Source organism: Hermetia illucens, chromosome 3, assembly GCF_905115235.1.
Source record: "Hermetia illucens chromosome 3, iHerIll2.2.curated.20191125, whole genome shotgun sequence".
Taxonomy (NCBI): Eukaryota; Metazoa; Arthropoda; class Insecta; order Diptera; family Stratiomyidae; genus Hermetia; species Hermetia illucens.
In genome coordinates this window covers 5,855,858-6,075,541 of record NC_051851.1, presented here as the reverse complement: position 1 = coordinate 6,075,541, position 219,684 = coordinate 5,855,858, and the positions used below count along the sequence as shown (strand labels likewise).

At 45.9% G+C, this 219,684-nt stretch overlaps 1 protein-coding gene and 4 non-coding genes across 5 annotated transcripts; 2 read left to right on the top strand and 3 right to left on the bottom strand.

Moving 5' to 3' along the window:
* Positions 1–61,885: 61,885 nt before the first annotated feature.
* Positions 61,886–206,811, top strand: LOC119653055 (soluble guanylate cyclase 89Db-like). Its single transcript, XM_038057534.1, has 12 exons — positions 61,886–62,312; positions 145,345–145,547; positions 181,519–181,596; positions 181,657–181,778; positions 181,905–182,274; positions 183,019–183,156; positions 183,221–183,612; positions 194,724–195,039; positions 195,106–195,234; positions 195,350–195,476; positions 195,594–195,793; positions 206,547–206,811. Exons 2-12 carry the CDS (start codon positions 145,506–145,508, stop codon positions 206,628–206,630), a joined length of 1,998 nt encoding a protein of 665 aa, XP_037913462.1. The 5' UTR covers positions 61,886–62,312; positions 145,345–145,505; the 3' UTR covers positions 206,631–206,811.
* Trnas-aga lies at positions 175,279–175,360 on the bottom strand. Its single transcript has one exon. It is a non-coding gene; the product is annotated as a tRNA-Ser (tRNA).
* LOC119653281 lies at positions 189,509–189,705 on the bottom strand. The gene has a single exon (XR_005249677.1). It is a non-coding gene; the product is annotated as a small nucleolar RNA U3 (small nucleolar RNA).
* Positions 190,004–190,075, bottom strand: Trnap-agg. Its single transcript has one exon. It is a non-coding gene; the product is annotated as a tRNA-Pro (tRNA).
* Positions 206,812–211,394: 4,583 nt separating the features above from the next.
* On the top strand, positions 211,395–211,466 carry Trnap-agg. Its single transcript has one exon. It is a non-coding gene; the product is annotated as a tRNA-Pro (tRNA).
* Positions 211,467–219,684: the final 8,218 nt, after the last annotated feature.

Genomic DNA, 219,684 nt, shown 5'->3' with positions numbered 1-219,684 from the left:
AATACCAACCGTCGCTGTGAGCTTTATGATCGCGTCGGCTTGTGTCACTATAATGGACTTGGCCTCATCCACCTTCCTAGTGGTGTCTCAAAAAACCTCTGCAACCACGAGGCGCGTATGCCGTAGGTACACGGGATTCTTGTCGGCCGTGGCGGACAACACCTCCAGCAATCCCGAGTCCGTGCAAGCCAAGATGGCACGGATGCTCTCCGGGAGTCACTGCAGCCAGAGAGACTTTAGTAATTCTGAGCCAATCTTATTCCCACCTGCTGTCTCATCTCTCAAAGCAACTGGTTGGGGGTATCAGTAAGTGATTAAACTTTGCTTCCTCACTTACCGAAATTCGCCCAATTAGCTGATCCTGCAAGCGGACGTAAGAGCAATCCTGAAGCATGTCCGACACAAGCCCGATGTTTTTTCCGTTGATACCAATGAGGGCGTGGTTGAAACAGGTGGCGTATATCATGACGCCAGCCAGGGCGAATTGCGCCTCCAGTTGGTGCAAACACCCTAACCGTCGTTGCTAGCGGGTGAATCGTGCCTTCCGCGGTTTTTTATTCGCGCGACATCTTCAGTTAAATCAAAGGAGAGCGGAAAAAGAGGCGGGATACCGGAGCTGACAAACAACCTATGACCCCAAAACAGTTTGGTGGAGACCGGAGCGAGCAAATGACCAAAAAAAAAACATTGCTCTCTCAGTAACTTTCCACCGACCGTAGCGGAATTTCAACTTAAAAATCGAAAAAATCAAAAATTGACTGACGGCTTCGTCCAAAACAGAGGCAACTCATCAGACGCTGCCTCACCTCTGCCCTGGGAGCAGCGTTTCTCGTTTCACTTCCATATCATGTAATGTTATGGCTTTCAGGTGAACCAGCTTACGCCTCCTAGTGAATGGTACTATGGTGGTTTTGGTTGGGTTGATCCGCAGTCCCACCTTCCTGCACCAGGCACTAGTAACCCTTAATCCAGTTTGGATTCTATCACATAGGGTATCTTCATATTTGTCCCTACAGATTAAAACAATGTCGTCCGCGTAGCTCTGGACTTGTACTCCAGTATTAGTTAACACGTCCAGGAGTTCATCCACTACCATACTCCACATCAGCGGCGATAGTACTCCACCCTGTGGAGAGTCTTGAGTGGTGTTCATGATAATTGAATTTGTACCTGTTTGTACCTCTATTTGTCTGCTTTCTAACATTTTGCCCATCCAGAGTGCCAGGGTGTTTCCCACTCCCTTGCGGCTCAGGGCATCCTGTATCTCTGTGTGCGATGTGTTGTCGAATGTTCCTTCGATATCCAAAAACGCGCACAGTGCAATTTCTTTTGTTTCTATGGCGTCCCGTAGTACCTCTGTCAGCTGATACAGAGCCGTTTCAGTTGACCGTCCTGCCCGGTAAGCGTGTTGACAGTGATGTAGGGGATTACGCTTTAGAACGTTAGTTCTAATATAGTTGTCTATGACCTTCTCCACCGTTTTGAGTACGAACGATGTTAGGCAGATTGGTCTGAAAGATTTAGGGTGAACAGGATCCTTTTTACCCGCTTTCGGAATAAAGACCACTTTTGCCCGTCTCCATGCCCTTGGTATCTAACCCAGTGCTATGCTCCCCTTGCCACCCTCAGAAGAGACTCTAAGATAATTCCTAGGCCTCTCTGGATAAGTGCTGCGAAAATGTCATCTACTCCGGGAGATTTCATTGGTTTGAAAGTTCCCACTGCCCATCTTAGTCTAGCTTCTGAGCATACCTCTTTTGCTAGTTTCCAGCTCTCCTTCCTTCCCCTTTTATTCGTTGTTAGGGTGTCAGGCAGATTGTTGTCGCCTGCTGCCGAGGGATAGGACCCCGGGAAATGAGTTCTGAGAAGCAGGTGTACCCTGTCCTCCTCATTCTCGGTGAATGTTCCATCTTCCTTTTTCAAGCATATAGAGGATATTCCCCCGTCTTTGGCTACATCCTTGTACAGCCTGGTTGCTTCTGTGATCTGTTCAATCCCTTCACAGAATTCCCTAAAGCTGTTCCGTTTCGCTTCCCTGATCGCATTGCTATACGCAGTCAGTGCATTTTTATACCTCCGCCAGTCCCCGGTTTGTTTTGCCCGGTTAAAGAGTTTTCGTACCTCTGTTCTCATTCTGGCTAGGTTCTTGTTCCACTATGGTACATCCCTTGATGACTTGACTATCTTGGCCGGACAGCTGGCCTTATATGCGTCAATGACGATTGTGTTGAGGTTTTCCACCACCGTTTCTAATTCCATTCCATAAGAACTCTGAAAGACATATGTGTTTTAAATTACGTTTGAGAATTATGCAAGCTCTTGGTTTTTCACAGGAGGAGTCCCAAATTACCGGCATGTCTCCTCCTTGTAGACCGCGAATCTGCCCCCGGTACACCCAGGGCTCCTGAGCGAGCACTATTCCAATGTTCTCCTTGGAATTTGCCCTTGCAATCACTGCAGATGCAGCTCTCGCATGGTGGAGGTTTATCTGGGCTATCTTAGTGCTGGCCATTGGCTCCGTTATTGTTTGGAGCTCTTCTCCACTGTCGGAATGTCACCCTCCTCCTCCGCCATGGCGCTTTCCTGCGCGTCGCTGTCCACCCCGAGCCCTAGGAGTCCTAGGTCTAGGTCGTCCAGCTTCTGCTCTTCACTGGGCAGTAAGTCTATTTCCCTGGTTGATCCAGTTCTTTCCGCCTCTATGGCTTCCGCGACTTCTTCAGGGACCTCGGTAAGTTTTTCACCCGATGCCTCCTCCGAGGTCTCTTTCCTTGGCTTTTCCTTGTGCACATGCACGGGTATGTTGCCAAATCGGTAGTTGATATGACAACTCCGACGTTGAATTGCCTCCAGGGATCGGTCATCTACCCCGATCGTGAGGAGTTTACCCTTGCCCTCCACCTTGCTTCTGAAGACTCTCCATAGTCGAGTATGGAGATCTTCATTCTGAGCAATTAGGAGTCTCATAAGGTCTTCCGTTTCTATTGCCGCGGCCTTTGGCAGAAAAACTGTCACCATGTGGGCTCTTGGTATATCATCCCCAGCACATGTCGACAGTTCTACCCCTTCCCAGCCTGGCAATCTAGGAACTATGGCTCTAACCCATTCTGCTGTTCCTTCCGTCGCGCAGTCCACCAGTATAAGGCCTGGTCGAAAGGGTATCCCGGTGAACACCAGTTTCGACGTCCAACCCTTGATCATCTGCTTGACGACAAGTTCCTCAATGATTTCCTGTTCCTCCCGAGTGAGTATTTGCTCGGAAAACCTTTTTGGCAGTATGGCCAGTCGAATGCCCTTGACCGCACTAGCATAGCTAATGCCGGGCTTCCTGGGTCCTGCCTTGACTCCTGACCTGCCCGGGTTTTCTCCTCCCTTGGGTTCAGGTCTGGATTTTTTGGGAGCATTCCCTCGATTTAGATGCTGGTCACCTCTGCAGATTACGAACCCTACCAGGGTTATTTCTCCAACAAGAAAGGGGCGCTGAAGCCTTTAAGAGATTTTTAAATGTGACGGCAATTCGAGCAGTAATCGAAGACGAGCTTTTAGAGAACTGCAGCAGAGTATGTGACAGAGAAGCTCCAGGTCTGGGCGGAATACCGAATAGCCTCGCGGTGAAGTCTAAACCGGACATGTTCGATGAGTTGTTACAATAAGTTCCCTACGGTCGTTTAGAGTCAAGGAGGATTTTCAGATCGGCAGTAAGCGCCCCGTGAAGCCAGATTAACTATGCCATTAAGTTCGCTACTAACTTGGTCGAGAATGCAATGCGTGGAAATAATACGTGGTAATGACCAGTGACGTTAAAAATTCATTCAACTCGACCAATTGGACCTTTATACAGCGATTCCTGGCGACGGAGGGGGGAAGAGGGAAGAAGGCTCTGGCATGACACCATTGGTGGACCTAAAGAGTACTTTTTCACCACGGGTGTCCTACTAAGTGCGCTACTGTGGAATACCATGTTCAATGATGTAGTTAATCTTCCATGTCCAACGGAAGTCGCGGTGATGAGTTACGCTGATGACATAGCATTGGTTGTGATCGCAAAGCATCTCGGAGATCTTGAGTTGTACTTATGCAAAGAAATCAGGGCTGGGAACACTCTTGAGGGTAAGCTCTGCCTTCAGAACTGTCTTAGGAGATGCGGCATTCTTCATCTTAGGAATTTTGTCAATTGATATCTTGGCCGACAAGTTAGAGAATATATATAACGTTATACCTTCTCCTCTATTGCAGATGCAAAGGCCGAAAGGGAGATAATTGGATGGCAACAGCGATGAGATCACTTGCAAAAAGTTTATCCCTATTACCAGGGTTTGAAAGAAAGCATGGGAAGATCAATAATAATTTTACGCAGTATCTCACCGCTCATGGAGGGTGCCGTCAGTGTAAACCTATAGGTATTGACTGTAGGTTTCGGATCACGTGTTTTTCCAAGGAAAACTTAGAGAGAGATCTAGGTGAAAGGCAGCATGGTAGGTAGGTAGGTAGGTATCAGTGGTCGCTTCAAGGAGCCCAATTAGCGCTGTGGTGCGCCGTTTTGATGCCACAAACTCCTAAGACCAGAGCCATCCCGTAGTATTCACGAAGCTCTCCCGCCTTGTTGCTAGAAATCTCTCTGAGATCTCCAAAGAGTGGTTCCGTAGCCTGACTCTAGCTAGAGATGGGCAATCGAAAAAGAAGTACTTGAGGGTTTCGCCCTCTACTCCGCAGCATCGGCAATGCGAATAGTAGGGTATGCCGAGTCTGCTGCATGGTCTCACATGGATTTCCCCGTGTAGACCGCCGTAATCTCGTAACAACGTATGCTGCCTTAATGGGGGCTTGGCTGTCGTTCAGAATGGCTATGTTACGCTTGGGGCTCGGATTATGCCCCACCCATCGGCAGGCTTCCAGGATCGCAATTACTTCCACTTGCAATGCGCTGGCGAAACCTTGAAGACAATACGACGCGGATTCACTGTGCGTATTCGAGAAAACCCCAGCACTAACTCCACAGATCATCTTTGATCCGTCGGTGAAGAACACTGTATGGCAGCCTTGCCACATGCCACCGGTCTTTCACTCTGGCCTGGTTGGAAAGTCCACAGTAAAGTCCACATGCATGAGGTAGGCATGGTGTGACTCCATAATCGCCCTTAAGAGAATGTCCAGGATGCGCTGTAGGGTCTTCAACACGAAAGAGTTGGGGTTGATTGGTCGAAAGTCCTCCGCGGACTTATGGTCGCGACTGCTCGCTTTCAGTATGAAAACCACCCTTGCCGTCCATCGCATTTTCAGCTAAGCCAGATGACCGTTTTGACGGCTTCGACGGTTAATTTGGGCGTACGGAAGCCGAGTTGTTGGTCTGACAAGCCAGCCCAGACTCTCTACAGCTGATCTTGATAGTCGACTTGCACGTCTTCAGTCAGTCCTTGCATGGCTGCCAATATTTATGCCTGTAGCAGATGATTTCCCTGAGCAGCAGATCTTCATTCCACCATGGTGGCAGTGTCTTCTTGTTGTATTTAACAGGACAAGAGAGGCGGCATCAAATGCTTTTTCCAGAGCTCCGACTTTTGACTCCAGTTTGTGCATCAGAGAGTTTGTTTTGTTAATAACTTTACCAAATTTTCTTCAATCTCTACAGAGTTTCGAGACCTCTGCCATGAGATCTAGACGGAAAAGTATTCAACTATGATCTGAGAAGAATCTCTGGTCAGACACTCTTCAGTTCTCCACCCTAAGAATCCCATTGTCAGTTAGTAGGGTGATATCATACCTACAGCTCCTCCCAATCAAGGTTGGTGTGGTGTTCGTCAAATGTTGTAGTTCTTCTGGCGGAGCTGATCGGAAATATACACGTTCTCTCCCGTCACTTACCCCAGTTTGACTACGACAAGTCGTTGAAATTCAGGCTCGAACACAGAAAAGCGTGCAGATTCTTCCTCGTGAGGATACATGCTCTTGGTCTATCCTGATCAGTGTCTCCTCTGCTGTGAAATAAATTGTAATATTTGCTTTGGAGCCCTTTGATGGTTCGATCGCCTCCGATCCAGAGCTCCTGTACTAGTGCAATGTCCATGTTTTCCTATAGGAGGAAGTCAAGCAGATTGGCCGAGACACACCTCGAGTGCTGCAGATTTATCTGCGTTACCCTCAGCGTGATTCTCATCTCCTCCAATAACTCGTTGGCGGCGTCGATTGGATCCAGATCATCGTCCTTTTTTGTAGAGCGGGACACTTTTACCTTTGCCTTCCTGACTTCGAATCACACTTTATAATCTACCTTTTCCAGTGGTTCCGGACATTCTCCGTTGATACGGAGCAGAAAACGTTGGCTGTTTGTCTGGAGTTCCTCCTCCTTGATAATTATGGGAATCCAAGGTTTTTGAAGGCGTAGGGATTGGACAAATTTGTCCTTACCCAAGTAGGTCTTCAGCAACCAGATGTGAGCGCCGGCCTTGAGTTTACACCCTCCCAGGCATCGCTGGTCTTAGCGACACATGCATCGAGAAAGTTGCTGGACAATTGGTCCTCGCAAGCTATAACGTGGAACCCACGGGCACCTGAGAGGAATTAAAGCAGGGGATGGATCCCGTGTGTTCCCCATTGGCGTCCAGGAGATACTCAATGATCATCTCTGATAGTCTGCCCTCAACACTGGTCCACACCTCCGGTGCTAGTTTGCTGCTAGCGCTGGCTACGTAGCTGAAGGGTTTCGCAGTTCGTGGCTCGTGGGCTGACTGTTGCTGGTTACCGCTCCCCAGAGGTTGCTTACCGTCCGCATTTTTGCATATTCTGCTCCGCTTGTGTTTTTGTTCGACTTTGTTTTGATTGTGTTTGAGAGCGGTCGAGTTTGATTCTGCTCGTCTGTTGTTATATTCTTCAATAATCGCCTCGTATTTAACGAGGTTCTTTCCATCCCGTTCGTTGACAGTACCGGCGTCCTTATTCCTAGTAATCTTGCTGAAAATATGCATGGCTTTCTGGTACTGCCTCTTGCGCAGGTCTCAAGTGAACGTTCGCTTTCTAGCCGCATTCCGGTGATCGACCTTCTTGTTGGTCTTTGCTTTCGAGGGATCCCCCAAATTCGACGGTTTCGAGTTAGGAGTGCTATGCCGGATACTCGCTACACCCAGCTTGACGACATTGGATTCCAGACTAGAAACCACTATTCCGTCTGTCGTTTCGCTTTGGGAAATCTCTGCGCCGGCTCCGATTGTGCTATTTTCGGCAGTTACTGTCTCTGATCTGGATGCCATCATGTAACCTATTCTCGCATCATAAACAAACATTCCCACGTTTCCCATTACCGCTCATCTGTCCAACAATATTTTACACTTTATCACTGGAGTTTCATTTGGAAGTCACGCTACCAGCTTTTGCCCAATGCCAGACAAAATTTAAATCATCATGGACTCCCTACAAGCAGGATCGTCGAGAGTAAATCCGAACCAGGGATGAAAATTACACGGGTCCCCTATTATTACCTTTTTTTCATTGAAATTTGTATTCCGGGCCTAAGGGAATCCCCCCCTTTCCCCGACCAATTCTCTGATCGCTGGGCACTTGATGAAGCGAGGAAAGTCATTGTACTTCATTGACCGCTCAACCGTGTCAATTACCTCGTGCGGAGCGGTTTTTGTGTAGATTTGCCATTGAGGTAAGCATGCTATTAGTTCGAGGAAGGCGTTCTCTCCATAAATGCTCTTAAGTGGATGTCCAGGACGCGCTCTAGGGTCTTGAACACGAAATGGGTGAGATATAACTCCGGTAAATCTCAACAAGCCATGGCACAACCCTTTCCTGCTGCTTCTCTAGCTTGACTGGCATTTTACTATCTGGACCAGGAGGTTTATAAGCGGAGAAGTTGTGTATCGCCCAGCCGATCTTACGCTCGGTAATTACCGATTTGATAGTCTCGCACGGTAGCTGCATACCCTCCAAGCAAGGCTCTGACTCACAGTCCTCCTCACTAGTCAAAAAGTGCGTCCGGACCAGCAGCTTCAAGGTTTCACCAGGAGATTCTGCCCAGGAGCTTTCGGACTTTTTAAGAAAGGATGGTCTCCCATGTTTTTTGGACAGGATCTTACTGAGCCTTTCGGATTTGCTGGTGCTTTCAATTTCCTGACAATAGCTCAACCAAGACCGCCTCTTGGGGCAGTTAAATAACTAGGTACAGCAATTGCTGCCAAAGACCTCTCTATAAGCTTCCAACTGGCCGAATTGAATGCATTTTATTTTGCACGTCAAGATTAATCACCGCACAATAGTTATTAGTGTCACCCTTGCTAAACCACCTAAGCTAATGACCAGTTCGATGGCGTCGACAGTTGATTTGGGCGTACGGAAGCCAAGCTGTGGGTCTGATAAGCAACCCAGACCCTTTACAGCTGATCTTGATGATTACATTTTCAGGCAGTTCTTGTATGGCTGCCAATATTAATGTCTGAAGCAGATGTTGAAGATCTCCCTGGTCAGCTTCCTGAGGCTGATCTTCATTTCACCACGGTGGCAGTGTCTTCTTGCTGTATTTAGCAGGGTATGAGACTTTAAAGGCGGTATCGACTGCCATTTCCAGAGCCTCCACTCTTCACCCCAGTTTGCCTGTCGTGCCAATCTTGCCAATTTCCGTAGTGGAGGGCTCTTGATAACTTGATCAAACTTCCTTCAGTCAATCTTCCTGGGGCCGGTGAAGGGTTTCTTCTTCTGCGGCGAGATCTAGACTGAAAAGAACTATAATCTGAGAAGGATCTCTGGTCAGAAACTCTCCAGTTTCTCACCCTAAGAATCACAATGTCGGTTATTAGGGTGATACCAAGGACCTCCTCCCAACCATCGCAGTTCTCTGAGCTGCGGAAATGGAAGGTTGGTATAACGCCCCTATTACACACCGATTGATTTGTAATAATAATAAAATCAAAGAATTATGCACCTCTCTGGTTGATTTCCGGCTTGCATTGGCGTTGGAGCCTATCATCAAATGTTGTAGTTCTTCTGGCGGAGCTAATCGGTCGTGAGCCATGTAAGCCTAGGAAATATACACGTTCTCTGCTGCCGCCTACTCCAATTCGACCACGATTAGGTCGCTGGAACTCAGGTTCGAACACAGAAAACGTGCAGATTTCCTCGCGAGGATACATGCTCTAGGTCTGTCGTGATCATCGTCTCCTGTGCTGGGGAATAAATTATAATATTTGCTTTGGAGCCCTTTGATGGTTCGGTTGCCTCCGATCCAAGGCTCCTTTACTAGTGCGACGTCGATGTCTTATTCTAGGAGGAAGAAAAGCACATTAGCCGAGGCGTAGATAGAGTGCAGCAGATTTACCTGATTATCTCTGGCCTCGATTGGATCCAGGTCGTCGTCCTGTTTTGCAGAGCGGATCACTTTTACCTTTACGTTCCTGACTACAAACTGCACTTTATATTCGACCTTTTCCAGTGCTTCCAGGCACACTCCGTTTTAGCAGAAAAGGTTGACTGTTTGTCTCCTCCTTGATAACTACCCTGTCGTCCAGGGGAATTCTGGGATTTTGGAGGTGCAGGGGTTGGACGAGGTCCGTATCCAAGCGGGTCTTCGGCAACTAGATGCGAGCGACCGGCCTCCTGGGGATTTCGTCGTGGGGGATGACTTTGAGCTTTACATCTTCCCAGGCGTCGCTGATCTTACTGGTATGAGCCGAGAAAGTCCTGGGAGAATTGGTCCTCGCAAGCTATAACGTGAAACCGACGGACCATCTAAGAGGAATCAAAGCAGAGAATGGATCTCGTGTTGGCGCCTTTGGCGTTCAGGAGATGATCAATGGTTATCTCCGACAGCCTGGCCTCAACACGGGTCTACACCTCTGGCGCTAGTTTGCCGCTAGCGGTGAAGGGTTTTGTAGTTCGTGGCTGGTCGGCTGGCTACTGCTCTCTCCAGAGGCTGGTGAGAGTCCGCGCCCTTGCACACTCTGCTCCACGTGTAATTTTGTTCGATATTGAGGTCGATTGCGTTTGAAAGTGGTGGATTTCGCCTTCTGCTCGTCTGCCAAACGTTTGCTGTTACATTCTTCAGTCGCCTGGTATTTAACGAGGTCCTTTTCATTCCGCTCATCGACAGTACCGGCCTCCTTATTCTTCGCAATCTTGCTGAAAATATGCATCGCCTTCTTGTATTGGCTCTTGGGCAGAACTCCAGTGGACCTTCGCTTCTTAGCCGGTTTTTGGTGACCGAAGTTCTTGTCGGCCTTTGCTTTTGGAGCATCCCCGACGTCGACGGTTTCGGGTTAGGAGTACTATGTCTGGTATTCGACGGTAGTGCATTCTAGGCTGAAAACCACTAGTTCGTCTGTCGCTTCACTCCTGGTGGTCTCTGCGATTGGTTTCAGTACAGTGGTGCTATGGCTGGCACCGACTGTACTGTTTTCGGCAGTTACTGTCTCTTGCCTGGATGCCATCACCACTTTTTCTTCTTTAGTCGGTTTTTTATTTTGTTTTTTGTTAATTTAGTCCAAGTCTTGGTTCCATGAGTGGTCCAGGAAGAATGTTCACCCTAGTTAGCCTGGCCACCAGGGTAAGGATCTTATTTGAAACTGAAGGTGGCCAAGGTATCAGAGTCCGCATACTAACAACCAAACTCCCCATTGGCTACGCAGCCCTTGGCGTATGGTGTTCCACCTTGGGCTTGGGGTCTTATCAGCACCTTCTCCAGTGCAGGAAAGATGATCCTTGGGCCAGAATCTTTCGAAAATTTCCACCTTCTTCAGAAAAAGGTACATCTTATATCAGTTGGATATGCTCTCCTTTGAATAGTTTCGTTTCGTCCTTGCGATCCCGGTGCAGTTTTCATTTTATATGGTCGTGCTTGTCAACTTGTTGTTCCTTGTGCCTGGTATCCTGGTATACCATTTTTTCATTTTTCCATCCGCCAGGTTATATCTCATTGAATCCTGTAAACTCCACTACTTCAAATGCCTAACACGAACTAGTATTCCTTCCTTCCTGCCTGCAAATCTGGTATTGCACGTGCTTGAAGGATGTTTATATTTCCACAACTTCCATAGGATGAATTTTCCTCCATTTCTACGTCACTTTTTAATTTCTCATTTGTTAGAAAATAAACCATTTGAAATGATATCCTTGGTGCTGTCATTTGCGTATTATGTAAATTCTACAAGAACCAGGAGTTCCCACGAAAAAGGACATGAAGTAACTAAATACACATGTAACCTATTCTCGCATCATAAACAAACATTCCCACGTTTCCCATTACCGCTCAACTGTCCAACAATATTTTACACTTTATCACTGGAGTTTCATTTGGAAGTCACGCCGCCAGTTTTTGCCGCCCGTTTAAGGACGAGCACGTGACGTTGAACATTTGAATGCATATCAACGATAAGACACATCTCCTCCGACACACAAGGGGGCGTTCAACATAAATTTTGTCCTGTCACGATGTTTTCATTCCGCTTTGAGAGAGAAAAGGGAAAGCGATCTAAAAAGGACGATATCTGGAAGGTGCTTGAACTTAAGGGGTCGTGCCTGAAATTTTTGAAATATTCGGTCCCCGGAAGTCTGGACTGCATTGATATGGACAGGGGAAGCTCCAGATTGGTTAAATTGATATCAGTTGAAGGACTTGAAAATGTTGAAAGAGCTAGGCGGCATCCTTAAAGCCTTCCTTTAATATATCGAACCGCTGAGCATAAATCTCTTATTTGTAGGCAAACCAGATTGTTCATTAATCCTAATCCCATTTAAACGCAAAGTAATAAACGGCATCCCGTAAAATCACTTCCAAGGCTTCCCATCCTAGTAATAATTGATTTTCCTCCCCATTCAGCGATATCCTTTGCATCCTAACACACAATGGGGGCCCATTATGTATGCTCCGCTGAAACTGAGGCAGCTTAAGGAAGAATTACAACTGCAGGAAAAATACCGAAGGAAAGAACTAAAGCGTCGTAAAATATGGCCGAAAGTCATTAAAACCTTAACCAACTTTCCACATTTTTCCTTGTTTCGCGTATCGTGATTTAGACGAGCACACGCTCGTATATCTAATAAAACGCTCTCGTCCTTCCCGAAATGCGTGCGAGTTTATTAGGAAATGCGACCTAGTCCAACTAAATCTTTGAATGCGTAAGGACGAAATAATCATGAAAAATGCCTTTATGATTCCGTCAAAAGTTTGATTCAGTGAGGAGGGTCGTTAGGAGTGAATGTCTTCGTTTCTCCTTTTGAACTTTTTACGACGGATTAACCAGATTATTCTCCATCCTTAATTTCACAAATAAGCAAACGCTGAGCATTCAGACCGAAAGTGGGGGAAAATTTGATTCCGAGATGAGTTTGCAGGATTTTTTCCCATTTTGGCTGTGTTGCAGGGGTAACTTTTCAACAATTTTATGTGGTGTCCTAAAAGAAGAGAATTTATTTTTTATCCTTCCGAAGGACAGGATTCCCGCTTTGGAAAGTGAGAGTTTTTAGGAGGGCTAATTTGAGTGGGACGTAAATGAGAGTTTTTATGAGAACTGAAATTTATTTAGTCTTGAATTTTTAATTAATTTCAAGGACATGGCGCAAGGATGGCACAATTGCTTGGGGGCTAGTTTATTCATGACGAGGAAGGTAGTCAATAAGATGATTACGACTTCTAATGAGACTGAAGCATTGTTGACGAGTTTCTTATGAAGGATTTCACCTTTCAAAGGAGAAAGTAGAAGAGATAACAATTCATAAAGGGATTTATGGACACGATCTCAATGAAAGATCCTTTGTTTGAGAAGATTGCAGGAATAAAAGGTACCATAAAGTGGTGGCTTTGAAATAAAACATATTTTTCACTGGAGGTATGAAGTCATCGGGTTTAATAGATGGTTTTAATGACGAGACATTTGTTATTTAATATTAATGCTTCATTTTGCTTCTTTCAAAGGTGTATCTTAGTTAACCTGAATGAATAGCTTGGCATTTTCATTGCAATCCAGGTAACAACACAGAACCCTAAGTCCATCGCCTTCCTCTGGTTTTTAGTAATTCAACTCTACCGCACAAAGAGGGGCTTCATACCATATGCAATAAGTTCGGCTCCATGTTAACTATCGTCCTCCTTTTTAAAGCGATTTTTCTTCATTTCATCCCATATATATCCTGCTGGTATCCCTTGTTACTCCATTGGTTTGAATCGAAATTCTGTCACTGTATTTAATTTGACTTAAAGTTGAATCAGTTTAATAAAGGATAGGATCGTTCTTTTTGCAAATGGTGGGCACGAGAAGGAGAACAGCCAACCAATACTGATAGTATGGGGACTTCAGAAGACGATGCAGAAGTATTTGATCATTTTTTCCAGAGAGAGCTTCTATCAGGAAAAATCATAGAACCTTTCGGTAAGCCTGCATTGTAAACTTAGAGTGACGTTCCTAGATCGAGTCCGATAATATAGGACAAACGGTTTCATCCAGGGCAGAGGCAACTCGTCAGCCTCACCTTTGCCCTAGGAGCAGCGTGACCGTGACTAGCATCAGACGGAAAACGGTCCTTGATATATTTAAAAAAACACGCCAAGGGTGCGAATTATATCCATTTGAAACCGCCAATAGTTTGAGCCTAAGCAGCATCTGACGAGTTGCCTCTGGTCTGGACGAAACCGGTTGCCGTTTGCCATGCCCCAAACAAGGGATCCGTGGACCAAAAAGACGTGAGAGTAAGTCGCTCTCCATTTGGCCCGGCCCAACAGCAAGTGGTTGTGGACTTAGGATCCCTTATTTATCCAAAATAATAATTTAGCTTTAGACTAGCCTAGGGCCAAACTATTGGCAGTTTCAAATGGATATATTTCGCACCCTTGGCGTGTTTTTCCAAATATATTAAGGAGCGTTTTCCATCTGAACCCACTCACGGTCAGGCTGCTCCCAGGGCAGAGGTGAGGCAGCGTCTGACGAGTTGCCTCGGCCCTAGACGAAACCGTTTGTCCTATATTTTTTGAATGCTTGGGTGTCATGCCCCAAATGAGGGATCCGTGGACCAAAAAGACGTCAGAGTAAGTTGCTGTCCATTTCGTCCGGTCCAACAGCAAGTGGTTGTGGACTTAGGATCCCTCACTTATCCTAAACAATAACTTCCGATAATGTTCGGCCCAATTTGAAGTCATTGGAAGACGTGTTTCACAGACGGCTATGTAAACACCGGGAAGATGGACCTGATTCTCTTTCCCACCCTCAGTTCTTGACTTCCAGTCCACAAACTGAAAACGCATCAACTAGTCCCTCAAATTTAAATTTCAACCTCTCTTACTCCCATCCAGCAGTACGGTTTCTAACGACACCATCGATCAAACAGTTCGCCAATATACTGAAGCAATTCAGTAAGTATGTGACGAACTCATCCCATCTCATCTCTTAAATCACTGCAAACTCATTACCCTCCCTGATAATATATTAAACGATATCAACTACGAAAAAACCTTCAGGTGGAGACCATTTAGAAATAGATACTCTCCGCAATCGCAGAACCTGGCCGCGTTTAGGCAAATCTGTCCAACAAAACGCGATCCTACCTCAAAACATCCTTCCCACAGAAAAGGAGAACGTCCCTCCAGACCACTGAACCCGCTACTTCCGTGAATCACATTTTGACAACGAGGTAAGCGGAAAAGTTGCCAACTTCTTTCCCTCCCTTCCTTTGACATCTCTCAAAATACCCAAAATCCCTTCAACACTCACCCACCTAAGTTCCCATCCATTTTGTCCGTCCGGACTCCATAATGGGGTCCATCGCCACCTCGAAAAACAAAAAGTCCGTTGGACTTGATAAAATTCCCTTCAGAAATGCACACCTAGCATTGCTCCCATCATGTCCTCTATGATTAACCACTGCCTAATCAAACCCCACTTCCCAACTGATTAGAAGAGTACTCGGATAGAAACAGAAACCTCTAAATTCCGATAGCTACAGGCTTATCTCGATCCTATCATCCTCCGCAGAGATCTTTGCGCGGATCATAAATGCAATCATTGACAAGCATTGGGACTCCCATTACATACTCCCTGACTTTCAATTCGCCAACCGACCAAAACACTTGGCTCAGTATGCATTCCTCGTGTTCAAATCGAACACTCTCCTGGGTTTCAAGGCGCTGACCATAACCTGTCCGCTCGACAAAAAAAGGCTTTCGGCACCGTATGGCTATATGGACTCGTTTATAAGCTTTCCGAAGTCCTTCATTCGCACCCCTGCAAGCTAATTCTTAGCTTTCTTGACGGGCGGAAAACCCAATTTCAATTCCAACAGCACCTTTCTTCTCCCTATTCAAGTACGGTTGGCATTTCTTAAGGATCAATGCTCTCCCTCAGACCTACCCAAACCAACCCCAAACCCAATCCAAATCCTACAATACGCGGGTGACCTCATCCTTTGCCCCTGCACCAAAAACATCCTGGCCGGTGAAGCCCGCCTTAATTTCTATTTGGACGAGCTTTACCGGTACTTTACCCCCCTAAACCCATAGAATTTCGAAACTATTGTATTCTGAGCTAACATAACGATGACGCCGAAAATGAGGAGTGACATATCAACCCTGTCCTTCAAAGTTCACAACTCCCCAACCCCAACCGTAAATGAAGTCACTTCCCTACCCAAATCGAACGAGTCTCACTCAAACAGCGCAGAATCCTACACCACTGCCCCAACACCTACAAAATAGAAGACCGCTCCGAATATATCTCCAAACAGATCTTCTACGACACCTGCCAAACGCCCCGCATCGACGCATCCTAGCCCGTCATGCCCTCAACTTCCTCACTAAATGCCAAACCTATCCTAATCCCCTTATCTGCAAGGCCATGTAGATTGAGATTGCCGAAGAGCATTTTCTACGAACTCATCTGTTCCCTCAAAACTTTTTATCTCTCCAGGTTCCCTTTTTATCTCCAGGATCTCTCCAGGGCTCCAGGAGCCTCCTTTTTTACCCCGAGCTACTCTGCTGTGATTTCAATCCCATAGTTCCGCAGCTTTCGTCCTGGTCATGGAATATCAGCTTGACTTCATGTTCCTTACATATCTGCTCGCCGACAGGATGCTCGACATATCCTTGCTCCTTACCAACGTGTATTTACTCTGGTTGTGTCTACGGTGGAATTGTCGTTCCAATGCCCTTTACTGTGGTAGCTCCTGCGCATTTCGGTTCAGTCCTATTTTGTTCGAATTTCCAGTATAGGCGTATATTGTCCTGGATAATCTATTGGAGGGTGGAGGAATCGTCCTAAACTAATTTGGCTAATAAGATACTTGGCGGAAGATGAAAGATGTCCGAAATTAACTGTCTCATAGTTCTGAATTAAGTCAGGACAAAAGTCGGGAGGTGGTTTCGTCTCCATATTGAAAGAAAGTGGGTGAGGGGAGGAAGGGAGTTGTCAGCTCAGGCAATCCCTTACCATTCGATCCCTCTCGCGGTCGAGTTGAACCTTCTTCGCAATAAGAAGAGCTATCACCATCACGGCCGGTTCGGAGACGGTGCGATAAGCAGGCGCCACTCGTAAAGCCCTTCGCCTATGCACTTGAGCAAGGCGCTTAAGATGCACCTCCTCCAGCTTCAGCCCATACCTTCATGCCATAGAGTAGAATCGACTGCGTTTCTCCCATAAGGAGACGTCTCCTAGTAGATATAGGGCCTCCAACATTCACCATTAGCTGACAGAAGGCCGCGAATCCAGCTGCAGCCCTGTCCGCTGCTGTTTTGATTTGTTCGAAGAAGCTCATTTTCCAGTCGAACATTAAACCAGGGTTAAATACCTTGGTTTTGACTCTATAGTCAACTGGTCCATGGATATCTGACGCAGGGTTGGGATTCTCCTTCTGGTCAAGATGACTACTTCGTTTTTTTTTTCAGCACAAGGCTGAAAGCGTGAACAGTCATCTATCCGCTTACTCGTCACATCAATATGCCAAGTCTGCTTTGTGCCTATTCTGCATAACCGACCAGGTGCGACTCTTCAGGTATATCGAGTCTCACAGACTATCATAGGAAGGGTTCCAGAAGTTCGTCCCTAGGATGGATCTCTGTGCTACTCCCGACGTAGTTTCCACCCTCCTTTGGCCCTCTAGCGTCTCACAGCACAAGGAGCGGTCTTTCAGATAATCCCTCAATATCCGGAAAAGATAGCTTGACACGTGGAATGAATTTTCTAATATGCCTAGCATATCTGTCCATCTTACGGAATTGAAGGCATTTCTGACATCAAGAATATCCGTCGGCGTTGAATGCTTCAAGCAGCAATTCTGGCCGTTGGCGGAACACCAGTTTGTAAACTTCCGCCGGAATGCCATCAGGGCTTGGCGCCTTCCTGTTTTTCATAGTGAGAACCGTGAGAACCGCTTCTTCGAGCTCTCTCATTGTGAAAAGGGGGCAATCCTCGGCGCTTTCCGCGCTATTTACATCAACCCATACAGGGTGTCTGTGGAACAATATCCGCACAATGCGGTCCATCTGGTCAGTGCTCAGTATGCAGGGCTTCCACAGAGGAAGGTCGGCAATTTCTATCGTCCACCAGTACATAGAAGGCTTGTTGCGCCTGGTGCCCCTCCGGGGCATGGATGCCTCGCACGCCGTCGTTATCAGGTTCATCACTGAATTTACGACGGTGTCAGCTGTGACACTACCACCCCCCGGAGTGCCCCCCAGCGCGGCCCTACCTGTTCCAAGAGCTTCGTCAAACTTCCCGATGTTCACCCTCGCGGAAATCCACACGTTGGGGAAGCGTCGCATTGGTGCTCGCCTGCAAGTAGCGACAAACACTTCGAACGCGATGTACTGATGATCATTTGTCGAAAAATTTTCTAGGATTCGCCACCCGTCCACCGATAATGTCAGAGATTCCGACGCAAAAGTGATGCCAGGAATGCTTCCTTCACAACCTGGGCGCCGAAACGTTTGCGTGGATCCGCGGTTTAAAACCACGAGCTCGGTTCTCGGCGCCATTTCCAGAATCCGTTTCACTTTGGAGTCTGACTGAGGCGTGGCTCATTTAAGAGCCCTGGCATCAAAATCACCGCCAACCAAGATTCGTCCCTCCATGCTCGAAACGGCGTCCTCCAGAGCATCAAGTCGGCGCCGAAAGTCCGGCATTGTCTCATTCGGCGTCAGGCAAACGCTAAAAAACGATATCCCTAAACACCGGATCCAGACAAACCCGTTCCCCCGGCCTTCGGCAAAAACACGAAGTCGAACGTCGTCCTGAACCCAGATGGCAGCGGTGCCCGATAAGTCGAGATGCCAAGAGGACGGACTGTGCTAGCAACTGGTGAGCGGTTGCACTCCGGTGCATGTTAATTTGCAAAATGCGGATCATGCCGTTCGCATCCTAGCCCTCTTCAATTCCGCCCTGAGGATCGGACACCGTCCCGAGCCCGCAGTGTGTGCGACGCTCTTACCAGACGCGCCACGACCCCGGAGAGAACGCAACTCTCGCTTTCCTTGCAGGTCTTCGTTTGATGACCCACTTGGCCGCAAGAAGGCATGCTGTCCTCCTGTCGGGATCCTTGCAAGCTGCTGACGTGTGTCCATAGTCCAGACACCTGTAGCACTTGGTGGGGACTATCCGCATTCGCACCTTGCATACTACCCATTCGATTTTGATTCTCCCGCTGCTAAGGAATTTCCTCGCATATTGCTCAGGGACTTTCAACATGGCGAGCTTTTCGCCTCGAGCATTTACAGAGGTGATACCTACTCGGGCATTGGTTACCTGTGGACATTCACGGTTTAGCGCCTTCTCTACTTCGACCTTTTCTGTGAGGCAGTCAAGATCCCGGATTTCTAGAGAGCACATGGGCTCTATGCTGGAAACAAGAGCGTTCTCCCACAATAACCCCCTGACCGCTTCGCAGAACGTTCTCTTGTTAGCCGTCTTTGGGTCCACTTCGACGAGAACTCCGCCACTCCTCGTTTCCCATATGGAAAACACCTCTGCTGCGTTGTCTTCGGGTTTAATTCTGTAACGGATTTCACTAAGGACTTCCGCAAATGTCTTGCCTTCTGTCGGCTTAATGAGCAGAGCCGACGGTCTAGTCCTTCTTCATTTCTGCTCCTGGCTTTTGGTTTGCAGCCTCCTTGCTTTTAGGCAGACGTGTCTCTGGCGGTGGAGTCAGTTATTTCTTTTTTCATTTTTTGCCTTCTTTTTTTGGGTCCTGGATAACTTCGACTTCGATAAAGTCTCCTTCGGGCTGGTCGTCCTCTTACCGCTTTTTCCCCAGTTCGTTTTGCAGAGGGCTATCTGCGGTCCGTTTGACGCAAGCAGCATTCTCTGCATTCTCTGCTTCCCACGTTCGCCTATAGAAGGAGATGCAGTCCAGTAGTTCCTCCAGTTCCATCAGTCCGTTTTTGACGCCTTTGCTGACGTTCCTCTGGAGGAACCTTGCCGACCACATACGCTTCACCACTGTTGCGCATTTCCTGATGGGCCTTTCCTCTTTGGCTCTAGCGAGGACGGTCGACTGCACTTCCACTTGGTTTGTGTCCGAATCCATCTGCTCAGGACTAGCGATTCTGACTGAGCTTACTTCCGGAACAGGGGGACTGCAAGGTATTGGGGCACCCCGATGTCACATCGGGTATGTCAGTCCTCGCTGTCTTTTTCGCTGATCGCTGCGATGAATGACGCATTTTTGTGCTACGCCCAAACGCACTCAGCTCTTCCTCCTTCGCTGTTGTTCCATCGATTTTTTTTATAAGTTTATGTATATTCTCCATGAAAAAGTAACCAGCGCATCGTGTACAAGGGAGCGGGTCGCAATAGTCAGGAACGGGTATACCCTCGGGGACTCAGCCCCTACTTCAGTTCCCTGAGGCCTAACCTACGCTTAGCTGATCCCGGAATTCATGGACGGATCAGCGCTCGCTCGGGGTAACGCGATCTACTAACACTGGTTCAATGCACACTTCCCGACCGAAGCGTCCCGAAGGGGCTGGCTCCTGATACACGTCACAGCTACCACCTTGGCAGAGCTACGTTCACATCACCCCACCGACGCCGACAGAGAGTTGCCGACGGCTCTGGAGGCTCCCAGTGTGTCCCGACGTGTACCGGTCATTCGCGGTTCGCTCTTCACCGAGAAGCTTTCTCGAGGCTACTACCTAGGATGCAGGAATGCTGCCAGCTAGGGGGCAGAACTACTTACTCGGGCACCTCGGGGACGTCACACCCCGTATCGTAAGCGACCCGTTAAAAGTCGCTAACGACCCCTGAGGGGGGCTCTGTACTGAACCCACTACTGTGGCATATCAAGCACAGTGATGTACTTAACCTTCCGGTTCCAGAGGAGGCCACAACTTGCTTTTGCGTCCAAGGCAGAGGATACTTATCAGATGCTGTCTCTGCCTTCCTGTCTATACGAAACTGCAAGTCATTCAGTTTTTAAATTAAAGTTAGAGCCTAGAATAGAGAAGTCCGTGGGCCAGAAAACGAGAACAAAAGCAAGAACGTTTCTTTCCAATTGGTATGGTATGCCATCAAGTGGATGGCGAACTCAGCACTTCCTGGTATTTTTAAAAAAAGAAGACGTGTCAAACCCAACCTCAGATGAAGCGATGGCATAGGGTGCGAGTCCAGGCAACTGTTAGGAATGAAACCTTGATGCTTAGAGTTCTTTATTAAAGGAAGTGCAATTGACACTTGTTATTTCGTTGTTGATAAGTTATCTCCTATTTGGAAGATCCTTCCTTGTGGATATGGTAAAAATTAATTTAGAAAAATTCTAGATCGTATTGGCAAGTGCCATAGAAGTAGTACATAAGGTATTAAGATCCCGGTTTTGGACTAAAGAAGGACACCTCTGGAAATATTAGAAACAAGCTTTTATTATAGGATCTAAGGCTCCATACAGATAAAACCACTAAATTCTCTCCTACATCCATGCTGGACCACTGTGAAGCATTTCTTTCCGGGAGGACTTTTATTAAATCGGCACGTTCGTCCCAATATCTAGATTTGATTCAACTGATTTTTCATTGCCGCTAGTAACGTATTAGTGGCGATCCGAATTTGAACCGGTGTAAGGAGGTCTTACCTTGGCCTTTATGATGCATCTCTTAGTTTAGATCCGTCCAAATTGAAGCGATCCAACTCTGTATTTCCCACTAATTGTGCGATTGTGGATGATCGTTCACCAATCAATGGTTGGCGATAAGGGCTGCCTTTATGGTTTCCTACAGGATATATAGTCTGTCATTCGCAATTACGACTTCATGGTCTTATGCCCAAAAAACTTCACATCTTCGACGTGCTTTGTCACTTCCTCCTCTAGAAAAGTGTTTGCAGAGTCGTGAAAAATGGGCTGATCGAGCTGGAGAAAGAGCGGGGCTGCATTTCCTTTACAGGCGAGCATTGAAGGCAACAGAAATACAGAAGGATCTGCACTTTCCGCTGAAAACACCAAACGGACCATTGATATTGCGTTGCAGAGTGAACTGAAAAAAAAAACGGAAAACGGGAGCATCATTTGAAGGAGATTTCACCCAGATACTTACCAGGGCTCAAAAAAAGGAGGCCATGAAGGACAAGAGGGAACAACACGTTGTTAGAAACCCGCCTGCATAAAGTTAAGGCGGATATGAATAGTGGAAAAACAAAGGAAAAGTTTAGGGAATGAAGGAGGGCTACCCCCCCTCAATTCTGCTCATGAAACTGACTTAAGGCAAGACTTTTGCGATCGGAGCTTGAATACAGTGGAATGTCTTCCATACAGAAAACGAAGGGTGCAAAGTCCAAAGCAGTCCAAACAAGAGTTTGTTTTGTGAGGTGGTCAAGCCACCGAACACTGTTAGACTCGTCAATGCTCTTGGAAGGAGTACAGTTGCGCTGGATACACTTCGTGGAGTGGTCGCACTGTAGCCGACTCTGTCAAAAATTCAGTTAGTTACGACCATTGCAGGGCTTCCATGCTCAGAAGGCATCCAGCTGTGCAGCAAATCTTCTATGTATTGATGGACGGCGGGAATTATCGACTTGTTGAAGGACTGTAAATAGTTTCGCCGGGAGAAGGCATGTTCCATAGTGCTAGAGTACAGGTCAGCCAAAAAGAAGAAACAGCAGCGCTGGCAGATCCTAGTTGATGAGGTGAATGGGAGATGCGATGGGGATACGGTTATAAGTTATCCAAAAGAAATGAGGCTCTTCGAAAGCTCTGTTTAGTTAATGCCGAACAAATAAGCCGCATTTTATGAGCATTATTCCCAGCACACGGCGTGAACTGATGACAAATACGACAACAGCGCGAAGGACGCCGCGGACTGCCTACTTTTTTGTATTAAAGAACAGGAAGAGGCAGTCTTTTCTATGAAAAATAGAGAGGTACCAGGACCTGATGGTATTATTATTTATAGATAAGAGTGTACAGTCAATGTTTACTTGAAGAATGGCACATTTCCCTTCCGCTAAAAGGTAGCGTTGTTTGTGCTGGTCAGCAAAGGGATAGAAGGCGCAGGGCTGCTCTCGGTATACCGCGATGATTGTTTGACCCGGCTGAGAAAGTGATTGAAAAGCTCATCAGAAGATTCGTTGAAATTATATGTTAGGGTTTATAGCAGGGAGATCCCTGTCATGAAGGTCATATATGAGATCCCTGATGGATAATGTCATGAAGGTCGTATATGAGGTTCAGGCTGACATACAGAACTACTGACCTGGACGAGTAGTGCTCCTCCTACTGTTTGATGTCAGAAATGTCTTCAGTTCCGTGAAAACACATTCCGGGCACATTAAAAAATTCCATCCAGGCTATCTCTTTCGGATATTGAGGAATTATCTGAGAGAGGGAGGAGCAGGCGCATTCCAGGGCCAGGCTTTGCGCCTGGTCGACTGGAAAAATGCGAGGTAGCCATCTCGACTGAAATCGTACATCTGACCAAGTACATTGATTGGTGAGTTGGTAATACAGTCAAAACAAGATCGCTTTTCTGAACAAATCAAAGCAACAGCGGGTAATGCAGTGGTAGGAATTTCGGCAAACATTGAGGTTGCTGCCTCCAGCAGGAGATCATTTAATGAGTGCAGCGCAGGGCGTCTATGGTACGGAAGTATGGCTGATGCTTTTGGTGAAGAGGTGTATCGTAAGAATCTTGCGCAAGTACAGAGACAGGGAGATTTGCAGCTGACGTCTGTCTGTCGGATTGTCTCTGAACCGGCTGTGATAGTGCTCGTAGAAGTAATGCTCTCCTTGCTAAGCAGCCTGAAGGAAACGGTTGGTCGTGACGAAGGGCAATAAACCTTAAAAGAGTGGCAACTCTTTTGGCAAAATGGGGCAAGTGAATGGATAACGCATCCCGTCGGCAATTAAAATCCGTGGCTGAATCGAAAGCGTGACGAGTTTGGCTTTCTCACCCAGTTTTTAAGTAGGAATGGAGGTACAAGATTCGGAAGGCGCGATCTCCTAACTGTGTATTCGTGCATCGATGTTAACGACACTTGTTTTCTTTGCGGAAGGAGGGATGTAATTCATTTGGAACTTTATGCAGGCTCTTAGGTCCATAGAGAGAAAATCCGGGCCAGGGGTGAAAATTATGCGGAAAAATTGGGCCTGGGATGAAACTTTTAAGACTTTGGGGTGAGAATTATACTTTCTCCATAAAAATTTCTACTTCGTGCCTCTAAAAAAGTGCAGGCTCGAAGGAATCTTCCCTTTTCCATCCCCCTCTCACCAGACGTGCAGACTCTCTCCAGACAACACTTTCAGAGAGATGCTGAGGAGAGTTGACGCCTAACTTTTGGGTTTTTTTTTGTTGCGAAGAAGGTAGAGATCGGCCGACGGAGGGGCCGGGTGGCAAGGGATTTCTTGAACTAACAATTCCCTTTGTTCCTCCTTCTCCGTTTATGAAAGGGATTCGACTTGATAGCTCCCTAAGGCGGGAGAGCGGAGGGCTGGGCTGTTGTAATGTGAAAGACGGTTCAAAACTTGTTCTCTAACGACGGCGAGGGGTTCTGTTGGTAGTCCGGTGGCGTGCTCTTGCGAGAAGAAGAAATCATATCCATCACGTGGAAAGAGGGGAACGGACTATATTATTAGTCGATAATTGATCTGGCTATTCGATATGGACGATTCCGTAGCCTACATAACGACGAAATCGATAAGCGGGTACTATGACCGTCAAGTTGTGGATAAAATCCGGCTCAATAGGTTACGGTGGGCGGGTCACTTAATCCGTATGGATGAGGTTGATCCAGCCCGGAAAGTCTATAAGGGCAATATTTATGGTCGGAAAAGAAGACGAGACAGGCCTTGCCTGAGATGGAGCGATGGCGTATGTCAAGACGTCAGACAGCTTTTAGGGTATTTCGAATTGGTGGACCTGGGCGCAAAACTCGTATGTCTGAAGTTCCTTATTAAGGCAGGCCTAAACCGGATACCGGTTGTTCCGCCATTGATGATGATGACCTCTGGAACGATTCCTGCGATAGCCTACTAAGACTTAAGTCGCCAGAAAGGTCGCACCTGGCCGGTTTTGCGGAGGATGTTGCAGCGCTTGTTACCGGATGCCCTGTTGAAAAGCACACTTGGAATATTGATGCCATGGGGAAGTGGATGGATGACAATTTCTGGTCTTGTGCTTGAAAAAACCGCCTGAAGAGAGAATCCTGACCCTGAGTCTCATATCGATCGGTGAGTTAATAATAAAGTCAAAAGCAACGGCTGAGGACTTTGGATTGACACTCGACTCGAAAATGAGTTTTTTTTCGAACAAATCAAAGGGGCAGGACAAGGCTATAGCACTGTCAGAGAAATGCTGTTGAACGCTGGCACATGGTGTCATGTTGTGTATTACGCTCGGGTTCTTCTTGTTCTGAAGGAAATAGAGTTTGGCTGGTGGAGGGACCGGCAGGGGGTTATTTGAAAGTTGGTGAAAGGAATTCCCTGATTTGAAGTGTCCCTAGGGCAGGAAGTACTATGACAAACCGTTCTAGATTAGTTCTCTGACGACGATGTGGTATTTCAGGAGTCCAATACTCTGCGAAAAAAATATATCCTTGTGAAATAAGAGGGGGGGAGGGTTTAAATTACGGTTTTTATGGTATTTCTAGAGAATTGATCTGTCTTTTCGTTACGAAATGAATTTTCCACAGCGGTTGTAATTTTTGATCCTTCATAGTTTGATTGAATCATAATATGTAGTAGTAAGTGTGCAATGCTACCAAATCTCCCATCAGGCACGTCCCTTCGTGCTCAAACGTCATGTGGTAAAGTCACGCAGGAGACGCAGATGACACTTACTCAACATAAAGTAGGTGAGAACTTAGGCAAGCGGAGCATGGACGGAATAAGTGAACCCGTTGGTATCCAGCAAGCGGCCAAAAAGAGAAAAAGCCTATTCGCCGAAAAAAGCTGAGCTGGCGAAATTTCCAGGTAAGGGGAGGACCTACAGCTCGGCCAAAGAAGAAAAAGAAGATTCTTTCGGAAATAATCATTACTTCCCAGAAAGGAGATATGTTTTACGCCGATATCCATCGGAAAGTCAACACGCCGATCCGGAATCGATAAACCTCGACGGCAGTGTGGGTCATATCAGGAGTACCCAAAAAAAGGAACCTGATGGTAGAGCTAAATAAATCCAGCGAGAATACAACGGATAGTTTTCGCGGCCAGGTGCAAAAGGTGCTAGGTGAGCAAGCTGAAGTGAAAGTTCGAAAGCAACAGATAGTAATCAACTGCAAAGACCTAGACGAGATGACTTCACGAGAGAATACCTGTGCTGCGCAAAGGGAACAATTCAACCTTAATGGTATTGAAAAAAGCGCGATAAAAAGGATGAAGAAGGCATATGGAGGTACACAGACCGCTGTTATAAGCTTCCCGGTTGAATCAGAGATTAAACTGATTACCACGGGCAAGGTAAGAATAGGTAGGGTGGTGTGCCGACTTAGTGAGCAAGTACCTATCAATGCTCGTTTTCGGTTACTTTGTGGGAGCATATACCAATGATCATGATATGTCGAGATAGTGCAGTGTGGAGAAGGAAGCTACCTTATCATCTTATCAAAAACTGCACTGAAGATCCATGAAATGCTAGAGGATTTGGTGTTGGACGCTAAAGACCGCAACTCCAAAATCATTGCCGGCGATTTCAATGCGTGCGCTTTAGAGTGGGGAAGTCGAGTGACGTACACCAGGGACCAAATCCTGCTTGAAACCGTGCGTGCCCATCTTCCGAGGCAGAGGGCTAGGCTCAATCGTCGACCTGATTTACCTCAGTATCACATTGACAAGAGGGATGGTCTGGAGGGTGAGTGAACACTATACCAACAGTGACCACCAGGCCATCTTTCTTGGCATCGCAAATGGGAGAGGCGACGGTCGAGAGAGCACCAGCATTGGATAAATAAGGATAGCTTGGTGGTCCACTGGAGCTTTCGAGGAAGAGACATTCATGGCAGCTTTAGAAATAAATGGTGGAGCCAAGAAATTTCGCTGTTGACAGCATCGTTAGCGAGGAGGCTTTGTTAAAGGACAAGAGGGAAACCAGAACATCGGCAGTCGGAGAAGGAAAACCGCGATCCTCGAAGTAGCTCTAAGAATGCTATACGGGAAAATTAGCTGAATTGCTACAAGCAGTTGTGCCTTGAGGCAAATACGAACCCGTGGGGTGTTGCTTAGGAAGGAAGAAAATCGACTTCAGCCAACGGTTCAATAGGACGTTTTCACAATCCCAGGGCTGAGCGGGGAGGAACTACGAGAGATCTGTGAAAGAAGTGTGGATTGGACGGGATTCCGAGCGAAACCCTCAAGTTGGCTACTAAAATCAGGCTCATGGTGAAAGGAATGTTTCTCGCTCAGCGGAAAATACAGAGGTTGGTTCTTCCTACTACCGGAGCTCCAAAAACCACCTGGCGCATCCTCTTCATATAGGCCTATCTGTCTTTTAGACGCTATGGGGAAGATGTTGGAGAGGGTGATATGCAACTGGCTGCTTCCGTTCGTCGAACTATTGGGTGGTTTACCGGTGCGGCAGTATGGGTTTCGCTTAGGTCGGTAGCTCGGATAATCGAGAGTTACTTCTCAGAGAGATTTCTTCTCCTATGTTGTGGCAACACGTGCTCCCCAAGTCACCGTATTGAGGCCTCTGCTGGGTAAAGGAGGCAACATTTATTGGTTTTGTGAGTTGTGACCCCAGGACGCGGAACTATATACAAGTGAAACCATTCATGCCATCAAAGCATGACCCCCAATGGTGAAATTGGACCTGGCGGAAGATAAGACGGAGGTAGTCCTTATTACCAATCGCGGGAAGAACAATCACGAAAATCGAATGATCGATGCCAAGTTGGGCAAAGGCTAGCTCATATCTAACAAGAATGATGAAGATGTGTAGTGAATATAGGATAGTATCTGGTGAGGCCGTGTATGTTTTCACCGTTGAAGGAGGGCGTATCCGGCCGAAGGAGCTGTACAGGAGATGGCAGCAACGGTGGGGTAATTCGGAAAACAGGCCGTTGGACACATACACTAATCCCGGGTATTAAGAGATGAGTTGAGTGGAAACACGGAGAATTGAACTGTCACACAACACAGTTCCTTACGTAACACGGTGGATATAGGAAGTACTTGGACTGGTTGAAACGTCAGATGAGGTTCGCGATTGAAAGAGGGAGGTTAAACGATGCCTTCAATGCGTTATCGGACCCCGTAATTTCGTGGAGGGGTGCGATAAACGCAACAGTAACTGAAATACAGGAAAAGCTACAGGAACTGGATCGAGCCTGGAAATCGCGACGGACGCGTGACTTATTTGTTGCTGGTGTAAACCAGAGCCTTCCTCGTGGAACAAAACTTCACGGTGTTTTCGTGGGTATATGGGTGGAAAAGTGGGGGTGGTTTTTGAGGGTGAGAATTCCACACACTGCTGCAACCTGGCGCAGCAGGGTCTTTTCCGCCTCCACACACAAAAAAATAAAATATATTAATATCTTATAGATAATCGCCTCCTTAAATTAATTACCTGCATAGACCCATGAAAATTGAAAATTGACCTTTTAAAGTAGTGCCCATCCTTTATTTTGTTGAAAAGGTCACAGGAAAGGACTAAATATTATGCTAAAGTAAAGCACGGATGAGTTCACAAACTTTGCTAATTACATCCCCAGGAATTTGATTTTAATAGTTACGTCTGTAGACCCCCCAGGGCTGTAATCCTCAAAGAAGCAACGAAACAATGCTTATCTTTCATTTTTGGTAACTGCAAGTCACGAACACACAAAGTTCCATCCATTACGCCCCAAAAGGCTCATTCTGGAACTTTTTCAAAAGATACAAAGTGCTAATCGTTTATTATAACTGGAGAGGTGGAGAATCCAGGTGTCAAGGTTATCCTTTGTGGGTGCATATGTGGTGCGAGCTGAGTTGGAAGTGAATTGTTGGAATTTCATATAACGAAACAAATCAACAGTTATGGAAACTTGTCTGAGCGTTTTTATGAAAATGATTCAAGGACTTCAGGGTGTCAGGAGGGGAGGAGGGTTGTAATTCTATTTATCATTTGAAGGAACCCTTCAAATACACTGTGTGGCTGGATATAATACAGGTCGCTCTTAATGACGCATTTTGATCCTTCCGGCATTCTTCCAGACTTTCTGAAATTTCTTTTATGGAAAATAATATGGGTCCTTGATATCCTTGAACTTCCTATTCTGGCAATTGCGTATGAAATTCTTGAGCTTTGAAAAAAATGCAAATAATGTTGGAGATACCACGTGCCTGATCCTTCATAAGATACGACCTGAAGAGCCTATATCAATATCAAACTTGACCTCTACTTCCTTCTGCCAACTAGCGGACGAAAACACTGGAAATCATTCCTTTTGCATGAACAATTACAGCTGCCACAAAGTACTCCTTTCCATGAGTCATGTGTGAAGGTTGATACAAGGAAAACAAGCTCGTCCTTATGGATAGTAACATGATACTAACACCCGCGAGCCTCGATATAATCACAGTCTATTAATTAATACATTTCGGGAGCTTCACACTCCACTGAGTCGCACCCTTGTATCCGCAAACTCAATGGCCTCCTGCTGAAGGTATAGCGATTAGGATTAGGTAAAATTGAAACCTAATACCAATTCCCATTAATGTTGATAACCAGAAACTACCCCGAGATAATTTATCTCAACTCCCATCTGTCGTTCATTATTTGTTGATATTGTATTATATGTGCTCCTTCGTATTGAAGGATTTCCAGGACGAGATCTGTGGCATACACTTATGTGTAGGTGTTAGGCTGATAAATCTACTCATAGCAATTTATCACGACGAGTATCTAACTCCGCTCCGGCTTTCTACTCCGGTAAGTGGGGAGGCACGGAGTCCTTGCAGAAGATACAAGTGGATTGTAAACATGTGCGCTCGAGTAGATTTCAATGGAAGGTATGGCCATGATGAGTTGTGATGGGAACGAGCCGAGCTTATCACTGAATCCTCAAGAAGCGAAATTGATTGTGCTTTAATGATGGTCTGTGTTTTACGGTGTTCGCTTGAGTAATGTGGAGCTATGAGAAATATCCTGACCCTGACACCAGGAATTTATCATTTTTCGGGAAGCACCACTCAAGTTTAGGTGCTCTTCAGTATTCTGTGGAGTGCTGGCTTGACGGTGTTGATAAAGCCATTGAGGTCGCATAAAGACGTTGTAAGTATGAAGGACTATGCGGAGGGGATGACGAAGGACATGTTTTTCTTTACAGTTTAAATGATTTCTTTCGCTCTTTATAGTGTAAGCGAGCGCTGACTTTAGTGACTACCGCTTACTTTTCATGAAGATTGAAATGGGGATGGTGGGGAATGAAGCCTTTTTAGTCCTACAGAAAATAAGGGATACAAAATGGAGACAGCCGAACAGGATTTTTTCTTCTATTGAATGACAAGCACGTAACATCGGAGCAACCAGGTACATATAAATAATGAAGTTGAGCAAAACAAAGTACATGTGAATGCCTTGCTTCCATAGACCTGACAGAAATGAACTCATCAACCATCAATCTTTTTGATGTTACTGGATTTATTGGCCTATTCCATCGCTCTGTCTGTTTTTCCATGGAAAAAGTTTGTCCACTTTGTTTAGACTTTTTGTTCACGCCCATTGCCTGTCCCATAATTTTGCATACTAATCGCGTATGTGAGCTATGAGCAGAGTTCGTAGTTTGTGTTGTCTCCTTTTTGCTCGAGACCCAAATTAAGTGCTTAAAACGTATCCCTGCCTTTGACAAAAGAATGTCCTTGGTGATAATTAGGACAAAGATAATTTGCCTTGAATAGACGATATTATATCTTATGTATTACACTAGGAATACCTACGAACTTCCGTTAAAAAGGGTCATTAGAATGTCAATTATAAAATATGGATTGGAGGCGTTAGCTATTTACGATTTATGTAAGAAGCCTGGATATAAGTGCAGCCATAACACAGTTGCCTAACTGAAGAATTACAGGAATCTCGATGAAACCACTGTAAAAGAGAACATTCGGAAGTATCAGGAAATGTGCGTGCATGAGCATGCTTATGCCCAGACCGGGTAGGTGGGACTCAAGCGTCTACCCGTGGATAAAAAATTGGCTATGGTAAGGCGGTCAAAGGGTAGTATAGGTCCCAGGGAGAAACGTGGATTGGTACCTATGATGGAGCATAAAACCTGGGAAATGCTAGCCGAACCAACACCAACAGCTCCACGTGGTGACCGCTGGGAGCTCTTTCGTAACGAAAAGCTGCAGACGGAGAAGGACGGAGGCGAGTCTCCCGCGCCTAAAAACGGGACAAATTGTACCAACTGGTCCTCCAGGTTGGGGGTGGGTAGGAGTGACAACCCTACACGGAAAACAACTTAATGCGAAGCCACAACAGGAGTCTTGGACAGAACGGATTATACAACGACGAACCCGGCAACGACAACGGATCAACGATTTGCGCATTTTCTCATGGAATGTGTGCTCCGTGTACAGAGATGAAGCTGATGAGCATCTAGCCGATACCTTGTCCCAATATAGGGCTGATGTAATAGCGTTTCAGGAGACGCTTTGGACAGGGACTGGTTTTCCTGGAGAAGAGCCACTACACCATATATTATAGTGGCCATCCAGCAAACCATGTGCTCGGAGTAGGTTTCTTAGTCAGTCAAAAAATTAAACCTCCTGTTATCGGCTTTGACAACATAAGCGAATGGCTGTGCATTCTGCGCTTGTGAGGCAAGTTTAGAAATATAAGCCTCATTAACATTCACGCCCCTACAGAGGAGACTGCAGAGTCGGAGAAGGATACCTTCTACGAGGCAGTAGAACGAACCTTCGAAGCCTGTCCCAGATATGATATCAAAATCATTCTTGGGGATTTTAACAGCCAAGTAGGGAAGGAGCCCGTATTCAGGCGATACGTTGGCCCCCATAGCATACACCAAAATACAAATGATAACGGATTGCGCATTATTCAATTAGCAGGGTCATACGAAGTGGTTGTTGGAAGTACCTGGTTTGCGCGGAAAACGGTCCACCACAAACATACGTGGGCCTCTCCAGACGGGACCACTTTCAACCAAATTGACCACGTGTTGATCGAACGCCGCAACCTCTCAGCCTTGATGAATGTTAGAACATATAGGGGGGACAATATAGACTCAGATCCCTACCTCGTTGGCATGGTGCTCCGCGCTCGAATAACAATACCACCTAGAATCCCCTCTGACAATCAGGTGAGAGTTAACACTGAAGCCATCCACAACACAGCCCTCCGCGACACCTATAAGAGGGAAATGGATGCCGCAATAACCGCAGTCAACAGAGGACCTGGGGATGAAGCATCAACAAATGATCTTCATAACCACCTGAAGAATGTTATCATGGATACGGCCACAAAGGTACCTGGCCGCAGCCGCAAAAGGAGTCAGAACGGCTGGTTTGACGATGAATGTAAGCTAGTAACGGAACGAAAGAATGCCGCATACCGAGTAATGTTGTATTCTCAAAGAACGCGGGCACGCGCAGAGACTTATCACGAACTCCGTCGAGCGGAGACGGAAAAAGGAATCCTGGGAGAACCAATAAGTCTGTGAACTAGAAAAGTACAGGGAGCAACCGCACCAGGCGCGCAAGTTTTGCCAAGTCAGCAAGATGAAGCCTTATACACCTCGATGCTCATCCTGCCGAGGCAAAGAGGGAAATCTGATTTCCGACAGAATGGACATATTAGAGAGATGGGTTGAGTACTTTGATGAGCTACTGAACAACCAGAGTATTAGGGCGATGGAGGAGAAAAACGCCGAAGTGTCAAGTGCAAAGTCACACGGGAGACACAGGTGACGCCTCCTCCAACATAAAGTAGGTGAATAAGTGAATCCCTTGGTGCCCAAGAAGCGACCAACAAGATAAAGACTTCTTCGCCAAAGAAAGGTAAGGCGGAGAAAGTTTCGGATAGTTCTTCGATTACGGCTCGAAGTTCAGAAAAAGGGGAAGAGTCTACAGCTCCTAAACCCGAAGAATGGACAAAGGTGGGTGGAAGAAAACTGCCGAAGGAGAAAAAGAAGAATCGTCCGGAAATAATCATTATTTTCAAGACAGGAGATATGTCCTCCGCCGATATCCTTCGGAAAGTCAAAGCCGATCCGGAATTGACAAACCTGGGCGGCAATGTGAGTCGTATCAGGCGGACGCAAAGAGGGGATCTGATGGTGGAGCTAAGCAAATCTAGCGAGAAGACAGTAGTTTTTGCGGTCTAGAAAAAGTAGTAGGTGAGCAAGCAGACGGGAAAGCTCGAAAGCAACAAATAGTAATCACGCGCAAAGACCTAGACGAAGTCACATCATCAGAGGATATCTGTGCTGCGCTAAGGGACTAATTCAACCTTAACGGAATAGATGAAAGTGCAATCAAAAGGATGAAGAAGGCATATGGAGGTACACAGACTGCTATTATTATTTTGCCGGTGGAATGAGGGATTGAACTGATTAGTGCGGGCAGAGTAAGAGTAGATTGGGTTGTGGGCCGACTTAGGGAGTAAGTATCTCTCAAGAGATGCTTCAGTTGCCTCGATTTCGGTCGGTTTGCAGCAGCATGTGTATAATACTAGTGAGCACCATAGGTCGAGAAAGTGCAGGAAGTGTGGAGAAGAGGAAAACATTATCAAAGTCTACACGGGAGATCCACGATGCATGTTGTGCAAAGGAAAAGAGTCGGGAAACCGGAAGTTGGACGTTCCAGGTGTGAAACGCTTTGTGTATTTCTTTTATAAAGACATTTGCAGTGTGCAGTTGTCCAATTGACATTTGTAAAGAAGGGACAAGCTTGACCTATTATAACTTCGTTAGCAACAGTGCGGTTTTCACCAAACTTGGTAGGATCACGCTCTATATTATAGCGTACATTGCTTTCGTGGTATTAGGAAGAACTTGAAGAAGGTTTTCCAGCCTATTACTAAAAATTATATTAATGTACTATTATTAACTTTATTTGAGCAGATATTAGTATGAGGGGTATTTCGGAGCCTAGGCCCCATATAGTGGCAGCCTCTCGATTTTTCTGAGAATGGGTCCGTTAAAGAAATGATCAATTACAACCATCCGCATTCCCCACGTTTCTAACAAATGCCGAACTAAGACCGGCTTCGGAAAGCATTAATCAAGACCTTTCATTTGATACCCGACATGACTAGATTTGATGAAAAAAATGTACATTTTCCCCCCTAGGGATCACAGCCCCGCTAGGGATCACAGCCCCAAAAACATTGCCGGCGATTTCAATGCATGGGCTTTAGCTTGGGGAAGTCGAGTAACTAACACCAGGGGCCAAATCTTACCGAGGGGGAACTTCGGGAGTTCTGTGTACGAATTGGGGATAATAAGACTCCGGGATTGGATGAGATTCCGAACAAAGCCCTGAAGTTGGCAGCTAAAATCAGGCCCGCGTGGCTCATAAGCACATTTGAATCGTGCATGGTGGAAGGAGTGTTTCTCGCGCAGTAGTTGGTTCTGCTACTGAAGCCCCAAAAACCCCCTGGCGGACTTTCTTTACATGGCCCTACCTCTCTTTTAGACACTATGGAGAAGATGTTAGAGGGCTTTCATTTTGGGGGGTCTAAGAAGTACGTCTGCTTGGGTCATTTGATCCTTAACCATGTTACAGCCGTGATTTCAAAATAGCTCATTATTTGCGGCCACATCGATATCTTTCTCGCGGATGGATTGCGGGAGAATGTGTGTGGTGTTGATGTTAGGTAGTGGTTTAGGTTGATTTGTATCAACTTCATTTGCGATTTGCGTTAAGCACTCTCCTCGATTCCGGGTACCTGCAGCTACTCGCAATACCGACAGTCCAGACAATTCTTCTCTTTGCACAGTGGGAAATTTTGGATCAGTTTGTCAGTCCTTGCAGATATGGTCCTCTATTCAGCATCTCCTACATTGCTTCGATGTTTTATCCGCTCTGGTACATGCCTTCGCATCTAAAACACCGTTTCAGTACCACTTGCTCCCTAAGATCACATTCAATGTTGTTGGTTTTGCCCCCTTTTTGTTCGAGAGGCAAATTAAGTGCTTAGAATGTGTCTCCTGTTTTTGTCAAAGAAATGTCCTTGGTAATAATTAGGGCGAAGATAATTTGCCTAGCATAGACGATATTATATCCTATGTGCTAGGAGCCCCAACGAACTTCAGTTAAAAGGGGTCATTAGAATATCAATTATGATAGATGGACTGAGGGCGTTACCTATTTATGGTTTTGTGGTTTTCTTACTTTACTTCTTTCACAATACAGCGTATCATTCATTTCAAAGTGGTGCTGATACTACCTGCAGTTACTATCATGACCAGTGAGGAACTGGCAAATGTGGTAATTAGTTTGTCCGTGTTTCCGCTAAAGCCACACTGTTGCGAATGGGCCAGCGCCTTCACCGATACTTTGAAGAATCGTCCCATCTGTTTGGTCAGAGACGAAGCCTTCCTGCGTTCTGTTCTCCACTCTATACGACTTGCATGGTACATCATACACATTTTTTCCGCTTAAGTATCCACTTTACTGCTCATTAAACATTGTTCAAAAAACCCTGCTCCATCTGTTTGGCATCCGATTTCGTTACCTCGGGTTCAAATCCCAATCCCACTTATTTCCGTAGTTCTTCCTCGGTAATTGAAGCTTACCTTCCGCTATCCTAGTGTTGAGGGAACAGATTGGTAATAATTTCTTTCAGAAGTCGCGGGTGATCTTCGAAGGAGGCAAGCCCCACTGCAAAGGTCTATCTTTATCTTTGCCTAACTAGACCAGCTGTTAGAAGCAGTTCCTTTTGGTTTTGCCAGTCGCCTCCTTTAAATGACTCTACGATTGTTTACGTTCTATCTGTCGACCAGAGCGAGACTGGTGGAAGGTTTATGGTTTTCCGCACTGAGGTGATTCCAGTCAACCAGCGTTGGATAGTGCCTTCCCTACGTACTTGAGGAGTGCATCAGTCCCGAGTCTGCAAGGAACTCATCTGAATTGGCTCTTACCACGAAACCTAACCGGAGGGTATGTGGTACCATGGGAACCGATATAGTTCTCTGAGTGAATATGTCCCAGAAGTATTCCTGGAGGATATGCTCATAGCTCGTTTATTTGATGTTCGCCGTCTTGTGGGAGTTTCATGGTGGTTGTGATCACATCGTGGACAGAGCTCCTTGTGGGCCCAAGCATGAAGTTGCGCTGTACAACTTCGTGGCCGTAGTATTTAGTTACACTCAGGATAAACTGGTAACGTTTGGCTTGTTAAAACGGAGCTCTGATTGTGGCGTTAGGACGACACGGAAGGCACTCACGTTAAACTGGTGCTCCGAAGTGACGAAGAGGAGAGGAGGGGGGGGGGGAACATTAAGTATCTAAGGGGAACTTTCAAGTGGTGCACCCGGAAACGCTGTTTTCATATTGAATTCTTAGTCATGATGCAGCAGGCGAATACTCCAGGGTCTAACAAGAGCAATCAGACCTGGGTCTGCATGAGACTCATTTGAAGTGGTTTCGGCCACGATGCTTGACCAGAGGGGGTGATAGTCTTCCGGGTTCATATGTCTCAGGAGAATTCATTGGAGATGTGCTTTCAGCCAGGTTATTAACTGTTTGCCCTCTTGTGAGGGTTTCATGGTGTCTGAGGTAGTGCCCACATCGCGAGCAGGGCTCCTTATAGTTTCTACCGATATAAATGTTGAGCTTGCCCTGAGTATAAACAATTACCGTTGTGCCAGTCACAGTAGGGCTCCGATTTTGGTCTGCAAATCAATCCGGGTCTAAAAAGTATCGTAGTGTTAGGCCGAAACGGCGCGTACTTACGTAAAGCCACTAGAACTTGACTGCCGACAATCGCTAGCGGTTTTCAATTACTCCTCCCTTTCCGAAAACGTAAAACCTCACCTTCGATTTGACGAATTCTTTCTCCGGGTACTCCTTATTTTCTGGAGGACTTGTCCTCCGCAAGTTCATAAACTAGCTTGGGTCGTTGGATCCTTAACCATGTTATAGCTGTGATTTCGAGATAGTTCATTATTAGCGGGCACATCGATATCTTTCTCGCAGATGGATTGCGGGATTATGTGTGTTGTTGATGTTAGGCAGTGGTTTAGGTTGATTTGTATCAGCTTCATTTACGATTTACGTTGAGTGCTCTCTTGAATTTCGGGTACCTGCAGCTGCCTGCAATACCGACGGAAATTTTGGGTCACTTCGTCAGTCCTTGCAGATATGGTCCTCTACTCAGCATCTCCTACATTGCTTCGATGGTATATGCCTTCTGGTATATGCCTTCGTATCTAAAACACTGTTTCAGTACCACCTGCTCCCTAAGATCACACATAAATCAGTTTTTTCTTCTTGTTGTTATCAACAGTTTACTAGTTTGCTAATAATGGTATTTTGTGTCCCTGCGTTGGCTCTCTATAGCGTTTTGTCTGATATGTCCGGTAAGATCGAACTGCTTTTCCAAGGACTCGCGGACCTACTCTTTCTTGGCAACCTCATAAATATCTCTCCAGACTATAGAGACTCCTGCCTGTTCGCCCTAATATCGGCTTTCGGTTCAAAGGACATCTCAAATTTTCGACGTTTTCCTAAAATATATAAGTGGTGGAGTCAAATCAGTGTTTGTGGTAGCCAAAGTATCAGGCAACACAGTAACGCTTTGGCTTACTGTAGAAGGGGTCCTCCCAGTCACATGCGTTCGTTACAGAAATTCCCTAAGGGCTGGGGTTCGGCTTTGGAATGCGACATTTAGGACATAACCCACAAGGATCTTTTAAACGATCTTCCTACGAATAGCCAATTTTAGCAGACAAGATCAGATCCAGATCCAGAGTAACCAGAATAAACGTGTGATTGATCAGAATGTCAGCTTCAGAGGATCTTAGTGACTACCGTTTATTTTTCATAAAGATTAAAACCGGGATGATGTTCACTTGACATCAAGTGAAGCCTTTTTGGTCCTACAGAAAATAAGGGATACAAAAGGGAGACAGCCGAACAGGATTTTTTCTTCTATTGAATGACAAGCACATAACATCGGTACACCACCAGGTACATGTAAATAATGAAGTGGAGGAAAATAAACTACATGTGAATGCCTTCCTTCCATAGACCTGACAGAAGTGAACTCATCAACCATCAATCTTTTTGATGTTACTGGATTTATTGGCTTATTCCGTCGCTCTGCCTGCTTTTCCAAATAAAAAGTTTGTCCACTTTGTTTAGACTTTTTGTTCACGCCCATTGCCTGTCCCATAATTTTGCATACTAATCGCGTATGTGAGCTATGAGCAGATTTCGTAGTTTGTGTTGTCTCCTTTTTGCTCGAGACCTAAATTAAGTGCTTAGAAGGTATCTTCTGCTTTTGACAAAAGAATATCCTTAGTGATAATTAGGGTAAAGATAATTTGCCTTGAATAGATGATATTATATCCTATGTGCAAACAGCACCAACGAACTTCAATTGAGTCATTAGGATGCCAATTATGAAACATGGATTGGGAGAGCTACCTAATTACGGTTTTGTGGTTTTCTTATGTAAGAAGCGTACAAAGTCTGGATGCACAGTATAGGCAGACATAATGCAAGTTCTTAGGAGAATGCTCAAAATGCAGAGATCGGAATGCTCGAACCATCGCAAAGGACAATATAAGGAGGTACGTAAGGTGTTAGTCCAAATAGAGAGAGAGGAGAGTGGCAATTTGCGGCAAATAGCTAAATGGTGACTGGATAAGGAAGGCAGGAATAAAGAGAAGGGTAATATACATGTCTTCTAGAAGAGACTTGTAAGCACATATACGGAGCTGTAAAAATCGTAGAGAGACACGCCCTTTTCAGACCAGCTTCTCGAGCGTCGGAGTTCAAGCTCTGTATTTCTACAATTGCTTAGAAAACCGTAAGCAGTTCCTCTGATCTCAGCATCTTCCCAAATCTACTTTTCGGAATCACTCTCGTTTCCAGCGCTTAGTTCTCTCGATCGCTAACCTTGGGGATTGAAATATCACATCTTCCACGAACTTCTTGGGACATGGGTTGGTTTTGTTACCATCATCAGAGCCCCGTTGTGACAAGCAAGGTGAAAGCAAGCCTTTCTTAAAGTCTCTTCAGAACTAGGAAATACGAGCTGTCAAGTTTTACAGCGCAACTACACGATTAAGACCCAAAGGACTAAGTCCGAGATATGGACGAAACCCCCATGAAATTCCCTTTGAGGGGCCAAAGGTGAATAATCGGCCCCCCCCAATACCGAAACCTGTCATACCCCCACTGCGACAATTTACTCTTTGGGGCGCCAGCTGTTTCCTACCAGAGACTCCTCTCTGAAATACACTTTTTTACCAAACACGCTAAATATCCGAGAACGTATACATCAGCCAATGCCCCTCTAACTCGACTCCACTTGGCGCAGTTAAATACGTTTTTGACATCCAGTGCCAGCACTGCACTGCAGCTACCAGGAGCCAGCTAGTCATGGCGCTTGTTGCATACACCTTAGAGTGGACGCATCGAGATCCATATTGACTCTTCGATCAGCCATTGCCGATTTCGGCAGTCGGCTATAGACGACTCTCTCCATCATCTTCCCAATGAATCCAACACTGCCTAAGAAATATTCCTTCTTATAGACACGCCTTGAAAGTGTGAGCGGAAGGGTCGGGCCTAGTCTTTACTGCCAGCTTTACAGCTCGGTTAGGGATGGCAACCTAACCTTATTGTTGCCGACACCACATATTTCCTACAGTTCCTCCTCGGTAGGAGTTTTAGAATGCAGAACAGTGAGAGAACAGAGTTGCCACAATTTCTGTCAGAAGGCCCGGACAGGACGCCTGGGATGAGCTTTTCAGCCATAAAGAATATGGTCCTGTAAGTCACATTTTAAGGGCTTATATCGGCATCTTCGCCAAACTGTTTTGAAAAAATAATCGGCGTAAGAGGGAAAATAATCGGCGTAAGAGGGAAGAAGATTGGATAGGGAGAGTACTAAAAACTTGATCATGCGTTAAGTTACCTACTATGCGACTCCAGCTAATTTATACTAAAGTTACTTTGAAAACGTCGAATGATGGCTTCACGGAAATCAAACTTTGGTTTTGACGAACCGAGATGGAGAGGTTGGGGTTGGAAATTCAGAGATCGAGAGTGCAGTCCAAGGAGTTTTTAGTGGTATTGAATTGCAGGGCGTTACGGTAGATAGGTAGGTATCAGTAGTCGTTCCGAGGAGCAGAATTAGCGCTGTGGTGTGCCGTTTTGATACCACAAACTTTAAGTCCATGACTACTGTGATAAAAGCAAGGAGCCAGGGTCCAGCCGGCTTAGATATTCACAGCCAGCCAGTAGCATTCATAAAGGAAAGTAGCTCTCTCACCCTGCAGCTGGAGATCTCGCCGAGGTTCTCAAGGAATGGTTTACCAATTGTTCGTAGCTTCGACATTTGGGGCTGGCCAGTCCTATAGTCTGCGCAATGCCCTCTATGTTCCTATGACCTGCAACCTAGAGGAGCGTGGCTTCTAGACTGTTCAGTGCCTTTCTGCACTGTACCACTAGCCTCGGGGATGTCGCAGCTAAATATAAGGCCTGAATGACCGCTTGGCTGTCGGTCAGAACGGTTGCGTTACACTTGCATCTCGCATCCCATGTCCCAGTTATCGATAGGCTACATTGGCGAAACCTGGGTGACCGTACGTCTTGGATACACACAGTGTATTCGAAAAAACTCCCGCACCGACTCCACAGACCATCTTGATCCACCGGTGAACAATATTGTGTCATAACCTTGAAATACGGTGGTGGTCTTCCACTCTGTCCTGCTTTGAAAGTCGCCAGAAAAGTTTCTCGTGAAGTTCGGCTTGCATGTGGCTTGCCCAGAGTTTCCCAAATACTTCTCCTAGAATGTTACTATGGCCGTAGGGCTTCGATGCCCAGCATCCGGGCTCACTTAGTTTGACAGCACTGCACTCTACAACGTATTTAATGTGGAGATGTGGAAGGAAGTGCAAGAGTACATTGAGAGCATCTTCTAGGCAGGGCTGCAGAGCCCCGGTAGCACCTGTGTGCATGGTTCCTTGAATCCTATTAAGTTTCGTTCTATTGTGCTTTTTGTTTACAACCTGCCACCATAAATAGAGTCGTACTTTAGGATGGGACAGCTGTGTACATCCAGAAAACCATCTTCGGCCGAAGATCCCATTTCCTTGCGAAAGTTCTCTTGCAGGCATGGAAGGCTATGCATTCAGTTCTATGTTCAATCTCCAATCTAGCTTTGGATGCAAGATTACACCCAGATACTTCAGATTGCAGGGACGAACCAATCTTTCTTCATTCAGTCACGGGAGCTGGGGAAAAGGCAGACCGAAACAACGGTGGCCTGATACCCTGGATGGGGATTAATAGAGCCAAATGGCGAAACCGATCATGACGAGCCGACCTCGCTTGTAAACGAGGGAAAAGTTGATAAAAAAAGGAGACCAATAACATCAATATGTCACCATGCGTCACGCCACCTTTACCCCGCTCCCCTCAAATATCGGCAAAAATTTCGTTCATTACTATTAACCAGAGACCCGGACAGATCGTACCACCCTGGGGTGTTCCTCTGCTCACAGCTTTGGCGAATTGTCTAGTTCCCAGATCCGACTAGATTATCCTGGTTCTTAGCGAGAATATTATCCAATGCGTAAGATACCCCTCCAATCCAATACTGAACTGATCTTCGGCAATCAGATGCGACCGACCAGTCTCCTGGGGATCGCGTCTTAGGGGCGACTTTGAGCCTTACACCCTCCCAGGCGTCGTTGACCTTAGCAATGCACGAACCGAGAAGATCTATGGAGAATTGTTCGTCGCATGCTATAGTTAGGAACTCATGGAACACCCGAAAGGAATCGAAATAGGGGATGAATCCCATGTGTTCGCCTTTGTTGTTTAGAAGATGCACGAAGATCATCTCCAACAGTCTGGCTTCAACACTGATTCACACCTCCGGTACCGGAGGTAGGGTAGTTGCCATTGGCCAGCGCCACACGTAATTAACTCCTGGCCACGTCGTTGAAGAGCTTCGCAGTTCATCGTTCGTTGGTTATCTGTTTGCGGAGGTTGTTCATCGTCCGAGCCCTTGCACACATCGCTGGTCCGCTTGTTTTTTTGTTCTGCCTCGTCTTTAAATCGATTGCGTTTGAAAGCGGTAGGCATCGCCTTCTGCAGTCACTGTTATATTCTTCAACAATCGCCTAGTATTTAAAGAGGTCCTCTAAATTCCGCTCGTCAACAGTGCCGACCTCCTTCTTCTCCGAATATGTATGACCTTCTGGCACTGATTCTTGAGCAGGATTCTAGAGGACCTCCGCTTCTTAGTTTCCGGGGGCCGACATTTTTGTTATCCCTTGCTTTTGAACGGTCTTGAGTTAGGAGTACAATGCCTGGTATTCGCAGCACCGAGTTCGATGATTGTGGATTCCAAGATGTACACCATAAGTCCCTCTGCCGCTCCGCTTCGAGAGGTCTCTGCGGTTGGTACTACGGCTGGGACCGGCTGTACTGCCCTCATCGACTACTGTCTCCTGGCTAGATCCCAGTCGCTCGTCCTGCGATGATGCGCTTGGCGTCATAACCTCGGCTTCTATAGTCTATTTTTTGTGTTTTTTATTTGAGTTCTTGTCGTGGTCTCACGACTATTCCGAGAAAAATGTCCACCTTGACTAGCTGGGCCACCAGGGTTAGGGTCTTATTTTATATACTAGGCTCTCCATTGGCCACGCAGCCCCCGGCATATGCTATTCCATCTTGGCTTGGGATCCTGTTAGCACCTTCTCCAGTGCAGATAGGATGATCCCTGGGCTTTTGCTTCGGATTATTCCCTGCCAGATCCGCTTGCCCAAAAACACATGAACAACAGGCAAGCAGATCCGCGTCAATTAGATGAGCCTACTTTAGCTCGGCCCTACACACTCTTGGCTTGTCCGAAGACAGTTTCCAGTGGATCCTATACTGTATCTACGCATATATAAAGGAAGTTTTTGAAAATCTTTAGTAATCAATATATTTTTCTGATCTAAGTCCGCTCATCTCCACTAAGGAAAAGGAAATGCCTACGGAGACCTCTCCTTTCCCACTCCAATCGTACAATTTTGATTCAACCATCCAACAATCTCAAATATCAGACATCAGGCGTAGTTCTAGCCATTACTTGTTAAAGTTTCCGTCGCCACAATGTCAGCCTCTCCGATTTCAATCAGACTCGTGGAGAAGGACATTCGTCCTTTCCCGACACGGCGTAATATTTCGTCGATAAACTAGAACAGGAAATTTATCACCGCCTGTTATCTCGGCCAATTTCATGTACGAATAATTTGCTACTCTTTGAATAACATGTATTTTCCTTAAATCAATAAGGATACACGATATGACTTCAGATACGATATCAATCGTAGATTTCAATCAAACTTTTCCCCTATTTGCTTATCGCGTTGGCTGCCCTCGGCTCCAGGTTATCTATAAAAGTTCCATAAAATCGACGAGATGTGGTTCGCTTCAATTTCATGCTTGGTATGTCACTCATGAATCCAGGGACCAACATTTTCCCGATGAAAACATGTTCCCTGGTTGTAAGGATTAATAATTTTCAGTTGGGGTTAAAATGGATTGGAATGTTCCAATATGAATCCCTTTCGGAGGGAACACCTCTAAGGCCTGCGGGTTGCGGTCCTCATTAACTGATAATTCCCAATTTAACTTGCCGATTATCGTTTCATAGATTATTATTAACTTCCTTTCGGAATCTGCGGGATCGCATGTGTTAAGTCCTTTGAGCTCTTTAAGTTACTCAACAGGACAAAAATGTAATTTCGTCGACCCTCCTCGGTAGACTCTGAGAAAATCCAAGAGCCAGTTTGTGAATGGGATGTGGATGGCAAATGTTTAAGTCAATTAATCACTTGCACCCCCTTGTAACAATTTGTCGGTAGCAACCCTTATCTGGGTGTTAATTGAATTAATTAAATTATTGTAATTTGCATGACAAGTTGGTGTTTTAAGGGTGCACCTAAGGAAGCTTATTGTTCTGTCGCTATCACTGGAATTTGTAGAAGTTTGTATAGTTGTGGGTAGAATGTAATTTCTGATATCATTAGCATTACTGGGTAAATACGTATCATACACGTGTATCAAATAATTGTTGGAGGAAGATTAAAGAAAAGGAGACAAGAGGTTTTGGGAACGAAGCATAAACCAATTTTGACTATTGGAAAAAAGCATCTTTCACTCTCGATCGACCCAGTTGGCAACCCAACTACTGGTGGAGCAACGAAGTTTACGACCCGCATGTTCCCGGCAAGGAGACTTTGCCAGAGGCTCAGGGAAAAGCCCGGTGGCGACCGTCGAGCGGAGACACAGAGGCAACTGCGTGGGCACCTAAAAGAAGCCATTCAGAGGAGCAACAACGATGCGGACCATGCTGACATAAAACCTTGGGGCGGGGCCTACAGATTGGTAATGAAAAGGCTGCGGGGATTACCCCAGGTGACCTGTCCGCCCCTCCTGAAGTAGATTTTTACCACTCAGTTCCCCCACCACGAAAATAGGTAAAGGCAAACGGTGGTCCAGCTAAATGATGGTATAATACCTCCCGTAACTGCGGAGGAGCTGCGGGAAAAATGTGGTAGGATCGGTGAAAATAAGGCCTCAGGTTTGGATGGCACCCCCAACCGAGCTTTGAAACTGGTAGTGAAGACTAGGCCCGACCTTAACGCCAACACCTTTGAGGCGTGTCTTGAAGAACGAGTATTCCTTGCCCAGTGGAAAAAAACAAAAGTTCGTGTTGTTTCTGAAACCTGGCAAGCTACCTGGAAACCCTGCATCGTCCTGTCTGTCAGCCGGATACAATGGGGAAGATGATAGAGAGAGTTGTCGAAGAGGGTCGTTGAAGCCAACAATGGTTTTCAGGAACGCCAGTTTGGTTTCCTACGTGCCCATTCTACGGTGGATGTAATTAGCATTGTATGATAGTAAACCTGGCAGAAGGCGCACTGATTTCTGGCGGCTGATGTGCCGTGTTGGGACTGGATGTCAAAAACGCATTCAACTCGGCCAATTGGAATAGAATTAAAGAGGCGTTGGCTGATATAGGTGCACCCCGAATTTGGTGGAAAACTACCCCTCAGAGAGGATTCTCTGGTACGGGGCGGATGAGGACCTCAAAGAGTACATTGTCACTGCCGAGGGAACCACGATTGTCGGCTTTGCTGATTACTTAGCTGTGGTTGTTACAGCAAAACACCCAGAAGATGTGGAAGTCTATGCGACGGAAACAGTAAGAGCGGTAAAGTCCTGGCTAGAAAAAACCGGGCTGATCTTGGCGAACGTGAAAACAGAAGCGGTCTTAATAACGAACCGCAGGAAAAATAACGCTGTAAAAGTGGAAGTCGGTGGATATACGGTCGTATCAAAGCCGGGTATCAAACACTTGGGGGTGATAATTGACACCAAATTGAGCGTTCGAGAACAGCTAGAATATGCATGCCAAAAGACGCCCAGTGCCACCGCGGCTCTTACAAAAATTTTTGCCGAATTTTGGTGGATGAAATACTGTCGGAGGTTGTTTCTAGTCGGAGTGGTGCGTTCCATCTTGCTTTACTCGTCAACTGTGTGGGCAGAGGCGCTTGCAAACTCTTAGAGATGGAAGCAGGTGAACTCGGTTAACCCGAGGCTTTAAGGGTTTGCAGTGCCTTTGGAACCACATCAGATGAGGAAGTATTGGTGGTGGTAGGCATGGTCCCTGTCGGCATTCTGGCGAAAGAAATGAGTGTGCTGTACCATGCAAGATGTATGGAGAGGGATACTGAGCGCAGAAATGCGGCAAGGTCAGAGTCGCATGATTTCTAGCAACGCAGATGAGACGAGTCTACGAAGGGTGGACGTATAGGCTCATTCCCAACATTAGGGTGTGGCTTGAGCGGAAACATGGGGATACCAATTACCCATTTCCTCGCGGGGCATGGTGGTTGTTAGAGGCAGTATCTGCACCGCTTTGGGTTGAATGATTCTCCGAATTGTTCTAGATGCGGTGGTATACCGGAGGATGCAGAGCATGCGATGTTTTAATGCCCAAGATTTGCAATGTAGAGGAGGAGCCTAAACCAAATGTAGGCTAAGCGTGAACCCGGAGAAGTTAGTTGCGGGGATGCTGAGGTCTGAGGAGGACTGGCTTATGCTTTACTCCGCAATTGCGCAAATACAAGAGGAGTTGCTGAAGGAGCAAAGAAGGAGGAAAGCCGAAAGAAGGAACCGGACGAGTACCTAAGGATAAACCTACCCCGCGAAGTAATACCTAAATGGTAGCCCCGCGGGGTTGGGGTTGAAGAGATCGGAAGTGATTTTTAGTGGATGCGAATCCCACACGCGCCCGCTATAGCTCCCGCGTTTGTGCGGTGGAGCCGAGGAGGGCGTGTCTCTCTAAGATTTCTCCGTGTGCGAACAAGAACAAAAAAAACTATAACAAGGCACTACTTGCAATACCCTCAAATCATCTGGATCTGCGTCTGATAGATAGATAGGAGATAATAAGAAAATTACGTGAACAAAAGTTTCGGCTCCCTACTTTTGGCGCAGTGCAGAGATTGATTGACTACTCCTCTGTATTTGATCTTTGACAAATCACTCTCAATGGGAGTTTTCTATTCTTTATGGAAATCTTTTCATCTCATGCCTGTCTATAAGAGTGGTGACAAATGAGCAGTTGAAAATCACTCAGGTGTTTCTATCTTGTCAGGTCGATCTCCGCTAATCTCATTATTCTAGTTTCTAACGTCTTCTGCGAATTAGGAAAGGAAACAGTCTATACTTCAGTAAAGCTTTGAACCGGTGCGATCATCATGTTCTACTGGATAAATTACGTTATTTTGGAATATCGGATTCTTTACTCAATTTGCTTCAGTCCTACCTTCTGCATCGAATACAGTTTGTTGTTTCAAGGACATCCATCCAAGAGAGTTTTCGTTTCCTTTGGAGTACTCCAAGGCAGTCATATAGATCTTCTTCTATTTAACAATTTCATTTCTTATTTATGTCGTTCATTGTCAGCACAGGGATCCATTCTAGGGCCGGACCTCTACGATAGTCTGCTAAGACTCGACATGGTTGGTTATGCAGATGACGTTGCGCCACTTGTTACCGGACATACTGTTGAACAGTGGCTAAGCCAACTTGGCATATTGATGCGACGGGTAAGCGGATGGCTGCTCATAGTTTCAGCCTTTCGCTGGTAAAAAACTGAAATAGTCACCTTGACCTGAAAGAGAATTCCGAGCTGGCTGTAAAGTCAAAACCGGAGGCTAAATAATTTTCGCTCTCAAAAATTGTTTTTCGATGTCATGGCCACCGCGATTCGCACTTGCATGCGCCGGACGCGCTGAAATCAAAGGGATGTTTCAGCGAGGAACCAGACGCACGGCGCCCTAAACTCAGTTGGACATGTCAAAACCAAACCTGGTTGCGTTTTCTTGTTGGACGAGGGCTTTAGTCGAGCCTAGGGGACCCATTTGACCGTGACTGCAGCGGTTTACGAGGAGCGTTCGTCCTAACTAGGACATGCGTACAGGATTAGAAATTCCTGGGTATGTCAGCCACGGTATTCGCGTGGTCGGCAGGTGGTGGTATTGCGTCTTTGAGAAGACGCAACAGACCGGTAGCATTGAATGTCGAGAACAGGGTCGCTGAACTTGGCACAAATTCTTCTCGATTGGCTGTCCAGAGACCGAGTAAAACGAGTGCAGGACCTTCAACCAAGAAGGGTCGTCTTGGGCCGTTATTGCAGCCTTTAACCTCTTGTGCCACCTTTCAAGCATCCCTTGGACGGCGGGTAGTACGCGGATGTCCGGTGGCGTTTGAAGCCGAGGAGTTTGCCCAACTCTGGGAAAAAAGAGGACTCAAACTGCATTCGGTCGGTGATTATAATTGCCGGCATACAAAATTGAGCAGTAATGTCTTTCAGGGATGTCGCCTCAGGCCAGCGCATGAACCTATTGGTGATTGTGAGACAATACCGGCAAAAGTGAGTGGCTTGTGGTCCGTGGCCAATGTGAACGGCCTGCATTCAAGGGAATACCGGAAGTAATAAATTGCGAGGAACGCGGCGAGTAACTCACGATCATAGGTGCTGTAGTCCCGTTGAGTGGGACTAAGCTGTTTGGAGAAGAAGCTCAACGGCTGCCAGATTTGATTCACTTTTTGGTGATGGGCAGAACCTATGGCAATGTCTGAGGCATCGATGAATACGGCTAGGGGTTCATCTTGCCGAGGGATTGCCAGAAGCGTAGCATCCACGAACTGTTGTTTGGTGGTCTCAAATGCCTGGACAGTCTCACATAATCATACGGGAGTCTTTGGTTTTCAGTCCAGACAAGAAGGCGTTGAGGATCGATTTATAATGATAGAAATTTAACATGCCCAGAGAGTGGGGAAAATCGTAGATGAGTGGGATGGGGTAATAGTCTGGAATCATCTGTTGATGTGTTGATGTATTTTCGAGGAAGTGCGCGAATACGTGTGTCGGCAACGCCTTCAAAAACGATGGAAAGAGTGCTGGGTGAGCTGGATGAAATTTTTTCTGATGACCTCAGGGAAGTTATGGGGTCAGTGGAGGACCTAATAGCAATCCATAGTAGCACAGGAAATCCGCGCCTGAGATGGGTATGCAGGTTTCCGCGATAATGGAGCTCCAAGAAAACGTTCGTCGAAGTCTTAAACTCAAGTCTACTTGCCAGTGGCCATACTTGCGAATCGACGAAGAATTTTCTGTCGCGAGTTTCAATAACTGCGGTACTAAATTATGATGCCGGAATTCGGGAACAACCGAAACTTCAGCGCCTGTATCGACCAGATAGTTGCGTCGGCTCAAAGGGTCAGAGATTGTGAGGTATCGTGATACTGCATTTCGGGTAGTAGTCGTCAGAACTCCCTTTACGTCTGATTTAGTTGGTGAGAAAGTGAAAGGATTTATACTTTGTTTAATCTTTTCAGCGAACCAACGATGGTCCTAGCATGCCCCGGTACTTGCTGAAGGTCCCGAAGACCTTCTTATCGACTGCCCGTTTCGGGAGGCGGATCTTGACCTTGTTCTAGTCCTACTCCCCGAACGTAAAGCTTCGATGCCTGGCTTGAGTTCACGCGAGACACCAACCATGGGGCGAACGTAGACCTCATGAACTTTGATGCAATGACGGGTAACGTATCCAGAGACCCCGAATCCGCACATACCAGGATGGCCTGCGTGCTCACCTGAAGCCTCTGCACTCACAAAGGCTGTAGTAGCTCGGTTCTGCCTTTGTCATCAATCAACTGCTTTATTTCACGCAGCAGTTGGCTTGGTACACGGTCACCTAGCGTTAGCTCTGTCAGTAAGTGGTTAAGTTTGGCTGTTTCACTTAGTGAGAGGCGTTTTTTGAGCTGTCTTTTTAGTTGCCTATAAGAGCTGACCTCAAGGACGTCGGAGGCAAGCTCAACTGTCTCCTCGTCCAGTCCGACCAGCGCGTAAGTGAAACGAACGGCATCTGTTGTGACGTCAGCCAAAACGAATTGGGTCAAAAGCTGAAGGAACCATGCTACCGGGCTTCTACCCAAAAACGGTGGCACTCCTTTGGCCACACCCAAGAGGACAAACACGCAAATGGAACAAGCGGAGTTCAAGACAGAAAGAAGCGGAAGAACGGAAGAGAAGGAAAACGGAAAACAGTCTTATAAGATTTGTTAAAGAGAAAGTGGTAGCGCCAACTTTTGTCGCCTTTTCAGTTTTGAAAAAAAAAGAACATACGATTCTTACCCAACTGCTGTGTTGGGTATTTTGTCTATTCAGTTGCTTTGGTTTCGGCTTTATGAGCCATTCTTTTGCTTTCTCTTCTTCCTGTTGCTTCGCGGAGGTGAAGCAAAAGACAAAGGTTAATTGAGGCTGAAGTTGGTTGGAGATTTTGTAGAAATACGACTGCGGAAGTCTTGCTTATCCGCAAGTTCCTTGTATTCTCGGGCGATTTTGAGGATTGACGAAGAGAAACCATTTGCCAACGGTGGCTCTACTAAATTTATGGATGAGATGGAGGCTGTTGTTGCGCCTGTAACCGTGACAGGGTGTTGCCTGTGAAGAACGTCAATGTACGCTTAGCGAGTGGCAACTCTCTATGTGAAATGAGCCAAGAGGCAGACGGACTTTGGAGCTCATCCACAATTTGAATTCATGGCAGAACCAAAAGCATAGTGAGATTGGCTACTTCCCTTTCCAACTTTTAACTGGGCATGGAGGTTTTCAGTCTTACCCGTGTAGGATTGGGAAGGCACGATCTCTTCATAGAGTGGTGGGCAACGCCAAACACATGAAAGCTGGGACGGCTTTATTCAGCAGCCTTATGCATACACAGAGAAGCACTCTCCAGACAACATTGTCAGAAAGATGCTGAGGAGTACTGGCAGATGGAGTCGTGTTGGGTATTAAGTTAGGAGCTCTTCTTATTGCGAAGAAGATTGAGTTCGACCGGCGGAGGCAGGGGGTCCCTGAACCAATTGCTTCCTTCCCCCTCCCGTTGGTGAAGGGAATTCCATTACCTGAAGGCCCCTACAGCTGGGAGAGCGGGAAGGCTAGTCCAAAGTGCTAAACGGTTCGTAGCAGGTTTTCTGGTGACAGGGAAGTGTTTAGTTGATAGTCCTACGGCATTCTATTGCAGGAGTCTAACCTTCTATGCCTAACGCATTCACCTACTGGAACTGGGAGACGCCTGGTACAAGAGCTCACGGCTACATCGGGTTTTACGCTATTCAGCTCTCGGAACACTAGTCACACCTCCGCATTGGGTTTTGATTACCGCTTGGCTTTAGGTTTGAATTCTGGTTTCCTATACGATCTTCTTTGTGAAGTTCCTTCTCGAAAAAAGGGAGGTAATCGTCGATGTACGACTTCCTTTTGAGTGGATGAGAGGTTTTATTGGTTTACTTTTTCATTTCATCTTAATCATTTCCTATGTGTCCCAACCAAAAAGGCTCTAGGACAACTAGCTTCCGAAGTTCTGCCGGATTAACTGCTTCAATGCTCTGCTTTAAAAATCATATATGATTTCATATCCACGATCCCAATGTATCCTATTTCCTATTTTAAATTGCTGACCTATTAATATATTTTGCGTTATTCTTGCGGGAAGGCTCTGATTGCTTAAAGTCTCTGAAAGGATCATGTGGAGTGAGCTTTCAGGATTCAATAACTGTTGATTTTCAGCAACAGATTGACTTCAATAAGAAGTCCTGATAGGCGATAACATATTTCTCAACACTTGCCACTGTTGACCTTCCTTCAACGGGGACAGGAGCAAGTAGTGGTTCAGTTACAACCCCTCCAGTTGTTGCTAAAGTCAATTCTTGTGTTTGTGATCTACGTCGTATAACAGGAGCACTCTCTTTCCTTCTGTAAATGAGAAATGTAAGAATTGATTCGAGTAGAATTCGATGCGAATGATTCTTCCATAGCTTTTAGAGGTGTTTTGGGGAAAATAAGGAGCATTTAATGTTCTTTGTTTTATGACCAGTCACCATTTCGAGACCAGCTGGGCTTCCTTCAGAAATCGAACGAGATGTGCAGTGCCTGCTCGAGAACTTTATTTTTGATATTCTTTTCTAAAACAGGGAAATCGAATTAGAAGAACAAATGCCTGTTCCAAGAATTTGTCCTTACGAGGTATCATAAATCTAAGTAAGGAAGCATCTGGGAATTTTCGCGCATTAGCACTTGTTATTTTATTGTTTCAGTTCATTTGCATGGGAAAGCCAACGCTCCGTAGTCCTTCCAATTATTATTTTCATTGCGTAGGTATCTAATATATAAGTTAACTAGAATGGATTCATTTTGGGAAAAAAGTATATTTAATCAGAAGGGTTGAGCCTTGGGTCATCAGGTGCTTCGAAATATGACCGGTTGCAACCTTTCACTTTTGTGCAGGCAAGTTACAGGTCGTTTAATTCTTCCCCTGTTAAGTGCGATTGTCCTAATATGGTAAGTTATTGAACTTTACCTGATGTGATTGTCCTTGATAAGAACAGGATGTTGGCGTTGTAGAAGCGATTGCTTCTAATTCATTTAGACGCAGTGTTAGGGGTTAGTTAGTTCCGGTTCCTCATGACGAGGGCAGAGTACATCGGTTTAGGCTATAAGTTAGGATTTCTGAAATTAAATGGCCGAAAAGTTGATTAAGTAATAGAATTCCATTTGAGATTTCTTCTACTTGTTAAGATCGGTTTACTGTCTGTCTGCCTGTCGGTCTGTCACACGAGGTTTTCTTGCAACGCTTATACAGATCGACACCAAACTCGGTTGGTAAGTGAGAACTGTCAACGCTCACGCATTTAGTGAGTTACATCATCCTAGGGAGGGGGATCCCCATACACACAAAATGGGGGTGTACAATTTTTTTTACCAAATATGGTAATGTAAGGTATCAAATGAAATGTCTCGATTAGTATTTTTAAAAACCCAGTTTTGGGCATTTAATTCACAAGGCTGGAGGTTTTGGGCTGGAAGAAGGTCATTTTTCCACGGGTTCATTCTCAGAACCTACCCAACTGAAGAATCTGAAAATAGTCAGTAAATTGCCACTTTGCCACTGATATCTGTTCAAATAAAGTTAATAATAGTACATTACTATAATTTTTAGTAATTGACGGCAGAACCCCCCTTAAGTTCATCCTAGAATCATGAAATTGCATTACCGTAATATAGGCTATAATATGCAGCTTGATCTACCAAGTTTGGTGAAAATCGCGCTATTACTAACAAGATTATAATAGGTCAAAGTTGTTGCTTTAGTGTTGCAGTAATTGCTCGTACCTATCGATGTCAATCAAGTGGATCAATTTAAATTTTCCATCTTGAATTTTAGTTTATTCGGTATGGAATGAAATAAGTTGAGAGCCAGATTAGTCAGTCAAGAATTTGGATTCTACCGTAGACGTTATGTATGAGAGACCTGGAGTAAATTGTTAATTTTTGGTAGTACCCTTGTGAACAGCTTTACCAGACTCGGTTAGTATAGTGGAATTTTGATTTTCCTTCACTTTTCCCTGTCTGTATCGGAGGTTAGTTTGGATCCTTTCCTTTTATTAATTTTGACATAGTTTATATCTCCTGTGCTGTAGTTTTTTGCAGGTTGTCTTTTCTTATGGTGGCTTCTTAGGCCTGTTTGTTGTTTTTGTTTTGGTTTTTCAATGTTGGAAAGCCTCACGCTCTTCGGGATCAATATTAGGGACTCGGCCTGTGATTGGATGGATTGAGAAGTTGTACTCATTGACTGCACGTTGTAATAATTCTTCAAAAGAACGTGACGCACCGTCTCGTTTTAAGCACCTTATAATTTTGATAAGGGTGGTATGCCAGCCCTCAACTTGTCCGTTCACTCCGCTCTTGTATGGGGGAGTTTTATAAATTCTAATGTTTAGTTTACCCTCCGACAAGGATGTTACAGAGGTCGACCTGAGTCTCATTGTCAATGGTTACGTTCTCGGGAACCCAGAAGTAAAATAGGATGTTTTGTAGAGGTTATCTAATATCTTCTATGGTTTTCGAAGCTACTGGTTTTGCTTTCGCGAACTTCGTAAACTTTTCAACTGCTGTAGGAATTCGATGTCCCTTTATACAGAAGTGATCTATATGTACTGTGTGACCAGAATAAGAAGGGATAAGAGTAGAGTTCAAAAGGGGTTTATTAATGTGTTTAACATATTTGTTCACCTTGCAGTTAGTACACCTTTTGACGATAGCTTTTATTTCGCTGGATATTTCCGGACTGACTGACTAGGCTGACCCTGACCAATGTGCGAGGCCAGATAAAAGCAGCAGAATCACTCTCAAGACAATTCGACATCAACAACGGTCTATGACAAGGGGATGCCCTATCATGCGTCCTCTTTAACCTGGCCCTCCAGAAAGTGATCCGTGATGCTGAGGTAAATGCAAGAGGTACGATCCTCTTTAAGTACACCCAACTACTGTCCTATGCTGACGATATCGATATCATGGGAAGAACCACCCGAGACGTACAAACTGCCTTGATCCAGATCGAACAGGCGGCGCGAGATCTTGGGCTGCACATCAATGAAGGCAAGATAAAATATATGGGTCAGCACCGAAAACGAACCAACCAACAACATCAAACCGCACTGGTCAAACAGGAAGAATAAGGATAGGAGAATACAACTTTGAGACCGTTGAACATTTTTTCTCCACTCTAGGGTCACAACCGATAACAGCTACAATGGTGAAATCCGCGCACGATTGTTGTCAGCCAACAGAGCCTATTTCAGCTTACAAAAACCTCTCACCATAGGGTCAAAGCTCTTACTGTACAAGACTATGATCTTGCCAGTCCTCATGTATTCCTCGGAAACTTGGGTTCTTAGCAAGAAAAATTGCGAACTCTTGGCCGCGTTCGAGAGAAGAATCCTCCGAGGAATTTTTGGCCCCCTACATGAGGTTGGACGATTCCATAGCCTACATAATGACGAAATCTATGACCGATACCATGATCGTCAGGTTGCGGATAAAATCCGGCTTATTAGGTTACGGTGGGCGGGTCACCTAATCCACATAATCCAGCCGGGAAAGTCTATAAGGGCAATATCTATGGTCGAAAAAGAGGACGAGACCCTGCCTGAGATAGAACGATGGCGCAGGTCAGGATGCCAGACAGCTTTTAGGGATATCGAATTGGCGGACTTCGGCGCAAAACCGGGATGTCTGGAGTTCCTTATTAAGGCAGGCCTAGACCGGATACCGATTGTTGCGCAGTTGATGATGATGCTAGATTCATTATCAGTTGGATAGCAGCGAATTGTCGCTGTTCGTTAGTTTCGGCCGAAGCGAGAGTTCGATCAAGTTTATGAAGGTCAACTTGTTGCCTTGCAGAACTTGAGGGACTGCAGCTCTTGGAAGAGTATTCCTAGCTGCTTGAGCGAAAGAAACGTTTGGCTGGGCCAAGTTTTGCAAAGGTCTAAGAAAATTAGTCCTGCCTCCTTGAGAGTAAGATACACCTGGTTGGGCCAAGCTTTGTGACATCTGAGTCCATTTCGCTCTCATTGCATCAGCATTCTTTTTTGTTCTGCCAGCTTCCTTTCTGAAAACTACGAGTATGTCCATGCCGGACATTCGCCGTAGTTGGCGGGGACATCCGGTTAGGCCGCAATCGCAACAGGTTGGTGTGTCTGCAATGGGCCTTGGGCATTCCCCTCACACAGGGGTTTTTGTGCACTTCACGAACCTCTGCACTACGGAGCAATTGAGGGCGATGTGTCCGAAGTTTTGGTAGTGTAGAACTGCACTTCCTGGACAGGCTTGACTTTCTCAGGCGAAATTTTTTCGTGGAGTATATACTTCGCCTTGAATGCTTCATTGAGTTGTTGAAAGATCTCGGAGCGTTGGGTTCGACACGCTTTTCACCTTCAAATGCGGGTACTCTTCATTGAGCTCTTGCATAATGTCGGTAGGGTCTGTCTCTCTGTGGAGCCCGCGGATTCCAAGGACTGAGCCCTTAAGCCTGTTGGGGTGGTAGTTGTGGCGTGAAGTCCCTTTTCTTTAATAAGATTAAAGACCGTCGCATGATCTTCGATTCTCTGCGCAAAGATGAGGGTCTTGTCGGCCCTTGTATTCTTTAGGGTTGCTTTCAGCTCATTTTCTTTCAAAATTTGGTGGAGGTGAGGTACATTAATTTTGTACCCAGTGATCGGAAGAATTTTTTTCTTTTTGGGCGGGTCGTTGGGGATAGGATGCCAGTGAGTTTGCTGGAGAAGCACTTATACGATTAACACTGACCTTATCTTTTTGCGTTCTTCTCTTCTTCCGCTGTACGAAGTTGAATTCGTCGCCTTCCCCTTCTTCGATCAATACTTCAAGGCACATCTCTCCTCCATCTTACGGTTGTTGTTATTTTTGTTGCTGGTCCTGTTGTTGTTGATGCCGACGTTGTTGTTGCTGTTGATCCGACGTTTCGAGATATGCCAAGCGCTATTCCAATTGTTTGCTGGACCATGGCGGAGAGTTTCTTAAAAAAAAAATCGAGGAACTAACTCGCGTTTACTTCCTTCAGTTCTGAAGGGCTCGTGTTTCCTTCTTCTTCTGATGGCAACTCCTCCGGGACTATCATCTTACACCTCTTGGCGGACATCCTGTCCTCAAAGCCCGTACCTGGTGTTGTACGCAGATCTGAAATTGAAAAGAAAATGTGTTCTTTAATTGGTTCCTTGCTTTTAATTACCTTGTTGGACGAAATAGTGTCCAATATACTTCCTTATAGAGATCGCTTAACAGGTCTCGAGAGGCTCCGGTGAGGAGGGGCCAGATCTCCCATCAGGCGCGACCCCAGCTGGCGGATTGGGGCATACCTATTGATGTGTAAATATGTGTTAATGCACTTTTCTTTTCTGACTCTGCATGGGCTAGTGTTTGCTCATCTCTGGTGCGTGGACCAAAATGGCCTCACCGAGAACAGAACCCTGACCCAGAAGAACAACCTTTTATGCAGCATGGGACTAAAGTAGTTGAGCTGTCAGAATTCTTCAACGATAAGCACAACGTGCACCAAGCCATTAAGAACATGGTGAGAGCCATCAGAGTGCTTTACAATAGGTCCCAGTAAGAAGCAAGAAGGCCTAAGGAAAAGCCGGACATCCCAGCCCCAACAGTGTCACAGGCGACCCAAGTGACACGAAAGCACAACATCAACGATCTTCAATCAGGTAAGCGAGTGCGAGACAAGGAGGGCAAAGCTTTGGAGAATCAACAGGCCCCAAAAAGGAAAAAGTAGTCTCGACCAGTCCAACAAATGGAACTAAAAGTTCAGAAGGGCCCAAAGTGCCCAAAGTAGGAACGTCGGCTAGCGAAGCGAAACCGAAAGAAAATAAGGGCGGTGGTTGGACTAAGGTCGTGAATAAGAAAAGAGACAAGAAGCCAAAGATGCGAATTCGTCCGGAGGCAATTGTAATCTCCAGCAGACGTATGCGGAGATACAGAAGAAGGTGAAATCTGACCCTGACCTGAAGGACCTAGGCGGAAATGTCAGTATAATCCGGAGGACCCAGAAAGGGGATCTCATGGTTGAGCTGAAAAAATCCAGCGTAGGGAAAACTGACGGCTTTCGTAACCAAGTTTTAAACTCACTTGGGGAAAATCTCGCGGTTCGTTCCCAAAAACATGAGATCTATATCCAGTGCGAGGATCTCGATGAGGTAACAGAGAAGAGATCTGCACTGCCTTGAAGCAACAATTCAAGTTGGAGGAATTCAGCGAAGGATCTATAGTGAGCCTAAGAAAAGCGTATGGCGGTACTCAAACGGCCACAATGCGACTGCCAGTGAAGTCAGCGCAGAAGTTGTTGGTCGTGGGGAAGGTTCGAATTGGATGGGTTGTATGCCGGCTAAGAGAAAGGGATCTCTTTAAAGAGGTGTTTCAAATGGCTAATGTTTGGACACTTCGCGAAGGCATGCACTAGCCACATTGATCGGTCCAATCGAGATTGGAGGTGTGGGGAGAAAGGACATATTGCAAAGGAGTGCAATAAAGACCCAAATGCATTTTGTGCGAAGGAAAGGAGGGACGGGATAACCGGCATATTGCCGAAAGTGGTAAATGCTCGGAATTTAGGAAGGCGTTAACTGCAGTGAAAAAATGAGGTTAATATAAATAAACTTTAATCATTGCAGGGTCGCACAAGATTTGCTTGCGCAGACCACTTACAAGTCCGCGATGGAGGTTGGTATCATTAGTGAACCATATAGAAGTCTCTACGGGGGTGTATGGGTCACAGATTCGACTGGTGGAGCGGCGATATGGGTGTGCGGTCGTAAAGCCATACAATATAGCATGCGTCAAGCGGTTAGTGGCTTTGTGTGGGCAAAAATAAGCGGTATACTCGTATACAGCTGCTACGCTCCACCGAGCCTCAGACTTCCTGAGTTTGAAGAACTGTTAGACAATCATGTTCACGACGCAAGCATCGTTTTAAACTATCCACGCTCACTTTTTCTAGATGTAAGGCTCAATCGCCTCACCTGCTATTTAAGTAGGCCCAATAAGGACTCAGCAAGCTCTTTTATGTTATGTTCCACTTTCAATTGTTGTATTCCTTGGTAACAGACAGATAGACAGAGTCACAGGACAGGAGACCCGAACCCCGCACACCAAAATCCAAAAGAACACCAGGATGGTCTGTAAAAGCGATGAATGAGCAAACATTCATAGAGGTGTGAAGATAGAGCTCTTCATGTCACACAAAACATTTCTGAAGCATGTGACGCGTCGATGCCTAGGAGATGCTCATTCCCCACTGGAGAAATCAATTATTGGTGGTATAGCCAGCCTTAGATCGATTTGCTACCGAGTCAGACGAACGGCTCAGGGGGCAATAGCCGCCAGAACCTCAAGCTCGCCAGGGGAGTCAGAGGGAGTGTTTTAGGGAGCTCTGCTCGAAGCGGACATTAATCCATGGGGAAGTGCCTATAAAATGGTGACATGACGACTCCGAGACCCTTCATCTCCCCAGATCATATGCTCTATCCTCTTGTTGAAAATAATCCAGCAAGAGGGGGGTACTCACACTTTCCAACGTATCCTGACTGTGAGACTGTGACACACGCCGATTGCACCAGCCACCAGGGACGAGTTGCTGGAGATCTTCAGTCGAATAGGCTACGACAAAGCCCCGGGTCTGGACGGCATACCGAATAAGGCCCTCAAACTTGCCGTCCAATGTAGGCCGGATATGTTCGCGAAGCTGATCGATGCGTGCATGTCCGAGGGTATTTTTCCAGCACCTTGGAAGCGGCAGAAGCTGGTGCTGCTGCCTAAGGCTGGCAAACCGCCAGGGGAACCGTCTTCCTATAGACCCATATATCATTTAGACGCTATGGGGAAAATGTTGGAGCTGGTTATTTATAATAGACTACACCCAGTCGTCGAGAGCCAAGGGGGCCTTTCAGATAGGCAGTATGGGTTCCGTAAAGCCAGATCAACCATTGATGCCATCAAAATGGTTACTGGCTTGGCCGAAAATGAAATTCACGGAAGGGGTTGTACCAGCAAATATTGTGTGGTGGTGACCCTGGATATGAGGAATGCATTCAACTCGGCCAATTGGAACCTTATACGAAAGTTTCTGGCGACGATTGGCTTTCCCACCTACCTCGCCGCTATTATAGATAGCTATTTGCGTAAGCGAACACTCTGGTATAATACCGATGATGTACCCAAGGAGTACGTTGTCTCCACGGGTGTCCCACAGGGCTCTGTACTGGGCCCACTATGGTGGAATATCGTCTATAATGATGTGCCACGGCGGTGGGTTACGCCGATGATATAGCACTGGTTGTGGTCACAAAGCATCTCGAGGATGGTGAGTTGTACTCAAGCGAAGCAATGTTAAGGCTTGGTTAGAGAGTGCTGGACTGACACTCGCTGAGGAAAAGACGGAAGCGGTCCTCATCACTAAGCGGCGCAAAAGAAATTACGCCTGCACTAGAATCGGCAATCGTATCATCGGGGTGATGATAGACGGAAAACTCAATTTCAAGCAGCACATAGAGCATACTTGCAAAAAAACATCCACCACGAGTATGGCTCTCGCATGGATGATGCCGAACGTAGGAGGACCGCGGCATACTTGCAGGCTGCTCATAGCCAGAGTGGTGAGTTCTATCATGCTCACGGTTTCAACCTTGCGCTGGAGAAAACCGAGGTAGTCATCCTGACCAGAAGGAGAATCCCGACCTTGCGTCCCATATCGATCGGCGACTATAGAGTCTAAACCAGCGGTTAAATACCTTGGTTTAATGCTCGACTCGAAGATGAGCTTCTTCGAGCAAATCAAAGCAGCCGCGGACAGGGCTGCAGCAGGAGTCGCGGCCTTGAGTCGGCTAATGGCGAATGTGGGCGGCCCTATATCAACTAGGAGACGTCTCCTCATGGGAGCAACGCAGTCCGTCCTTCTCTATGGTGCGGAGGTATGGGCTGATGCCCTTGACAAGGAGGTGCATCGTAAACGCCTAGCTCAAGTGCAGAGGCGGGGAGCTTTGCGAGTGGCGTCTGCTTATCGCACTGTCTCCGAGCCGGCTGTGATGGTGATTGCGGGAGTGATCCCCGTTGCCCTCCTTGCCAAGGAGCGCAAAGCTATCTATCGCCGTAAGGGCGAAAACTTAAGAGAAGTGGTTGCCCGTGAAGAACGTCAACGCACCCTTAACGAGTGGCAAGTTTCTTGGCAAAATGAGCCAAGGGGCAAGTGGACTGCGCGGCTCATCGGCAAATTAGACCCATGGTTAAACAGAAAGCACGGTGAGATTGATTACTTCCTTACCCAACTTCTAAGTGGGCATGGAGGTTTTCAGTCTTACCTGCATAGGGTTGGGAAGGCGCGATCTCCTGATTGTGTGTTCTGCAATGGAGTGGCGGATGACGCTGAACACACCTTTTTCTCTTGCGAGAGGTGGGACGGCCTCCGCCAGCAGCTTTATGCAGACACAGGGGAGCTCTCTCCAGACAACATTGCCAGAGAGATGCTGAAGAGCGCTGGCAGCTGGAATCGTATTGCGCATTATGTTCGGGCTCTTCTTACTACGAAGAAGATTGAACTCGACCGGCAGAGGGATCGGACGGTAAGGGGTTCCCTGAACTAACAACAACTCCGTTCCTCCCCTCCCCTCCCGTTGGTGAAAGGAATTCCCTGACTTGAAGGCTCTCAAAGCCGGGAGAGCGGGAGGGCTAGCCCGAAGTAATGTGTCAAACGGTTCCAGGCTAGTTCTCTGATGACAGGGAGGTGTTTAGTTGGTAGTCCGCCAGCGTGCTTTTGCGGGAGTCCAACACTCTGTGTGTAAACGCATTCACCTACCCTACTCCAAAAAAAAAATTATGCTGTATGCAGTCCCAGTTTGGGGAAATGCGCTGCAGGTTTTAGGCAATGCATATAAGCTGAGTACAGTTTACAGAAGAACAGTCTTAAGGGTGTGTTCTGCCTTCAGGACCGTCCCAGACGATGCAGCGTTCGTCACCTCGGGAATGATGCCGATTGACATCCTGGCAACCGAAATGATGAAGATTTACAACACTAGGTCCATATCTCCCTTATCACAAGTGGAAAAAGCCGAAAGAGAGAGATCCATAAGCAGATGGCAATAGCGATGGGACCAGTCAGAAAAGGATCGTTGGATTTACAGGTTGATCCCTTCCATCTGGGAGAGGCTGGAGAGAAAGCATGGGGAGAGGGGAGGTTTAAATTGGACACCTCACCTCATTGTCCAAACTGTGACGGGATCCCAGAGGAACCAGCGCACGTATTCTTCCAATGTCCTAGGTTCGTGAAGAAAACAAGGTCTCAAGAGGCTTCTGTTGACGTGTGTCTGCTTCGAGAACTCGGAGCAAACTGATGGAAGCCAACGCTCCTTAGTCCTTCCAATTATTATTTTCATTACGTAGTTGCAGGATATATACATTCCTACAATACATACAAACGGAAGATTAAAAATAACATCCTTTGTACACACAAGGACTCTGTGTACACTTTTTCAAATGTTTATTTCCTCTTCTCCGGAAAGTATCTCTAAAATTCTTTAGTCATTCCATGGGACCATGCCGTGAGTGCAAAGTTTCCTTGTTTGATGGCTGAGTGAGATTTTTTCAGGCTCACGGCGGTGAGTGTGTAATAATTTATTCAGGACTATCAAGGTCTTGTTAAATTGTGTAAGTAAACAGAAAATGATAAGTCAACATCACATACCATAAATAAAAAATTCCCACACGGATCACGGTAGGTGGGAAAGAAATGAATTGCGGGTCCCCAGGATGCTGATGTCCTGCGTTCTTGGTGGAGGGGCGTGCATTATCGCTTTTCATCCCTTCATCTAATTTTAGATATGTAAATGTTGCTTTCAATCACCTGGAAATATGCATGGAAAGGTGACGCTTATTAGCATGAATGGGGACAGTTGCCGAGTACTTTGAATATTTAGTAGTTGTCCTGTTGTATCAAATTCATTTTTTATTCCTTGGTTCCCCCGGTAGAGCATTAAACCGCCTCCGAAACAAGCAACAGAGCAAATTCCCGAAAAGCAATCAACTCACCAACCGGGGAAGCCCCTGCCAACCCGTCAACATCGGTATTGGCTTCCATGTGCAATGCAACCGAACATTCAACGTGCGACATTTCCGAGAAAAGCTCACCCAAGAGCAACACGGGGCGCAAGTTGGGGGTGTCAGTGGGTGGCCTAGAGCTCGTCTTTGCCGAACATCGACTGAATGGGAGCTCGTTGTAGCAGAATCAGATGCCAAATTGGGGTTGGTTGGTTGCTGCTCTCTGGGTGCTCCCCACACTCCCACTATGAGTCTGATAAAAGGAGTCATCAGCATCATATTTAGGATAGTACTTGCTTGAGTTTCGCTAGCGCTAGGTCGGGACCTTGGAGCGTTAGTGAGCCTCCGCTGAGCAAGAATTCAACGTGCAAATTCGTAATTGTGTCGGAAGTTACACATATGACCAAGTGTTAATTACAGAACAATTAAGAATTGCGGAAGCTGCTTTTGAGATTTGGTGGTGTGTCTCGTGAATTTTAATGGGCTTTGATTTGGCTGAGGGAAGCAAGTCGCTGGCCATATGTAAATGCCTGGTCGGAGGCGTAGAGCTGTTCTAGAGTGGTTGGGGTCTGTCAATATATTCAGTTCTTGCAACAAGTGAGTGAGTGTTTTTGCGGATTGTTGTGGACCAGATGTCGTGTGCGTAGTGCGTGCGTGTTGTAGGAGTACTTAACAATTGTGATTGACTTTACACGTATCCTGCTCTGATACATGACTATTGACGGTGAGTACTATCACTTACAGCCTCTGAAGGGTCACGTGAGCCAATTTATGTTCTTATTCATCCACCATGGGGCACTTCTCAGCATTTATCACTTTGAATGGATGCATTTGCAATGTAATATCAACCATGCCCGCTGGGGTCATTTATCTGCAACCCGGTCCCATTCCAAGCAGAATTTAAATAAATTGTCGTAGATACTTTTGCTGTGTTTTCATTCTTTGGAGTTTATTGCCTCAAATTATGAATTTGGAGACTATAATTGAATTACATCGCTCACATCTCTCTTTATCGAAACGATTTCCTATAAACATTGTTAATTGGCTAAAATTGTTTGCAACGAACAGTCCGGCTTGGACATCGAAAATAGAGCATCACAGTCGTCACATCATTGTATACTTGTACGCACAATACTCCACTTTTCCCTTGGCGGCTGCAATCTTATTGCTCTAATTTTAGATACAAAAGATACAACAAATCTTTTTACCTAACTAACTGACGCTCTTATACTCCCAACGAAAAAATTCCCAAACTAATTTTCTAAATTTGCCGACTAATTTCCATTCTGGGAAGTTGGAAGTTTTCATATTTCCGCATTTTCCGATGCCTACATACACGTGGCTAAATTGCGGTTGTTCCCATATGTTTGCAATCTGAAAATTGTAGGCAATTTCCCAAAATTTCCACAGACACCTCATAAATATGCATTCAGCTCCTTCAATATTATAAGTTTTTTTCGGCTCCCTTGGAATTTGAAGTTTTCTTGATTTTCCAGACCCAAAGGAATTAGCTAATGGGTTTATTATTAGTTTCCGAGTTACTAAAGCCTCAGCTGATGCTGATGTCCGTAACTTAGGAACATGAATTTTTACGTTGAGTAAACAACAGCAGTTTCTACAGAAATGGGGTTTTGGTTATGTTCCCGGGGCAAGATTAAGGGAAAAGTTTCATCAAAAAAGTGTTTTCGACATTGTGCGCTGCGAAATAGTATCTATGCGTTGCATAATTTCATTTAAACTGGGGGGTTGATAAGGATACCTAATGATGCCGCAGGTGATTTTCAACGAAAATCGTAATAATCCCTTTAAAGGGAGAGAGATTCGTGGGTAGGTAGCCCAATTAGCGCTATGGTGCGCCGTTTTGAACGTGACTACTGTCATGAGAGCAGGGAAGCAGAGTCCAGCCGGATCGGGTCTTCAGGGCCAGCCCGTGGAATTCACGAAGGAAAGCAGCTATAGAAATCTCTCTGAGGTCCCCAAAGAATGGTTTACCTAGTGTCCGTAGCCTGACTCTAGCTAGAGCTGGGCAATCGCAGAGCAAGTGCATGAGGGTTCCCGGCATGGTCTCCTATGGGCCAGTGTCTCATGTAGACCGCCGTAATCTTGAATGCATTTGCACGCGTCTGGCACAGGAGCTCTCGTATCGGGCTATGTTGTAAGCGGGCCAAATCCTCCTTCATTTGGCACTGGTGGTAAGCCTTCGCCATCTAAAACCCTAAGTAGCGCGAGCAGATTTGGCCCTTGACAGTCGCCAACGAGACACCGACTGTACACGCCGAAGGACTGCCAAGAGCAGAGCCCCACTTGGTCCATCTGTCAGCTCGTTCATTCCCCTCTATGATCCTATGCCCGGGAACCCAGAGGAGGGTTATCTTGAGCATGGCTCCCAGACTGTTGAGGCCTTAATGGCCGCTTGGCTGTCGGTCAGAATCGCTATGCTACGCTTAGAGCTCGGATCATTCTCCAGCCATCGACAGACTTTCAGTATCACTAGTACTTCCGCTTGAAATACACTGGCGAAACCTGGGAGACCATACGACTCCGATACACAATATGTATTCAAGAAAACCCCCGAGTCGACTCCACAGGCTATCTTTGATGCGTCGGTAAAGAATACTGTTGCAGGACGTCGCCGGTCTTCCACTTTGCCCTATTTGGAAAGTCCACAGCAAAGTTTCGTGAAGTTTGCCCAGATTTCCCGAGGTATTTGTGGAGGTCTAGGAAGAGGAGATGCAGGAGTATATTGAGAGCATCTGCCGGGTAGGACTGTAGAGCCCCAGTAGCACCTGCAGACGTGGTTCTTTGAATCCTATTAAACTTCGTTCTATTTTACTTTTTGCCTAAAGCTTGCTACCATACAATAGAGCCGCACTACAGCGGTGTACATCCAGAAAACCATCCTCGGCCCGGCCGGAGACCCCATTTGTTTGCAGAAGTTCTCTTGCAGGCATATACAGACCTTCGTAACCCTTAGTCCTATGTTCAATTTCCAATTTAGTTTTGGATCCAGGATTACACTCAGATACGTTATATTGGAGGAAAGAACCAATTTTTGTTCATTCAGTCGGGGTAGGTGGAATTCAGGCACCCTTATCTTGTTGGTGAATAGCATTAGTTCCGCTGTGGTGGAGTCTGCATCTTGCAACGCTCCTTTCATGATGTCGCTCATAGTGGACGGAAACATTCTTGACGCTAATATCACCAAGTCGTCGGGATACGCCAATACCTTCACTTCGCTGCTGTCCAATATTCGTAAAATTTCGTCCATCACTATTATTCGGAGCACCGGAGAGATGGCGCCACGTTGGAGCGTGCCTCTGTTTACAGCTCTGGTCAAGTGGTTGCCTCCCAGATCCGACTGGGTTATCCTGGTACTTAGCACGGATATAATCCTTACTCCTCCAATCCAATGCTGATCAAGGCTTCGTTGATAGCGTTGGTACTAACGTTATTGAAAGCCTCCTGTATATTCAAGAAGGCACCTTGGGTATAGTCCTTGTATTGCAGTGATTGCTCAACCGTGCCAATTACCTCGTGGAGAGCGGTTTCTGTAAATTTTTTGAAGTAAGCATGCTGGGACTTACACAAAAGCGATGTCCAGGACCGGCTCTAGGATCTTTAGCACGAAAGAGGTGAGGCTGATTGGTCGAAAGTCCTTCGGGGACTTCTGGCTGCGCTTGTTCGCTTTCGGTATGAAAACCACTCATACGCGTCTCCAGGACTGTGGTATGTATCCCAAAGAGATCGGAGCTGTATCTTAACAAACCACGGCATAACCCTTTCCTGCTATTTCTGTAGCATGACTGGTATTATGCTATCTAGGCCCGGAGATTTATATGCGGAGAAGCTGTTTATAGCTCAGCCGATCTTATCCTCGGTAATTATCGATTTGATTGTTTCGCACGGCTGGGGTGGCCGCAAATCCTCCAAACAAGGCTCTAACCCACAGTCCTTCTTGTTAGAGCCAAAGTGCGTCTGAACCAGAAGCTCTACGGTTTCACTAGAAGATTCTGTCCATGAGCTTTCCGAATTTTTAAGAAAACATAGGCTCTGATGTTCCTTGGACAGAATCTTGTTGAGCTTCGCGGATTTGCTGGAGCTTTCAATGTTCTGACAATAGTCTAACCAAGACAGCCTCTTGGCTTGCACTTCTTCAGGCAGTCCTTGCATGGCTACCAATAATTATGCCTGTAGCAGGTATCGAATGTTTTTTCCAGAGCCCCGACCTTTGACTTCAGTTCGTCTGTCGTGTCTATCTTGCCAATTGTTCTTAATTGCTTGACCAAACTTTCTTCCTGGGGTCTGTGAAAGGTTTGGGAACGTCTGTTGGAAGACCTAGACTAAAAAGTATCCCACTGTGATCTGAGAACTTGTCCTTATCAATGTGGATCTGCGGCAACCAAATGCGAGCGACCGGTATCTTGGAAATCTCGTCGTAGGGGATGACATTGAACTTTACGCCCTCCCAGGCGTCGTTGACGTTAGCGGCGCACGAACCGAGAAAGTCTCTGAATAATTGGTCTTCGCAAGCTATAACGTGGAACCCACGGACCACATCGGAGGAATCAAGGATCCCTTGTGTTTGCCTTTCTCGTCCAGGAGATGCTCAATGAACATCTCCGACAACCTGGCCTCAACACTGGTCTACTTTCTGGACTTTACCAACTTCGTTACTAACTGCCGATTTCTTTAAAGCTTTTGATGTCATCAGCCACAATTGGACATGAGCCCCATGAGCAATCTCGCCAGTTGAATCCCTGGTAAGTTCACCCAATAAAGTTCTTTTCCTTCCTCTTCAGTTTCCATTCCCGACTCCACAGAATGGCTCTGACCCATATAGCGGCGTCGTTTCTTCTTTTCTGGGCAGCTCGTCCGCTGCCTCATTGCCTTCTAACCCAATATGGCATGAAAACCAGAGTATGCACACCCTAATGAACGAGCCGAGCGTATTCAGTTTATTAAGATATACCTATACCTAAGCGCCTTAATAGCTGTTTGTTTGTGGGTTAGAATATATATATCAAATGAACTCCGCCGCTTAACACAACGACCGGGAGGGGGCTTGTACCATAATGATAGAGTACAGGTCAGCCAATAGGAGGCTCCACAGCGTAATAAACAGGAGCAAAACTAGTTGCTGGTAGGATCTGGTCGACAAGGTTACAAACTGGTAACCCGAAACCCTGTTCACTTAAGGCCGCGCGGATGGACTGTATTGAAGATACCGTCGGCGCATAGAGCACAGAGGACAGCCCACTTTTTTCTATAAAAAAATTGGAACAGGCAATCCTCTCTATGAAAAGCAAGAAGCCGCCGAGACCCGATGGTATTCCAGCAATGGTATACAAACGGGTCAGACCTACTGCCCGGTGCATTAAACGCTTCCCTGAAAGAGGGCATTTTCCCTTCTCATTGGAAGGTGGCGAGTATTGCGCTGATCAGCAAAGGGAAAGGCGACCCTGAGTTACCGTCTTCATACCGATCATTTGGTATGGTTAAAACAGCTGGGAAAATGCTTGAAAAGCTCATCTACTTCTGATGAGCTCACTGAAGTGGTACGCTCTGACGGAGACTCCACGGCAGTTCGGTTTTAGAGCAGGGTGATCCACAGTTGCTGCTGTAATGCAAGTCGTCGATGGCATACGTCAAGCGGACGCACATAGCCGGTGAACTTGACGAGCGGTGCTTGACGTAATGCTTGACGTCAGGCATGCTTGCCTGAAAGAGGGCATTTTCCCTGCTCGTTGGAAGGTTGCAAGGCTTGCGCTGATCCATAAAGGGAAAGGCGACCCCGAATTGCCGCCCTCATATCGCCCACTATGTATGCTTGACACTGCTGGGAAAGTGCTCGAAAAGCTCATCAGAAGTAGACTCGCTGAAGCGATACGCGCTGCCGGAGATTTATCTCCCCGGCAGTTTGGTTTTAGTGCAGGGAGATCGACAATTGATGCTGTCATGCAGGTCGTGGACGCCGTTCGACGAGCAGAGACACATAGCCGCCGAACTCGACGGGTGGTGCTCCTCGTAACGCTTGACGTCAGAAACGCCTTTAATCCCGTAAGATGGAAAGACATTCTAGGCACACAAGACAATACTTTCTTGTGACGAACTATCTCTTACGGATATTTAGGGACTATCTGAATTGCTCCCTGCTTCATGAGACGCTGGAGAGTGAGAGGAGGCTGGAGGTCACGTCGGGGGTAGCGCAAGGATCCATCCTTGGGCCGGACCTCTGGAACGCTAGTCTACTTAAACTCGACATGTCAGAAGAGTCGCGCCTGGTTGATTATGCAGATGATGTTGCGGCGCTTGTTGCGTGACGCACTGTCGAATAGGCGTAAAGCATATTGATATAACGAGTATCCGGATGAATAACTGCTCATGGTTTCAACCTTGCACTGGAAAAAACCGAAGTAGTAATCCTGACAAAAAAGAGAATTCCGACCCTGCGCCCATATGGTTCGGCGAGTTGATAATCGAGTCAAATCAAGCGGTAAAGTATCTTGGACTGATTTTTGACTCAAAGATAAGTTTTTTTGAGAAAATCAAATCAGCAGTGTACACGGCTCCAGTTGAAGTTTCGGCGTTAAGTAGGTTAATGGCAAATATTGAGGGTCCTACGTCTAGCAGGCGAAGTTTTCTGATAAGTTGAATGCAGCCTGTTCTATTCTACGGTGCGAATGTATGGGTTGTCGCTCTTGGTATGGAGGTATATCATAGGCGTCTCGCGCAAGTACAGAGACGGAAAGCTTTGTGGGTGGCGTCTGCCTACCGCACTGTCTCTAAACTGGCCGTGATGGTGATCGCTGGAGTGACTTTACTAAGGATCAAGGTCAAGCAATATACAAGGGCAAGGGAGAAGAGCCAAGGAGCTGGTTGCTCGTGAAGAACGGCAACGCACCCTAGATGAGTGGCAACTTTCTTGGCAAAATGAAACTAGAGGCAGACGGGCAGCGCGGCTCATTGCCAACTTAGGTGCACAAGATTGGAAAGGCACGATTTCCGGATTGTTCCTTGGACGACGCCCAGCAAAGAAGATAGAGCTCGACCGGGATAGAAGTCGGATGGCAGAGGGGTTCTCGAACTGACAGTTCCCTTTCTCCTCTCTCCTCCGTCAATGAAAGGAATTTCCCAATTTGAAGGCTTCGGAAGGCGGAGATTTCGGGGGCCAGGGGTTGTTAAGTTGGTAGTCCGACGACGTACCGTTGCGGAAGTCCAACACTCTGTGCACAAATGCATTCGCCTACCCGAAAAAGTTCAAAAGCGCCAGGTGTGCACTTAGAATAGTTTCAACTAATACAACCACTTTTTGTTTAGGGATGAGTGCCCCTAAGCCCGCCACCTACTGAGCTAGGGGTCTACCATGGCGTGTGATCCGAGTTCACTTTATGTGAAGATGACGTCACATGTCTTGGAGTAAAATGAATTTATGTGGAACACAAAACTTTGACTTTCAATAACTTTGTTATTTAAAGTTGGTTTGCGTTTAAACTTTCCAGGATTGTGTGTTATATCATCACTTATACTGACGCCTTTATACTAAAATGAAGGGGGCGGGGGGTTTTCAGGTAAATTTTTACTATTAAATTTATTCGAGCATCGGAATGGGATGGGATTTTGAGATCCAGATTTTGTATAGGTAGATCTTTGTAAGTTTTTTCAGATAGTTCGCTTCGGTTGGGTAGGTTCTGAGAACAAGATCTGTTTCACTTTTTGGGGTACACATTTAGAGTAGTTATTCCTCTGTGTTTCCTCCAATGTCAGAAGTATCATAAGATCATTTTCGAAAAGTACTGCCCTCCACCCCTCCTCATAAAACCATTGAAATGATGCAACTTGTTGCACGTGCAGCGGATCACATACCACATGTTTTCACCAAATTTCGTGACGATAACTTTACCCGTTTCATCCCTTCCGGCTCCATCCCACTCAGAGGATTGAGAGATTGATCCTTCAAGTTAAGTGCAGTCAGTCCACAGTCTGCCTTACAGACAGCCGCATGCAAGAGACTCGCCTGCCCTTTGCTGTAAAAGCGTAAAAGCGCGCAGCGAGCCGACTTGGCAATGATGTTGTGCCGCCACGTCAACCACACCCCTACCTTGTATGTCACGAGGCAGGTTCATCCGCTCCACGGCAAAGTTTGGATGATGCATTCGGAATTTGGACATAGTAGTCCGTATCTGCTGCTGGACGTTTTCCAGATCGGTCTTCGTCCACGGCAATATTCCTAATGCATAGGCCAGTGAACGGAAAGCGAATATATTCAATGCACTTATTTGATTCCTCCCCGAGAGATGCGATTTCACTACTAGCTTTACTCTTTGCAGGATTTCGGTCAGCAGAGCATCCTTCAGATCACCAACTCGAGCATGGGTTCCTTGCAGAATTCCTAAGTATTTGTAGAAGTCTGCCTCGGTCGTAGCTTCGATATGGAGGTCACCAATGCTATGTCCGGCATGCGTTTCATGATGAACTTTATGGATGTCTTGGATTCGACACTTGTCTAATCCAAATTCCCTCCGCAACAGACTTCTAAGATGGTCGTCAGTACCAGCATATAGCTTGACGTCATCTAAGTATATCAAGTGTGTCAGCTCACACTTACCACCTAGGCCATATTTGATGGCGAAACTATGCCCATGAAAGGGGTTTCAGTGCCATGCGAAACCAAAGGGAACTTAACGAATCCCCCTGGAAGATACCTCTGCATATACGGATGCGCTCTGAGGTATTAGCACCCTCAGATGTAAGCACTGAGAAGGTGAGTATGCCACTCTTTCCGAGACTGTCACAATGGGGTACAGACGTGGGACATCAATTTGCCAGGTATGCGGCATGCTGTCGAAAGCCTTGGCATAATCGATAAAGCAACTAATCACCTTGACCCAACTCGGTAACCCTTCTGCTCCTCGGAGAGAATGTTGTTGGTCTCGAAGTACTCATTGACTCTTGTCAGATGCCAGGACTGCAAGTTCCTGAGACGCTACGGTGACGTACAGCCATTCAGACTAACTTTCACAACCAAGCTTGGGACCGGCTACGGCGGAGGATAATTTTTAATTATCATTATTTTTTCCTCCCTCATCCCTTTTCTACCCCAAAATTCATTATATTGTGTTATGTGGTTTCACAAAAATTGGTAGACGCTCAAATTAGATACTTGTTGGCAAATTTTCTAGTACTCGAAAGCTGCATTGGGTAAGCTGTAGATATGTTAAGAAAAGATATCACTTCTCTACTGGTGTGCTATTAAATTAACTTTTCTATCGAGACTGTTGGGTAAATCATCCCCAAGAAAACTGGAGTCGCAAATGCCTTACACCATTTTCCCCAGCAACCATGAATATTTCTTAAAGCAAATTATCTTTTGCATGGACTCCTTCTCGGTCTAAATGAGTTTCCGAATCCTCTTAAAGTTTCAGATTTACGGAGAAATTTGGGAAATATCTTTTGATAATGATATTTTCGAACTCCTCTTTTCTTAGGAAAAATTTAGACAAAACAATGTTTATGACTGACCTAATGGATTCTCCCATTACCTGCCAAGACTTTGTGTCCCAAAAGAGGATTACTTGCTTCCTTTCCCGGTCACGATAAAAGGTTTACTCCACCCAACAGTGTAAACAGCCCAAGATTCATTTTAGCTAATGCTGAGCCAAATGTAACTTAATGAGCTAACTGAAAAGGTGCCTTTTCCGAAGGGTCTTCCCCTGACATCACAGGACTAATCCAAGAAAAGAAGAAAATCAAAATTAAAATTGACACAACTCATCAGATCAAATGAAAGCAGAAGCAACGAAAAGTCCTGGAGAAATTAGATGCACGAATCTGTTTACCAAGGTCCCTTTTTCATCAAGTGTCGTATCTTTTGCGAATTCCGGAACAGATTTCGTCCCCATAAGTGGAAAGCGCTCAGTCATTTATCCACCGTTCCGGACCATTCACTATTGCTTTTTATCTACTGGCATACTTCTGAGCATAACAATGATATCTTTCATTTATATCAGAGATAAATAATGATGAAGCTCATCAAAATAAATCGCAGCTCATCATAATGCCGAAATCTATTTATTTATAGTAGCAAAGCGACTGTCCATGCCATATTTGGATTGTGATAAATCGTTCGTGGTGAACAAATAGGCATACAGTCCGCAAACATTTTCAGCCTATTAGGTTGTCTGGTATGGCTGTCTAATGAGCAATTAGAACGTTTGCGTCAGTGATTTAATTTGCAATATCAGCTCGATTATAATTAATGCGTGATTAGGGCGACGCTCCTTTGTTCGCTTGTTCTGGCATTCGTGCCTGGCTCGCGCTTATTCTTTGAACTCTAATGAATGTCATGTGCTCGGTTTGTTATCTTTTGATCCATATTTAGAGGGATGAAGGTCGGACGAGCTTCCTTATTTACCATCGAAACATATGTCCGTGAGCATTATGCTGAAAGAGGTGGGATAGGTGTATTACGACGACCTTTTCTACCAAGTAGTAATCAGCTCCAGCTTTGAAGCCTAACCTACCGCTATGATGACCCAACTCAACGTCACGGAAACGGATGGGACTATCGCTTTTTTTTTTGGGGTAGGGTAGGTGAATGCATTTACGCACACAGTGTTGGACTCCCGATTCGGTACGTCGTCTGACTACCAACTAAACACCTCCCCATCGTCAGAGAGCTAGCCTGCAACTCTCCCGCCTTGCGGGGCCTTCAAATCTGGGAATTCATCTCACCAACGGGAGGGGAGAGGAGGAAGGGAACTGTCAGTTCAAGGAACCGCCTGCCATCCGGCTCCTCCACCGGTCGAGTTCTATCTTCTTAGCAACGAGAAGGGCCCGAACGTAATAGGCAACACGGTTCCACCTGTCAGCACTCCTCAGCATCTCTTCGACAATGTTGTCTGGAGAGAGATCCCCTGTGTTTAAATAGAGCTGCTGACGAACCCCATCCCAACTTCCACAAGAAAAAAAAAGTGTGGTGTGTGTCGTCCACAACTCCATTGCAAAACACACAATCCGGAGAACGCGCCCTTCCAATCTTCCAATCTTGTGCAAGGTAAGACTGAAAACTTTCATGCCCACTTAAAAATTGGGTAAGGAAATAGTCAGTTTCACCATGCTTCCGATTCAGCCACGCACCTAAGTTGCCGATGAGCCGCGCAGTCCATCTGCCTCTAGTTTCATTTTGCCACGAGAGCTGCCACCCGTCTAGAGTGCGTTGCTGTTCTTCGCGAGCAACCACCTCCCTTGGCTCATCTCCTTTGCGCTTGTATATTGCCTGACGCTCCTTAACAAGAAGGGCAACGGGGATCACTCCCACGATCACCATCACGGCCGGTTCAGAGACAGTGCGGTACGCAGACGCCACCCGCAAAGCTCCCCGTCTCTGTACTTGCGCGAGGCGTTTACGATATACTTCCTTGTTCAGAGCGCCAGCCCATACCTCTGCTCTGTAGAGCAGGACGGACGTTGAACTCATCAGGAGACGTCGCCTGCTAGACGTAGGACCCCCAATGTTTGCCAGTAGCCTACTTAACGCCGAAACTCCAGCTGCAGCCTTATTCGCTGCTGCTTTGATTTGCTCAGAAAAGCTCATCTTTGAGTCAAGAGTCAACCCGAGGTACTTTACCGCTGATTTTGACTCGATTATCGACTCGCCGAACGATATGCGACGCAGGGTCGGAATTCTCTTTTTAGTCAGGATGACTACTTCGGTTTTTTCCAGTGCAAGGATGAAATCATGAGTAGTCATCCATCCGCTTACCCATCGCATTAATATGCCGAGTCTGCTTTGCGCCTGTTCGACAGTGTGTCCAGCAACAAGCGCTGCGACATCATCTGCGTAGCCGACCAGGCGCGACTCTTCTGGCATGTCGAGTTTAAGTAAACTGTCACAGGTAGCGTTCCAGAGGTCCGGCCCTAGGATGAATCCCTGTGCTACCCCCGACGTGACCTCCATCCACCTTTGACCCTCTAGTGTTTCATAGAGCAGGGAGCGGTTCCTCAGATAGTCCCTCAAAATCCGTAGGAGATAGTTCGGCACGTTGAAAGTATTGTCTAGTGTGCCTAGAATGTCTTTCCATCTGACGGAATTAAAGGCGTTTCTGACGTCAAGTGTTACGAGGAGCATCACTGGTCGAGTTCGGCGGCTGTGTGGCTCTGCTCGTCGAACGGCGTCCACGACCTGCATGACAGCATCAATTGTCGATCTCCCTGCCCTAAAACCAAACTGCCGGGGAGATAAATCTCCGGCAGCGCGTATCGCTTCAGCGAGTCTACTTGTGATGAGCTTTTCGAGCACTTTCCCAGCAGTGTCAAGCCTTTCCCTTTATGGATCAGCGCAAACCTCGCAACCTTCCAACGAGCAGGGAAAATGCCCTCTTTCAGGCAAGCGTTGAATGCGCCGAGCAGTAGGTCTGGCCGGTGTTGGAATACCAGTTTGTATACCTCTGCTGGAGTACCATCGGGTCCTGGCGCCTTCTTGTTTTTCATAGAGAGGACTGCCTGTTTCAATTCGTTTATAGAGAAAAGTGGACAGTCCTCTGCGCTCTCCGCGCCGACGTCGTGCGATTTCCACTGTCCACCAATACATGGAAGGTTTGCCGCGCGTGGATGTCTTCCTGGGCCATGGAGGCTCCGCAGACCGTCGTTATCAGGTTCATAACTGAATTTACGACAGTGTCAGCTGCAGCCCCACCGCCCCAGGAATACCCTCCAGCGTGGCACACCTGTTCCCAGAGTTTCCACAAACTTCCCAGTGTTCACTTTCGCGACGTTCCATGCACAGAAAGATCGCTAGTGTGGCGCACACCGAGAGTTTGTATCCACCACTTCGAAAGCAATGTATTGGTGGTCAGTTGCCGAGAAGTCTTCCAGAACTCGGCACGCGTCTACCAGTGACACCAGTGATTCCGACGCGAAGGTTACATCTGGAATGCTTCCCTCGCAACCCGGGCATCGGAACGTTGGGGTGGATCCGGTGTTTAGAACTACCAGTCCTGTTCTCGCCGCCATTTCCAGAATTCGTTTCCCTCTGGAATCTGTGTGAGGCATGCCCCATTCAAGTGCCCTAGCATTGAAATCACCCCCGACTAGGATTCACCCATCCGTGCCTAAGATAGCGTCTTCCAAAATATCAAGCCTCCGACGAAAGTCCAGCATCGTTTCATTCGGCGTAAGATAGACACTAAAAAACGTTATCCCTGAACATCGAATCCAGACAAAGCCGTCCCCTCGGCCTTGGGCAAGAACCCTAAGGAGGGTGCCGTCTCGAACCCAGATGGCAGCGGTACCTGATATGTCAGGGTGTCATGAGCCCTTGTTTTGGTACTGCTCACTGATGAGTACTAAATCAGGTTTGGTCTCCACAGCGAACTGCGCTAGCAACTCGTGAGCGGTTGCACTCCGGTGCATATTGATTTGTAGAATGCGAATCATGTTGACCGTGTCCTAGCTCTTTCCAGTTCGGCTCTGAAAACTGTACACCACCCCAATCCCGTAGTGTGCGCAAAGCTCTCATCAGTCGCGCCACGATCCCTGCATAGGACGCAGTTTTCCTTTTCATTGCAGGTGTTCGCTTTATGGCCTGCCTGACCGCATTTACGGCATATTGCCCTTCTGTCAGGTCCCCGACAGTTTGCAGATGTGTGTCCATAATCCAAACATCTGTAACATTTGGTTGGGGCGGCCCGGATTCGTATCCTACACACTACCCAGCCAATTCTTATTTTCCCGCTGTTTAGAAGCTTCCTCGCGGATTGCTTGGCAACTTCCACCACAGCGAGTTTTTGGCCTCGGGAGTTCGCGGAGGTGATACCAATCCGGACATTGGTTACCTCCGGGCATCCGTGTTTGATGGCCTCTTCTACCTCGTTCTTTTCCGTGAGACAGTCAAGGTCTCGGATTTCCAAAGAACACGTGGGTTCCAGAATGGAAACCAAAGCTTTTTCTCCCAGAAGCCCCTTGACTGCTTCACAGAACGTGACTTTATTTATAGTCTTCGGGCCTAGTTCGACTAAAACTCCACCACCCTTCGTTTTACGAATGGAAGTCACTTTTGCTCCGTTACCTTCGGGTTTACTCTTGTAACGGATTTCGCTGAGGACTTCCGCAAAAGTCTTGCCTTTCGTCGGCTTAATAAGCAAAGCTGGCGGTTTAGTCCTCCTTCGTCTCCCCACCTTTTCTTTTGGTGCTCCGTCCTTCGTGTCCGTCTTAGTTTTAGGCAGATATTTTTCTGATAGCGCGACGTGTTGTTGTCTTTTACTCCGTTTCGCCTTCTTCTTTTCAGCCCTGGAGAGTACCTGAGTAAAGTCTCCTTCAGATGTCCAATCCTCCTTTCGTTTTTTACCAAGTTCGTTCTGCAATGGGCTGTCAACGATCTGTTTGGTACTCGTGGTGTTCTCGTCGGGAAGCGCGGTTGTTTCTGCTTCCTGCGGATTTTGTCTCATGTTCGCTGATAGTATGAAATCTTGTCCAGGAGCTCCTCCAGTTCCATTGGGCCGTTTTTCACCCCCTTGCCGACGTTTTTCTGGAGGAACGTTGCAGATCGCATGTGCTTCACAACTGCCATGCATTTCTTAATAAGCCTATTCTCTTCAGCTTGCGCCAGAGTATTTGACAGTCCTCCCACTCGGCTTATATTCGAAACCATTTGATTAGTTTCGGCAGTTTCCACTGTGCCTCTTTCCGCAATTATAGCACTGTGTGGTATGGTCTGGGTTCCTATCTGCGTTGCAAGTGCCGCATCACTTTGCGAGTCTTTCTCTCCGTCTGCGCGTCCCGATGTCTCGTCGGGTACTTCAGCCCTTGTTGCGTCCTTCGCTGGGCGCTGGGGCGGACGGCACATTTTCGTGCTGCGAATAGACGAAGCCAGCTCCATCTCCATTTCCACTATCTCCTCGTTTCGTTTGTTCTTATTCTTCATTTGGGTTGTTTACCAGCGCATCGTGTGCAAGGGAGCGGGCCGCAATAGTCAGGAACGGGTATACCCTCGGGGACACAGCCTCTACTTCAGTTCCCTGAGGCCTGGCCTACGTTTAGCTGATCCCGGAATTCACGGACGGATCAGCGCTCGCTTGGGGCAACGCGGGTCCCGAAGGGGCTGGCTCCTGATACACGCCACAACTTCAACCTTGGCAGAGCTAGGCTCACATCACCCCATCCACGTTGACGAGGAGTTGTCGACGGCTCCGGGGACACCCAGTGTGTCCAGGCGTGTATCGGTCATTAGCAGTTCACTCTTCACCGAGAAACTTTCTCGAGGCTACTACCTAGGACGCAAGTATTATGCCAGCTAGGGGGTCAGAACTACTTGCTCGGGCACCTCGGGGACGTCACTCCCCGTATCATAAACGACCCGTGAAGGATCGTCGTTCCACCAAGTAATAATCATCTCCAGCTTACGTTTTGAAGCCTAACCTACTGCAATGATGACCCAACTCAACGCCACGGAAACGGATGGGACTATCGCTACTCCCTACAGTGAGGGATGAAGTTCAGGATTTGCCACTCGTTCTCTTATTGAAAGTGGGTTGGTCCTTACGACATTGCATTTACGCGTAACCAACTGATTCTGTTTGCTCTGAACCAGTCGAAACGCTGCTAGAGAATTTGTCATATTTAGGAGACCACCATGAGCAATTCCATGGCCAAAACGGATTGATCCTTATTTCAAGCAATCAATCAGAGCTGCCAAAACATCTCATCGTTTACCGAATTCAATTCCGTTTTCCAGATAAAAGATGTGCCCAGAACACATCGATAAGCAGGCTATGATGCGGGTTCCTCATCTATTTAATAAAATTGAAACGAATCGACCGAAAAATATTAACAGATTTCAGGCCCAGATGTACCCCAGCAGAATATGCCAGTAGTGTTTGCACATAGCGTGCTGTTGACGTGCTCCCCCATCCTTGGAGCTCAACAAATATTTTACTTCCGGCCGCTCAAGTAGAAGGGAAGTCGCTGGAAGCCGCTCTCATCCTTTTCGGTAATGTGATTTTTATCCCCGAGTACAATCCACTTTTAAGTATTCATGGCCATGTCCCCGTGAGGGTGGTGAGGGTGGCACTCAAGGACAAACATCCGTAATCAGCCGATTATGTAGCAATGAGATGGTAATTTGATTGCTCTCAAGTTGGAGTGTCCAAGCACGTGCCTAATCGATTAAAGAAGAATCAGACAAATTCGTAATTAGGAGGGTCCTCGTAACATGAGTGGAGCCTTCAGGTGATATTAACATACGTTGCCTGGTAATAACTCTCTCTTCAACCTGAAATAATCCGGGCAGCACTCGGCTCCAAACAAAGGCTCGTCTTAACCTTTTAAAGATTGGCTCTCTCTATACCTTGCTTTGTAGATACAGATGCGAATATAGCTATAAAAGGAAGATTCCTACCAGGACGGGGAAGGGAAGCATACTATTGATTAACGTGTTCCTACCGTAAAGGATGCTGTAGGAAATGGTATCCTACCCTCTACTGAGTTGGGAGCAGTCTTACACTTCCTTCACCCAAATTGCCAACAGATTTTGAGCCGGTACATGGCACAAAGGACGGAGATTAAAAATGAAGACTTTCGAGTAACGCTTGAGAAGACAGGGGGAGTGGGATGTGTGAATAAAGAATAGAAAAGGATCAAGGGGAGCAGAGTTCAAATAATTATGTAAATATATTACAGGATTTGAGGCTGAAATTGTGAAGATTTCCAAACATGCTACCTTCGATTTGCTATTCAGAAAGCTGGAAGGGAGCGGTTTTGCGATTTCAGCGAAAGATATTTAAAAGACCAAAAAATCCAATTAAAACCACTTCAGTAAATCGTGCGTATTTAATTGATTATAGGGGATTTCCGGTTCTTTGAAGTTTGTGAGATAAATTTCTAGAAGAAGGTAGAGAGTTTTATAATGTTTCGACCACAAAAATTTAAGGAAGTAATCGATCCTTCCAGTATGCATAAATGATTCCACCATAAATGGAAAACAATAAAAATTCCTTTTATGCTAGTAGGACACAATCTCAGCGAAGCAAACCGTTCGCGCTATCCCGCCAATTAGAGTCACTGGACGAATCTGCCATTTCGCTGGCGTTTTATTGAAGCGGTCGCCGATTCTTCAAAAGCCCTCAGCCTCGACAAGGATACCCAATTGGGCCCGCCTCGCACGTCGAGCTTGAAGGAGTATTCACCTCGTTCCAGAACTCTAAAGGGGCCCTCGTATGGTGTTTGAAGTGGCCTCCGAAGAGCGTCCACCCGATAGAGCGCCTGTGAACACGTGTCGAGGTCCCTAGGGGTGCTGACCTCCGTTTTCGCGTGTCGGGAAGGTGGAGTCGGTCGCGGCTTCGAAACCGCGTCCCTGAGCAGACGCAGCATTCCAGAGTCGCCTAACCCTACTTTGATGTCCAGAATAGAGTCGACGAGGAAGTGCATATTCTCTACGTACATCATTTTCGCGGGGCTGGCCGGAGGCCGAGGGGGACGAAAGGCAAGAACCGCGACCACGACGGATCGTCGCGAGCTATTAAGGCGGCCTTCAGCGTCCGGTGCTAACGTTCCAGCATATCATTGGACTGTGAATGGTATGCAGTAGTCCCATGCCGTTTGCAGCCCAGGAGCTTTCCTAACTTCGCGATTTCCTAGTCTGTGATGATAACGGCTGGAACACCAAAGCGCAGAATCCTCTCTCAACAGAGGCCCTTAGCACATGATTGTGCCGTAATGTTATAGAGGTATTGCTTCAGGCCACCGCATGAACCTGTTGATGATTGGGAGGCAAAACTTGAATCTGTGCGAATCTCGCAAAGAGCCAATGATGAATGATGTGCAAGTGCTTGGTTGACCTAGGGAATACGCCTACTTCCATGTGCTTGTTGACCTTGCACTTCTGGCACGTGATACACGGTCTGGCCTAAGAATTTATGTCCTTGTTCAGGGATGGCCAGAAGTATCGTTCGGTGGCCGTTTCGTCATCTTCATGCCTGGATGCACAAGATCGTGTATTGTCTTTCCCTGCGAAAATCGATCGGAATGGATGGCCTGGGTTCCTTATCTGAAGTCTCGCAGAAAAAATAAGAGTTTGAGACGAAAATAGAAAGCCCCTTGAATTTGTATTTGGAGTTTTCCTTCAGGCTCTGAAGTTCCGCGTCCTTTTTCTGTGCCTCGGCGATTGATTGCCATATAATCGACCGCGACTGTGACCTCCGAGATTCGAGGCAAAGCGTCAGCAAGAACATTGTCCTCTCCAGAGATGTGTTGGATATCATATGTATACTGGCTGATATAATTCAAGTGCCGAAGTTAGCGAGGGGAGGCTTTGTCGGGCTTTTGCTCAAGCGTGAAACTAAGGAGGTTGTGGTCCGTGAACAGGGTTTAAGGCCTGACCTCAAGGGAGAAACGGAAGTATTTTATAGCGAAGTACGCGGGGAGTAACTTAAGATCGTGGACGCTGTAGTTGCGTTGAGCTGTTTTGAATAGAAGCTCAACGGTTGCCAGATTTGATTCACCTATTGGCGAATAGCGGCGCCTACCGCTGTATCTGAGGCATCAACGAACGCAGCTAGGGATACATCCGGCTGACGAAATGCGAGCAGTGTTGCATCAACAAGCCGTTGTTTGACCGACTCAAACGCATCGACGGCCTCAGAAGACCACGCAAACTCGTGGGAGTCTTTGGTTTTAGGCCCAGACAAGTAGGCGTTCAGGATCGCTTGGTGACTAGCGGCTTTCGGCAAGAGATGACGATAGAAATTTAACATGCCCAAGAACCTTCACAGATCCTTTACCGTGATTGGAAGGGGAAAGCCCTTCATCGCCTCAACCTTGCCTGGGTCAGGTTACATACCATCGGGGGTTATCAAGTGGCTGAGAAATTTTACCTGCCTCTCGAGGAATCTGCATTTCTCAAAGTTTAGGACAAGACTGGCTTCAAGAAGACATTGAAAAATGCACTCGAGATGTTTCAAGTGCTCAGATTTTGAAGAGGAAGCGACCGAAACATCATCCATGTGGACGAACCACCACCATTTACGTATTATTTCGCGGGATGGGTTTAGATGACTATCTAAGCATAAACCTGTCCTAGCTTCCATAAAGGTTACTATCACTCATATCTGGATCACTTTATCATTAGCAGTATCATTACTGTTAATCCCCATCCTAATACACATATATCCTTTCCTGAAAACCGTACCCGGCATTAGTGACTACGATGCTGTAATCCTCGATATTAAACTTCCTGAAAGAGCCATCCGTCCCGCCCCACCCTCAATTCCGGATTACCAGACAGCGAACTAGGAGCTCATTAGCCGAATCCTTATGTCTACGCATGATCCGACACTGCTCCCATCCAACAGCATGGTATCTAACGACACCATCGACCGAACAGTTCGCCAGTAAGAAGTAATTCAACGAGTATGCAATGGGCTGATTCCAAGTCGTCAGCTCAACAACCAATGGTATCCTCGACGATATTGAATTCCAAAAGACCCTTCGGCGAAGATTATTTAGAAAAAGAGATATTCTCCGCAGTCCTCTCACCTCAGCGAAAAAAGAAGAACCCTCTTAATCCCGCTAACTACAGGCCTATCTCCACCCTTTCGTCCTCCACCAAGATCATCGAGGGGACCATTAATTCCATTTTTGATTAGCATGGTGACTCCAATCGCGCACTTCCCGACTTCCAGTTCGCAAAACGGACCTAGCTACTCGAACACGTGCTTCTTGTCTTTATAACGGACATTCTTTTCAGTTTTGACAAGACGATTCCAACCATAGTCAGCCCGTAGACCTAAAAAAAGCTTTCGACGACGCATGGCAATACGGTCTCACTTTTGAGTTTTCTGAAATTCTCAAATTCTATCCGCACATCTGTAAGCTAATTCTTAACTTTCTAGATGGGCGAAAATCCCAGGTCAACACCTAACTTTCATCCTCATACGTATGCCCAGCAGGCATTCCCCCAAGGTTCAGGCTTTTCAGCGACCTTGTTTTTTCTGTTTACCGCTGACCTACCAAAAGCGAATCCTGACCCTAATATCATCAAAATCCTACAATTCGCTGATGGCCTCATCCTTCACACGTCTGCCAAACATATTTCCCTCGGCGAAGCTTGTCTGAATTCCTATTTGGACGAGCTTTAATCCCCAAAAAGTGTGAAGCAATTGTGTTTGGCGGCAACATGAGGATTCCGCCTAAAATAAAGAGGAAAATTGTCGTTCTTTCCCACAAAATCCATGACATGCCCATTCCCAACGTGGACAAAGTCACCTACCTAAAGCAACCACCGTGTCCCGTGAGGAACTGAGTAACGTGGTAGTTGGTTTTTCCGTGTTATCGCCCAAGCCATACCCTTATGTTGGCAATAAACCGCTGCGTCCACTGACCTTTCGATTCGTAACATCTGCGATGCCATAGGTCATACGACTCTGACCGTTCCGTGTGCTACTCCATACATACGTCTCACATTCACACTCATTTCATTCGCCAGAATGTCGACTGGAATCGTGCCCGCCTTCACCTGTTGTCGTCTTTCAGAGTTTGCGAGCGCCTCCCTCCACACAGGGGACGCATAGAGTAGAATGGATCGCACCATTCTGGATAAAAGCAATCTTCTCAGTGCCTCGGACCACTGACTTTCGGCAACATTCTTACAAGTGCCGACATGACATTAATGACATACTCTATATGTTCCCTAAAACTCGCGTCAATTATCAACGTCAGGTACTTGATAGTCGGCTTGGAGACGACCATATACCCACCGACTTCTACTTCCACGGTGTTATTTTTCCTACGTCCGCTTCCGCTTTTTCATTCGTCAGGATCAATTCAGCCTTTTCCAGCCAGGTCTTTACTGCTCTTACCGTCTCTGTCGCGTAAGCCTCCACATCCTCTGGGTATTTTGCGGCAACAAGTACAGTCGTAACCTCCTCTGGGATTGGAAGTACAAGCACTCCATTATACAGGATATTCCACAGCAAGGGACCCAGCGTTGAGCCCGGTGAAACCCTCGCTTTGACGGTGTACTCTTTGGGACCTTCATCCGTCCGGTAGCAGAAAGTTCTCTCTGGGAGGTAATTCTCCATTAAAGACGCCAAATATTCAGGAACATCTATGTCAGCCAATGCGCTTCTAATTCGACCCCAGTTGGTGGAATTGAATGCGTTTTTGATATCTAGCGCCATCACGGCACAGCAACCACTAGCATTTAGTCCGCCTTTTGTCAGGCTCACAGCGCGTCGAAACCCATACTAGCGTTGCGACAGGCCATTGCCGCTTCCGTTGATGGCTGGGAGTCTTTTATATATGATTTTCTCCATTATCTTGCCCGTTGTTTCTAGCAGACAGACTGGATAATATGATGCAGGATCTTGAGGAGGCTTACTGAGTTTGGAAAGCAACACAAACTTTTGTTTCTTGCAATAGGTATGGAATATTCCTTTTTTTAGGCACACCTCGACGGCCTCCCATATTCGTGGTCCGGCTGGCCCCGTTCAAGGGTTCACGTTAAAATCACCTGCTATTATGGTCGGCCAAGGTCCTCTAGAATCCAGAACAACATTGCGCTCAGCATTTGCTTATACTCGTCAAATATAGCGTTGGGTGGAGCATAGCAGCTGTATATGTAAACTCCTTTGATCTCACCAGCGCTCTGATGAAGTCTTTCCGAGGTGTTCCATTATTTCCTGATAGGCTTGTTCTCCGCAAGTCCATAACGCTGCTTACTAGTTATGGCCACATCGATATTTTTCTCACATATGGTTTGCGAGAGTAGGAAGACTTCGGCCATTGATATCTTTTGATTAGGTTTCCTCGATGGTGACCACCCGAGAATAAATGCCATTAGCAGCTGGGAATACAAAGATAAACTGCACTTTAGTTTCGTTATCATCACTAATGATCAGCCTGCATCGGCGCAAAGTTGAACACAAGTATCCATGTCAAATCAGTATTCGAACTAGAGGTAACGTGGACGAGAGGCTGGTGCCCCACTTACTTGGTCGTCTCACTATCAGCTTGGAAAAGGGGGTATTTCAACGAAGTAGATCCCTTCATATAATATCCATGAGAAAGATGCAACGTCAACGGGCTCCCAATCACACAAGGTGCAAAGAAAAAACAGTGAAATACCCAGGCGGATAGCAGGTATCAAAAGAGGCACCAACAATCTGAAAAAGCAAAATGGGAAGCTCATGTTCAAGCTCAAAAAACTAGGAAGAGCAATTACTAAAGGCCTCCACAGCCAAGTATAGAAATTATTATTGATGGATCTAATCAGTGTAGGTTTGGAAAAGAGAACCGGCACAGCCTGTGTGTGTGTTTTTGGAGTTCACCAACAGATGCCCATTGAAACCTTAGCAATAACATATGGGTGACCGAAATTATAGATGGAACGACATTCTGGGCGTGCTGCAACCAACCAGCTTTATTTTGGTCGAAATAGACCGTATATGCGTCTACAGTTCCCACGCCTCTCAAAGCTTTGCATTGGCGCAGTTAAAGGATGTGATGGACTATTTGGATACGATCCAACAGTCATTGCCAAAGACTTCACTACGTGGGAAATAGAATAGGCAAGCGCACTTATGAATGCAAGGTAACATTCTGCTTTGGAAATCCTTGTGTAACTGGATGCTACATTGGGTAATGAAGTTGAAGTGTATACCTCCAGGAAGATAGTCCAGTTCGTTTAGAAACTTAGCATTAGATAGTCCTTCGCTCTGGCGCGATTTGTCTCTGAAAGGTTGAGAATACATCATCGAAATCGATCCCAGGACACTCGTCTTCGATTTAAATAATAAGTTAAAAGGTTGGGGGAGTGCATATTCGTAGTTCTGGTCTACGGAAACAATTGACGAGAGAATATTCATGAAGGTTTGACTGAATCTGTACAGCCTAATAGTCAAACCCTCGGCAAGCAATTTTTAATGACTGAATCACGTACATCTCCAGGAGAAGCCTTAACCGTATACACTTTTTATTATTTATATGAACTTCCGTCGTATCGTCGTGCTAAATGAATGTGTCAAAGATCAGTAGGCGGAACTAACCAAACGGTTATGGTGGCACATCGGAGGCACGAACCTAGGCACCATTATGAATTCGTCTCTGTGGCTGCATTCAATGGCCGTACAAACAGCTGACGGACTGACATGAGACTGGGATTACAAATGTCAAAGGCAGTCATTTGTCAACATTCTCATTAAAACACTCGAGTCCTGTCCGCCGACCAGTAAAAGATATAAAAACAGTAAAGTAACAACTGAATTGACAAAAAACCTAGATAATCGTAAAATAGATAAATTATTTTATTTGCCGTATATAAGATTGGAAAATCAGCACCCCAAACGTTGATGGAACATTCTTATGAAGAAATTCAAAGAAATTTGAAAATTTTCCCAGCGCGATAGAAACGTGAAAACGGTTGAAGTTAGTGCTGATGCTTAAAGCAAACGAGGCTCGTGGTGCACCATCTTCGTAAAAACTCATGTGCTTATTGGACACTACGGATGAAATGCTGGAGGGAGTAACCTATAGCTGGTTATTCCCAGTTGTTGAGAGTATGGTAGGCTTATGAGAATAGAGAGTTGGTTTCTGTAGAATCAGAACAATCGGGTTCTACTAAGGAAGATCCTGTTGATGATCGGTGTCCCCAGCTACTTTGTTGACAGCTAATTGGGAAAACAAGACCCTTGGAGAGGATGCTCATCTACGAGTATGTTAGGCCCACTATTGTGGATGGGTATTGTAGATGCATTCACTTCCGGAGTTGAAGGATTGACATTGATCCGCTTTTAGCAAAACCTTGAAAAGGGTGTGACAATCCAACGGACTACAATGAGATCACGCATTTTATATAGAATTGTGAAGAATTATTATTTCTATTTATTTAACTATCGCGTGGGTTGTAAAACAATTCCTTTCACCATTTATTCATTATTGCAAGCTTCCTACATATCATAAACCTCATAGTTCCTATAAAATCATTATTTTTATTGATTATCCTTGATTGTTGTTGTGTGTGTCGTAAAACAATTAATTTCCCATTTATCCATTGTTACAATCTGACATTTAACTCTTTATATGCACTTGACATTTTATGGCAAGTTCATGAGTTAGAAATCGAAAGTACAGATATTTTTATGAGTCTTTTAGATACAAATGAGAATTTAGTTTCGCGGATACGATTGAAAATTCAAACTTTATGTCACAGAAAATATTTACCAAGAAATTTTATTTGTTCCTTGAAATTGTGTTGACTGAGACCAAATAATAATTGTCAAACACGAAGGCAGAGCTACAGATGTATAGCAAAAGTGCAAAATTTTATCGAGTTTAGGTCCTTCCGTTTACTTTCTTGTACGGGTTTTTACGGCTATTTTGAAGATGTCAGCCCATCTTCTTCTAGCTTGCTCCTCTAGTCGACTATACTCTCGGTACCCTTATTGCGCGCTTCAAACCCCTTTGATGATAGTAATCAGCGGGAACATTGGAGGTCTTTGAATCGAGAAGTTGCCAGAAGCCATCTTTCTTGGCACCAGGTCTACCAGTATGTGGTGTGTACGCAATGAAGAAGTGGATAATGCGATCAGCTGATATAATAGTGTACTTCATAAGCCGGTCATCAAATCTTTCGACTTCTTAAATGGCATCACGGAAACCCTCTAATTTAGCAATGCCAACACCGTATTAAGTGTGTGGTCTACCAAAATAGAGAAGTTTATAGCCATTTTTAGCGCATTCGCGTTCTAAGTCGTAGCTTTTGGCCCCAGACCAGGTTTCCTGTAGAGTGTAAATATCAATCCGGCTTTTCCAAAGGGCTCTTGCGAGTTCCTCGGTCTTTCCAGTACCCATATTTAGCGTGCAGACACGTATTTGTTTTGCTCGGACTAACTTATTTGCGTCCAACACCGACCATGAATCTTAGAACCTTTATCTAATTTTACTCTTTTAAAAGAGATATGCATTCCAGTAGAATTCGTAAGACGTCATATGATGGTCCCGTATTTTTTCGGAAGTTATTGATTTCTCTGACCAGATTTTCTTTGGTCATAAGACCGAGAGAATCTTCTCGACTGTTCAGGATGGATACAATTCTATCATGCTATACTTCTTATCCAGTTTGTCGTAGAAAACTACTGCTGTTAGGGATCTGGACACCCTCTAGCCGCTTAGACTCCCCGTACCGACTCTAAGAAACCAAGTACTCATCCGACTAATTGGTCGAACGAAAGTTTACACTCTGTTGGGTGGTAATCCCTTATTGTAGTACCTTGAGCTGGTCGCGCCGAAGCTCACCGTTATAGACGTTGATCTGATTGTTTATATTGAAAACAATAGATAAAGCCTTGTCCATCGTCACCTCCCCCTGGTAACTGCACTATCGGGATGTTGAACACTTCGCTGATTTGATCATGATTTGCACTTTTATTCTGAACTTTGTTCGATATATTAAAGTCCTCTACATAGCATCTAATATGTGGCGTCTATATCCTACAATTGCTTGAAGTTAGATTCCGCGCATTAGCACAGCATAATTACAGCCAAATAAGGTAGTGCATGTGTCTAGTTATATGCGGGTTTTCTTGTTTTTTTTCGGCCTATTCTCTGCACTGCAGCTCGAATTGACTGCAACTAAATTACAACATGTCTCCCAGTTTATGGGGCTCAGAGGGTTTATTTCCTTAGTTCTTCAGTGCTTCAATCGACAGGAGCCATAGGTTCACAGTACCAACTTTATTTTCAAGGATCCATAACATCGAACCGCATTTTTCCCTCGTTGCCAGTGCGGAAACTGACAACACTTTACTGGGATCTCCTTTTAATCTGTTGTATCGCTTTTGGTAGTTGAGATGACTTATAAATATCCTGCTGCATCTGGTTGCCTACTGGAATGCATAAATCCATCGTTAAATTAAAAAGAAACCAGAAGTTAAAGCTTTACCATCCTCTGGATAGTACACTACGGGTGGCCTAAAGTTTTGTTTCAATTTGACACAGCATCGTGATAAGCTGCTTAAAAGTTGGTTCATTCCGCTGCACAGTTGCTTCCTAAGTGGCAGCAAAAATTGGTATTATGACCAAGCTAAACTTCCGGTAACATAATATTTAACTGTCACGGCTGTGATCTTCCTCAAAGCTGTTGGTATGTCCTGGTTTGACTGGTTTCGAGAAAATTAGTCCCATGGTCACTGTAGATCTCCGAACATTTACCTTGTCTCACAATGAACCACGCTTCGGTCAATAAATCGCTTATCTATTCTAGACGGAGTGCCTTCGTAAGCAAACGTACGAAAAACAAACCTACAACCCCTTCGAGGTAAAATACATGACCCCTCTCTTGGAGGGGACCATATAGTTTATGCAGTTTTCAAACCGTCGGTGGACAGATGGGTAAATCAGCCATTAATTACTGACTTCATGTTCACGCAAATTTTATGCAGGTGTAACATTCGTATGTTTGGTCACCTATCAAGTTCTGATCGTTGACGATCTAATATCGCATCCTTAAATAGTTTTGAATGAAAGAACCACCATCATGCAATGGACTTCGGTGCCCCTGCCATATGAATAGGTAGGTAGTGTGATGATCTGTTGATAGTAGAATTGGATGCTTATAGTCGTTAGAAATATCTGCACGCCTATTCCAACCCTAACCCAGCGTTGACGTCAAAAAAAAGACACAAGTTTCGTAGCTTTTAGGCAACCGGACGGTGTAATAAAACTTAAGAGATTTAGATGATCAAATGACCATCCTGAGTGGCTAAGATGACCTAGAGGGAAGAGCTATCCCAAAACCTAAAAAAAAATTGATTAAGTGGTGATTAGCTGCCAGGCTCGGGAATGTTGAGGGGGGGGGGGGGGTCCTTTAAGTGCGTCGATCTCTCAAGGGTCATTATACAAGATCAACTGTCTGTATCGATGCGTGGGTCCGCACCGGATCTGCAAATCACCAAACAAACAAGGAAATTCCCAACGGTCTAACGAGTTAAAACAGAACGCAAGTTTGGAAAATAAAAAAAAACGGCTCGACCACGCCCATGGAGCCGTAAACCTTCGGACCCCAGTGCCGCGATCGAAGAGTAAAAGTTCCATAATGGATCACAGCCTCAATAATTGATTTCTCTGCCTCAGTTTTTCAATGAGGCGCGGCCCCTTAGGTTCCCTCCCTTCCTCGACATCCTCAGGCCATTACTTGAGAAGATGTCCCTACTGTGTGAGTTTTGCGGGATCAAGAAGGAGGGGAGTGGAAGGGGTCCTCAGATCAAAACACAATCAACCACAAATAGAAATTTGCACTTTAGGAATATTTGCCTCTTATTTAGGTTGGGTTTAGTGAGTTAGTTAGTTTAGTTTACTGGGGGGAGCCGCAGTTCCGAGCACTCAGCCCATTGTTAGGCCTATTGTACTATCCCCGTAAGTTGTCTTTTCAATGGCTTCCCGCCTACGGTGTTCGCAGGCTTTAGCGAATCTGAGAACATTCTCCAGAGGCAGAGAGTGTGCAGATTCTTCATTGAAGAAAACGTTGCCAAGGTGTCTTCGTCTGAGATCTGAGGATGCCGGGCAGCTGCATAAAAAGTGCAGGCATAGCCGAAACCAATACCCCAATCTTTTCCATATGGTAGTTTAAGGAGCAGTGTCCCGTTAAAAGCCCTACTAGGGTTTTCATGTCCCACTTCCAAAGGGACAACAAAAATGCCGCTCTAGTGGCTCCAGGCTCTTTCATAAGGATTTTTGCTTGCCGGCAAGAGTCCAAATTTCTCAGCTTCAGGTTGGGTTTAGTTCTGAAACAGACTTTATCAACGATATCGCGTTTTATTCTATCAGCCAAAAACACACTCCTAAACACTTCTACTCTTTTCGATCTTCAAAACTTCATTCCTCGAAATTTTCATTTCACCAATCCCAATTGCCGGTCCACTTTCGATAATCAGCTGTTTCTTCATGAAAAGCTCCCGGAGCCCCTCGCATTGCCTTGAACTGTCAGAGTTCATGTTGCCACCAACATTTGCAGTACGTTGACATTTGTAGTACGTTGATCATTCCTTTCTGTCACGATCAATTCGCTCGAATGCATTCAATCGTGCCCAACATGCGGCGAAATTTAAGCTAATTGTAAACTATTGAGTGCATTATTTGATTAAATCAATCCCGAAAAAGGCAAATGAAATTTCGCTCCGGGCGCAAAGCCGCGATAGGACAGCTGAATTGCCGATACCCGCTCAAGGAAAGACAGGTGAAGACTAGTGAGGCAATCACTGCTGGTAAGCGGTTGAGAATTTGATTCTTGTACGAGGAAAGGCATCCAAAGATCCAGACAATGGGCTAGGCTTTTAAGTACTTCGCGTGACTACAACCGTCCATGTCTTCCAACTCATACTGAACCGTTCCAACTCTACCGTTGACTTTTGCTTTCACGAACTTCCGATCCAGTTTGACATTGTATCGCTTTGTTGCACTACTTAAGTTGAAAAGCCGCCTATACACGATATCTCTAACCTAAAATTCACGAGCCTGAGGTCGCAAGTTGTAACCCCTCTCCTGTGTCTCTCTTGCTTGGAGCATGCCCCTCTGAACCTCTGCTCTCAGAATAGCAGCAATACTTCCAGGGCCGCTCCAGGCAAGGCGTTCAGACGTCGCAAAAGGACGTAGATACTCCCATGGGTGACCATGGTTTGCCCAAAAATGACGTGATAGGGGAAGTCCCTATCGAGACGTGGTTCGCTGAACGAAGCGCGCAATTGATGGATCATTGCTTGTTATTTCAATCTCTTTGATCAGGACCAATATAAGGGTGTATAGCAGACAGCAGGGAGCGAGTTACTCTGTCCGAGGCGGGTAGATGGGTTGAGTGCCATACTGACTCAAAAGTTCGTTGAAGGCTACCGACTTAAATTGTACCCCGTTATCAGTTGTGATCGATTCAGGGATGCTAAACACGTGAAAGAATCTGTTTTCCAGGTATCCAGTCAACACATTCGCAGTAAACCGTTTAATCGGCTTCGCAAATGAAAACTTCGAGAGAGAATCGAGAACGACTATTGCTCCAATGTTTCCGGCGTGAGATCTGGGGTAAGGGCCGATCAGATCGATATTCAAGACTTGAAACACCCGTTCGGAGATGAATGTTTTTTTGCGTTTCACAATTACAAATGTAGTCCTTGATCTGTGAAACCATTTAGGCCAATAAAACCACAGACGAGTCTACCCAAGGTTTTACACCCCCCCCCCCCCCCCCATGTGCACTTAAAGGATGATCATGGACACGGGTGATCACTTCAGACGTCAGCTCCTCCGGAATTCTAAGTTCATTTCGTATAGCATGATTGGTTCGCTTGTATACCAACCCAGCACACACCTGCAGATCACGGCTGCGTTGTTCCCATTTCTCTCCAAAGCGTGCACTTCTTCTGGAGAATACATACGGGAAATAGAATCCAGGACGAGATGTTGTGATCCCTTCATGTGTTTGATGATAAGCGAGAATCCTTGAAGCTTCAATGCCCATCTGGCCAGTCTACCGTGAAAGGCGGACTGGTTCAAGAGCCATTTGAGCGAAGCATGGTCGGCTACCTCTTCGAATATTCGGAATTTGCGCACTGCCTCCGCCGCTGCCAGATATTCCTGCTCAGTGATAGTGTAGTTTTGCTGAGACTGACTAAGCTTCTTCGACATGCCAGGCGATGACGGCTTTACGGTTTCTTACTAGGGCAGAGGCAAATCGTCAGACGCTGCCTGACCTCTGCCCTGGGAGCAGCGTGACCGAAGCGGCTCGCAGATGTTGAGTGCTCCTTTATATAATTCGCAGAACACGACATGACCACGAATTATAACCGAACCCGTAAAGCCGACATTTTTTAAAGTTTGGGTGCTAAGCCCTAAACGAGGGGTCCATGGACCAAAAAAAGAAGGCGTAAGTTGCTCCTTATTTGGTCCGGTCCAGCATTAAGTTAATGCGGACTTAGGACCCCACAATTCTCAAAAAAAAAAATACTTATTCGACTTCGAACTTCATCTCCTTCCTCTGTCTCCTGCATCAGCGCCGCCCTTATGCCATGTTGGCATGCGCCACAATGTATGGCGAAAAAGGTTTTGAGAAGTCGAAGCTATGAAAGACCGGAGCTGAAGAGAGACCACACTGTCACTGAGCAGGAATGCCTGGCAGCGGTGGAGGTAGTGCGTAAATTTCGCGCGATTCCGATTCGAAGTGGTAACTCGACACGATTTGCTCAAATGGCGCCCAATATGGGGCGTTTGACCATAAAGGTTTTTGCACGCCTCTGTGCTAGCCAGGCTCGGGAATGTGGAGGGGAGGAGGGGTGTCCTTTGAGTGCTTCGATCCCTCATGTGTCGTTATACAAAATTAACGTATCTGTATCAATGCATGAGTCCGCACCGGGTCTGAAAATCACGTATGTATATCCTGCGTTTTATTAGGTTGTTGCAAATGAAATGGCCGTTTTGGTACTAAAATTTCAAACGACTGTAAAGCTTACAAAAATTTATTTATTTAATCAAAATAGGTGCCAGTCGATTCAAAGTTTTTTTCCCAGCGAGATTCAAGAGCATGTATGCCAGTTTCGTAGAAGTTCAACTGTCGGGTATTGATAAATTCGTCGAAGGCAATTTTGACAGCCTCTTCATTCCTTAATTGTTTTTCCGCCAAAAAATGAAAAAAGTGGTAGTCGATTGGCGAAAGGTCCGGTGAATGTGGTGGATAAGGCAGAGTCTTAAACTGCAATTGGTTCAACTTTTGAACCGTTGTTCTGGATACATGAGATCGTGCATTGTCTGTTGACTAATCTCGGCCGTTGAATACTGAATTTTTGGTGCATTTCCTCAGGCACAGTATTTCTGTGCATTTACCGTTTCTCCAGGTGCCAAAAAAGAATAGTGGATAACTCCAGCTGTAGACCACCAAACATTCACCATTACCTTCTTCGAATGGAGGCTCGGTTTCGGCATATGTTTCGGTGGCTCATCAGCATCTAGCCATTGTGCTGATCGGCGACGATTGTCGTATAATATCCACTTTTCATCACATGTCACTATAACACGGTGGCAAGATGTGCGTTGGGCAATCGTGCTGTACCACATATGGACGACCGTATTCGCGTCCATGCCCATCAACGGTGTTCCGCGAATATGCGGAACCACCTCATTCAGGCACGCGATATACTGCTCCAGGTTGTCTGTGGGTGGACCGTATATGATCAAGCAAAACCACCATCCTAAATTCCCCGGGATTGAGACACATACGCCCCACTCAATAGTGAAACTCTCAACACAGACGCAATCTAGACCCGTATCATTAATGACGACGGCCGCCTTGGCCGACCCCCTAGCAGTGAACACCCGCATGTATCCAGGCAAACCTCTGACGCAGCCATTGACTGCCCAGGGCTCCTGTAACACCGCTATGCTAATGTTATACTCAAGCATGTGCTGGCCGAGGTCATGCATTACGGCAGCCGGCGGCGCATTTCAACTGCAGCAGTGTGAGCGACATGGCGCTCAATGGCAGGCATTAACCCGAGCCACCCTTGCTGCGTAAATCGGGCAAAGCATCGACCGGAGCATATGCCCGGCCGGAAGGCCCCGGAACGCACAATTCCGGCAGTGAACCTCGATACTGCAAGAGGAGGCCATATGGCCACTCTGCGAGTAACGAGCGCAGACATGGCCCTTTGCATGGCAGTCAGCCACGCGGTGATCAAAACCTAGACACTTAAAACACACAGAGAGCAAGTCATGCGACCTGACTCTGTAACTAAATCACTTAACATACACCCTTTCAATGGATATCAACCTGTGAATCACCCCTGGAGTGCCCTCAATCATAGCATTGCTGGCAGCCTCAGGACCCGACCATATTAGGCTACTAACAATCTTCGCTTCTTTCTTGAACCGCTCGAAGGACATCCGGTCCCTCAAGTGATTCTCATGAATCACACAGGCCACAGGCAAGGGGGCAGGTTGGCTACTCTTTGCAGCCATCAGCCCCTCCACCTTCCCTTTATATAGGGCCACCTTCTCGGCCATCTTAGGCAGCAGATTGCCGTACTCCAAAATAACCTTGGGGACAACCTCGCCCATTGTCTCCGTCGAAGCACCACCCTTGACCAAAATCTGGACAAGCTGGTCGCTTATCCTCTTCTCCTTCTGATTCGAACAACAAAATAAGGGCGCGGCAAGAGTCGGTGGGCGACTTTTTGGAAGGTTTTAGGAAATTTCACTCCGGTCTCCGCTGAGTTGCTTTCCCTGTGGCTGCGGTGGTTTTGTTGCTTCGACGGGGAGTGAATTCATTCTGTTTTTTTCGCTTCGGTGGTCGGTTTCCGCTCCGGTGTTCCACCTCCGCTTCGCTCGCTAGTTCACATGTCTCGGGAATACAAAACTGCGGGAGGCGCAACCCCCACTGTGGCAGCAGTTTCATTCAATTTCATTCATTGGTTTGGTCACGGACGTGTTGGAGGACTGCTCCTAAGCCAAACTGAAAGAACAGCTCATATGCCGGTTGTCAGTGAATGAGGAAGCGAAGCTGAATCACTGACGCTGGTGACCGTACCCCCAGCCAACTGCTTTGAGAAATGAGGCAGCTGGGTGGGGATAAGCGGGAGCTATTGAAGTCCCTATAGTTGCAGCTGCTCCCGGAGAGCACCCGCGCCATCTTGGCCTGCGCGAACTCAGGAAGTGTCGTCCGTCACGGCCGATGAAGTCCACGAGGTGTACGCACGCTTTGCGGCCGCGGAAATCTCTACAGACACACGTCAGGAAGTGAAAGACCTGAAAGTGCTTGTCATCGTGTCCAGACTTACGACCAGTTTAGGTACTTTGCGCTCGGGACGTAGATCTCGATCACAGTCACTGTCGAGGTATGCTTCCCAAAAACGGCATTCGGGTAGTCGCACGCTGGGATCCTCATCGGCCCCACCGATTTGCTGGTACCAACTTAAATTCGAAGCTCAAACGACTAAATGTAAATGTGTTCAATGTATCAAAAAACTAGGGTCGCTGCGTGTCTCAGCGACGGTTACCAAAAACGCAGTACCACGTCGCCTTACAATATTCAACTTTCTGAGCAGGCGTTGCTTTCTGGTAGACATGAGCGCTGAGGTGTCTTTTCTCCCCGTACTCCGTCCAAAAACGTTGATACCGCAAAATTTGCAACTGGCTGCCGCGAACTCCTCTCCCATCCGAACTTACGACTACAGGCAGATGGACGCGAGTCTCGGACTGCGCCGAACGTTTTCGTGGCGGTTCATTTTGGCAGACATTAGCATCCCCCCGTAGACGTGAGAGTAAAGAACTGAAAATTTCCTTTCGAAGTGCCATGTTTTGCTCCGTAAGGGTATGCGGAACCCATTCGTCGAGCTTTTTCACCTTTCCAAGTTGTTGCAAGTGCCGGGAAACTGTCGAATAGTGTACGCCCAATTTCTCTGTAATGTTCCTCACAGACTGACGTGTGTCGGATCCGACTAGCGAACGCAGCTCCTCGTTGTCAAACGATGATCCTGGATGTCTACGTGGCTCATTTTGAAGGTTTACATCGCCTGATCGGAATTTTTCGAACCAACGCCGTGTAGTTCATTCGGTTACCGTATCAGCTCCAAATGTTCCTGGTCACCCCCACCGCTTTATTATCGAATTTGAGCTCATACAGAAAAAGTATACGTTCTTGGCTCTTTTCCATCCTTTTTTTCCCTTTTATTCACTGTTTGCACAACGATGGTCGAAACTGATATGACTCCTTGATTAAATGTAGGAGTATTTATACTTCATTATCCGACATCAACAGCGCCAACTAGTGGTAGTTTGATACAGGAAAATCGCAACTAACTTCACTTGATTGCCAAATCGGCCATTTCATATGCAACAACCTAATATAATCGAATTTATCCCCTTTTTAATTGGAGTTGCAAGCTGGGATCTCCTAATTAAAATGTTGCAAGTTTTCACAAAACCTACCCTCGTTTCTATTCATTCCACCCTTTTGGGAAATTTGTAAGGGCGGAAACAATGCATCAAATTGCTGGTCTTCCTCCTCTTTCATTACTTCATCCAGATCAAAACAGATGCAATTAATTAGCACAAATTAAAGTTTCTATATCAAGTCAAGAGTATACGAACCTCCCTTCCAATACTACGAAATTTCCAGGTCATAAATATCAGCAACGAGGTGGCGGGGCAATTTTCCCATAGAACCTCCCCATCGCTCTGCCATCCACTAAAAGTGCCAGATATCACTTTAAAATTACCCCCACTAATTTTCCTAGACTTTTCAATTTCCCTCCAGCAAAATGGTCCAACATTATCGTTAGACTACTCCTCGAGGTGCTATAAATTAGCATTTAACAAACTTTATCTTTAATGTAAATGAGGAAATAACCGAGGAGAAGGGAAGACCCCGCATATTCTCATTTCTATTGCATCCCCTCCATTTACACTCCAAAGAGTTTGTTGTCCTTTCAGATTTTTCGGGTATGAAAATCGATTTAGTCCTGCGCAACTGCATTATTAAATTATCATAATTTGAATATAAAAATTACAAGCACGAAAAACTGGGATAGTAATCCTGCGATTAAGGGAATCCACTGACATCTTGAATGGAAAAAAAAGGATGCTGCCCGCATTTGAAGTTCTTCTGGTTGTGAATGATTTCATTAAGTCATAAATCCCGACACGTACAATGGTGAATTCGTTACATATTTCCTATGCCTCAGAAAATACCACTTTTCTTCCTGTTTGCTTCCTGAATTTGTTGTCTGTTGATTCGTCTGGTTCTTGAAATTGGCACCATGTCCTCGGAGCTGGAACGGGCTCAGTGAATGGGAAGAATAACGATGGGGTTGAAGGTACTCCGCTGTGGGTGAATTTATGAACGTGATACAATCCAACCAACAGAATATTGAAATCCAAGGATCAATGGGGGAGGAATAATTATTTTCCTTTTATTTTCAAGGCTGAATGATTCCTCTTTTCTAGAAGTTCATTTTCAAAGGGTTTTCCCCCTTTTATTGGACCCAAATTATTTGCTTATTCATTTATTACACAATAAACAGAGAATAAATTTGTTGTTGCTGTTGTTCAAAAGATAGAACCCTCTTTCTCTAGGATAGCTGTCAATTATTTGAATAAAGATGTAGACGAAATGAAGGACGAAAATAATAGAACAATTACACTTCGATTGCGGCTTTAGAAAGGGTCTACAGAGATCAAACAAAAATGTGTTTACTGAGCAACATTGCCTCCTATAAGGACTGGTAAACATTGAGAACCCTCCAACGAAGTTAGTGACATGAGCCCCCTAGAAAACGGTACGAAACCAGGCAGAAAATTCTGGTCATAAACGGAATATAAGGCCAGTGTCCTGGTACTGACTGACATTTGTGTTGAAGATACAAAAGAAGTTGTTAAGTCGTTCCGATTGGGGAAGTAGAATCGACTATTTCGCGGTAACCAAGTCTTTATTGCTAAAAAGATCCTTGCGGAATATAAGAATAAATGCTTTGCTCACGCTAGTATGACAAATATTAGGCTGCCACCTTATTATTATTCTGTTAAGGGAAAGTCGCACCACGTCCTTGAAGAACTATTGTGCCCCTTTTACTGGTTATAGTGTACCTGTTGATCATAGTATCTCAAACAGGCCTGTAACCGTTAGGAACTTTAGTATGTTCCCCACTTCCAGAAGTTTCAGCTTTGCATCTGGTATTAAGTGTTCTCCCAGATGTCTCGACCTACTTTGCACAAGTGCCGGACACTGTCCCAGGACGTGCATAGAGGTTTCGTCCTCCTCCTCACAGAACCTGCAGGCAGTGTCCGTACATATCCCTAGCTTTCCTAGGTGATAGTTCAGCCGATAATGACCAGTGAGAATTCCCACTATGATTCGGAGGTTCTTTTTGGTGAGGTTTAAGCAATCCTTTGTATGCATGGGTTCGTATCCCCCAATAAGCACCCTGGACTGCTCCATCCCTGGTAGGCCCGCCCAATATAGTTCCCTCAACCGTTTCTCTTCGTTTCTTAGATTCATAGCCATGAAACCGTTTCCGATTTCACAGAAGGGTTCTGGCCCGTGTAAAGGCATCCCTGCTCCCTTCTTGGCTAGTTCATTCGCTGCCTCATTGCCTTCCAACCCAGCATGGCCTGGAATCCAAAGTATCCAGACCTTGTTGGACGAGCCGAGTGTATTCAGTCTCTTAAGGCATTCCCATACCAGTTTAGAGTTCACCTAGTTGGACCTAAGTGCCTTGATCGCTGCTTGGCTATCGGTGAGAATAGTTATGTTCTACCCTCCTGTAGTTCCTTTGCAGATTAAAGGAGGCACATTTGTCTATGGCGTAAATTTCCGCCTGGAATATGCTAGTGTACCTGCCCATTGGCTCAAAGCACATTTTCCTTGGGCCAATGACACCGGCACCCACTCCCTCTGCTGTGAGGGATCCATCAGTGTACCAAGTAATCAGTTGCTGGTTTAAGCCGTATGTCGCAGCCACGCTCTTCCAGTTTGCCTTGTTACTCCAACGTGTTTCAAACTTCTTATCGAAGTGAAACCTCGTTGTCATGTTGTCCCTCGGTATCAGTAATTCGGGATACCGCCTAGAAAGGGTATCAATCTTGCTTCGATTTAGGCAGCTCCCTGCCTCACTCATACTACCGGCCATCCTGAATATTGATCTCCTTGCCTGCATCTGTATGTGCAGATGGAGAGGGGTTAATCCCAGAAGGACCTCCAGGGATACCGTTGGGCATGTCCTGATTGCCCCACTGATACACACGGAAGCCAGTCTTTGGAGCTTATGTAATTCCCTGGCTTGTGTGCTGAGTTGGGTTCTTTCTGCCCAGATTACCGCTCCATACGTAATCATTGGCCTTACTATTGCAGTATATATCCAAAGTAGTATCTTCGGGCTGCAACCCCATTTTTTTCCTGCTATGGATCTGCAAGTCATCAGAGCCCTCGTGACTTTTCGACAAGTGTTTCCGACATGTGTCTTCCAGAGTATTTTTTGGTCTAGCGTGATTCCCAAGTATTTGACCTCTGTTTCTCGTTTCACCTCCATATCATGTAATGTTATAGCTTTCATGTCATCCAGCTTACGTCTCCTAGTGAATGGTACTATGGTGGTTTTGGTTGGGTTGATCCGCAGTCCCACCTTCCTGCACCAGGCACTAGTAACCCTTAATCCAGTTTGGATTCTATCACATAGGGTATCTTCATATTTGCCCCTACAGATTAGAACAATGTCGTCCGCGTAGCCCTGGACTTGTATTCCAGTGTTAGTTAACACGTCCAGGAGTTCATCCACTACCATACTCCACATCAGCGGCGATAGTACTCCACCCTGTGAACAGCCTTGAGCGGTGTTCATGATAATAGAATTTGTACCTGTTTGTACCTCTATTTGTTTGCTTTCTAGCATTTTGTCCATCCAGAGTGCCAGGGTGTTTCCCACTCCTTTGCGGCTCAGGGCATCCTGTATCTCTGTGTGCGATGTGTTGTGGAATGCTCCTTCGATATCCAAAAACGTGCACAGTGCAATTTCTTTTGTTTCTATGGCGTCCCGTAGTACCTCTGTCAGCTGATACAGAGCAGTTTCAGTTGACCGTCCTGCCCGGTAAGCGTGTTGACAGTGATGTAAGGGATTACGCTTTAGAACGTTAGTTCTAATATAGTTGTCTATGACCTTCTCCACCGTTTTGAGTACGAACGATGTTAGGCAGATTGGTCTAAAAGATTTAGGGTGAACAGGATCCTTTTTACCCGCTTTCGGAATAAAGACCACTTTTGCCCGTCTTCATGCCCTTGGTATGTAACCCAGTGCTATGCTCCCCCTTACCACCCTCAGAAGGGACTCTAAGATAATTCCTAGGCCTCTCTGGATAAGTGCTGGGAAAATGCCATCTACTCCGGGAGATTTCATTGGTTGAAAGGTTCCCACTGCCCATCTTAACCTAGCTTCTGTGCATACCTCTTTTGCTAGTTTCCAGCTCTCTTTCCTGCCCCTTTTATTCGTTGTTGGGGTGTCAGGCAGATTGTTGTCGCCTGCCACCGATGGGTAGGACCCCGGGAAATGAGTTCTGACAAGCAGGTGTACCCTGACCTCCTCAGTCTCGGTGAATGTCCCATCTTCCTTTTTCAAGCAGACAGAGGATATTCCCCCGTTTTTGGCTACAGCCTTGCACAGCCTGGTTGCTTCTGTGATCTGTTCAATCTCTTCACAGAATTCCCTAAAGCTGTTCCGTTTGGCTTCCCTGATCGCGTTACTATACGCAGTCAGTGCATTTTTATACCTCCGCCAGTCCCCGGTTTGTTTTGCCCGGTTAAAGAGTTTTCGTACCTCCGTTCTCATTCTGGCTAGGTTCCTGTTCCAACACGGTACATCCCTTGATGACTTGACTGTCTTGGCCGGACAGCTCGCCTCATATGCGTCAATGACGATTGTCTTGAGGTCTTCCACCACCGTTTCTAATTCCAATTCGCTCCTGATGTCACCGTCCCCTTGAAGGTGGGCAATGTTGTTGATCAGATGCGTTGTGTAGGATTCCCAATCCTTTCTCCTGGGATTCCTGCTGCCATCTTAAATGTTAATACTTTCTCAAACTTGATCGACCTCAAAGTAACCAGCTGAAAGCGCTGTCATCTGAGGAACCAATTGCTCCCATTCTATAGCTGACTATGCCTTGCACTGGGCTCCACTATGCAAATATGATTGACGAGTTGCCTAGCCTAGAACCAGGTAAAGCAGAATAGCGAAGGACGAGTTCAAACTTCTTGGAAAGTCATGGGGGAATTTGAGGATTTCGAAAAGAACCATCGGCAATAGCATGTAGTCTTAGCGGGTATAGCGCCCATAATCTCCAAAGTCATGAAGGTCCTTTGCACACTTCGATCCCTTACCTGCCATTGTACAAAAATTCACATGTCCTTTTAACCAATGCGTGGGTCTGCACCGAGGCATGGCAACGGAACATTTCGATGATGCTTCCGTATTTGCAGCCGGACCTTCACGGTCAATTTGGCCTCCCCTTTAGGTTTTTGGGTTAGTTTTTCTTTCTGGGTCGTCTCCGGAAACTCAGGTTGGTCTCTGACCATCACCAAATTCATTAAGCCATTACAAATGGCACCCAACGTGGGGCCTATTACTCGGCAGTGGTAAAGCGTATGCGATCGGGAACGTTCCTCCAGAGGAACTTCAGAAAAAGCGTCAAAATCGGGCTGATGGAACCGGAGGAACAATTGGATCGCATCTCCTTCTACAGGCTTACTTGGAGAGCAGCGAAAGACGATTGGAAATCAGAAACAGCCGGAATCCCCGCTGAGAATGCTGCTTGCGTCAAACGGATCGCAGATAGCCCACTTAAAAGCGGACTGGGGAAAAGGCGGAAAGAGGACGGCATGTTTGAAGGAGACTTTATCAAAGTAGTTTCCAGGGCCCAAAAAATAAGCCGAAGATGGATAAACGGAAATAACTGACTACGCCGCCTGACACCCGTCTGTCCAAAGACAAGGAGACTGCAAACTAACTGGAGGAAATACGAGGAAACGAAGAAGAATTAGACGCTCTGTTCATTAAGCCGATGAAAGGCAAGACAGTTGCGGAAGTCCTTAGTGATTTCACTAAGACATTTCTACTTCGTTGTTTTTGGGTTTCATCCTGTAAGGGATTTCCCATACGAAAAACGAAGGGTGGTAGAGTCCTCGTCGAACTGGGCCCGAAGACGACTAACAAGGATACGTTCTGCAAAGCAGTCACGGGGTTATTGGGGGAGAAGGCTCTTGTTTCTTGCCTAGAGACCATGTGCTCTCTAGAAATTCGGGATCTTGACTGCCTCACAGAAAAAGTCGCAGTGGAGGAGGCGATAAAGCGTGAATGCCTAGAGGTAACCAATGCCACGATAGGTATCACCTCTGTAAATTCTCGAGGCCAAAAACTCACTGTGGTGGAAGTCTCCGAGCAATGTGCGAGAGAAGTACTTAACAGCGGTAAAATCAAAATTGGATGGGTAGTATACAGGATACGAATGCGGATAGTCCCCACCAAGTGCTGCAGGTGTCTGGACTATCGACGCATGTCAGCAATTTGCAATGGACCGGACAGGAGGTGGACATGCCGGAGATGTGGCCAGGTAGCTCATCAAGCGAAGACTAGTAATGAAAGCAAGATTGCGTTCCCTGCAGGGATTATGGCGACGCCCGGATTGGCATCACCTTAGTAAATGCTCGAGGTCAAAAACTCGCCGTGGTGGAAATCTCCGAGGAATGTGCGGGGGAACTACTTAGCAGTGGTAAAATCAAAATTGGATGGGTAGTGTGCAGGGTAGAATGCGGATAGTCTTCACCAAGTGTCTGGACTATGGACACACGGCAGCAACTTGCAGTGGACTGGACAGGAGGTGGACATGCCGGAGATGCGGCCAGGTAGCTGATCAAGCGAAGAGCTCCAATGAAAGCGAAAGTTGCGTTCTCTGCAGGTATTATGCACGTCTAGTGAGAGCGTCTTACACACTGCGGGCTCGGGACGGTGTCCAATCTTTTGGGCGGAACTGGAAGGGTTATGGTGCGAATAGCATGATTCGCGTTTTACAAATTAACATGCACCGGAGTGCAACCGCTGATCAGTTGCAAGCACAGTTCGCTACGGAGGGAGCCGCTGATCTAGTGCTAATCATCTGGGTTCGGAATGGCGTTCGCCTTCCTGTTCATGCCCAAGGTCGAGAGAATGGGTTTATTTGGATTCGGTGTTTAGGGATAACGTCTTTGGCGTTTACCTGTCGCCGAATGGGACGATGCCGGACGCCGTTTTGGACACGGAGGGACGAATCCTGATAGGCGGTCATTTTAACGCTAGGGCCATTGAATGGGGCATACCTCAGCCAGACTCCAGAGGCAAATGAATTTTGGGAAATGGCTGCAAGAACCGGGCTCGTAGTTGTAAAAACTGGATCCAGTCCGATGGTAGTCCGACAGGGTACTGTTGCGGGAGTCCAACACTTTCCGCGTAAAAGTATTCACCTACCCTAGTCCAAAAGAAAACGTGGGTCCCAAAATTTCCAAAGTTCTGATTAATTGAATCAGGGGAAGATAGCCTATTTCGGCACTCAATTTCGTTTTGGTGTTCCGGATAGAGACAAAAAAGTTTCCCAACATTGTTCCCGGCTAGGCTTCACGTGAACTTGACTTCATGGCGTCATGACCTACGCCATCGCTCCTTCTCAGGCAGGGTCTACTCATTTTCTTTTCCTACCATAAATATGTGATTATAGATTTTGCGCGCTGGATCAAGTGACCCGCCCACCGAAACCTGTTGAGCCGGATTTTATCCACAACCAGACGGTCGTGGTATCGCTCATAGATTTCGTCTTTATGTAGCCTACGGAAACGTCCATCCTCATGTAGGGGACCGAAAATCCTTCGGAGGAATCTTCTCTCGAACGCGGCCAAGAGTACGCAATTCTTCTTGGTAAGAACCCAGGTTTTCGAGGTATACATGAGGACTAGTCTTGTACAGTAAGAGTTTTGATCCTATGGTGAGACGCTTCGAGCGGAACACTTTTTATAAGCTGAAATAGGCTCTGTTGGCAGCCAACAATCTTGCACGGATTTCATCGTCATAGCTTTTATCGGTTGTGATTTTCGACCCTAGATAGGAGAAATTGTCAACGGTCTCAAAGTGGTATTCTCCTATCCTTATTCTTCTTCGTGTTTGTGTTTGACCAGTGCGGTTTGATGTTGTTGGTTGATTCGTTTTCGGTGCTGACGTTGCCACCATATATTTTGTCCTGCCTTCATTGATGTGCAGCCCAAGATCTCGCGCCAATCTCCGCCTGCTCGATCTGGATGAAGGCAGTTTGTACGTCCCGGGTGGTTCTTTCCATGATGTCGATATCGTCAGCATAGGCTAGTAGTTGGGTGGACTTGAAGAGGATCGTACCTCTTGCATCCACCTCAGCATCACGGATCACTTTCTCGAGGGCCAGGTTAAAGAGGACGCATGATAGCGCATCCCCTTGTCGTAGACCGTTGTTGATGTCGAATGGTCTTGAGAGTGATCCTGCTGCTTTTATCTGGCCTCGCACATTGGTCAGGGTCAGATGTTCTGGTTGTTCAGTAGCTCATCAAAATACTCAACCCATCGCTCCAATATGCCTATTTTCTCGGAAATCAGATTTCCCTCTTTGTCTCAGCAGGTTGTATAAGGCTTCATCCTGCTAACTTCCGCGCCTGGTGCAGTTGCCCCCTGTACTTTTCGAATTCTCAGACTTGTTGGTTCTCCCAGGCTTCTTTTCTCCGTCTTCGGAGCTTCTCCGCTCGTCGGAGTTCGTGATAAGTCTCCGCGCGTGCCCGCGTTCTTTGAGAATGCAACATCACTTGGTATGCAGCATTCTTCCGTTCCGTAGCTAGCTTACATTCATCGTCAAACCAGTCGTCCCGACTCCTTTAGTGGCAGGGGCCAAGTATGTTTGTGGCCGTATCAATGATAACGTTCTTCAGGTGGTTGTGAAGATCATTTGTTGATGCTTCATCCCCAAGATCTTTGTTGATTGCGATTATTGCGGCATCTATTTCGTCCTTACAGGTGTTGCTGAGGGCTGTGTTGTGGATGGCTTCGGTATTCACTCTCACCTGATTGTTAGAGGGGATTGTCAGGTAATTCGAGCTCGGAGCACCATGCCAACGAGATAGTGATCCGAGTCTATATTGGCCCCCTTATAGGCTCTGACATTCATCAAGGCTAAGAGGTGGCGGCGTTCAATCAACACGTGGTCAATTTGGTTGAAAGTGGTTCCGTCTGGAGAGGCCCACGTATGTTTGTGGACAGCAGGTTTCATTTTTCGGCTGACTAAGAAACCTACTCCAATCACATGGTTTACTGGAGGGCCATTATAATATATGGTGTAGCGGCTCTTCACCAGGAAACCGGTCCCTTTCCAGAGCATCTCCTGTAACGCTGTTAGATCAGCCTTATTTTGGGACATCGCCTAGCTGCTCAGCAGCATTCAGTCTGTACAGGGAGCGGACGTTCCATGAGAAGATGCGCAAATCGTTAATCCGTTGTCGTTGTAAAATCCATCCTGTTCGAGGTTCCATCCATGGCTTCATAACATCGGTTTTCCATGTAGGGTTGTCAGCCCTAACCAACCCCCAACCTGGAGGACCAGTTGGTACAATTTGTCCCGTTTTTAGGCGGGGGAGACTCGCCTTCATCCTTCTCCGTTTGCAGTTTTTCATGAAGAAAGAACTCCCAGCGATCACCGCGTGAAGGTGGAGATAGGTTGTTGTTTAGGATCTGCGGGATCCTAAGTCCCCATCCACTTGATGGTGGACCGGACTAAATGAGGAGCAACTTACTCCCTCGTTTTTTAGTCCATGGATCCCTACTTTGGAGCGTAGCACCCCAAGCATTAAAAAATCGAAAAAATCAAAAATTTGACTGACGGTTTCGTCCAGGGCAGAGGCAACTCATCAGACGCTGCCTCACCTCTGCCCTGGGAGCAGCGTGACCGAAAGTGCCAACAGGTGGAAAGACGCTCCCTTTTATCATCGCAAAAACACGACATGAGGAGATAGGGAGATAGGGTTTGGTAGTAGAGCTATTGGTGTTGGTTCAGCAGTCGTTTCCCAGGTTTTATGCTCCATCGTGGGTACCAATCCACGTTTCGCTCTGGGACCTATACTACCCTTTGACCACGAATTCCACATCTCGCGGCTAAAGGAAGAAAGATTCGCTCTGCGGAGTTTCTAGCCAGGGCAGAGTGAAGGATTGGCAGCGTGTTGCAAGGCTATGACAAAGTATTTTTCATCGACGGGCCAAAGATGGTCTTTGCAAGCAGTGCAGATGGACAGGATTTAGCTACTTACCTTACCTACGTCATCTTTACCGATGGAGTAGCCTGCCAAGGTAGTGTTCTCCGTAAACTACAAACTCGAGTCTGTCGGTCTCTCTAATTCCACTTTTCTTCCTTCAGGTGCACTCTGAGCTGTATCCCCGATGTACACTTTGTTGCAATAGCGGCAGAAAAAATTGTATATTCTATATTTGGACATTTGGTCGATTGGATCCTTGTTAGGTGTTGTAAGGGCATTCGCTTTAACGGAGGGCTAGGGGACGTTATACAGTCCTTATCCCGTTGATGTTAATGTCCACCGAGACTATTTGTCTTTTAATTCCCTTCTTCCGTGCATCAATTCATCATCATTTCACTAAACTTTGTCCACATCGTCTCTGCGGGGGACTTTGGGCGGCAATTATGTCGGCGTACGGGCCAAATTCCCATTGAATGAGGGCTATTTAAAGGCAGAAAGAGCAGTGTATAGGTGACCAAATGAGGAAGGGCGAAAGTTTCATTCTTATTCATGCCATACACTATGGTAAGATAGTCGACAAGTGGATGATCCTGGGACTACTTGATGCAGAACAGTAGAGAAGCAGTGCAGGCTCCTCGGCAAGTCATGTGAGAAAATCTATAGGACATTACAATAAATCACCCAGGTGCGTGGATGTGGTACACGCAGAGGTTTATGGCAACCATTATTCCCGCAGAATATCTAGATATTTGTCGACCTTCGCAACCTACTTTCGAACTGAATAAAATCTCGAAGATGGCAATGACTGGAAATTTGGGGACCTAAGGCCTTTTGGTTTTGATAATATAAGGATTGTTAGTCTCCACCTGCTCCGACGTGCGAAAAGAAGTCAGTCGAGTTATTGTATTTGAGCCCCCAGGAAATATTTTTTTTTTAAATCGGGATCACCCCTATAGCTGAGAAATCTGTGGATTTAGGTTTAATGGTAATATGAAGTAGAACCCTTAGTGCGAGGAAAAGAGAATATCACAATGTATACCATATTCTGGTCCTTCTAGCTCCATATGTATTCCGGGCAACGCGGAGCAGCACCAACAGGATTGATAGAAGCTTGTTACTGCAATCTGCTCCTAATTACATTGTCCTTCTTTGTAAAATGGGAAAAAAACTTTCTTTCAGAAGTTCTGCAGCTTTGTATCTCATCCCAAAGTCTTCTCAACTGCATCACTCCTGGAAGACGAGACAAAACGTGTGTCCTTGAAAGTACACTAGACGAATCCTTGGAAATACACTAGACGAACCCTATCGCGAATAAAAAGTTACATCCTTATTTACCCATAAATACTTCAGTTCCGCTTGGAAATTGTTTCCAAACAAAACTCATCTCCTTACAAACTCCTTCGTATCACAAACAGGATCCCGATTGTCATTTTGTTTATCCAGCTAACATCGCTCTACCACTTGCCATGCACTTATCCTTTTTCATTCCCATCAAGTCAACAGGGAGCGCTTTACCTCAGAGTATTTCATTAGAAAATTTAATTTTGTTTTATTGAATTGAGACCACAAAAGATTGTTTATACAATGGAAGGACAATAGGATATTGTCTTCGCTTCTACAGCTCTTCCTCAGGGTTGCAGAAGGCGACATCTGTAAGCCATTCTTGTCAAATAGTATCTTTTCACGCTTAAGCTTCACCATTTCCCAGGAAAACTTGCCAAATCTAAAAGTTACACATTTTCTAAGTTTCAGGACAGCATGTTGCTGGGGGTTGTTTTTGTACGGATGTGGATACATATGCGTTTCTGGATGTGATGTGTAAAAAGTTTTCGTTTTGCTCTGTAAAGCAGGTCCTGTTTGCTCCTTATATTTCCCGCTTTGTAAATCTATTTACGTGGGCGACACCGTTCCTTTGCACAAATAAGATTTCAAGGATTTGTCCTTAAGAGCCAGTTAGATTGGAGGAATCTCGGGGTTTTCTAGGTTGATTCATGGTTGGATCTCCGGCAAAAGTCCTTCGGAGATAAATTGCCAAATTTACGAATAAACCAATGACTTTGTAATAGTTTTGATTTGGGGAGCATGTCCTTGATTTGATCTATTGCCCTTATTCTATCCACCGTTTGTTGTTCATGGCATGAGGGAGATTTTCTTGGATTTCTTTGAAGCAGTGACATGGTTTTCTACTTTTAAAAGATATTATGGAACGATTCTATCGATGGATAGATAGTAGATAGTCAAGTATTTTATGGTTCATTTAAAAGGGATTTATATTCACTCGACTATTAAAAACGAGCTTTACGATCCCCATAGCGGCGAATGCTTTGAATTATATATCCTGTGTCCTTGCGGTAAAGTATATTTCTCTGTATTTGGGGTTGAACAGAAAACGATAAACTTACCTTGAACTTCTTAAATGAAATCTTTGCAAGGTTGACGACCTTGATGTCGTACATTTTTATATGATAGGAGTCTAGCTGATACTCGTCTCCTTCTTATTATTTTCAATAGTTTTTTGGATGGATATCAGAGGCCTAGCCTTTCGCAACTATTTTTTTTCTCCAAATATCTTCTCTTGTCAGCTATTTGTGAGATCCGGGAAAGGGGAGCAGATTTCGTTTCCATTAGAGATAATGAGGCGCAAGTTGTGAGGTCGAAAATGGCAACAAAAAGGCTGATTTTTTGATTTGGAAAAAGAGGTGAAACCTCGATCACTGGTTGGGAGAAAATAAAGAGAAACTTTTTGGTTATTGACTAAAATAAAATATATTGTAGGATACCCTCCTTATATAATCCTCGCCGTAGGCGCAACCCTAGCAGGTTTGCTTATTTAACACCATAACCCACTTTGAGTCCAACGCCACAGTTGAGCTCATACAGAAATAGGCCTGGAGCATTGCTCAACCCCGAGGTATGCGTTCGCTTTAGGCACCTCCTAAGCCAGTGCAATTATCCGTTCAATTTTACATTCACCAGCATGCAGCAGTATGTCGCTGTGAAAACAGCGTTTTCTGATGCAGCCATGTGAAGGTTCATTTGCTGTTGACTCGACAGAGAGGGTTGCTGGTCCATCTGCCTCCCTGTCACCTTTGAGCACCTCACAAAGAGGACAGTTACGTCCTGATGGTATAATGTGAGTACTTGTCGTTTAGACCTCTTATTATTATTCTGTTAAGGGAAAGTCGCACCGCGTCCTTGAAGAACTATTGTGCCCCTTTTACTGGTTATAGTGTACCTGTTGATCATAGTATCTCAAGCAGGCCAGTAACCGTTAGGAACTTTAGTATGTTCCCCACTTCCAGAAGTTTAAGCTTTGCATCTGGTATTAAGTGTTCTTCCAGATGTATCGACCTACTTTGCACAAGTGCCTGACACTGTCCCAGGACGTGCATAGAGGTTTCGTCCTCCCCCTCACAGAACCTGCAGGCAGTGTCCGTAGATATCCCTAGCTTCCCTAGGTGATAGTTCAGCCGACAATGACCAGTGAGAATTCCCACTATGATTCGTAGGTTCTTTTTGGTGAGGTTTAAGCAATCCTTTGTGCGCATGGGTTCGTATCCCCCAATAAGCACCCTGGACTGCTCCATCCCTGGTAGGCGCGCCCAATATAGTTCCCTCAACCGTTTCTCTTCGTTTCTTAGATTCATAGCCATGAAACCGTTTCCGATTCCACAGAAGGGTTCTGGCCCGTGTAAAGGCATCCCTGCTCCCTTCTTGGCTAGTTCATCCGCTGCCTCATTGCCTTCCAACCCAGCATGGCCTGGAACCCAAAGTATCCAGACCTTGCTGGACGAGCCGAGTGTATTCAGTCTCTCAAGGCATTCCCATACCAGTTTAGAGTTCACCTGGTTGAACCTAAATGCCTTGATCGCTGCTTGGCTATCGGTGAGAATAGCTATGTTCTACCCCCTGTAGTTCCTTTGCAGATTAAAGGAGGCACATTTGTCTATCGCGTAAATTTCCGCCTGGAATATGCTAGTGTACCTGCCCATTGGCTTAAAGTACATTTTCCTTGGACCAATGACACCGGCACCCGCTCCCTCTGCTGTGAGGGATCCGTCAGTGTACCAAGTAATCAGTTGCTGGTTTAAGCCGTATGTCGCAGCCATGACCTCCCAGTTTGCCTTGTTACTCCAACGTGTTTCAAACTTCTTATCAAAGTGAAACCTCGTTGTCATGTTATCCCTTGGTATCAGTAATTCGGGATACCGCCTAGAAAGGATATCAATCTTCCTTCGATTTAGGCAGCTCCCCGCCTCACTCATGCTACCGGCCATCCTGAATATTGATCTCTTTGCCTGTATCTGTATGTGCAGATGGAGAGGAGTTAATCCCGGAAGGACCTCCAGGGATGCCGTTGGGCATGTCCTCATTGCCCCACTGATACACACGCAAGCCAGCCTTTGGAGCTTATGTAATTCCCTGGCTTGTGTGCTGAGTTGGGTTCTTTCTGCCCAGATTACCGCTCCATAGGTAATCATTGGCCTTACTATTGCAGTATATATCCAAAGTAGTATCTTCGGGCTACAACCCCATTTTTTTCCTGCTATGGATCTGCAAGTCATCAGAGCCCTCGTGGCTTTTCGACAAGTGTTTCCGACATGTGTCTTCCAGAGTATTTTTTGGTCTAGCGTGATTCCCAAGTATTTGACCTCTGTTTCTCGTTTCACCTCCATATCATGTAATGTTATAGCTTTCATGTCATCCAGCTTACGTCTCCTAGTGAATGGTACTATGGTGGTTTTGGTTGGGTTGATCCGCAGTCCCACCTTCCTGCACCAGGCACTAGTAACCCTTAATCCAGTTTGGATTCTATCACATAGGGTATCTTCATATTTGCCCCTACAGATTAGAACAATGTCGTCCGCGTAGCCCTGGACTTGTATTCCAGTATTAGTTAACACGTCCAGGAGTTCATCCACTACCATACTCCACATCAGCGGCGATAGTACTCCACCCTGTGGACAGCCTTGGGTGGTGTTCATGATAATAGAATTTGTACCTGTGTGTACCTCTATTTGTTTGCTTTCTAGCATTTTGCCAATCCAGGGTGCCAGGGTGTTTCCCACTCCTTTGCGGCTCAGGGCATCCGGTATCTCTGTGTGCGATGTGTTGTCGAATACTCCTTCGATATCCAAAAACGCGCACAGCGCAATTTCTTTTGTTTCTATGGCGTCCCGTAGTACCTCTGTCAGCTGATACAGAGCAGTTTCAGTTGACCTTCCTGCCCGGTAAGCGTGTTGACAGTGATGTAAGGGATTACGCTTTAGAACGTTAGTTCTAATATAGTTGTCTATGACCTTCTCCACCGTTTTGAGTACGAACGATGTTAGGCAGATTGGTCTGAGAGATTTAGGGTGAAAAGGATCCTTTTTACCCGCCTTCGGAATAAAGACCACTTTTGCCCGTCTCCATGCCCTTGGTATGTAACCCAGTGCTATGCTCCCCCTTACCACCCTCAGAAGAGACTCTAAGATAATTCCTAGGCCTCTCTGGATAAGTGCTGGGAAAATGCCATCTACTCCGGGAGATTTCATTGGTTGAAAGGTTCCCACTGCCCATCTTAGCCTAGCTTCTGAGCATACCTCTTTTGCTAGTTTCCAGCTCTCTTTCCTTCCCCTTTTATTCGTTGTTGGGGTGTCAGGCAGATTATTGTCGCCTGCCGCCGAGGGGTAGGACTCCGGGAAATGAGTTCTGAGAAGCAGGTGTACCCTATCCTCCTCATTCTCGGTGAATGTCCCATCTTCCTTTTTCAAGCAGACAGAGGCTATTCTTTGGCTAGTCTTTGGCTACAGCCTTGTACAGCCTGGTTGTTTCTGTGATCTGTTCAATCCCTTCACAGAATTCCCTAAAGCTGTTCCGTTTCGCTTCCCTGATCGCGTTGCTATACGCAGTCAGTGCATTTTTATACCTCCGCCAGTCCCCGGTTCGTTTTGCCCGGTTAAAGAGTTTTCGTATAATACCTCCGTTCTCATTCTGGCTAGGTTCCTGTTCCACCATGGTACATCCCTTGATGACTTGACTGTCTTGGCCGGACAGCTGGCCTCATATGCGTCAATGACGATTGTGTTGAGGTCTTCCACCGCCGTTTCTAATTCTAATTCGCTCCTGATGTCACCGCTCCCTTGAAGGTGGGCAATGTTGTTGCTCAGGTGCATTGTGTAGGATTCCCAATCCGTTCTCTTGGGATTCCTTATTATTCTTTTTATTTCGGAGTTACCCTCAATGTCGAATCTGATTATCCTGTGATCAGACATTGAGGGTTCATCCGACACCCTCCAATTCCTGACCATCCCGTTCATTAGGGTATTTCCTAGAGTTATATCTAGTACCTCTTGTCTGGTGCTGGTCACAAATGTTGGAGTGTTCCCTACGTTGTATATTTCTAACTTATTACTAAGAATAAATTCGAGAAGGTACTCACCTCTACGATTAGTGTCACTGCTTCCCCACACTTCGTGGTGGGCGTTGGCATCGCAGCCGAGAAGAAGTGGTAACGCCCTCTCCTCGCAGTACTCCGTCAGCTTTGCGACTTGTTCCGGTGGAGCCCGGCTCTCGTCTCCTGGGAAGTATCCCGATGCTACAACTACCTCTCGAGTGCTCCTCCCGGCTTCCAATGAGACTTGGATAGCCACAAGATCCCCGGTTAAGAACTCTGAAAGACATATGTATTTTAGATTACGTTTGAGAATTATGCAAGCTCTTGGTTTTTCACAAGAGAAGTCCCAAATTACCTGCATGTCTCCTCCTTGCAGACCGCGAATCTGCCCCCGGTACACCCAGGGCTCCTGAGCCAGCACTATTCCAATGTTCTCCTTGGAATTTGCCCTTGGAATCACTGCAGATGCAGCTCTCGCATGGTGGAGATTTATCTGGGCTATCCTAGTGCTGGCCATTGGCTCCGTTATTGTTTGGAGCTCTTCTCCACTGTCGGAGTGTCACCCTCCTCCTCCGACATGGCGCTTTCCAGCGCGTCGCTGTCCACCCCGAGCCCTAGCAGTCCTAGGTCTAGGTCGTCCAGCTTCTGCTCTTCACTGGGCAGCAGGTCTATTTCCCTGGTTGATCCCGTTCTTTCCGCCTCTATGGCTACCGCGACTTCTTCAGGGACCTCGGTAAGTTTTCCACCCGATGCCTCCTCCGAGGTCTCTTTCCTTGGCTTTCCCTTGTGCACATGCACGGGTATGTTGCCAAACGGTAGTTGATATGACAACTCCGACGTTTAATTGCCTCTAGGGATCGGTCATCTACCTCGATCGTGAGGAGTTTACCCTTTCCCTCCACCTTGCTTCTGAAGACTCTCCATAGTCGAGTATGGAGATCTTCGTTCTGAGCAATTAGGAGTCTCATAAGGTCTTCTGTTACTATTGCCGCGGCCTTTGGGAGAAAAACTGTCACCATGTGGGCTCCTGGTATATCATCTCCAGCACATGTTGACAGTTCGACCCCTTCCCAGCCTGGCAATCTAGGAATTATGGTTCTGACCCATTCTGCGGTACCTTCCGTCGCGCAGTCCACCGGTATAAGGCCTGGTCGAAAGCGTATCCCGGTGAACACCAGTTTCGACGTCCAACCCTTGATCATCTACTTGACGACAAGTTCTTCAATGATTTCCTGTTCCTCCCGAGTGAGTATTTGCTCGGGAAACCTCTTTGGCAGTATGGCCAGTCGAATGCCTTTGACCGCACTAGCATAGCTAATGCCGGGCTTCCTGGGTCCTGCCTTCACTCCTGACCTGCCCGGGTTTTCTCCTCCCGTGGGTTCAGGTCTGGGTTTTTTGGGAGCATTCCCTTCATGCGGGCTGATCTCTGCTGCTCCCCGCTTTCTCGGCTCCGGTAGAGATGGCTTAGGTCTGTCCTGAGCCTTCTTAAGGGCCTCTTCTGGTTTCAGGCCTTCCTTCAGATAGCGCAGGTACCATTTAACCCCGGCGCCACTGAGACCTGTCTCCTTCCTGACGTCTGTTATATTTATCTCAGACGTGCTTTTGATGGTCCCTGCTCTTTGAGCAGTGGTGTTCGTTGGCTGTAGTCCACGCAGTATACCAATGCTCACCTTGGATCCACTGCTTGACGTCCCAACTTCTCCCTTCTTGGGTGTAGTCACCTGGCTTTCAGTAATTCGGAGACGTGCCTTGCCTGATTAACCAGTTTTGGTGCGGTACGGGGCCCCGCTTTTTTGGTTTTTGTTTTTTTTTTCCAGTTTTGTACTCATTTGATTCCCACGAGTATGGGGGTTAAGAGGTCCGCCGTGCCATAGCCCCCCGTAGCACGGTAAGATCTAACTTACTCACTGAGGCGACCAGGTATCAGTGAGGCTCCGTTCGAATACAGTCAGTTACCCCCGACTGCAAACTATCCAATGGGCACGGTTCGCATGACACCCTGGATTGGGGGAGGTGTTTTTCGACTCCCCAGTCTAGATCCGTAGCGTTTTGTTAATAGTAGGGTCACCTCGTACAGGGTGTGGCTATCACCACTCACTAACGGTCTTGGTAGACGAGAGGCTTGGCCCCTGAAAAGGCACACACCATCCCAGAGGAGAGACAACTCATCCTTTGAGAAAGATAGGTTGGCCTCAGGGAGCTATGTTCCGCGTCGGTCTATCCTGCAGTACACTGCTTGACCCCCGTTTAGACCTAACCCTACGGTCTTATTAAGACACGGACTCGCAACCAACAACGGTACCAGTCTGTACTGTCTGAATGGCTCAGTATCCAAGTCAGTCGATGCCTGAATTTTTACCGAACTAAGGAGTACGGCACTCAAGTTCTCAACGGAAATTCGCGGCCCAAAGGACCCTTGTCTGCTTATTCGTAATCACGGCCACTATAAAACTCTTTGATGCAAACACCGCTGTTAACTTGGCAAAGGTGCACTGGCTTCCGGTGGCTGGATATCAAAAACGCATTCGATTCCCCCAATTGGAGCCACATTTCGAGGGTCGCTGCCAGACATAGATGTTTCTGGATATTTGGCGAGTTTTGTCGAGAATTACTCTCTGATACGGGACGGATGAGGATCCTTAGAAGTGGCTAGATTGTCGGCTTTACCTCTATTCTGGCTGTAGTTTTTACAGCAAAGCACTCTGAGGATGTGGATGACTACGAGGCGGAGCCAGTGAGAGCGTCAAAAACCTGGCTAGCAAGGGCGGGGCAGACTTTATTGGATGAAGCAGATTTGATCATAAACCGTATAAAGAAGAATACTGTAAAGATGGAAGTCGGTGGACATATGGCCGTTTCTAAGTCGATGTGGTGATGATTGACACCAAAGGAGGGCTTTAATAGCACTTAGACTGCGTTTGTGTCAAAAGCAGCTAGTGTTGGCATTTGCAAAATCTTGCTGATTTTTGTCGGGTAGAAACACTCTTGAAGATCGATTTGAGTCGGAGTAATACGATCCATTCTGCTTTACGGGGGGAAGCGCTTGCAAACTATCAGAGATGGAAGCAACAGTTGATGGCTCTGAGGGTCTGAAGTGCTTTTAAAATCACTTCAGATAAGAGAGCTCCAGTGATGGGGGAGTGGGGGCAAATCCTCCTTGACTTGGCATAGGTGGTGCGACCTCGCCATCTGAGGTCCTCGTCTGTCTGTAGTGGGAGTAGATTCGATCCTTGACAGTCGCGAACGGGACATAGACTGTACTCGCCGAAGAGTGCTGTTGAGCACGCCGCCCAGGCTGCTCAGCGCGTTTGTACACTGCTTCACCCGCAGGCAAGATATCACCGCTGAGTTCAAGGCTTATTGGTCCTTTGGCTGTCAGTCAAAATGACTATGTCACGCTTGGGGCTCGGATCATGCCCCTACCATCGACAGGCTTCCTGTATCACCAGTATTTCTGCTTGGAATACACTAGCAAAACCGGGGGGACCGTACTACTCGCATATACTTTGGGTATCCCAGAAAACTCTCGGGTCGACTCCACAGATCATTTTTGATCTATCGTTGAAGAATACTGTGTCATAGCCTTGCTACATGCAATCGGTCTTCCACTTTGCCCTGGTTGGAAAGTCAGCAGCAAAGTTTCCCGTGAAGTTCGACTTTCGTGTTTCTCAACGCTCCTTCCATGATGCACCTCATAAAGGAGTGAAACATCGCTGACACAAATATCACCAAGTCGTCGGTATACAGCAACTCATCAGACGCTGCCTCACCTCTGACCTGGGAGCAACGAGGCAGGATATGGCGACAGGTGGTAATCGCTCCATTTATATATAAATGACATGAATATAAAATCATATTGAAGTGAAATCTTTCATACTTAGGTGTTTAATTAAAAAACAGAGGTGGACCACAAGAGATTAAGTAAGTTGCTTTTCAAGTCTTCTGGTCCGTCATCAAGTGAATGCCGATTCAGGACTCCCAGCATCCTCAACAAAAAAGAAGCTTACTGAGTACCCTTTTTGAAAATTGCGGGGTCCTAAGTCCTTACTGAGCCTCGCAAATTCGGTGGTGTTTCCAATGTTCTGAGAATAGTCTAACTAGGACCGCTTCTTGGCAGTCCTGGCGGCCGAATTGTACTTTTTCAGGCAGTTCTTGTATGGCTGCCAATTTTTGAGCCCGCAGCAGATGTTGAAGATTCCCCCGCACTCTAGAGTTTATTCTTGATAAATTGGCCAGACTTCCTTCAGTCGATCTTCTTGGGGTTGGAGACTTCTACGGCGAAATTTAGACTGACAAATATTCAACGATGATAGGCGAAGGATGTCTAGTCAGACACTTTCCAGTTCTCCACACTGAGAATTCCATTGTAGGTTAGTAGGGTGATATCGAGGACCTCTTCCCAAACATCACAATTTACTGAGCTGGGAAAATGAGAGGTTGGGGTTCTGCCCTCATTATACAACGATAGATTTGTGCTAATAATAAAATCAAAGAATGACTTACCTCTCTGCCCCAAAGCGTATGTCTCGCATTGCCTTCGCAGCCTACCAATAAGTTGGCGTTCTTTACTGCTATGATGGATGTTTAATGTTGCAGTGCTTCTGGCTAAGCTAATCGGTCGTAAGTCATATAATATACACATTCTCCGGAAATATACACATGCTCCGCTCTAGCCTGCTCTAGTTTGACTACGGCTAAGTGGCTGGAACTCAGGTCCGGACATAGAAAAACGTGCAGACTCTTCCTTGCCACGATACATGCTCGAGGTTTGTTCCAATCAACGTTGTTCGTTCTGTGGAATAAATTATGGGGTAGGTAGGTAGGTAGGTATCAGTGGCCGCTCCGAGGAGCCCAATTAGCGCTTTGGTGCGCCGTTTTGATGCCACAAACTCCTAAGACCGTGACTGTTGTTATAGGAACAGGGAAGCGGAGTCCAGCTGGCTCGGATCTTCAGAGCCAGCCCGTAGCATTCACGAAGGAAAGCAGTTCTCCGACCCTGTAACTAGAAATCTCACTGAGGTCCCCAAAGAATGGTTTACCCAGTGTCCGCAGCCTGACTCGAGCTAGAGCTGGGCAATCGCAGAGAAAGTGCATGAGGGTTTCCCTTCCTTCTCCGCAGCTTCGGCAATGCGAGTTGTAGGGTAAGCCGAGCCTAGCGGCATGGTCCCCTATGAGCCAGTGCCCCGTGCAGACCGCCGTAATCTTGAATGCATTTGCACGCGTCTGGCACAGGAGCTTTCGTGATCGGGCTATGTTATAAGCGGGCCAAATTCTCCTTAATTTGGCACAGCTTGTAAGCCTTCGCCATCTCAGGCCCGCGGCTGCTAGGTAGTGCGAGTAGACTCGACCCCCGACAGCCGCCAGCGGAACACCGACTGTGTTCCCCGATGGACTGCCAAGAGCAGAGCCTTGCCTGGCCAATCCGTCAGCCGGTTCATTCCCTTCTATGTTCCTATGCCCGGGAACCCAGAGGAGAGTGATCTTGAGCGTGCCGCCCAGATGGTTGAGCGTGTCTTTGCACTGCCCCACCAACCGGGAAGATGTCGTCGTTGAGTACAAGGCCTTGATGGCCGCTTGGCTGTCGGTCAGAATGGCTATGTTACGCTTGGGACTCGAATCACGCTCCAGCCATCGACAGACTTCCAATATCGCCAGTACTTCCGCCTGGAATACACTGGTGAAACCTGGGAGACCATACGACTTGGATACACCGTGTGTATTCGAGAAAATCCCCGCGCCGACTCCATGGGCCATCTTTGATCCGTCCGTAAAGAATACCGTGTCATAGTCTTGTAACACGCCGCCGGTCTTCCACTTTGCCCTGGTTGGAAGGTCCACAGCAAAGTTTCTCGTGAAGTTCAGCTTGCGTGTGACATAGTTCGTGGGGGATGCCCAGATTTCTCGAGGTATTTCATCTAGAATGTTGCTGTGGCCGTAGGAGTTCGCTGCCCAGCATCCGGACTCACGTAGTCTGACGGCACTGCACGCTGGAACATATTTGATGTGTAGGTCAAGGGGGAGGAGATGCAGGAGTACATTGAGAGCATCTGCCGGGCAAGACTGCAGAGCCCCCGTAGCACCTGCACACGCGGTTCTTTGAATCCTATTAAGCTTCGTTCTATTGTATTTCCTTTTCAAAGCCTGCCACCATACAATAGATCCGTACGTCAGGATCGGACATCCAGAGAACCATCCTCGGCCGGAGACCCCATTTCTTGGCAAAGGTTCTCTTACAGGCATAGAAGGTTATACAGGCCTTCTTAACCCTCAGTTCTATGTTCAACCTCCAATTTAGCTTAGGATCCAGGATTACACCCAGATACTTCACATTAGAGGAAACCAATCTTTGTTCATTCAGCCGTGGTAGATGGAATTCAGGTATCCTTGTCTTGGTGGTGAATAGCATCAGTTGCGTTTTGGTTGGGTTTATGCTGAGTCCGCATCTTGCGGCCCACAGGCACACCTTTCGCAACGCTCCTTCCATGATGTCGTTCATAACGGACAGAAACATCCCTGATACTAATATCACCAAGTCGTCGGCATACGCCACCACCTTCACCCCGCTGCTGTCTAATGTACGTAAAATTTTGTCCATTACTATTAACCAGAGCACCGTTGAGATAGCACCACCCTGGGGCGTGCCTCTGTTCACAGCTCTGGTCAAGTGGTTGCCTCCCAGATCGGACTGGATTATCCTGGTACTCAGCATGGATATAATCCAATGCGTGAGATACCCCTCCAATCCAATACCGGTCAAGGCTTCCTTGATGGCGTTGGTACTGACGTTGTTGAAAGCTCCTTCTATATCCCAGAAGGCAGCAAGGGTATACTGCTTGTACTGCAGCGACCGCTCAACCGTGCCAATTACCTCGTGGAGGGCGGTTTCTGTGGATTTTCCTTTGAGGTAGGCATGCTGGGACTTAGAGAAAGGCGTTCTCTCCATAATCGTCCTTAAGTGAATGTCCAGGACGCGTTCTAGGGTCTTCAACACGAAAGAGGTCAGGCTGATTGGCCGAAAGTCCTTCGCGGACTCATGACCGCGCTTGCCCGCTTTCGGTATGAAAACCACCCGTGCGCGCCTCCAAGACTGCGGTACGTATCCTAAAGTGATGCAGCTCCGGTAAATCTCAACAAGCCGCGGCACAACCCTTTCCTGCTGCTTCTGTAGCATGACTGGCATTATGCCATCTGGGCCTGGAGATTTGTATGCGGAGAAGCTGTTTATAGCCCAGTCGATCCTAACCCCGGTAATTACCGATTTGATAGTCTCGCACAGCTGGGTTTGCCGCAAACCCTCCAAGCGAGGTTCTGATTCACAGTCCTCCTCGCTGGAGAGAAAGTGCGTTTGCACCAGAAGCTCCAAGGTTTCACTAGAAGATTCCGTCCAGGAGCCTTCCGACTTTTTAAGGAAGGATGGACTCTTATGTTCCTTGGACAGAATCTTATTGAGCCTCGCGGATTCACTAGTGCTTTCAATGTTGCGACAATAGTCTAGCCAAGACCGCCTCTTGGCGGTCCTGATGGCCGACTTGTACTTCTTTAGGCAGTCCTTGTATGGCTGCCAGCATTTTTGCCTGTAGCAGATGTTGAAGATTTCTCTGGTCAGCTTCCTAAGACTAGAGAGATCTTCGTTCCACCACGGTGGCAGGGTCTTTTTGCTGTACTTAGCAGGGCACGAGACTTTGAAGTCGGTATCAAAAGCCTTCTCCAGAGCCCCGACCTTTGACTCCAGTTCGTCTGTCGTGCCAATCCTACCAATTTGCGCACCGGAGAGTTTGTTCTTAATTACCTGACCAAACTTTCTCCAGTCGATCCTCCTGGGGTCTCTAAAGGGCTTGGTGACCTCTGCGGCGAGATCTAGACTGAAGAGTATCCAACTGTGGTCAGAGAAGGATCTCTGGTCAGACACTCTCCAGTCCTCCACTCTAAGAATCCCGTTGTTGGTTACTAGGGTGATATCAAGGACCTCCTCCCAACCGTCACAGTTCTCCGAGCAGGGGAAATGAAAGGTTGGTGTACTGCCCCTGTTACACACCGACAAATTTGAAGTAATAATAAAATCAAAGAATGACTCACCTCTTTCGTTGATTTCAGAGCTGCCCCAAAGCGTATGCCTTGCATTTGCGTCGCAGCCTATCAGCAGGTTGGCTTTCTTTGGTGTTATGGTGTTCGTCAGATGTTGTAGTTGTTCTGGCGGAGCTGATCAGTCGTGAGCCATGTACGCCGAGGAAATATACACGTTCTCTGCCCCCGCCTGCTCCAGCTTGACCACAACTAGGTCACTGGAACTCAGGTCCGGGCACAGGAAAGCGTGCAGACTCTTCCTCGCAAAAATACATGCTCTAGGTTTAGCTTTGAAGCCCTTTGATGGTTCGGTCGCTTCCGACCCAGGGCTCCTGTATTAATGCGATGCCGATGTCGTCCTTTAAGAGGAAGACGAACAGATTAGCCGAGGCACACTTCGAGTGCTGCAGATTTATCTGCGCTACCCTCAGTATGATCTGCTTGGGTAGGGGCTTCGTCAGTTTCCGTCGGACCGCCGATCTTCCAGGCATGCGTCGTTTATACAGAGCAAAAAAGGTTGGGTGTTCTTTGCGGTTCTTCCTCCTTGATAACTAGGCAGTCGTCTATGGGTATCCCCCCAGTTTTGATAGGGGCAGGGGAGTTTAGCTTGGAATTTGCGCCTTCCCAGGCATCGTTGATATTAGCGATGCACGAACCGAGAAAGTCTCTGGAGGATTGACCCCCGCATCCCATAACGTGGAATCCACGGACCACCTTAGAGGAACCCAAGCAGGCGAAGAATCCCTTGGTTCGCTTTTGTTGTCCAGGAGATGTTCGATAACCATCTCCGACAGCCTGAAGTTAATACTGGTCCCACACCTTCAGCGCTAGTTTTTCGCTAGCGGAAATGTTTCGTACTTCGCAGTTCGTGCAAATGTTACTTGACGTCCGAGTCCTTGCACATTCTACTCCGCTTGTATTATTGTTCGACCTCGTTTTGATATCGATCGCCTCCGAAAGTAGCGGGCTTCGCCTTGTGCTCGTCTTTGGCTTTGGTCTCAGGCGTTTGCTGTAACATTCTTCAACAATCGTCTGGTATTTACTAGGGCTCTTTCTATTCCGCTCGCCGATAGTAGCGGCCTCCTTATTCTTAGTAATCTTGCTGGAAACCAGTTCGTCTGCCACCTCGTTCCGGGAGGTCCCTGCGGCATCGAGTGTGCTGTTCTAGACGGCTACTGTTTCTTTGCTAGATGCCAGCAGCTCGTCGTCCAATGATACACCTGGCATTACCACCTTTTCTTCTGTCGTCGGTTTGTTTGTTTTTTTTTTTTAATTACTGAGTCCATGTCTTGGTTCCACGAGTAGTTCGGGAAGAATGTCCACCCTGCCTAGCCCGGCCACCAGGTTAAGGGTCTTATTTCAAACTGAAGGTGCGCAAGATATTCAGAGCTCGCATACTAAAGAGAAAGCTCTCCATTGGCTACGAAGCTTTCGGCGTATGCTGTTCCGCCTTGGCTTAGGATCCTACTAGCACCTTCTCCAGTGCAGGGAGAGCGATCCTCGGTCTGTTGCTTTGGCTCATCCCCCCCACCAGATCCACTTGCCCCTAACACATGACCAATGGCCCTACGCATTCTTGGCCCGTCCAAGGACAGTTTCCAGCGGCCACCGCGAGGAGGTCTTGTGAGGACTTGCCGAATTGTGCATCTTTAACCTGAAGTGGGACAGACTTAGTACAGGTTGAGAGAGGCAGAGTGGGGGAGAAAGCCTCGGTTGCGAATGCAATCACTGGACGAAGGTCTAAAGCCATGTCCGCCCTGTGGCGAAATACTTTGCTTTGATTCCGCGGGGAAGAGGACAGACATTAGGGGTGGTTTTGGTGCATAAAAATCTCCATACTGGGACATCTGTTCCAGTGTCTTTGGAAGATTTCCACCCCCGGAAAAAAAAGATCTTCGTCAGATGGGGCAGCACTTGTGAAATACGTATGGAGGGGCGCCCAGGACGCAGGAACGCACCACAGGCTCTTTTCTGTCATTAGAGTTTGACTTGAGTGGAAACACAGAGAGTCCAGTTACCACATTACTCAGTTCCTCACCAGACATGGTGGTTTCTGCAGGAGGTATCTGTACTGTTTTGGGCTGAACGATCCGTCGAATTGTCGTGAAGGGGGTGGCATATCAGAGGATCTGGAGCATGTAGTGTTTCACTGCCTGAGGTTTGCAATGTAGAGAAGGAATCTCAACCAAGCACCACCTTTCAAATGGATTTCCCGAAAGTCGATGAAAGGATTTCTAACGAATCCTTTCTAAGGATGGTCTATCGGATAATTTGAGGCAGTTAAAGAATTGTATGTTACTTAGGTGACGAATTTATTTTAAATGAAGCATTTTATGGGGGCAGGAGCAGAAATTCTCAAGTTGATTCCGTCTTGTTTAGGAGATATTTTCCCAAGTGACACAAATTCCGGGCTACAATAGCGTCGTAATTTAAACAAATACCTGCACAGGTAATTCCTTTCACTTAAGGTTTTGTGGTAAAACATATTCCTGGAGTCGTAAAAAGTTTTTCTTGCCTTCTGCCAGGTGACGAAATCTTTACTTGGAGCCCATCTAAGCTTTATATCCCACCGCTTGTGCGTTCATAGTCTTCCGGGACGTGGGAGGCAAAGGCATCACGTTTCGACAATATCGTCAGCTTAAGTATCGCACAAACGACAAAGCAACATTGCCATTAATTCGATCGCAATTACTGCTGAAAATTAAATTACTCCCTTTATCACGAACTTCATTTCGGGAAGTATCAAATAGGGAGGTGAAAATTACCTAGGGTTCCCTGAGGCTCAATTTGTTCTCGTGACGGAAGGTCTCTCGCGAATGGTCCCTACATAGTTTCATCCCTCATTCATGTTCATACGTTCGAATCAACGTCGTCCCTGAAGACGACGGGGATCACGAGCCCCTCATTTCTCCCTTTAAAAATATGCGCCCCGTGAAAAGTTTTCCAGTCCAACAATTCCCAGGAATCTGGATGGGCTCACGCTCCGCGCTCTGCTCTTCTGCTTGTACATGACGCTGGCTGTCGTATGTTATTGACGACTTCAGAGGTAATTTCGACTTGGCGGAAGCTGATAGATAGCAGGAGACGGAAGCGATATTTCAGCTTGATTGAAATTAAATTATGACAATGGGGAGGAACAAAAACCATGGGGCCAGGGTGTGGGGGAGGCCGCGGTTTTTCCTTGTCAATATCCTGCGAAAGTTGAGCTACCTACTTCGTCAACAGTTTGCAAAAATGGAAATATTGAAAATCTGAAATCAATATCGAGTCTCCCTGGATTGAATTCAGGAAGCGAGGAGCCATTTAGAAAGTTCTAAATTGGATTTAATGGTCTCAATAATAATCATCTTTGATAATCGAAAATTCGATCCTAGAAGTTGACAGTAACCGTCGAGAATTAATTGCTTTGGGCTGACAGACTCTTTGATTCCTCTCGAATTAAAATTTAATTTCATCTCAATATAACGAGATCCTGGCTAAGTGATTAACACAAAATTAACTTTGGGTAGAATTCCTTTTTGCAGGAGTAAATTATTCCTGGGGTTTTAGTGATATTTCTTCTGTAGGAAGGAAGGCTTACATCTAGTTCAAAGGCTCTTATTTTGGGGACTTAACGAGATTACAGAAAATGAATTAGTTTTTCGTTATCATCTCAGGGAAACGGCCTTTCCATTCCTCTAAGGATGTTATAGGGAAACTTCAAAGTATTTCATAAGCGAACTTTCTCTTTGGATCCGTTCCCATTTCTTTGGTTCCTTGTGCCAGGAGCACATTCCCTGCCGAAATCCCAATTGTTCATCGACCTATGTACTAAGTTTGAACTTTATCCAGTCGAATTCATTGACTTAAGTTATCTAGGATGAAAGTCCCAGCGAGCGTACACGTAATTCAAAAACACACTCCCATGGACCCTTCTCATGTCCAAGTCCCAAGGATATTTTTTTACTTTTTCAGGCAACATCTAGGAGCAGTCGAAAGCCAAATTGATGCTTGAAGATTACGTTGTTCAACGCCAGATAGGAGGAAATTTCGGTTCTCAATAATTTTCAGAAGGTTTCTGAGAGAGGAGCGAGTAGGCCTGCAGGATGACGACTTGGCTTCATCCTCTTCGAGCCTGTGAAATCTTTTGAATCATGGGTTGGTAATTGAGCAGTAGAAGCTTGTTGAATATATAAATTATGTAAACGTTGGCAATTCCTGGGAATTCCTTCACCATCTTATTTTTGATAAGGTACCTTCTTCTTGACACGTCCAGGGATTTTTTTGGTTGTTTACGAATGAATTCGTGGAAGGATTATATTGATTTTTGGTAGATGGGGCTTAAATCTACATATATTGTTTATGCGGCATCACGTTCAGTCCAGCTGTTGGCTTCTTGTGTACATAGAGATAAGCTAGGTATCCTTATCTTTTCAAGTGAATAATTGGTGCACAGTCCAGCCCCAGCCCCGCGGGACCACCATTCAGGCATTACTTCGCGGGGTAGGTTTGCTCTTAGGCACTCATCCTTCTCCTATTTGCAGCTTTCCTCCTTCTTTGTTCCTTAAGCAACTCCTCCTGCATTTGGATGATTGCGGAGCCAACCGCAAGCCACTTCTCCTCGGACTCCAGCATCTCAGTAACCAAGCTCTCCGGGGTCCCGCTCCTGCCCAGCACCTGGTTTAAGCTCCTTCTCTCCATCGCGAATCGTGGGCAGTGAAACATCACATGCTTTGGATCCTCCGGTATGCCATCGCATCTGGGACAGTTCGGAGAATCATCCAACCCAAAGCGGGGCAGATACTGCCTGTAGCAACCACCATGTCCCGTGAGGAACTGGGTAATGTGGTAGTTGGTCTCCCCATGTATTCGCTCAAACCACACCCTAATGTTGGGAATGAGCCTGTGCATCCACCGACCTTTCGTAGCGACTCTTGTCCTTGCCGCATTTCTACGCTGTGCATGCCCCTCCATATGTCTTGCATTATACAGGACACTCATTTCTTTGGCCAGAATGTCAACCGGGATCATGCCTGCCACCATCAATACTGCCTCATCCGATTTGGTTCTAAAAGCACTGCAAACCCTCAAAGCCATCCGCCGGTAAACCGAGTTCACCTGCTTCCGTCTCTGAGAGTTTGCAAGCGCCTCTGTCCACACAGGCGACGAGTAGAGCAAGATGGAGCGCACCACTCCGGCTAGCACCAACCTCCGGCAATGTTTCGGTCCACCGATATTTGGCAACATTTTTGCAAGTGCCGTGGTGGCACTGGCTGCCTTTTGGCATGCATACTCTAGGTGTTCCCTAAAACTCAATTTGGTGTCAATTATTACCCCCAGGTATTTGATAGCCGGCTTTGATACGACCGTATGTCCACCGACCTCCACTTTTACAGTGTTATTTTTCCTGCGTTTCGTTATTAAGACCGCTTCCGTTTTCGCGTCCGCCAAGGTCAGCCCGGCCTTTTCTAGCCAGGACTTTACCGCTCTCACTGTTTCTGTTGCGTAAACCTCCACATATTCTGAGTGTTTTGCTGCAACAACCACAGCTAGGTCATCAGCAAAGCCGACAATTGTAGTCCCCTCTGGGACGGGAAGAGCAAGCACCCCATTATACATGATATTCCACAACAGTGGACCAAGTACCCATCCCTGCGGTACCCCGGCTGTGATAATGTACTCTTTGGGGCCCTCATCCGTCCCGTACCAGAGAGTCCTCTCTGAGAGATAGTTTTCCACCAAATTCGCTAAGAATCCGGGGACACCTATGTCAGCTAACGCCCCTTTAATTCTATTCCAGTTGGCCGAATTGAATGCGTTTTTGACATCCAACGCCACCACGGCATAGCAGCCGCCAGAAATCAGTGCACCTTTCACTGCCAGTTTCAAAGTTCGGTTGGGGATGCCATCCAAACCTGGGGACTTGTTGTCACCGAACCTACCACATATTTCCCGCAGCTCCTCCACAGTTACAGGCGGTATTATCCCGTCATTTAGCTGGAGAAAAATTTGCCTTCCGCTATTTTCGTGGTGAGGGAACAGAGTGGTAACAATCTGTTTCAGGAGGCGCGGACAGGTCACCTGGGGTGATTTCCGCAGCCTTTTCATCACCACTCTGTAAACCTCGCCCCAAGGGTTTATATCGGCATGGTCGCACAGCTGTTTGAAGCAGTTCTTTTTGCTCCGAATGGCTTCCTTTAGCCGGCCACGCAATTGCTTGTGTGCCTCCTCTCGACCGTCGCCACCGGGTTTTCCCCTGAGCCTCTGGCAAAGCCTCCTTGCCCGAAAACATGCGGCTCGCAAACTTGCGATTTCGTTCTTCCACCAATAGTTGGGTTGCCTACTGGAGAGCAATCGCCTTCTGGGCATAGTAGCATCGCATGCTTCCGTCACCCATAGAGTGATCTGGGTGGCTTTCTCTCCAGCCGTACCATTCAGGGATATGTCAGATTTGAGCACTGCGGAAAACGTGTCCCCCTCGAAAGCTTTCACTGTCCAGCCAAGCATACCACCCGGCATTCTGCGAAAACTCTTTTTCGAGCTCGATCCGCCCTTGATCTCTATGCAAATTGCCTGGTGGTCGCTGTGAGTATAGTCCTCACTGACATGCCAAGCGATTCTACTGGCTAAAGTGGCACTCACGTATGTCAGGTCCACTATAGACCTCAGGCCCCTTCCCCGGAAAGTGTACGAAGACCCAACATTCGACAGTACCATGTCCAGCTCCGCGAATGCTTCGAGGGGAATACGTCCCCTGACATTAGTTATCCGGCTGCCCCATTCAAGAGCCCATGCAATGAAATCGCCTCCTATTATGATCGGCCAACGTCCTCTTGCATCCAAAACAAAAGCGGCGAGCATCCGCTCATACTCAACGAGTGTAGCGCTGGGTGGAGCATAGCAGCTGTAGATGTGGCACCTTCGCTCTGTTGAAGCCCTCCTCCTGGTGCTCCATTATTTCCTTGAAGGCTTGTTCTCCACAAGTCCACAGCGCTGCTTGACCCGTTTGGTCTTTGACCCAAATGCTACCACCACGGTTTTCACTTAGTATGCCCACATCGCTGTTTTTCTCGCGGATGGTTTGCGCGAGTAGATCCTGCGCCGCCTCACAGTGGTTGAGGTTGATTTGTATCAACCTCATCTGCGATTTGTGCTAAGGGCTCTCCTGTATTCCGGGCACCTGCTGCTGTCCGCAATGTGCCGATGGCCCACACCCTCCTTTCCTTTGCACAGTAGATAATTTGGGTCAGCTCCGAAGTCCTTGCTAATATGGCCTTCCACTCCGCATCTCCTGCATTGCCTGTCATTTGGGTTAGTGCATGACTTCGCAATGTGACTAAAGCCAAGGCATCTAAAGCACCGTTTTAACGCCACCTGTTCCCTAAGGCGACACATAACCCAGCCTATTCTCACTCTCCCTGCTGCTAACAGTTTGAGTGCGTTCTCCACTGGTAGGCTGATGATGGCAGTTTGTGTTCCCCCATAGGCTTTCCTTAGCGTTTTCACCGCTGACTCTTGTAGTCCGGCAAGATCGAACTGTTTCTCCAACGCTTCGCGAACCTTCTCCTATATCTATATCTTTGCAGATTATGTATATCTCCGGCCTGCTAGCTCTTATGTCGGCTTCCTGCCCTACAGTCTTCCCGATTTGACTTAAGAATTTGTCCGCGGTTACATCCTTGGATTTCTTAAGTTCCAACATACGATCTCCCTTCTGCGACCGTCTAATACGGCTGACGTTGTCTCCCAAATTGGTGAGTTCGGGGTCTGCCTTCACTTTCCTGAGAATGTCGGCGTATGACCCTTCGCCCCGTTTGGAAATGAAAATCACCTTCGGTCTAATCTTCCTCCGATAATTTCTTTTCCGCGGTTCTACCTTCCTCCAAGCTTCGGCATCCGCCTTTGAAGGTTCGATCCCTTTTCTCGAGGTAGCCACTGCAGTATTTTCACTGGCAGCTTCAGACGTACTTTTCATGAACTCCGCCTTTTTGGGAGTTGAGTCCTTTTTTCTTTTCGGGGTTTGCTGGCCTGTTGAGTCATTCAGCTTCTCGCGCAGCCTCTTCCTCGGTTTCTCCCCTTTTGTGTTTTGAACCGGCGTTACTTGAGTTGCCTGGTTCACTTTTCCAATCGACGACTTCCCTACTCGTTCATCCTGGGCCTTGCCGTACATCAAACGGATGCCTCTTATCATGACCCTTATATTTTGGTGAATTTTCCTGCGTTCCTTTATAAACTCACACAGCTCTATGATCTTTTTACAGAGGGCAGTAAAGGCAGCTCCAGACTGATCATTGCACGAAACATCGCTCGGGTGAATCGGTGGACAGTCTAAGTGGTAAGTTCCGCAGGGAACATCGACTGCTCTTTCCTTCTTGATCCTTCATAGTTTCAAGAACTGATCTGCTTGACATGCTCAGTTTTTTAACGCAGATGCATGTGTCATTCTCTTTTAAATGTCAGATTTCCTAGATCTTCCGTAGAATTAGATTTTGCAGCAACCTGAGCTACTCAACGGAGACGGGGTATAGATACCACAACTGATAAAATTAACATCGCTGGCCTTTTTAAAACCTAAAATTTAAAACTGCCGGCACTTATCTACCCATATGCCTGTGGGATTACTGTGAACCACTACTTGGCGGGGAGGGGTCTGGTCTAGACCAGGATGATAAGATCACGCGGTTGCCGCGGTTTTCAGGCTCAGTACAGTTTTGGATCTTTTTTTCGCTCTGTCTCAGCATGATCTACCTGGATGCCGAACTCCTTCTTCTCACCCAGAGTGGATCTACGTATGGCAGGTAGAATTAAACCCCCCCCCCCCGGAACAAGCAGCCGGCGATTACATTTTGGTCCTACAATATTATTGATCATCCTTACTAGAGCCATTCGTAACCATGATTTTATAGTTTGAATGGTATCATTTCCATAAAGTTTCACGTTCTCGAAGTAATTCGCAACGACCATCCCCTCCAGATCGTCTAAGAAATCAATCAACGTTGTCTCCTTTGGCATGTGAAGGCCAAGTACTCTGTCGTACATTATATTCCACAGCAGCGGTCTCAATAAGGACTCTTGGGGAACACCTGCTTCTACAGCATACTCTTTCGGCCCAAAGAAGTCTCTCTAAAGGGTAACTCTTGATTATTCGACCTAAGTAACCAGGAAAACTCCAGCTTAGACATGTTTTTTGTATCCAACCTTAGTGGCCCGAAATAAAGGCATTTCTGGTATCTAGAGTCACTTCCGTCAATATTTACCAACGGCCGACGTATTCGAAGTCAGAAGCCCAACCACTGCGATTGCGATTCAAATGTGCTTTGAATAACGTAGGCTTGATTTTAGCAGGCAACATCAGAGTTTTGTTTAGAATCCTGGTGGTCCCTCCTCAGTAACCCTTGGATTCAGAAGACAGCTAGTTGAACCGTTGGCTGAGGTGTACTTTCGTTGTGTTCTGGGGAAAAAATGCAATTATTTTGAATAAGAGCCGTGGGTATACCACTTGGGTTGATTTTTCCCCCACGAATTTTGTTCATTACGACCTAATAGGCAGTACTCCACCGGTTCTTAATTGCCTCAAGGTACCTAGGTACCAGAAATATATAAGGATAGTCCTGTAACTTTGTCAGATTTGCCGCCAGTAGATAGGAAGAGATTTTGGCATGCTGCAGATTGACTTGACTAGCTTTTATGTTTGTATCCATGAGTGCAGTCTAATATGAAAACCACCGCTAATCTCACCGAAGTTACCAGCTTGTCCTCACTTTCCGCCGAAAGTTCCGCTTTCTTGCGTCCGATTTCTCTGGATATCACTTGGTGGTGTAGCAACGTCCATGTCCTAATTCCCAAGAAACTTCACCTTCTTTCGCAGTGCCTTCTGTTGTTGTCGGCTAGAACCCCTCCCAGGTTCACAGAGTCCGGGCTGCATGAATCTGTTTTCACATACCGGCATTAGACCAGATGCGTCCTCATTTACCAGCTTCCCTTTCTTCCGTTTTTCCGGGTAAAGGCGGAAGAAAAGGTTTTGACAGGCAAGCCTGAAGTCCCTTCTCCTTTGCGGCTAAAGTTTTTCTCCGCCGAGCCTTCCTGCCTCGCATTTTAGAAGAGTTAGACAACAGTGTCACCGACAGGCCGGCTGTAGTCAGATTTCCAGTTCCCCTCATTAAGGGAGTTACCGTACTATCCTTTCTGGCTGATCGCACTGTAGACACCGGATGTAGGTTTTCCACTGAAGTGGTAAGCTTGTGTTCCATAGATTTCTGCGTGGGCGAACATGAATTTGTTGAGGTCTCCAACATCCACGACTTGATTTCTCAGTGCCGCGGGTGGATTCGAAGTCTGTGACTTCTTACCACTTTGTTTCCATCTTCATATGTGTTTGGACACCCTTAGTGTAGTAGAAAAACTACCGCAAACTCCCCCACCATGACAAGGTGGTGTGCGAGGGAGAGCCGTTTTCTTATTAATATCCCTATGGGAGGGTTAGGCTTCGTTGAGATTTCACTTATTTGATGATTCTCTTGGCACACCGCTCCTAGTTCCTGACTCGAAGTGTGGGTTCCACCGGGGTTGTCAGTTTGTCGCCAGCTTCCATCAAAGATTCCACTTGTTTGCACCTGATTTTTTTAGACACTATTCCACCAAAAGGTGCAGTAATTTTCAACAACAATGCACTGTAGGAGGCAATGTCATCAATATTCATGAAACGATTCAACCTTTAGAATGGGCAGTGGGAACTTTTAAACCAATGAAATCTCCCGGAGTAGACGGTATTTTCCCAGCACTTATCCAGAGAGGCCTAGGAATTATCTTAGAGTCTCTTCTGAGGGTGGTAAGGGGGAGCATAGCACTAGGTTACATACCAAGGGCATGGAGACCGGCAAAAGTGGTCTTTTTTCCGAAAGCGGGTAAAAAGGCTCCTTTTTACCCTAAATCTTGTGGAGTGGGAAACACCCTGGCACTCTGGATGGGCAAAATGCTAGAAAGCAGACAAATAGAGGTACAAACAGGTACAAATTCTATTATCATGAACACCAATCAAGGCTGTCCACAGGGTGGAGTACTATCGCCGCTGATGTGGAGTATGGTAGTGGATGAACTCCTGGACGTGTTAACTAATACTGGACTACAGGTCCAGGGTTATGCGGACGACATTGCTTTACTCTGTAGGGGCAAACTGGATTAAGGGTTACTAGTGCCTGGTGCAGGAAGGTGGGACTGCGGATCAACCCAACCAAAACCACCATAGTACCATTCACTAGGAGGCGTAAGCTGGATCACCTGAAAGCCATAACATTACAAGATATGGAGGTGAAACGAGAAACAGAGGTCAAATATTTGGGAATCACGCTAGACCAAAAATTACTCTGGAAGACACATGTCGGAAACACTTGTCGAAAAGCCATGAGGGCTCTGATGACTTGCAGATCCATAGCAGGAAAAAAATGGGGTTGCAGCCCGAAGATACTACTTTGGATATATACTGCAATAGTAAGGCCAATGATTACCTATGGAGCGGTAATCTGGGCAGAAAGAACCCAACTCAGCACACAAACCAGGGAATTACATAAGCTCCAAAGCCTGGCTTGCGTGTGTATCAGTGGGGCAATGAGGACATGCCCAACGGCATCCCTGGAGGTCCTTCTGGGATTAACCCCCCTCCATGTGCACATGCAGATGCCGGCAAGGAGGGCAATATTTAGGATGTCTGAAAGTATCAGTGAGGCGAGGAGCTACCCAAATCCAAGGAAGATTGATATTCTCTCTAGGCGGTATCTCGAATTACTGATACCAAGGAATAACATGACAATGAGGTTTTACTTTGATAAGAAGTTTGAAACACGTTGGAATAACAAGACAAAATGGGAGAGCGTGGCTGTGACAAATAGCTTAAACCAGCAACTGATTACATGGTACACTGATGGATCCCTCACAGCAGAGGAACCGGGCGCCGGTATCATTGCTCCAAGGAAAATGTACTTGAAAATGCTCGGCTCGTCCAACAAGGTCTGGATACTCTGGATTCCAGGCCATGTTGTGTTGGAAGGCAATGAGGCAGCGGACGAACTGGCTAAGAAGGGACAATGGACGCATTTACACGGGCGGAATCGGAAAAGGATTCATGGCTATGACATTATAACATGAAGTGGAACGGTTGAGGAAACTATACTAGGTGGATCTACCAGGACACTCAGTCAAAAACTCAGATTTAGTCGTAGTTCGCGCTGCATTGAAGGGAAATGAAGACGACTTACGATTTCGTCCGAGAGCAGAAGCAACTTTTCGGGGGCTGTTTCACCCCAACCCTGGGTGTTGCGTGACCGAAATGGCTGGCAGGTGTTATAGGTTCCGTTTTATGATTCGCAAAACACAATGTGGGTGTAGATTATATCGAACATAGATCCGCCTACACTTCAAACTAACGCTTAGTCGGAGCTAGACATTCAATTTAGCGACTAAGAAGTCCTAAGATCACATTTACTTGATGTCCCGCCGAAGCTTCATCTTTTTTCAATTATTGATAGATGTTCAGCCCGAAAAAAGGTTCCGTGGACCAAAAAAAGTGGTAGTGAGACTCGTCGAGCCGGAGCTTCGCCTCTTTTCAATCATTGATAGACGTTCAACCCGAAAAAAGGAGTTTGTGGACCAAAAAAGTGGGAGTAAGACTCGTCAATACCTAAACAAAAAAGGTTATTCAAACAGATGCTTCCACTTTTTCTCTTTCCTAGAGTTTCTTTTGTTGGAGACACTAGGAAGATATCATCTCCGTTGAATGATAGTGAGGGCTGAACTTTGGATTTCCCGATCAATAGTGTCCATGACAAGAACGAAGCGAAGTGATGAGAGGATGTTTTTTTAATGAAGTCGGACATATCCACAGTGAGGTCTTAATATACCTGCTACCCTTTGAACTTTGTTAAACAATGTTTTTTGGCACTAGAAGCTATTGCGAAGTAAACCGGATGAGTTTGCACGGCACGCTGTCAAACGCCTTCCCTAGATTGAGAAATGTAGTCTCTCCATAAGTAGTCAAGCCGCCTCATAAGTTTCGTTGTTTTTGCTATGCTCTGCTTTGTCCATGGCTGTGAAGACTGATTGACAAAGATTGGATAGGAAAAGGTGGATTGAATATTTCACCTCAGTAACTCGGTTGAATAATGCCCTGAGCCAAATTATTCAGTTCCAACTCCTAAAATGTCGACATGCTTGCAGAAGTGGTGAATTAATAAATTTTTCAGTGATATCAGTGCGTACTATTCCAGTCTCGCTTTTGGTACTCGCCATCATAATTACAGCAGCTGCAGCCTTTGAGAGGTGGTTTTACTTGGGCAAGTGTAGTGCTGCTCATTTTCTCCATTATGCTTCGGAGTTTTCCTTAATTTTTGGAGCATCTTCAGCCTCCTTTGACTAGACTACCTTCAAATGTGGTCCATGAGGGTACTTCCTGTTAAGTCTTATCTAACTCAGATTTCCCTCTTCATGACATGGCAAATCCGTCTGCTCGCCTATTGGTTTTCACTTTCTTGATGACTCCAAATTCGTGGTACAAGAGCTGTCATTATGGGCAGAGAGATTGAAGTAATGGATGTGTTCTTCAATGAACTACTCACGAAAACCTTCACTGGAACTCAAGTAACCGAGTTTGGGTTCATGAGCTTGAGGTGGTACACTCATTCTGACAAAAAGTTCGGCACGAAAATAAAGTGAGCAATTTTGGAATGGCTTGATAGTCAACCTTTTGAAGGGATGATATTAAAGAAAGTTCTTTCTTCTTTGATTACAACGTGCTTTGTGCAGGAAATTTCAAAAAACTGTTTCCCGAAATATGAGATGCGCTGAATAAATCACTTTCCTTCCACTTCCTTTTCCTCCCTTAAATAAATGAATTTGTGACCAAAGAAAGAAGAACCTCCTTTAATTTCATTACTTAAAAGAGAGTCTCTCATCACCTCAGAAGAATTTGAAGTTTTGGCCTATGCGGGTAGATGAACCTCGAAAGCCAGTACAGATTCAAAATTGGGATTGTAAAAATTTGGGCGAAGTATTGAAACTCGGATGAAAAGGGCGGTTGTTGTTGGTAAAAAGCTCGACCAACAGTTACCACAGCCACGTCATCCGCATAAGCTTAGGGGTGCATTGGCAGATATTGCAGTTCTCATAGCAATGAGTCGATCACCTAATTCTACAGAAGTGACAATACCGCACCTGCTTAACACAACCTTTCGTTGCTTCTTTTGTCAGCTAACGATCAGCACCCAGGAGCCTCTGTGTTAACGTTAGATCTACATAATTAACGTTTAATCGACTCGCTCTCTGGCAGCATCCCAAAGTTTTTGAAAGGCCTCTTCAATGTTCACACACCCCTTAATGTTCGAAGACATAAACGTATGGTACGGTCGGCACGTAACCAGGTTTCCCTAACATTATGCCGTCAAAAACTCGATCCCTCCACGATCGATTTTTCCCAGAATATTCGCATATGGTAGTGCTGCAATGCTCATCTCCTCATCCACAAAGAGTCTCGCCTGATATGACAGATTTTCGAGCTTTGTACCTTCAGACAGTTCGAACACCAACCGGAAACTCTCCACTTTTGTGGATTTCTCCACCCTGGAATTCATAAACTTTAGTGTTCGAGATTAATACCCGGGTTCTGCTCACCAAGCCTGCGAATGATGCCTTGTGCCTTCCTCCGAAGTTCAAGTAACCAAGATCTTACCTTTTTTCGCCCTATACAGCCCGGTGTTCACAATGATGAACTTTGGCCGACTGCCCAAAAACTGGGATTACCTATTAAAGCCAATTTCAAGCAGCCTCATAGATGCACTCCAAGTAGTCAAGCTCATCGCTAATACCTTGATTATCGAACCTAGGCCTCCAAAATGTTTTCCCTCAGGCATTCCTGGAGGATGGTGAATAGTCGCTCTGATATTTTGCCAACTTTAGAGGATATTTTCACCGCAGCGGTCAAGAATTAGGCGCATGCGTTCTACTCGTTCCCGTTTTCGTATTAGTATCCCTATGGGAGGGTTAAGCTTCGCTGAGATTTCACTGCTTGAATGATCTCCCTGCACACCGGTCCTAATCCCTGATGGAAAAGTCTATTGCATCTAGTGTGGGTTCCGCCGGGGTTGTCAGTTTGTCACCGCCTTCCGTCAAAGATTCTGCTTCCTTGCGTTCGATTTCTTTGGACGTTATTATACCTGGAGGTGTAGTCATGTTCATATCCTCATTCTCAAAGAGTTTTATCTTCCACATTGCCTTTGGTGCAGTCTACGAACCTTCCCAGGTTCACGGTATCTATTGTGTCCACCAGTTGTGCCCACATCAGGTTTTTCCCTTTATTCCGGTCTTCCTGGCGAGGATGGAGGGGAGGCTTTTGATATGCAGGATTTGGCTTGTAGCCTCTCTTCCTAGTGGCTGTAGTTTACTTCTGCTGACTCTCCCGATCAATCAAAGATGATTAGTGGAGTACGCGCGGATTTTTTTTTTTTAATACACACGGTATATCCGAGTCGTATGGTCTCTCAGGTTTCGCCAGTGTATTCCAAGTGGAAAGACTTGCGATACTGGAAGTCTATCGATAGCTGGAACATGATCCGTGACCCAACCGTAACATAGCCATTCTGACCGACAGCCAAGCGGCCATTGAGGTCTTGCACTCAGCGATGACATCCCCCAGGCTGGTGACGCGCTGAACAGTCTGGGCGGCACGCTCAAGGTCACCCTCCTCTGGATTCCCGGTCATAGGCATATAGAGTAGTAAGGGGGTGCTGACGGATTGGCCAGGCGGGCTCCCCTCTTGGCAGCCCTTCGGCGGGTAGAGTCGGTGTCTCGCTCGAGGCTGCTAGAGGCGGAATCTACTCGCACTATTTAGCAGCCGCAGTTCTCAGATGGCGAAGGCTTACCAGCTGTACAAAGTCAAGGAGAATTTGGCCCGCTTGTAACATAGCCCAATCACGAGAACTCCTGTGCCATACACATGGAAATGCTTTTAAGATTACGGTGCACGGGGCACTGGTGCATAGGGGACCATGCCACCAGGCTTAGGCCCTTATGCACTTTCTCTGCTATTAACCAGCTCTAGCTACGGCTACGAACACTGGGTAAACCGTTCTTTGGGGACCTCAGAAAGAGTTCTAGCTGCAGGGTGGAAGAGCTGCTTCCCTTCGTGAATGTTACAGGCTGGCTCTGAAGATCCGAGCCGGCTGGACTCGGCCTCCACGACAATCACGTTCTTAGGAGTTTACGGTATCAAAACGGCGTACCACAGCGCTAATTGGGCTCCTCAGAGCGGCCACTGATACGTACCTACGTACCTAGCTCCTCCTACGTTTTCCTGTCAATTTAGGCAGCAGTACCACGGGCAGACCGGCCATAGGCAGATTTCCAATTTCACTCAAAATGGAAGCTGCTGGACTTTCCTTTCTGGCTAGCTGCACCGTAGGCATTAAATGCAAGCTTCCTATTAAAGTGGAAGAGATGCATACCACAGATTTCTTCGTTTGGGATATGAGAGAAATCGGTTCCTAGTTTTGAGTGTTGAGTTCAAATTTTATTCACTATCGCCATCATTATTCATCAAACGATTCAACCTTCAGAAATTTCCCACGAAATACGCAAAAGACAATTTGAAAAATGTTGACAACGAAAGATACCCATATCCAGAGAAAGATATAAAAATTCCACATTTAAATGAGGTGTTGAGCGCGACACCATTTGTCCATTCCTTCGCTCGGCAGCAAGCTCTTATTACCACTAATACGTCTCCAGACGATGTGATCTGATATAAATGAACACTACTCGCAAGGATAATAAGTTAGGAAAGTTCATCCGTGAGATTGTGTACGTGTACTTTGGGAAAAGCCAAAAGTTGGCACGTTCAGACAGACAAGGATTCTCATATGTACGAGTACGAGTCCAGTAATCTAATGAGAACGTGACGGCAATATTTATCTTAAGGCATCGTCCTTAATTCATGAATGTTCATTTGCCTCCAAGAGGCCACAGATGCTGTTCAATACCATGGATTCGACTGGAATCTACGAAATATTAAGGACGATTTCGCTTTAATTCCAACTGACATCGGTGAGCGCAGGGGAAAGATATTTAGATAATGAATGCGATTAGTTAAGTCATTCGAGATGAAATTGAGAAGATTTTGTTATTTATTGTCGCAAGATTCCTTCGCAGTCTATCTGTTTGAGGATGTATAGACGCAGATACATTTACATGGCGGCCTACAAATATTCAGGAGCAATCTGTAAATTGAACCAAATAAATATTTCATATCTGCCGTTCGCAATTTACATTTAGAATAAATTTCCACGTTACAATGATTCTGGAATATCCGCGAAACAGAAAGGCCTGAATTAAGATAAAAATTCCAGGCTTTCTGGTGGTTCCTATTTTTGGATCAAGCGTGCCTTGTGCACCTCAGGAATAAATATATAACGAAATACGTTGTACCCTTGAAATATGGATAACAGAAAGTGGATACGGTGTCATGAAGGAGTCATGTCCATCAAGTCAAGTCCTTTTCGCAGAGAAATATTAGTGCGAGATAAGAAATGCATAGGTTTCCATAAATATCCCAAAATACTGATTGACGTGGTTTCCAACGTGTGATGAGACGTTATGAATATTATATTAGAGGTGAATATCAGATGAATATTGAAAGTGTAATATTGAACGGCTTCTCCTCGGTATCGGTGGCCACTGAGAGGAGTCCAACTAGCGCTGTGGCTCAGGGTTCTGATGCCACTGACTCCCAAGATGTCAATGGCTGTGGGAAGGATAAGGAAAGCAGAAGCCAGCCAGATCGGATCTTTAGAGCCAGTCCGCAGCATTTACGACAAATAGAAGCTCCTCCATTCTGAACCGAGAAATCTCTTTGTGGTGTTGAAAAAATGGTCTACCTAGCATTCGCAGCCTGGCTCTAGCTAGAGCTCGACAATCGCAAAGGAAATGTATGAGAAAATCTCTCTCCTCTCCAAAAACTTTGGCAATACGAACTGTAGAGCATGCCGAGTCGGGAGGCATGGTCTCTTATAGGCCAGTGTCATGCTGCTTAGTCTGTTCAGCGCGTTCTTGCATGGCCTCACCAGCATGGAGGATGTCGCCACAGAATAAAACATTTCAACTGGAGGTCAAAGGTTAGTTAACTCGGAAGCTGTCAAGATATCGCCTTCGTCTTCGACTTGCAAGGGGACAACCAAAGCCCTTGGTTGCTTGGAAAGCCCACAGTTAAATTCCCCTTGAAGCTTGGTTAAGGTATGGCGTAATACATTGGGAGTACTTGTCTAGGATATAATTAGCACTTGGCATCGTATATAATGCGGAGGTCCAGGGGAGGAAGTATGCAAGTTGATAGCATCTACTGGGCAGAACTGTCGAGCCTATTGAGACCTGTATACGCGGTTTTTTTAATGTCATTAAGCTTGGTTTTTCTCGTTCAGCGGGTGCCACCACAGAGAACCGTACAAAAGGATGGGATCGATCAAGGACTCCCTTTCTTTACGAAGGTTCTATTGCATCATAGAAGGCTTTATAGACTTCGTAACTCTCAGTTCTATGTTTAGTGTCCAATTTAACTAACGATCCCGTATCAAACGCAAATATTTTGCATTGGAGGACTTCTTGTGTATTACCAAGCTATGGGCATACGCTCCTTTCTCATATACATAGAATTCCGGCCATCGCTATCAGCTAGAGTACTGGAGAGATAACGCCACCCTGAGGCGCCCCTCTGCTCAAAGCTTTGATCAAATAGCTACATCACAGATCAGACTGGATTATCATGGTTCTTAGTATGGGTACTATTCAATGGATGACTTCCAATACTATTCTGGTTAGAGCTGAAGAGTTTCTGTGGATTCACCTTTGAGAAGGGTGACCTCTTGCAGAGAACCGAGAACCGATCTTTGTAGTATCCCACAGGTTATCCGCTATGCCTTAGGTCCATCGTTCAAATTGACCTCCATTGCTGCTTCCGCGATTTTCGTCACTGTACTGATCGCATTGACAGTAGATCTCGCCCTTCAAAATCCGAAATGCGTGTCCAAGAGGCCACCCTCCGTTTCTATGATCGGTACAAGCTTATCGGCGCCGCTTGATAGGCATAAGAAGATGGATTGTCCAGGCTTATTTAGCTTCGGAATTAGCACTAGCTTCTGTTGCTTTCACTTTTCCGGGAAAATCCTTTCTTTGAAGCATATCGTGAACTTTTATCCGAGCCAATTTGGAATGACTGTCTCCAGCAGCTTTTACTCGGGACGCCGTCTAACCCTGGAGTTTTATTTTCCGCAATCTTCTTCTATGGTTACCTCCGAAATTACATCGGAATCTACCTATGGGGTGTGAGTAGCAAAGCAATACTAACCATAATTCGGGGCAAATCAGGGTTCGTGATTAGCGGTAAGCGTTTATCCTTGATTGATGCCATGACTGCTTGTACGCACTTCTTCATGGGTCGGAGCCCGCTTAGCGCATTACCCCATTCATAAGAGTACTCCCTAAGGTAATGTGTAGTACTTCTTGCCTGGTGCTGATAACGAAATTTAGCCTGTTACCTACATTATATACTTTTATCGCATTCCTAAGGATAATTGCAGAAAAGTACTCACCTCTTCAATAGCTATCGCTATTTCCACAGATCTCATTACGGGCGTTGGCATCGCAACCGAGAAGAATTGATAGCGCCTTCTTCTTGCAATGCTTCACCAGTCTAGCGAATAAATTCGGTGAGATTCCAGAGTATTTTTTTCAGAAATAGTCCGAAGGCACGACTGCCCTTCGAATTCCTGGATTCCAATGATGCTTGGACAGCGATGAGGCTCCCAATAAAAACTTTGAAATACATACATATTTCAAATAGAATTTAAGAACGATACGAACTCCTGGTTGTTCTCAAGAGGACTCATAAATTACCTTCATACTGATTCTTTCCTGACCAGGAATCTGCCTACAGGAGGTCCGCGGTTCTTGATCAAGCGCTACTCCAATATGGTCCAATATTGGCCGGGGTTCACCTGGGTTATCTTAGTTTCATTGATTCCTTGAATGCTCCGAGCTCTTTTCCAATCTTGACGTGAAATGTTGCAGTTATTTTGGCAGAACTGATCGTTCGTGAGCTATGTAAGCCGAGGGAATATATACGCTCTCCGCTCCCACCTACTCTAGTTTCCTCTAGGAGGAGGAGAAGCAGATTAGCCGATTAGCGTTACCCTTAGCATGATCTGCTCGCGGGGAGGGTTCGTCAGTCCCCGTCGGACAGTCGTCGATCCTCATCTCCTCCAACAGCTCGTTGGTGGCATTATAGTCTACCTTTTTGGTGTCTAGGAGGTACTAAATCACCATCTCTGACAGCCTGGACCCATCACTAGTTCACACCTCCGTCCGCCAGTGCCACGTCGCTGAAAGGTTTCGCAGTTTGAGGCTGGCTGTTGCTATTTATTTTTTACTTAGCGTTCGAGAGTTTTCCCACTCTGCTCCGCTTGTGTTTTTGTTCCACCTTGCCATGAGACCGATTGCATTTGAGAACAGAGGGCTTGGTCTTCTATTCGTCTGCCAGACGTTCGCGTTTATATTCCCCAACAATTACCTGGTATGTAGTGAGGTCTTTTTCATCTCGCTCGTCGACAGCACCCGCTTCCTTATTCTTGGCAATCTTCTTGAGAGTATACATGGCCTTCTGGTACTGGCTCTTGAGCAGGACACCAGTGGACCTTCGCTTCTTAGCCGGTTTCCGGTACCGACGTTCTTATCAGTCTTTACTTTTGAAGGATGCCCCAACGTCAAGGGTTTCGGGTTAGGAGTACTATGTCTGCTACTCACTACACCCATCTTGACGGCAGTGGACTCAAGGCTGGAAACTACTTGTCTGTCTGCCGCCTTGCTCCGGGAGTCCTTTGTGGTTGGTTTCAGCAAAGCGGTGCTACGGCTGGCACCAATTGCATTGCTCTCGATGCCTTCTGCCTCCTAGCTGGATGCCAGCAGCTCGTCCTCCAATTATGCGCCTGGCATCACCACCTCTTCTTGTCTCGTCGGTTTATTTGTTTTTGTTTTTTTGATAGTTGAGTCCGTGTCTCAATCCTACGAGTATTGCGGGAATAATGCCCACCGTAGTTCGCCCGGCCACCAGGGTAAGGGTCTTATTTGAAACTGAAGGTGCCCAAGCCATTCAGAGTTTGCAAACCAAAGACCAAATTCCCCATTGACCACACAGCCCTCGGCGTATGCTATTCTACTTTGGCTTGAGGTCCAATTGGCGCCTTCTCCAGTGCAGGGAGGACGATCCCCAGGCTTTTGCTTCGGCTTAACCTTTTTGCCCCTAACACATGACAAGCAGGTCTTCATCAGTTGAATATGCCCAGCCCGGCCCTACGTACTCTTGGCCCGTCCGAAGACGGTTTCCAGCGGCCACCGCACGGAGGTCTTGTGACGATTTGACTTGAATCATAATCAGACCAGGCCGCCAGGCTTTATATACTTCTTAACTATCAGTTCTATGATGCAGGACTACATCCAGATACTTTTGCTCTTCGGCAACCAGATGCAAGCGACCTGTCTTCTGGGAATCTTGCTGTAGCGGATGACTTTGAGCTTTAAACCCTCTCAGGTTCAGTTCTGGTCTGTGCATCGCTCAATCTATATTACGTTGAATCCGAAATGAAGTCGATGGAGGTGGATCCATGCTCATTACGAAATCAATGCGCCTGTTACCTGTAAACCACGATCACTTTGAAGTCTTTTGAAACGACAATGCAAATTTAAGCAACTAATTTTCCCACCAACATCCCTGGTCTTTGTATGTGGTATGTACATTTCTTGTAGCTATGGATTCGACGACTGGTAAGTGCTGCAGCCGCTTTATAGTGCTGCAAATTTATGTGAGAGATATGGCATTTATGGTACTTAATTGCCTCCATAGATCAATCATTTACCCCGATTCTAAGCAGTTTGCCTTTACCTTCGGATTTGCTCTGTGGATTCTCCGCACCCCCTCCATCTCCATCAGTATATTTCGACAGTTCTGCTCTCTCTAACCTGGCAATTTAGTGAACGTGATCCTAAGCCATTCCTCCGTACCCTACGTCGTGTAGGTTATCAGTATAAGCCTGGCGATTTCAATAATTTCCTGCTCCTAGTGAGTGAGTATGTGATCCGAAAAAGTTTTTGGCAGCATTGTCAGCTGAAAGACCTTTGAAGCTATGCTATCACCAGGCCAGGATTTTACATTCATCCCTGACCCACCCAGGATTTAGTCCTTCTCAAATCTGGATTTGGGTTCCCTGGAAGCATTCCCTAGTGGCTAATCTCACTCTCTTCATCGTTGCTGCTGTTGAAAGCTTAGGTTTATCGAAAGTCTTCTTAAGGGCCACTAACGCTTCCAGGCCTTCCCTCAAATAGTGCGGATATTTGCATCACTGAGGCTGGTCTTCTTCGTGATATCTGATATACTGACCTCAAACTTACTTTTGCTGGCCAGTTCCTCCTAATCAAGGATCTTAGTTTCTTCTAATGCAAAGAAGGTTAATATTGTCTGACTTCTCTCCCTAATTGGTTGTAGTCACCTATGTACATATTATTAGTGCGGAGATGCGCTTCGCCTGATGGACCAGTTGGTGCGCGGTATACTTATTTGGCTCCCACGAGTATGGGGGTATGGGGGTTAGAAAGTGTGCCGTGCCATAACGTCCTGTGGCACAATCAGACCAAATTATTGACTGAGGAAACTAGATATTAGTGAGGCTTTGGTTGAATTCAGTCAGTTACTCTCGACTGGAAATTATCCAACGGGCACGGCTGTCACATGATCCTAGATTGGAGGATGTCTTTTTCGACTTCCTTGTTTTGATTCATAGCGTTTTGTTAACAGTAAGGGCATCTCGTACAGAAAGTGGTAATCAACAAGCATTAAAAGTTTCCGTAGGCGAAAGGCTTGGCTCTCAGAGAGCTATATTCCTGCAGTTTACTGCTGACAACTTGCGAATACACCAAAAACCCAACTCTTTGTTTGATAGCTGGAAGTCATAACCTAAAGGTTAGGATTTTGTAAAGTATGTACAGGGTGCGGCAGCATAACTTCCTTTTTCCAAAACTCAATAAAAACTATTGTATGCATCGGAAAATATTTATTTATTTTTTATAATGTAGGTACATGTCTAAAGTTTTTATTTACATTGTTTTGAAGATCAAATCTGTTAGGTGACGTCCCCCATTCTCCATACATTGCGTAAACCGATTTCTGGCGTTTGTCATGACTCTTGTTAACAACATTGACGCTCTCACTGCTTCAATGTTCTCAGGTGATCTAACGGGCCGAGGGACTCCAGTTCTTCCTTTTGTCGCACTTGCAGTTTGTCTGAATGTAATGACCCATGTAACAATTGATCTGCGATTCCGAAATACACGCTGTGTTGCAATAACCGAACATCCGCTTGAATAGTAAACCTCAACGGCAAAGGCACGCTCCTCACTATTCCAACGCATGATGGCGACTGAACCGTGTCGGGACAAAACTTTACAGAATCCCCTCTTGAACGAGACCACTAGCGCTCCGCTATGATATCAACTAACTGAGTGGCGCGCATTTTAAAAAAGGAAGTTATGCTGCCGCACCCTTTATATTATTTCGAAAGGACGAAATAAGTAGGTTTCTAGCTGACATTTATAACGTTTTTGGGGTGGATAAAAAGTTGTCTGCAGTGAAGGGCTACTCGGAAGTCCTCCGAGGAACACTTCAGGAAACTATTTGGAAACCTGAAAAATTTTGAGCTGAGGGTATTTATCTATACAACGATTACGTTAGAGGGTGGTTTTCTTGGTCAGATACATTGTCTTTCATGGACATAGGACTATCCAAATATGGAGGCAGAAGTGTGTAAATCCGAATCCCTTCCAGCTCAAGTGAAAGTCAGTGTTATGCCAATTTATTATGTATGCGCATAATTCAAGGAACATATCCCTTCAAAAGCAAATCACATAACCCTCAGAAAAGCACTCCTAATTTTTTATAAGACAAACAAACTTTGCAACCATAAAATGACCATGAAAACCTCATCCCCTTGCTCGTCTACCACCAGCGCTACGGAGGTCCGTTTCCAAAAATATCTTTTCACTCCCGAACAAAATGCAAAACCATAAAAATATATTCTTTTCCATAAGTGGGATGATATTAAAAATGCTCAAAAAGAGGACGAAAATCTGAATTTCAATAGACTCATTCAGAAAGAACGCATGTCATTCCACCCCCCCAGAAGGGAGCTCAGTGATAAATCTTCATACTTTCATGGAGCTGTCCGTTTTAATGAAATGATATTATAACGCATGCATATGTTACGATATGTGGCTTGTAAAAAAATTATCGCAAGGCAAACAAGAACCCTGGTCTGGCCTGGCTGGCAGGGATGAAATTTGTGGGGTGCGGTGCGCGCTGTGAAAGCCACATAATTTATATGCATTGATCCCGGAAATATGTTGCCGAAATGGTTTTTATGTCGCACAACAAGTATCCACTATTCCACTTCTATCTTATATCGAATTATTGTTAATCTTATCTAACGTGATAAGTCGATTATTTGATATTCAACTGAACACTTCCGATAAGATCTGAATGCTCAGTCTCTATTCGTATTAAATCTTCACATCCGAAAAAAGGACTAAAAAGGTTTTAGGGCAGATTTTTCGAGTGGTTTATCTGCTCCGGGGGCTGGATACCATAAACACATCCTCTCCAAGCTTACCAGGAAGTTAGGAGCTGGTGTCAGTATAGTTGTGGTGCTGAAATCGATATCTGTATCTAGTTTTGTGGTTACCATCTTTTGTGATTCGACCACTGCGAAATAAACGAGAAATTAAAGACAGCCCCGAGTGTGTGGAGTGGTGATTGAGTCGCAAAGGCAGGAGGGAGTTGGGGATGACAGGGGTCAGTTCGTAGGTCATGGGTTATGGTACCATTGGCATCCCAACGGCCTTGGGGGGTTGTGCATGATGAAACCCTTGTAATGGGAAAGTCGGTCAATACTAATTGAATTTGTCTCAAGGGAAGATATTTCGAGTTCAACGACTTGAATATTATTTTATCGGATCCTTTTCAACCGGATTTAGATTTTACGTCCTCAATTGTATTGGAGTCAACGAATGCTCCTTCAGGAATATCCTTGCATTTCTGCCGCAGAGGAAGCGATGTAAATTTGGGCTCGTGTAAAATTTATATTGATTTCAGCTTGGAAGCGTTTGAATCCTTGTAATCTCCTTTACTCCATTTGCTCCAGGCTCGATTGCTTTGTACATAATGTCTAACTCCATCGCCTCCGAGGAGGATCCATCTCATTGCTCACTAACAAATGGTCCTATGAAAGCCTTTCGTGAAGTTGGGGGCGGACGAATAAAAAAAAACCCATGACTTCCTTTTAGCGCTTCCCTTCTTAATAACGTGGCAACAAAGTACGTGTAATAGACAGGATATTCCATCCCATAACATTCGTCAGCTTTTAATTGACTTCATTCTCCTATTTTCCTTTGTTTTTATACTTGCAGAAACAAATACTTGTCCTTTCATGGTAACATCAGAAGGATAATAAACCAACTATCCCCGGAAGGAGAACACGCATCCAGCACAACTCACGTAGAAGGAAATGCTCTCTTAAGATATCGATTGGGTCATCAGAAGGAGGCACACGCAAAATCATCCAGCCAGAATGTATGGGATGTTGCTTGAGAGTGTACAGCACTTTGTGCAGGTAAGACATGCTTTATTTGCACCTCGGGTCGAAACAACAAATTGATTGGATCCTGAGATCCGAACATGACGTATTCCAATTAAATGCGACAGACCGGACACAATATTAATGACGACTCAATAGAAATAATAACGAGGCCACCCCCGGAGGAATCCGCTCAAAAAGCTGTTTCAATTCAATTAAGACAATTATCAAGGGAATTATCGTCACCGCACGCGAAGACAACAAAAAGGACATTCCGTGCGCGAAGACGAGGACGGGTGGGGAAGAAGGTACAGCTTCTAAGCACTCAGGTCGGATTGGGCCATTGTACTCGCCGGAATATTCCGGATTCCTTAACGTATCGCAGGATTTCCGATAGTGGATGTGATGCTACCCGTCGCTACTGAAGAACATCGGCACCAAAGATCTGATGCCTGATGCGTCCATAGGCGGGGCATTTACATAAGAAATGCTCTGTGGATTCCGCTTCCTCATTACAGGAGGGGCACATATCATCTTGAGTTAGTTTAGTCAACTGGGGGGAATCGCAGCTCCGAGCACTCACGCCATTGTTAGGCCCATTGTACTATCCTCGTAAGTTGCCTATTCAATGGCTTCCCGCCTACGGTGTTCGTAGGCTTTAGCGAATCTGAGAACATTCTCAAGAGGCAGAGAGTGTGCAGATTCTTCATTGAAGAAAACCTTGCCAAGGTGTCTACCTCTGAGATCTGAGGATGCCGGGCAGCTACATAAAAAGTGCAGGGCCGTCTCCTCCTCCTCCTTACATTGGCTGCACATAACCGAAACCACTACATCAATCTTTTCCATATGGTATTTTAAGGAGCAGTGTCCCGTCAAAAGCCTAACTAGGGTTTTCATGTCCCATTTCTTAAGCGACAACAAAAGTGCCGCTCTAGTGGCCCTAGGCTCTTTCACAAGGATTTTCGCTTGCCGGCAAGAGTCCAAATTTCTCCACTCGGTTGCGTGAATCCTTGCAATTTCACCCTTCAGAGTAGACTTGACAGTAGATGGATGGATTCCAAGAGCTGGTTCTGGCTCCACCATTGTGGATGCAGACCCTTGGCCAGCCAGTCTGTCAGCCTCCTCATCACCGGCGATGTTATAGTGCCCCGGCACTCACATAAGGAATGTTTCGTTCAGTCGGCCAAGTTTCAGCAGCACCTGACGACAACTCCACACCAACTGGCTTGATATGTCGTTGCCATTTAGTGCTGATAATGCCGCCCGACTGTCGGAACAGATTCGAATGGTGCGACCCCTCCATTTTTGTAGCAGACATTCTTCTGCTGCCAATGAAATGGCATATTTCTCCGGCTGGAATATGGTCGTCATTTTTCCGAGGGGTCGGGCCAGTTCTATAATCCGATTCTCCGAGAACACCCCTGCGCCCGATCCATCCTCCATGACTGACCCGTCGGTGAAGATTATTAGGTCTGTAATCTGAAAAGACTCATGGCCACTTGTCCACCATTCTTCTCTTTCGGTGATTACGACAGTGTATGTCTTTTCAAAAACGAATCTGGAAACCATATGATCGGTCGGTATTAGGGCTACCGGATGTTTTTCAAGGAATTTCCTACCTCATACAAGAACCGTGGGTTGTTGGTGGGGTAGCCAGGGACCTAAACTTCCAACATGCTGACCTATTGTATGCCAATGGAAGCGAGCGACCCTGCACCTGCATGGTAGTCTCCAAAGACTTCCAGGCTAATTTGGTTAACGACCTATGTGATGGCAACACCACATCGGCTAAGCTAACCATAAAAAGTCAACAGGGAGATGAAGAGATACTATGGTGCTCTGCATATTTTCCCTACGACGCAGAACACGTTCCCAGTGGAACATTCATCAGAGCTATCCAATATGCCAAAAATAGAGGCATGGGGTTAATAGCAGGATGTGATGTCAACGCTCACCACATATGCTGGGGAAGTTCAAACATCAATGCAAGAGAATCGAGACTACTGGAGTATCTAGTAGGAACCGATTTGCAGATCCTAAATGTGAGTAGTGAACCCACTTTCTTCAACATGGTCAGGCGAGAGGTCATCGACAGCACGGTGGCATCTCCTGACATCGCGTCTCTGATCGGAGAGTGGAGAATATCAAACGATATCACACTCGGATCACAGACGCATTGATTTCGTTATGGGCATGAATCCACCTCCACCCACTTTATTTCGGAATCCGAGGAAGACAGATTGGGTGATGTATCAAATAGAATTGAGCGCCCGAGTCACGATCCCTGGGAAGCGCATCAAATCGATTGCTGGAATTAAGAAGACAACCCAGATGATCACAACTAGCATGAGAGAAGCTTTCGAAGAAAGCTGTCCACTCAAGATGCCAAAGAAGGGTAAAACACCATGGTTTAACTCGGATTTAGCAAAACGGAGGAGAACGACAAGGATGCTCCTCAACCGTGCTCTGAAGGTTGAATCAGGCACTAGCTGGAATCGCTATAAAAAGGCACAGAAGGCTCTAAAGAAGAGCATAAGATCGGCTAAACGATCATCTTGGAGACGCTTTTGCGAAGAGACTAACTCCCTTGAGGCAACCTCAAAGCTGAAGCGGTAAAACCCATTTTGAGGTATGCATGCATCGTCTGGTGGCCAAGACTGAACTTTGCTAACGCAGATTCAGAGACTTGGTTGCCTAAGTATTACTGGAGCAATGAGTACTACGCCGACTGCGGCACATGAAGCTATCCTAAATTTACCCCCCATTCACTTGAAGGTGAAACAGAAAACAGCCAATGACGCATATAGGCTTGATACTATTGGGGCGTGGAAAGGCGGCCAATCAAACGGACATGCGTCTATCTGGAAATCATCTCCAGTTATTCCTATTCTGAACATATGCCCAGCTAGTTAATTATAGCCTGTCAGAATGCCCACAATGCACCTGCAAGTCCTTCTGATTTTCGACAGGATAAACTTTGCGGTACACATGTTCGGTTCTGACAGGAAAAGTTTGGTGTGTCGAGCGACATTTAGGCTCTCCCACCTGTCATTGTGAGAAGCTTGTTCCCAGTTCCGTTACTGATACTCCAATTTCTGGTTCCGGTCCCGGCATAGGGGAGATTGACCCCTCTTTTGCTAAAGCATCCGAGATTTCATTTCCCTTTACGCCACAGTGAACAGGTATCCAGAGTAGTTCCACCGTATTGAATCTAGAAGTAGAGTTGAAGCGGTTTCTGCATTCCTGAACGATTTTCGTGGTGATCAAAGAACTACTCAACGATCTCAATGCAGCTTGGCTATCACTGCAGATTGCGATGCGCCTGCCCTTCAACCGCTCGTCAATCACCCAGTTTGCCGCCCTTAGGATCGCATAAACTTCGGCTTGAAAAACCGTTGTATGTTGTCCCAAAGAAAAGCGAGGGGTAGACTCCAGCTCGAGGACAGTAGGGTTGAAAACCGAATCCCGAGGGTCCCCAGACCAACCTAAACGGCTACCACCTAAGGAGATTCATACCTAAAGATCGACACTGCAGACCTCCCCCAAAAATTCGTCTCACCTTTCCACCACTACCCTGAATCTCAAACTAATCCGCCTCTAAACAATAAACACGACGCACTTACCCCACGCTTCTCTGCCCCATCTTCAACTCCAACTCCAAACGGAGGTATATAATAATAATAATAATCGTTGGCGCAACAATCCATGTTGGATCAGGGCCTTGAAGTGTGTTAGAGCACTTCATTCAAGACCGTAACGGTACACTAGGAGGCAATGTGGTCAGCATTGCGCTCGCCCGAGATTATTACCCTGATTTGACCCAGGTACTCATTCACAGCTGAGTCGACTGGTGTCCGACGTCAAATCACGATACAAATTCCACTGCCACCAGCGAGATTTGAACCGCGACCTTCCGTACGACAGCCTTGCGCTCTAACCACTCAGCTATCCGGACACTATATATAACTACAATTAATATGAACCTCGAACTGATTGTCTCACAACCCAACACCATGTACACAACACCTCACCACCCCGACTTCCCGACTTCAATATATGATACACACATGGTGCCCCACCCTTGAGAATGTAGCCAGGGTCCACAGCACACGATCTCCGGGACCATGTTATGGAGCAATCCATTCGGCTGATGAGAATGATACGTTCGATCATTGAATTCCTAGAATCCATTGGAAGATGCCGCATCCCTCAGGCATGGTAGAGATGTATGCGAGCTGATGACTTACCTGGAAGAAGAGGTCTACACGAGATTATTAACCTCATGTCTCCCAATAAAGAGCCCAGCTGGGGGAAGGCGCTACCCATGAGAGCATGGATGACCCCGAACCATACACACAAATTCTGCTTTATGTGGTGCTAGTTGCCTTCGTTCAGCATCTGCTTCTTTTAGGCGTTGGTGCATTCGTTTCACCATATAGCTAACGAGACTTTCCACCGTTAACAGGGATCTTTGCTCATCCTCGAGGTTCCTCCATGGACATTCGAATCTTGGGCTGACGAAGAAAACGTGTTCTGCATCTTCTGCTGCACCTTCACATGTAGGACAAAATGGCGATTCATCCAAACCGAACCTATAGAGGTCCTTTCTCTATCCACCATGTCCACTTAAGAATTGAGTCAAGTCGTAACTTGTCTCGCCATGATTTCGTGTCGTCCACATCCTTATAGTCGGAATGAGTCTGTATATCCTCCGACCATTCTTCGCTTTGTCCCATGCTGTTTGCCATGCAGCTAATGACCTCATTCGCTCAGTTTGCTTCCGATAAAAGTAATCATCGGCTGTGTTTCGGCGCGCCTATATTTGGAAGCGTCCTTGCCATTGTTGAGCTGATGGTCGCGGCTTTTTGCCTAGTAAGCTTCAGGATCAATACAAGTTTTCGTAATTTGCACTCCGCGGGGAAAGGTCCTTCTTTCGCGAAAATTCTTGGTTCCATTCTCATTGCCAGTTTCAGTGCTTTGTTGGGGATACGATCAATGCGTCCAGTATCGAAACTATCTCCCGCAGCAATTTAGGACACATAATAAAAGGAGACCTTTTACCTTTTACTGCCGACATTACCGTCTTGTATGCACCTCCCCAACGGTCAGAATCTGCCTCATTACAGTACAGAGTCGTTTGAAGCAATCATTCTTACTCTTCGTGGTGGCTCATAGCAACTTATTGCTCATTCCAACACTTAGGCTCTGTCACCTGTCATTGTGGGAAGCTTGCTCCCAGTTTTTGAAAACAGACTTAACCAACGCTACTGATACTCCAGTTTCTGGTTCCGGTCCCGGCATAGTGGAGATTGACCACTCTTTTGCTAAAGCATCTGAGATTTCATTTCCCTCGACGCCACAGTGACCAGGTACCCGGAGCGGTTCCACCGTATTGAATCTAGAGATAGAGTTGAAACGGTTTCTGCGTTCCTGAACGATTTTCGAGGTGATCAAAGAACTACTCAATGCCTTCAATGCAGCTTGGCTATCACTGCAGATTGTGATACGGCGCCCTTAGGATCGCATAAACGTCGGGCTGAAAAATCGTTGCATATTGTCCCAAAAAAAAGCCCACTCCTGGTTTTTATTCGAGAGGTAGACTCCGGCTCCAGAATCCTCTTCTGTTTTTGAGCCATTGGTGTAGAAGACTTCTGTATATCCTGCCGCGAATACCATTGCGAGTTTTATTTGGATTGACTGAAAGGCCATGTCTGAGGCACCAACTGTCTATCAAGTGAACGGCACGTTGTATATTCCTACACACCATTCCAAGATCCCGATCAATATCATGCACAGCCACGTCATTAGCATAAACTTGAACGTATATTGGCAGATTTTGCAGTTCGCATAGTAGTGAGTCGATCAGCATACTCCACAGAAGTGGTGAAAGGACACCTCCTTGGGGGCAGCCCTTCGTTGCTTCTGTAATCAAATACCGATCGACACCCACCTCAGCGCACAGCAATCTCTGCGTTAGCATAGCATCATCATCATCAACGGCGCAACAACTGGTACCCGCTCTAGGCCTGCCTTAATAAGGAACTCCAGACATCCCGGTTTTGCGCCGAGGTCCACCAATTCGATATTCTTAGCATAGCATGGATCCACTTAATCAAAGCACCATCAACACCATGCGCACCTGCGGCATCACAAAGTTTTTTAAAAGGCGCACCGTGAAAAGCTCCTTCAATGTCCACGAACACCCCCATCGCGTACTCACCACTCAAAGTTGCATCCTCTATCTTTGTGACCAAAGAATGAACAGCAGACTCACAGAAATTTTCACGCTGATAAGCATGTTGGTTTTCACTAAGTGGGTGCGACCTAAGTGCATTTCCACGAATGTGACGCTCCCCCAGTCTCTCCAAACCTTTCAGCAAGAATGAAGTCAAGCTGATCTGTCTGAAGTTCTTTGGATTAGAATAGTCATCTTTCCCAGGTTTCGATATGAAGATTACCTTAACCATTTGCCAAGAGGTAGGCACGTAGCCCAGATCCTCGAAAAATATTTCTTAGAGGTTGTTCTAAGTGTTCCACACCCTCCTTTAGCATTGCCGAATAGATGCCATCCATGCCAGGTGCTTTGAAATGTTCAAAAGACAGTATGGCAGCTCTCAACTTTTCATAGGTAACAACCGCTTTCGCAGTGTTCCAGTTCTCCTTGCAGCACTTGCCACTTCTCTCACCCTTTCTCCCGGGTGATGTACTTCCAGGAGGGTCTGTGCTGAATCCAGTCTGGAGCTCGTGAAAGTACCATCGGGTTTTCTAAGAGAGTCAAACTTGTCCGATTCATCCCTTTTGAGGACTGAAAATCCCTTTTAAGGACTCTGCACAGCCTTGAAGTCTCTCCTTCGCCTTCCAGTTTCTCACAGTACGCTCTAAAGGAGTTTCATTTCGAACACCGAACGAGCCTCTTATATTCACGCTGTGAGTTCCTGAAATTTAACCAGTCTTCGTTCTTATTGCTTTTGCAAGCACGGTTCGGAAGCCGCCTGGTTGACTTCCTGGGTTTTTTGCAGTTCTCCAGTTCCACCAAGGAACCGTTTTACCGCTTTGACCTCGGGAAATAGGACAAGCCTCTTCATAGCACTCCAAAATTGTGCAGTTCAGAGTTTTCAATTCATCTTCCAGCGCCAAAGAAGTCGTTAGTCGCCTAGAGAACTGTACATTATTGCCAAGAAGTTAATAGAACTTTGTCCAATCCGTTTCCTAGGGTTCCGTCTTTGTACTGAAGACTGTTCGCCCGTAATACTCAGATTGAATTGTAGGTATCGATGATCTGACAGTGACACCTTGCCTAGAACTCACCAGTTTGTAATCAACTTTAACAATTTTGAGGTACAGATTGTTAGGTAAATTACTTCGCTTCTTTTCGGTCCCACGAACGTAGGGGCATACCCTATGTTTGCAGTCATAAGACCAGCACAACTTCTCTCCTCTTGGATTGCATTTGCTACTGCCCCAATAACCCCAACCCCAGAGTTCTAGACCACTTGATTGTATAATGACCGTAGCTAAGTCCTGGGAACAGTACTGTCTCAGGATGGTTGCCTCTAACCGTCTTGACCTCAGGCCGCAAGCTCTCGGTCTTATGGATCTTTCATCGTAGAAGATCCTAACTCTCTTTACTGATCCAATGCCACAAATTCTGTTAAATCGAACCCACGGCTCTTGTACCAGAAAGATGCTGGGGAAATCTTGCAGCTTTGCCATTCTCGCTGCTAACAGGGAGGAGGGGGCTTTGGCATGCTGCCGGTTGATTTGACCAATCTTTATGTTTTTCGGCATAAACTTAGTCTATTGTCTTATGGAAAACAGTTAGAAGCGTATGCCGAAGTCCGCGTGTGACGGGGTTTCCTCCACACCGTACCGCCAGAGACTCGATCCCCTCATGTTTGTTTTCTCTGAGAAAAGTCGCATTTAGAGATACCGCAGTTCCCATGTCCTGATCCATGAAAAATCTCATATCATCCCGCAGAGCATTCGTCTGTTTTCCACTTAGCATCTTGATTGGTTTGCGGTGTTCGGTTTGCATAGGTTCGATCACGCGAACTGGCATCAAGTCAGTTCCGTTCACGTCTCTGGCTTCCCTTGTTTCCGCCTGTTTCTTGGAAGGTGTAGGAGAAGTTACTAGTAGGTAAGATTCTCTCTGTTGTCCCTTCACCAGTGGGAGCTCCATACGGGGGTTCCGCCTCTGTATGCACTATCTTCCGCGTGCAGCTCCATATGGGCACATTCAGCACACTCAGACTCTTTTGGTCCAGTTCGAATAGCAAGTTGAAACTCTCCACGTTTGTAGATTCGTTCTTCCTGGCATTCATGGACTTTACCCTTCAGGGTCTAAAGTCCATGCCCGGGTTCTGTTCACCCAGCATGCGGATGATGTCGCCTGCCTTCCTTCGAGGATTGGTAACCAACATCCGACATGTTCTGTCCTCCATAGCTCAGTGTTCACAATAGTGAACTTGGGCCGACCGCTGGAACTCAAGGCCGGGATTGCCTGCTGGAGTCAATTTAAGGTAGCCTCGTCGGTGCACTCCAAATGGAGAAGCCCATGTTAAATTGTGGCTCCGTTCCAGGCTCCAGCATTTTTTACCACAGGCATTCCCGGAGGATGGTAAATTGTCCCTCTTTGACCTTTTCCCATCCTTGGAGGAAACTCCCACGGCAGCAGTCAGAATAGAGGCTGCAGTTTGCGCATACGTCCTCTTCCTTCCCGCCTTCGTATCGGTATTCCTATGGAAGGGACCAGCTTCATTGAGATCTCTCTCGCTGATTTGATCACCTCCCGGCACACCGGATCTAATCCCCGCAAGACGCGTGGAAGCAAGCCCTGGTGCGGAGCACAATAAAGCGTTGACCACAGCAGATGAGAAGGTTCTGACAGGAAGGATTTAGCCTGTAGTCCCCCCTCCTTAGTGGCCGAAGTTCCCTTCTGCCGAGTCTTCCTCTTCCGTTTGCGGGTAAATTTGGGCTGTAGTACGGATGGGCCGGCCGTAGTCGGATTTCCAGTTTCCCCCAAATTGAGAGTTACCCTACTTTCCTTTCTGGCTAACTTCGCCGTAGGCATTAAATTCAAGCTTTCCATTGAGTCGGAAAGCATGGCTTCTACAGATTTATCCATGGAGGGGCATGAACGTGGGTGGTGAGGCCTCCAGAATCCGCGCCTCGGCCGCGACATGATTGCTCATGGTCGGGGGTGGAATCGAAGTCTATGACTTCGTACCACTTGGGAGTTTATATCCTTCGTTTCCATATTCATATTTTCGACACCCTTAGTGTAGTAGTAAACTACTGCAGGCGCCCCCACCACGACAAGGTGGTGTCCGAGGGGGAGTATTATTTGGGCCTAGGGTCGAAACAACAAATTGATTGGATCCTGGATCCCGAACATGACGTATTCCAATTAAATACGAAAGACCGGACACAATATTAATGACGACTCAATAGAAATAATAACGAGGCCACCCCCGGAGGAATCCGCTCAAAAAACTGTTTCAATTCAATTAAGACAATTATCAAGGGAATTATCGTCACCGCACGCGAAGACAACAAAAAGGACATTCCGTGCATGAAGACGAGGACTAGGGTTAATTCCTGTCGAAATTAGGACGATTCAGGCAAAAAATGTGCGAATACTCACAGTAATTTCTTATTTTTTTTTTTTTTTGTTGTCACAGGAGCAATTTATCCTTAGCAGGAAAGGAACATTAAAAGCAAATTTTATCGAAGACATTGTAGGCCTTAATTGAAACTATTTGCTGTCGCATGGGACTGCGACATTAGGAAATATTTAAGTGCCTTTGGAAGTGCCCAAGGACACGTTGATTGTCATGGAGAATCGTCACATCCGACGACAATAAATTCGGAGGTGGGTGGATGTTTATTCAGAATTATGAGATCCTTTCACCGAGTAGCGCTTCCACTGCTCCATCTTCTACTTTAGACGCATTTGTTAGTTTCCTTTTTAAATTCTTTTCGAAGATTGTTTATCCTTCAAACAATAGAAGATGAGATTCACTTCAGCCAATAAAGAATTTACATTGGTCCTGGCATCACAATAGCCCTGGAGGGTTGTAAATTTGCGCTGAATGGTTGAGGGCCATTAATCTGAAACGTTAAGTCTAGACTATTTTAGCATTAACTGTTGAGGTCGAGATCCATGCGAATCTGGAGGAATCTCTAATGACTTCCACTCCGAGCCTTTGATGTTGAATTTCTGTCGAGTACATGCTTCTGGGAATTCACTGTCTACGCTTCCTTTCAATTCTTCTCTAAATAATAAGATTAATTATCCAAATGGTATGTTCCGCACTCTCAGGATTTTGGGCTGATTTAAGTTCTCGGAATCGAAATGAACTTCGAACTGGTCCCAAATGATCAGGTTGAAGAACATAGGCTAATGAAATATAGCTTTCATCTATCATAATTTGGATTTTATGCTCCAGTGAGTGTGTAAATGTACTGAATACTTAATTGCAATTAAAGGTTGATTGATAGATAGTGGCACAAGCCTACCTAGCCCTAATAGAAGCATACATATTGTCTAGTAGGATAGTTTATGAATGGAGGCTGCAGTAGTATTTGAGATTCACACCCACTGAAAGTATTACCTACCCTTCCGCCCATATTCCTAAGGGCCACCTTGGAGTGTTACTTCATGGAGATGGGTCAAGGACGGCCTCGTTTCAGTTCTTGGTGTTCGCTATTAGGTTTTGAATTCCGATGTCTACATTGAGACATATCTACATCGTCTAACATTTTTCTCTCCTTTATGAACCTCTAACGATGGAATTTATTGTGCTCTGGATCCTCGGATGCAGCAAGGAGATGGCTCTGTTGTAACGTTTTACAAAGGTAACGTCGTGGCAACGGAAGGACGATCCTGATTGGATGAATGTCAGGGCACTTGAATGGGGCATGCTTCACCTTGACTCCCGGGGAAATGAATCCTCGAAATGATGGTAAGAACAAGGCTCTTAGTTTGAAACACCAGATCCACGGCAACATTCCAGTGCCCAGGCTAATAAGGAAGCATTCCTGACGTAATCTTCACATCAGAATCACTGGTATTGCTGGTGAACGGGTGGCAAATCCTGGAAGACTTCGCGGAAAGCCGCCATTAATAAATCGCGTCCAAAATGATTGACGACACTTCTTGGTGTGCACTAGCACGGAGCTCTCTCTTGGAACTGGTAGAAGTCTGAAGGACACTCCGGGGTGGCGGCAGCTAACACTGTCGTAAATTCATTTATGAGCTTCATAACGACAGGCTCTGGGGCTTCCATGCCCGGGATAGCACCCTGACATGGCTTTCTACGTGTTGATGGACGAGACGGCGGAAATTCAGAAAGAGTATTACAAGGTTCGCTGCTTGACACAGCGTTTAAACGACTAATAACGCTCGCAGCGTTCAATGCCTGTGTGTTCTTCCCGCTGGTGACGGGTTCTGTGCTGATTACCACCATCCTGAGGTGCTATCTCCCTATCGACCACTCTTCATGCTTGACACAGTACTCGAAAAGCTTATCATGAGTAGACTCGCTACAACGATACAAGCTGATATGGACTGATTTCCAAGAGTTTGGTTTTAGAGCATGGAGATCTACAGTGGATGATGTCATGCAAGTCCTGGATGCGGTTCATCTACCTGAGGCACACAGTCGCCAATGTTGATGGGTGGGTGCTTTCAATTCCGTAAGATTGAAAAACATACTAGGTAGACTAGGCAATTCATTCCACGTGCTGGGATATCTCTTACGGATTTTGAGGCTGGGCGAATTGGAATCCCTGGACCTTAGATTGACGCTTGACTCGAAAATAAGCTTTTTTGAGCAAGTGAAAGCAGCAGTGAGCAAGACTGCAACAGGACTTTTGGCTTTAAGGCAGCTAATGGCAAACAACAGTGGGTGTCCTATATTTAGCAGGCAATCTCTGCAAATGGGCGCAAAGCAATCTTTTGTGATCTATGGTACGGAGATGTCCTGTCAAGAAGGTGTATTATTGCTGACGCCTTGTGCAAGTACGGAGATGGGAAGCTTTGCGGTTCGCGTCTCCCTATCACAATGTCTTAGAACCGGCCATAATGATTATCGCGAGAGTGATTTCCGTTGTCCTCTTCTTCTTGTCTTTAAGAAACCTGAAGCCGCGTACAAGGGCAAGAAAGAAGACCCACGGGAGGTGGTTGCTCTGGAAAAACGGCAACACACACTAAATGTGTGACGACTCAATTGGCAAAACTAGTCAAGAGACAGATGGACTGCGACTTAGGCGCGTAGCTGAATCGAAAGCAGACTGACTATTTTCTTATTCATTTGCCAAGTGGGTCCGCTAGTTATTAATCTTACCTGCAAAATATTGGGACGACCTCATGCCTGTGTATTCTGAGAATAACTTTCGGGCTTGCTTCTGTTTTTGGTATTTCTTCAGCATCTTCTATATAAGATTATGGGGTTGTCCATAAACCTCAGGCAATGCAACGTAATCTGCTTTGGGTCCTCCGTTGTAGCAGCGTATCGGGACAATCAGGAGGCTCATCTAATCCGAGGTGATTAAAATACAGAAAATAACCACTGAATGTCGTAGGGAACAGTATCACGGTTAACTTAATACTCTGTCTCCGCTCAACCTCTTTTCCTATGCATGGCATCAGTGTATAGGTTCATTGACCCTTTCCGGAATCATCCCACCATTGTTGCCATCTCCAATATAGTTACCCCCTAGTTGTTTTTTGGAAGTCCTTAGTTATCTAGGACGGATTCGTCCTCTTCCTCCTTCGGTTCACAATATTTTCTAAATATGCCGCCCATACAGGAGCCGCGTATAAAAGAATGGACTCCATCACGTCTGAGATAAAGCGCATTGAGGCGGACAAAAATGGTCTGTATTCCGAAAGCGGGCAAAATACTTTTCACTCTCAATCTTTCAAATCAATTTGGCTGACAACACTTTTGCTGAGAACAATGGAGAAGGTCTTAGACGTTGAAACTATTGATCCAATATGTAATTCCTTACATCCATGTCAACGTGCTTATTGGGCACGACAGTCAACCGAAGCTACCTTGTATGTATCAGCTGACGAATGTGACTTATCGTGCGCTTTTTTGGACGTCAAAGTAGTTTCTGACAACACATGGGATGTTTCCAATTGGCCTTCTGGATGGGCGGGATGTTAGAAGGTATGCAAGTAAACGTACCAATAAGTACTAATTCTATTGTCATGAACACTATACAGAGGTCAAATACTTGAAAATTATACTGAATCGAAAACCAACCTGGCAGACGCATGTTGGGAAGTCACAACGGTTTTGTGATTTCATAGTTCACAGGAGGAAAAAATGAGGAAGTCCCCGGGGAATACTACAGGGGGTATTCTGAATAGTTAGAACTGAACTTAACACAAAAGCCAGGGGGTTGCAAAAACTGGCTTTTGTTGGTATCAGTGGAGCAATAAGGGCATGTCCAAAGGCATTTATGGGGGCTCTTCTAGAATTAACTCCTCTTCATCTTTACGTAAAGATGCTACTTGCAGAAGGGCATTCCTTTTTGGCGAAATCCCCTGTTACCGATACCAAGAGATAACGTGACGATTAACGTCATTTCGGCAAGAAATTTGAAGCTCGATGGAGTAACTGGATGACCTGCCTAAAACGGAGCAAAAACCCCATTATAAGGTACAGAATCCTTTCGTGGAAGCTCCTTTCACGATGCTAATTATTGTGCCTTTCTGGCTCACTACGCTTCCTCCTAGCTTGATTTTTTTTTAGAAACCAATGAAATAATAAGCCAATGGGCCTCCCCATTTGCACCATTGTTTGCTAAATTAAATGAGCTTCCAAGTGAAATGTGCAGTGAAAGAGCTTTTCAAATCAAATAGGTTAATGCTCGAATAGAGGAAAGTCAGACCGATCATGACAGATCTATACATTTGTTAAAGAATGTCAGACGATGACGGGTTTACGGTTTCTTACCAGGGCACAGGGAAATCGTCAGACCCTGCGTCATCTCTGCCTTGGGTGCAGCGTGACCGAAGCGATTCGCAACATGACTACGAATTATATTGAGCGCAAATCCGCCAATTCTATTGACCAAAGCTTGGCCAGAGCTGAAAATATTTTTTTGAGAATTGTGGGGTCCTAAGCCCTGGTAAGAAACCGTAAAGCCGTCATCGCCTGACATTTTTTTAAAGTTTGGGTGCTAAGCCCTAAGCGAGGGGTTTGTGGACTAAACAAGAGGGAGTAAATTGCTCCCCATTTGGTCCTGTCCGCATCAAGTTGATGCGGACTTAGGACCCCACAATTACATACATTTGATATTTCCCAACCTTATGACTCCGTCATAACAGCCCTAAGCAATGTTGGCAGCTATTTAGTAGTCCCTCACTGGTGTAACGGGTTAGGTTTGACATCATGTGTAGATATGAGCCATTACCTATATGCTCCGTACGTTGCTTTATTCAATTGTATTCAGTTCCTACGCTGGGTAACTCATCATCAACGACGCATCAACCGGTATCCGGTCTAGGCCTGCCTTAATAAGGAACTCCAGACATCCCGGTTTTGCGCCGAGGTCCACCAATTCAATATCCCTAAAAGCTCTCTGGCGTCTTTACCTACGCCATCGCTCCATCACAGGTAGGGTCTGCCTCGTCTTCTTTTTCTACCATAGATATTGCCCTTATAGACTTTCCGGGCTGGATCATCCTCATCCATACGGATTAAGTGACCCGCCCACCGTAACCTATTGAGCCGGATTATGTAGGTTACGTTATGTAGGCTACGGAATCGTCCATCGTCATGTAGGGGGCCAACAATTCTTCGGAGGATTTTCCTCTCGAACGCGACCAAGAATTCGCAATTTTTCTTGCTAAGAACTCAAGTCTCCGAGGAATGCATGAGGACTGGCAAGATTATTGTCTTGTACAGTAAGAGCTTTGGTGAGACACTAGTGTTAATGTGGTGCTGAACATCATTCTTTACGGGATCAGAGAGACTACGCTCGGTAATGATGTTGCGGTATTTTTGAAGAAATGCGCGAATACGTGCAGCCGCGATGACTGTAGCAGCTCGGTACTGACTTTGTCACCACCGAACTGCTTCATCTCATGCAGCAGTTAGCTTGACCCACGGTCACCCAATGTTACCTCTGTCAGTAAGCGATTTCAATCGACGATTTGTAGGAAACTCGCCGTGGATTTGGATGCTGGAACCATCACCACTATAAGCAATAGTGCAAGCAATTATCTTGCCATATCAGTTAGATCCAAAAGGGAAACGATTGCCACCCAAATCTTCTCCGTTATTCTCTGATGCAAATTTTTTTTGTGTTGGAGGGTCCTAAGCGCCTCTTTTCTCCAATTGAGTTGTCTTGAATTGGTCTCCATTTTTCGGGTGTTTCGTAATGATCCGGGGCTTGGGCAGAATTCTTGAGCCGCCGCAGGAGGGTTAGCTTGACAAACCATCTTCATTTTGGTGGATGTTTTTTGTTGCCAATTTTTTGTTCTTTTTTTTGAAAATTTTACCACTTTGATCAATTTTCATACATGCTTCTGGGAATTCAGTGTCTACGCTTCCTTTCAATTCTACTCTAAATAATAAGATTAATTAACCAAATGGTATGTTTCGCAGTCTCAGGATTTTGGGCTGATTTAAGTTCTCGGAATCGAAATGAACTTCGAACTGGTCCCAAATGATCAGGTTGCAGAACACACGCTAATGAAATATAGCTTTCATCTATCATAATTTGGATTTTATGCTCCAGTGAGTGTGTAAATGTACTGAACATTTAATTGGAATTAAAGGTTGATTGATAGATAGTGGCACAAATCTACTTAGCTCTAATAGATGCATACGTATAGATGTATTGCCTAGTAGGTTAGTTTATGGGTGGAGATTGCAGTAATATCTGGCATTCGCACCCGCTCGAACCTTTACGCACTCTTCCTCCCATATCTTCGCGGGGTCACCATGAAGTATTACATCGTTGGGGGGTTTCAAGGCCGTTAAAGTCATGGCTTCAATTTTGGCATTGTTTCCTAGAGCAGACGCAACAGACCGGTAGCGTTGAGTCCCGGCTTGATGTCAAGAACAGCGTCGCTCCGCGGAACTTGCAGCTAACTCTTCACGATTGGCTGTTTGGAAGCCAAGAAGAACGAGTGGCAGGACCTGCGAACAAGGGGAGTTGTTTTGGGCGATTATAGCGACCTTCGCCTTCCTGTGCCACCTTTCGAACATCCCATTGGACTGCGGGTGATAAGCGGTTGTTCGGCGGCGTTTAAAGCGAAGAAGTTTGCCCCACTCTGAGAAAAGGGTACATTCCCTGGTCGGTGATTATAATTGTCGCCACACCAAAGCGTGAAATCCATTCTCGACAGAGGGTCTCTGCACAAGATTGTGCAGTAATGCAGGCATTGCTTCAGGCCACCGCATGAACCTATCTATGATTGTCAAGCGATACCTGAAATCGTGCGAGTCTTGCAAAGGGCCAATAATGTCGAGGTGGATTGCGTGGAAACGCTTGGTGGACCGTGGGAACACTCCTATCTCTTTCCTCATATGCTTTGGTGTTTTGCATTTCTGGCATGCGACGCACTCAGAAATTGGCTGGAATATATGACCTCCGTCCCTTGTCTGAGGTCTCGCAGTATATAATCGATGTTCAGCCGAAGATAGGAAACTCCCTAAAAGTGTATTTGGAGTTGGTCCTCAAGCTCTGAAGAACTTCGTCGTCGTTCTGCGCCTCGACAATTGCCGGAAAATCGTCGGTGGCGGGGATCTTAACCTCTGCAACAAGCGTCAGAGACCACGTTATCTTTTCCAGAAACGTGTTGAATATCCGAAGGCAACTGGCTGATAAAACTTAAGTACCGAAGTAGGCGAGGAGATGCTTTGTCGGGCTTTTGCTGGAGGGGGTGTTGATGAATCTTTGAAAGGTTTGCGCCGCGTTGCACAGTCCAAAAGAAACTGCCAGCAAAGGAATTATACACCCTGGCTTTCTTAATGGGCAGTTAGAAAACATGTAAGTAAACGTACCAATAAGTTCTAGTTCGATTGTCATAAACACTATACAGAAGCAGAGGTCAAATACTTAAAAATTAGACCAGATCAAAACCTACCCTGTAAGGCGCATATTGGGAACATACGTCGGAAAGTTCCAAGGGTGTTGGAATACCAAACTAAACGTTCGCAGGACTGTTTAAATCTCAGCAAGATATTTGGATCATATTGGGAATACTGCCTGGTTATTGCAGGCTAAATTATAACTTATGAAGGCTAGATATTTGCGGACACTATCTGCAGATTCTATGAGGAATGTTGATGAGACCTATATATGTTTTCTGGGCAATTTGCAGAGCTTGGCAGTAGGGAACTTCTTAAATTTCTTGTCGGTTGTAGGCTTGACTGACAAACTGTAATTAATAGGAGTCCTATAATCATTGAAGGGGCACATTATTTCTCCTAGGACTCAGTGGAAGTTTCTTTCAAACCCCGAGTTATCACAATCTCGGCGGATGCCAGATTTTACCTAATACTAGCACTAAGTGCTAAGCATTTAGGCTCGGACGATCCTATCTACTTATAAAATAAAAGGCCGCTGGTGGTGGTGGCCGGTGGTAGCTTAGTGAAAGAATCCGTCGAGAACGCTCCGCAATATCAAACATGTATGCAGAATGGTATATTTCTGCAGACTGGGCCAGATTCCAATGCCCATTCAAACTTACGATCCTAAACGCTTCCTTTCTTTAATTCAGTCCTCTTGAGCTGGCCTTGATATTTCAGCTGTCCTGTACTCATCTGCTGCTTGGGCAGCTTGACAAATCAAAATCAATTACTGTCAGTCTGTCCTTTTTTTGTAAGGAAGCGAAAATCTTCTAAGGACTGGACACGCCACCAATTTTTACCCACTAAAACATCATTGTGGAGCTTACGAAAGCAGCCTCATCTGAGACGGCTTTGAAGGCAAAACCCTTGGAGCTGTCCTTGTATAGACCACACTCAGTTTATGAGTATTAGATGATGTGCGAAATGCCTTCCTCGAATCGAGCCCACCATCCTGGCAACTAGTAACCTACAAGTATAACATGGCCTTCACACGTTCGGCATTATCCTTGCCAGGGCCATACGCGCCGTGGGTCCCTTGTCACAAGCATATTGAATGTGTTGTTTAAAACGCAACTTCGCATCTATTATAACTCCAAGTACGTAATGGTCGGCTGGGAAGTGATGATGTGATTGTCGATTTTAATTCTGTAATTAGGACCGTTTCGTCCGGAAGTGCCAGCGCAGCGTGGCCTAACTAGGCCTTAGCAGCACTGATTGCTTCACAAGGTTAAATTCAGCATCCTCCAGATGCTTTGCGACTGCAACCAATGTTATATCACCACCGTGGTCTCCTTCTGAACCGGAAGGTTAAGAACATCATTGTATATGATGTTCCACAGTAGTGGGTCCAGTACGAAGCCCTGTGGGACACTCGCGCAGACAACGTACTCCTTTGCTCGATCATCGGTGTCATACCAGAGCAACCATTCTCGCTATAAAGCTATAAAGAATGGCTGCGAGATAGGTGGGAACATCAATTGTCGCCAAGTACTTTCATATAAGGTTCGAATTAGCCGAATTAAATGCATTCCTTACTTCCAGCGTAACCACCACGCTATATTTGCTGGTACAGGAAGTAGGAAAAGTAGAAGGATGGTTCGCCTGCAGGTTTACCAGCCGTAGGCAGCAATACCAGCATCTGTCGCTTGCGCGCTGTAGGGAATATCCCCTCGGACATGGACGCTTCGAACAATTCACCGATCATATCCGGTTTGAATTTTATGCCGCCCAGGCCCGGAGCTTTGTTATTCTACTACAGATCTCCGTCCGTGGTTACTATAGGAATTGCCGTCACGTTCGGAGATCTACGAAATGTGTCAGTGCCCCTCTCTTGCTGGGGGAATAACCTCTGGATGATTTTCTACAAGAGAATAGGACACGTGATTTGTGGCGATGACCGGCTGCCAATGGTCCCATCATAATTCCATAGGCTCTCTGCCACGCTCCTTAAAGCATTCCCCCTTGCTCCGTTGGATGGCAAGCTTGAAGTTTTTGCAGGATACCTTGTAAAAAAAGTCAAGCGACGACGGCTTTACGGTTTCTTACCAGGGCAGAGGCAAATCGTCAGACGCTGCTTCACCTCTGCCCTGGGAGCAGCGTGACCGACGAATTATATAAAGGAGCATTCAACATCTGCGAGCCGCTACGGTCACGCTGCTCCCAGGGCAGAGGTGAGGCAGCGTCTGACGATTTGCCTCTGCCCTGGTAAGAAACCGTAAAGCCGTCGTCGCTTGACTTTTTTTAAAAGTTTGGGTGCAAGCCCTAAGCGAGGGGTCCGTGGACCAGAAAAGAGGGAGTAAGTTGCTCTCCAGTTGGTCCGGTCCTGCATTAAGTTGATGCGGACTTAGGACCCCCTTCATTCTCAAAACGAATACCTTGTAAACATGCTCCTTTTGGTTCTAATCATTCATTCCCTCTGAGCTGTTCGGCTGGTTTGATGACAAGCTGATCAAAGGCTAGCCACCCACCACTAGCCATGGACGCGTCAAATCCCTTGGCGAGGTATTATGTGCGACTGTTTTAGTCGGTTGACCTAGCCACAGTTCCAAAGAAGCTTCCCTTATCCAAATCTTCTGCAGACCAGCCAAATGCTTTTCTCGGCTTCAGATGTCCTGTTTCCCTGGTCTGTGGCTCCCAACTCAGATCAACCGCCTCGTAGTCATTGTTGATGTAGTTCTCTCGAACGTGCCACCACCGTCACCATTTCTGTAGGGTTCACTTATGACGACACTTTCCATCTGAGATTTACAGGTGGTCTGCTGAAGTAAACCTAATTTTTCATTGCAGTCAACGCTTTCCTGAATTCCGGGCATTTACAACTTCCGCCAATATGCCGGTTCCTTCGCACAACAGGCATTTGGGGTCCTTATTGAACTCCTTGGCAATAAGTCCTTTCTCCCCACAACTTCTGCATCTATCAATGCCACGGATGCACGCCTTTGTGAAATGTCCCAACATGTGGTACTTGAAGCGTTTGAGTAATACCATAGGCTTTTCCCAAGCTCAGGAAGGCTTCTTCGTTTAGTTCCTCTAATTTCAAATTGTTCTTGCAACGCAGTGCATATTTCCTCTCTGTGACATCAAGATCCTTGCACTGTATGCAGACCTCATGCTTTTGGGCCTGAACTGTGACATTCTCCCCAAACGGGTCCTTCATTTGGGTGGGAAAGCCTTCGGTTTTGCTCAAGCTGGATTTTTTCCCCTCAAACATGAGATCACCTTTCTGGGTTCTTCGAATCTTGCTGAAATTTCCACCCAGATCTTTTAGGTTGGGGCAGATTTCACTTTTTTCTATAGAATCTTCGTGTACGACAAATTGCCCTTCGTGATTATAGTGTGAGTAGATTGCTGACGCTCGCACTTGGAGCACAGGTTTTTTACCTTCCACGCTTTTAATTCTGTTCTCTGGAACTGCTGGTGTACTTTTTTAAGGTTTTATGTAAACCAAAACCTTATTAAAGTCGATTTACTCTCTGACTGTCTGTCACACGATTTATTTTCGGAAATGGTTATAGCGATTGATACCCAATTTAGTGGAAAGATGGGAACTGTAAACGCTCACGCATATACTGAGTTACATCATTCTAAGCCGAATTTAAGGGGGGCGGGGCATACATGCAGAAGGGAGGCGTACAGTTTTTTCACCAAATATAGTCATGTGGGATATCAAATGAAAGGTCTCGGTTAGTACTTTCCGAAGCTGGTGTTAGTTTTGACATTTGTTGGTCGGAAGGTGGGGGGGTGCGGGGGGTCGAAATTGCTGATTTCTTTCACGGACCCATTCTTAGAAACTACCCAATCTGAACAAAATCTGGAAAAAATCAGGCGGCTGCCACTATATGGTGCCTAAGCTCCGAAATCCGATAAAGTTAATAAGGTCAAAGTTGTCGCTTCTGTGCAAATTCAAGACTGTCAGCATCACGCAAAAGTGGAGATTCTCACATAATATATTCATATATTACGTGCTAGGTACCAAAGAGACACTCAAATTTTCTTATAAAAGAAGTACACAAAACCTTTCATACCTGAAGCGTTCAGCTTCCAGTTTCTCGGCTTGTTTCCCCTTGGGCGTCTACTGATTCCCTAGAATCCTCTATTTCCCGGACTATTTTCTTTGCTGGCAGATCGCTAACACTACGGTTCGGCGTCACTTGGGTCGTCTGCGACACTGTTGGAATGACAAGTTTAGGGTTTTATTTAGGACCTCTTTCCTCATCCTTTCGCCTTATCATCGCTTTGATAACAAAGGGAATATGGTGAACCTCTACAATCAATATTCGTTAATTTCCTGGTATAATACAGCTCTGCTTTTTGGACCCGCTCTCAGGATTTAAGGCCAAGATTTTTCCAGCTTAAATGTTAGAGCACTGGTGCCGTCCGGCATTATGATGTTCGCTTCTAGAACTCACCTGAATGAGGTGAAGGAGAGCAGGTTAACAAGGATACACATGCTTGTGACTTCCAGGAGACCTCCAAACCTAATTGATTTTCTTTATTTAACTGATACCAGAACTTTTAAACCCCTCTAATGTGCGAACTTCTCCAATAGAATCTTTCCTCATCAACATTCAAAAAGAATTATTTTCATGAAATTTTTCAATTTTCCTACAACTGAGAAATTCACAAGAATATCTAAACACGTGCCAGGCACCGACAAACCTGTAGCTCCTGCAACAGTTTTTATGTAAGGTAATCCATTCAATTCGCTGGTGTTACTTTTTACGTCCTCGGATATCCATCAAAGCACCTCATTACAGAGTACGTATTTTTTCGGATCCTTTCTTCGATTCTCATTCCTTCAGTGTGGAAGGAGTACTCGAGGACCATGTTACCTTTTCCTGAAAAGCATTTTCAACTCCACTCAATTTGATATTAATATCCTTGTACGATTGTAAGCGTGAAATTGAATAACTTCATTTTTAAAATTACTTCTCTCCCGAGGAAAGCAACGGCCGTAAGGTCGCTCGTTTTCAGATTGATTCCGAGCATCTTTTTCGTCCTTTTTACACTTTGAACTTTCCAACAACTCCGCCGGGAGACTTTTATCTGCACAGAGTTCCGAATGTCAGAACTTTTCCAATGGAATTAATATGAAATAAATTCCTCACTTTTTCTGCTATTTTAGAATACAAACGAGAAATAAATCCTGGAGAACAATAAACGAGAGATTCCGGAAAAATCGGAATTTATGATAAAAAAATTCATTATCCTGCTGAGCTGACTTGAGTCTGAAATGTGGAGGAGGTCGAATCAGCCAACAGAATTTACTTTTGAATAATCCGACTTCCCGGTTTGATTAATAAAGCGGATGAAGCTGTTCATAAATCTTCTTATTTATTCAGGACTCTGGGAAAGTGTTCAAGCTAAAGTATCGTCATGGTATTAAGGACATGAGGGGGAGCACTCACTGACGATGTAGCCCCAAACCTGTCGAGGCTCAGACTGCTCTTGATGCGATGAAGCAAAGCACAAGATGGAAGATAATATTGTGGATTGAAAGATAAGTATGTAAGCAAGTGTAGACCAAACATGATATAATCGCCAAATAATCAATCTCAATGCCGGGACGAAGGATATGCTAAATGAAGTGGAGAAAATCCCATCGTGAATCTGTCAATCATTTGGGTTCGAAACATATTTCTTGTGAGTTACATATGAAGATTCTGCTTTCAAGGCTCTCTCTCGTTTGGGGATGTTGAGTGACACGAGGGTTTCGAGCAAGCTTTTCAGCCTATTAGCCTGATAGGCTATGAAATCAATTTGATATTGCCTTATCAGCACTAAATCGCGTTAAAAGTTTAAGTATATTTGCCCTGATATGTGTATTACTTTATGAAGTACACAAGGTCTGTTTTTATATGCGGTTTTGTTCGCTATTGATCAGTCTTCTGTTTCGTTATCCTTACACTTTACTCTGCAGAAGTTAAGACACTAATACAGCGGGGTAAGTTGAGGTTTCATGGTCGTGCTTTCTTCTTACTGCACTATGTTCACGATTCCTCATACAACTTTTAAATCTTGATTGCTACCAGGACAAAGGAAGAGGTGGGAATGGAAGGATTCCATCAGGCTTCGAGTTTTCTCCGGGGTCTAGAATTTTCGTTTCGGCCTAATGTTCGGTAGCCCAGAAAATTTATATCACCGAGCCGTTTCTCTAATCAGCACACTCTCTTTCGACAAAACCTCAAAGAAAAGAAAGATACATATGTCTTCACACACTCATAGCCACGTATCCAACCTCTCTCACTAAAAAACCTTCATGCTCCTTTCTCCAATTTTTCCCCCCGAAAGCTATCTTTACCTATCTTTACCTATTACTTTACAGGTTTTGTCGCACGTTACCAGATTTCTACACCCTTTCCGCCTCTACCTCCCTCTACAGTTCGTTTTGGATGAGCAGCCAGTTCTCCTCCGACTTAAGCGTATCAACAGTTAAGTTCCTCGGATTTACCATCTTTTTTGTGCGTATACGGAGATGGAAAATCTTAGAAAGAGACGTCCGCCGCAGCTCCGCCGCCCGAACGGCGGAACTACAGCGGGCGCGTGTGGGATTCACACCCACTGAAAACCACCCCCGGTCTCTCCAGCCCCAGCCTCGCGGGACCACCATTGAGGTGTTACTTCGCGGGGTAGGTTTGCTCTTAGGCACTCATCCTTCTCCTATTTGCAGCTTTCCTCCTTCTTTGTTCCTTCAGCAACTCCTCCTGCATTTGGATGATTGCGGAGCCAACCGCAAGCCACTTCTCCTCGGACTCCAGCATCTCAGGTACTAAGCTCTCCGGGGTCCCGCTCCTGCCCAGCACCTGGTTTAAGCTCCTTCTCTCCATCGCAAATCGTGGACAGTGAAACATCACATGCTCTGGATCCTCCGGTATGCCATCGCATCTGGGATAGTTCGGAAAATCATCCAACCCAAAGCGGTGCAGATACTGCCTGTAGCAACCGCCGTGTCCCGTGAGGAGCTGGGTAATGTGGTAGATGGTCTCCCCATGTTTTCGCTCAAGCCACACCCTAATGTTGGGAATGAGCCTGTGCGTCCACCGACCTTTCGCAGACTCGTCCCATCTGCGTTGCCAAAGATCAAGCGACTCTGACCTTGCCGCACTTCTACGCTGTGCATGCCCCTCCATATGTCTTGCATGGTACAGGACACTCATTTCTTTGGCCAGAATCTCAACCGGGATCATGCCTGCCACCACCAATTCCGCCTCATCTGATGTGGTTCTAAAAGCACTGCAAACCCTCAAAGCCATCCGCCGGTAAACCGAGTTCACCTGCTTCCGTCTCTGAGAGTTTGCAAGCGCCTCTGCCCACACAGGTGACGAGTAGAGCAGGATGGAGAGCACCACTCCGGCTAGCACCAACCTCCGGCAATGTTTCGGTCCACCAATATTTGGCTACATTTTTGCAAGTGCCGTGGTGGCACTGGTTGCCTTATGGCATGCATACTCTAGGTGTTCCCTAAAACTCAATTTGGTGTCAATTATTACCCCCAGGTATTTGAGAGCTGGCTTTGATACGACCGTATGTCCACCGACCTCCACTTTTACAGTGTTATGATATTTTCCCTGCGTTTCGTTATTAAGCCCGCTTCCGTTTTCGCGCCCGCCAAGGTTAGCCCGGCCTTTTCTAGCCAGGACTTTACCGCTCTCACTGTTTCTGTTGCGTAAATCTCCACATCTTCTGGGTGTTTTGCTGCAACAACCACAGCTAGGTCATCAGCAAAGCCGACAATCGTAGTCCCCTCTGGGACGGGAAGAGCAAGCACCCCATTATACATGATATTCCACAACAGGGGACCAAGTACCGATCCCTGTGGTACCCCGGCTGTCACAATGTACTCTTTGGGCTCCTCATCCGTCCCGTACCAGAGAGTCCTCTCTGAGAGGTAGTTTTCCACCAAATTCGCTAAGTATCCGGGGACACCTATGTCAGCCAACGCCCGTTTACTTCTATTCCAATTGGCCGAGTTGAATGCGTTTTTGACATCCAACGCGTTTTTGACATCCAAATCAGTGCACCTTTTGCCAGGTTTACCACCATGCCAATTGCGTCCACCGTAGAGTGGGCGCGTCGGAAACCAAACTGGCGTTCCGACAAACCATTGCTGGCTTATACGATGGACAGGAGTCTGTTGTAGATGACTCTCTCCATCATCTTCCCCATTGTATCCAAAAGGCAGATAGGATGATACGACACTGGGTTTCCAGGTGGCTTGCCAGGCTTCGGAAGCAACACCAACTTTTGCTTTTTCCACTGGGCAGGGAATATTCCTTCTTTTAGGCACGCCTCGAAGGTGTTGGCGAAAAGGTCGGGCCTAGTCTTCAAAGCTCGGTTGGGGATGCCATCCAAACCTGGGGCCTTGTTGTCACCGAACCTACCACATATTTCCCGCAGCTCCCCCACAGTTACAGGCGGTATTATGCCGTCATTTAGCTGGACAAAAATTTGCCTGAGTGATAAGTGAGTGATAAGTGGTAACAATCTGTTTCAGGAGGCGCGGACAGGTCACCTGGGGTGATTTCCGCAGCCTTTTCATCACCACTCTGTAAGCCTCGCTCCAAGGGTTTATGCCGGCATGGTCGCACAGTTGTTTGAAGCAGTTCCTTTTGCTCCTCCGAATGGCTTCCTTTAGGCGGCCACGCAATGGCTTGTGTGCCTCCTTTCGACCGTCGCCACCGGGTTTTCCCCTGAGCCTCTGGCAGAGCCTCCTTGCCCGAAAACATGCGGCTCGCAAACTTACGATTTCGTTGTTCCACCAGTAGTTGGGTTGCCTACTAGGGAGCAATCGCTTTCTTGGCAAAGTAGCACCGCATGCTTCCGTCACCCATCGAGTGATCTGGGTGGCTTTCTCTCCAGCCGTACCATTCAGGGATATGTCGGATTTGAGCACCGCGGAAAACGTGTCCCCCTCGAAAGCTTTCACTGTCCAGCCAAGCATACCACCCGGCATTCTGCGAAAACTCTTTTTCGAGCTCCATCCGCCATTGATCTCTATGCAGATTGCCACCTGGCTGGTCTATCGAGCCGCTCATTCCCGTGTATGTTGTTATGACCATACCCCGAAGTTGGAGACTTTGAGCGTGTTGTTCAGACTGACAAGTGCACCCCTCCACTGGCCCATGAGCTTGGAGGATGTTGCCGGTGAGTTGAAATCCTTAATCTTGGATGCCATTTAGAATGACTATCTTACGCTCGGGGCTCGAATAATGCTTCAGCTATCATCAGGCCTCAAGTACGGCCAGTTCCTCTGCTTGGTATACCATGGCGAATCCTGTAAAGCCGGACAATATGGATCCACAGTGCTTATTCTAGAAAATTTCCCCAGCGACTCCACAGTCTATCTTCGACCCGTTGGTGAAGAATACTGTGTCATAACCTCGAAACATATAATCTACTTTGTTTACAGCAAAACTACCCTTCAGGTTCGGCTTGCTTAGAGCTCCCGAGGTTCACCATCTAGAATGTTACTATGGCCGCTATCCAACATCCGGACGTATTTAATGGGGAAGTCCGGAGGGAAGAGATGTAAGATTACATTGGGAGGATTTACCGGGCAGAACTTGGTCGCTAAAGTAGTAACGCATTACTTTTTTCGCAAAAAGATATCGATTGGAACCATAATTAGGCTCCTCTGGTATGGTTTTGAAGGGGTAACAGATACACCCTGCAGTGAAGCAGTAAGCCAAGTTCACCTTTCCACTGGTTATTCCTATGGCTAATGTCTCTTCCTCGTTCGTTTAATGACCATGATCACCTTTGTTTCCTCTTCTGTCAGGTCTAGTTCGACCTCTCCCGGCCGTTCCTTTATTCAACTAACTGTTTTACTTACGCATACTACGTCTTTGGGGTGTTACGTAACTGCAACCATGGCGAAGTCAGCTTATATCTTTCGGGATAGGTAGAACAAATACGCCATTATACAGCACATCCCTAAGGAGAGTCCTTGCCACTCCCGCCGTAAACATGCGCTTCTCAAATATATTGTCCATTTCATAAGGCAGGATAGGAAGAAATCGCTTGTAGTATTTTTCGATTTTGCAACATTCCATTCATTCGTTATCTCTTTATTAACATGGGTCAGGAAGATATAAAGATTCATTTGATTGTGCGCAGCATTCCCCTTTTTCTACTGCGTAGATTTTTTTATCATATTCATCATCCCATTTCCATCTTGACTAGACAAATTTAAAATTCATTTCATTTCCACTCAAAAAGCAGCAACCCTAAAATCGACCGCAATCCTAAGCCCAATTTAATCTTTATGTAAGTATATATTTTCCGAAGAAAAACTTAGGGTTGATCTCCGCTTATACATTTAGCATTATAATGCTATGTATACGCTCATATTAGCGTGCAATTGAATGCATTTCATGCGAGCAATTCTGCTGAACAGACAATATTGTGTTTTTGGAGGATCGGCCGGTCTACTGGGCGATGAAGATGAAGAAGAAAGCGGACGATTGTAGGATTAATCCGTGGGAGTTGCAAAATATCGGATGTAAATGACGTTTTGTTCGGTTCTGCGTTGTGAAATTAAATTATAAATTAAACGCTATTGATCTTTTTGAAGTGCGTATTATCCACTTTAAATGATTAATGGAAACCTTATCGCCGGGGGAGGGAGCCATCGGTTAAGATGTTTTGCTAGATGTGGTCAAACATTGAAGATCTATTCCAATCATATACTGCTGCGGTTGAATGAACCAATATACCTTTTATATCTTTCAGAGGAATTGAAGCAAGCACAGGCGCACCCCTGAGTGCAGGACGTCCATTTAAACTAACGCGCTCTTAATCTGGCTAATTTAGAGGCCATTTTGACGCGGTATTCACTAGAAAATACCTGGAAATAATAAATCTATTGTGTCTACCTCACTGACTATAAATAGAGCTCAATGAAACCATATTGGTTCTTTAGGAATCCATCTCTATTTCCGATGATGGGCAGCATGTTGTAGATTAGTTTGCCTAAAATTTTTCCAATTGAATCCAGAAGGCATAAGGAGCGATAATGAGATTCCTTTCATGTTCTCTTTTTCAGTTTCGTGGAATAACCAACTTTTGTTTTTTTCTCTGAAGGTTCGAATCTGCTTAAGTGCTCTATTGGAAACTCCATTCAAGCTCAACGCCTTGCTATTGGCAATTCTTCCACAAACCTCTTTCAGCTTCTCGCCCATAACGGCGAATAACAAGGAGGCACCAAAAATTACGTGATGTTTGCTTCCTAAAAACTAAAAAGCGTATATTTGCTTTCCTGGAAAGACTTGGACAACTGCCTCTGGGGACCCTTGTCCTCATAGTTTCTTCACGACAACTTCTCCGCCGTTGCCCTACTTCACTTTATTGAATCCTTGAGCTTTGGCAGTGACCTTGCCACCATGTAATTGAGTTTGCCTTCATTAAGCAGCAACCCAAGATCTCGCGCCGCCTCCTCGATCTGGATGAAGGCAGCTTGTAGGTCTCGGGTCGTTCTTTCCATGATGACGATATCGTCAGCATAGACCAGTAGTTGGGTGGACATATAGAGGATGGTGCCTCCCGCAACTTTCTCCAGGACCAGGTTAAAGGGGACGCATGATAGGACATCCCCTTGTCGTAGACCGTAGTTGATGTTGAATGGTCTCGAGAGTGATCCTACTGCTTTTATCTGGCCTCACACATTGGTCAGGGTCACTAACTAGGCTGAACCTTATCAATTTCATTAAGATACCGAATTCTCTCATGGCTGTGTACAGTTGTACCCTGGCTATACTATCATAGGCGGCTTTAAAGTCGATGAAAAGATGGCGCAACTGATGTCCATATTTCAACAGCTTTTCCATCGCTTGCCGAACAGAGAAAATTTGATCTGTTGCTGATTTGGCTGGAGTGAAGCTTCTTTGGTATGGGCCAATGATGTTCTGGGTGTATGGGGCTATCCAGCCTAGCAAGATAGCGGAGAATATCTGCACTGTGTGATATCTCCCTTTTTATGTATGAGACAGATAATGCCTCGTTCCCTATCGTCACAGACCTGTTGGTTCTTCCAGGCTTCCTTTTCCGTCTGTGAAGTCGCTTCTCCATTCGAGGAAGTTCGTGATAAGTCTCTGCGCGTGCCGCATTCTTTGAGAATGCAACATTACTCGGTATGCCGAATTCTTCCGTTCCGTTGTTCATTGCTAAATATTAGTTTCCCATTAATTAATACTAACAAGTGATGAAAAGTATCTTCTCAATGCCAAAAGTATTGAAAAGTGAGAAGCTTGAAGATGTAATAGATTTATTAGCTTTGATCTCCGTAATTAATTTCTCTGCCTACTGAATGAAGGCAATCAGTAAAAATACTGCCGATCCCAAATGTTCAATGTGAATGCTAAGAAAGCAAGCTGATTACTGGCTTCAGATAAAAATGAGAGATATTTCCCAGATGATTCGCGCAATCAAATGCGCATGTCCAAACTTTCAGAGAAAGAGAGAGCTTTACATGAAAGCTGCGCCCAATTTCACGGTCACTCAGTTTCTTTTTTTTTTTTTTTTAACAGGAAGTGCAGGTGAAAAGAAGATACGTTGATTTAATATAATAGAAATATTTTCTGTCGGACGCCGTCATATTATATCGGGTAATAATCAAGCATTTAAATAACAGATAAGTGGATCAGAAAAGAGCAAAAAAGTGGGCACCATTTCGCAGTCGGTAGGATTCGAACCTACGCTCCCAGAGGGAATCTGATTTCTAGTCAGACGCCTTAACCGCTCGGCCACGACTGCTGTTAACGCCATCTATTCATAGGTTGAGCTCGTGTTGATTTGCAACTGTCAAGTATCTTAGTCACGTTTATTTATGTACACTCTCATATCACAAGAAACAACTCAGTTGAATTCGATTACTGGGACATTATGCTACGCTTATTTTGGTTGATAATTAGAATCTGAGATTTAATAGACAATTTTGTGTGATGATCCTAGTTTCATCCTTGTCCAGTGGTAAAAAGTTGGTATAAAACTCTACAGTAAAATATTGAAAAAATTCTAAATTTGAAACGAAAGATTTTGATTTTGGAATGGAAAAGTCTGAACGTGAAATGGAAAATTCTGAAATTAGTTTGGAAAAGTCTGAAGTTAATTTGGAAAGATCTGAAATCAATTTGTAAAATCCTGAATTTGGTTGGAAAATTCTGAATTAGATTTGATGCTACACTTGGACAACCGCCCCTTCTGATAGGTGGTTAAGGGAAGCGCTGACAATGCTTTCTCATCGAAATGTCGCGGGAGCGAAATATATGATTACGGACCTTACACAATAGTTACCAGCGGCAAAGAGCGAGGAAGCAAGGAATTTGGTTAGGCATTTAGGCAGCTGGTGACTGATATCAAGCCGATTAATGAACAAATTTGCTCAATCCGCTTCCACATATCAACGAAGGACAAAGATGATATCATTAAAGGCGACTTCTACACCCGACTGGACAGAATTTTTGCTAGGTTGCCTTCCCATGACATCAACGTATTATTGGGAGACTTCAACGCTAAAATTGCCAACGAACTGTCCCATAGAACCATAATAGGGGGACAGAGTCTCCATAATGAAACAAACGACAATGGCCAAAGGGTTATCGACTTCGCCAGGAGCAAAAATTCTTTCGTAAGCTCCACTTGCATCACCCATAAGAGCATATAAAAAATGACGTGGACATCACCAGGCGGACAGCCATTTAATCAAATCGACCACGTCCTCGTCGAAAAAGGGGCAGTCTCAAACATATTGGACAGGAGAACGCTACGAGGTTCTAACTGTGACCTGGACCTTTTCGAGGTTAGCGGGAAAGACCGTTGTTGAAGAGACGAAAACAGTCACAGGAGCTGAACTCCTAAAATCTATGGAAAGGCTGAACGGCCAAAGTGGTTTACATGCCCACAATCAAAGCCCATTTCAATGCATTACCTCATGTTGGTTCTGAGGAAAGTAGTAATGAAATGCACAAAAAATTAGGGTTGGTATCCAAAGTCCAGCTAAAAGCATCCTTGGGCATATAGAAGAGACGAACCGTAACGAATGGTTCAATTATGCCTGCTTGGAAGCGATTAACAAGAAAAACGAAGCTTACCGACTATTAATGGATAGACCTATCATGCGTCCCCTTTAACCTGGCCCTGGAAAAAGTGATCTGCTATGCAGATATTAACGGTAGAGGCACTACTGGCCATTTTGGGAAGAACAACCCAAGGTGTACAGTCTACCTTCAACCAGATCGACAGGTAATGCGAGATCTTGGGCTGCTTCTATATAGCAGGAGTTCCTCCGATGGGCACCGACTTTTTTGGGACAACCAAAGCCCCATGACTGTTGACGTCGTTGATTACCTCTTGCCAGCACTGTGCCTTCTGCCTGTTAGTTTCGTGGCGGAGTTCCTTCCGACCGTGGGCCCCAGTGCCGTATATGTCAGCATACCTCGATGGTGAACCCGTATATCGGTGTTTCTCAGTAAGAAGCAACAGGTTAGCTCTTCCTTTTTTCACCATCTGTCCACCAGGTGGTGAGGTCGTTGCACTTCTGCGCATGTTTGCTTGTAGGATGTGGATCATGATAGTTGACTTTTCGCTTCCTGTGACTCTCCTTTGAAGCCCTGGTACCGCCAGGAACCGGGAACATGAGGCATATCTTCTTTCTGCAGATGATGGTCTTTGCAAAGGACGTAGCAATTTACCGACTCACAAGTATTCGCTTTGTGCCAAGATTCGTCACACTTGTAATGCAAAGTGCTTCTGTCCTGCCCTCTACAAGCTCCTGCTATATCCTTGGACGCCTGACACTTAAAACAACAGGTTCTCCAAATGGAGAAACTGACTCGCTGTCGTCTCTGGGACAGTGACACATGTAAATCCTGGGTGATCCCTTTTTATCGCTTCCTCCACCTCTTCCGAGTTAGTGAGGCAATCTAGATTTCTTATTTCAAGAGTGCACACGCATTCTAGGCTGGAAACCGCTGTTTTCGTGCCTAAGATGCTCTGGACTGTCTTGCAGAACGTATTCTTCTTATCGGTTGTCGACTCAAGCTCGAATCCGGCCTTATACTGGTTGGAGTCCGCCGGGTAGATTTAACAGCGTCTTCTGTTTGGCATTGTTGCGGACTTCTTGAAAAACTTTTGCGAAAGATATCCCTTCGTTCAGCTCAGTGAGAATGGCCTCTGACCGCGGTTTGCCCCTTTCTCTTAACTAAGGCGCCGATGTTTCCATCGTAGTCTACTTCGACTTTGCTACAGTGAAGCCACTGGGGTCGCTATTGGACTTAGGCTGTTATTGATGAATTTTCTCCCTTTTTCGACGCTGCTTGTTCCTCTGGCTATCACCTCCCGGGATTCCTCTTGCTGCGCCTTTATCCGCTAAGCCGCGCTGTTTTCCCTCGCCTCCTTTTGTCGGTTGTTTGTCCCCCTTCTAGCGGGCTGAGCGTATTGCGTTTCGGGCAACTAGGAGCTGAACTAGCGATGTGTTTTTTCCCCAACTCCTATTCGACTTCCTCCCAGCAGTTTTTCTAGTGTGCAATAAGGTCCAGCAGTTCTTCCATTTCCTTGACGCCATTTTTGACATCCAAGGAGATACTTCGTTGGACGATGATGGCAGCCGCCTTCATTTTGCGTAGGACTACCCCGTACTTCTCTTCCACTACCCTTGTCCTTCGAGTGAGGACCATCGTTTCCGGTGGGATCACTTGCAATTCCGCCTGGTTGGGGAGTTCGTCAACCTTTTTTCCCGACAAGGGGATGTCACGTAGCTCGGAGTTTGCTATCTTTTCTCGTGACCCCTTTTCCGAACTCGAATTCAATGGTGTCTCTCCTTTTTGACCACCAGGACTCTTAGCCTCTACCCTTTTTATTATCAGTCGCCTTCACCATTGGAACAGGGGACCTTTCTACTTGTTCAGTAGGTGATCGTCATGACTTCGCGCTTCTTGTATAAGGATTTATAATGGAATCTCCGATTTTAACTACCAAAAGTGGTGGGCGTTGTGTATTGTTGCTTCTTCTAAAAATTACGACTATTGCCGGTTGTGTCATCGAGTTTGTTGTTGCTGATGTTGCCGTTGAAGTTTGGGTGATTGTCTACGCAAACATGGAAGCTACACAAGGGTTGACACAAATCCTTTTGAGAGTTTGTGTTCAGAACCGGAATATTACGCTAGTCAACAGTCCATCTCTACTGAGCCTACACTACCAACTTAATGATGTTAAAGCTTTGAACGTTACAAGCCTGCGCAGGTTATTATCGGTACGGAGGTAGTTGCAACGTTAACCTGAAACCACGAGATGTACTAGGGTGACAAAATGCCACACCTGTCAGCTCATGTACAACCAATTTCGAATCGTCCCCTAAATCATAATATCTTGCCGAGTCATTATCGTTAATCCCGCTCACGTTAGATGACCACCAGGTTGCCTAGTGGCTGTACGGGGCTACCAACTGTCAGGTGAGTCGACTTAGTTCGGGAATGACAAGGATCGTTTCCATCCAGCAACTGTGACTGTCAATCCAAGCCGGTTTGGCACTAGCTGGAAGCTGGATACCAGCAATGGAGAAACACTTATTATGTACTGTAGGGCTGAAGGCAGCTTGGGATTGTTGTGTTTTTCGGACACTGTTCGAGGAGAGGAGTAAGGGTCTTTGTTTCAGCGTATTGGTCAATGGTCGATGATCGATCATACAGAACAAAGGGTAGCGACCTCTTTGCCTGGGGGTAGGTGAGAGAAGTTAATTTGGTAGATCAGAAAAAATCAAAAAGGTGGTATTGTCTGGTTTGTCCGTCACTTTCGGGAATTATTTAGCTTTTGGTGTGGTTTTGCCGTGTGAGATCTTCAATTTCAGATCAAAAATCTGTAAAGCCCCTGCTTTTTTTTGTCCACATCTTATTGTCCGATAGCAGCAAAAAGGAGATTAAAAGAATCCGCGAATTACTGGGATTCGGGAAGGTGGGTTTATTTTTTTTTTTTGGGGGGGGGGGGGGGGGGGAAGAGAGGAAGAGTGATGATTGGACCTAAACAGTTTTGAGGTATTCTTCTAAGGGTTCATGGGGTTTTGTGGTTGTGCGGCCGCATCGCGGTCGGAGTTGCACCCGTCTCTACAGGCTACGCACGTATATCATACGCTCTCTCTCTTGTTATGATTTTACTGCTAATTTATTTGTAGAGTTCTTCCAAAAAACAAACAATATCGTTATCCTCGTGAGTTCAAACGCTTCAGAAGTCAACATTCAGTATACCATCGTGGCACCGCTAAAGTGGGGACCGAGTAGCATAGGCACCTACAACGCATCCTTCGGGCACTAGTGATCATCCAGTTGGAATAAGTAAAAACAAAATTGGCAGCAGGAATAAATGAGATGCTTCTTCATTTGATGTGATGTGTGAGCTGACCATCCCAGGCCCCCTTAACTGTAACAAGCCATTTGACTAACAGACGTAACTGCCATATTTTCCTCTTGCTTTAAATGTGATAGGTTGATGCGGCTGGCATAGTCTCATCTGGTTTGGAGATGCTGCTGACGTAGGCTGCCAAATTTGAACTTTTCCCTGTAGCTTCTGAAGCCACTTGCCTACAGGACGAAACTTTTTCTTACTTTGTTTGCTGCTCGAAGGGTTTAACTACTTTATTTTCAAGTAGCTGTTGATAAGACATTTAGGGAGCGTTGGGACAATTTTGGGAAACCGTTCTTCAGGTTCCAGAAATAAAGCACCAGAAGACGACCGGCAAGGTCAACCAGTCATTTGCTATTTGGCTTTTTGGCTTAGTGTTTGCTTCTCGAGGAAGGGGTAATAATAGGTGTTGAATTTATATTTATTTGGTTATGTTTGCCAGCGTGTTGACGATGAATGTTGCGTTGGTTTCACGTTCATCGACTGGCATAAAGCTCCAAGACCTCCACTTTGTTGTAGACGGAAATAACCAACCCTCAGAGAAAGAGTCCACTGAAGTGTGTTACGATAAGAGTACGGCGTTGCATCACCTTGGCACTAACACGGTCACCAAGGCTGTCAACTAACCAAATTCCCCTAACAAGTTTACCAGTCATGAACACCAACTGCGTGGAACCGGATGGCACATGCTGGAGCTAACCTGAATTCCAGCAGTTTGGCGAGATAAGGGCCGAGGTTCTTGGTTTTCAAATAATACCTCCTTGTCAGGACACAGAAATTTTATCACGTACCTTAACTCAGTTGTCAAAAGAACTAAACCCATCCGGGGTAAACTAATCTAACAGAGGCGTAAAGTCTCGAGGCGGGTTGATACCACCGACAATTTTAATCTCAAAATAGCTAAACTGCCAAACGGCCTGATAAGGGAGGGGACAGAATCACAAAGAATGGACGGGGAAGGACTAGCCTTGTACCCATTCTGGCACTTACGCGGCGACTGGCCCCCGTCTTCGGTTCCTCTTCATGGGGGGAGTTGATGGCATGGTGACCCTGCAACGGCCCACCTCAACCTAAATGTTCGCCCCCTGCCACTTGGGGTGGAAATTTATGAGAAAATGTGGACAAGCCAGCGCTAATACTGGAACCAAGGCACTCATTGTCAGCATACTAGGAGTCGAACGAAACAAATCCAGGACCTGATACTTTTCTACCTACCACTTTGCTCTGAGAGAAGGAGGCTATCAACCTAAATTACCCACCCTAACATTTGACACTATAATCGGTATCAGCAATAAATGTATTACACAGCTTTTCCGAGGTTCGCTAGTACAATTTCTTGAGGTTTTTAGGTTTGGATGATAGCTCTTTTGACGTAAACCATACCTAGTTCACTATCAATTGGAATTAACCTTTCCAACAAACTGATTTCCTTCTTTATCTGCAGTCCTTAGATATTATTTCCGCCACCTATTAGGAAAAGGTGTATTTTACCCCATTAATGTAAGTCTTTCTTCTTTCAGACCGAGTTTGGAGATGAAGTTTGGCTTAAGGCATTGCAGGCTACCGACTGCAAGTACTCTGTTTTCAATACTCATCAGGTAAGCGTTTTATACCAGCATTCCCGAAGTTATTAATTAATTTAAATTTTTATCGACCAGATATACCCAGATCACCTGATGCCAGATTTTGCCGCAGCACTTGCGGCAATCACGGGAAAATCCACTGAATTCTTCATGAATTACTTTGGAAAGTGCTTCGTCCGATTTTTCAGTAATTTTGGGTAATTTTTTTAATTTATTGGCAAATTAAATTAAATTTAATTTAATTAATTTTAATAACTGAATAAAAAAATAAGGTCAGCCAGATCTAAAAATATAGAATTTAAGCGTCCTTTTTTTCGTTTCAGATACGACAAAATGCTCAAAGCGACCGGTCGTTACTTTTGCGATTTTTTACAATCTGTGGACAATATTCACTTACAGATGCGTTTCACATATCCAAAAATGAAGAGTCCTTCGATGCAGCTGACCCAAGTGGACAATGAGGGTGCAGTGTTGGTTTACAGGAGCGGTCGAACTGGTTTCTCAAAGTATTTCATGGGACAACTCATTGAAATCGCTAGAACCTTCTATGAGATGGAAGTGAAAATTCGAGTTTTGGAAAGCATTAACGATGCTGGCTCGGCAGGCACGGCCGGACCAATTCAGCTGTCAAGTGCGAATGCCTTAAAATCGGTTGTTGTTAAGTACCGGTTGGATTTTGATAATCGCGATTATGTAAGTTTTTATGTTGATAATGGAAACTTTTTAGATCATCCAGTATTGTTTGGTATTTATGATCCCTTTCCTATCGGTAGACTTGTTTTTGGAGTCCTTTATACTGCGCTAAAATTGTCTTAATCCGATCAGTCCGACTGTTGAACAAACCGATAATGCCTCCGCAAAGCGTCTTTTATCATCCTCAGTCAGATCACTCAATTTCATAGTCTCCAGGGAATACTGATCTACAGCGAATACCAACCACTTTCTTATTTTTGACAGTTTAGGTTAGAGAAATGCAGTGTTTTCTATCGATCTGTCAAATGGCCAAGTGATCTGCATACTGACAAGTAGGCCCACTGATTGTGGGGTTGGGAAGAGAAGGAAAATCATTCATCTTGAGACTGGGGTTTTCTCGAAGGACCCGAAAGACAGACTTTAACAAAATTGGTTTGATTTTCAAATTTCATGAAATAGGCCATCACTTTCTTTGTGAACCCTGCCTGCCTACTTGGAAGAATTAAGGCCTTATTGCGCACGCGAAGCTGACCTTTTCTAATGGATTCAAAACAATACAGTATTCCTATTTTGATACCCTTTTTTTTGAAACGTATGTTTGTTGACCTTAAATCTAATAGATATTCTTGCTAGATGGATAGTCCATAGTTAAACCAAACCAATAAGGTTCCTTTTTCTTATATACTCGTACTTAAAACTACTGCAATGTAACCTAAACTTTAATGATATCCATTTCATTTTTAGATGGCGAAACGAGTTAATATTGAAGCTCACCCTTCTCAATTATCCTTAGGAAGTGTCGATATTAGTATTATCCTAGAATTATTCCCTTTTGCTTTGGTCCTAGATCATGACATGCGAATTCAACGTGCCGGGGAAAAGGTGAATTTTCTCATTATGACTTTCCTATTTGAATTATTAACTGACTTATCCTCTTCCCTTTCAGGTCATCGAAATTTGGATTCTTCATAATCCTAACAAACCACCAGAGAAATTTTTTGGCTCACTTTTGACAGATCACTTCAAATTGCGTCGTCCAAAGGGTATACCACTCAATTGGAGTACAGTGATCAACATGCATACGGTCCTTTTTGAATTGGAATTGATTCGAACTGGTCCTGGACATGTGGTTTCGAATTCTGAGGATTCTGATGAGCATAATAATCACGCTAACAACGGTCAAAGCAATGGAAATGACAATTCAACTAATGATGCTATCCCTCCGTTGACCGTACCTACTGATCGACGAGGATCACAGGGACTACGAAGCATTTTGTTACAGGGACAATTGTTTTATATTAAGGATATTGATTCTTTGGTGTTCCTATGCAGTCCACTGTAAGTAATATATTTTCATTTTCTTGTTAAGCATATTCCTATCTGGTGCACAATACCGTAGAGACGAAATTTCAATCAAAGTCGCTATTCCTGTGTCCCCGCGCAAGTTTCGGGTCTTGGGAATCACCTCCTTTCCATTCGCTGTTGACGGGCTTGTTGGCCCAACTTGTTGTCTTCGATTCAACATTTATTGGGTTTGTTACTCATTCTTACTAACTTCACTCGGTATCTGTTGTTCTGCAGACTCAACCACCTGCTCGTAATACTGTCATACCCCATTGTCTCATTCCCCTCCCCCACTTTTTCAAAGTCAGTGTGTGCCTCGCGAAAAGGTTAGGAGATTGATATGGAACACCGTCTCCGTCGCTGGGGCGATTTTTATTTGACAAATGACAATATTTCGCTGGATACCTGGCACTTAAGAAGGGTAAAGGGGTGGTCCCGAAATATCGGTATCTGATAAATAAAAACCCAGCGCTAGCGACCCCTTTACTTTTTTAAAACCCTTCGCACTACACTTAAGGACGTCAATGAAGCTTTGAAGCGGACTTAGCTTGCATCAATCTTTTTCCACAATTCCGCAATATCAGGCAGCACTCGTCAAGCTGGACTATTCTAGTATTCACATCACTTAACAAGAATGGGGGGCTTGATTTTCGGTTATCGACCTCCTCAAATAACCAATAACCACTGCTTGTTGAAAGTCGACTGCCGCGGGAGCTAGAAATGTACTCGAATCGGGTCTTCCCCTAGGAAGAATGAAAATCCCCCCTTGGCTGCCACTTACGAGCAATCCGATCACTCTGTTCAAGATACCCTTTTAATTCTCGGAACCGATGTCTTACTAATGGCAACAGTAACACTAGTGGTAACAGTAACCCACCCTCAAAACAAAGAAATCTTTTGACTACGTTTGCCAATACCGTACCTCCAATACTCATTGACAAGCTGAATAATTCCTTAATTGCTTTTGGCATCTCGGCTAACTAACCTTAACTTTCTAGATGGGTAGGAACCACAAGTCAAAGTTCACACTGCGGTCCCCCGTACCCTAATTGAGTCAGCTAGAATGAGTACCTTTTCGAACAGTTTTCAAGGCCTAGGTTCAGATTGAACTGTTACGCCATGGATTATTATTGTTATCAAGATCTCTCCTCCCTTTATAGTAGGGAGGCCAGAATCTTTCTCTTCTCGCTCTTCACACTTGACATTCCGTAATCTTATTGGTTAGTTTGACAGGGAAATCCCTGCAGGATTATCATTTGCCCATTATACTCCGAGCTATTCTGCAAGCTGGACACGATTGCGGATCTGCATTTGTCTCTGTGGATTCGCATGCCTGCGTTGACTGACGGTTTCGTCCAGGGCAGATATTGGTATTGATGAAACAAAGGAACCTCCTCATTGGCAAGATGTGCTGATTTCAACCTCTCATAGAAATGTTTGTGTTCTTGCCTTTCAAGCCGACGGTGTAGACTAATGACACTGAAAGATCGATGATGCGTGCACCCGTGTGTGGTTGCGTTCGTGACTTCTTCAAAGAGTCAAGAGTCAGTAAGAATGGAGATCCTTATGAATGAATGTCGCCCTTTTCGAACAACGATGTGCTATTGGTTTTGAATAAAGCGCCCTCATATGATGTCAAATCCTCTGCTGGAAAATGTAAGGACCGCATTCACTTGAGTTAACGTTGGCGGACCACTCTCCCGCCAATCACGGCGTCATTTCAAAAACTAATTCGGCCGTTGAGGCATCGAGATCAGTGATGACCAATGGTGCTCCATAGCACCACAGCGAATTCACGTAGAATGCGCGAGCGACTGTCTCAGCTGCTTGATCAGGGATGAGGATAGCTTCTGGCTAACGAGAGAATCGGTCCAGAATGGACAGACAGTATCTGAAACCCTGGTATACCTTCCGACATGTACGAGACCGCAATCGTACGTCACTATGTATATTTAGCCAAGTGAAGCTTTTTGTAATAATTTTGCGACTAATCGGGTGAGGGCAACGACAGTATGTCCTTAAAAAAGCTTTGTGAAGTGTCACGGGACCGAATGGTTTGACCGTTGCCATAGATATATCAAGTAAATATCGAAAATTTCCTATGATGATGTAAAAGCAAGGAGTTCGCGATCGTACGTGCTATGATATATAGCTTCTCTGCTCTAGTAAGTTTCCGCTGGAAATAAGCTAAGGACAACCATCAGTTGTAGTGGTTGTGTTCGAATACTGCTCCTGCTGTCACATTAGGTGCATCAGTAATAAGCATCCTGTCGTAATGAACGAGCAACGTTACTTCAGCTACCAAATTTCTACATCGCTGAAATGCCTTATCAGCTTCGGTCGACCATACAATATCCTTGTCCCTGGACTGGCATTACAACTCGTTCAATGGTGTCTGATGATCGGCTGCAATACAGAAACCCAACCTTCGGAGAACTCCGTTCCTAAAATGTTCAAACGACTGGGCGTCGATCCGAAAACCCAATGGCATAACAATAAATAAGGAAAGACCGAACGGCGTGACCATAGCAGTCTTAGGAATGCCCGATTCGGCAGTACAGTGATACGCTCTTAACAGCTCGTCTTTCCAATTAGTCCAGTGGCAATCTCTTGGATGTTTGGCATCGGGTACCGATCGGGCTTCGTCATCGCCAAATGGCCTCCAAATTCCATCTCTCTTTGGGGCCAGATTCAGGGCACTCGTCAAAGGACTATTTGAAGGACGACAGAACCCTCTGTTGATCATAAATTCGAATTTCGCATTGGCAATAGCTAACTTGTGCCATACAAGGCGTCGTGGTTTCTCAGCTGCAGGCGGACCAGACGTTTCTATATGATGGTAAACCTCACTTTTCACACCGGAAGCAGCTGAACTCAAAACTTTGGGGAATTTTCAAAGCAGATTGACAGCATTCAAAAATCCTTTTGAAACGCGTTTAGTCCCGGGATCTATTAAGCAACCGCTCCTTATATCAACTAGTAAACCGTAGTGCTTGAGTAGATCGGCTCCAAAAATTGGGCGGGAGACGTCAGCGGCGCAAAACTGCCAAAGTAGAAGCGCCATGAAGTCCTAAGTTCAGCGTTAGCACTTCTTGGCCGTCTGCTTTAATAATGGTACCATTAGTAACATGCAGCTGAAATAATGCTGGTTGACACCTACAATGTTCGCGCTTTCGTAGAACGAAAGATATGTCCGCGCTAGTCTCGATCAAGAAATTAAAATCCGAGGGAATGTCAAAGATATGAAAGCGGTCTTTGGTTTGCAAGCGACTGCAGAATTTGACTATATTAGCTCTAGTTTTTTGTCAATTTGGCATAAGCATGGTTCACGTCAACTACGTACAGTAACGCCAAACGTATGGTGGTAGTAACACTACGAAGGGTGCTTAGCTTTCCCGATGGCGTTCGTTTGCGTAACCTAGAAGAGCTCCGGCCGTCTATCGGATCTACCGCACTGGAGTATGCCAATTCTTCTCTAATACCCCCTTACGAGGACAATGGTGATGCAGAAATAGTTGATACGCGCGCATCGACATAATTCAATCTGCCATTTCCAAAAGTTTTGTGAGGTCCTGCGTTTCGGAGATATTGAGTATCGCCTGCACGCTACTAGACAGTCGCTGAAGCCACAACGTTTTTAAAAACTTATCAGTCATTCGGTCTACAGCCTCCATGTGCACTGTACGTGGGAGCTAAGTGGGCTGCTGGTCTCCTAGTTCAAGTCCTACTAATAGCTCCCTAGTTTCTATATCTTCGGTCACTGCAAATGCGCTTATGATCCGCGTTTTGAATGCATTTTACTCCTCTGCGGCAAGGGGTGACTAAAATGTGTCCGCAACCCTTGTCAGGATTTCAGGATCCAGTTCGCTACCCACCTTGAGGTCGTGCTTTGTGACCTTAAAATTTCGCAATTGGGCTTTCAGACGAGCGAACCATATGGTAATGTTGGCCTATTCTTCCAAAATTATGGTATTTTAAAAGATACCAGGGAACATCGTCGAGCAGGTTGGCCCCGCATCCCTCCATCTGTCATCCTCTGACGTAATGGCGCGCAATTTATTAGCCTTTGTACGTCCAACTTCTGCACACTCTCCAATCCTGCTTTTGGGCCACTCTGCTTCTGCCTGCATTTCCTTGGACTTAAATAGAGTTAAGCTTGGGCTTGTATCTCCGGATTGTCAGTATTTGCCACTTCAATATTTGCTAAATTTTTGCCAGGATTTTTTTGTCTATTATTGTCTATTGGCTGGCGAGGTATTTAAATCGATCAGTTCTGGGCAGATCACTGCCGCTGACAGTGAAAGGCAATGGAGAACTGCGCTATGAAATTGCTTCACGCATTAACACAACCTAGATGAAGTGGCATTCCACAACTGGTATTCTTTGTGATCGTCGTATCAACGAACGTCTTAAATCTAAAATTTACCGCAATGTCGTTAATTCTGTCGCTCTCTATGGTTCTGAGTGTTGGCAGACTAGAAAAGCCAATGAACGGCGTCTTGCGGTAATGAAGACGAAGATATTGCATTGGACTAGTGGCGGGACACGTTGCACCGATCGTGGAAAAACTGCGAGAGAGGCGTCTTCGATGGTATGGTCATGCAATTCGCGCTAACGAGAATTCCCTTGCCAAGAACATCGCTGGATGGAGATTTAAAAGCCTCGAGATTGCATCCAGATCAGGCATTTGATAAAATGAAATGGCGAAACCGATCACGACGAGCGGAACAAAGACTGAAGAAAAAAAAGATGCCCGGCTCACCCTCATCTTACCTCTCTGAGACGCTTTTGTGGCTCCGATCTTGTCCCTTACGAAATCTGTTGAACGTTCTCCGGACTTTTCAATAGCATTTTACCTATGGATAGTAAATTTCAAGATATTTCTGTTGATTTCTTCGTCGATGTGTTTTCTAATTGTGCAAAGTAGTTTCTTTTTCAGGCCAACCCGAGCTCTATTGTAAGATCCTCTGATAATCTGAACCTAATTTTCGACTAGCTCATGCATAACATTTCTTTAGCTGCCGAATTCTATCAGTTGTACGATGACTATGCCTAGGTTGGTAAACTCTCCCATTTCGGTTAAGCTGTTGCCTATTTTGGAGACATCATAATGTGTGAGCCGAACCGTTCTGTTCTTCTCTGAGATAGTACGGAATTTCGACTTTTCTGAGTCCAAGCCATTTTTCCGTTCTTTACTGGTTGTTAGGTCTGTAATTGTGACTCTGCAGTCGTTAGATATTGAAAACTCAGTGCCCGCCTACTTACATCCTTCTTCTTCTGAATCTCTATTTTTCCCCTGCCTACCTCACCTTGCCCTTTTTGTACTGGATTCTTTCTCATATCCTATAAAGGGGGTGTCATTCCACTATTCTCGGCACTTTACCCGTTAAAAGGAACAATTTACATCCTTAAAGCATTAAAACGAAGAATTATTATCTGTAGTACTTTTGTCTTTTAATTGCTTTGCAACAATCATGGATGCAATCCCGTGGTATCTTAACTACGCTTATTTCCAGAGAAAATTTTGACTCAAAACCCGCTATCTAATACTTCTTCAAACAGTATCTATCTAATTATTAAGCTACAAATGTAGAGACATTCAAAGATAAGAAATCCAAAGTGCATCCTAAAAGATAATATAACTTACATAACCAGATAAGATAAACGCACAATTAAAATATATTTTAAAAATAAAATTAAACTCTAAGAGGAAAAAGTAGCGTAATTGTCACTAAGATTTTGCAGAGACCGTACGTCCCGAAATTAAGATTGTTTTGCTCAAGAAGTTTCCCACACACCTTATCTTATAAAAAGATAGATATATCTAGACAGATCTTGCAGCTTAGCCACCACGACTATTACCGATTATTTTAAGAATAGTTTGAGGGCGACCACTCGGAAATCATCCTACCCCGTTTGAAAGCGATCATCGATGATTGGTGTCCAAGTAAAAAACATAAAACACGCAATCTGCCTCACGCTAAAGGTAGGACGACGTTCCTCGTCATCATGGGCGCAAATTCTTTCGGTTTAACCCGAAAGTTAATGAAGACTTACTACAGAAATGATCCTGTGAAGTATAGTCTTAACATGTCGCCGCTACAGTCCATCTTTTATACCGCACAAAACACAACTTGGGTATGAATTATATCGAAGTGAAAAAGGATGAGTCATCTTCGAAAAAGTAGAGAAGTATGGACAATACCCAACTAAATACCGACATTTCTTGGTAAAATAAGTGTTTTATTTATATTACTCATCACCTAGGAAATCATCACATTCAGGTACCTGGAAAGTCGTGCGGAATCCAAAAAAAAACCCGTCTAAGATTTCCACAAAATAGCGCTTACCGTACTGTACAATCAACAAAAAAGAGACACACTTTGGGCTCGTCCGGGATTTGAACCCGGGACCTCCCGCACCCTAAGCGGAAATCATACCCCTAGACCAACGAGCCAGGTGACAGCTTCCTTCTCGATTCTCCACTTGGAAATGTCATATGTTTAGAAATAGTTATTCATTTGTTTCTGTCGCTGTTGAGCACATGTAGACGGTAAACTTTCCATTCGCGGAGAAAACAAAACTGTTCAATACCGTCCATAGTTGGTCAAGTCTAGGCGGTTGCAGTGCGAGCGCGATTTTTGTAATTGATACATATAAGAATCGCTGGAAGTTAATAATGTTGTGATCGAGGTGCAAGATACATATGTAGACGAAAATGAAGCAAAATACATGGAAGGTCGAGTATGCCAAACAATTGTAATAACCATACATTGGAAGAAAATTAATTTTGATTAATCTGCTTAGAATGGCTTAATGTATTTACTTTTACCTGTATAAATAAAACTAAGTTCAAGCTTCATGGTTTCAAATCGAGGAAATATTTTGTTGCTCCACATTTTTAACAAAACAAAACAATTTGGCTTGGAGGATTCGGTACCGAAGGCAAAAGAAAGTGTTTGAAAATCTGTGGGTTCATCCGTCATAATTAACGCGAATAATTGACATCCGAATGCAATATTAAAATTTCATTCATGAAGAATCTACTTCTCTTCAGCCCTTTTTAGTATTTGTTGAACTTCCACTGTGAAGCATATGAGGTTGACTGTTATCAATACAGTACTTTTCTGATCAAATTATTTGTTTAAATGCATACCATATACCTTTTACACCTTAGGCGTCTAGCTTCCTGTTTCCCCACTTTTTGTAAATAAATAATTGGGTACTTAATTAAAGAAATTGTAAGCTTTGTTGATTGAAAGAAACTGCATCTTTAAGAAATGCTACTTTGATTTCAATTTTTATACAAGCGGACCTGAATTTCTTTTATAAAAAATTATTATTTCCGAGTTATCACAATCTCGACAGATTGCGGGAAACGCTCGACGAATCTCTGGTGCAACAAGGGGCGGTAAGATGTTGTACCCGCCCCCGCCGTTATTTCGTAGTAGGAGCGGATGATGAAGAGGTTCATTTCTTCAGTCCATTTCATCCGCTGCCTACGCGAACCTGCTGAAGTGGTCGCCACAGGTTGTGGCGAAACAGCTGCAACAGGCGGAGCTGTGCTCCTGGTCGTCGTGGCGCCTAGACGTCGAACCGCCCCACGACTACCGGTTTCGACGCCGTGCTGTCCATTACGAAAGCCCGACCCAGTCACCAAGTCAGACGACTCCCGCCGGTTATCCGTATCGGAATTAATTTCTCCTTCTTCTCATTTTTGGTGGTGCATTTTATCCCTAGCTGCCAGGTGTGTAGATAGCTTCCTTAGTGAGTAATCTGCAAGTCTGCAAAGTTCCTGCACTTTCCTCACCTACCCCCTGAGACGCTGCGGTGGCGTACAGCCATTCAGACTGAAGCTATCCATCCCTCCTCCTTTCACAACCGGGCTTGGGACCGGCTTATTATTATTATTTTAAACAGCCTTATCTTATCAGTTAAGATATAATTTGATTCCAATTTTTTAAATAATTGGTATCCCGACTGCTAATGAAACAGGTACAAGTCCAAAGGAGTGGTGTCCTGCTAATACTGCAAGTGGGGTAGGACTTCCCATTCCAGTGTTTCCAAGTGTGTTTTGGATTTTTTTCGCAGCATGTGGTCGAGCGTTATCAAATTGAAAGAACACTTTGATGCGTTTTTATTCAATCAATAGTTACCTCAAGGTTGTAACTTGCAGTCGATAATAGAGGTGCGCGAAACATCAATTTAGTAGGTAATGCGATGTAATATCACTTGAAAACAGTGATATTATGAAGTAATACCACAAACATTGTCTTTCATTATCCTATCCGTACATATGTTATGATGTTATGTATATCACCAACACGAAATAAAATTTATATTACTTATCCCTAGAATGATTTGCCCTGCATTTATTACATTCGCAGCGTGTGGCAGCGCCAAATAGATATAAAAAAGAATGAATACACTTTTACTTAGAAGTTGACTTAATTAGAAGTTTGCCTATTATACACAAAAGCGAAATCATCTTTTCACACCATAGTCAGCTAGGAGTACCAATCCGCAATTGATAGTCGGCATCGGCACTTGATAATCGCCTCGGCCGCTTGTACAAGGAAATATTATGTCGACAAACATTATATGCAAATCAATCAGGAGCCGACATAACATTACAAATCTATGATTTAAAGCCAACAATCCGTATCCCCATATTCACATGCACCCTAAATTATTTTCTAGCCTGAAGCCAGTCAAAAACCTGCCCAAAGCCGACCATAGAGTTATATTGCATCACACACATATCACAGAAATAATATTGCATCGTTTTGGTAATGTGGTGATGCAGTGATGTTAGGTAATGTGGTTATGTTGTAATGTTTGGTAATGTTTGGATCGTGTTCAGTGATGGTAATGTGATGGTATTACACTTTATGGTGATATGAGTTTTACGATCATCCGTAGTGATACCCTCGCTTAGAATAGGCTTTTGACTCACTCGTCCCTGAAGCGTGGAGGATAAATGGAGGTCCACCCCTATAGCTTCGATAAAAACCTGTATCGATTACCCTCCCCCCCATTAAAAAGTTATGTCGCTTGAAAATTTGAATTTACAGCGTTGCACCCTAGGAGAATGGGATGGTTGGATCTCCCTGATGTCTCACGGTAATCGCTCCTTTTTGTCTCTCGTTAGTAAGTTAATTCTTGTTCTTCTCCTTCTTCTACTTTAACTTTCGTCCCGGTCACAAGCGGGGTCGGCTCGTCGTAATCGGTTGCGCCATTTTATTTTATCAAAGGCCTGATTTGGATTTAGTCGTGAGGTCTTCAAATGACCATCCAGAATATCTAGCCACTGTTGTTTCGACCAGCCTTTTGATTGTTTATCATTCACTACGATGTTCAATCTTGGCGAGCGAATTGCCATACCATCGAAGATGCCCCCTCGCAATTTTCCACGATCAGTGCAACCCCACATCAATTGCGTATATTTTCATTTTACATGTAATTAAGGCGTGTTACGCCACTAATCCAACGAAATAGTTTCGTCTCCATTACCGCAAGGCGCCGTTTATTGTCTTTGATAGTCGGCTAATATTAAGAACCGTAGAAGGCGGCAGGACGGAGAACATTGCGGAAAATTTTAGCTTTGAAATATTCGTTGATACGGCCACAAAGAACACTAGTCGTGGGACGCCACTTCATCCAGGTTGCACTTATGCGTGAAGCAATTTCATAATGCAGTTCCAACAAACCTTCTAGTCGCCCTTCTCAAAGAAAAACTTCCCATTATTCACCTCGTTCACTTCAATATTGGAAAGTAAAGTCTAAATTTCAAAAAAACACCAAATTTTCGGGGAAGATTGAAATTCAATGTAACCGGAACGGTAATCTATAACTATTTTCGCAAACCTAGATATACATTTTTTTTAAACTTTATCAGAAACCAGGACTAGACACGTATAGAGCTAATGTAACTATCGCTCCTCCTATCCTATGAGTCGTTCGGAACACACGCAAAAATTTCTACATTACCTATACCGACGTGTTAGGCAAAATCTATCCGATGGCATGCAATTAGAAGAAAAATACATACAACGTCAATGATTATTTTAGTTTGCAATTTTTGTAATGAAATACAGGTATTTGCCGGCTTCACACGTTTGGCACTTGCTGAAAATTCGAAACCACCACAAACATTGGGCTTAATTTTGGGGACCAAACATCGCCATCCACACATTTGCAAGCGCGTTAGTGTTTTCTAAGCAGGCGAGCTACCTATTTAAATGTGTCAGATTCGTCTGGGAAATCTAATGGCCCTTTAGCAGCGGGAGATGATCCCATTTAGAAAAAACTTCACCAATGTGTGATTTCCAATAAGAAAAGTAGCGAAAAGTTAGTGGAAAGCGAGGCCAATCAAAATAAAGTTCCGTTAAAAGAAAGTTGACGTAGTGATCCAAAGGGGAAAAGCTGGACAGAAAAAAGGTTGCTGCATTAGTGCGTGCTCTTCTAGGCAAGCACAGAGGCAATAACTTCTTGTCAAAATACCTTATTTTTTGAAGAAACTCCTTTGTTCAAAAACAACCCCGGCGATCACCCCCCTCCCTTCTTCTTTTAAAGAGTTGCGGTGCCTCAGGACGGATTATTTTTGATGATCAAGGTGAAATTAGAATTTTCAGCACTGTATTCGAGGAGAAGGGTGTGGGAAGGGTATGCAGGAAAACGAGGAAGATTCTACCTCTCCCTACGAAACTTTACTGTTTTGATATAAAAATAGCCCCACTTCAAGACGTTATAACTTTTTCAGGGCGAGTGATCGTTACAATTTTCCAAACAGGGTTGAGAAAGCGGATTTTCCACTCCCTCCTGCATATACTTCCTTTCCCTTCTTGTGCTGTAGTGCTGAAAATTCGAACTTCACCATGATGGTAGAGGAATAGTCCCACTTCAAGGTGCCATGATTTTTTAAGGGCCGATTACCTCGAATCATCATCGGGATTATTGAGAGCGGTCTACCCTTTCCCATCTCCACATCCGCGCACGCGGTGCAAGTGAAGACAGCGTGGCATGACCTTATTTCCCACCATACTTTAGCTAGAGTAGTAGATCCTGAATGCTCAATTATTTTAAATGAATCCTTTCTTTTCCAGAATCAACAACTTAGACGAACTGCATGGCATGGGATTGTACCTGAATGACTTAAACCCTCACGGCCTTAGTAGAGAAATGGTTATGGCTGGTTGGCAGCATTGCTCAAAGTTAGAACTCATGTTTGAACGCGAGGAGCAGCGTTCGGATGAACTAGAGAAATCCCTGGAATTGGCAGACTCCTGGAAAAGGCAAGGCGACGAATTGCTGTACTCAATGATTCCTCGACCAGTGGCAGAACGTTTACGTGGTGGACAGAATCCTTTGAATACATGTCAAAGCTTTGAACAGGTTTCCGTTCTATTTGCTGAGTTACTTGTAAGATTTATCTATAATAATTGACGAACGTATCTGGATACTATAACAATTTATTTGTGGTTCTAGAATTTGTCGTACTCTGGGGGAAACATCCAAGATGCCATGAGCTCGGTTTCTACCCTGAATATTGTGTTCTCGGCTTTCGACGAAGAGATAATTTCGCCAATGGTTTATAAAGTTGAAACTGTCGGACAGGTGTGTATGCCAAATTATAATATACAGCAGAAACTTGGAAGAGTCCCCTTGTCCATAAGATTACAGAAGTTACAACACCGTTATCTCTCTTTTTAAAAAAAATAACTCCATTCAGGTTTACATGGCTGTGAGTGGAGCTCCTGATATCAACCCTTTACACGCGGAACATGCTGCGGATCTTGCTTTGAGGTTAATGAAGAGGATTCGTGAGCTGAACTTACCTGGAGTATCTGTAAAAATTGGTAAGATCTCAGTTTTTCTTGAAAGATCAAAATATATCAAATCAAGATGTGACCGACCTTATGTAAATCCGACTCAATCTAATTCTATCAATTTTATCTTTTCTTTAATCTAAATAGGTCTCCATTCAGGACCGGTAGTAGCTGGCGTAGTGGGATTAAAAGTGCCCCGTTATTGCCTTTTTGGTGATACAGTGAACACAGCCTCCCGAATGGAAAGCAGTGGAGAACCAGATAAAATTCAAGTTACATCCGTGACCGCCGATAAGATTAGAGCTAAAGGGTACAAATTGGTATCTCGAGGACATGTCAAAGTGAAGGTAAGTCATTTTTTCAACAGCGGAACCTAGGTTCCTATGGGGTCCGAGGAAGATGGAGTTCTTCCTTGGATCTTTGGTACTCTGCGATCATCAGTGATTGCATATTCGATTAATGAGCTATGTCGATGGATAAAATTTGTCTTTTAATTGCAAGATCAGGTTTAGATGTGCGAGGTCCTTATGGTTTTTCTGGTTTGCCTAATGTACACTACTAGTTTGCCGCTAGTGATCTGAAGACTGTTAGGTAGGTAGGTATCAGTGGCCGCTCCGAGGAGCCCAATTAGTGCTTTGGTGCACCATTTTGATGCCACAAACTCCTAAGAGCGTGACTGTTGTTATAGGAACAGGGAAGCAGAGTCCAGCTGGCTCAGATCTTCAGAGCCAGCCCGTAGCATTCACGAAGGAAAGCAGCTCTCCGACCCTGCAGCTAGAAATCTCACTGAGGTCCCCAAAGAATGGTTTACCCAGTGTCCGCAGCCTGACTCGAGCCAGAGCTGGGCAATCGCAGAGAAAGTGCATGAGGGTTTCCCTTCCTCCTCCGCAGCTTCGGCAATGCGAGTTGTTGGGTAAGCCGAGCCTAGCGGCATGGTCCCCTATGGGCCAGTGCCCCGTGCAGACCGCCGTAATCTTGAATGCATTTGCACGCGTCTGGCACAGGAGCTCTCGTGATCGGGCTATCTTATAAGCGGGCCAAATTCTTCTTGATTTGGCACAGCTTGTAAGCCTTCGCCATCTCAGGCCCGCGGCTGCTAGGTAGAGACTCGGCCCCCGACAGCCGCCAGCGGAACACCGATTGTATTCCCCGAGGGACTGCCAAAAGCAGAGCCTTGCCCGGCCAATCCGTCAGCCCGCTCATTCCCCTCTATGTTCCTATGCCCGGGAACCCAGAGGAGAGTGACTGCACTGCCCCACCAGCCGGGAAGATGTCGTCATTGCGCACAAGGCCTTGATGGCCGCTTGGCTGTCGGTCAGAATGGCTATATTATGCTTGGGGCTTGAATCACGCTCCAGCCATCGACAGACTTCCAATATCGGCAGTACTTCCGCCTGGAATACACTGGTGAAGCCTGGGAGACCATACGACTTGGATACACCGTGTGTATTCGAGAAAACCCCCGCGCCGACTCCATAGGCCATCTTTGATCCGTCCGTAAAGAATACCGTGTCATAGTCTTTTAACACGCCGCCGGTCTCCCACTTTGCCCTGGTTGGAAGGTCCATAGGAAAGTTTCTCATGAAGTTCAGCTTGCGTGTGACATAGTCCGTGGGGGATGCCCAGATTTCTCGAAGTATTTCATCTGGGATGTTGCTGTGGCCGTAGGACTTTGCTGCCCAGCATCCGGACTCACGTATTCTGACGGCACTGCACGCTGCAACATATTTGATGTGGAGGTTTAGGGGGAGGAGATGCAGGAGTACATTGAGAGCATCTGCCGGGCAGGACTGCAGAGCCCCCGTAGCACCTGCACACGCGGTTCTTTGAATCCTATTAAGCTTCGTTCTATTATATTTCTTCTTCAAAGCCTGCCACCATACAATAGAGCCGTACGTCAGGATCGGACGCACTACAGCGGTATACATCCAGAGAACCATCCTCGGCCAGAGATCCCATTTCTTTGCAAAGGTTCTCTTACAGGCATAAAAGGCTATACAGGCCTTCTTAACCCTCAGTTCTATGTTCAACCTCCAATTTAGCTTAGGATCCAGGATTACATCCAGATACTTTACATTAGAGAAAAGAACCAATCTTTGTTCATTCAGCCGTGGTAGATGGAATTCAGGTCTCCTTGGCTTGGTGGTGAATAGCATCAGTTGCGTTTTGGTTGGGTTTATGCTAAGTCCGCATCTTGCGGCCCACAGGCACACCTTTCGCAACGCTCCTTCCATGATGTCGCTCATAATGGACAGAAACATCCCTGATACTAGTAACCAAGTCGCCGGCATACGCCACCACCTTCACCCCGCTGCTGTCCAATGTACGTAAAATTTTGTCCATTAATATTAACCAGAGCACCGGTGAGATGGCACCACCCTTGGGCGTGCCTCTGGTCAAGTGGTTGCCTCCTAGATCGGACTGGATTATCCTGGTACTCAGCATGGATATAATCCAATGCGTGAGATACCCCTCTAATCCAATACCGGTCAAGGCTTCCTTGATGGCGTTGGTACTGACGTTGTTGAAAGCTCCTTCTATATCCAAGAAGGCAGCAAAGGTATACTGCTTGTACTGCAGCGACCGTTCAACCGTACCAATTACCTTGTGGAGGGCGGTTTCTATGGATCTTCCTTTGAGGTAGGCATGCTGGGACTTAGAGAAAAGCGTTCTCTCCATAATCGTCCTTAAGTGAATGTCCAGGACGCGTTCTAGGGTCTTCAGCACGAAAGAGATCAGGCTGATTGGCCGAAAGTCCGTCGCGGACTCATGACCGCGCCTGCCCGCTTTCGGAATGAAAACCACCCGTGCGCGCCCCCAGGACTATGGTACGTATCCTAAAGTGATGCAGCTCCGGTAAATCTCAACAAGCCACGGCACAACGCTTTCCTGCTGCTTCTGTAGCATGACTGGCATTATGCCATCTGAGCCTGGAGATTTGTATGCGAAGAAGCTGTTTATAGCCCAGCCGATCCTATCCCCGTAATTACCGATTTGATAGTCTCGCACAGCTGGGGTTGCCGCAAACCGTCCAAGCGAGGTTCTGACTCACAGTCCTCCTCGCTGGAGGGAAAGTGCGTTTGCATCAGCAGCTCCAAGGTTTCGCTAGAAGATTCCGTCCAGGAGCCTTCCAACTTTTTAAGGAAGGATGGACTCTTATGTTCCTTGGACAGAATCTTACTGAGCCTCGCGGATTCACTAGTGCTTTCAATGTTCTGACAATAGTCTAGCCAAGACCGCCTCTTGGCGGTCCTGATGGCCGACTTGTACTTCTTTAGGCAGTCCTTGTATGGCTGCCAGTATTTTTGCCTGTAGCAGATGTTGAAAATTTCTCTGGTCAGCTTCCTGAGACTAGAGAGATCTTCGTTCCACCACGGTGGCAGGGTCTTTTTGCTGTACTTAGCAGGGCACGAGACTTTGAAGGCGGTATCAAATGCCTTCTCCAGAGCCCCGACCTTTGATTCCAGTTCATCTGTCGTGCCAATCCTACCAATTTGCGCACCAGAGAGTTTGTTCTTAATTACTTGACCAAACTTTCTCCAGTCGATCCTCCTGGGGTCTCTAAAGGACTTGGAGACCTCAGCGGCGAGATCTAGACTGAAGAGTATCCAACTGTGGTCAGAGAAGGATCTCTGGTCAGACACTCTCCAGTCCTCCACCCTAAGAATCCCGTTGTCGGTTATTAGGGTGATATCAAGGACCTCCTCCTAACCGTTACAGTTCTCCGAGCAGGGAAAATAGAAAGTTGGTGTACTGCCCCTGTTACACACCGATAGATTTGAAGTAATAATAAAATCAAAGAATGACTCACCTCTTTCGTTGATTTCAGAGCTGCCGCAAAGCGTATGCCTTGCATTTGCGTCGCAGCCTATCAGCAGGTTGGCTTTCTTTGCTGTTATGGTGTTCGTCAGATGTTGTAGTTCTTCTGGCGGAGCTAATCGGTCGTGAGCCATGTACGCCGAGGAAATATACACGTTCTCTGCCCCCACCTGCTCCAACTTGACCACAACTAGGTCACTGGAACTCAGGTCCGGGCACAGGAAAGCGTGCAGACCCTTCCTCGCAAGAATACATGCTCTAGGTTTAACCTGATCAGCGTCTCCTGTGCGGTGGAATAAATTAAAACATTTGCTTTGGAGTCCTTTGATGGTTCGGTCGCTTCCGACCCAGGGCTCCTGTATTAATGCGATGTCGATGTCTTCCTCTAAGAGGAAGACGAGCAGATTAGCCGAGGCGCACTTCGAGTGCTGCAGATTTATCTGCGTTACCCTCAGCATGATCTGCTTGCGTGGGGAGTTTGTCAGCACCCGTCGGACCGTCGATCGTCATCTCCTCCAACAGCTCGTTGGCGGCGTCGATTGGGTCGAGGTCGTCGTCCGGTTTTGCAGAGCGGAACACTTTTACTTTGGCATTCCTGACTCCGAACCACACTTTATAATCAGCCTTTTTCAGGGCCTCCAGGAAATCCTCGTTTATGCGGAGTAGTACGGGCTGGCTGTTTATCTGAGGTTCCTCCTCCTTTATAACAAGTCGTCCATGGGAATCCCGGGGTTGTGAAGGCGCAGGAAATGGACGAGCTTGTCCTTCTCCATGCGGATCTTCGGCAACCAGATGCGAGCGACCGGTCTCCTGGGAATCTCGTCGTAAGGGATAATTTTGAGCTTAACGCCCTCCCAGGCGTCGGTGATCTTAGCAACACACGAACCGAGAAAGTCCTTAGAGAACTGGTCCATGCAAGCTATTACGTGGAACCCACGGACCATCTGATGAATCAAAGTGGGGAGTGAGTCCTGGGTGTTTGCATCCGGTCTTTAGAAGATGTTCATAGACCATGCCCGACAGCTTAGCCTCAACACTGGTCCACACCTCCAGCGTTAGATTGCCGCTTGCAGAATTGCCATCCGCCAGCGCCACACGTAAGTGACTCCTGGCTTCCCAGTACGTGGCCCGTCGGCTGACGGTTGCTGTACAATTTCCTTCGTACGTTGCTTGGCGTCTGCCCTCTTGCCCACTCTGCTCCGCTTCTTATCTTGTTCGACTTCGTCTTGAGATCGGTTGCGTTTTAGAGCGATGGGCTTCGCCTTCTGCTCGTCAGCCCGGCATTTGCTGTTGTATTCATCAACAATCGCCTAGTATTTAGAGAGGTCTTTTTCATCCCGCTCGTCGACAGTGCCGGCCTTCTGGTACTGGCTCTTGAGCAGGACACCCGTGGACCTTCGCTTCTTAGCCGGTTTCCGGCGATCGACATTCTTGTCGGTTTTCGCTTTCGAGGGATCCCCCGACGCTGAGGGCTTCGGGTCAGGAGTACTATGTCTGGTACTCGCTACACGCAGCTTGACGGCAGTGGGTTCCAGGCTGGAAGCCACTAGTCCGTCTGACGCCTCGCTCCGGGAGGTCCCTGCGGTTGGTTTCAGCACAACGGTGCTACGGCTGGCACCGAGTGTACTGCTCTCGACGGCTACTGTCTCCTGGCTGGAGGCCAGCAGCTCGTCCTCCGATGATGCGCCTGGCATCATCGCCTCCTCCTCTATCGTCGTTTTAGTTTTTTTGTTAATTGAGCCCATGTCTTGGTCCCACGTGTAGTCCGGGAAGAATGTCCACCCTGGCTGGCCCGGCCACCAGGGTAAGGGTCTTATTTGAAACTGAAGGTGCCCAAGGTATTCAGAGTTCGCATACTAAAGACCAAGCTCCCCATTTGCCACGCAGCCCTCGGCGTATGCTGTTCCACCTTGGCTTGGGGTCCTGTTAGCACCTCCTCCGGTGCAGGGAGGACGATCCCCGGGCTGTTGCTTCAGTCCATCCCCCCGCCAGATCTACTTGCCCCTAACACATGACCAGCAGACAAGCAGATCCTCGCAGTTGGATGAGCCTACTCCCAGCCCAGCCCTATAGACTCTTGGCCCGCCGAAGACGGTTTCTAGCGGCCACCACGCGGAGGTCATGTGAGGACTTGCCGAATTATGCAACTTTAACCTGAAGCATAATCAGACCGGGCCGCCGAAGACTGTTAGAACGGTCTAACGAAGACTGTTAGACCGTTCTTAGTCTGTAATTTTGGAAGACGTTATCCATTTTGTCAGCTATTTCTTTAATTTTGCGGTAAGAAGAGCTAAACGCTTAAATGGACCTACCTATAAGAAGGGTTCTGAGCCACATCCAATTACAAATTCGAAAAGTATAGAAAGAAACATTTTTGTTATGTCCTCTGGAGGTGATATATTATAGGGAGAAAATCCGCCCCTCAGGTGAAAATTCTGCGGGCTCCTCGCAAAATTAACCTAGTTTTGTTAAAGTCTCTCTATCGCAGATTGCCTGACGGGAATGGTTTATCATTTATCATTTTGTTTCCCTCCTTTGGCCTGCTAGGTCAAATTCGACCACCTCCAGTCAAGTTTTTAGAGCATTGATGGTTTTAATAGCGGACATTTCAACTCTTCAGGTGGTTTCGTATCCACAGTCACCGCCAAATCAGCCCCAAAGCTGGTGATAGTAGCCTCTTTTGGTACAGGAAAAGAAACGAATCTCTTCGTACATTTTTACTTAGGAAGGAATCCTGCCTTGAGCCCTGTACGAGGTACGATTTGACGGTGTGCTCCTTAGGGTCTATCCATATCATGGATGATTCGAGTCATCGATAAGTGGAATAGGGTATCGGTCGGGAATTGTCAGAACATTCAGATGGCTGTAATCTTCACAAGGCCTCCATTCGCCAATTGGTTTAAGGACCATATCGAGTGGAGATGAGCAACAGATATTGGAAGGTCTACAAATATCCTGTTTCATGAGATCATCGAGTTTCGTTTACGCAGGTGTAAATTTTTCCTGACGAGTTTGCGCGGTCTATTGAGGCTTTATTCTGCAGGTCAGGCAACAGCCCATAGTGACACAGGATTTATCCGCCTAAAATGGGGTTGCTAATGCCAATCAAAACGAATTGCCCTGAAAACGTTCGGCGCAAACGGAGATTCACGTCCACCTGCCTGTTCGCGGCAGCCAGTCGTAAGTTCTTTGGTATTAAAGTGTTTGGACACGGCACAGGGAAAACCGACACCTCCACGCCCGTGTCGACCAGATGTCAACGTAGTAGCCGCCGGTGAGGCACCCAAGGAGACTAGTTTTTCTAATTGAAATTGTATGTGGTGGTACATTTAGTCCCATGAGTTCCGAATTGACGGTGATACCAGTAAATTGTCGAGGCCGGTGAAGGTCCCGGAGTGGGACTACCTGAACCTCTTTTTCGGGAAGTAGACCTCGACCGTGGCTGCTGTGCCTAATGCGCAATAGAAGCGATCTCAACGCATGAGATTGTTCCCTAAAATATCCTAAGTCAAGATCACCAAAGTTGCGGCCATCATAATACCATCGGAAATACAGAACTCAAGCGACTAAACTAGACTCGCTGAATGCCCCGGCAAAGGCTGCCCGAAGCGCAGTACTACGTCGCCTTATAACCGTTGACCCCTTAGCAGAGGTTGCTTCTTGGTCGACACGGGCGCTGAGGTGCCTGTTCTCCCTGTACTCTGTCCGAACACCCTATTTTCACAAAATCTACGACTGGTGGGCGCAAGCCCTTTTCCCATCCGCACCTATGGCTATAGGCAGGTGGACGTGAGTCTCGGGCTGCGCCAAACGTTTTCGTGGCGTTTCGTTCTGGCGGACATTACCATTCCCATATCAGGCGCAGACTTCCTGTGTCACTATGAACTGCTGGCAGACTTGCAGAACAAGGCTTTGATAGACCCCGAAACCTCATTACATACGCCAGAGAAAATTTCTACCTGCCAAGATGACACTCTCACTCACTCCTTAGAAAGTATCGTACACTACTACTGAAAGTAGTTTCTCCAAGCCGGTTAAGTACGATGTGCAGCACCACATCAATACTACCGGCTCCCCAATTTTCTCAAAGGTGCGTCCACTTTCACCCCAGAAGCTTGCTGTTGCGAAGAAAGAGTCTGAAGACTTGATGAAATAGGATATCTGTAGACAATCCAATAGATGTTGGTCCTCTCTACATATCGCCTCCAGAAGTAGATAAAATTTCTCGGTTCTTCTGATGGTATTCAACCTGATCCAGACAACGTTGAGGCGATAAAGAGCTTTCCACTAAAAACTACGATTTGCGAAGGTTCTTCGACATGTTAAACTTCTATCATCGTTTGTTGTCCAGGACCGCTCATTACCAAGCAATCCTAAACGCCTACTTGTCTGACCCCAAAAATTAAAGATTTCCGCGAGGTTGCGTGATCTGTTGAGGCCGTTTATGCTTTTGAGTCGGTCAAATACCAGCTTGTTGATGCAACACTGTTGGTATTTCCTCAGCTGGATGCACCCTTAGCAGTGTTCGTTGATACCTCAGATACAGCGGTAAGCGCCGCTCTTCACCAACCGGTGAATCAAACCTGCCAGCTGTTGAGTTTCTTTTCAAAACAGCTCAACCCAGCTCAACGCAATACAACGCCTACGATCGTGAGCTAGTCGCCACGTACCTGGCTATAAAATATTTTCGTTCCTCTTTTGAGAGAAGGTCGTTCACCGTGTGCAGGACCACAAGCCCCTTACGTTCGCGCTTAACCAAAACCCGACAAAACGTCCCCTTGCCAACTTCGGCATTTGACTTATATCAGCCTATCGTCCTACACACAGTCCAGTGAGAGGAATTCGCGGCCAGCCCGGTGGAGATGGTCCACGAAGAGAACCTGCCCGTCCCCGCCGACCCTGTACTGGACATCAGAGCAGGGTTAGGCGACTCGGGAATGCTGCGTATGCTCTGGGACGCGGTTTCAAGGATGCGGCCAACTCCACCGCTCCGACAAGCGCCATGGAAGGTCAACACTCCGAAGGATCTTGAGCCGTGGTTCTCATTATAGTGGACGCCCCTCGAAAACCGGTACAACCACCATAGGAGGGCCCCTTTAGAGTGCTGGAATAAGGTGAGCTCTCATTCAAGCTCGACGTTCGGGGCGGGCACAAATGAGAGCCAACGGCCCCGAAGCGTTAGATTCGAGCTGTGATCAAGAATTGGATTGAATCGAATATAATAAAAGATTAAATTAAGTTTAACGTATCTTTGATTCTTTGGGGAATACGGTTCCGTATTTCGGCTTCTGGCCCGTACTTTCCTTGGTCTGTGTGTATGTCTTCGGTTCTATCCTTTTTGGAGTGCAGAGCGATTATCTTTTGGGGTTTTGTTGGCATTCGTTGAAGTCGGTCTTGTTACTTCCGCTAGTCCCTTCCGTCTTCTTTTCTCTGGTAAGATGCCTTTTTACCTTTACAAGAATACGGAAAAAATGCATGTTCCTTTTCTAGCCCCCATTTCTTGTTTGTTGCTTTTTAAGGTTTTGTGTAAACACAAAACCTTATTCAAATCGGTTTACTGTCTGTCTGTCCGTCTGTCTGTCTTTTATTTTTTTATGGATGGAGGTGGAAATCTTAGAAAGACACTGCCGCGCCAGGTTGCAGCAGCGTGTGGGATTCTCACCCACTAAAACCACCCCCACTTTCTCCTTTTTCCTTCCCCGCGGGATCGCCGCAAAGCATTACTTCGGGGTGGACTGCGCTTTACGCGACCACGCCTTCCGTTCTTCGCGTCCTCCTTGCGCGCTCCTCTCTTCCAAGTTCCTCTTGTATTCTTTTGATTGCGGTGTTCACCGCACACCAGTTTCCCTCCGATTTCAACATTTCCCCGACGATGTTCTGCGGGCTTAGGGTGGTTTTCAGGGAGTCTTCCAGATTCCTCCTTTCTGAGAGAAATCGTGGACAGTGGAACATAATATGCTCCGGGTCCTCAGGTGTGCAACCATATTCAGGACACAAGGGAGAATCATCCAGCCTGAATTGGTCTGTCTGTCCGTCACACGCATTTTTCTCGGAGACGGTTATAGCGATTGACACCAAATTTGGTAGAAAGTTGGGAACTGTGAACGCTCACGCATACAGTGAATTACATCCTTTTACGTCGAATTTAAGGGGGTCCCCATACATGCAAAAGGGGGGTGTACAATTTTTTTTCATCAAATATAGTCATGTGGGATATCAAATTAAAGGTTTCGATTAGTACTTTTCCAAGCCGATCTTAGTTTTGGCATTCGTTGGAAGGGTGGGGAGCGCGGGGGGTTGAAAGTGACCACTTCTTTAAAGGGGCCATTCTCAGAAACTACCAAACCGAATAATGTGAAGAAAATCAGGAGGCTGCCACTATATGGTGCCTAGGCTCCGAAATACCTTTCATGCCGATATCTGTTTAAATAAATTTAATAATAGTATATTACTATAATTTTCTGTAATTGGTTAGAAACCCCCCTTAAATTCAACCTAGTACCATGAAATTTTGCAGTGACTTTTGCGGGCTATAATATAGAGCATGATCTTACCAGGTTTGGTGGAAATCGCACTATTACTAACACAGTTATAATACCTCAAATTTGTTGCTTCTTTGAAAATTGAAGACTATGAATGTCAATATCACCCGAAAATAGATACTCTCACATAATATATGGATATATTACGTGCTACGTACTAAGAAATACACAAAACCTTTCGTACCTGAAGCGTCCAGCTTCCGGTTTCCCGACTTGTTATTAAATTCTAGGAAGGCGTCATTTGGGGCATCTTGGTAATATTTGATCTCTAAGCTATATTTGCTTTCTCCATGGCCCGATCCTTCCTTATGATCCTGTTTTTAATGGCGTGGTGACCAATCCCCTCTCCTCCAAGTATGCAGTCAATGGATATTACTATAAGTTAGGTTTAAAGGAGATTGGAACTACTTGTAAAGAGATGGTGAGATACCCTTTTTTTTGGAAATATATCCATGTGGGATATCGAGGTCTCGGTCAGTTGTAAGGGAATAAAATAGGGCGCCTGAAAGTGCTCACTTAAAATAAGAACCTTTTTTCAGGAGCTATTCAATAACTTCAGACAACGCCTATAATTGCGAGGATCTAATAATAGGGGAAGTTCTATTTTTGGCCTCCATTAATCAAGACGATCTTTTTTAGACCATTGCAATGTAGAAATTCGAAATACGAACGGATTCCAACATACAAGATTTTCGCAAAGTTTATTGTATTTCATGACATATTTTACTTTTATTTGCAGGGCAAAGGTGATATGGAGACATTTTGGCTCATAGATGGACCCCAACAGAGTACAAGTAGAAGACCAATAAAGAAGCATTTTTAGAGAGCTATGGAAGAAATTTAATTGCACAGTTTGAAACAGTTAACTAAAAGCAAATTATTAAATTGTAATATGTTATTACACTGCAAAAAAAGGGAGCAATGTTGAAGAAAAAGCAAACACAGGTTCTAAACTAGATTAGTGCAATGTAGAGAATAAATTATGAAATGTATCAAGTTGAAAATTGAGTTTCATTTGATAAGGGAAGCTTTTCAAGGAGAGAGTAAATTCAAAAAGGTAAGCACTAGAATAAGGTGAACAATGTTGACCTCCAAGGCATCAATTGTTTCTGGTTTATCAACATAATTTAGTGACTTCACGTGGCCCAACTGAAAATAATCGAGAAGTGTCAAATCATAAGACCTTTGAGCCAACATTTTAGGACCACTTCTCTTCTCTTTGTGTAAAACAAAACCTTATTAAAATTGGTTTACTGTCTGTCTGTCTCTCCGTCTGTCTGCCTGTCTGTCACATGCATTTTTTCTGGATGTAATGGAGTCTGTAGGGTCTACTATGGATTGACTCTACTCGGTATGCGCAATTTTGTTTACTAACTAACCCGTAAAGCAAAAAATGAGTCTTATCGCTGAGGACAATTTTGTGAAATTTGTGAAAACATCAGATCGTTTCCAACTAGCCTTGAGCCCAATCGACAAAAGAACGACGAATAGTATAGTCTCGTGGCTTTAATTGCTGCATCAGCTGGATCTTAAACGGGTATAGGTCAAGATCTTCCACAAAATTTGCCACGTAGTGGACGGACATGGTACGGGACGTTGAAATCACAAACACACAAAGCCCGCGAAAACTTACGAATCAAAAAAAAAGTAAAAATAATACCTTGATCGAGGGAAGAGTTGTCCGAAGAATCTGAAGCTTCTTTCGTCTCAGGTGTCAATGAGGTGTGGCAACTGTCGGTCGTTATATATGGAGATGCCAGTTAAAAATATCGAGTCCTGCAGAGAGCAAGGAAAAGTAGATGATAAACATTTCAACAAAAAAAAAAAACCACGACAGAAATCCTCGCCTACGCTCAACTCGCGGAACTGTCGTTAATTCACGGACTCAATTAGCAATTATGCTGCTATTCCTGTATGGCTGATCGTTCGCCTTTTCCTTTCCGCTATATGAACCTCTTTTTTGCACACTACGAATGACACTAATTCCTGCCATCTGTCTTCTGACTGAAACATGCGGCCCACCAGAAGATGCACGCTCCAAATGTTGCCCCTCCACGCCACGAAGCGACTGCAATAGTATATTGCATGCTCTGCGTCTACTGCCTCACCTGGGCAGGGTGGGTACGTTGGAGACTCGTCATGCCTAGATCTGTGTAGATATTTGCGGTACCTATTGTGACTAGATAGAAACTGCGCTCATTGGTAACTATACGTTCCGTGTACATTCAGCCAAAATGTCTACTGGCAACAGCCCGGCTATAATTAACGCTGCGTCGTCTGATATCGTGCGGAAGCCACAACCCACTCTCAGAGCAAATAATCTGTACGAGTGCAATAGGCTCCTGATTGCCTTAGTTGTCAATGCTGTTGGCCATACAGGAGCGGCATGGAGCAAGACAGAATGATCCGAGATAGTAACACTCTACTGACGTATTTGGGTCCGCCAATATTCGGGAGAATTTGTAAGAGTGCTGCCTGCAACTCTGCTGCCTTTTTTTCGACGTATTCTATATGCACTTGCATTTTGAACTTGAGTCTATTGTCAAGCATCACACCTAAGTATTTAACCGCTTCCAACTCGAATTTTGAAGTATTCCAGGATCTTCCGGCTTGTTGTCAATATGACCTCTGTATTGTGATCTGCGAGTACTCATCCGGCAGTATCCAGCCAACTCTTGATTTTCCAAATTGCTTCATTGACTGCTGCCACAGCGTCTTGAGTGTGCTTTGCAACTACAACTCCAGCAATATCGTCGGCGATACCTGCTACTTTTACCCCTTCTGGTAAATTCAGGCGGAAGCTTCCACAAGAGTGGACCCAGTGCCGACCCCTGAGGGGCTCCAGCTGAGGCACGGTAGTAATTTGTGCCTTAGTCGCTCTGATTCTTCCCTCTCTGTCTGTATGATTCTCAGGTAGCGTGAAGTGTTCATTCGGATAAGGGTCGTCTTGATGGCCGACCAGCTTACTGAGTTGAAAGCATTCTTCACGTCTAGCGTGACCACTGCGCAGTACTCTTTTGACCCCATCGCCATCTCTCATCTGCTATGCAATGGCCGCGGTGTCTACCACCAACTTTATTGCATCGACGGTGGAGCGACTTTTCCTAAATTGAAACTGCATATCGGAAAGAGCCCTTTCATTTTCAGCTGTCTCAAGCAATCTGTTGGCAATTATTCCTTCTAGTACCTTCCCCATCATATATATAAGGCATATTGGGCGATATGACGACAGATCGCTAGGCTGTTTTGATCCTTTTGGTGACAAACCCTAAAGCTGCTGTTTTCATTTTTTAGGGAATATCCCTTCATCGAGGCATTTTTTGCATTGCTGGCGGGCACTCTTTCTGCTTTATTGGGAAAACCATCGGGCTTTCTTCCCCCTTTATATTTTGCATACCTGGAGCAATTCATCTTCGGTGATACGCGGTATGGTCTCTAAACCAGTTGCGCCGATTGCTTCGATGACTGTGTTCGATCTTTGCGGGAACAATGTCTTCACTATCGATGACAGCATTGTCGGACATGTTCACCATTCATCACCATTCTATAGGCTGTGACCCAAGAGTTTACGTCAGCTTTATTGCTGAGATTTTTAAAGCTTCTGTTTTTACTTTATTTGTTTGAGAGAGCAGCTCCTGAAAGTCTAACCACCTCCTCGAAAATTGGACGCTCTTTGGGATTGCAGGCACTATGCCCTCAGCGTCTTTATTTTCTCACTCCGGCAGTAGCATGGTCAGCTTTTTTCTCTGGGAACTCTTCCGCCGTTGCAGCATTACACGCGTTGGTAACAGGTTAAATTAGCTGTTAGGTCATCTTTTCTGATGGTCCTCGGTTCATACTGGTGGAGTTCATCACCAAGTTAAACACATCTTTATCGAAGAAGCTATGTTTCCATTTGGACTTGTCAGTTCGAGATTCTGCGCCATTCTATGCTCTTTGATTTCAAACAGTACCGCTTGATCATTACTATGGGTGAATTCCTCACTAATCCACCACCTCATCTTAGGCAGAAACGAAAAGCCGGCGAAAGTGATACCAATGATCGAACCGATACCAGCTTTACGATATGTGTCTGCCTCACAAAAAACGATATGTGTTTGCCTCACAAAAGTTTCTGGCGTTAGTATGTTTGCTACCTCACTCTGTTGCCCACGAGTTGAAGTCACCGTCGATAACTAGCGGTCATGAAGGTTCCATTTATGTGGACGAAATGGAGGAGAATCGCAACCCCTGAGCTCTCAAACTGGATTGTTACCCTATACTCGACTTGCATAGGATATGTTCTGTAGATTTCACTTCCTCGTTACAGGTTGGGCATGTATTATCTTGAAGATTCCCTATTTTAAATATACAAGGCCAGAGGGAGAAAATTCCGGGCCCAGGGTGAAAATTATGCGAGAAGACGGGACCGGGGTGAAAATAAAACGCCTCTGGGGTGAAAATTGTGTGGCCTCCTATTATCCTATATCCTTCTTCTGATCTATGCCAGTTTTCTCGCGCATCAGTCGGTTTTGGTGTAACCAAACAGATGAATGCCAAAAACTAGATTAACTCCTTCTAATGCACATGTACGGTGTTTGCTCATAGACGTGAGGAAATTAGCCTTTGAATTGACAGCCCTGCAAATGGAGTAGCAACTGTAGAGTTGGGTCGGCTGTTGTTCTCATGGAACCGGTAATATCCAAGCATACAGTTTTTTTGTAGTGAGCCTAGTTTACGGTGAAGGCTCTTTTGGCTCATTAATCCACCACGCAACTATCAACCGCATTTTGTATTTTCTGCACGCCGTTCACAGGTGAACAGCTAGTACCGCAGTGTCATCCTCATAGGCTTGTAGTTCTTATAGCAGTAGGTCGAATAGTGTTCTGCACAGAGTATGTGATCTCCTTGAGGGCAGCCTTTCTTTGCTTCTGCCTCCTTCACTACACAGCATTAAGTGCATTAGGAAAGCGTGGATTCACTTAACTAAGGTACATATCATCGGTACCATGTTCTCTAGTAGCATCACAAAGTTTTTGAAAGGCCCCTTCAATGTTTATGAATACCCCCATCGCGGATTCACTTTCAGAGTTACGACCCCTATCTTGGGAAGCAAGGAGTGGAGAACACTTTTGTATGACTTTCCACGTTTCCATTTAGTGAATATGACTTTAATGCCTTCTCGTAAATGTGATGTTCAAGCCTTTTCAGCCATTTTAGCGGGAATGATGTTATGCTGATCTATCTGAGGTTCTTTGGATTTGAATAGTTATCTTTCCCACTATCTTGTTTCATGGGTAGCTATTGCATTTGTTTGGTCAACTCGGCCTTCTCTGTAATTTACTTCATTTTCTTGAATGTTTATTGCTTTCATCTTAGTAGGTTATTCTTTATTTAAAGAAACTTATTTACTTAGAAACAACTGTGCCCGGACTAAAGGCGTGAGAGGATTTAAAATTACTTACTCGAATGAACAATGAAACTTCTTCTTAAACCGAGAATAAAATCAACATTTTGTGTCTATTTGTGGAGCTCTTTGACAGTTAAATAGTATAAAAGTAAAATTGTCTATATGAGTTGACAATAATTTAGAGGCCGCACTCTAACTGGCTCGTTGGTCTAGGGGTATGATTTCCGCTTAGGGTGCGGGAGGTCCCGGGTTCAAATCCCGGACGAGCCCAAAGTGTGTCTCTTTTTGCTGCTCGAATTTCGCAAGCACTAGAGCTAACGAAATTTTTATTGAAAGCTTTCAAAGAAATAATGCCTAAACTTGCAAGTTTCATCATTCCAGTACTCGACGCTAGGTGGGTCTTGTATCTATAATCCAGAGCTTTTGAAAGTTTTAACTTGCTACCAGCAGAAGGTGAAGCTACATATTAAGAAATGGCCGCTGGATGAACGCACGTATATTTTGCATAAATCAACTATTATATATAGAAATTAAAAGGTTACGTGAACAGTCCTGCGTGAGAGGAAGCCATTTTTACCTTTTACCTATTCCGCTAATGGAATCCAGCGGAAGTCAGTTCGTTTGATTTGATGCGGTAAGTATATCTTTAACGTATGAGCATTTCTTTACGAACAGCTGGCGGATGAAAATCAACAAATGAAAGTGTGATATTTATTATTTCGATTCAACCCGGAAAGGAAAAGGAAAAGGAATAAGAGCGCTAAGCGCATCTCTTATCTGAGATGTTTGCGTGTATATTTGATTTACTAAACTGTATTTTCGTTAAACATCCTTTCTCCGCACATTTTTACTAATAAGCCGGGATAATTCGTCATCAGATTTTGATTAGCCTAAAATACCAGTTGCATGACACTAATTAGAATGATGTGCCAGAGAAAATTTTGGGCCTTCCGGGGGAAACCATTATGAGTTTGCGTGGATATGAATAGGAATACAGTAAATTTTATTTGAGATTATGAACGCTATGATGGTAAAGAGGTGATGCGAACGTCCGTGGTTAGGGAGAAATAATCCATGATAATTTTGAATTAGGTTCCAGATCCTTCTCTGAAGTGCACTTTACTTGGTAGCATCGGTAAAATCCAGAGCAGTATTATTCAGAGATTACGTCTTTTAAAGCAGATCTATATTTGGACAGCGTTTTCTAAGAAACCACAGATATACATAGTACAGTATAACTCTCCCTTTATTATAAGGCCTAAGGGTTGAAACTGAAGCATTACCGTCAAGCCAAGGGTGTTTATAAATATCATATATTAATAATGTAACTATGCACCATTGCACCACTTGCCAAGATTGGTCTGAACATCGAAGCCGATGATAAACGACCAAAAGGGAGTTCCGTAACAACAGACCTATTGTGCCACCTACCGAAAATGACGCACAATGTTCTGGATGCTCTGAAAGAGATTTCTCGGAAAAGGATCAACAGCGACGACGTGGATTGCAATGACAGCATAAATATATTGCAAAGAATTCAACAAGGATTCACGCCACCGCTTGCATCTGCCTCTCCACAACATTAACTCAACTTTGCAGCAGGTTTACTTCATCACTCAACGACAACTGAAGTTTCCACTTCCTCCGAGTCGAAGCCAAGTTCACCCAAAAGCGCAGGACAGTAAAAGCAACCCTGCACTAAAAACAAAGACATCTCAAGTTTTCTAAGTTCGAGTCTGTCGATAAACTCCCCATAAAGAAAGCTGCAGGATATTCAGGGTCGTTCGCCAATTGGACGCGGTTCGCCTTCCATACTGCACCATTGCTAACTAGCAATTCTGGGCGAGAAGATCTTCTGAACTACCCGCGCGGTTCCAGTTGGGGCGGGGTGATGTGGTGGCACATAGTCAAGTACCACCGACTGCATTGTTGGCGGTGATATTTTGATGAATTCTCCAAAAGAATAAGCGTTCAAGATCGTCCAGCTTAAGAGGTTGGTTACATTTCGGTATGTCGTAAAATTTTCCAAAATGACATCACCCTTCGACTAATCGCAGGGTTTACTCAAGAAACGAAACATTTTTGTAGGAATTCTTCCCGATAGCATACTGACGTGATCAGTATATTTCTGGTCCTACTATTTTAAGTTTTAGTTAGTAAGACCAGCAGATGGTCTACCTAGTATAATAATATTGATAGGACCATTTCTGCGGAAATGTCCGCAGAGGATTTCCGCAGAAGTGGTCCTATCAAAACTACTATATTATTACCATACATGTGTACAGGCTGACCTTCAAAAGCCGATCGTAGTAGTCTGCATATAGTATTCCCTATACGGTGCTTCTTAATAGCCGGTACCACAAAATCCAAGGAGGTATTGTCGAAACCCCCTACTCAATACTTTAGGACTAGGATAACTATTTGCTATCTGATCGCTGTGGTTGAATGCGGTTCCAATCCTCGATATAAGCCGACGCAAAATTATCTTGTAGGATTCTGAATAATCATGCTCTTTAGAATGCAGAGGACGAAATATCTGCTTTCGCCTTATATAGTCAACACAATCCTTCAAAGATTTGACAAAAAAAGATGGCAGACTGATTGAACTAAGTGCTCTGACTTTGGTCTCGTTCCGCTCCTATTTTGCAAATAAGACCTCTTTAACCTGCCGCTATTCCGTTGGTATCTTCTGCTGTGCTAGGGCCTATCTAAACCAGCCGACTAGAATGAGTTTACCGCTTATTACCTAATGTTACAATCAGTTACAATTGGTGATTCCAGTCGTTCTGGTAGGCTGTGTTGCGTAGGAACAGTTCATCTAACTAGATTTCACCATTCGTCAGCCTACGACTATCGTCATAAAAGGTGATAACCGTTCGGCTGCTTACCTCAACTGCTCTCAGTTTCGGAGATCAGTAGAGTCATCAGTTTTTTACGTTGGCTGAACCGCTCTCAAGTTTGCGTAGTCAGTCAGATCTTATGATGCCCATTTTGGAGGTCACAGCATTTTTATGGCGGCTCAATACTTATCAGTATTCACCAGAGCCCTCTTAAAAAGATTGACATTTCCATCAGGGAGATAGTTCAATAATGTGCGCGGTCGGTGTTGAACATGTAGAAACGAAGCTGTCCGACCCTGTTGCCTAGCGACAAAACTCGCAATTCAGCAAACGGAAGAAACAACCAAGGCAAGCATCATAGTAGAGCAAATATAATTTTTCCGTACGTTACGTCAAAATTGACGGCTGATAACTTTCCGAACCCAACAGAAAGCCCTGGTTGACAAAAACCTGCCTATTCATAGCAATTGTATGGGACACCCCAGATGACATACGACCTCCGTGATAGGGAGTGGGTTTATCCATCTGTCAAGGATCTGTGGTCATGTGTTAGATACAAGCGGATTTGACGAGGGGATGAACCGAAGCAACAGCTCTGGGATCGTCCACCATGCACCAGAAAAGGTACTAGCAAGATCCCAATACAGGGTGGAACAGCATATGCCCAGGGCTGCTTGCCCCGTGAAGAGCTTGCTCTTTAGTATGCAAACTGTGATACCTTGGACACCTTCGTTTCAAGTAAGACTCTGGGGTGGACATTTTTCCCGGATTATTCGGGGGAACAAAACATCGCCTCAAAAAACAAAAATATAAAGCGGACGATGAAGGAGGAAGAGATGTCAGGTGCATCATCGGAAGATGAGCTGCTGGAATCCAGAGTTCTCCTTCAAAGCAAGGGCTGATAAGAATGTCGGCCACTGGAAAACAGTGACGAAGCGGTGGTCCACTGGAGTCCTGTTTGAGAAATAGTACCGTAAAGTCATACATATTCCGAGTAAGATTGCGAAGAATAAAGAAACCGGTACTGTCAACGAATGGAATGGAAGCAATGGTAAATACCACGAGATTATCGAAGAATATAACAAATGCCTGAGAAATCTGCAGAAGACGAAACCTACCGGACGCAAGCAACCTCCGCAAATAAGTAAGCAGCAACAACGGCCCGACAAGGCACGGACTGCGAAAACCTTCAGCGACGTGGCTGGAAGCCACTTGTGTGTAGCCCTTGAGGGTACTAATTGCGCTAGCGGCGAACGGGGAACGGGGGTGTGGACCAGTGTTGAGGCCAGGATCTTTGAGCATCTCCCCGTTTTGAATCTTACCAGGTGGTCGGTGGATTCCACGTCTTCAGGGACTTTCCTGGTTCGGGCGTCGCTAGGATCAACGATGCCTGCGGGGGGACAACATCTGCAAGAGATCGGTTGCTTGCATTTGGGTGGTGAAGATCTCCAGGCCCCAGTCGCCCTAGAGAAAGAACCTCAGTTGACCGGCCAAACTTTTCTGCTTCGCATAAATGAAAAATGTCTGGCGGAGTTAGGAACGCAGAAGTGAAAATGAGTGCCGAACCAGATGACGACCTGGATTCAATTGCGGTCACCAACGAGCTTTTGGAGAATATGAAGATTTGAAGGTCCGACTGGGACTGACAAGCCTCCAACGCAAGTAGATCATTCTGAGGGTAGTCACGATGAATTCGCGGCACTCAAACTGCGCTGCTGATCTTTCTCGTAAGGAAGACATCGGCTTCGCACTAATACAGGAACCCTGCATTGGAGGGCCGAATTATCAAACGGTTTCAAAGCAAATATTACAATTCCACAATTTGTAAAACACAATTGACACTGATCTGAAGAGATCTAGAGCGTGAATCATCACGAGAAAGAGACTGCACGCCTTTCTGTGTCTGAATCTGAGTTCCAGCAACCTAACCGTGATCAAACTGGAGCAGGCGCGTGCGAAGGACGAGGATATCTCCTCGGCTTATATGGCTCACTACTGTTCAGTTCCACCCAAGAGAACTTCAATATTTGACGTCCACCATCACAACAAAGAGGGTCAACCTGCAAGGCTTTGGGGTAGCTCAGAAATCAAGGAAGCTATAATTACCATCCGGTCTTCCGCCGGTCGAGTCCAATCTTCTTCGCAATAAGAAGAGCCTGAACAAAATGCGCAGCGCGACTCCACTCTTCAGCATCTCTCTGACTGGAGAGAACTCCCCTGTGCCTGCATAAAGCTACTGATGAAGGCCGTCCCACTTCTCGCAAGAGAAAAAGTGTGTTCAGAGTCGTTCGTCACTCAATTGCAGAACACACAATCAGGAGATCGCGTCTTCCCAATCCTGTGTAGGTAAGATTGAAAACCTCCATGCCTGCTTAGAAATTGGGTAAGGAAGTAATCAATCTCACTGTGCGTTCGGTTAGCCACGGGTCGAAATTGTCGATGAGCCGCGCCGTCCATCTAATGCTTGGCTAATTTTGCCAAGAAAGTTCCCGCTTGGTAGGGGTGCCTTGACGTTCTTCACGGGCAACCACCTCTCTGAAGTGTTCGCCATTACGGCAATAGATAGCTTTGCGCTCTTTGGCAAGGAGGGCAACGGGGATCACTCCCGCGATCAACATCACGGCCGGTCTCCGTTCTCCGCACTTGAGCAATGCGCTTACGATGCACCTCCTTGTCAAGGGCATCAGCTCATACTTCCACGCCACAGAGTAGAACCCACTGTTTTGCTCCCATAAGAAGACGTCTCCTGGTAGATATAGGGCTGCCAACATTCGCCATTAGCCGACTCAAGGCCGCGGCTCCAGCTGCAGCCCTGTCCGCTGCTGCTTTGATTTACGCGAAGAAGCTCATCTTCGAGTCGAGCATCAAACCAAGGCATTTAACCGCTGGTTTTGACTCTATAGTCAACTCGCCGATCGATATGGGACGCAGGGTCGGGATTCTCCTTCTGGTCAAGACGACTACTTCGGTTATCTCCAGCGCAAGGCTGAAACCGTGAACAGTCATCCATCCGCTTACCCGTCACATTAATATCTGCTTTTCGCCTGTTCAACAGTGCGTCCGGCAACAAGTGCCCAACGTCAACCCAATCGACCAGGCGCGACTCTTCAGGCATATCAAGTCTCAGCAGACTATCATATGAAGCGTTCTAGAGGGGCCGGCACTAGGATGGATCCCTGTGCTACTCCCGATGTAAATTCCATCCTCCTCTGGCTATGAGACGCTAGAGGGTCTCATAGAGCAGGGAGCGGTCTTTCAGATAATCTCTCAATATCCGCAAGAGATAGCTTGGCACGTGAAAGCAGTTCTCTAGTGTGCCTAGCATATCTGTCCATCTTACGGAATTGAAGGCATTTCTGACATCAAGCTTTATGAGGACCACTATCCGTCAAGATCGGCGGCTGTGTGCCTCGGCTCGATGAGCCGCATCTACCACCTCCATAATAGAATCCACTGTGGATCTCCCTGTTCTGAACCCGAACTGCCTTGATGAGCTTCCCGGCAATGTCAAGCATACACAGCGGTCGGTATGCAGACGGGAGCTCCATGTCTCATTTACCCTTGCTGATCAGTGTGAGTTAAGTCCTTGAGGGTTTTACGTGAGCACCCGCCTTGCGACTTAATCACACGGTCTTCTTAAGACACGAATTGATTTTGTGACCACAATCAGAGCCCCGCTGAGACAAGCAACAATGGTACCAGTCTATACCAAGTGCATGGCTTAGCATTCATACTGGTGGATGCAAGACCTACCTAAATCTCTACCGAACTAAGGAGTACGGCACCCAGGTTGAAACGCAACACCACGCCGAGGCTCGAAGGTCTCCTCCCGCTTGAGCATAACCAACAACCCCCCTGAAGCTCCCACTAGGGGGCCAACCGCAAATAACCGAGCTGTACTCACATACAACGGGAGTTCACCCGAAGTATGAGAGTCCAGGAGCTATCTCGGTTCCCATGGTACCAGTATACCCCTGGTGAGGTTTCGTGGCCAATTACCACTTCAGATGATTCCCCGTGCAGACTCGGGTCTGATCGCCCTGATTAGGGCTTTGGAGCATTCACCTACTGCATCACGGCCGGCAAGTTAAAGTGAGTACAGCGTCTCCCGGTGCCACCACTATGCGGGTTCTCCTCGGCCACTTGGTTTTGGTTCAGCCGATAGGGTTGCCGCCCCGTCTTCCCCACCGTCACTTCTGAGCACTCACTTTGCAGCGACAAGCAAAAATGCCCTCCTTCAAGCAAGAGTTAAACGCCTGAAGCAGCAAGTCTGGCAGTTGGCGAAACACCAGTTTGTAAACTTCCGCCAGGTTGCCATCAGAAACTGGCGCCTTCTTGTTTTTCATAGTGAGAACCGCGGGGGCAATCTTCGACGCTTTCAGCGCTATTGACATCAACCCATACAGGACGTCTGGGGAACAATGCTCGTACAATGTGGTCCATCTGGTCGGTACTAAGTATGCAGGGTTTCCGCAGAGCCCTGATTTTTCAGGTGACAAGTTTATAGCCAAGTCCCCACGGGTCCTCATTCACCTCGTTGACCGGGTTCTGCCATCCGTGAGCTTTGCTTTTATTTATAGCGCTGCGGCGCTTTATGGTGCATGCCTCCTCGTTGGCGTGCAAATGGCGGAGCTTATGACGCTCCCTCCGTAGGTCGGCAATTTCTGCCGTCTACCAGTACATAGAAGACTTGTTGCGGCTGGGGCTCCTCCGGGACGTGGAAGCCTTACATGCCGTCGTTATCAGGTTCATCACTAAATTTACGACGGTGTCAGCTGCGACGCTACCACCCCCCGAGGAGCCCCCCAGCGTGGCTCCGCTAACTCCAAGAGCTTCGACGAACTTCCCGATGTTCACGCTCGCGGCATTTCGCAGGCAGGGGGAGCATCGCATTGGTGCTCGCCGATAAGTAGTGTCAACCACTTCGAACGCGATCTACTGGAGATTACTTGCCGAGGCCAGTCATCTTAGACGAAGTACCTCAAAAACCCTCGGCATTTCCTGTGGAATACACTACACGCAAGCCGAGCTTGATGGGAAATTTCGTGTGGACTGTCCAGCTAGGGTAGAGTGGGAGATCGGCGGATTTGACGCAGCATTCTTCTAACGGATCAAAGATGGCCTGTGGAGCCGGTGACGGAGTTTTCAGATGATGATGATCAGAGTCCCAAGCGTAACATAGTCCATCTGATCAGCAGTCAAGCGGCTATTGAGGCTTTGCACTCAGTGTCAGGTTAGTGGAGCAATGTTGAAACGTGCTGAATAGTCTGGGTGGCACGTTGAAAGTCATCTTCCTCTATGTTCCTAGTTATTGGAACATAGAGGGAAACGAATGGGCCAGCGGATGGGCCAGCCGGTGAGTGCCGCTCGTCACTGTTAAGGGTGAAGACTATTCACACTACTTTATAGCTGGAGTTTTCAGATGACGAAGCCACACCACCTGTCCCAAATCATGGACAATTTTGTCACTTATAACAAGACCCGGTCGCAAGAGCTGTTATGCCAGATTGGTGCAAATGCATACAAGATTACGGCGAGGACCAATCCGTCAGACTAGGCATACCTACAATTCACATTGCTGAAGCTGTGGGAAAGAGGCAGAAACCCTCAGGCAGTTCCTTCGCGATTGCCAAGCTGTAGCTAGAGGC

What these genes read in the sequence shown, in the direction of transcription:
- LOC119653055 (XM_038057534.1), top strand. Translation starts at nt 145,506, where the DNA reads ATGTATGGGATGTTGCTTGAGAGTGTACAGCACTTTGTGCAG. An exon ending in GTGTACAGCACTTTGTGCAG is followed by an intron (nt 145,548 to 181,518) that starts GTAAGACATGCT and finishes TTCTTCTTTCAG; the next exon opens with ACCGAGTTTGGAGATGAAGT. An exon ending in GAGGACATGTCAAAGTGAAG is followed by an intron (nt 195,794 to 206,546) that starts GTAAGTCATTTT and finishes TTTTATTTGCAG; the next exon opens with GGCAAAGGTGATATGGAGAC.